At 41.4% G+C, this 288,358-nt stretch overlaps 2 protein-coding genes, 1 long non-coding RNA gene and 2 pseudogenes across 7 annotated transcripts; all 5 read right to left on the bottom strand.

Annotated features, from left to right (window-relative positions):
* Window positions 1–120,537: 120,537 nt before the first annotated feature.
* Window positions 120,538–121,203, bottom strand: LOC139945412 (uncharacterized). Its single transcript, XM_071942763.1, has one exon. It carries the CDS (start codon window positions 121,201–121,203, stop codon window positions 120,538–120,540), a length of 666 nt encoding a protein of 221 aa, XP_071798864.1.
* Window positions 121,204–123,139: 1,936 nt separating this feature from the next.
* On the bottom strand, window positions 123,140–267,152 carry LOC139945427 (uncharacterized). 5 transcript variants are annotated; one of them, XR_011787074.1, is made up of 10 exons: window positions 252,738–252,861; window positions 237,925–238,026; window positions 219,063–219,264; window positions 206,959–207,140; window positions 190,642–190,776; window positions 184,735–184,941; window positions 169,940–170,017; window positions 169,142–169,263; window positions 137,132–137,333; window positions 135,482–136,868 (listed from the first exon to the last, which is right to left on the bottom strand). XR_011787074.1 is itself a non-coding variant. In XM_071942776.1 (9 exons), exons 1-9 carry the CDS (start codon window positions 252,781–252,783, stop codon window positions 126,279–126,281), a joined length of 1,284 nt encoding a protein of 427 aa, XP_071798877.1. In that variant the 5' UTR covers window positions 252,784–252,856; the 3' UTR covers window positions 123,140–126,278. The 5 variants fall into 5 exon arrangements, 4 of the variants coding, with proteins under 4 accessions (XP_071798877.1, XP_071798879.1, XP_071798878.1 ...); XM_071942776.1 differs by lacking the exons at window positions 135,482–136,868; window positions 137,132–137,333 and adding an exon at window positions 123,140–126,488 and having other exon boundaries at window positions 252,738–252,856; XM_071942778.1 differs by lacking the exons at window positions 135,482–136,868; window positions 137,132–137,333; window positions 252,738–252,861 and adding exons at window positions 123,140–126,488; window positions 239,741–239,808.
* On the bottom strand, window positions 145,605–152,643 carry LOC139945430 (uncharacterized; annotated as a pseudogene).
* LOC139945428 (uncharacterized) lies at window positions 194,146–195,138 on the bottom strand (annotated as a pseudogene).
* On the bottom strand, window positions 198,869–205,710 carry LOC139945431 (uncharacterized). Its single transcript, XR_011787075.1, has 3 exons — window positions 205,540–205,710; window positions 199,459–199,571; window positions 198,869–199,009 (listed from the first exon to the last, which is right to left on the bottom strand). It is a non-coding gene; the product is annotated as an uncharacterized lncRNA (long non-coding RNA).
* Window positions 267,153–288,358: the final 21,206 nt, after the last annotated feature.

The following is a 288,358-nucleotide window of genomic DNA, read 5'->3' as shown; positions in this document are numbered from 1 at the left end:
CAAGGTTTTGCGAATTTTGGATGACTCCACAAAAGAAAGTTGTTAAGGATGCTCAACTTGGTCGATTTGTACCGTCAAAACGCGATTTCCAGAGTTCACTATTAGAAAAACAAGATGGCCGCTCCTCCCTTTTTGCCTACCCGGGGAATAAACTTTTTAATTTTCGAGCCACCCCAAATAGCCGAATAAGCCTGATTACTTCTTGCGGATACCCCACCCGAGTGTACCTGTGCTAATTTGAACTCCGCCATTGTTATATTTTGGCGGTAATCGACTATTTTTGGTCAAATTATGACGTCACTTTTGCACGAAAAAGTTGTAATTCCCAAGGTTTTGCGAATTTTGCATGACTCCACACAGGAAAGTTGTTCAGGATGCTCAACTTGGTCGATTTGTACCGTCAAAACGCGATTTCCAGAGTTAAATATTAGAAAAACAAAATGGCCGCTCTTCCCTTTTCCCATCCCGGGGAATAAACTTTTTAATTTTCGAGCCACCCCGAAAAGCCGAATTAGCGTGATTACTTCTTGCGGATACCCCACCCGAGTGTACCGGTGCTAATTTGAACTCCGCCATTGTTATATTTTGGCGGTAATCGACGATTTTTGGTCAAATTATGACGTCACTTTTGCACCACAAAGTTGTAATTCCAAAGGTTTTGCGAATTTTGCATGACTCCTCACAGGAAAGTTGTTCAGGATGCTCAACTTGGTCGATTTGTACCGTCAAAACGCGATTTCCAGAGTTGACTATTAGAAAAACAAAATGGCCGCTCTACCCTTTTCCCTTCCCGGGGAATAAAGTTTTTAATTTTCGAGCCACCCCGAAAAGCCGAATTAGCGTGATTACTTCTTGCAGATACCCCACCCGAGTGTACCGGTGCTAATTTGAACTCCGCCATTCTTATATTTTGGCGGTAATCGACGAATTTTGGTCAAATTGTGACGTCACTTTTGCACCAAAAAGTTGTAATTCCCAAGGTTTTGCGAATTTTGCATGACTCCTCACAGGAAAGTTGTTCAGGATGCTCAACTTGGTCGATTTGTACCGTCAAAACGCGATTTCCAGAGTTGACTATTAGAAAAACAAAATGGCCGCTCTTCCCTTTTCCCTTCCCGGGGAATAAACTTTTTAATTTTCGAGCCACCCCGAAAAGCCGAATTAGCGTGATTACTTCTTGCGGATACCCCACTCGACTGTGCCGGTGCTAATTTGAACTCCGCCAATGCTATATTTTGGCGGTAATCGACAATTTTTGGTCAAATTGTGACGTCACGTTTGCGCCAAAAAGTTGAAATTCCCAAGGTTTTGCGAATTTTGCATGACTCGACACAGGAAAGTTGTTCAGGATGCTCAACTTGGTCGATTTGTACCGTCAAAACGCGATTTCCAGAGTTAAATATTAGAAAAACAAAATGGCCGCTCTTCCCTTTTCCCATCCCGGGGAATAAACTTTTTAATTTTCGAGCCACCCCGAAAAGCCGAATTAGCGTGATTACTTCTTGCGGATACCCCACCCGAGTGTACCGGTGCTAATTTGAACTCCGCCATTGTTATATTTTGGCGGTAATCGACGATTTTTGGTCAAATTATGACGTCACTTTTGCACCACAAAGTTGTAATTCCAAAGGTTTTGCGAATTTTGCATGACTCCTCACAGGAAAGTTGTTCAGGATGCTCAACTTGGTCGATTTGTACCGTCAAAACGCGATTTCCAGAGTTGACTATTAGAAAAACAAAATGGCCGCTCTTCCCTTTTCCCTTCCCGGGGAATAAAGTTTTTAATTTTCGAGCCACCCCGAAAAGCCGAATTAGCGTGATTACTTCTTGCGGATACCCCACCCGAGTGTACCGGTGCTAATTTGAACTCCGCCATTCTTATATTTTGGCGGTAATCGACGAATTTTGGTCAAATTGTGACGTCACTTTTGCACCAAAAAGTTGTAATTCCCAAGGTTTTGCGAATTTTGCATGACTCCTCACAGGAAAGTTGTTCAGGATGCTCAACTTGGTCGATTTGTACCGTCAAAACGCGATTTCCAGAGTTGACTATTAGAAAAACAAAATGGCCGCTCTTCCCTTTTCCCTTCCCGGGGAATAAACTTTTTAATTTTCGAGCCACCCCGAAAAGCCGAATTAGCGTGATTACTTCTTGCGGATACCCCACTCGACTGTGCCGGTGCTAATTTGAACTCCGCCAATGCTATATTTTGGCGGTAATCGACAATTTTTGGTCAAATTGTGACGTCACGTTTGCGCCAAAAAGTTGAAATTCCCAAGGTTTTGCGAATTTTGCATGACTCGACACAGGAAAGTTGTTCAGGATGCTCAACTTGGTCGATTTGTACCGTCAAAACGCGATTTCCAGAGTTAAATATTAGAAAAACAAAATGGCCGCTCTTCCCTTTTCCCATCCCGGGGAATAAACTTTTTAATTTTCGAGCCACCCCGAAAAGCCGAATTAGCGTGATTACTTCTTGCGGATACCCCACCCGAGTGTACCGGTGCTAATTTGAACTCCGCCATTGTTATATTTTGGCGGTAATCGACGATTTTTGGTCAAATTATGACGTCACTTTTGCACCACAAAGTTGTAATTCCAAAGGTTTTGCGAATTTTGCATGACTCCTCACAGGAAAGTTGTTCAGGATGCTCAACTTGGTCGATTTGTACCGTCAAAACGCGATTTCCAGAGTTGACTATTAGAAAAACAAAATGGCCGCTCTACCCTTTTCCCTTCCCGGGGAATAAAGTTTTTAATTTTCGAGCCACCCCGAAAAGCCGAATTAGCGTGATTACTTCTTGCGGATACCCCACCCGAGTGTACCGGTGCTAATTTGAACTCCGCCATTCTTATATTTTGGCGGTAATCGACGATTTTTGGTCAAATTGTGACGTCACTTTTGCACCAAAAAGTTGTAATTCCCAAGGTTTTGCGAATTTTGCATGACTCCTCACAGGAAAGTTGTTCAGGATGCTCAACTTGGTCGATTTGTACCGTCAAAACGCGATTTCCAGAGTTGACTATTAGAAAAACAAAATGGCCGCTCTTCCCTTTTCCCTTCCCGGGGAATAAACTTTTTAATTTTCGAGACACCCCGAAAAGCCGAATTAGCGTGATTACTTCTTGCGGATACCCCACCCGAGTGTACCGGTGCTAATTTGAACTCCGCCATTGTTATATTTTGGCGGTAATCGACGATTTTTGGTCAAATTGTGACGTCACTTTTGCACCAAAAAGTTGTAATTCCCAAGGTTTTGCGAATTTTGCATGACTCTACACAGGAAAGTTGTTCAGGATGCTCAACTTGGTCGATTTGTACCGTCAAAACGCGATTTCCAGAGTTGACTATTAGAAAAACAAAATGGCCGCTCTACCCTTTTCCCCAGCCGGGGAATAAACTTTTTAATTTTCGAGCCACCCCGAAAAGCTGAATTAGCGTGATTACTTCTTGCGGATACCCCACCCGAGTGTACCGGTGCTAATTTGAACTCCGTCATTGTTATATTTTGGCGGTAATCGACGATTTTTGGTCAAATTATGACGTTACTTTTGCACCAAAAAGTTGTAATTCCCAAGGTTTTGCGAATTTTGCATGACTCTACACAGGAAAGTTGTTCAGGATGCTCAACTTGGTCGATTTGTACCGTCAAAACGCGATTTCCAGAGTTGACTATTAGAAAAACAAAATGGCCGCTCTACCCTTTTCCCCAGCCGGGGAATAAACTTTTTAATTTTCGAGCCACCCCGAAAAGCTGAATTAGCGTGATTACTTCTTGCGGATACCCCACCCGAGTGTACCGGTGCTAATTTGAACTCCGTCATTGTTATATTTTGGCGGTAATCGACGATTTTTGGTCAAATTATGACGTTACTTTTGCACCAAAAAGTTGAAATTCCCAAGGTTTTGCGAATTTTGCATGACTCGACACAGGAAAGTTGTTCAGGATGCTCATTTTGGTCGATTTGTACCGTCAAAACGCGATTTCCGGAGTTGACTATTAGAAAAACAAAATGGCCGCTCTTCCCTTTTCCCTTCCCGGGGAATAAACTTTTTAATTTTCGAGCCACCCCGAAAAGCCGAATTAGCGTGATTACTTCTTGCGGATACCCCACCCGAGTGTACCGGTGCTAATTTGAACTCCGCCATTGTTATATTTTGGCGGAAATCGACGATTTTTGGTCAGATTGTGACGTCACTTTTGCACCAAAAAGTTGAAATTCCCAAGGTTTTGCGAATTTTGCATGACTCCACACAGGAAAGTTGTTCAGGATGCTCAACTTGGTCGATTTGTACCGTCAAAACGCGATTTCCAGAGTTGACTATTAGAAAAACAAAATGGCCGCTCTTCCCTTTTCCCTTCCCGGGGAATAAACTTTTTAATTTTCGAGCCACCCCGAAAAGCCGAATTAGCGTGATTACTTCTTGCGGATACCCCACCCGAGTGTACCGGTGCTAATTTGAACTCCGCCATTGTTATATTTTGGCGGTAATCGACGATTTTTGGTCAAATTATGACGTCACTTTTGCACCAAAAAGTTGTAATTCCCAAGTTTTTGCGAATTTTGCATGACTCCTCACAGGAAAGTTGTTCAGGATGCTCAACTTGGTCGATTTGTACCGTCAAAACGCGATTTCCAGAGTTGACTATTAGAAAAACAAAATGGCCGCTCTTCCCTTTTCCCTTCCCGGGGAATAAACTTTTTAATTTTCGAGCCACCCCGAAAAGCCGAATTAGCGTGATTACTTCTTGCGGATACCCCACCCGAGTGTACCGGTGCTAATTTGAACTCCGCCATTGTTATATTTTGGCGGTAATCGACGATTTTTGGTCAAATTGTGACGTCACTTTTGCACCAAAAAGTTGTAATTCCAAAGGTTTTGCGAATTTTGAATGACTCCACACAGGAAAGTTGTTCAGGATGCTCAACTTGGTCGATTTGTACCGTCAAAACGCGATTTCCAGAGTTGACTATTAGAAAAACAAAATGGCCGCTCTACCCTTTTCCCTTCCCGGGGAATAAAGTTTTTAATTTTCGAGCCACCCCGAAAAGCCGAATTAGCGTGATTACTTCTTGCGGATACCCCACCCGAGTGTACCGGTGCTAATTTGAACTCCGCCATTGTTATATTTTGGCGGTAATCGACGATTTTTGGTCAAATTATGACGTTACTTTTGCACCAAAAAGTTGAAATTCCCAAGGTTTTGCGAATTTTGCATGACTCGACACAGGAAAGTTGTTCAGGATGCTCAACTTCGTCGATTTGTACCGTCAAAACGCGATTTCCAGAGTTGACTATTAGAAAAACAAAATGGCCGCTCTTCCCTTTTCCCTTCCCGGGGAAACAACTTTTTAATTTTCGAGCCACCCCGAAAAGCCGAATTAGCGTGATTACTTCTTGCGGATACCCCACCCGAGTGTACCGGTGCTAATTTGAAATCCGCCATTGTTATATTTTGGCGGTAATCGACGATTTTTGGTCAAATTATGACGTCACTTTTGCACCAAAAAGTTGTAATTCCCAAGGTTTTGCGAATTTTGCATGACTCCTCACAGGAAAGTTGTTCAGGATGCTCAACCTGGTCGATTTGTACCGTCAAAACGCGATTTCCAGAGTTGACTATTAGAAAAACAAAATGGCCGCTTTACCCTTTTCCCTACCCGGAGAATAAACTTTTTAATTTTCGAGCCACCATGAAAAGCCGAATTAGCGTGATTACTTCTTGCGGATACCCCACCCGAGTGTACCGGTGCTAATTTGAACTCCGCCATTGTTATGTTTTGGCGGTAGTCGACGATTTTTGGTCAAATTATGACGTCACTTTTGCACCAAAAAGTTGTAATTCCCAAGGTTTTGCGAATTTTGCATGACTCGACACAGGAAAGTTGTTCAGGATGCTCATTTTGGTCGATTTGTACCGTCAAAACGCGATTTCCAGAGTTGACTATTAGAAAAACAAAATGGCCGCTCTTCCCTTTTCCCTTCCCGGGGAATAAACTTTTTAATTTTCGAGCCACCCCGAAAACCCGAATTAGCGTGATTACTTCTTGCGGATACCCCACCCGAGTGTACCGGTGCTAATTTGAACTCCGCCATTGTTATATTTTGGCGGTAATCGACGATTTTTGGTCAAATTGTGACGTCACTTTTGCACCAAAAAGTTGTAATTCCAAAGGTTTTGCGAATTTGCATGACTCCACACTGGAAAGTTGTTCAGGATGCTCAACTTGGTCGATTTGTACCGTCAAAACGCGATTTCCAGAGTTGACTATTAGAAAAACAAAATGGCCGCTCTACCCTTTTCCCCAGCCGGGGAATAAACTTTTTAATTTCCGAGCCACCCCGAAAAGCTGAATTAGCGTAATTACTTCTTGCGGATACCCCACCCGAGTGTACCGGTGCTAATTTGAACTCCGTCATTGTTATATTTTGGCGGTAATCGACGATTTTGGGTCATATTATGACGTCACTTTTGCACGAAAAAGTTGTATTTCCCAAGGTTTTGCGAATTTTGCATGACTCCACACAGGAAAGTTGTTCAGGATGCTCAACTTGGTCGATTTGTACCGTCAAAACGCGATTTCCAGAGTTGACTATTAGAAAAACGAAATGGCCGCTTTTCCCTTTTCCCTTCCCGGGGAATAAACTTTTTAATTTTCGAGACACCCCGAAAAGCCGAATTAGCGTGATTACTTCTTGCGGATACCCCACCCGAGTGTACCGGTGCTAATTTGAACTCCGCCATTGTTATATTTTGGCGGTAATCGACGATATTGGTCAAATTGTGACGTCACTTTTGCACCAAAAAGTTGAAATTCCCAAGGTTTTGCGAATTTTGCATGACTCCACACAGGAAAGTTGTTCAGGATGCTCAACTTGGTCGATTTGTACCGTCAAAACGCGATTTCCAGAGTTGACTATTAGAAAAACAAAATGGCCGCTCTTCCCTTTTCCCTTCCAGGGGAATAAACTTTTTAATTTTCGAGCCACCCCGAAAAGCCGAATTAGCGTGATTACTTCTTGCGGATACCCCACCCGAGTGTACCGGTGCTAATTTGAACTCCGCCATTGTTATATTTTGGCGGTAATCGACGATTTTTGGTCAAATTATGACGTCACTTTTGCACCAAAATGTTGTAATTCCCAAGGTGTTGCGAATTTTGCATGACTCCTCACAGGAAAGTTGTTCAGGATGCTCAACCTGGTCGATTTGTACCGTCAAAACGCGATTTCCAGAGTTGACTATTAGAAAAACAAAATGGCCGCTCTACCCTTTTCCCTTCCCGGGGAATAAAGTTTTTAATTTTCGATCCACCCCGAAAAGCCGAATTACAAGATTACTTCTTGCGGATACCCCACCCGAGTGTACCGGTGCTAATTTGAACTCCGCCATTGTTATGTTTTGGCGGTAGTCGACGATTTTTGGTCAAATTATGACGTCACTTTTGCACCAAAAAGTTGTAATTCCCAAGGTTTTGCGAATTTTGCATGACTCGACACAGGAAAGTTGTTCAGGATGCTCATTTTGGTCGATTTGTACCGTCAAAACGCGATTTCCAGAGTTGACTATTAGAAAAACAAAATGGCCGCTCTTCCCTTTTCCCTTTCCGGGGAATAAACTTTTTAATTTTCGAGCCACCCCGAAAAGCCGAATTAGCGTGACTACTTCTTGCGGATACCCCACCCGAGTGTACCGGTGCTAATTTGAAATCCGCCATTGTTATATTTTGGCGGTAATCGACGATTTTTGGTCAAATTGTGACGTCACTTTTGCACCAAAAAGTTGTAATTCCAAAGGTTTTGCGAATTTTGCATGACTCCACACAGGAAAGTTGTTCAGGATGCTCAACTTGGTCGATTTGTACCGTCAGAAGGCGATTTCCAGAGTTGACTATTAGAAAAACAAAATGGCCGCTCTACCCTTTTCCCCAGCCGGGGAATAAACTTTTTAATTTTCGAGCCACCCCGAAAAGCTGAATTAGCGTGATTACTTCTTGCGGATACCCCACCCGAGTGTACCGGTGCTAATTTGAACTCCGTCATTGTTATATTTTGGCGGTAATCGACGATTTTTGGTCAAATTATGACGTTACTTTTGCACCAAAAAGTTGAAATTCCCAAGGTTTTGCGAATTTTGCATGACTCGACACAGGAAAGTTGTTCAGGATGCTCAACTTCGTCGATTTGTACCGTCAAAACGCGATTTCCAGAGTTGACTATTAGAAAAACAAAATGGCCGCTCTTCCCTTTTCCCTTCCCGGGGAATAAACTTTTTAATTTTCGAGCCACCCCGAAAAGCCGAATTAGCGTGATTACTTCTTGCGGATACCCCACCCGAGTGTACCGGTGCTAATTTGAAATCCGCCATTGTTATATTTTGGCAGTAATCGACGATTTTTGGTCAAATTATGACGTCACTTTTGCACCAAAAAGTTGTAATTCCCAAGGTTTTGCGAATTTTGCATGACTCCTCACAGGAAAGTTGTTCAGGATGCTCAACCTGGTCGATTTGTACCGTCAAAACAAGATTTCCAGAGTTGACTATTAGAAAAACAAAATGGCCGCTCTACCCTTTTCCCTTCCCGGGGAATAAAGTTTTTAATTTTCGAGCCACCCCGAAAAGCCGAATTAGCGTGATTACTTCTTGCGGATACCCCACCCGAGTGTACCGGTGCTAATTTGAACTCCGCCATTGTTATGTTTTGGCGGTAGTCGACGATTTTTGGTCAAATTATGACGTCACTTTTGCACCAAAAAGTTGTAATTCCCAAGGTTTTGCGAATTTTGCATGACTCGACACAGGAAAGTTGTTCAGGATGCTCAACTTGGTCTATTTGTACCGTCAAAACGCGATTTCCAGAGTTGACTATTAGAAAAACAAAATGGCCGCTCTTCCCTTTTCCCTTCCCGGGGAATAAACTTTTTAATTTTCGAGCCACCCCGAAAAGCCGAATTAGCGTGATTACTTCTTGCGGATACCCCACCCGAGTGTACCGGTGCTAATTTGAACTCCGCCATTGTTATATTTTGGCTGTAATCGACGATTTTTGGTCAGATTGTGACGTCACTTTTGCACCAAAAAGTTGAAATTCCCAAGGTTTTGCGAATTTTGCATGACTCCACACAGGAAAGTTGTTCAGGATGCTCAACTTGGTCGATTTGTACCGTCAAAACGCGATTTCCAGAGTTGACTATTAGAAAAACAAAATGGCCGCTCTTCCCTTTTCCCTTCCCGGGGAATAAAGTTTTTAATTTTCGAGCCACCCCGAAAAGCCGAATTAGCGTGACTACTTCTTGCGGATACCCCACCCGAGTGTACCGGTGCTAATTTGAAATCCGCCATTGTTATATTTTGGCGGTAATCGACGATTTTTGGTCAAATTGTGACGTCACTTTTGCACCAAAAAGTTGTAATTCCAAAGGTTTTGCGAATTTTGCATGACTCCACACAGGAAAGTTGTTCAGGATGCTCAACTTGGTCGATTTGTACCGTCAGAACGCGATTTCCAGAGTTGACTATTAGAAAAACAAAATGGCCGCTCTACCCTTTTCCCCAGCCGGGGAATAAACTTTTTAATTTTCGAGCCACCCCGAAAAGCTGAATTAGCGTGATTACTTCTTGCGGATACCCCACCCGAGTGTACCGGTGCTAATTTGAACTCCGTCATTGTTATATTTTGGCGGTAATCGACGATTTTTGGTCAAATTATGACGTTACTTTTGCACCAAAAAGTTGAAATTCCCAAGGTTTTGCGAATTTTGCATGACTCGACACAGGAAAGTTGTTCAGGATGCTCAACTTCGTCGATTTGTACCGTCAAAACGCGATTTCCAGAGTTGACTATTAGAAAAACAAAATGGCCGCTCTTCCCTTTTCCCTTCCCGGGGAATAAACTTTTTAATTTTCGAGCCACCCCGAAAAGCCGAATTAGCGTGATTACTTCTTGCGGATACCCCACCCGAGTGTACCGGTGCTAATTTGAAATCCGCCATTGTTATATTTTGGCAGTAATCGACGATTTTTGGTCAAATTATGACGTCACTTTTGCACCAAAAAGTTGTAATTCCCAAGGTTTTGCGAATTTTGCATGACTCCTCACAGGAAAGTTGTTCAGGATGCTCAACCTGGTCGATTTGTACCGTCAAAACAAGATTTCCAGAGTTGACTATTAGAAAAACAAAATGGCCGCTCTACCCTTTTCCCTTCCCGGGGAATAAAGTTTTTAATTTTCGAGCCACCCCGAAAAGCCGAATTAGCGTGATTACTTCTTGCGGATACCCCACCCGAGTGTACCGGTGCTAATTTGAACTCCGCCATTGTTATGTTTTGGCGGTAGTCGACGATTTTTGGTCAAATTATGACGTCACTTTTGCACCAAAAAGTTGTAATTCCCAAGGTTTTGCGAATTTTGCATGACTCGACACAGGAAAGTTGTTCAGGATGCTCAACTTGGTCTATTTGTACCGTCAAAACGCGATTTCCAGAGTTGACTATTAGAAAAACAAAATGGCCGCTCTTCCCTTTTCCCTTCCCGGGGAATAAACTTTTTAATTTTCGAGCCACCCCGAAAAGCCGAATTAGCGTGATTACTTCTTGCGGATACCCCACCCGAGTGTACCGGTGCTAATTTGAACTCCGCCATTGTTATATTTTGGCTGTAATCGACGATTTTTGGTCAGATTGTGACGTCACTTTTGCACCAAAAAGTTGAAATTCCCAAGGTTTTGCGAATTTTGCATGACTCCACACAGGAAAGTTGTTCAGGATGCTCAACTTGGTCGATTTGTACCGTCAAAACGCGATTTCCAGAGTTGACTATTAGAAAAACAAAATGGCCGCTCTTCCCTTTTCCCTTCCCGGGGAATAAAGTTTTTAATTTTCGAGCCACCCCGAAAAGCCGAATTAGCGTGATTACTTCTTGCGGATACCCCACCCGAGTGTACCGGTGCTAATTTGAACTCCGCCATTGTTATATTTTGGCGGTAATCGACGATTTTTGGTCAAATTGTGACGTCACTTTTGCACCAAAAAGTTGTAATTCCCAAGGTTTTGCGAATTTTGCATGACTCCTCACAGGAAAGTTGTTCAGGATGCTCATTTTGGTCGATTTGTACCGTCAAAACGCGATTTCCAGAGTTGACTATTAGAAAAACAAAATGGCCGCTCTACCCTTTTCCCTTTCCGGGGAATAAACTTTTTAATTTTCGAGCCACCCCGAAAAGCCGAATTAGCGTGATTACTTCTTGCGGATACCCCACCCGAGTGTACCGGTGCTAATTTGAAATCCGCCATTGTTATATTTTGGCGGTAATCGACGATTTTTGGTCAAATTGTGACGTCACTTTTGCACCAAAAAGTTGTAATTCCCAAGGTTTTGCGAATTTTGCATGACTCCACACAGGAAAGTTGTTCAGGATGCTCAACTTGGTCGATTTGTACCGTCAGAACGCGATTTCCAGAGTTGACTATTAGAAAAACAAAATGGCCGTTCTACCCTTTTCCCCAGCCGGGGAATAAACTTTTTAATTTTCGAGCCACCCCGAAAAGCCGAATTAGCGTGATTACTTCTTGCGGATACCCCACCCGAGTGTACCGGTGCTAATTTGAACTCCGCCATTGTTTTGTTTTGGCGGTAGTCGACGATTTTTGGTCAAATTATGACGTCACTTTTGCACCAAAAATTTGTAATTCCCAAGGTTTTGCGAATTTTGCATGACTCGACACAGGAAAGTTGTTCAGGATGCTCAACTTGGTCGATTTGTACCGTCAAACGCGATTTCCAGAGTTGACTATTAGAAAAACAAAATGGCCGCTCTTCCCTTTTCCCTTCCCGGGGAATAAACTTTTTAATTTTCGAGCCACCCCGAAAAGCCGAATTAGCGTGATTACTTCTTGCGGATACCCCACCCGAGTGTACCGGTGCTAATTTGAACTCCGCCATTGTTATATTTTGGCGGTAATCGACGATTTTTGGTCAAATTGTGACGTCACTTTTGCACCAAAAAGTTGTAATTCCAAAGGTTTTGCGAATTTTGCATGACTCCACACTGGAAAGTTGTTCAGGATGCTCAACTTGGTCGATTTGTACCGTCAAAACGCGATTTCCAGAGTTGACTATTAGAAAAAACAAAATGGCCGCTCTACCCTTTTCCCCAGCCGGGGAATAAACTTTTTAATTTCCGAGCCACCCCGAAAAGCTGAATTAGCGTGATTACTTCTTGCGGATACCCCACCCGAGTGTACCGGTGCTAATTTGAACTCCGTCATTGTTATATTTTGGCGGTAATCGACGATTTTGGGTCATATTATGACGTCACTTTTGAACGAAAAAGTTGTATTTCCCAAGGTTTTGCGAATTTTGCATGACTCCACACAGGAAAGTTGTTCAGGATGCTCAACTTGGTCGATTTGTACCGTCAAAACGCGATTTCCAGAGTTGACTATTAGAAAAACAAAATGGCCGCTTTTCCCTTTTCCCTTCCCGGGGAATAAACTTTTTAATTTTCGAGACACCCCGAAAAGCCGAATTAGCGTGATTACTTCTTGCGGATACCCCACCCGAGTGTACCGGTGCTAATTTGAACTCCGCCATTGTTATATTTTGGCGGTAATCGACGATTTTTGGTCAAATTGTGACGTCACTTTTGCACCAAAAAGTTGTAATTCCAAAGGTTTTGCGAATTTTGCATGACTCCACACAGGAAAGTTGTTCAGGATGCTCAACTTGGTCGATTTGTACCGTCAAAACGCGATTTCCAGAGTTGACTATTAGAAAAACAAAATGGCCGCTCTACCCTTTTCCCCAGCCGGGGAATAAACTTTTTTAATTTCGAGCCACCCCGAAAAGCTGAATTAGCGTGATTACTTCTTGCGGATACCCCACCCGAGTGTACCGGTGCTAATTTGAACTCCGTCATTGTTATATTTTGGCGGTAATCGACGATTTTGGGTCAAATTATGACGTCACTTTTGCACGAAAAAGTTGTAATTCCCAAGGTTTTGCGAATTTTGCATGACTCCACACAGGAAAGTTGTTCAGGATGCTCAACTTGGTCGATTTGTACCGTCAAAACGCGATTTCCAGAGTTGACTATTAAAAAAACAAGATGGCCGCTCCTCCCTTTTTGCCTACCCGAGGAATAAACTTTTTAATTTTCGAGCCACCCCAAATAGCCGAATTAGCGAGATTACTTCTTGCGGATACCCCACCCGAGTGTACCGGTGCTAATTTGAACTCCGTCATTGTTATATTTTGGCGGTAATCGACGATTTTTGGTCAAATTATGACGTCACTTTTGCACCAAAAAGTTGTAATTCCCAAGGTTTTGCGAATTTTGCATGACTCCACACAGGAAAGTTGTTCAGGATGCTCAACCTGGTCGATTTGTACCGTCAAAACGCGATTTCCAGAGTTGACTATTAGAAAAACAAAATGGCCGCTCTTCCCTTTTCCCTTCCCGGGGAATAAACTTTTTAATTTTCGAGCCACCCCGAAAAGCCGAATTAGCGTGATTACTTCTTGCGGATACCCCACCCGAGTGTACCAGTGCTAATTTGAACTCCGCCATTGTTATATTTTGGCGGTAATCGACGATTTTTGGTCAAATTATGACGTCACTTTTGCACCAAAAAGTTGTAATTCCCAAGGTTTTGCGAATTTTGCATGACTCCTCACAGGAAAGTTGTTCAGGATGCTCAACTTGGTCGATTTGTACCGTCAAAACGCGATTTCCAGAGTTGACTATTAGAAAAACAAAATGGCCGCTCTTCCCTTTTCCCTTCCCGGGGAATAAAGTTTTTAATTTTCGAGCCACCCCGAAAAGCCGAATTAGCGTGATTACTTCTTGCGGATACCCCACCCGAGTGTACCGGTGCTAATTTGAACTCCGCCATTGTTATATTTTGGCGGTAATCGACGATTTTTGGTCAAATTGTGACGTCACTTTTGCACCAAAAAGTTGTAATTCCCAAGGTTTTGCGAATTTTGCATGACTCCTCACAGGAAAGTTGTTCAGGATGCTCATTTTGGTCGATTTGTACCGTCAAAACGCGATTTCCAGAGTTGACTATTAGAAAAACAAAATGGCCGCTCTACCCTTTTCCCTTTCCGGGGAATAAACTTTTTAATTTTCGAGCCACCCCGAAAAGCCGAATTAGCGTGATTACTTCTTGCGGATACCCCACCCGAGTGTACCGGTGCTAATTTGAAATCCGCCATTGTTATATTTTGGCGGTAATCGACGATTTTTGGTCAAATTATGACGTCACTTTTGCACCAAAAAGTTGTAATTCCCAAGGTTTTGCGAATTTTGCATGACTCGACACAGGAAAGTTGTTCAGGATGCTCAACTTGGTCGATTTGTACCGTCAGAACGCGATTTCCAGAGTTGACTATTAGAAAAACAAAATGGCCGTTCTACCCTTTTCCCCAGCCGGGGAATAAACTTTTTAATTTTCGAGCCACCCCGAAAAGCCGAATTAGCGTGATTACTTCTTGCGGATACCCCACCCGAGTGTACCGGTGCTAATTTGAACTCCGCCATTGTTTTGTTTTGGCGGTAGTCGACGATTTTTGGTCAAATTATGACGTCACTTTTGCACCAAAAATTTGTAATTCCCAAGGTTTTGCGAATTTTGCATGACTCGACACAGGAAAGTTGTTCAGGATGCTCAACTTGGTCGATTTGTACCGTCAAACGCGATTTCCAGAGTTGACTATTAGAAAAACAAAATGGCCGCTCTTCCCTTTTCCCTTCCCGGGGAATAAACTTTTTAATTTTCGAGCCACCCCGAAAAGCCGAATTAGCGTGATTACTTCTTGCGGATACCCCACCCGAGTGTACCGGTGCTAATTTGAACTCCGCCATTGTTATATTTTGGCGGTAATCGACGATTTTTGGTCAAATTGTGACGTCACTTTTGCACCAAAAAGTTGTAATTCCAAAGGTTTTGCGAATTTTGCATGACTCCACACTGGAAAGTTGTTCAGGATGCTCAACTTGGTCGATTTGTACCGTCAAAACGCGATTTCCAGAGTTGACTATTAGAAAAAACAAAATGGCCGCTCTACCCTTTTTGCCTACCCGAGGAATAAACTTTTTAATTTTCGAGCCACCCCAAATAGCCGAATTAGCGTGATTACTTCTTGCGGATACCCCACCCGAGTGTACCGGTGCTAATTTGAACTCCGTCATTGTTATATTTTGGCGGTAATCGACGATTTTGGGTCAAATTATGACGTCACTTTTGCACCAAAAAGTTGTAATTCCCAAGGTTTTGCGAATTTTGCATGACTCCACACAGGAAAGTTGTTCAGGATGCTCAACCTGGTCGATTTGTACCGTCAAAACGCGATTTCCAGAGTTGGCTATTAGAAAAACAAAATGGCCGCTCTTCCCTTTTCCCTTCCCGGGGAATAAACTTTTTAATTTTCGAGCCACCCCGAAAAGCCGAATTAGCGTGATTACTTCTTGCGGATACCCCACCCGAGTGTACCAGTGCTAATTTGAACTCCGCCATTGTTATATTTTGGCGGTAATCGACGATTTTTGGTCAAATTATGACGTCACTTTTGCACCAAAAAGTTGTAATTCCCAAGGTTTTGCGAATTTTGCATGACTCCTCACAGGAAAGTTGTTCAGGATGCTCAACTTGGTCGATTTGTACCGTCAAAACGCGATTTCCAGAGTTGACTATTAGAAAAACAAAATGGCCGCTCTTCCCTTTTCCCTTCCCGGGGAATAAACTTTTTAATTTTCGAGACACCCCGAAAAGCCGAATTAGCGTGATTACTTCTTGCGGATACCCCACCCGAGTGTACCGGTGCTAATTTGAACTCCGCCATTGTTATATTTTGGCGGTAATCGACGATTTTTGGTCAAATTGTGACGTCACTTTTGCACCAAAAAGTTGTAATTCCAAAGGTTTTTTGAATTTTGCATGACTCCACACAGGAAAGTTGTTCAGGATGCTCAACTTGGTCGATTTGTACCGTCAAAACGCGATTTCCAGAGTTGACTATTAGAAAAACAAAATGGCCGCTCTACCCTTTTCCCCAGCCGGGGAATAAACTTTTTAATTTTCGAGCCACCCCGAAAAGCTGAATTAGCGTGATTACTTCTTGCGGATACCCCACCCGAGTGTACCGGTGCTAATTTGAACTCCGCCATTGTTTTGTTTTGGCGGTAGTCGACGATTTTTGGTCAAATTATGACGTCACTTTTGCACCAAAAATTTGTAATTCCCAAGGTTTTGCGAATTTTGCATGACTCGACACAGGAAAGTTGTTCAGGATGCTCAACTTGGTCGATTTGTACCGTCAAACGCGATTTCCAGAGTTGACTATTAGAAAAACAAAATGGCCGCTCTTCCCTTTTCCCTTCCCGGGGAATAAACTATTTAATTTTCGAGCCACCCCGAAAAGCCGAATTAGCGTGATTACTTCTTGCGGAAACCCCACCCGAGTGTACCGGTGCTAATTTGAACTCCGCCATTGTTATATTTTGGCGGTAATCGACGATTTTTGGTCAAATTGTGACGTCACTTTTGCACCAAAAAGTTGTAATTCCAAAGGTTTCGCGAATTTTGCATGACTCCACACAGGAAAGTTGTTCAGGATGCTCAACTTGGTCGATTTGTACCGTCAAAACGCGATTTCCAGAGTTGACTATTAGAAAAACAAAATGGCCGCTCTACCCTTTTCCCCAGCCGGGGAATAAACTCTTTAATTTTCGAGCCACCCCGAAAAGCTGAATTAGCGTGATTACTTCTTGCGGATACCCCACCCGAGTGTACCGGTGCTAATTTGAACTCCGCCATTGTTATATTTTGGCGGTAATCGACGATTTTTGGTCAAATTGTGACGTCACTTTTGCACCAAAAAGTTGTAATTCCAAAGGTTTTTTGAATTTTGCATGCCTCCACACAGGAAAGTTGTTCAGGATGCTCAACTTGGTCGATTTGTACCGTCAAAACGCGATTTCCAGAGTTGACTATTAAAAAAAAAAGATGGCCGCTCCTCCCTTTTTGCCTACCCGAGGAATAAACTTTTTAATTTTCGAGCCACCCCAAATAGCCGAATTAGCGTGATTACTTCTTGCGGATACCCCACCCGAGTGTACCGGTGCTAATTTGAACTCCGTCATTGTTATATTTTGGCGGTAATCGACGATTTTGGGTCAAATTATGACGTCACTTTTGAACCAAAAAGTTGTAATTCCCAAGGTTTTGCGAATTTTGCATGACTCCACACAGGAAAGTTGTTCAGGATGCTCAACCTGGTCGATTTGTACCGTCAAAACGCGATTTCCAGAGTTGACTATTAGAAAAACAAAATGGCCGCTCTTCCCTTTTCCCTTCCCGGGGAATAAACTTTTTAATTTTCGAGACACCCCGAAAAGCCGAATTAGCGTGATTACTTCTTGCGGATACCCCACCCGAGTGTACCGGTGCTAATTTGAACTCCGCCATTGTTATATTTTGGCGGTAATCGACGATTTTTGGTCAAATTGTGACGTCACTTTTGCACCAAAAAGTTGTAATTCCAAAGGTTTTGCGAATTTTGCATGACTCCACACAGGAAAGTTGTTCAGGATGCTCAGCTTGGTCGATTTGTACCGTCAAAACGCGATTTCCAGAGTTGACTATTAGAAAAACAAAATGGCCGCTCTACCCTTTTCCCCAGCCGGGGAATAAACTTTTTAATTTTCGAGCCACCCCGAAAAGCTGAATTAGCGTGATTACTTCTTGCGGATACCCCACCCGAGTGTACCGGTGCTAATTTGAACTCCGTCATTGTTATATTTTGGCGGTAATCGACGATTTTGGGTCAAATTATGACGTCACGTTTGCACGAAAAAATTGTAATTCCCAAGGTTTTGCGAATTTTGCATGACTCCACACAGGAAAGTTGTTCAGGATGCTCAACTTGGTCGATTTGTACCGTCAAAACGCGATTTCCAGAGTTGACTATTAGAAAAACAAAATGGCCGCTCTTCCCTTTTCCCTTCCCGGGGAATAAACTTTTTAATTTTCGAGCCACCCCGAAAAGCCGAATTAGCGTGATTACTTCTTGCGGAAACCCCACCCGAGTGTGCCGGTGCTAATGTTAACTACGCCATTGTTATAGTTTGGCGGTAATCGACGATTTTTGGTCAAATTGTGACGTCACTTTTGCACCAAAAAGTTGTAATTCCCAAGGTTTTGCGAATTTTGCATGACTCCACACAGGAAAGTTGTTCAGGATGCTCAACTTGGTCGATTTGTACCGTCAAAACGCGATTTCCAGAGTTGACTATTAGAAAAACAAAATGGCCGCTCTACCCTTTTCCCCAGCCGGGGAATAAACTTGTTAATTTCCGAGCCACCCCGAAAAGCCGAATTAGCGTGATTACTTCTTGCGGATACCCCACCCGAGTGTACCGGTGCTAATTTGAACTCCGCCATTGTTTTGTTTTGGCGGTAGTCGACGATTTTTGGTCAAATTATGACGTCACTTTTGCACGAAAAAGTTGTAATTCCCAAGGTTTTGCGAATTTTGCTTGACTCCACACAGGAAAGTTGTTCAGGATGCTCAACTTGGTCGATTTGTACCGTCAAAACGCGATTTCCAGAGTTGACTATTAGAAAAACAAAATGGCCGCTCTACCCTTTTCCCCAGCCGGGGAATAAACTTTTTAATTTCCGAGCCACCCCGAAAAGCTGAATTAGCGTGATTACTTCTTGCGGATACCCCACCCGAGTGTACCGGTGCTAATTTGAACTCCGTGATTGTTATATTTTGGCGGTAATCGACGATTTTGGGTCATATTATGACGTCACTTTTGCACGAAAAAGTTGTATTTCCCAAGGTTTTGCGAATTTTGCATGACTCCACACAGGAAAGTTGTTCAGGATGCTCAACTTGGTCGATTTGTACCGTCAAAACGCGATTTCCAGAGTTGACTATTAGAAAAACAAAATGGCCGTTTTACCCTTTTCCCCAGCCGGGGAATAAACTTTTTAATTTTCGAGCCACCCCGAAAAGCCGAATTAGAGTGATTACTTCTTGCGGATACCCCACCCGAGTGTACCGGTGCTAATTTGAACTCCGTCATTGTTATATTTTGGCGGTAATCGACGATTTTTGGTCAAATTATGACGTCACTTTTGCACCAAAAAGTTGTAATTCCCAAGGTTTTGCGAATTTTGCATGACTCCACACAGGAAAGTTGTTCAGGATGCTCAACTTGGTCGATTTGTACCGTCAAAACGCGATTTCCAGAGTTGACTATTAGAAAAACAAAATGGCCGCTCTTCCCTTTTCCCTTCCCGGGGAATAAACTTTTTAATTTTCGAGCCACCCCGAAAAGCCGAATTAGCGTGATTACTTCTTGCGGATACCCCACCCGAGTGTACCGGTGCTAATTTGAACTCCGCCATTGTTATATTTTGGCGGTAATCGACGATTTTTGGTCAAATTGTGACGTCACTTTTGCACCAAAAAGTTGTAATTCCAGAGGTTTTGCGAATTTTGCATGACTCCACACTGGAAAATTGTTCAGGATGCTCAACTTGGTCGATTTGTACCGTCAAAACGCGATTTCCAGAGTTGACTATTAGAAAAACAAAATGGCCGCTCTTCCCTTTTCCCTTCCCGGGGAATAAACTTTTTAATTTTCGAGACACCCCGAAAAGCCGAATTAGCGTGATTACTTCTTGCGGATACCCCACCCGAGTGTACCGGTGCTAATTTGAACTCCGTCATTGTTATATTTTGGCGGTAATCGACGATTTTGGGTCAAATTATGACGTCACTTTTGCACGAAAAAGTTGTAATTCCCAAGGTTTGCGAATTTTGCATGACTCGACACAGGAAAGTTGTTCAGGATGCTCATTTTGGTCGATTTGTACCGTCAAAACGCGATTTCCAGAGTTGACTATTAGAAAAACAAAATGGCCGCTCTTCCCTTTTCCCTTCCCGGGGAATAAACTTTTTAATTTTCGAGCCACCCCGAAAAGCCGAATTAGCGTGATTACTTCTTGCGAATACCCCACCCGAGTGTACCGGTGCTAATTTGAAATCCGCCATTGTTATATTTTGGCGGTAATCGACGATTTTTGGTCAAATTGTGACGTCACTTTTGCACCAAAAAGTTGTAATTCCCAAGGTTTTGCGAATTTTGCATGACTCGACACAGGAAAGTTGTTCAGGATGCTCAACTTGTCGATTTGTACCGTCAAAACGCGATTTCCAGAGTTGACTATTAGAAAAACAAAATGGCCGCTCTACCCTTTTCCCCAGCCGGGGAATAAACTTTTTAATTTCCGAGCCACCCCGAAAAGCTGAATTAGCGTGATTACTTCTTGCGGATACCCCACCCGAGTGTACCGGTGCTAATTTGAACTCCGTCATTGTTATATTTTGGCGTAATCGACGATTTTGGGTCATATTATGACGTCACTTTTGCACGAAAAAGTTGTATTTCCCAAGGTTTTGCGAATTTTGCATGACTCCACACAGGAAAGTTGTTCAGGATGCTCAACTTGGTCGATTTGTACCGTCAATAAAACGCGATTTCCAGAGTTGACTATTAGAAAAACAAATGGCCGTTCTACCCTTTTCCCCCAGTCGGGGAATAAACTTTTTAATTTTCGAGCCACCCGAAAAGCCGAATTAGCGTGATTACTTCTTGCGGATACCCCACCCGAGTGTACCGGTGCTAATTTGAACTCCGTCATTGTTATATTTTGGCGGTAATCGACGATTTTTGGTCAAATTATGACGTCACTTTTGCACCAAAAAGTTGTAATTCCCAAGGTTTGCGAATTTTGCATGACTCCACACAGGAAAGTTGTTCAGGATGCTCAACTTGGTCGATTTGTACCGTCAAAACGCGATTTCCAGAGTTGACTATTAGAAAAACAAAATGGCCGCTCTTCCCTTTTCCTTCCCGGGAATAAACTTTTTAATTTTCGAGCCACCCGAAAAGCCGAATTAGCGTGATTACTTCTTGCGGATACCCCACCCGAGTGTACCGGTGCTAATTTGAAATCCGCCATTGTTATATTTTGGCGGTAATCGACGATTTTTGGTCAAATTGTGACGTCACTTTTGCACAAAAAGTTGTAATTCCCAAGGTTTTGCGAATTTTGCATGACTCGACACAGGAAAGTTGTTCAGGATGCTCACTTGGTCGATTTGTACCGTCAAAACGCGATTTCCAGAGTTGACTATTAGAAAAACAAAATGGCCGCTCTACCCTTTTCCCCAGCCGGGGAATAAACTTGTTAATTTCCGAGCCACCCCGAAAAGCTGAATTAGCGTGATTACTTCTTGCGGATACCCCACCCGAGTGTACCGGTGCTAATTTGAACTCCGTCATTGTTATATTTTGGCGGTAATCGACGATTTTGGGTCATATTATGACGTCACTTTTGCACGAAAAAGTTGTATTTCCCAAGGTTTTGCGAATTTTGCATGACTCCACACAGGAAAGTTGTTCAGGATGCTCAACTTGGTCGATTTGTACCGTCAAAACGCGATTTCCAGAGTTGACTATTAGAAAAACAAAATGGCCGTTCTACCCTTTTCCCCAGCCGGGGAATAAACTTTTTAATTTTTGAGCCACCCCGAAAAGCCGAATTAGCGTGATTACTTCTTGCGGATACCCCACCCGAGTGTACCGGTGCTAATTTGAACTCCGCCATTGTTTTGTTTTGGCGGTAGTCGACGATTTTTGGTCAAATTATGACGTCACTTTTGCACCAAAAATTTGTAATTCCCAAGGTTTTGCGAATTTTGCATGACTCGACACAGGAAAGTTGTTCAGGATGCTCAACTTGGTCGATTTGTACCGTCAAAACGCGATTTCCAGAGTTGACTATTAGAAAAACAAAATGGCCGCTCTTCCCTTTTCCCTTCCCGGGGAATAAACTTTTTAATTTTCGAGCCACCCCGAAAAGCCGAATTAGCGTGATTACTTCTTGCGGATACCCCACCCGAGTGTACCGGTGCTAATTTGAACTCCGCCATTGTTATATTTTGGCGGTAATCGACGATTTTTGGTCAAATTGTGACGTCACTTTTGCACCAAAAAGTTGTAATTCCAAAGGTTTTGCGAATTTTGCATGACTCCACACTGGAAAATTGTTCAGGATGCTCAACTTGGTCGATTTGTACCGTCAAAACGCGATTTCCAGAGTTGACTATTAGAAAAACAAAATGGCCGCTCTACCCTTTTCCCCAGCCGGGGAATAAACTTTTTAATTTCCGAGCCACCCCAAATAGCTGAATTAGCGTGATTACTTCTTGCGGATACCCCACCCGAGTGTACCGGTGCTAATTTGAACTCCGTCATTGTTATATTTTGGCGGTAATCGACGATTTTGGGTCATATTATGACGTCACTTTTGCACGAAAAAGTTGTATTTCCCAAGGTTTTGCGAATTTTGCATGACTCCACACAGGAAAGTTGTTCAGGATGCTCAACTTGGTCGATTTGTACCGTCAAAACGCGATTTCCAGAGTTGACTATTAGAAAAACAAAATGGCCGTTCTACCCTTTTCCCCAGTCGGGGAATAAACTTTTTAATTTTCGAGCCACCCCGAAAAGCCGAATTAGCGTGATTACTTCTTGCGGATACCCCACCCGAGTGTACCGGTGCTAATTTGAACTCCGTCATTGTTATATTTTGGCGGTAATCGACGATTTTGGGTCATATTATGACGTCACTTTTGCACGAAAAAGTTGTATTTCCCAAGGTTTTGCGAATTTTGCATGACTCCACACAGGAAAGTTGTTCAGGATGCTCAACTTGGTCGATTTGTACCGTCAAAACGCGATTTCCAGAGTTGACTATTAGAAAAACAAAATGGCCGTTCTACCCTTTTCCCCAGTCGGGGAATAAACTTTTTAATTTTCGAGCCACCCCAAAAAGCCGAATTAGCGTGATTACTTCTTGCGGATACCCCACCCGAGTGTACCGGTGCTAATTTGAACTCCGTCATTGTTATATTTTGGCGGTAATCGACGATTTTTGGTCAAATTATGACGTCACTTTTGCACCAAAAAGTTGTAATTCCCAAGGTTTTGCGAATTTTGCATGACTCCACACTGGAAAATTGTTCAGGATGCTCAACTTGGTCGATTTGTACCGTCAAAACGCGATTTCCAGAGTTGACTATTAGAAAAACAAAATGGCCGCTCTTCCCTTTTCCCTTCCCGGGGAATAAACTTTTTAATTTTCGAGCCACCCCGAAAAGCCGAATTAGCGTGATTACTTCTTGCGGATACCCCACCCGAGTGTACCGGTGCTAATTTGAACTCCGCCATTGTTATATTTTGGCGGTAATCGACGATTTTTGGTCAAATTGTGACGTCACTTTTGCACCAAAAAGTTGTAATTCCAGAGGTTTTGCGAATTTTGCATGACTCCACACTGGAAAATTGTTCAGGATGCTCAACTTGGTCGATTTGTACCGTCAAAACGCGATTTCCAGAGTTGACTATTAGAAAAACAAAATGGCCGCTCTTCCCTTTTCCCTTCCCGGGGAATAAACTTTTTAATTTTCGAGACACCCCGAAAAGCCGAATTAGCGTGATTACTTCTTGCGGATACCCCACCCGAGTGTACCGGTGCTAATTTGAACTCCGCCATTGTTATATTTTGGCGGTAATCGACGATTTTTGGTCAAATTGTGACGTCACTTTTGCACCAAAAAGTTGTAATTCCAAAGGTTTTGCGAATTTTGCATGACTCCACACAGGAAAGTTGTTCAGGATGCTCAACTTGGTCGATTTGTACCGTCAAAACGCGATTTCCAGAGTTGACTATTAGAAAAACAAAATGGCCGCTCTACCCTTTTCCCCAGCCGGGGAATAAACTTTTTAATTTTCGAGCCACCCCGAAAAGCTGAATTAGCGTGATTACTTCTTGCGGATACCCCACCCGAGTGTACCGGTGCTAATTTGAACTCCGTCATTGTTATATTTTGGCGGTAATCGACGATTTTGGGTCAAATTATGACGTCACTTTTGCACGAAAAAGTTGTAATTCCCAAGGTTTTGCGAATTTTGCATGACTCGACACAGGAAAGTTGTTCAGGATGCTCATTTTGGTCGATTTGTACCGTCAAAACGCGATTTCCAGAGTTGACTATTAGAAAAACAAAATGGCCGCTCTTCCCTTTTCCCTTCCCGGGGAATAAACTTTTTAATTTTCGAGCCACCCCGAAAAGCCGAAATAGCGTGATTACTTCTTGCGGATACCCCACCCGAGTGTACCGGTGCTAATTTGAAATCCGCCATTGTTATATTTTGGCGGTAATCGACGATTTTTGGTCAATTTGTGACGTCACTTTTGCACCAAAAAGTTGTAATTCGCAAGGTTTTGCGAATTTTGCATGACTCGACACAGGAAAGTTGTTCAGGATGCTCAACTTGGTCGATTTGTACCGTCAAAACGCGATTTCCAGAGTTGACTATAAGAAAAACAAAATGGCCGTTCTACCCTTTTCCCCAGCCGAGGAATAAACTTTTTAATTTTCGAGCCACCCCGAAAAGCCGAATTAGCGTGATTACTTCTTGCGGATACCCCACCCGAGTGTACCGGTGCTAATTTGAACTCCGTCATTGTTATATTTTGGCGGTAATCGACGATTTTGGGTCAAATTATGACGTCACTTTTGCACGAAAAAGTTGTAATTCCCAAGGTTTTGCGAATTTTGCATGACTCCACACAGGAAAGTTGTTCAGGATGCTCAACTTGGTCGATTTGTACCGTCAAAACGCGATTTCCAGAGTTGACTATTAGAAAAACAAAATGGCCGTTCTACCCTTTTCCCCAGCCGAGGAATAAACTTTTTAATTTTCGAGCCACCCCGAAAAGCCGAATTAGCGTGATTACTTCTTGCGGATACCCCACCCGAGTGTACCGGTGCTAATTTGAACTCCGTCATTGTTATATTTTGGCGGTAATCGACGATTTTGGGTCAAATTATGACGTCACTTTTGCACGAAAAAGTTGTAATTCCCAAGGTTTTGCGAATTTTGCATGACTCCACACAGGAAAGTTGTTCAGGATGCTCAACTTGGTCGATTTGTACCGTCAAAACGCGATTTCCAGAGTTGACTATTAGAAAAACAAAATGGCCGCTCTACCCTTTTCCCCAGCCGGGGAATAAACTTTTTAATTTCCGAGCCACCCCGAAAAGCTGAATTAGCGTGATTACTTCTTGCGGATACCCCACCCGAGTGTGCCGGTGCTAATTTGAACTCCGTCATTGTTATATTTTGGCGGTAATCGACGATTTTGGGTCATATTATGACGTCACTTTGGCACGAAAAAGTTGTATTTCCCAAGGTTTTGCGAATTTTGCATGACTCCACACAAGAAAGTTGTTCAGGATGCTCAACTTGGTCGATTTGTACCGTCAAAACGCGATTTCCAGAGTTGACTATTAGAAAAACAAAATGGCCGCTTTTCCCTTTTCCCTTCCCGGGGAATAAACTTTTTAATTTTCGAGACACCCCGAAAAGCCGAATTAGCGTGATTACTTCTTGCGGATACCCCACCCGAGTGTACCGGTGCTAATTTGAACTCCGCCATTGTTATATTTTGGCGGTAATCGACGATTTTTGGTCAAATTGTGACGTCACTTTTGCATCAAAAAGTTGTAATTCCAAAGGTTTTGCGAATTTTGCATGACTCCACACAGGAAAGTTGTTCAGGATGCTCAACTTGGTCGATTTGTACCGTCAAAACGCGATTTCCAGAGTTGACTATTAGAAAAACAAAATGGCCGCTCTACCCTTTTCCCCAGCCGGGGAATAAACTTTTTAATTTTCGAGCCACCCCGAAAAGCTGAATTAGCGTGATTACTTCTTGCGGATACCCCACCCGAGTGTACCGGTGCTAATTTGAACTCCGTCATTGTTATATTTTGGCGGTAATCGACGATTTTGGGTCATATTATGACGTCACTTTTGCACGAAAAAGTTGTATTTCCCAAGGTTTTGCGAATTTTGCATGACTCCACACAGGAAAGTTGTTCAGGATGCTCAACTTGGTCGATTTGTACCGTCAAAACGCGATTTCCAGAGTTGACTATTAGAAAAACAAAATGGCCGCTTTTCCCTTTTCCCTTCCCGGGGAATAAACTTTTTAATTTTCGAGACACCCCGAAAAGCCGAATTAGCGTGATTACTTCTTGCGGATACCCCACCCGAGTGTACCGGTGCTAATTTGAACTCCGCCATTGTTATATTTTGGCGGTAATCGACGATTTTTGGTCAAATTGTGACGTCACTTTTGCACCAAAAAGTTGTAATTCCAAAGGTTTTGCGAATTTTGCATGACTCCACACAGGAAAGTTGTTCAGGATGCTCAACTTGGTCGATTTTTACCGTCAAAACGCGATTTCCAGAGTTGACTATTAGAAAAACAAAATTGCCGCTTTACCCTTTTCCCCAGCCGGGGAATAAACTTTTTAATTTTCGAGCCACCCCGAAAAGCTGAATTAGCGTGATTACTTCTTGCGGATACCCCACCCGAGTGTACCGGTGCTAATTTGAACTCCGTCATTGTTATATTTTGGCGGTAATCGACGATTTTGGGTCATATTATGACGTCACTTTTGCACGAAAAAGTTGTATTTCCCAAGGTTTTGCGAATTTTGCATGACTCCACACAGGAAAGTTGTTCAGGATGCTCAACTTGGTCGATTTGTACCGTCAAAACGCGATTTCCAGAGTTGACTATTAGAAAAACAAAATGGCCGCTTTTCCCTTTTCCCTTCCCGGGGAATAAACTTTTTAATTTTCGAGACACCCCGAAAAGCCGAATTAGCGTGATTACTTCTTGCGGATACCCCACCCGAGTGTACCGGTGCTAATTTGAACTCCGCCATTGTTATATTTTGGCGGTAATCGACGATTTTTGGTCAAATTGTGACGTCACTTTTGCACCAAAAAGTTGTAATTCCAAAGGTTTTGCGAATTTTGCATGACTCCACACAGGAAAGTTGTTCAGGATGCTCAACTTGGTCGATTTTTACCGTCAAAACGCGATTTCCAGAGTTGACTATTAGAAAAACAAAATGGCCGCTCTACCCTTTTCCCCAGCCGGGAAATAAACTTTTTAATTTTCGAGCCACCCCGAAAAGCTGAATTAGCGTGATTACTTCTTGCGGATACCCCACCCGAGTGTACCGGTGCTAATTTGAACTCCGTCATTGTTATATTTTGGCGGTAATCGACGATTTTGGGTCATATTATGACGTCACTTTTGCACGAAAAAGTTGTATTTCCCAAGGTTTTGCGAATTTTGCATGACTCCACACAGGAAAGTTGTTCAGGATGCTCAACTTGGTCGATTTGTACCGTCAAAACGCGATTTCCAGAGTTGACTATTAGAAAAACAAAATGGCCGTTTTACCCTTTTCCCCAGCCGGGGAATAAACTTTTTAATTTTCGAGCCACCCCGAAAAGCCGAATTAGCGTGATTACTTCTTGCGGATACCCCACCCGAGTGTACCGGTGCTAATTTGAACTCCGCCATTGTTATATTTTGGCGGTAATCGACGATTTTTGGTCAAATTGTGACGTCACTTTTGCATCAAAAAGTTGTAATTCCAAAGGTTTTGCGAATTTTGCATGACTCCACACAGGAAAGTTGTTCAGGATGCTCAACTTGGTCGATTTGTACCGTCAAAACGCGATTTCCAGAGTTGACTATTAGAAAAACAAAATGGCCGCTCTACCCTTTTCCCCAGCCGGGGAATAAACTTTTTAATTTTCGAGCCACCCCGAAAAGCTGAATTAGCGTGATTACTTCTTGCGGATACCCCACCCGAGTGTACCGGTGCTAATTTGAACTCCGTCATTGTTATATTTTGGCGGTAATCGACGATTTTGGGTCATATTATGACGTCACTTTTGCACGAAAAAGTTGTATTTCCCAAGGTTTTGCGAATTTTGCATGACTCCACACAGGAAAGTTGTTCAGGATGCTCAACTTGGTCGATTTGTACCGTCAAAACGCGATTTCCAGAGTTGACTATTAGAAAAACAAAATGGCCGCTTTTCCCTTTTCCCTTCCCGGGGAATAAACTTTTTAATTTTCGAGACACCCCGAAAAGCCGAATTAGCGTGATTACTTCTTGCGGATACCCCACCCGAGTGTACCGGTGCTAATTTGAACTCCGCCATTGTTATATTTTGGCGGTAATCGACGATTTTTGGTCAAATTGTGACGTCACTTTTGCACCAAAAAGTTGTAATTCCAAAGGTTTTGCGAATTTTGCATGACTCCACACAGGAAAGTTGTTCAGGATGCTCAACTTGGTCGATTTTTACCGTCAAAACGCGATTTCCAGAGTTGACTATTAGAAAAACAAAATTGCCGCTTTACCCTTTTCCCCAGCCGGGGAATAAACTTTTTAATTTTCGAGCCACCCCGAAAAGCTGAATTAGCGTGATTACTTCTTGCGGATACCCCACCCGAGTGTACCGGTGCTAATTTGAACTCCGTCATTGTTATATTTTGGCGGTAATCGACGATTTTGGGTCATATTATGACGTCACTTTTGCACGAAAAAGTTGTATTTCCCAAGGTTTTGCGAATTTTGCATGACTCCACACAGGAAAGTTGTTCAGGATGCTCAACTTGGTCGATTTGTACCGTCAAAACGCGATTTCCAGAGTTGACTATTAGAAAAACAAAATGGCCGCTTTTCCCTTTTCCCTTCCCGGGGAATAAACTTTTTAATTTTCGAGACACCCCGAAAAGCCGAATTAGCGTGATTACTTCTTGCGGATACCCCACCCGAGTGTACCGGTGCTAATTTGAACTCCGCCATTGTTATATTTTGGCGGTAATCGACGATTTTTGGTCAAATTGTGACGTCACTTTTGCACCAAAAAGTTGTAATTCCAAAGGTTTTGCGAATTTTGCATGACTCCACACAGGAAAGTTGTTCAGGATGCTCAACTTGGTCGATTTTTACCGTCAAAGCGCGATTTCCAGAGTTGACTATTAGAAAAACAAAATGGCCGCTCTACCCTTTTCCCCAGCCGGGGAATAAACTTTTTAATTTTCGAGCCACCCCGAAAAGCTGAATTAGCGTGATTACTTCTTGCGGATACCCCACCCGAGTGTACCGGTGCTAATTTGAACTCCGTCATTGTTATATTTTGGCGGTAATCGACGATTTTGGGTCATATTATGACGTCACTTTTGCACGAAAAAGTTGTATTTCCCAAGGTTTTGCGAATTTTGCATGACTCCACACAGGAAAGTTGTTCAGGATGCTCAACTTGGTCGATTTGTACCGTCAAAACGCGATTTCCAGAGTTGACTATTAGAAAAACAAAATGGCCGTTCTACCCTTTTCCCCAGCCGGGGAATAAACTTTTTAATTTTCGAGCCACCCCGAAAAGCCGAATTAGCGTGATTACTTCTTGCGGATACCCCACCCGAGTGTACCGGTGCTAATTTGAACTCCGCCATTGTTTTGTTTTGGCGGTAGTCGACGATTTTTGGTCAAATTATGACGTCACTTTTGCACCAAAAATTTGTAATTCCCAAGGTTTTGCGAATTTTGCATGACTCGACACAGGAAAGTTGTTCAGGATGCTCAACTTGGTCGATTTGTACCGTCAAAACGCGATTTCCAGAGTTGACTATTAGAAAAACAAAATGGCCGCTCTTCCCTTTTCCCTTCCCGGGGAATAAACTTTTTAATTTTCGAGCCACCCCGAAAAGCCGAATTAGCGTGATTACTTCTTGCGGATACCCCACCCGAGTGTACCGGTGCTAATTTGAACTCCGCCATTGTTATATTTTGGCGGTAATCGACGATTTTTGGTCAAATTGTGACGTCACTTTTGCACCAAAAAGTTGTAATTCCAAAGGTTTTGCGAATTTTGCATGACTCCACACTGGAAAATTGTTCAGGATGCTCAACTTGGTCGATTTGTACCGTCAAAACGCGATTTCCAGAGTTGACTATTAGAAAAACAAAATGGCCGCTCTACCCTTTTCCCCAGCCGGGGAATAAACTTTTTAATTTCCGAGCCACCCCGAAAAGCTGAATTAGCGTGATTACTTCTTGCGGATACCCCACCCGAGTGTACCGGTGCTAATTTGAACTCCGTCATTGTTATATTTTGGCGGTAATCGACGATTTTGGGTCATATTATGACGTCACTTTTGCACCAAAAAGTTGTAATTCCAAAGGTTTTGCGAATTTTGCATGACTCCACACAGGAAAGTTGTTCAGGATGCTCAACTTGGTCGATTTTTACCGTCAAAACGCGATTTCCAGAGTTGACTATTAGAAAAACAAAATGGCCGCTCTACCCTTTTCCCCAGCCGGGAAATAAACTTTTTAATTTTCGAGCCACCCCGAAAAGCTGAATTAGCGTGATTACTTCTTGCGGATACCCCACCCGAGTGTACCGGTGCTAATTTGAACTCCGTCATTGTTATATTTTGGCGGTAATCGACGATTTTGGGTCATATTATGACGTCACTTTTGCACGAAAAAGTTGTATTTCCCAAGGTTTTGCGAATTTTGCATGACTCCACACAGGAAAGTTGTTCAGGATGCTCAACTTGGTCGATTTGTACCGTCAAAACGCGATTTCCAGAGTTGACTATTAGAAAAACAAAATGGCCGTTTTACCCTTTTCCCCAGCCGGGGAATAAACTTTTTAATTTTCGAGCCACCCCGAAAAGCCGAATTAGCGTGATTACTTCTTGCGGATACCCCACCCGAGTGTACCGGTGCTAATTTGAACTCCGCCATTGTTTTGTTTTGGCGGTAGTCGACGATTTTTGGTCAAATTATGACGTCACTTTTGCACCAAAAATTTGTAATTCCCAAGGTTTTGCGAATTTTGCATGACTCCACACTGGAAAATTGTTCAGGATGCTCAACTTGGTCGATTTGTACCGTCAAAACGCGATTTCCAGAGTTGACTATTAGAAAAACAAAATGGCCGCTCTTCCCTTTTCCCTTCCCGGGGAATAAACTTTTTAATTTCCGAGCCACCCCGAAAAGCTGAATTAGCGTGATTACTTCTTGCGGATACCCCACCCGAGTGTACCGGTGCTAATTTGAACTCCGTCATTGTTATATCTTGGCGGTAATCGACGATTTTGGGTCATATTATGACGTCACTTTTGCACCAAAAAGTTGTAATTCCAAAGGTTTTGCGAATTTTGCATGACTCCACACAGGAAAGTTGTTCAGGATGCTCAACTTGGTCGATTTGTACCGTCAAAACGCGATTTCCAGAGTTGACTATTAGAAAAACAAAATGGCCGCTCTACCCTTTTCCCCAGCCGGGGAATAAACTTTTTAATTTTCGAGCCACCCCGAAAAGCTGAATTAGCGTGATTACTTCTTGCGGATACCCCACCCGAGTGTACCGGTGCTAATTTGAACTCCGTCATTGTTATATTTTGGCGGTAATCGACGATTTTGGGTCATATTATGACGTCACTTTTGCACGAAAAAGTTGTATTTCCCAAGGTTTTGCGAATTTTGCATGACTCCACACAGGAAAGTTGTTCAGGATGCTCAACTTGGTCGATTTGTACCGTCAAAACGCGATTTCCAGAGTTGACTATTAGAAAAACAAAATGGCCGTTCTACCCTTTTCCCCAGCCGGGGAATAAACTTTTTAATTTTCGAGCCACCCCGAAAAGCCGAATTAGCGTGATTACTTCTTGCGGATACCCCACCCGAGTGTACCGGTGCTAATTTGAACTCCGCCATTGTTTTGTTTTGGCGGTAGTCGACGATTTTTGGTCAAATTATGACGTCACTTTTGCACCAAAAATTTGTAATTCCCAAGGTTTTGCGAATTTTGCATGACTCGACACAGGAAAGTTGTTCAGGATGCTCAACTTGGTCGATTTGTACCGTCAAAACGCGATTTCCAGAGTTGACTATTAGAAAAACAAAATGGCCGCTCTTCCCTTTTCCCTTCCCGGGGAATAAACTTTTTAATTTTCGAGCCACCCCGAAAAGCCGAATTAGCGTGATTACTTCTTGCGGATACCCCACCCGAGTGTACCGGTGCTAATTTGAACTCCGCCATTGTTATATTTTGGCGGTAATCGACGATTTTTGGTCAAATTGTGACGTCACTTTTGCACCAAAAAGTTGTAATTCCAAAGGTTTTGCGAATTTTGCATGACTCCACACTGGAAAATTGTTCAGGATGCTCAACTTGGTCGATTTGTACCGTCAAAACGCGATTTCCAGAGTTGACTATTAGAAAAACAAAATGGCCGCTCTACCCTTTTCCCCAGCCGGGGAATAAACTTTTTAATTTCCGAGCCACCCCGAAAAGCTGAATTAGCGTGATTACTTCTTGCGGATACCCCACCCGAGTGTACCGGTGCTAATTTGAACTCCGTCATTGTTATATTTTGGCGGTAATCGACGATTTTGGGTCATATTATGACGTCACTTTTGCACGAAAAAGTTGTATTTCCCAAGGTTTTGCGAATTTTGCATGACTCCACACAGGAAAGTTGTTCAGGATGCTCAACTTGGTCGATTTGTACCGTCAAAACGCGATTTCCAGAGTTGACTATTAGAAAAACAAAATGGCCGTTCTACCCTTTTCCCCAGTCGGGGAATAAACTTTTTTTTTTTCGAGCCACCCCGAAAAGCCGAATTAGCGTGATTACTTCTTGCGGATACCCCACCCGAGTGTACCGGTGCTAATTTGAACTCCGTCATTGTTATATTTTGGCGGTAATCGACGATTTTGGGTCATATTATGACGTCACTTTTGCACGAAAAAGTTGTATTTCCCAACGTTTTGCGAATTTTGCATGACTCCACACAGGAAAGTTGTTCAGGATGCTCAACTTGATCGATTTGTACCGTCAAAACGCGATTTCCAGAGTTGACTATTAGAAAAACAAAATGGCCGTTCTACCCTTTTCCCCAGTCGGGGAATAAACTTTTTAATTTTCGAGCCACCCCGAAAAGCCGAATTAGCGTGATTACTTCTTGCGGATACCCCACCCGAGTGTACCGGTGCTAATTTGAACTCCGTCATTGTTATATTTTGGCGGTAATCGACGATTTTTGGTCAAATTATGACGTCACTTTTGCACCAAAAAGTTGTAATTCCCAAGGTTTTGCGAATTTTGCATGACTCCACACAGGAAAGTTGTTCAGGGTGCTCAACTTGGTCGATTTGTACCGTCAAAACGCGATTTCCAGAGTTGACTATTAGAAAAACAAAATGGCCGCTCTTCCCTTTTCCCTTCCCGGGGAATAAACTTTTTAATTTTCGAGCCACCCCGAAAAGCCGAATTAGCGTGATTACTTCTTGCGGATACCCCACCCGAGTGTACCGGTGCTAATTTGAACTCCGCCATTGTTATATTTTGGCGGTAATCGACGATTTTTGGTCAAATTGTGACGTCACTTTTGCACCAAAAAGTTGTAATTCCAGAGGTTTTGCGAATTTTGCATGACTCCACACTGGAAAATTGTTCAGGATGCTCAACTTGGTCGATATTTACCGTCAAAACGCGATTTCCAGAGTTGACTATTAGAAAAACAAAATGGCCGCTCTTCCCTTTTCCCTTCCCGGGGAATAAACTTTTTAATTTTCGAGACACCCCGAAAAGCCGAATTAGCGTGATTACTTCTTGCGGATACCCCACCCGAGTGTACCGGTGCTAATTTGAACTCCGCCATTGTTATATTTTGGCGGTAATCGACGATTTTTGGTCAAATTGTGACGTCACTTTTGCACCAAAAAGTTGTAATTCCAAAGGTTTTGCGAATTTTGCATGACTCCACACAGGAAAGTTGTTCAGGATGCTCAACTTGGTCGATTTGTACCGTCAAAACGCGATTTCCAGAGTTGACTATTAGAAAAACAAAATGGCCGCTCTACCCTTTTCCCCAGCCGGGGAATAAACTTTTTAATTTTCGAGCCACCCCGAAAAGCTGAATTAGCGTGATTACTTCTTGCGGATACCCCACCCGAGTGTACCGGTGCTAATTTGAACTCCGTCATTGTTATATTTTGGCGGTAATCGACGATTTTGGGTCAAATTATGACGTCACTTTTGCACAAAAAAGTTGTAATTCCCAAGGTTTTGCGAATTTTGCATGACTCGACACAGGAAAGTTGTTCAGGATGCTCATTTTGGTCGATTTGTACCGTCAAAACGCGATTTCCAGAGTTGACTATTAGAAAAACAAAATGGCCGCTCTTCCCTTTTCCCTTCCCGGGGAATAAACTTTTTAATTTTCGAGCCACCCCGAAAAGCCGAAATAGCGTGATTACTTCTTGCGGATACCCCACCCGAGTGTACCGGTGCTAATTTGAAATCCGCCATTGTTATATTTTGACGGTAATCGACGATTTTTGGTCAATTTGTGACGTCACTTTTGCACCAAAAAGTTGTAATTCGCAAGGTTTTGCGAATTTTGCATGACTCGACACAGGAAAGTTGTTCAGGATGCTCAACTTGGTCGATTTGTACCGTCAAAACGCGATTTCCAGAGTTGACTATTAGAAAAACAAAATGGCCGTTCTACCCTTTTCCCCAGCCGGGGAATAAACCTTTTAATTTTCGAGCCACCCCGAAAAGCCGAATTAGCGTGATTACTTCTTGCGGATACCCCACCCGAGTGTACCGGTGCTAATTTGAACTCCGTCATTGTTATATTTTGGCGGTAATCGACGATTTTGGGTCAAATTATGACGTCACTTTTGCACGAAAAAGTTGTAATTCCCAAGGTTTTGCGAATTTTGCATGACTCCACACAGGAAAGTTGTTCAGGATGCTCAACTTGGTCGATTTGTACCGTCAAAACGCGATTTCCAGAGTTGACTATTAGAAAAACAAAATGGCCGCTCTACCCTTTTCCCCAGCCGGGGAATAAACTTTTTAATTTCCGAGCCACCCCGAAAAGCTGAATTAGCGTGATTACTTCTTGCGGATACCCCACCGAGTGTGCCGGTGCTAATTTGAACTCCGTCATTGTTATATTTTGGCGGTAATCGACGATTTTGGGTCATATTATGACGTCACTTTCGCACTAAAAATTTGTAATTCCCAAGGTTTTGCGAATTTTACATGACTCGACACAGGAAAGTTGTTCAGGATGCTCAACTTGGTCGATTTGTACCGTCAAACGCGATTTCCAGAGTTGACTATTAGAAAAACAAAATGGCCGCTCTTCCCTTTTCCCTTCCCGGGGAATAAACTTTTTAATTTTCGAGCCACCCCGAAAAGCCGAATTAGCGTGATTACTTCTTGCGGATACCCCACCCGAGTGTACCGGTGCTAATTTGAACTCCGCCATTGTTATATTTTGGCGGTAATCGACGATTTTTTGTCAAATTGTGACGTCACTTTTGCACCAAAAAGTTGTAATTCCAAAGGTTTTGCGAATTTTGCATGACTCCACACTGGAAAGTTGTTCAGGATGCTCAACTTGGTCGATTTGTACCGTCAAAACGCGATTTCCAGAGTTGACTATTAGAAAAACAAAATGGCCGCTCTACCCTTTTCCCCAGCCGGGGAATAAACTTTTTAATTTCCGAGCCACCCCGAAAAGCTGAATTAGCGTGATTACTTCTTGCGGATACCCCACCCGAGTGTACCGGTGCTAATTTGAACTCCGTCATTGTTATATTTTGGCGGTAATCGACGATTTTGGGTCATATTATGACGTCACTTTTGCACGAAAAAGTTGTATTTCCCAAGGTTTTGCGAATTTTGCATGACTCCACACAGGAAAGTTGTTCAGGATGCTCAACTTGGTCGATTTGTACCGTCAAAACGCGATTTCCAGAGTTAACTATTAGAAAAACAAAATGGCCGCTCTACCCTTTTCCCCAGCCGGGGAATAAACTTTTTAATTTTCGAGCCACCCCGAAAAGCTGAATTAGCGTGATTACTTCTTGCGGATACCCCACCCGAGTGTACCGGTGCTAATTTGAACTCCGTCATTGTTATATTTTGGCGGTAATCGACGATTTTGGGTCATATTATGACGTCACTTTTGCACGAAAAAGTTGTATTTCCCAAGGTTTTGCGAATTTTGCATGACTCCACACAGGAAAGTTGTTCAGGATGCTCAACTTGGTCGATTTGTACCGTCAAAACGCGATTTCCAGAGTTGACTATTAGAAAAACAAAATGGCCGCTTTTCCCTTTTCCCTTCCCGGGGAATAAACTTTTTAATTTTCGAGCCACCCCGAAAAGCCGAATTAGCGTGATTACTTCTTGCGGATACCCCACCCGAGTGTACCGGTGCTAATTTGAACTCCGCCATTGTTATATTTTGGCGGTAATCGACGATTTTTGGTCAAATTGTGACGTCACTTTTGCACCAAAAAGTTGTAATTCCAGAGGTTTTGCGAATTTTGCATGACTCCACACTGGAAAATTGTTCAGGATGCTCAACTTGGTCGATATTTACCGTCAAAACGCGATTTCCAGAGTTGACTATTAGAAAAACAAAATGGCCGCTCTTCCCTTTTCCCTTCCCGGGGAATAAACTTTTTAATTTTCGAGACACCCCGAAAAGCCGAATTAGCGTGATTACTTCTTGCGGATACCCCACCCGAGTGTACCGGTGCTAATTTGAACTCCGCCATTGTTATATTTTGGCGGTAATCGACGATTTTTGGTCAAATTGTGACGTCACTTTTGCACCAAAAAGTTGTAATTCCAAAGGTTTTGCGAATTTTGCATGACTCCACACAGGAAAGTTGTTCAGGATGCTCAACTTGGTCGATTTGTACCGTCAAAACGCGATTTCCAGAGTTGACTATTAGAAAAACAAAATGGCCGCTCTACCCTTTTCCCCAGCCGGGGAATAAACTTTTTAATTTTCGAGCCACCCCGAAAAGCTGAATTAGCGTGATTACTTCTTGCGGATACCCCACCCGAGTGTACCGGTGCTAATTTGAACTCCGTCATTGTTATATTTTGGCGGTAATCGACGATTTTGGGTCAAATTATGACGTCACTTTTGCACAAAAAAGTTGTAATTCCCAAGGTTTTGCGAATTTTGCATGACTCGACACAGGAAAGTTGTTCAGGATGCTCATTTTGGTCGATTTGTACCGTCAAAACGCGATTTCCAGAGTTGACTATTAGAAAAACAAAATGGCCGCTCTTCCCTTTTCCCTTCCCGGGGAATAAACTTTTTAATTTTCGAGCCACCCCGAAAAGCCGAAATAGCGTGATTACTTCTTGCGGATACCCCACCCGAGTGTACCGGTGCTAATTTGAAATCCGCCATTGTTATATTTTGACGGTAATCGACGATTTTTGGTCAATTTGTGACGTCACTTTTGCACCAAAAAGTTGTAATTCGCAAGGTTTTGCGAATTTTGCATGACTCGACACAGGAAAGTTGTTCAGGATGCTCAACTTGGTCGATTTGTACCGTCAAAACGCGATTTCCAGAGTTGACTATTAGAAAAACAAAATGGCCGTTCTACCCTTTTCCCCAGCCGGGGAATAAACTTTTTAATTTTCGAGCCACCCCGAAAAGCCGAATTAGCGTGATTACTTCTTGCGGATACCCCACCCGAGTGTACCGGTGCTAATTTGAACTCCGTCATTGTTATATTTTGGCGGTAATCGACGATTTTGGGTCAAATTATGACGTCACTTTTGCACGAAAAAGTTGTAATTCCCAAGGTTTTGCGAATTTTGCATGACTCCACACAGGAAAGTTGTTCAGGATGCTCAACTTGGTCGATTTGTACCGTCAAAACGCGATTTCCAGAGTTGACTATTAGAAAAACAAAATGGCCGCTCTACCCTTTTCCCCAGCCGGGGAATAAACTTTTTAATTTCCGAGCCACCCCGAAAAGCTGAATTAGCGTGATTACTTCTTGCGGATACCCCACCGAGTGTGCCGGTGCTAATTTGAACTCCGTCATTGTTATATTTTGGCGGTAATCGACGATTTTGGGTCATATTATGACGTCACTTTCGCACGAAAAATTTGTAATTCCCAAGGTTTTGCGAATTTTACATGACTCGACACAGGAAAGTTGTTCAGGATGCTCAACTTGGTCGATTTGTACCGTCAAACGCGATTTCCAGAGTTGACTATTAGAAAAACAAAATGGCCGCTCTTCCCTTTTCCCTTCCCGGGGAATAAACTTTTTAATTTTCGAGCCACCCCGAAAAGCCGAATTAGCGTGATTACTTCTTGCGGATACCCCACCCGAGTGTACCGGTGCTAATTTGAACTCCGCCATTGTTATATTTTGGCGGTAATCGACGATTTTTTGTCAAATTGTGACGTCACTTTTGCACCAAAAAGTTGTAATTCCAAAGGTTTTGCGAATTTTGCATGACTCCACACTGGAAAGTTGTTCAGGATGCTCAACTTGGTCGATTTGTACCGTCAAAACGCGATTTCCAGAGTTGACTATTAGAAAAACAAAATGGCCGCTCTACCCTTTTCCCCAGCCGGGGAATAAACTTTTTAATTTCCGAGCCACCCCGAAAAGCTGAATTAGCGTGATTACTTCTTGCGGATACCCCACCCGAGTGTACCGGTGCTAATTTGAACTCCGTCATTGTTATATTTTGGCGGTAATCGACGATTTTGGGTCATATTATGACGTCACTTTTGCACGAAAAAGTTGTATTTCCCAAGGTTTTGCGAATTTTGCATGACTCCACACAGGAAAGTTGTTCAGGATGCTCAACTTGGTCGATTTGTACCGTCAAAACGCGATTTCCAGAGTTAACTATTAGAAAAACAAAATGGCCGCTCTACCCTTTTCCCCAGCCGGGGAATAAACTTTTTAATTTTCGAGCCACCCCGAAAAGCTGAATTAGCGTGATTACTTCTTGCGGATACCCCACCCGAGTGTACCGGTGCTAATTTGAACTCCGTCATTGTTATATTTTGGCGGTAATCGACGATTTTGGGTCATATTATGACGTCACTTTTGCACGAAAAAGTTGTATTTCCCAAGGTTTTGCGAATTTTGCATGACTCCACACAGGAAAGTTGTTCAGGATGCTCAACTTGGTCGATTTGTACCGTCAAAACGCGATTTCCAGAGTTGACTATTAGAAAAACAAAATGGCCGCTTTTCCCTTTTCCCTTCCCGGGGAATAAACTTTTTAATTTTCGAGACACCCCGAAAAGCCGAATTAGCGTGATTACTTCTTGCGGATACCCCACCCGAGTGTACCGGTGCTAATTTGAACTCCGCCATTGTTATATTTTGGCGGTAATCGACGATTTTTGGTCAAATTGTGACGTCACTTTTGCACCAAAAAGTTGTAATTCCCAAGGTTTTGCGAATTTTGCATGACTCCACACAGGAAAGTTGTTCAGGATGCTCAACTTGGTCGATTTTTACCGTCAAAACGCGATTTCCAGAGTTGACTATTAGAAAAACAAAATGGCCGCTCTACCCTTTTCCCCAGCCGGGGAATAAACTTTTTAATTTTCGAGCCACCCCGAAAAGCTGAATTAGCGTGATTACTTCTTGCGGATACCCCACCCGAGTGTACCGGTGCTAATTTGAACTCCGTCATTGTTATATTTTGGCGGTAATCGACGATTTTGGGTCATATTATGACGTCACTTTTGCACGAAAAAGTTGTATTTCCCAAGGTTTTGCGAATTTTGCATGACTCCACACAGGTAAGTTGTTCAGGATGCTCAACTTGGTCGATTTGTACCGTCAAAACGCGATTTCCAGAGTTGACTATTAGAAAAACAAAATGGCCGCTTTTCCCTTTTCCCTTCCCGGGGAATAAACTTTTTAATTTTCGAGACACCCCGAAAAGCCGAATTAGCGTGATTACTTCTTGCGGATACCCCACCCGAGTGTACCGGTGCTAATTTGAACTCCGCCATTGTTATATTTTGGCGGTAATCGACGATTTTTGGTCAAATTGTGACGTCACTTTTGCACCAAAAAGTTGTAATTCCAAAGGTTTTGCGAATTTTGCATGACTCCACACAGGAAAGTTGTTCAGGATGCTCAACTTGGTCGATTTTTACCGTCAAAACGCGATTTCCAGAGTTGACTATTAGAAAAACAAAATGGCCGCTCTACCCTTTTCCCCAGCCGGGGAATAAACTTTTTAATTTTCGAGCCACCCCGAAAAGCTGAATTAGCGTCATTACTTCTTGCGGATACCCCACCCGAGTGTACCGGTGCTAATTTGAACTCCGTCATTGTTATATTTTGGCGGTAATCGACGATTTTGGGTCATATTATGACGTCACTTTTGCACGAAAAAGTTGTATTTCCCAAGGTTTTGCGAATTTTGCATGACTCCACACAGGAAAGTTGTTCAGGATGCTCAACTTGGTCGATTTGTACCGTCAAAACGCGATTTCCAGAGTTGACTATTAGAAAAACAAAATGGCCGCTTTTCCCTTTTCCCTTCCCGGGGAATAAACTTTTTAATTTTCGAGACACCCCGAAAAGCCGAATTAGCGTGATTACTTCTTGCGGATACCCCACCCGAGTGTACCGGTGCTAATTTGAACTCCGCCATTGTTATATTTTGGCGGTAATCGACGATTTTTGGTCAAATTGTGACGTCACTTTTGCACCAAAAAGTTGTAATTCCAAAGGTTTTGCGAATTTTGCATGACTCCACACAGGAAAGTTGTTCAGGATGCTCAACTTGGTCGATTTGTACCGTCAAAACGCGATTTCCAGAGTTAACTATTAGAAAAACAAAATGGCCGCTCTACCCTTTTCCCCAGCCGGGGAATAAACTTTTTAATTTTCGAGCCACCCCGAAAAGCTGAATTAGCGTGATTACTTCTTGCGGATACCCCACCCGAGTGTACCGGTGCTAATTTGAACTCCGTCATTGTTATATTTTGGCGGTAATCGACGATTTTGGGTCATATTATGACGTCACTTTTGCACGAAAAAGTTGTATTTCCCAAGGTTTTGCGAATTTTGCATGACTCCACACAGGAAAGTTGTTCAGGATGCTCAACTTGGTCGATTTGTACCGTCAAAACGCGATTTCCAGAGTTGACTATTAGAAAAACAAAATGGCCGCTTTTCCCTTTTCCCTTCCCGGGGAATAAACTTTTTAATTTTCGAGACACCCCGAAAAGCCGAATTAGCGTGATTACTTCTTGCGGATACCCCACCCGAGTGTACCGGTGCTAATTTGAACTCCGCCATTGTTATATTTTGGCGGTAATCGACGATTTTTGGTCAAATTGTGACGTCACTTTTGCACCAAAAAGTTGTAATTCCCAAGGTTTTGCGAATTTTGCATGACTCCACACAGGAAAGTTGTTCAGGATGCTCAACTTGGTCGATTTTTACCGTCAAAACGCGATTTCCAGAGTTGACTATTAGAAAAACAAAATGGCCGCTCTACCCTTTTCCCCAGCCGGGGAATAAACTTTTTAATTTTCGAGCCACCCCGAAAAGCTGAATTAGCGTGATTACTTCTTGCGGATACCCCACCCGAGTGTACCGGTGCTAATTTGAACTCCGTCATTGTTATATTTTGGCGGTAATCGACGATTTTGGGTCATATTATGACGTCACTTTTGCACGAAAAAGTTGTATTTCCCAAGGTTTTGCGAATTTTGCATGACTCCACACAGGAAAGTTGTTCAGGATGCTCAACTTGGTCGATTTGTACCGTCAAAACGCGATTTCCAGAGTTGACTATTAGAAAAACAAAATGGCCGCTTTTCCCTTTTCCCTTCCCGGGGAATAAACTTTTTAATTTTCGAGACACCCCGAAAAGCCGAATTAGCGTGATTACTTCTTGCGGATACCCCACCCGAGTGTACCGGTGCTAATTTGAACTCCGCCATTGTTATATTTTGGCGGTAATCGACGATTTTTGGTCAAATTGTGACGTCACTTTTGCACCAAAAAGTTGTAATTCCAAAGGTTTTGCGAATTTTGCATGACTCCACACAGGAAAGTTGTTCAGGATGCTCAACTTGGTCGATTTTTACCGTCAAAACGCGATTTCCAGAGTTGACTATTAGAAAAACAAAATGGCCGCTCTACCCTTTTCCCCAGCCGGGGAATAAACTTTTTAATTTTCGAGCCACCCCGAAAAGCTGAATTAGCGTGATTACTTCTTGCGGATACCCCACCCGAGTGTACCGGTGCTAATTTGAACTCCGTCATTGTTATATTTTGGCGGTAATCGACGATTTTGGGTCATATTATGACGTCACTTTTGCACGAAAAAGTTGTATTTCCCAAGGTTTTGCGAATTTTGCATGACTCCACACAGGAAAGTTGTTCAGGATGCTCAACTTGGTCGATTTGTACCGTCAAAACGCGATTTCCAGAGTTGACTATTAGAAAAACAAAATGGCCGCTTTTCCCTTTTCCCTTCCCGGGGAATAAACTTTTTAATTTTCGAGACACCCCGAAAAGCCGAATTAGCGTGATTACTTCTTGCGGATACCCCACCCGAGTGTACCGGTGCTAATTTGAACTCCGCCATTGTTATATTTTGGCGGTAATCGACGATTTTTGGTCAAATTGTGACGTCACTTTTGCACCAAAAAGTTGTAATTCCAAAGGTTTTGCGAATTTTGCATGACTCCACACAGGAAAGTTGTTCAGGATGCTCAACTTGGTCGATTTGTACCGTCAAAACGCGATTTCCAGAGTTGACTATTAGAAAAACAAAATGGCCGCTCCTCCCTTTTTGCCTACCCGAGGAATAAACTTTTTAATTTTCGAGCCACCCCAAATAGCCGAATTAGCGTGATTACTTCTTGCGGATACCCCACCCGAGTGTACCGGTGCTAATTTGAACTCCGTCATTGTTATATTTTGGCGGTAATCGACGATTTTTGGTCAAATTATGACGTCACTTTTGCACCAAAAAGTTGTAATTCCCAAGGTTTTGCGAATTTTGCATGACTCCACACAGGAAAGTTGTTCAGGATGCTCAACCTGGTCGATTTGTACCGTCAAAACGCGATTTCCAGAGTTGACTATTAGAAAAACAAAATGGCCGCTCTTCCCTTTTCCCTTCCCGGGGAATAAACTTTTTAATTTTCGAGACACCCCGAAAAGCCGAATTAGCGTGATTACTTCTTGCGGATACCCCACCCGAGTGTACCGGTGCTAATTTGAACTCCGCCATTGTTATATTTTGGCGGTAATCGACGATTTTTGGTCAAATTATGACGTCACTTTTGCACCAAAAAGTTGTAATTCCCAAGGTTTTGCGAATTTTGCATGACTCCTCACAGGAAAGTTGTTCAGGATGCTCAACTTGGTCGATTTGTACCGTCAAAACGCGATTTCCAGAGTTGACTATTAGAAAAACAAAATGGCCGCTCTACCCTTTTCCCCAGCCGGGGAATAAACTTTTTAATTTTCGAGCCACCCCGAAAAGCTGAATTAGCGTGATTACTTCTTGCGGATACCCCACCCGAGTGTACCGGTGCTAATTTGAACTCCGTCATTGTTATATTTTGGCGGTAATCGACGATTTTGGGTCAAATTATGACGTCACTTTTGCACCAAAAAGTTGTAATTCCAAAGGTTTTGCGAATTTTGCATGACTCCACACAGGAAAGTTGTTCAGGATGCTCAACTTGGTCGATTTGTACCGTCAAAACGCGATTTCCAGAGTTGACTATTAGAAAAACAAAATGGCCGCTCTTCCCTTTTCCCTTCCCGGAGAATAAACTTTTTAATTTTCGAGCCACCCCGAAAAGCCGAATTAGCGTGATTACTTCTTGCGGAAACCCCACCCGAGTGTGCCGGTGCTAATTTTAACTACGCCATTGTTATATTTTGGCGGTAATCGACGATTTTTGGTCAAATTGTGACGTCACTTTTGCAGCAAAAAGTTGTAATTCCCAAGGTTTTGCGAATTTTGCATGACTCCACACAGGAAAGTTGTTCAGGATGCTCAACTTGGTCGATTTGTACCGTCAAAACGCGATTTCCAGAGTTGACTATTAGAAAAACAAAATGGCCGTTCTACCCTTTTCCCCAGCCGGGGAATAAACTTTTTAATTTTCGAGCCACCCCGAAAAGCCGAATTAGCGTGATTACTTCTTGCGGATACCCCACCCGAGTGTACCGGTGCTAATTTGAACTCCGCTATTGTTTTGTTTTGGCGGTAGTCGACGATTTTTGGTCAAATTGTGACGTCACTTTTGCACCAAAAATTTGTAATTCCCAAGGTTTTGCGAATTTTGCATGACTCCACACAGGAAAGTTGTTCAGGATGCTCAACTTGGTCGATTTGTACCGTCAAAACGCGATTTCCAGAGTTGACTATTAGAAAAACAAAATGGCCGCTCTTCCCTTTTCCCTTCCCGGGGAATAAACTTTTTAATTTTCGAGACACCCCGAAAAGCCGAATTAGCGTGATTACTTCTTGCGGATACCCCACCCGAGTGTACCGGTGCTAATTTGAACTCCGCCATTGTTATATTTTGGCGGTAATCGACGATTTTTGGTCAAATTGTTACGTCACTTTTGCACCAAAAAGTTGTAATTCCCAAGGTTTTGCGAATTTTGCATGACTCCACACAGGAAAGTTGTTCAGGATACTCAACCTGGTCGGTTTGTACCGTCAAAACGCAATTTCCAGAGTTGACTATTAGAAAAACAAAATGGCCGCTCTACCCTTTTCCCTACCCGGGGAATAAAGTTTTTAATTTTTGAGCCACCCCGAAAAGCTGAATTAGCGTGATTACTTCTTGCGGATACCCCACCCGAGTGTACCGGTGCTAATTTGAACTCCGTCATTGTTATATTTTGGCGGTAATCGACGATTTTGGGTCAAATTATGACGTCACTTTTGCACCAAAAAGTTGTAATTCCCAAGGTTTTGCGAATTTTGCATGACTCCACACAGGAAAGTTGTTCAGGATGCTCAACTTGGTCGATTTGTACCGTCAAAACGCGATTTCCAGAGTTGACTATTAAAAAAACAAGATGGCCGCTCCTCCCTTTTTGCCTACCCGAGGAATAAACTTTTTAATTTTCGAGCCACCCCAAATAGCCGAATTAGCGTGATTACTTCTTGCGGATACCCCACCCGAGTGTACCGGTGCTAATTTGAACTCCGTCATTGTTATATTTTGGCGGTAATCGACGATTTTTGGTCAAATTATGACGTCAATTTTGCACCAAAAAGTTGTAATTCCCAAGGTTTTGCGAATTTTGCATGACTCCACACAGGAAAGTTGTTCAGGATGCTCAACCTGGTCGATTTGTACCGTCAAAACGCGATTTCCAGAGTTGACTATTAGAAAAACAAAATGGCCGCTCTTCCCTTTTCCCTTCCCGGGGAATAAAGTTTTTAATTTTCGAGCCACCCCGAAAAGCCGAATTAGTGTGATTACTTCTTGCGGATACCCCACCCGAGTGTACCAGTGCTAATTTGAACTCCGCCATTGTTATATTTTGGCGGTAATCGACGATTTATGGTCAAATTATGACGTCACTTTTGCACCAAAAAGTTGTAATTCCCAAGGTTTTGCGAATTTTGCATGACTCGACACAGGAAAGTTGTTCAGGATGCTCAACCTGGTCGATTTGTACCGTCAAAACGCGATTTCCAGAGTTGACTATTAGAAAAACAAAATGGCCGCTCTACCCTTTTCCCTTCCCGGGGAATAAAGTTTTTAATTTTCGATCCACCCCGAAAAGCCGAATTAGCGTGATTTCTTCTTGCGGATACCCCACCCGAGTGTACCGGTGCTAATTTGAACTCCGCCATTGTTATATTTTGGCGGTAATCGACGATTTTTGGTCAAATTGTGACGTCACTTTTGCATCAAAAAGTTGTAATTCCCAAGGTTTTGCGAATTTTGCATGACTCGACACAGGAAAGTTGTTCAGGATGCTCAACTTGGTCGATTTGTACCGTCAAAACGCGATTTCCAGAGTTGACTATTAGAAAAACAAAATGGCCGTTCTACCCTTTTCCCCAGCCGGGGAATAAACTTTTTAATTTTCGAGCCACCCCGAAAAGCCGAATTAGCGTGATTACTTCTTGCGGATACCCCACCCGAGTGTACCGGTGCTAATTTGAACTCCGCCATTGTTTTGTTTTGGCGGTAGTCGACGATTTTTGGTCAAATTATGACGTCACTTTTGCACCAAAAATTTGTAATTCCCAAGGTTTTGCGAATTTTGCATGACTCGACACAGGAAAGTTGTTCAGGATGCTCAACCTGGTCGATTTGTACCGTCAAAACGCGATTTCCAGAGTTGACTATTAGAAAAACAAAATGGCCGCTCTTCCCTTTTCCCTTCCCGGGGAATAAAGTTTTTAATTTTCGAGCCACCCCGAAAAGCCGAATTAGTGTGATTACTTCTTGCGGATACCCCACCCGAGTGTACCAGTGCTAATTTGAACTCCGCCATTGTTATATTTTGGCGGTAATCGACGATTTATGGTCAAATTATGACGTCACTTTTGCACCAAAAAGTTGTAATTCCCAAGGTTTTGCGAATTTTGCATGACTCGACACAGGAAAGTTGTTCAGGATGCTCAACCTGGTCGATTTGTACCGTCAAAACGCGATTTCCAGAGTTGACTATTAGAAAAACAAAATGGCCGCTCTACCCTTTTCCCTTCCCGGGGAATAAAGTTTTTAATTTTCGATCCACCCCGAAAAGCCGAATTAGCGTGATTTCTTCTTGCGGATACCCCACCCGAGTGTACCGGTGCTAATTTGAACTCCGCCATTGTTATATTTTGGCGGTAATCGACGATTTTTGGTCAAATTGTGACGTCACTTTTGCATCAAAAAGTTGTAATTCCCAAGGTTTTGCGAATTTTGCATGACTCGACACAGGAAAGTTGTTCAGGATGCTCAACTTGGTCGATTTGTACCGTCAAAACGCGATTTCCAGAGTTGACTATTAGAAAAACAAAATGGCCGTTCTACCCTTTTCCCCAGCCGGGGAATAAACTTTTTAATTTTCGAGCCACCCCGAAAAGCCGAATTAGCGTGATTACTTCTTGCGGATACCCCACCCGAGTGTACCGGTGCTAATTTGAACTCCGCCATTGTTTTGTTTTGGCGGTAGTCGACGATTTTTGGTCAAATTATGACGTCACTTTTGCACCAAAAATTTGTAATTCCCAAGGTTTTGCGAATTTTGCATGACTCGACACAGGAAAGTTGTTCAGGATGCTCAACTTGGTCGATTTGTACCGTCAAAACGCGATTTCCAGAGTTGACTATTAGAAAAACAAAATGGCCGCTCCTCCCTTTTCCCTTCCAGGGGAATAAACTTTTTAATTTTCGAGCCACCCCGAAAAGCCGAATTAGCGTGATTACTTCTTGCGGATACCCCACCCGAGTGTACCGGTGCTAATTTGAACTCCGCCATTGTTTTGTTTTGGCGGTAGTCGACGATTTTTGGTCAAATTATGACGTCACTTTTGCACCAAAAATTTGTAATTCCCAAGGTTTTGCGAATTTTGCATGACTCGACACAGGAAAGTTGTTCAGGATGCTCAACTTGGTCGATTTGTACCGTCAAAACGCGATTTCCAGAGTTGACTATTAGAAAAACAAAATGGCCGCTCCTCCCTTTTCCCTTCCAGGGGAATAAACTTTTTAATTTTCGAGCCACCCCGAAAAGCCGAATTAGCGTGATTACTTCTTGCGGATACCCCACCCGAGTGTACCGGTGCTAATTTGAACTCCGCCATTGTTATATTATTTGGCGGTAATCGACGATTTTTGGTCAAATTGTGACGTCACTTTTGCACCAAAAAGTTGTAATTCCAAAGGTTTTTCGAATTTTGCATGACTCCACACAGGAAAGTTGTTCAGGATGCTCAACTTGGTCGATTTGTACCGTCAAAACGCGATTTCCAGAGTTGACTATTAGAAAAACAAAATGGCCGCTCTACCCTTTTCCCCAGCCGGGGAATAAACTTTTTAATTTTCGAGCCACCCCGAAAAGCTGAATTAGCGTGATTACTTCTTGCGGATACCCCACCCGAGTGTACCGGTGCTAATTTGAACTCCGTCATTGTTATATTTTGGCGGTAATCGACGATTTTGGGTCAAATTATGACGTCACTTTTGCACGAAAAAGTTGTAATTCCCAAGGTTTTGCGAATTTTGCATGACTCCACACAGGAAAGTTGTTCAGGATGCTCAACTTGGTCGATTTGTACCGTCAAAACGCGATTTCCAGAGTTGACTATTAAAAAAACAAGATGGCCGCTCCTCCCTTTTTGCCTACCCGAGGAATAAACTTTTTAATTTTCGAGCCACCCCAAATAGCCGAATTAGCGTGATTACGTCTTGCGGATACCCCACCCGAGTGTACCGGTGCTAATTTGAACTCCGTCATTGTTATATTTTGGCGGTAATCGACGATTTTTGGTCAAATTATGACGTCACTTTTGCACCAAAAAGTTGTAATTCCCAAGGTTTTGCGAATTTTGCATGACTCCACACAGGAAAGTTGTTCAGGATGCTCAACCTGGTCGATTTGTACCGTCAAAACGCGATTTCCAGAGTTGACTATTAGAAAAACAAAATGGCCGCTCTTCCCTTTTCCCTTCCCGGGGAATAAAGTTTTTAATTTTCGAGCCACCCCGAAAAGCCGAATTAGTGTGATTACTTCTTGCGGATACCCCACCCGAGTGTACCAGTGCTAATTTGAACTCCGCCATTGTTATATTTTGGCGGTAATCGACGATTTATGGTCAAATTATGACGTCACTTTTGCACCAAAAAGTTGTAATTCCCAAGGTTTTGCGAATTTTGCATGACTCGACACAGGAAAGTTGTTCAGGATGCTCAACTTGGTCGATTTGTACCGTCAAAACGCGATTTCCAGAGTTGACTATTAGAAAAACAAAATGGCCGCTCTACCCTTTTCCTTTCCCGGGGAATAAAGTTTTTAATTTTCGAGCCACCGCAAATAGCCGAATTAGCGTGATTACTTCTTGCGGATACCCCACCCGAGTGTACCGGTGCTAATTTGAACTCCGTCATTGTTATAATTTGGCGGTAATCGACGATTTTTGGTCAAATTATGACGTCACTTTTGCACCAAAAAGTTGTAATTCCCAAGGTTTTGCGAATTTTGCATGACTCCTCACAGGAAAGTTGTTCAGGATGCTCAACCTGGTCGATTTGTACCGTCAAAACGCGATTTCCAGAGTTGACTATTAGAAAAACAAAATGGCCGCTCTACCCTTTTCCCTTCCCGGGGAATAAAGTTTTTAATTTTCGAGCCACCCCGAAAAGCCGAATTAGCGTGATTTCTTCTTGCGGATACCCCACCCGAGTGTACCGGTGCTAATTTGAACTCCGCCATTGTTATATTTTGGCGGTAATCGACGATTTTTGGTCAAATTGTGACGTCACTTTTGCACCAAAAAGTTGTAATTCCAAAGGTTTTGCGAATTTTGCATGACTCCACACTGGAAAGTTGTTCAGGATGCTCAACTTGGTCGATTTGTACCGTCAAAACGCGATTTCCAGAGTTGTCTATTAGAAAAACAAAATGGCCGCTCTACCCTTTTCCCCAGCCGGGGAATAAACTTTTTAATTTCCGAGCCACCCCGAAAAGCTGAATTAGCGTGATTACTTCTTGCGGATACCCCACCCGAGTGTACCGGTGCTAATTTGAACTCCGTCATTGTTATATTTTGCCGGTAATCGACGATTTTGGGTCAAATTATGACGTCACTTTTGCACCAAAAAGTTGTAATTCCCAAGGTTTTGCGAATTTTGCATGACTCCATACAGGACAGTTGTTCAGGATGCTCAACTTGGTCGATTTGTACCGTCAAAACGCGATTTCCAGAGTTGACTATTTGAAAAACAAAATGGCCGCTCTACCCTTTTCCCCAGCCGGGGAATAAACTTTTTAATTTTCGAGCCACCCCGAAAAGCTGAAATAGCGTGATTACTTCTTGCGGATACCCCACCCGAGTGTACCGGTGCTAATTTGAACTCCGTCATTGTTATATTTTGGCGGTAGTCGACGATTTTGGGTCATATTATGACGTAACTTTTGCACCAAAAAGTTGTAATTCCCAAGGTTTTGCGAATTTTGCATGACTCGACACAGGAAAGTTGTTCAGGATGCTCAACTTGGTCGATTTGTACCGTCAAAACGCGATTTCCAGAGTTGACTATTAGAAAAACAAAATGGCCGCTCTACCCTTTTCCCTACCCGGGGAATAAAGTTTTTAATTTTTGAGCCACCCCGAAAAGCCGAATTAGCGTGATAACTTCTTGCGGATACCCCACCCGAGTGTACCGGTGCTAATTTGAACTCCGCCATTGTTATAATTTGGCGGTAATCGACGATTTTTGGTCAAATTGTGACGTCACTTTTGCATCAAAAAGTTGTAATTCCCAAGGTTTTGCGAATTTTGCATGACTCGACACAGGAAAGTTGTTCAGGATGCTCAACCTGGTCGATTTGTACCGTCAAAACGCGATTTCCAGAGTTGACTATTAGAAAAACAAAATGGCCGCTCTTCCCTTTTCCCTTCCCGGGGAATAAAGTTTTTAATTTTCGAGCCACCCCGAAAAGCCGAATTAGTGTGATTACTTCTTGCGGATACCCCACCCGAGTGTACCGGTGCTAATTTGAACTCCGCCATTGTTATATTTTGGCGGTAATCGACGATTTTGGGTCAAATTATGACGTCACTTTTGCACCAAAAAGTTGAAATTCCCAAGGTTTTGCGAATTTTGCATGACTCCACACAGGAAAGTTGTTCAGGATGCTCAACTTGGTCGATTTGTACCGTCAAAACGCGATTTCCAGAGTTGACTATTAGACAAACAAAATGGCCGCTCTTCCCTTTTCCCTTCCCGGGGAATAAACTTTTTAATTTTCGAGCCACCCCGAAAAGCCGAATTAGCGTGATTACTTCTTGCGGATACCCCACCCGAGTGTTCCGGTGCTAATTTGAACTCCGCCATTGTTATATTTTGGCGGTAATCGACGATTTTTGGTCAAATTGTGACGTCACTTTTGCACCAAAAAGTTGTAATTCCCAAGGTTTTGCGAATTTTGCATGACTCCACACAGGAAAGTTGTTCAGGATGCTCAACTTTGTCGATTTGTACCGTCCAAACGCGATTTCCAGAGTTGACTATTAGAAAAACAAAATGGCCGCTCTACCCTTTTCCCCAGCCGGGGAATAAACTTTTTAATTTTCGAGCCACCGCAAATAGCCGAATAAGCGTGATTACTTCTTGCGGATACCCCACCCGAGTGTACCGGTGCTAATTTGAACTCCGTCATTGTTATATTTTGGCGGTAGTCGACGATTTTGGGTCAAATTATGACGTCACTTTTGCACCAAAAAGTTGTAATTCCCAAGGTTTTGCGAATTTTGCATGACTCCACACAGGAAAGTTGTTCAGGATGCTCAACTTGGTCGATTTGTACCGTCAAAACGCGATTTCCAGAGTTGACTATTAGAAAAACAAAATGACCGCTCTACCCTTTTCCCTACCCGGGGAATAAAGTTTTTAATTTTTGAGCCACCCCGAAAAGCCGAATTAGCGTGATAACTTCTTGCGGATACCCCACCCGAGTGTACCGGTGCTAATTTGAACTCCGCCATTGTTATAATTTGGCGGTAATCGACGATTTTTGGTCAAATTGTGACGTCACTTTTGCATCAAAAAGTTGTAATTCCCAAGGTTTTGCGAATTTTGCATGACTCGACACAGGAAAGTTGTTCAGGATGCTCAACCTGGTCGATTTGTACCGTCAAAACGCGATTTCCAGAGTTGACTATTAGAAAAACAAAATGGCCGCTCTTCCCTTTTCCCTTCCCGGGGAATAAAGTTTTTAATTTTCGAGCCACCCCGAAAAGCCGAATTAGTGTGATTACTTCTTGCGGATACCCCACCCGAGTGTACCGGTGCTAATTTGAACTCCGCCATTGTTATATTTTGGCGGTAATCGACGATTTTGGGTCAAATTATGACGTCACTTTTGCACCAAAAAGTTGAAATTCCCAAGGTTTTGCGAATTTTGCATGACTCCACACAGGAAAGTTGTTCAGGATGCTCAACTTGGTCGATTTGTACCGTCAAAACGCGATTTCCAGAGTTGACTATTAGACAAACAAAATGGCCGCTCTTCCCTTTTCACTTCCCGGGGAATAAACTTTTTAATTTTCGAGCCACCCCGAAAAGCCGAATTAGCGTGATTACTTCTTGCGGATACCCCACCCGAGTGTTCCGGTGCTAATTTGAACTCCGCCATTGTTATATTTTGGCGGTAATCGACGATTTTTGGTCAAATTGTGACGTCACTTTTGCACCAAAAAGTTGTAATTCCCAAGGTTTTGCGAATTTTGCATGACTCCACACAGGAAAGTTGTTCAGGATGCTCAACTTTGTCGAATTGTACCGTCCAAACGCGATTTCCAGAGTTGACTATTAGAAAAACAAAATGGCCGCTCTACCCTTTTCCCCAGCCGGGGAATAAACTTTTTAATTTTCGAGCCACCGCAAATAGCCGAATAAGCGTGATTACTTCTTGCGGATACCCCACCCGAGTGTACCGGTGCTAATTTGAACTCCGTCATTGTTATAATTTGGCGGTAATCGACGATTTTTGGTCAAATTATGACGTCACTTTTGCACCAAAAAGTTGTAATTCCCAAGGTTTTGCGAATTTTGCATGACTCCACACAGGAAAGTTGTTCAGGATGCTCAACTTGGTCGATTTGTACCGTCAAAACGCGATTTCCAGAGTTGACTATTATAAAAACAAAATGGCCGCTCTACCCTTTTCCCTTCCCGGGGAATAAACTTTTTAATTTTCGAGCCACCCCAAATAGCCGAATTAGCGTGATTACTTCTTGCGGATACCCCACCCGAGTGTACCGGTGCTAATTTGAACTCCGTCATTGTTATATTTTGGCGGTAATCGACGATTTTTGGTCAAATTATGACGTCACTTTTGCACCAAAAAGTTGTAATTCCCAAGGTTTTGCGAATTTTGCATGACTCGACACAGGAAAGTTGTTCAGGATGCTCAACCTGGTCGATTTGTACCGTCAAAACGCGATTTCCAGAGTTGACTATTAGAAAAACAAAATGGCCGCTCTTCCCTTTTCCCTTCCCGGGGAATAAAGTTTTTAATTTTCGAGCCACCCCGAAAAGCCGAATTAGTGTGATTACTTCTTGCGGATACCCCACCCGAGTGTACCGGTGCTAATTTGAACTCCGCCATTGTTATATTTTGGCGGTAATCGACGATTTTGGGTCAAATTATGACGTCACTTTTGCACCAAAAAGTTGAAATTCCCAAGGTTTTGCGAATTTTGCATGACTCCACACAGGAAAGTTGTTCAGGATGCTCAACTTGGTCGATTTGTACCGTCAAAACGCGATTTCCAGAGTTGACTATTAGACAAACAAAATGGCCGCTCTTCCCTTTTCCCTTCCCGGGGAATAAACTTTTTAATTTTCGAGCCACCCCGAAAAGCCGAATTAGCGTGATTACTTCTTGCGGATACCCCACCCGAGTGTTCCGGTGCTAATTTGAACTCCGCCATTGTTATATTTTGGCGGTAATCGACGATTTTTGGTCAAATTGTGACGTCACTTTTGCACCAAAAAGTTGAAATTCCCAAGGTTTTGCGAATTTTGCATGACTCCACACAGGAAAGTTGTTCAGGATGCTCAACTTAGTCGATTTGTACCGTCCAAACGCGATTTCCAGAGTTGACTATTAGAAAAACAAAATGGCCGCTCTACCCTTTTCCCCAGCTGGGGAATAAACTTTTTAATTTTCGAGCCACCGCAAATAGCCGAATAAGCGTGATTATTTCTTGCGGATACCCCACCCGAGTGTACCGGTGCTAATTTGAACTCCGTCATTGTTATAATTTGGCGGTAATCGACGATTTTTGGTCAAATTATGACGTCACTTTTGCACCAAAAAGTTGTAATTCCCAAGGTTTTGCGAATTTTGCATGACTCCTCACAGGAAAGTTGTTCAGGATGCTCAACCTGGTCGATTTGTACCGTCAAAACGCGATTTCCAGAGTTGACTATTATAAAAACAAAATGGCCGCTCTACCCTTTTCCCTTCCCGGGGAATAAAGTTTTTAATTTTCGAGCCACCCCGAAAAGCCGAATTAGCGTGATTTCTTCTTGCGGATACCCCACCCGAGTGTACCGGTGCTAATTTGAACTCCGCCATTGTTATAATTTCGCGGTAATCGACGATTTTTGGTCAAATTATGACGTTACTTTTGCACCAAAAAGTTGTAATTCCCAAGGTTTTGCAAATTTTGCATGACTCCACACAGGAAAGTTGTTCAGGATGCTCAACTTGGTCGATTTGTACCGTCAAAACGCGATTTCCAGAGTTGACTATTAGAAAAACAAAATGGCCCCTCTTCCCTTTTCCCTTCCCGGGGAATAAACATTTTAATTTTCGAGCCACCCCGAAAAGCCGAATTAGCGTGATTACTTCTTGCGGATACCCCACCCGAGTGTGCCGGTGCTAATTTGAACTCCGCCAATATTATATTTTGGCGGTAATCGACGATTTTTTGTCAAATTGTGACGTCACTTTTGCACCAAAAAGTTGAAATTCCCAAGGTTTTGCGAATTTTGCATGACTCCACACAGGAAAGTTGTTCAGGATGCTCAACTTGGTCGATTTGTACCGTCAAAACGCGATTTCCAGAGTTGGCTATTAGAAAAACAAAATGGCCGCTCTTCCCTTTTCCCTTCCCGGGGAATAAACTTTTTAATTTTCGAGCCACCCCGAAAAGCCGAATTAGCGTGATTACTTCTTGCGGATACCCCACCTTAGTGTGCCGGTGCTAATTTGAACTCCGCCAATATTATATTTTGGTGGTAATCGACGATTTTTGGTCAAATTGTGACGTCACTTTTGCACCAAAAAGTTGTAATTCCCAAGGTTTTGCGAATTTTGCATGACTCCTCACAGGAAAGTTGTTCAGGATGCTCAACTTGGTCGATTTGTACCGTCAAAACGCGATTTCCAGAGTTGACTATTAGAAAAACAAAATGGCCGCTCTACCCTTTTCCCCAGCCGGGGAATAAACTTTTTAATTTTCGAGCCACCCCGAAAAGCTGAATTAGCGTGATTACTTCTTGCGGATACCCCACCCGAGTGTACCGGTGCTAATTTGAACTCCGTCATTGTTATATTTTGGCGGTAGTCGACGATTTTTGGTCAAATTATGACGTTACTTTTGCACCAAAAAGTTGTAATTCCCAAGGTTTTGCGAATTTTGCATGACTCCACACAGGAAAGTTGTTCAGGATGCTCAACTTGGTCGATTTGTACCGTCAAAACGCGATTTCCAGAGTTGACTATTAGAAAAACAAAATGGCCCCTCTTCCCTTTTCCCTTCCCGGGGAATAAACATTTTTTAATTTTCGAGCCACCCCGAAAAGCCGAATTAGCGTGATTACTTCTTGCGGATACCCCACCCGAGTGTGCCGGTGCTAATTTGAACTCCTCCAATATTATATTTTGGCGGTAATCGACGATTTGTGGTCAAATTGTGACGTCACTTTTGCAACAAAAAGTTGAAATTCCCAAGGTTTTGCAAATTTTGCATGACTCGACACAGGAAAGTTGTTCAGGATGCTCAACTTGGTCGATTTGTACCGTCAAAACGCGATTTCCAGAGTTGGCTATTAGAAAAACAAAATGGCCGCTCTTCCCTTTTCCCTTCCCGGGGAATAAACTTTTTAATTTTTGAGCCACCCCGAAAAGCCGAATTAGCGTGATAACTTCTTGCGGATACCCCACCCGAGTGTACCGGTGCTAATTTGAACTCCGCCATTGTTATATTTTGGCGGTAATCGACGATTTTTGGTCAAAATGTGACGTCACTTTTGCACCAAAAAGTTGTAACTCCCAACGTTTTGCGAATTTTGCATGACTCCACACAGGAAAGTTGTTCAGGATGCTCAACTTGGTCGATTTGTACCGTCAAAACGCGATTTCCAGAGTTGACTATTAGAAAAACGAAATGGCCGCTCTACCCTTTTCCCCAGCCGGGGAATAAACTTTTTAATTTTCGAGCCACCCCGAAAAGCTGAATTAGCGTGATTACTTCTTGCGGATACCCCACCCGAGTGTACCGGTGCTAATTTGAACTCCGCCATTGTTATATTTTGGCGGTAATCGACGATTTTTGGTCAAATTGTGACGTCACTTTTGCACCAAAAAGTTGTAATTCCCAACGTTTTGCGAATTTTGCATGACTCCTCACAGGAAAGTTGTTCAGGATGCTCAACTTGGTCGATTTGTACCGTCAAAACGCGATTTCCAGAGTTGACTATTAGAAAAACGAAATGGCCGCTCTACCCTTTTCCCCAGCCGGGGAATAAACTTTTTAATTTTCGAGCCACCCCGAAAAGCTGAAATAGCGTGATTACTTCTTGCGGATACCCCACCCGAGTGTACCGGTCCTAATTTGAACTCCGTCATTGTTATATTTTGGCGGTAGTCGACGATTTTTGGTCAAATTATGACGTCACTTTTGCACAAAAAAAAGTGTAATTCCCAAGGTTTTGCGAATTTTGCATGACTCCTCACTGGAAAGTTGTTCAGGATGCTCAACCTGGTCGATTTGTACCGTCAAAACGCGATTTCCCGAGTTGACTATTAGAAAAACAAAATGGCCGCTTTTCCCTTTTCCCTACCCGGGGAATAAATTTTTAATTTTCGAGCCACCCCGAAAAGCAGAATTAGCTTGATAACTTCTTGCGGATACCCCACCCGAGTGTGCCGGTGCTAATTTGAATTCCGCCATTGTTATATTTTGGCGGTAATCGACAATTTTTGGTTAAATTATGACGTCACATTTGCACCAAAAAGTTGTAATTCCCAAGGTTTTGCGAATTTTGCATGACTCCACACAGGAAAGTTGTTCAGGATGCTCAACTTGGTCGATTTGTACCGTCAAAACGCAATTTCCAGAGTTGACTATTAGAAAAACAAGATAGCCGCTTTTCCCTTTTCCCTACCCGGGGAATAAACTTTTTAATTTTCGAGCCACCCCGAAAAACCGAATTAGCGTGATTACTTCTTGCGGATACCCCACCCGAGTGTGCCGGTGCTAATTTGAACTCCGCCATTGTTATATTTTGGCGGTAATCGACGATTTTTGGTCAAATTATGACGTCACTTTTGCACCAAAAAGTTGAAATTCCCAAGGTTTTGCGAATTTTGCATGACTCCACACAGGAAAGTTGTTCAGGATGCTCAACTTGGTCGATTTGTACCGTCAAAACGCGATTTCCAGAGTTGGCTATTAGAAAAACAAAATGGCCGCTCTTCCCTTTTCCCTTCCCGGGGAATAAACTTTTTAATTTTCGAGCCACCCCGAAAAGCCGAATTAGCGTGATTACTTCTTGCGGATACCCCACCTTAGTGTGCCGGTGCTAATTTGAACTCCGCCAATATTATATTTTGGTGGTAATCGACGATTTTTGGTCAAATTGTGACGTCACTTTTGCACCAAAAAGTTGTAATTCCCAAGGTTTTGCGAATTTTGCATGACTCCTCACAGGAAAGTTGTTCAGGATGCTCAACTTGGTCGATTTGTACCGTCAAAACGCGATTTCCAGAGTTGACTATTAGAAAAACAAAATGGCCGCTCTACCCTTTTCCCCAGCCGGGGAATAAACTTTTTAATTTTCGAGCCACCCCGAAAAGCTGAATTAGCGTGATTACTTCTTGCGGATACCCCACCCGAGTGTACCGGTGCTAATTTGAACTCCGTCATTGTTATATTTTGGCGGTAGTCGACGATTTTTGGTCAAATTATGACGTTACTTTTGCACCAAAAAGTTGTAATTCCCAAGGTTTTGCGAATTTTGCATGACTCCACACAGGAAAGTTGTTCAGGATGCTCAACTTGGTCGATTTGTACCGTCAAAACGCGATTTCCAGAGTTGACTATTAGAAAAACAAAATGGCCCCTCTTCCCTTTTCCCTTCCCGGGGAATAAACATTTTTTAATTTTCGAGCCACCCCGAAAAGCCGAATTAGCGTGATTACTTCTTGCGGATACCCCACCCGAGTGTGCCGGTGCTAATTTGAACTCCTCCAATATTATATTTTGGCGGTAATCGACGATTTGTGGTCAAATTGTGACGTCACTTTTGCAACAAAAAGTTGAAATTCCCAAGGTTTTGCAAATTTTGCATGACTCGACACAGGAAAGTTGTTCAGGATGCTCAACTTGGTCGATTTGTACCGTCAAAACGCGATTTCCAGAGTTGGCTATTAGAAAAACAAAATGGCCGCTCTTCCCTTTTCCCTTCCCGGGGAATAAACTTTTTAATTTTTGAGCCACCCCGAAAAGCCGAATTAGCGTGATAACTTCTTGCGGATACCCCACCCGAGTGTACCGGTGCTAATTTGAACTCCGCCATTGTTATAATTTGGCGGTAATCGACGATTTTTGGTCAAATTGTGACGTCACTTTTGCACCAAAAAGTTGTAATTCCCAAGGTTTTGCGAATTTTGCATGACTCCTCACAGGAAAGTTGTTCAGGATGCTCAACCTGGTCGATTTGTACCGTCAAAACGCGATTTCCAGAGTTGACTATTAGAAAAACAAAATGGCCGCTTTACCCTTTTCCCCAGCCGGGGAATAAACTTTTTAATTTTCGAGCCACCCCGAAAAGCCGAATTAGCGTGATTACTTCTTGCGGATACCCCACCCGAGTGTACCGGTGCTAATTTGAACTCCGTCATTGTTATATTTTGGCGGTAGTCGACGATTTTTGGTCAAATTATGACGTTACTTTTGCACCAAAAAGTTGTAATTCCCAAGGTTTTGCGAATTTTGCATGACTCCACACAGGAAAGTTGTTCAGGATTCTCAACTTGGTCGATTTGTACCGTCAAAACGCGATTTCCAGAGTTGACTATTAGAAAAACAAAATGGCCCCTCTTCCCTTTTCCCTTCCCGGGGAATAAACATTTTTTAATTTTCGAGCCACCCCGAAAAGCCGAATTAGCGTGATTACTTCTTGCGGATACCCCACCCGAGTGTGCCGGTGCTAATTTGAACTCCTCCAATATTATATTTTGGCGGTAATCGACGATTTGTGGTCAAATTGTGACGTCACTTTTGCAACAAAAAGTTGAAATTCCCAAGGTTTTGCAAATTTTGCATGACTCGACACAGGAAAGTTGTTCAGGATGCTCAACTTGGTCGATTTGTACCGTCAAAACGCGATTTCCAGAGTTGACTATTAGAAAAACAAAATGGCCGCTCTTCCCTTTTCCCTTCCCGGGGAATAAACTTTTTAATTTTTGAGCCACCCCGAAAAGCCGAATTAGCGTGATAACTTCTTGCGGATACCCCACCCGAGTGTACCGGTGCTAATTTGAACTCCGCCATTGTTATAATTTGGCGGTAATCGACGATTTTTGGTCAAATTGTGACGTCACGTTTGCACCAAAAAGTTGTAATTCCCAAGGTTTTGCAAATTTTGCATGACTCCTCACAGGAAAGTTGTTCAGGATGCTCAACCTGGTCGATTTGTACCGTCAAAACGCGATTTCCAGAGTTGACTATTAGAAAAACAAAATGGCCGCTCTACCCTTTTCCCTTCCCGGGGAATAAAGTTTTTAATTTTCGAGCCACCCCGAAAAGCCGAATTAGCGTGATTACTTCTTGCGGATACCCCACCCGAGTGTACCGGTGCTAATTTGAACTCCGCCATTGTTATATTTTGGCGGTAATCGACGATTTTTGGTCAAATTGTGACGTCACTTTTGCACCAAAAAGTTGTAATTCCCAATGTTTTGCGAATTTTGCATGACTCCACACAGGAAAGTTGTTCAGGATGCTCAACTTGGTCGATTTGTACCGTCAAAACGCGATTTCCAGAGTTGACTATTAGAAAAACGAAATGGCCGCTCTACCCTTTTCCCCAGCCGGGGAATAAACTTTTTAATTTTCGAGCCACCCCGAAAAGCTGAATTAGCGTGATTACTTCTTGCGGATACCCCACCCGAGTGTACCGGTGCTAATTTGAACTCCGCCATTGTTATATTTTGGCGGTAATCGACGATTTTTGGTCAAATTGTGACGTCACTTTTGCACCAAAAAGTTGTAATTCCCAACGTTTTGCGAATTTTGCATGACTCCTCACAGGAAAGTTGTTCAGGATGCTCAACTTGGTCGATTTGTACCGTCAAAACGCGATTTCCAGAGTTGACTATTAGAAAAACGAAATGGCCGCTCTACCCTTTTCCCCAGCCGGGGAATAAACTTTTTAATTTTCGAGCCACCCCGAAAAGCTGAAATAGCGTGATTACTTCTTGCGGATACCCCACCCGAGTGTACCGGTCCTAATTTGAACTCCGTCATTGTTATATTTTGGCGGTAGTCGACGATTTTTGGTCAAATTATGACGTCACTTTTGCACAAAAAAAAGTGTAATTCCCAAGGTTTTGCGAATTTTGCATGACTCCTCACTGGAAAGTTGTTCAGGATGCTCAACCTGGTCGATTTGTACCGTCAAAACGCGATTTCCAGAGTTGACTATTAGAAAAACAAAATGGCCGCTTTTCCCTTTTCCCTACCCAGGGAATAAATTTTTGATTTTCGAGCCACCCCGAAAAGCAGAATTTGCTTGATAACTTCTTGCGGATACCCCACCCGAGTGTGCCGGTGCTAATTTGAATTCCGCCATTGTTATATTTTGGCGGTAATCGACAATTTTTGGTTAAATTATGACGTCACATTTGCACCAAAAAGTTGTAATTCCCAAGGTTTTGCGAATTTTGCATGACTCCTCACAGGAAAGTTGTTCAGGATGCTCAACCTGGTCGATTTGTACCGTCAAAACGCGATTTCCAGAGTTGACTATTAGAAAAACAAAATGGCCGCTCTACCCTTTTTCCCTTCCCGGGGAATAAAGTTTTTAATTTTCGAGCCACCCCGAAAAGCCGAATTAGCGTGATTACTTCTTGCGGATACCCCACCCGAGTGTACCGGTGCTAATTTGAACTCCGCCATTGTTATATTTTGGCGGTAATCGACGATTTTTGGTCAAATTGTGACGTCACTTTTGCACCAAAAAGTTGTAATTCCCAACGTTTTGCGAATTTTGCATGACTCCACACAGGAAAGTTGTTCAGGATGCTCAACTTGGTCGATTTGTACCGTCAAAACGCGATTTCCAGAGTTGACTATTAGAAAAACGAAATGGCCGCTCTACCCTTTTCCCCAGCCGGGGAATAAACTTTTTAATTTTCGAGCCACCCCGAAAAGCTGAAATAGCGTGATTACTTCTTGCGGATACCCCACCCGAGTGTACCGGTCCTAATTTGAACTCCGTCATTGTTATATTTTGGCGGTAGTCGACGATTTTTGGTCAAATTATGACGTCACTTTTGCACAAAAAAAAGTGTAATTCCCAAGGTTTTGCGAATTTTGCATGACTCCTCACTGGAAAGTTGTTCAGGATGCTCAACCTGGTCGATTTGTACCGTCAAAACGCGATTTCCAGAGTTGACTATTAGAAAAACAAAATGGCCGCTTTTCCCTTTTCCCTACCCAGGGAATAAATTTTTGATTTTCGAGCCACCCCGAAAAGCAGAATTTGCTTGATAACTTCTTGCGGATACCCCACCCGAGTGTGCCGGTGCTAATTTGAATTCCGCCATTGTTATATTTTGGCGGTAATCGACAATTTTTGGTTAAATTATGACGTCACATTTGCACCAAAAAGTTGTAATTCCCAAGGTTTTGCGAATTTTGCATGACTCCTCACAGGAAAGTTGTTCAGGATGCTCAACCTGGTCGATTTGTACCGTCAAAACGCGATTTCCAGAGTTGACTATTAGAAAAACAAAATGGCCGCTCTACCCTTTTTCCCTTCCCGGGGAATAAAGTTTTTAATTTTCGAGCCACCCCGAAAAGCCGAATTAGCGTGATTACTTCTTGCGGATACCCCACCCGAGTGTACCGGTGCTAATTTGAACTCCGCCATTGTTATATTTTGGCGGTAATCGACGATTTTTGGTCAAATTGTGACGTCACTTTTGCACCAAAAAGTTGTAATTCCCAACGTTTTGCGAATTTTGCATGACTCCACACAGGAAAGTTGTTCAGGATGCTCAACTTGGTCGATTTGTACCGTCAAAACGCGATTTCCAGAGTTGACTATTAGAAAAACGAAATGGCCGCTCTACCCTTTTCCCCAGCCGGGGAATAAACTTTTTAATTTTCGAGCCACCCCGAAAAGCTGAATTAGCGTGATTACTTCTTGCGGATACCCAACCCGAGTGTACCGGTGCTAATTTGAACTCCGCCATTGTTATATTTTGGCGGTAATCGACGATTTTTGGTCAAATTGTGACGTCACTTTTGCACCAAAAAGTTGTAATTCCCAACGTTTTGCGAATTTTGCATGACTCCTCACAGGAAAGTTGTTCAGGATGCTCAACTTGGTCGATTTGTACCGTCAAAACGCGATTTCCAGAGTTGACTATTAGAAAAACGAAATGGCCGCTCTACCCTTTTCCCCAGCCGGGGAATAAACTTTTTAATTTTCGAGCCACCCCGAAAAACCGAATTAGCGTGATTACTTCTTGCGGATACCCCACCCGAGTGTACCGGTCCTAATTTGAACTCCGTCATTGTTATATTTTGGCGGTAGTCGACGATTTTTGGTCAAATTATGACGTCACTTTTGCACAAAAAAAAGTGTAATTCCCAAGGTTTTGCGAATTTTGCATGACTCCTCACTGGAAAGTTGTTCAGGATGCTCAACCTGGTCGATTTGTACCGTCAAAACGCGATTTCCAGAGTTGACTATTAGAAAAACAAAATGGCCGCTTTTCCCTTTTCCCTACCCAGGGAATAAATTTTTAATTTTCGAGCCACCCCGAAAAGCAGAATTTGCTTGATAACTTCTTGCGGATACCCCACCCGAGTGTGCCGGTGCTAATTTGAATTCCGCCATTGTTATATTTTGGCGGTAATCGACAATTTTTGGTTAAATTATGACGTCACATTTGCACCAAAAAGTTGTAATTCCCAAGGTTTTGCGAATTTTGCATGACTCCACACAGGAAAGTTGTTCAGGATGCTCAACTTGGTCGATTTGTAACGTCAAAACGCGATTTCCAGAGTTGACTATTAGAAAAACGAAATGGCCGCTCTACCCTTTTCCCCAGCCGGGGAATAAACTTTTTAATTTTCGAGCCACCCCGAAAAACCGAATTAGCGTGATTACTTCTTGCGGATACCCCACCCGAGTGTGCCGGTGCTAATTTGAACTCCGCCATTGTTATAATTTGGCGGTAATCGACGATTTTTGGTCAAATTGTGACGTCACTTTTGCACCAAAAAGTTGTAATTCCCAAGGTTTTGCGAATTTTGCATGACTCCTCACAGGAAAGTTGTTCAGGATGCTCAACCTGGTCGATTTGTACCGTCAAAACGCGATTTCCAGAGTTGACTATTAGAAAAACAAAATGGCCGCTTTACCCTTTTCCCCAGCCGGGGAATAAACTTTTTAATTTTCGAGCCACCCCGAAAAGCCGAATTAGCGTGATTACTTCTTGCGGATACCCCACCCGAGTGTACCGGTGCTAATTTGAACTCCGTCATTGTTATATTTTGGCGGTAGTCGACGATTTTTGGTCAAATTATGACGTTACTTTTGCACCAAAAAGTTGTAATTCCCAAGGTTTTGCGAATTTTGCATGACTCCACACAGGAAAGTTGTTCAGGATGCTCAACTTGGTCGATTTGTACCGTCAAAACGCGATTTCCAGAGTTGACTATTAGAAAAACAAAATGGCCGCTTTACCCTTTTCCCCAGCCGGGGAATAAACTTTTTAATTTTCGAGCCACCCCGAAAAGCCGAATTAGCGTGATTACTTCTTGCGGATACCCCACCCGAGTGTACCGGTGCTAATTTGAACTCCGTCATTGTTATATTTTGGCGGTAGTCGACGATTTTTGGTCAAATTATGACGTTACTTTTGCACCAAAAAGTTGTAATTCCCAAGGTTTTGCGAATTTTGCATGACTACACACAGGAAAGTTGTTCAGGATGCTCAACTTGGTCGATTTGTACCGTCAAAACGCGATTTCCAGAGTTGGCTATTAGAAAAACAAAATGGCCGCTCTAGCCTTTTCCCCAGCCGGGGAATAAACTTTTTAATTTTCGAGCCACCGCAAATAGCCGAATTAGCGTGATTTCTTCTTGCGGATACCCCACCTGAGTGTACCGGTGCTAATTTGAACTCCGTCATTGTTATAATTTGGCGGTAATCGACGATTTTTGGTCAAATTATGACGTCACTTTTGCACCAAAAAGTTGTAATTCCCAAGGTTTTGCGAATTTTGCATGACTCCACACAGGAAAGTTGTTCAGGATGCTCAACCTGGTCGATTTGTACCGTCAAAACGCGATTTCCAGAGTTGACTATTAGAAAAACAAAATGGCCGCTTTTCCATTTTCCCTACCCGGGGAAGAAACTTTTTAATTTTCGAGCCAACCCGAAAAGCCGAATTAGCGTGATTACTTTTTGCGGATACCCCACCCGAGTGTACCGGTGCTAATTTGAACTCCGTCATTGTTATATTTTGGCGGTTATCGACGATTTTTGGTCAAATTATGACGTCACTTTTGCACCAAAAAGTTGTAATTCCCAAGGTTTTGCGAATTTTGCATGACTCCACACAGGAAAGTTGTTCAGGATGCTCAACTTGGTCGATTTGTACCGTCAAAACGCGATTTCCAGAGTTGACTATTAGAAAAACAAAATGGCCGCTCTACCCTTTTCCCCAGCCGGGGAATAAACTTTTTAATTTTCGAGCCACCACGAAAAGCTGAATTAGCGTGATTACTTCTTGCGGATACCCCACCCGAGTGTACCGGTGCTAATTTGAACTCCGTCATTGTTATATTTTGGCGGTAGTCGACGATTTTTGGTCAAATTATGACGTTACTTTTGCACCAAAAAGTTGTAATTCCCAAGGTTTTGCGAATTTTGCATGACTCCACACAGGAAAGTTGTTCAGGATGCTCAACTTGGTCGATTTGTACCGTCAAAACGCGATTTCCAGAGTTGACTATTAGAAAAAGAAATGGCCCCTCTTCCCTTTTCCCTTCCCGGGGAATAAACATTTTAATTTTCGAGCCACCCCGAAAAGCCGAATTAGCGTGATTACTTCTTGCGGATACCCCACCCGAGTGTGCCGGTGCTAATTTGAACTCCTCCAATATTATATTTTGGCGGTAATCGACGATTTGTGGTCAAATTGTGAAGTCACTTTTGCAACAAAAAGTTGAAATTCCCAACGTTTTGCAAATTTTGCATGACTCGACACAGGAAAGTTGTTCAGGATGCTCAACTTGGTCGATTTGTACCGTCAAAATGCGATTTCCAGAGTTGACTATTAGAAAAACAAAATGGCCGCTCTTCCCTTTTCCCTTCCCGGGGAATAAACTTTTTAATTTTTGAGCCACCCCGAAAAGCCGAATTAGCGTGATAACTTCTTGCGGATACCCCACCCGAGTGTACCGGTGCTAATTTGAACTCCGCCATTGTTATAATTTGGCGGTAATCGACGATTTTTGGTCAAATTGTGACGTCACTTTTGCACCAAAAAATTGTAATTCCCAAGGTTTTGCAAATTTTGCATGACTCCTCACAGGAAAGTTGTTCAGGATGCTCAACCTGGTCGATTTGTACCGTCAAAACGCGATTTCCAGAGTTGACTATTAGAAAAACAAAATGGCCGCTCTACCCTTTTCCCCAGCCGGGGAATAAACTTTTTAATTTTCGAGCCACCCCGAAAAGCTGAATTAGCGTGATTACTTCTTGCGGATACCCCACCCGAGTGTACCGGTGCTAATTTGAACTCCGCCATTGTTATATTTTGGCGGTAATCGACGATTTTTGGTCAAATTATGACGTCACTTTTGCACCAAAAAGTTGTAATTCCCAACGTTTTGCGAATTTTGCATGACTCCTCACAGGAAAGTTGTTCAGGATGCTCAACTTGGTCGATTTGTACCGTCAAAACGCGATTTCCAGAGTTGACTATTAGAAAAACGAAATGGCCGCTCTACCCTTTTCCCCAGCCGGGGAATAAACTTTTTAATTTTCGAGCCACCCCGAAAAGCTGAATTAGCGTGATTACTTCTTGCGGATACCCCACCCGAGTGTACCGGTCCTAATTTGAACTCCGTCATTGTTATATTTTGGCGGTAGTCGACGATTTTTGGTCAAATTATGACGTCACTTTTGCACAAAAAAAAGTGTAATTCCCAAGGTTTTGCGAATTTTGCATGACTCCTCACTGGAAAGTTGTTCAGGATGCTCAACCTGGTCGATTTGTACCGTCAAAACGCGATTTCCCGAGTTGACTATTAGAAAAACAAAATGGCCGCTTTTCCCTTTTCCCTACCCGGGGAATAAATTTTTAATTTTCGAGCCACCCCGAAAAGCAGAATTTGCTTGATAACTTCTTGCGGATACCCCACCCGAGTGTGCCGGTGCTAATTTGAATTCCGCCATTGTTATATTTTGGCGGTAATCGACAATTTTTGGTTAAATTATGACGTCACATTTGCACCAAAAAGTTGTAATTCCCAAGGTTTTGCGAATTTTGCATGACTCCACACAGGAAAGTTGTTCAGGATGCTCAACTTGGTCGATTTGTACCGTCAAAACGCAATTTCCAGAGTTGACTATTAGAAAAACAAGATAGCCGCTTTTCCCTTTTCCCTACCCGGGGAATAAACTTTTTAATTTTCGAGCCACCCCGAAAAACCGAATTAGCGTGATTACTTCTTGCGGATACCCCACCCGAGTGTGCCGGTGCTAATTTGAACTCCGCCATTGTTATATTTTGGCGGTAATCGACGATTTTTGGTCAAATTATGACGTCACTTTTGCACCAAAAAAGTTGTAATTCCCAAAGTTTTGCGAATTTTGCATGACTCGACACAGGAAAGTTGTTCAGGATGCTCAACTTGGTCGATTTGTACCGTCAAAACGCGATTTCCAGAGTTGACTATTAGAAAAACAAAATGGCCGCTTTTCCATTTTCCCTACCCGGGGAATAAACTTCTTAATTTTCGAGCCACCCCAAAAAGCCGAATTAGCTTGATAACTTCTTGCGGATATCCCACCCGAGTGTACCGGTGCTAATTTGAACTCCGCCATTGTTATATTTTGGCGGTAATCGATGATTTTTGGTCAAATTATGACGTCACTTTTGCACCAAAAAGTTGTAATTCCCAAGGTTTTGCGAATTTTGCATGACTCCACACAGGAAAGTTGTTCAGGATGCTCAACCTGGTCGATTTGTACCGTCAAAACGCGATTTCCAGAGTTGACTATTAGAAAAACAAAATGGCCGCTTTTCCCTTTTCCCTACCCGGGGAATAAACTTTTTAATTTTCGAGCCACCCCAAAAAGCCGAATTAGCTTGATAACTTCTTGCGGATACCCAACCCGAGTGTACCGGTGCTAATTTGAACTCCGCCATTGTTATATTTTGGCGGTAATCGACGATTTTTGGTCAAATTATGACGTCACTTTTGCACAAAAAAAAGTGTAACTCCCAAGGTTTTGCGAATTTTGCATGACTCCTCACTGGAAAGTTGTTCAGGATGCTCAACCTGGTCGATTTGTACCGTCAAAACGCGATTTCCCGAGTTGACTATTAGAAAAACAAAATGGCCGCTATTCGCTTTTCCCTACCCGGGGAATAAATGTTTAATTTTCGAGCCACCCCGAAAAGCCGAATTAGCTTGATAACTTCTTGCGGATACCCTACCCGAGTGTGCCGGTGCTAATTTGAATTCCGCCATTGTTATATTTTGGCGGTAATCGATGATTTTTGGTCAAATTATGACGTCACTTTTGCACCAAAAAGTTGTAATTCCCAAGGTTTTGCGAATTTTGCATGACTCCACACAGGAAAGTTGTTCAGGATGCTCAACCTGGTCGATTTGTACCGTCAAAACGCGATTTCCAGAGTTGACTATTAGAAAAACAAAATGGCCGCTTTTCCCTTTTCCTTACCCGGGGAATAAACTTTTTAATTTTCGAGCCACCCCAAAAAGCCGAATTAGCTTGATAACTTCTTGCGGATACCCCACCCGAGTGTACCGGTGCTAATTTGAATTCCGCCATTGTTATATTTTGGCGGTAATCGACAATTTTTGGTCAAATTATGAAATCACCTTTGCACCAAAAAGTTGTAATTCCCAAAGTTTTGCGAATTTTGCATGACTCGACACAGGAAAGTTGTTCAGGATGCTCAACTTAGTCGATTTGTACCGTCAAAACGCGATTTCCAGAGTTGACTATTAGAAAAACAAAATGGCCGCTTTTCCCTTTTCCCTACACAGGGAATAAACTTCTTAATTTTCGGGACACCCCGAAAAGCCGAATTAACGTGATTACTTCTTGCGTATACCCCACCCCAGTGTGCCGGTGCTAATTTGAACTCCGCCATTGTTATATTTTGGCGGTAATCGATGATTTTTGGTCAAATTATGACGTCACTTTTGCACCAAAAAGTTGTAACTCCCAAGGTTTTGCGAATTTTGCATGACTCCACACAGGAAAGTTGTTCAGGATGCTCAACTTGGTCGATTTGTACCGTCAAAACGCGATTTCCAGAGTTGACTATTAGAAAAAGAAATGGCCCCTCTTCCCTTTTCCCTTCCCGGGGAATAAACATTTTAATTTTCGAGCCACCCCGAAAAGCCGAATTAGCGTGATTACTTCTTGCGGATACCCCACCCGAGTGTGCCGGTGCTAATTTGAACTCCTCCAATATTATATTTTGGCGGTAATCGACGATTTGTGGTCAAATTGTGAAGTCACTTTTGCAACAAAAAGTTGAAATTCCCAACGTTTTGCAAATTTTGCATGACTCGACACAGGAAAGTTGTTCAGGATGCTCAACTTGGTCGATTTGTACCGTCAAAATGCGATTTCCAGAGTTGGCTATTAGAAAAACAAAATGGCCGCTCTTCCCTTTTCCCTTCCCGGGGAATAAACTTTTTAATTTTTGAGCCACCCCGAAAAGCCGAATTAGCGTGATAACTTCTTGCGGATACCCCACCCGAGTGTACCGGTGCTAATTTGAACTCCGCCATTGTTATAATTTGGCGGTAATCGACGATTTTTGGTCAAATTGTGACGTCACTTTTGCACCAAAAAATTGTAATTCCCAAGGTTTTGCAAATTTTGCATGACTCCTCACAGGAAAGTTGTTCAGGATGCTCAACCTGGTCGATTTGTACCGTCAAAACGCGATTTCCAGAGTTGACTATTAGAAAAACAAAATGGCCGCTCTACCCTTTTCCCTTCCCGGGGAATAAAGTTTTTAATTTTCGAGCCACCCCGAAAAGCCGAATTAGCGTGATTACTTCTTGCGGATACCTCACCCGAGTGTACCGGTGCTAATTTGAACTCCGCCATTGTTATATTTTGGCGGTAATCGACGATTTTTGGTCAAATTGTGACGTCACTTTTGCACTAAAAAGTTGTAATTCCCAACGTTTTGCGAATTTTGCATGACTCCACACAGGAAAGTTGTTCAGGATGCTCAACCTGGTCGATTTGTACCGTCAAAACGCGATTTCCAGAGTTGACTATTAGAAAAACGAAATGGCCGCTCTACCCTTTTCCCCAGCCGGGGAATAAACTGTTTAATTTTCGAGCCACCCCGAAAAGCTGAATTAGCGTGATTACTTCTTGCGGATACCCCACCCGAGTGTACCGGTGCTAATTTGAACTCCGCCATTGTTATATTTTGGCGGTAATCGACGATTTTTGGTCAAATTATGACGTCACTTTTGCACCAAAAAGTTGTAATTCCCAACGTTTTGCGAATTTTGCATGACTCCTCACAGGAAAGTTGTTCAGGATGCTCAACTTGGTCGATTTGTACCGTCAAAACGCGATTTCCAGAGTTGACTATTAGAAAAACGAAATGGCCGCTCTACCCTTTTCCCCAGCCGGGGAATAAACTTTTTAATTTTCGAGCCACCCCGAAAAGCTGAATTAGCGTGATTACTTCTTGCGGATACCCCACCCGAGTGTACCGGTCCTAATTTGAACTCCGTCATTGTTATATTTTGGCGGTAGTCGACGATTTTTGGTCAAATTATGACGTCACTTTTGCACAAAAAAAAGTGTAATTCCCAAGGTTTTGCGAATTTTACATGACTCCTCACTGGAAAGTTGTTCAGGATGCTCAACCTGGTCGATTTGTACCGTCAAAACGCGATTTCCCGAGTTGACTATTAGAAAAACAAAATGGCCGCTTTTCCCTTTTCCCTACCCGGGGAATAAATTTTTAATTTTCGAGCCACCCCGAAAAGCAGAATTTGCTTGATAACTTCTTGCGGATACCCCACCCGAGTGTGCCGGTGCTAATTTGAATTCCGCCATTGTTATATTTTGGCGGTAATCGACAATTTTTGGTTAAATTATGACGTCACATTTGCACCAAAAAGTTGTAATTCCCAAGGTTTTGCGAATTTTGCATGACTCCACACAGGAAAGTTGTTCAGGATGCTCAACTTGGTCGATTTGTACCGTCAAAACGCAATTTCCAGAGTTGACTATTAGAAAAACAAGATAGCCGCTTTTCCCTTTTCCCTACCCGGGGAATAAACTTTTTAATTTTCGAGCCACCCCGAAAAACCGAATTAGCGTGATTACTTCTTGCGGATACCCCACCCGAGTGTGCCGGTGCTAATTTGAACTCCGCCATTGTTATATTTTGGCGGTAATCGACGATTTTTGGTCAAATTATGACGTCACTTTTGCACCAAAAAAGTTGTAATTCCCAAAGTTTTGCGAATTTTGCATGACTCGACACAGGAAAGTTGTTCAGGATGCTCAACTTGGTCGATTTGTACCGTCAAAACGCGATTTCCAGAGTTGACTATTAGAAAAACAAAATGGCCGCTTTTCCATTTTCCCTACCCGGGGAATAAACTTCTTAATTTTCGAGCCACCCCAAAAAGCCGAATTAGCTTGATAACTTCTTGCGGATATCCCACCCGAGTGTACCGGTGCTAATTTGAACTCCGCCATTGTTATATTTTGGCGGTAATCGATGATTTTTGGTCAAATTATGACGTCACTTTTGCACCAAAAAGTTGTAATTCCCAAGGTTTTGCGAATTTTGCATGACTCCACACAGGAAAGTTGTTCAGGATGCTCAACCTGGTCGATTTGTACCGTCAAAACGCGATTTCCAGAGTTGACTATTAGAAAAACAAAATGGCCGCTTTTCCCTTTTCCCTACCCGGGGAATAAACTTTTTAATTTTCGAGCCACCCCAAAAAGCCGAATTAGCTTGATAACTTCTTGCGGATACCCAACCCGAGTGTACCGGTGCTAATTTGAACTCCGCCATTGTTATATTTTGGCGGTAATCGACGATTTTTGGTCAAATTATGACGTCACTTTTGCACAAAAAAAAGTGTAACTCCCAAGGTTTTGCGAATTTTGCATGACTCCTCACTGGAAAGTTGTTCAGGATGCTCAACCTGGTCGATTTGTACCGTCAAAACGCGATTTCCCGAGTTGACTATTAGAAAAACAAAATGGCCGCTATTCGCTTTTCCCTACCCGGGGAATAAATGTTTAATTTTCGAGCCACCCCGAAAAGCCGAATTAGCTTGATACCTTCTTGCGGATACCCTACCCGAGTGTGCCGGTGCTAATTTGAATTCCGCCATTGTTATATTTTGGCGGTAATCGATGATTTTTGGTCAAATTATGACGTCACTTTTGCACCAAAAAGTTGTAATTCCCAAGGTTTTGCGAATTTTGCATGACTCCACACAGGAAAGTTGTTCAGGATGCTCAACCTGGTCGATTTGTACCGTCAAAACGCGATTTCCAGAGTTGACTATTAGAAAAACAAAATGGCCGCTTTTCCCTTTTCCTTACCCGGGGAATAAACTTTTTAATTTTCGAGCCACCCCAAAAAGCCGAATTAGCTTGATAACTTCTTGCGGATACCCCACCCGAGTGTACCGGTGCTAATTTGAATTCCGCCATTGTTATATTTTGGCGGTAATCGACAATTTTTGGTCAAATTATGAAATCACCTTTGCACCAAAAAGTTGTAATTCCCAAAGTTTTGCGAATTTTGCATGACTCGACACAGGAAAGTTGTTCAGGATGCTCAACTTAGTCGATTTGTACCGTCAAAACGCGATTTCCAGAGTTGACTATTAGAAAAACAAAATGGCCGCTTTTCCCTTTTCCCTACACAGGGAATAAACTTCTTAATTTTCGGGACACCCCGAAAAGCCGAATTAACGTGATTACTTCTTGCGTATACCCCACCCCAGTGTGCCGGTGCTAATTTGAACTCCGCCATTGTTATATTTTGGCGGTAATCGATGATTTTTGGTCAAATTATGACGTCACTTTTGCACCAAAAAGTTGTAACTCCCAAGGTTTTGCGAATTTTGCATGACTCCACACAGGAAAGTTGTTCAGGATGCTCAACCTGGTCGATTTGTACCGTCAAAACGCGATTTCCAGAGTTGACTATTAGAAAAACAAAATGGCCGCTTTTCCCTCTTCCCTACCCGGGGAATAAACTTTTTAATTTTCGAGCCACCCCAAAAAGCCGAATTAGCTTGATAACTTCTTGCGGATACCCCACCCGAGTGTACCGGTGCTAATTTGAACTCCGCCATTGTTATATTTTGGCGGTAATCGACGATTTTTGGTCAAATTATGACGTCACTTTTGCACAAAAAAAAGTGTAATTCCCAAGGTTTTGCGAATTTTGCATGACTCCTCACTGGAAAGTTGTTCAGGATGCTCAACCTGGTCGATTTGTACCGTCAAAACGCGATTTCCAGAGTTGACTATTAGAAAAACAAAATGGCCGCTTTTCCCTTTTCTCTACACAGGGAATAAACTTCTTAATTTTCGGGACACCCCGAAAAGCCGAATTAACGTGATTACTTCTTGCGTATACCCCACCCCAGTGTGCCGGTGCTAATTTGAACTCCGCCATTGTTATATTTTGGCGGTAATCGATGATTTTTGGTCAAATTATGACGTCACTTTTGCACCAAAAAGTTGTAATTCCCAAGGTTTTGCGAATTTTGCATGACTCCACAAAGGAAAGTTGTTCAGGATGCTCAACCTGGTCGATTTGTACCGTCAAAACGCGATTTCCAGAGTTGACTATTAGAAAAACAAAATGGCCGCTTTTCCCTTTTCCCTACCCGGGGAATAAACTTTTTAATTTTCGAGCCACCCCAAAAAGCCGAATTAGCTTGATAACTTCTTGCGGATACCCCACCCGAGTGTACCGGTGCTAATTTGAACTCCGCCATTGTTATATTTTGGCGGTAACCGACGATTTTTGGTCAAATTATGACGTCACTTTTGCACAAAAAAAAGTGTAATTCCCAAGATTTTGCGAATTTTGCATGACTCCTCACTGGAAAGTTGTTCAGGATGCTCAACCTGGTCGATTTGTACCGTCAAAACGCGATTTCCCGAGTTGACTATTAGAAAAACAAAATGGCCGCTTTTCCCTTTTCCCTACCCGGGGAATAAACTTTTTAATTTTTGAGCCACCCCAAAAAGCCGAATTAGCTTGATAACTTCTTGCGGATACCCCACCCGAGTGTGCCGGTGCTAATTTGAATTCCGCCATTGTTATATTTTGGCGGTAATCGACAATTTTTGGTCAAATTATGACGTCACCTTTGCACCAAAAAGTTGTAATTCCCAAGGTTTTGCGAATTTTGCATGACTCCACACAGGAAAGTTGTTCAGGATGCTCAACTTGGTCGATTTGTACCGTCAAAACGCGATTTCCAGAGTTGACTATTAGAAAAACAAAATGGCCGCGTTACCCTTTTCCCTACCCGGGGAATAAACTTCTTAATTTTCGAGCCAACCCGAAAAGCCGAATTAGCGTGATTACTTCTTGCGGATACCCCACCCGAGTGTACCGGTGCTAATTTGAACTCCGTCATTGTTATATTTTGGCGGTTATCGACGATTTTTGGTCAAATTATGACGTCACTTTTGCACCAAAAAGTTGTAATTCCCAAGGTTTTGCGAATTTTGCATGACTCCACACAGGAAAGTTGTTCAGGATGCTCAACCTGGTCGATTTGTACCGTCGAAACGCGATTTCCAGAGTTGACTATTAGAAAAACAAAATGGCCGCTTTTCCCTTTTCCCTACCCGGGGAATAAATTTTTAATTTTCGAGCCACCCCGAAAAGCCGAATTAGCTTGATAACTTCTTGCGGATACCCCACCCGAGTGTGCCGGTGCTAATTTGAACTCCGCCATTGTTATATTTTGGCGGTAATCGACGATTTTTGGTCAAATTATGACGTCACCTTTGCACCAAAAAGTTGTAATTCCCAAGGTTTTGCGAATTTTGCATGACTCCTCACAGGAATGTTGTTCAGGATGCTCAACTTAGTCGATTTGTACCGTCCAAACGCGATTTCCAGAGTTGACTATTAGAAAAACAAAATGGCCGCTCTACCCTTTTCCCTACACGGGGAATAAACTTCTTAATTTTCGGGCCACCCCGAAAAGCCGAGTTAGTGTGATTACTTCTTGCAGATACCCCACCCGAGTGTGCCGGTGTTAATTTGAACTCCGCCCTTGTTATCTTTTGGCGGTAATCGACGATTTTTTTCAAATATGACGTCACTTTTGCACCAAAAAGTTGTAATTCCCAAGGTTTTGCGAATTTTGCATGACTCCACACAGGAAAGTTGTTCAGGATGCTCAACCTGGTTGATTTGTACCGTCAAAACGCGATTTCCAGAGTTGACTATTAGAAAAAAAAAATGGCCGCTTTTCTCTTTTCCCTACCCAAGGAATACCCTTTTTAATTTTCGGGCCACCCCGAAAAGCCGAATTAACGTGATTACTTCTTGCGTATACCCCACCCGAGTGTGCCAGTGCTAATTTGAACTCCGCCATTGTTATATTTTGGCGGTAATCGACGATTTGTGGTCAAATTGTGACGTCACTTTTGCACCAAAAAGTTGTAATTCCCAAGGTTTTGCGAAATTTGCATGACTCCACACAGGAAAGTTGTTCAGGATTCTCAACTTGGTCGATTTGTACCGTCAAAACGCAATTTCCAGAGTTGACTATTAGAAAAACAAAATGGCCGCTTTTCCCTTTTCGCTACACGGGGAATAAACTTTTTAATTTTCGAGCCACCCCGAAAAGCCGAATTAGTGTGATTACTTCTTGCGGATACCCCACCCGAGTGTGCCGGTGCTAATTTGAACTCCGCCATTGTTATATTTTGGCGGTAATCGACGATTTTTGGTCAAATTGTGACGTCACTTTTTCACCAAAAAATTCCCAAGGTTTTGTGAATTTTGCATGACTCCACACAGGAAAGTTGTTCAGGATGCTCAACCTGGTCGATTTGTACCGTCAAAACGCAATTTCCAGAGTTGACTATTAGAAAAACAAAATGGCCGCTTTTCCCTTTTCCCTACCCGGGGAAGAAACTTTTTAATTTTCGAGCCAACCCGAAAAGCCGAATTAGCGTGATTACTTTTTGCGGATACCCCACCCGAGTGTACCGGTGCTAATTTGAACTCCGTCATTGTTGTATATTGGCGGTTATCGACGATTTTTGGTCAAATTATGACGTCACTTTTGCACCAAAAAGTTGTAATTCCCAAGGTTTTGCGAATTTTGCATGACTCCACACAGGAAAGTTGTTCAGGATGCTCAACCTGGTCGATTTGTACCGTCAAAACGCGATTTCCAGAGTTGACTATTAGAAAAACAAAATGGCCGCTTTTCCCTTTTCCCTACCCGGGGAATAAATTTTTAATTTTCGAGCCACCCCGAAAAGCCGAATTAGCTTGATAACTTCTTGCGGATACCCCACCCGAGTGTGCCGGTGCTAATTTGAACTCCGCCATTGTTATATTTTGGCGGTAATCGACGATTTTTGGTCAAATTATGACGTCACCTTTGCACCAAAAAGTTGTAATTCCCAAGGTTTTGCGAATTTTGCATGACTCCTCACAGGAATGTTGTTCAGGATGCTCAACCTGGTCGATTTGTACCGTCAAAACGCAATTTCCAGAGTTGACTATTAGCACAAACAAGATGGCCGCTTTTCCCTTTTCCCTACACGGGGAATAAACTTCTTAATTTTCGGGCCACCCCGAAAAGCCGAGTTAGTGTGATTACTTCTTGCAGATACCCCACCCGAGTGTGCCGGTGTTAATTTGAACTCCGCCCTTGTTATCTTTTGGCGGTAATCGACGATTTTTTTCAAATATGACGTCACTTTTGCACCAAAAAGTTGTAATTCCCAAGGTTTTGCGAATTTTGCATGACTCCACACAGGAAAGTTGTTCAGGATGCTCAACCTGGTTGATTTGTACCGTCAAAACGCGATTTCCAGAGTTGACTATTAGAAAAAAAAATGGCCGCTTTTCTCTTTTCCCTACCCAAGGAATACCCTTTTTAATTTTCGGGCCACCCCGAAAAGCCGAATTAACGTGATTACTTCTTGCGTATACCCCACCCGAGTGTGCCAGTGCTAATTTGAACTCCGCCATTGTTATATTTTGGCAGTAATCGACGATTTGTGGTCAAATTGTGACGTCACTTTTGCACCAAAAAGTTGTAATTCCCAAGGTTTTGCGAAATTTGCATGACTCCACACAGGAAAGTTGTTCAGGATTCTCAACTTGGTCGATTTGTACCGTCAAAACGCAATTTCCAGAGTTGACTATTAGAAAAACAAAATGGCCGCTTTTCCCTTTTCGCTACACGGGGAATAAACTTTTTAATTTTCGAGCCACCCCGAAAAGCCGAATTAGTGTGATTTCTTCTTGCGGATACCCCACCCGAGTGTGCCGGTGCTAATTTGAACTCCGCCATTGTTATATTTTGGCGGTAATCGACGATTTTTGGTCAAATTGTGACGTCACTTTTTCACCAAAAAATTCCCAAGGTTTTGTGAATTTTGCATGACTCCACACAGGAAAGTTGTTCAGGATGCTCAACCTGGTCGATTTGTACCGTCAAAACGCAATTTCCAGAGTTGACTATTAGAAAAACAAAATGGCCGCTTTTCCCTTTTCCCTACCCGGGGAAGAAACTTTTTAATTTTCGAGCCAACCCGAAAAGCCGAATTAGCGTGATTACTTTTTGCGGATACCCCACCCGAGTGTACCGGTGCTAATTTGAACTCCGTCATTGTTGTATTTTGGCGGTTATCGACGATTTTTGGTCAAATTATGACGTCACTTTTGCACCAAAAAGTTGTAATTCCCAAGGTTTTGCGAATTTTGCATGACTCCACACAGGAAAGTTGTTCAGGATGCTCAACCTGGTCGATTTGTACCGTCAAAACGCGATTTCCAGAGTTGACTATTAGAAAAACAAAATGGCCGCTTTTCCCTTTTCCCTACCCGGGGAATAAATTTTTAATTTTCGAGCCACCCCGAAAAGCCGAATTAGCTTGATAACTTCTTGCGGATACCCCACCCGAGTGTGCCGGTGCTAATTTGAACTCCGCCATTGTTATATTTTGGCGGTAATCGACGATTTTTGGTCAAATTATGACGTCACCTTTGCACCAAAAAGTTGTAATTCCCAAGGTTTTGCGAATTTTGCATGACTCCTCACAGGAATGTTGTTCAGGATGCTCAACCTGGTCGATTTGTACCGTCAAAACGCAATTTCCAGAGTTGACTATTAGCACAAACAAGATGGCCGCTTTTCCCTTTTCCCTACACGGGGAATAAACTTCTTAATTTTCGGGCCACCCCGAAAAGCCGAGTTAGTGTGATTACTTCTTGCAGATACCCCACCCGAGTGTGCCGGTGTTAATTTGAACTCCGCCCTTGTTATCTTTTGGCGGTAATCGACGATTTTTTTCAAATATGACGTCACTTTTGCACCAAAAAGTTGTAATTCCCAAGGTTTTGCGAATTTTGCATGACTCCACACAGGAAAGTTGTTCAGGATGCTCAACCTGGTTGATTTGTACCGTCAAAACGCGATTTCCAGAGTTGACTATTAGAAAAAAAAAATGGCCGCTTTTCTCTTTTCCCTACCCAAGGAATACCCTTTTTAATTTTCGGGCCACCCCGAAAAGCCGAATTAACGTGATTACTTCTTGCGTATACCCCACCCGAGTGTGCCAGTGCATTTTCGGGCCACCCCGAAAAGCCGAATTAACGTGATTACTTCTTGCGTATACCCCACCCGAGTGTGCCAGTGCTAATTTGAACTCCGCCATTGTTATATTTTGGCGGTAATCGACGATTTGTGGTCAAATTGTGACGTCACTTTTGCACCAAAAAGTTGTAATTCCCAAGGTTTTGCGAAATTTGCATGACTCCACACAGGAAAGTTGTTCAGGATTCTCAACTTGGTCGATTTGTACCGTCAAAACGCAATTTCCAGAGTTGACTATTAGAAAAACAAAATGGCCGCTTTTCCCTTTTCGCTACACGGGGAATAAACTTTTTAATTTTCGAGCCACCCCGAAAAGCCGAATTAGTGTGATTACTTCTTGCGGATACCCCACCCGAGTGTGCCGGTGCTAATTTGAACTCCGCCATTGTTATATTTTGGCGGTAATCGACGATTTTTGGTCAAATTGTGACGTCACTTTTTCACCAAAAAATTCCCAAGGTTTTGTGAATTTTGCATGACTCCACACAGGAAAGTTGTTCAGGATGCTCAACCTGGTCGATTTGTACCGTCAAAACGCGATTTCCAGAGTTGACTATTAGAAAAACAAAATGGCCGCTTTTCCCTTTTCCCTACCCGGGGAAGAAACTTTTTAATTTTCGAGCCAACCCGAAAAGCCGAATTAGCGTGATTACTTTTTGCGGATACCCCACCCGAGTGTACCGGTGCTAATTTGAACTCCGTCATTGTTGTATTTTGGCGGTTATCGACGATTTTTGGTCAAATTATGACGTCACTTTTGCACCAAAAAGTTGTAATTCCCAAGGTTTTGCGAATTTTGCATGACTCCACACAGGAAAGTTGTTCAGGATGCTCAACCTGGTCGATTTGTACCGTCAAAACGCGATTTCCAGAGTTGACTATTAGAAAAACAAAATGGCCGCTTTTCCCTTTTCCCTACCCGGGGAATAAATTTTTAATTTTCGAGCCACCCCGAAAAGCCGAATTAGCTTGATAACTTCTTGCGGATACCCCACCCGAGTGTGCCGGTGCTAATTTGAACTCCGCCATTGTTATATTTTGGCGGTAATCGACGATTTTTGGTCAAATTATGACGTCACCTTTGCACCAAAAAGTTGTAATTCCCAAGGTTTTGCGAATTTTGCATGACTCCTCACAGGAATGTTGTTCAGGATGCTCAACTTGGTCGATTTGTACCGTCAAAACGCGATTTCCAGAGTTGACTATTAGCACAAACAAGATGGCCGCTTTTCCCTTTTCCCTACACGGGGAATAAACTTCTTAAATTTCGGGCCACCCCGAAAAGCCGAGTTAGTGTGATTACTTCTTGCAGATACCCCACCCGAGTGTGCCGGTGTTAATTTGAACTCCGCCCTTGTTATCTTTTGGCGGTAATCGACGATTTTTTGTCAAATATGACGTCACTTTTGCACCAAAAAGTTGTAATTCCCAAGGTTTTGCGAATTTTGCATGACTCCACACAGGAAAGTTGTTCAGGATGCTCAACCTGGTTGATTTGTACCGTCAAAACGCGATTTCCAGAGTTGACTATTAGAAAAAAAAAATGGCCGCTTTTCTCTTTTCCCTACCCAAGGAGTACCCTTTTTAATTTTCGGGCCACCCCGAAAAGCCGAATTAACGTGATTACTTCTTGCGTATACCCCACCCGAGTGTGCCAGTGCTAATTTGAACTCCGCCATTGTTATATTTTGGCGGTAATCGACGATTTGTGGTCAAATTGTGACGTCACTTTTGCACCAAAAAGTTGTAATTCCCAAGGTTTTGCGAAATTTGCATGACTCCACACAGGAAAGTTGTTCAGGATTCTCAACTTGGTCGATTTGTACCGTCAAAACGCAATTTCCAGAGTTGACTATTAGAAAAACAAAATGGCCGCTTTTCCCTTTTTCCTACACAGGGAATAAACTTCTTAATTTTCGGGACACCCCGAAAAGCCGAATTAACGTGATTACTTCTTGCGTATACCCCACCCCAGTGTGCCGGTGCTAATTTGAACTCCGCCATTGTTATATTTTGGCGGTAATCGACGATTTTTGGTCAAATTGTGACGTCACTTTTTCACAAAAAATTCCCAAGGTTTTGTGAATTTTGCATGACTCGACACAGGAAAGTTGTTCAGGATGCTCAACTTGGTCGATTTCTCCGTAAAAACGCGATTTCCCGAGTTGACTATTAGTAAAACAAAATGGCCGCTTTTCCCTTTTCCCTACACGGGGAATAAACTTTTTAATTTTCAAGCCACCCCGAAAAGCCGAATTAGTGTGATTACTTCTTGCGGATACCCCACCCGAGTGTGCCGGTGCTAATTTGAACTCCGCCATTGTTATATTTTGGCGGTAATCGCCGATTTTTGGTCAAATTATGACATCACTTTTGCACCAAAAAGTTGTAATTCCCAAGGTTTTGCGAATTTTGCATGACTCCACACAGGAAAGTTGTTCAGGATGCTCAACTTGGTCGATTTGTACCGTCAAAACGCGATTTCCAGAGTTGACTATTAGAAAAACAAAATGGCCGCTTTTCCCTTTTTCCTACACAGGGAATAAACTTCTTAATTTTCGAGACACCCCGAAAAGCAGAATTTGCTTGATAACTTCTTGCGGATACCCCACCCGAGTGTGCCGGTGCTAATTTGAATTCCGCCATTGTTATATTTTGGCGGTAATCGACAATTTTTAGTCAAACTATGACGTCACCTTTGCACCAAAAAGTTGTAATTCCCAAGGTTTTGCGAATTTTGCATGACTCCACACAGGAAAGTTGTTCAGGATGCTCAACTTGGTCGATTTGTACCGTCAAAACGCAATTTCCAGAGTTGACTATTAAAAAAACAAGATAGCCGCTTTTCCCTTTTCCCTACCCGGGGAATAAACTTTTTAATTTTCGAGCCACCCCGAAAAACCGAATTAGCGTGATTACTTCTTGCGGATACCCCACCCGAGTGTGCCGGTGCTAATTTGAACTCCGCCATTGTTATATTTTGGCGGTAATCGCCGATTTTTGGTCAAATTATGACATCACTTTTGCACCAAAAAGTTGTAATTCCCAAGGTTTTGCGAATTTTGCATGACTCCACACAGGAAAGTTGTTCAGGATGCTCAACTTGGTCGATTTGTACCGTCAAAACGCGATTTCCAGAGTTGACTATTAGAAAAACAAAATGGCCGCTTTTCCCTTTTTCCTACACAGGGAATAAACTTCTTAATTTTCGGGACACCCCGAAAAGCCGAATTAACGTGATTACTTCTTGCGTATACCCCACCCCAGTGTGCCGGTGCTAATTTGAACTCCGCCGTTGTTATATTTTGGCGGTAATTGACGATTTTTGGTCAAATTGTGACGTCACTTTTGCACCAAAAAGTTGTAATTCCCAAGGTTTTGCGAATTTTGCATGACTCCACACAGGAAAGTTGTTCAGGATACTCAACCTGGTCGATTTGTACCGTCAAAACGCGATTTCCAGAGTTGACTATTAGAAAAACAAAATGGCCGCTTTTCCCTTTTCCCTACCCGGGGAATAAACTTTTTAATTTTCGAGCCAACCCGAATTAGCGTGATTACTTTTTGCGGATACCCCACCCGAGTGTACCGGTGCTAATTTGAACTCCGTCATTGTTGTATTTTGGCGGTTATCGACGATTTTTGGTCAAATTATGACGTCACTTTTGCACCAAAAAGTTGTAATTCCCAAGGTTTTGCGAATTTTGCATGACTCCACACAGGAAAGTTGTTCAGGATGCTCAACCTGGTCGATTTGTACCGTCAAAACGCGATTTCCAGAGTTGACTATTAGAAAAACAAAATGGCCTCTTTTCCCTTTTCCCTACCCGGGGAATAAATTTTTAATTTTCGAGCCACCCCGAAAAGCCGAATTAGCTTGATAACTTCTTGCGGATACCCCACCCGAGTGTGCCGGTGCTAATTTGAACTCCGCCATTGTTATATTTTGGCGGTAATCGACGATTTTTGGTCAAATTATGACGTCACCTTTGCACCAAAAAGTTGTAATTCCCAAGGTTTTGCGAATTTTGCAAGACTCCTCACAGGAATGTTGTTCAGGATGCTCAACTTGGTCGATTTGTACCGTAAAAACGCGATTTCCCGAGTTGACTATTAGAAAAACAAAATGGCCGCTTTTCCCTTTTCCCTACACGGGGAATAAACTTTTTAATTTTCAAGCCACCCCGAAAAGCCGAATTAGTGTGATTACTTCTTGCGGATACCCCACCCGAGTGTGCCGGTGCTAATTTGAACTCCGCCATTGTTATATTTTGGCGGTAATCGCCGATTTTTGGTCAAATTATGACATCACTTTTGCACCAAAAAGTTGTAATTCCCAAGGTTTTGCGAATTTTGCATGACTCCACACAGGAAAGTGAATCAGGATGCTCAACTTGGTCGATTTGTACCGTCAAAACGCGATTTCCAGAGTTGACTATTAGAAAAACAAAATGGCCGCTTTTCCCTTTTTCCTACACAGGGAATAAACTTCTTAATTTTCGGGACACCCCGAAAAGCCGAAATAACGTGATTACTTCTTGCGTATACCCCACCCCAGTGTGCCGGTGCTAATTTGAACTCCGCCATTGTTATATTTTGGCGGTAATTGACGATTTTTGGTCAAATTGTGACGTCACTTTTGCACCAAAAAGTTGTAATTCCCAAGGTTTTGCGAATTTTGCATGACTCCACACAGGAAAGTTGTTCAGGATGCTCAACCTGGTCGATTTGTACCGTCAAAACGCGATTTCCAGAGTTGACTATTAGAAAAACAAAATGGCCGCTTTTCCCTTTTCCCTACCCGGGGAATAAACTTTTTAATTTTCGAGCCACCCCAAAAAGCCGAATTAGCTTGATAACTTCTTGCGGATACCCCACCCGAGTGTGCCGGTGCTAATTTGAACTCCGCCATTGTTATATTTTGGCGGTAATCGACGATTTTTGGTCAAATTATGACGTCACTTTTGCACACAAAAAAAGTGTAATTCCCAAGGTTTTGCGAATTTTGCATGACTCCTCACTGGAAAGTTGTTCAGGATGCTCAACCTGGTCGATTTGTACCGTCAAAACGCGATTTCCCGAGTTGACTATTAGAAAAACAAAATGGCCGCGTTTCCCTTTTCCCTACCCGGGGAATAAATTTTTAATTTTCGAGACACCCCGAAAAACAGAATTTGCTTGATAACTTCTTGCGGATACCCCACCCGAGTGTGCCGGTGCTAATTTGAATTCCGCCATTGTTATATTTTGGCGGTAATCGACAATTTTTGGTCAAACTATGACGTCACCTTTGCACCAAAAAGTTGTAATTCCCAAGGTTTTGCGAATTTTGCATGACTCCACACAGGAAAGTTGTTCAGGATGCTCAACCTGGTTGATTTGTACCGTCAAAACGCGATTTCCAGAGTTGACTATTAGAAAAAAAAATGGCCGCTTTTCTCTTTTCCCTACCCAAGGAATACCCTTTTTAATTTTCGGGCCACCCCGAAAAGCCGAATTAACGTGATTACTTCTTGCGTATACCCCACCCGAGTGTGCCAGTGCTAATTTGAACTCCACCATTGTTATATTTTGGCGGTAATCGACGATTTGTGGTCAAATTGTGACGTCACTTTTGCACCAAAAAGTTGTAATTCCCAAGGTTTTGCGAAATTTGCATGACTCCACACAGGAAAGTTGTTCAGGATTCTCAACTTGGTCGATTTGTACCGTCAAAACGCAATTTCCAGAGTTGCCTATTAGAAAAACAAAATGGCCGCTTTTCCCTTTTCGCTACACGGGGAATAAACTTTTTAATTTTCGAGCCACCCCGAAAAGCCGAATTAGTGTGATTACTTCTTGCGGATACCCCACCCGAGTGTGCCGGTGCTAATTTGAACTCCGCCATTGTTATATTTTGGCGGTAATCGACGATTTTTGGTCAAATTGTGACGTCACTTTTTCACCAAAAAATTCCCAAGGTTTTGTGAATTTTGCATGACTCGACACAGGAAAGTTGTTCAGGATGCTCAACTTGGTCGATTTGTACCGTAAAAACGCGATTTCCCGAGTTGACTATTAGAAAAACAAAATGGCCGCTTTTCCCTTTTCCCTACACGGGGAATAAACTTTTTAATTTTCAAGCCACCCCGAAAAGCCGAATTAGTGTGATTACTTCTTGCGGATACCCCACCTGAGTGTGCCGGTGCTAATTTGAACTCCGCCATTGTTATATTTTGGCGGTAATCGCCGATTTTTGGTCAAATTATGACATCACTTTTGCACCAAAAAGTTGTAATTCCCAAGGTTTTGCGAATTTTGCATGACTCCACACAGGAAAGTTGTTCAGGATGCTCAACTTGGTCGATTTGTACCGTCAAAACGCGATTTCCAGAGTTGACTATTAGAAAAACAAAATGGCCGCTTTTCCCTTTTTCCTACACAGGGAATAAACTTCTTAATTTTCGGGACACCCCGAAAAGCCGAATTAACGTGATTACTTCTTGCGTATACCCCACCCCAGTGTGCCGGTGCTAATTTGAACTCCGCCATTGTTATATTTTGGCGGTAATCGACGATTTTTGGTCAAATTATGACGTCACTTTTGCACACAAAAAAAGTGTAATTCCCAAGGTTTTGCGAATTTTGCATGACTCCTCACTGGAAAGTTGTTCAGGATGCTCAACCTGGTCGATTTGTACCGTCAAAACGCGATTTCCCGAGTTGACTATTAGAAAAACAAAATGGCCGCGTTTCCCTTTTCCCTACCCGGGGAATAAATTTTTAATTTTCGAGACACCCCGAAAAACAGAATTTGCTTGATAACTTCTTGCGGATACCCCACCCGAGTGTGCCGGTGCTAATTTGAATTCCGCCATTGTTATATTTTGGCGGTAATCGACAATTTTTGGTCAAACTATGACGTCACCTTTGCACCAAAAAGTTGTAATTCCCAAGGTTTTGCGAATTTTGCATGACTCCACACAGGAAAGTTGTTCAGGATGCTCAACTTGGTCGATTTGTACCGTCAAAACGCAATTTCCAGAGTTGACTATTAAAAAAACAAGATAGCCGCTTTTCCCTTTTCCCTACCCGGGGAATAAACTTTTTAATTTTCGAGCCACCCCGAAAAACCGAATTAGCGTGATTACTTCTTGCGGATACCCCACCCGAGTGTGCCGGTGCTAATTTGAACTCCGCCATTGTTATATTTTGGCGGTAATCGACGATTTTTGGTCAAATTATGACGTCACTTTTGCACCAAAAAAGTTGTAATTCCCAAGGTTTTGCGAATTTTGCATGACTCGACACAGGAAAGTTGTTCAGGATGCTCAACTTGGTCGATTTGTACCGTCAAAACGCGATTTCCAGAGTTGACTATTAGAAAAACAAAATGGCCGCTCTTCCCTTTTCCCTACACAGGGAATAAACTTCTTAATTTTCGGGACACCCCGAAAAGCCGACTTAACGTGATTACTTCTTGCGGATACCCAACCCGAGTGTGCCGGTGCTAATTTGAACTCCGCCATTGTTATATTTTGGCGGTAATCGACGATTTTTGGTAAAATTATGACGTCACTTTTGCACAAAAAAAAGTGTAATTCCCAAGGTTTTGCGAATTTTGCATGACTCCTCACTGGAAAGTTGTTCAGGATGCTCAACCTGGTCGATTTGTACCGTCAAAACGCGATTTCCCGAGTTGACTATTAGAAAAACAAAATGGCCGCTTTTCCCTTTTCCCTACCCGGGGAATAAATAAACTTTTTAAAATTCGAGCCACCCCGAAAAGCCGAATTAGCTTGATAACTTCTTGCGGATACCCCACCCGAGTGTGCCGGTGCTAATTTGAACTCCGCCATTGTTATATTTTGGCGGTAATCAACGATTTTTGGTCAAATTATGACGTCACCTTTGCACCAAAAAGTTGTAATTCCCAAGATTTTGTGAATTTTGCATGACTCCACACAGGAAAGTTGTTCAGGATGCTCATTTTGGTCGATTTGTACCGTCAAAACGCGATTTCCAGAGTTGACTATTAGAAAAACAAGATAGCCGCTTTTCCCTTTTCCCTACCCGGGGAATAAACTTTTTAATTTTCGAGCCACCCCGAAAAACCGAATTAGCGTGATTACTTCTTGCGGATACCCCACCCGAGTGTGCCGGTGCTAATTTGAACTCCGCCATTGTTATATTTTGGCGGTAATCGAAGGTTTTTGGTCAAATTATGACGTCACTTTTGCACCAAAAAGTTGTAATTCCCAAGGTTTTTCGAATTTTGCATGACTCCTCACAGGAAAGTTGTTCAGGATGCTCAACCTGGTCGATTTGTACCGTCAAAACGCGATTTCCAGAGTTGACTATTAGAAAAACAAGATGGCCGCTCTACCCTTTTCCCTACCCGGGGAATAAATTTTTAATTTTCGAGCCACCCCGAAAAGCCGAATTAGCTTGATAACTTCTTGCGGATACCCCACCCGAGTGTGCCGGTGCTAATTTGAACTCCGCCATTGTTATATTTTGGCGGTAATCGACGATTTTTGGTCAAATTGTGACGTCACTTTTTCACCAAAAAATTCCCAAGGTTTTGTGAATTTTGCATGACTCCACACAGGAAAGTTGTTCAGGATGCTCAACCTGGTCGATTTGTACCGTCAAAACGCGATTTCCAGAGTTGACTATTAGAAAAACAAAATGGCCGCTTTTCCCTTTTCCCTACCCGGGGAATAAACTTTTTAATTTTCGAGCCACCCCAAAAAGCCGAATTAGCTTGATAACTTCTTGCGGATACCCCACCCGAGTGTGCCGGTGCTAATTTGAACTCCGCCATTGTTATTTTTGGCGGTAATCGACGATTTTTGGTCAAATTATGACGACACTTTTGCACCAAAAAGTTGTAATGCCCAAGGTTTTGCGAATTTTGCATGACTCCACACAGGAAAGTTGTTCAGGATGCTCAACATGGTCGATTTGTACCGTCAAAACGCGATTTCCAGAGTTGACTATTAGAAAAACAAAATGGCCGCTTTTCCCTTTTCCCTACCCGGGGAAGAAACTTTTTAATTTTCGAGCCAACCCGAAAAGCCGAATTAGCGTGATTACTTTTTGCGGATACCCCACACGAGTGTACCGGTGCTAATTTGAACTCCGTCATTGTTGTATTTTGGCGGTTATCGACGATTTTTGGTCAAATTATGACGTCACTTTTGCACCAAAAAGTTGTAATTCCCAAGGTTTTGCGAATTTTGCATGACTCCACACAGGAAAGTTGTTCAGGATGCTCAACCTGGTCGATTTGTACCGTCAAAACGCGATTTCCAGAGTTGACTATTAGAAAAACAAAATGGCCGCTTTTCCCTTTTCCCTACCCGGGGAATAAATTTTTAATTTTCGAGCCACCCCGAAAAGCCGAATTAGCTTGATAACTTCTTGCGGATACCCCACCCGAGTGTGCCGGTGCTAATTTGAACTCCTCCATTGTTATATTTTGGCGGTAATCGACGATTTTTGGTCAAATTATGACGTCACCTTTGCACCAAAAAGTTGTAATTCCCAAGGTTTTGCGAATTTTGCATGACTCCTCACAGGAATGTTGTTCAGGATGCTCAACTTGGTCGATTTGTACCGTCAAAACGCAATTTCCAGAGTTGACTATTAGCACAAACAAGATGGCCGCTTTTCCCTTTTCCCTACACGGGGAATAAACTTCTTAATTTTCGGGCCACCCCGAAAAGCCGAGTTAGTGTGATTACTTCTTGCAGATACCCCACCCGAGTGTGCCGGTGTTAATTTGAACTCCGCCCTTGTTATCTTTTGGCGGTAATCGACGATTTTTTGTCAAATATGACGTCACTTTTGCACCAAAAAGTTGTAATTCCCAAGGTTTTGCGAATTTTGCATGACTCCACACAGGAAAGTTGTTCAGGATGCTCAACCTGGTTGATTTGTACCGTCAAAACGCGATTTCCAGAGTTGACTATTAGAAAAAAAAATGGCCGCTTTTCTCTTTTCCCTACCCAAGTAATACCCTTTTTAATTTTCGGGCCACCCCGAAAAGCCGAATTAACGTGATTACTTCTTGCGTATACCCCACCCGAGTGTGCCAGTGCTAATTTGAACTCCACCATTGTTATATTTTGGCGGTAATCGACGATTTGTGGTCAAATTGTGACGTCACTTTTGCACCAAAAAGTTGTAATTCCCAAGGTTTTGCGAAATTTGCATGACTCCACACAGGAAAGTTGTTCAGGATTCTCAACTTGGTCGATTTGTACCGTCAAAACGCAATTTCCAGAGTTGACTATTAGAAAAACAAAATGGCCGCTTTTCCCTTTTCGCTACACGGGGAATAAACTTTTTAATTTTCGAGCCACCCCGAAAAGCCGAATTAGTGTGATTACTTCTTGCGGATACCCCACCCGAGTGTGCCGGTGCTAATTTGAACTCCGCCATTGTTATATTTTGGCAGTAATCGACGATTTTTGGTCAAATTGTGACGTCACTTTTTCACCAAAAAATTCCCAAGGTTTTGTGAATTTTGCATGACTCGACATAGCCTTGCTCAAGGCAGTCGAATTATTCACTCCGAAAAAAGACCGCCGCTGTATAAAAACCCAGCCGTATCCACTGTGCGTAAAACCCAGCCGTATTCACTGTGCGTAACATCGCACGACACGATGCCCCCGTACACTATCCGCATGCGGAGGCCGTCAGGCCGACAGCCTTGTAGGATCTGTGTTGAAGCCACTGACCTCATTACTATAATAAGCGAAGAGTTCCCACGGTCAGCTCATTACCATAATGCCCGCGAAAGACGAGACATGTTTACCTCACACACCACCACCACGGACGCATGATAGGGTCCAAAGGTCGTGATAAGGGAAGTGCGTGATTGGACGTCAAAATGAATAATTCATTTGCCTCACATCCTGTGTTGTCTGATAGGTCTGACGAACGATATACATATTCATGAGCTGCATACTAGCATATCCTCGAGCCCCCCCAATTTCGTCCACTATTGGAATTTTTTCAATACAACACATTAAAACGGGAAGATACAGATCCGACAAGGCTGTCGGCCTGACGGCCTCCGCATGCGGTTAGTGGTGTACGAGTGAGATGACTTGTGTGAACAGTATTCGTGCGATGTGACAGTGTGTATACGGGTGGGTCATTCGGTGTGATCGCACACACCATGCACAGAGTATACGGCGGGTGGGTTTACAGCTGCGTCTGTTCGGAGCGAATAATGCGACTGCCTTGAGCAAGGCTAGACTCGACACAGGAAAGTTGTTCAGGATGCTCAACTTGGTCGATTTGTACCGTCAAAACGCGATTTCCAGAGTTGACTATTAGAAAAACAAAATGGCCGCTTTTCCCTTTTCCCTACCCGGGGAATAAATTTTTAATTTTCGAGACACCCCGAAAAACAGAATTTGCTTGATAACTTCTTGCGGATACCCTACCCGAGTGTGCCGTTGCTAATTTGAATTCCGCCATTGTTATATTTTGGCGGTAATCGACAATTTTTGGTCAAATTATGACGTCACCTTTGCACCAAAAAGTTGTAATTCCCAAGATTTTGCGAATTTTGCATGACTCCACACAGGAAAGTTGTTCAGGATGCTCAACTTGGTCGATTTGTACCGTCAAAACGCAATTTCCAGAGTTGACTATTAAAAAAACAAGATAGCCGCTTTTCCCTTTTCCCTACCCGGGGAATAAACTTTTTAATTTTCGAGCCACCCCGAAAAACCGAATTAGCGTGATTACTTCTTGCGGATACCCCACCCGAGTGTGCCGGTGCTAATTTGAACTCCGCCATTGTTATATTTTGGCGGTAATCGACGATTTTTGGTCAAATTATGACGTCACTTTTGCACCAAAAAAGTTGTAATTCCCAAGGTTTTGCGAATTTTGCATGACTCGACACAGGAAAGTTGTTCAGGATGCTCAATTTGGTCGATTTGTACCGTCAAAACGCGATTTCCAGAGTTGACTATTAGAAAAACAAAATGGCCGCTCTTCCCTTTTCCCTACACAGGGAATAAACTTCTTAATTTTCGGGACACCCCGAAAAGCCGACTTAACGTGATTACTTCTTGCGGATACCCAACCCGAGTGTGCCGGTGCTAATTTGAACTCCGCCATTGTTATATTTTGGCGGTAATCGACGATTTTTGGTAAAATTATGACGTCACTTTTGCACAAAAAAAAGTGTAATTCCCAAGGTTTTGCGAATTTTGCATGACTCCTCACTGGAAAGTTGTTCAGGATGCTCAACCTGGTCGATTTGTACCGTCAAAACGCGATTTCCCGAGTTGACTATTAGAAAAACAAAATGGCCGCTTTTCCCTTTTCCTTACCCGGGGAATAAATTTTTAATTTTCGAGCCACCCCGAAAAGCCGAATTAGCTTGATAACTTCTTGCGGATACCCTACCCGAGTGTGCCGTTGCTAATTTGAATTCCGCCATTGTTATATTTTGGCGGTAATCGACAATTTTTGGTCAAATTATGACGTCACCTTTGCACCAAAAAGTTGTAATTCCCAAGGTTTTGCGAATTTTGCATGACTCCACACAGGAAAGTTGTTCAGGATGCTCAACTTGGTCGATTTGTACCGTCAAAACGCAATTTCCAGAGTTGACTATTAGAAAAACAAGATAGCCGCTTTTCCCTTTTCACTACCCGGGGAATAAACTTTTTAATTTTCAAGCCACCCCGAAAAGCAGAATTTGCTTGATAACTTCGTGCGGATACCCCACCCGAGTGTGCCGGTGCTAATTTGAACTCCGCCATTGTTATATTTTGGCGGTAATCGACGATTTTTGGTCAAATTATGACGTCACTTTTGCACACAAAAAAAAGTGTAATTAACAAGGTTTGGCGAATTTTGCATGACTCCTCACTGGAAAGTTGTTCAGGATGCTCAACCTGGTCGATTTGTACCGTCAAAACGCGATTTCCCGAGTTGACTACTAGAAAAACAAGATGGCCGCGTTACCCTTTTCCCTACCCGGGGAATAAACTTCTTAATTTTCGAGCCAACCCGAAAAGCCGAATTAGCGTGATTACTTCTTGCGGATACCCCACTCGAGTGTACCGGTGCTAATTTGAACTCCGTCATTGTTATATTTTGGCGGTTATCGACGATTTTTGGTCAAATTATGACGTCACTTTTGCACCAAAAAGTTGTAATTCCCAAGGTTTTGCGAATTTAGCATGACTCCTCACAGGAAAGTTGTTCAGGATGCTCAACCTGGTCGATTTGTACCGTCAAAACGCGATTTCCAGAGTTGACTATTAGAAAAACAAAATGGCCGCGTTACCCTTTTCCCTACCCGGGGAATAAACTTCTTAATTTTCGAGCCACCCCGAAAAGCCGAATTAGCTTGATAACTTCTTGCGGATACCCCACCCGAGTGTGCCGGTGCTAATTTGAACTCCGCCATTGTTATATTTTGGCGGTAATCAACGATTTTTGGTCAAATTATGACGTCACCTTTGCACCAAAAAGTTGTAATTCCCAAGATTTTGTGAATTTTGCATGACTCCACACAGGAAAGTTGTTCAGGATGCTCAACCTGGTTGATTTGTACCGTCAAAACGCGATTTCCAGAGTTGACTATTAGAAAAAAAAATGGCCGCTTTTCTCTTTTCCCTACCCAAGTAATACCCTTTTTAATTTTCGGGCCACCCCGAAAAGCCGAATTAACGTGATTACTTCTTGCGTATACCCCACCCGAGTGTGCCAGTGCTAATTTGAACTCCACCATTGTTATATTTTGGCGGTAATCGACGATTTGTGGTCAAATTGTGACGTCACTTTTGCACCAAAAAGTTGTAATTCCCAAGGTTTTGCGAAATTTGCATGACTCCACACAGGAAAGTTGTTCAGGATTCTCAACTTGGTCGATTTGTACCGTCAAAACGCAATTTCCAGAGTTGACTATTAGAAAAACAAAATGGCCGCTTTTCCCTTTTCGCTACACGGGGAATAAACTTTTTAATTTTCGAGCCACCCCGAAAAGCCGAATTAGTGTGATTACTTCTTGCGGATACCCCACCCGAGTGTGCCGGTGCTAATTTGAACTCCGCCATTGTTATATTTTGGCAGTAATCGACGATTTTTGGTCAAATTGTGACGTCACTTTTTCACCAAAAAATTCCCAAGGTTTTGTGAATTTTGCATGACTCGACACAGGAAAGTTGTTCAGGATGCTCAACTTGGTCGATTTGTACCGTCAAAACGCGATTTCCAGAGTTGACTATTAGAAAAACAAAATGGCCGCTTTTCCCTTTTCCCTACCCGGGGAATAAATTTTTAATTTTCGAGACACCCCGAAAAACAGAATTTGCTTGATAACTTCTTGCGGATACCCTACCCGAGTGTGCCGTTGCTAATTTGAATTCCGCCATTGTTATATTTTGGCGGTAATCGACAATTTTTGGTCAAATTATGACGTCACCTTTGCACCAAAAAGTTGTAATTCCCAAGATTTTGCGAATTTTGCATGACTCCACACAGGAAAGTTGTTCAGGATGCTCAACTTGGTCGATTTGTACCGTCAAAACGCAATTTCCAGAGTTGACTATTAAAAAAACAAGATAGCCGCTTTTCCCTTTTCCCTACCCGGGGAATAAACTTTTTAATTTTCGAGCCACCCCGAAAAACCGAATTAGCGTGATTACTTCTTGCGGATACCCCACCCGAGTGTGCCGGTGCTAATTTGAACTCCGCCATTGTTATATTTTGGCGGTAATCGACGATTTTTGGTCAAATTATGACGTCACTTTTGCACCAAAAAAGTTGTAATTCCCAAGGTTTTGCGAATTTTGCATGACTCGACACAGGAAAGTTTTTCAGGATGCTCAATTTGGTCGATTTGTACCGTCAAAACGCGATTTCCAGAGTTGACTATTAGAAAAACAAAATGGCCGCTCTTCCCTTTTCCCTACACAGGGAATAAACTTCTTAATTTTCGGGACACCCCGAAAAGCCGACTTAACGTGATTACTTCTTGCGGATACCCAACCCGAGTGTGCCGGTGCTAATTTGAACTCCGCCATTGTTATATTTTGGCGGTAATCGACGATTTTTGGTAAAATTATGACGTCACTTTTGCACAAAAAAAAGTGTAATTCCCAAGGTTTTGCGAATTTTGCATGACTCCTCACTGGAAAGTTGTTCAGGATGCTCAACCTGGTCGATTTGTACCGTCAAAACGCGATTTCCCGAGTTGACTATTAGAAAAACAAAATGGCCGCTTTTCCCTTTTCCTTACCCGGGGAATAAATTTTTAATTTTCGAGCCACCCCGAAAAGCCGAATTAGCTTGATAACTTCTTGCGGATACCCTACCCGAGTGTGCCGTTGCTAATTTGAATTCCGCCATTGTTATATTTTGGCGGTAATCGACAATTTTTGGTCAAATTATGACGTCACCTTTGCACCAAAAAGTTGTAATTCCCAAGGTTTTGCGAATTTTGCATGACTCCACACAGGAAAGTTGTTCAGGATGCTCAACTTGGTCGATTTGTACCGTCAAAACGCAATTTCCAGAGTTGACTATTAGAAAAACAAGATAGCCGCTTTTCCCTTTTCACTACCCGGGGAATAAACTTTTTAATTTTCAAGCCACCCCGAAAAGCAGAATTTGCTTGATAACTTCTTGCGGATACCCCACCCGAGTGTGCCGGTGCTAATTTGAACTCCGCCATTGTTATATTTTGGCGGTAATCGACGATTTTTGGTCAAATTATGACGTCACTTTTGCACACAAAAAAAAGTGTAATTAACAAGGTTTGGCGAATTTTGCATGACTCCTCACTGGAAAGTTGTTCAGGATGCTCAACCTGGTCGATTTGTACCGTCAAAACGCGATTTCCCGAGTTGACTACTAGAAAAACAAGATGGCCGCGTTACCCTTTTCCCTACCCGGGGAATAAACTTCTTAATTTTCGAGCCAACCCGAAAAGCCGAATTAGCGTGATTACTTCTTGCGGATACCCCACTCGAGTGTACCGGTGCTAATTTGAACTCCGTCATTATTATATTTTGGCGGTTATCGACGATTTTTGGTCAAATTATGACGTCACTTTTGCACCAAAAAGTTGTAATTCCCAAGGTTTTGCGAATTTAGCATGACTCCTCACAGGAAAGTTGTTCAGGATGCTCAACCTGGTCGATTTGTACCGTCAAAACGCGATTTCCAGAGTTGACTATTAGAAAAACAAAATGGCCGCGTTACCCTTTTCCCTACCCGGGGAATAAACTTCTTAATTTTCGAGCCAACCCGAAAAGCCGAATTAGCGTGATTACTTCTTGCGGATACCCCACTCGAGTGTACCGGTGCTAATTTGAACTCCGTCATTGTTATATTTTGGCGGTTATCGACGATTTTTGGTCAAATTATGACGTCACTTTTGCACCAAAAAGTTGTAATTCCCAAGGTTTTGCGAATTTAGCATGACTCCTCACAGGAAAGTTGTTCAGGATGCTCAACCTGGTCGATTTGTACCGTCAAAACGCGATTTCCAGAGTTGACTATTAGAAAAACAAAATGGCCGCACTTCCCTTTTTCCCTACCCGGGGAATAAATAAACTTTTTAAAATTCGAGCCACCCCGAAAAGCCGAATTAGCTTGATAACTTCTTGCGGATACCCCACCCGAGTGTGCCGGTGCTAATTTGAACTCCGCCATTGTTATATTTTGGCGGTAATCAACGATTTTTGGTCAAATTATGACGTCACCTTTGCACCAAAAAGTTGTAATTCCCAAGATTTTGTGAATTTTGCATGACTCCACACAGGAAAGTTGTTCAGGATGCTCATTTTGGTCGATTTGTACCGTCAAAACGCGATTTCCAGAGTTGACTATTAGAAAAACAAGATAGCCGCTTTTCCCTTTTCCCTACCCGGGGAATAAACTTTTTAATTTTCGAGCCACCCCGAAAAACCGAATTAGCGTGATTACTTCTTGCGGATACCCCACCCGAGTGTGCCGGTGCTAATTTGAACTCCGCCATTGTTATATTTTGGCGGTAATCGAAGGTTTTTGGTCAAATTATGACGTCACTTTTGCACCAAAAAGTTGTAATTCCCAAGGTTTTTCGAATTTTGCATGACTCCTCACAGGAAAGTTGTTCAGGATGCTCAACCTGGTCGATTTGTACCGCCAAAACGCGATTTCCAGAGTTGACTATTAGAAAAACAAGATGGCCGCTCTACCCTTTTCCCTACCCGGGGAATAAATTTTTAATTTTCGAGCCACCCCGAAAAGCCGAATTAGCTTGATAACTTCTTGCGGATACCCCACCCGAGTGTGCCGGTGCTAATTTGAACTCCGCCATTGTTATATTTTGGCGGTAATCGACGATTTTTGGTCAAATTGTGACGTCACTTTTTCACCAAAAAATTCCCAAGGTTTTGTGAATTTTGCATGACTCCACACAGGAAAGTTGTTCAGGATGCTCAACCTGGTCGATTTGTACCGTCAAAACGCGATTTCCAGAGTTGACTATTAGAAAAACAAAATGGCCGCTTTTCCCTTTTCCCTACCCGGGGAATAAACTTTTTAATTTTCGAGCCACCCCAAAAAGCCGAATTAGCTTGATAACTTCTTGCGGATACCCCACCCGAGTGTGCCGGTGCTAATTTGAACTCCGCCATTGTTATTTTTGGCGGTAATCGACGATTTTTGGTCAAATTATGACGACACTTTTGCACACAAAAAAAGTGTAATTCCCAAGGTTTTGCGAATTTTGCATGACTCCTCACTGGAAAGTTGTTCAGGATGCTCAACCTGGTCGATTTGTACCGTCAAAACGCGATTTCCCGAGTTGACTATTAGAAAAACAAAATGGCCGCGTTACCCTTTTCCCTACCCGGGGAATAAACTTCTTAATTTTCGAGCCAACCCGAAAAGCCGAATTAGCGTGATTACTTCTTGCAGATACCCCACCCGAGTGTACCGGTGCTAATTTGAACTCCGTCATTGTTATATTTTGGCGGTTATCGACGATTTTTGGTCAAATTATGACGTCACTTTTGCACCAAAAAGTTGTAATGCCCAAGGTTTTGCGAATTTTGCATGACTCCACACAGGAAAGTTGTTCAGGATGCTCAACCTGGTCGATTTGTACCGTCAAAACGCGATTTCCAGAGTTGACTATTAGAAAAACAAAATGGCCGCTTTTCCCTTTTCCCTACCCGGGGAAGAAACTTTTTAATTTTCGAGCCAACCCGAAAAGCCGAATTAGCGTGATTACTTTTTGCGGATACCCCACACGAGTGTACCGGTGCTAATTTGAACTCCGTCATTGTTGTATTTTGGCGGTTATCGACGATTTTTGGTCAAATTATGACGTCACTTTTGCACCAAAAAGTTGTAATTCCCAAGGTTTTGCGAATTTTGCATGACTCCACACAGGAAAGTTGTTCAGGATGCTCAACCTGGTCGATTTGTACCGTCAAAACGCGATTTCCAGAGTTGACTATTAGAAAAACAAAATGGCCGCTTTTCCCTTTTCCCTACCCGGGGAATAAATTTTTAATTTTCGAGCCACCCCGAAAAGCCGAATTAGCTTGATAACTTCTTGCGGATACCCCACCCGAGTGTGCCGGTGCTAATTTGAACTCCGCCATTGTTATATTTTGGCGGTAATCGACGATTTTTGGTCAAATTATGACGTCACCTTTGCACCAAAAAGTTGTAATTCCCAAGGTTTTGCGAATTTTGCATGACTCCTCACAGGAATGTTGTTCAGGATGCTCAACTTGGTCGATTTGTACCGTCAAAACGCAATTTCCAGAGTTGACTATTAGCACAAACAAGATGGCCGCTTTTCCCTTTTCCCTACACGGGGAATAAACTTCTTAATTTTCGGGCCACCCCGAAAAGCCGAGTTAGTGTGATTACTTCTTGCAGATACCCCACCCGAGTGTGCCGGTGTTAATTTGAACTCCGCCCTTGTTATCTTTTGGCGGTAATCGACGATTTTTTGTCAAATATGACGTCACTTTTGCACCAAAAAGTTGTAATTCCCAAGGTTTTGCGAATTTTGCATGACTCCACACAGGAAAGTTGTTCAGGATGCTCAACCTGGTTGATTTGTACCGTCAAAACGCGATTTCCAGAGTTGACTATTAGAAAAAAAAATGGCCGCTTTTCTCTTTTCCCTACCCAAGTAATACCCTTTTTAATTTTCGGGCCACCCCGAAAAGCCGAATTAACGTGATTACTTCTTGCGTATACCCCACCCGAGTGTGCCAGTGCTAATTTGAACTCCACCATTGTTATATTTTGGCGGTAATCGACGATTTGTGGTCAAATTGTGACGTCACTTTTGCACCAAAAAGTTGTAATTCCCAAGGTTTTGCGAAATTTGCATGACTCCACACAGGAAAGTTGTTCAGGATTCTCAACTTGGTCGATTTGTACCGTCAAAACGCAATTTCCAGAGTTGACTATTAGAAAAACAAAATGGCCGCTTTTCCCTTTTCGCTACACGGGGAATAAACTTTTTAATTTTCGAGCCACCCCGAAAAGCCGAATTAGTGTGATTACTTCTTGCGGATACCCCACCCGAGTGTGCCGGTGCTAATTTGAACTCCGCCATTGTTATATTTTGGCAGTAATCGACGATTTTTGGTCAAATTGTGACGTCACTTTTTCACCAAAAAATTCCCAAGGTTTTGTGAATTTTGCATGACTCGACACAGGAAAGTTGTTCAGGATGCTCAACTTGGTCGATTTGTACCGTCAAAACGCGATTTCCAGAGTTGACTATTAGAAAAACAAAATGGCCGCTTTTCCCTTTTCCCTACCAGGGGAATAAATTTTTAATTTTCGAGACACCCCGAAAAACAGAATTTGCTTGATAACTTCTTGCGGATACCCTACCCGAGTGTGCCGTTGCTAATTTGAATTCCGCCATTGTTATATTTTGGCGGTAATCGACAATTTTTGGTCAAATTATGACGTCACCTTTGCACCAAAAAGTTGTAATTCCCAAGATTTTGCGAATTTTGCATGACTCCACACAGGAAAGTTGTTCAGGATGCTCAACTTGGTCGATTTGTACCGTCAAAACGCAATTTCCAGAGTTGACTATTAGAAAAACAAGATAGCCGCTTTTCCCTTTTCCCTACCCGGGGAATAAACTTTTTAATTTTCAAGCCACCCCAAAAAAGCAGAATTTGCTTGATAACTTCTTGCGGATACCCCACCCGAGTGTGCCGGTGCTAATTTGAACTCCGCCATTGTTATATTTTGGCGGTAATCGAAGGTTTTTGGTCAAATTATGACGTCACTTTTGCACCAAAAAGTTGTAATTCCCAAGGTTTTGCGAATTTAGCATGACTCCTCACAGGAAAGTTGTTCAGGATGCTCAACCTGGTCGATTTGTACCGTCAAAACGCGATTTCCAGAGTTGACTATTAGAAAAACAAAATGGCCGCACTTCCCTTTTTCCCTACCCGGGGAATAAATAAACTTTTTAATTTTCGAGCCACCCCGAAAAGCCGAATTAGCTTGATAACTTCTTGCGGATACCCCACCCGAGTGTGCCGGTGCTAATTTGAACTCCGCCATTGTTATATTTTGGCGGTAATCGACGATTTTTGGTCAAATTATGACGTCACCTTTGCTCCAAAAAGTTGTAATTCCCAAGATTTTGTGAATTTTGCATGACTCCACACAGGAAAGTTGTTCAGGATGCTCATTTTGGTCGATTTGTACCGTCAAAACGCAATTTCCAGAGTTGACTATTAGAAAAACAAGATAGCCGCTTTTCCCTTTTCCCTACCCGGGGAATAAACTTTTTAATTTTCCAGCCACCCCGAAAAAACCGAATTAGCGTGATTACTTCTTGCGGATACCCCACCCGAGTGTGCCGGTGCTAATTTGAACTCCGCCATTGTTATATTTTGGCGGTAATCGAAGGTTTTTGGTCAAATTATGACGTCACTTTTGCACCAAAAAGTTGTAATTCCCAAGGTTTTGCGAATTTTGCATGACTCCGAAAAGCCGAATTAGCGTGATTACTTCTTGCGGATACCCCACCCGAGTATACCAGTGCTAATTTGAACTCCGTCATTGTTATATTTTGGCGGTAATCGACGATTTTGGGTCAAATTATGACGTCACTTTTGCACCAAAAAGTTGTAATTCCCAAGGTTTTGCGAAGTTTGCATGACTCCACACAGGAAAGTTGTTCAGGATGCTCAACTTGGTCGATTTGTACCGTCAAAACGCAATTTCCAGAGTTGACTATTAGAAAAACAAGATAGCCGCTTTTCCCTTTTCCCTAACCGGGGAATAAACTTCTTAATTTTCGAGCCACCCCGAAAAACCGAATTAGCGTGATTACTTCTTGCGGATACCCCACCCGAGTGTGCCGGTGCTAATTTGAACTCCGCCATTGTTATGTTTTGGCGGTAATCGAAGGTTTTTGGTCAAATTATGACGTCACTTTTGCACCAAAAAGTTGTAATTCCGAAGGTTTTGCGAATTTTGCATGACTCCTCACAGGAAAGTTGTTCAGGATGCTCAACCTGGTCGATTTGTACCGTCAAAACGCGATTTCCAGAGTTGACTATTAGAAAAACAAGATGGCCGCTCTACCCTTTTCCCTACCCGGGGAATAAACTTTTAATTTTCGAGCCACCCCGAAAAGCAAAATTAGCGTGATAACTTCTTGCGGATACCCCACCCGAGTGTACCGGTGCTAATTTGAACTCCGTCATTGTTATATTTTGGCGGTAGTCGAAGGTTTTTGGTCAAGTTATGACGTCACTTTTGCACCAAAAAGTTGTAATTCCCAAGGTTTTGCGAATTTTGCATGACTCCTCACAGGAAAGTTGTTCAGGATGCTCAACCTGGTCGATTTGTACCGTCAAAACGCAATTTCCAGAGTTGACTATTAGAGAAACAAAATGGCCGCACTTCCCTTTTTCCCTACCCGGGGAATAAATAAACTTTTTAATATTCGAGCCACCCCGAAAAGCCGAATTAGTGTGATTACTTCTTGCGGATACCCCACCCGAGTGTGCCGGTGCTAATTTGAACTCCGCCATTGTTATATTTTGGCAGTAATCGACGATTTTTGGTCAAATTGTGACGTCACTTTTTCACCAAAAAATTCCCAAGGTTTTGTGAATTTTGCATGACTCGACACAGGAAAGTTGTTCAGGATGCTCAACTTGGTCGATTTGTACCGTCAAAACGCGATTTCCAGAGTTGACTATTAGAAAAACAAAATGGCCGCTTTTCCCTTTTCCCTACCCGGGGAATAAATTTTTAATTTTCGAGACACCCCGAAAAACAGAATTTGCTTGATAACTTCTTGCGGATACCCTACCCGAGTGTGCCGTTGCTAATTTGAATTCCGCCATTGTTATATTTTGGCGGTAATCGACAATTTTTGGTCAAATTATGACGTCACCTTTGCACCAAAAAGTTGTAATTCCCAAGATTTTGCGAATTTTGCATGACTCCACACAGGAAAGTTGTTCAGGATGCTCAACTTGGTCGATTTGTACCGTCAAAACGCAATTTCCAGAGTTGACTATTAGAAAAACAAGATAGCCGCTTTTCCCTTTTCCCTAACCGGGGAATAAACTTCTTAATTTTCGAGCCACCCCGAAAAACCGAATTAGCGTGATTACTTCTTGCGGATACCCCACCCGAGTGTGCCGGTGCTAATTTGAACTCCGCCATTGTTATGTTTTGGCGGTAATCGAAGGTTTTTGGTCAAATTATGACGTCACTTTTGCACCAAAAAGTTGTAATTCCGAAGGTTTTGCGAATTTTGCATGACTCCTCACAGGAAAGTTGTTCAGGATGCTCAACCTGGTCGATTTGTACCGTCAAAACGCGATTTCCAGAGTTGACTATTAGAAAAACAAGATGGCCGCTCTACCCTTTTCCCTACCCGGGGAATAAACTTTTAATTTTCGAGCCACCCCGAAAAGCAAAATTAGCGTGATAACTTCTTGCGGATACCCCACCCGAGTGTACCGGTGCTAATTTGAACTCCGTCATTGTTATATTTTGGCGGTAGTCGAAGGTTTTTGGTCAAGTTATGACGTCACTTTTGCACCAAAAAGTTGTAATTCCCAAGGTTTTGCGAATTTTGCATGACTCCTCACAGGAAAGTTGTTCAGGATGCTCAACCTGGTCGATTTGTACCGTCAAAACGCAATTTCCAGAGTTGACTATTAGAGAAACAAAATGGCCGCACTTCCCTTTTTCCCTACCCGGGGAATAAATAAACTTTTTAATATTCGAGCCACCCCGAAAAGCCGAATTAGTGTGATTACTTCTTGCGGATACCCCACCCGAGTGTGCCGGTGCTAATTTGAACTCCGCCATTGTTATATTTTGGCAGTAATCGACGATTTTTGGTCAAATTGTGACGTCACTTTTTCACCAAAAAATTCCCAAGGTTTTGTGAATTTTGCATGACTCGACACAGGAAAGTTGTTCAGGATGCTCAACTTGGTCGATTTGTACCGTCAAAACGCGATTTCCAGAGTTGACTATTAGAAAAACAAAATGGCCGCTTTTCCCTTTTCCCTACCCGGGGAATAAATTTTTAATTTTCGAGACACCCCGAAAAACAGAATTTGCTTGATAACTTCTTGCGGATACCCTACCCGAGTGTGCCGTTGCTAATTTGAATTCCGCCATTGTTATATTTTGGCGGTAATCGACAATTTTTGGTCAAATTATGACGTCACCTTTGCACCAAAAAGTTGTAATTCCCAAGATTTTGCGAATTTTGCATGACTCCACACAGGAAAGTTGTTCAGGATGCTCAACTTGGTCGATTTGTACCGTCAAAACGCAATTTCCAGAGTTGACTATTAGAAAAACAAGATAGCCGCTTTTCCCTTTTCCCTACCCGGGGAATAAACTTTTTAATTTTCAAGCCACCCCGAAAAGCAGAATTTGCTTGATAACTTCTTGCGGATACCCCACCCGAGTGTGCCGGTGCTAATTTGAACTCCGCCGTTGTTATATTTTGGCGGTAATCGAAGGTTTTTGGTCAAATTATGACGTCACTTTTGCACCAAAAAGTTGTAATTCCGAAGGTTTTGCGAATTTTGCATGACTCCTCACAGGAAAGTTGTTCAGGATGCTCAACCTGGTCGATTTGTACCGTCAAAACGCGATTTCCAGAGTTGACTATTAGAAAAACAAGATGGCCGCTCTACCCTTTTCCCTACCCGGGGAATAAATAAACTTTTTAATTTTCGAGCCACCCCGAAAAGCCGAATTAGCTTGATAACTTCTTGCGGATACCCCACCCGAGTGTGCCGGTGCTAATTTGAACTCCGCCATTGTTATATTTTGGCGGTAATCGACGATTTTTGGTCAAATTATGACGTCACCTTTGCACCAAAAAGTTGTAATTCCCAAGATTTTGTGAATTTTGCATGACTCCACACAGGAAAGTTGTTCAGGATGCTCATTTTGGTCGATTTGTACCGTCAAAACGCAATTTCCAGAGTTGACTATTAGAAAAACAAGATAGCCGCTTTTCCCTTTTCCCTACCCGGGGAATAAACTTTTTAATTTTCCAGCCACCCCGAAAAACCGAATTAGCGTGATTACTTCTTGCGGATACCCCACCCGAGTGTGCCGGTGCTAATTTGAACTCCGCCATTGTTATATTTTGGCGGTAATCGAAGGTTTTTGGTCAAATTATGACGTCACTTTTGCACCAAAAAGTTGTAATTCCCAAGGTTTTGCGAATTTTGCATGACTCCGAAAAGCCGAATTAGCGTGATTACTTCTTGCGGATACCCCACCCGAGTGTACCAGTGCTAATTTGAACTCCGTCATTGTTATATTTTGGCGGTAATCGACGATTTTGGGTCAAATTATGACGTCACTTTTGCACCAAAAAGTTGTAATTCCCAAGGTTTTGCGAAGTTTGCATGACTCCACACAGGAAAGTTGTTCAGGATGCTCAACTTGGTCGATTTGTACCGTCAAAACGCAATTTCCAGAGTTGACTATTAGAAAAACAAGATAGCCGCTTTTCCCTTTTCCCTAACCGGGGAATAAACTTCTTAATTTTCGAGCCACCCCGAAAAACCGAATTAGCGTGATTACTTCTTGCGGATACCCCACCCGAGTGTGCCGGTGCTAATTTGAACTCCGCCATTGTTATATTTTGGCGGTAATCGAAGGTTTTTGGTCAAATTATGACGTCACTTTTGCACCAAAAAGTTGTAATTCCGAAGGTTTTGCGAATTTTGCATGACTCCTCACAGGAAAGTTGTTCAGGATGCTCAACCTGGTCGATTTGTACCGTCAAAACGCGATTTCCAGAGTTGACTATTAGAAAAACAAGATGGCCGCTCTACCCTTTTCCCTACCCGGGGAATAAACTTTTAATTTTCGAGCCACCCCGAAAAGCAAAATTAGCGTGATAACTTCTTGCGGATACCCCACCCGAGTGTACCGGTGCTAATTTGAACTCCGTCATTGTTATATTTTGGCGGTAGTCGAAGGTTTTTGGTCAAGTTATGACGTCACTTTTGCACCAAAAAGTTGTAATTCCCAAGGTTTTGCGAATTTTGCATGACTCCTCACAGGAAAGTTGTTCAGGATGCTCAACCTGGTCGATTTGTACCGTCAAAACGCAATTTCCAGAGTTGACTATTAGAGAAACAAAATGGCCGCACTTCCCTTTTTCCCTACCCGGGGAATAAATAAACTTTTTAATATTCGAGCCACCCCGAAAAGCCTAAATCGTGACTACTTCTTGCGGATACCCCACCCGAGTGTACCGGTGCTAATTTGAACTCCGTCATTGTTAAATTTTGACGGTAATCGACGACTTATGGTCAAATTGTGACGTCACTTTTGCACCAAAAAGTTGTAATTCCCAAGGCTTTGCGAATTTTGCATGACTCCACACAGGAAAGTTGTTCAGGATGCTCAACTTGGTCGATTTGTACCGTCAAAACGCAATTTCCAGAGTTGACTATTAGAAAAACAAGATGGCCGCTCTACCCATTCCCCTACACGGGGAATAAACTTCTTAATTTTCGGGCCACCCCGAAAAGCCGAATTAGCTTGATAACTTCTTGCGTATACCCCACCCGAGTGTGCCAGTGCTAATTTGAACTCCGCCATTGTTATATTTTGGCGGTAATCGACGATTTTTGGTCAAATTGTGACGTCACTTTTGCACCAAAAAGTTGTAATTCCCAAGGTTTTGCGAATTTTGCATGACTCCACACAGGAAAGTTGTTCAGGATGCTCTACTTGGTCGATTTGTACCTTCAAAACGCGATTTCCAGATTTGACTATTAGAAAAACAAAATGGCCGCTCTTCCCTTTTCCCTACCCGGGGAATAAACTTTTTAATTTTCGAGCCACCCCGAAAAGCCGAATTAGCGTGATTACTTCTTGCGGATACCCCACCCGAGTGTACCAGTGCTAATTTGAACTCCGTCATTGTTATATTTTGGCGGTAATCGACGATTTTGGGTCAAATTATGACGTCACTTTTGCACCAAAAAGTTGTAATTCCCAAGGTTTTGCGAATTTTGCATGACTCCAAACAGGAAAGATGTTCAGGCTGCTCAACTTGGTCGATTTGTACCGTCAAAACGCGATTTCCAGAGTTGACTATAAGAAAAACAAGATGGCCGCTTTTCCCTTTTCCCTACCCGGGTAATAAACTTTTTAATTTTCGAGCCACCCCGAAAAGCCGAATTAGCGTGATTACTTCTTGCGGATACCCCACCCGAGTGTGCCGGTGCTAATTTGAACTCCGCCATTGTTATATTTTGGCGGTAATCTAAGATTTTTAGTCAAATTGTGACGTCACTTTTGCACCAAAAAGTTGTAATTCCCAAGGTTTTGCAAATTTTGCATGACTCCTCACAGGAAAGTTGTTCAGGATGCTCAACCTGGTCGATTTGTACCGTCAAAACTCGATTTCCAGAGTTGACTATTAGAAAAACAAGATGGCCGCTCTTCACTTTTTGCCTACTCAGGGAATAAACCTTTTAATTTTCGAGCCACCCCAAATAGCCGAATTAGCGTGATTACTTCTTGCGGATACCCCATCCGAGTGTACCGGTGCTAATTTGAACTCCGTCATTGTTATATTTTGGCGGTAATCGAAGATTTTTGGTCAAATTATGACGTCACTTTTGCACCAAAAAGTTGTAATTCCCAAGGTTTTGCGAATTTTGCATGACTCCACACAGGAAAGTTGTTCAGGATGCTCAACCTGGTCGATTTGTACCGTCAAAACGCAGTTTCCAGAGTTGACTATTAGAAAAACAAGATAGCCGCTCTACCCTTTTCCCTACACGGGGAATAAACTTTTTAATTTTCGAGCCACCCCGAAAAGCCGAATTAGCGTGACTACTTCTTGCGGATACCGAACCCGAGTGTACCGGTGCTAGTTTGAACTCCGTCTTTGTTATATTTTGGCGGTAATCGACGATTTTTGGTCAAATTATGACGTCACTTTTGCACCAAAACGTTGTAATTCCCAAGGTTTTGCGAACTTTGCATGACTCCACGCAGGAAAGTTGTTCAGGATGCTCAACTTTGTCGATTTGTACCGTCAAAACGCAGTTTCCAGAGTTGACTATTAGAAAAACAAGATGGCCGCTCTACCCTTTCCCTACCCGGGGAATGAACGTTTTAATTTTCGAGCCACCCCGAAAAGCCAATTAGCATGATTACTTCTTGCGGACACCCCAGCCGAGTGTACCGGTGCTAATTTAAACACCGTCATTGTTATATTTTGGCGGTAATCGACGACTTCCGGTCAAATTATGACGTCACTTTTGCACCAAAAAGTTGTAATTCCCAAGGTTATGCGAATTTTGCATGACTCCACACAGGAAAGTTGTTCAGGATGCTCAACCTGGTCGATTTGTACCGTCAAAACGCAGTTTCCAGAGTTGACTATTAGAAAAACAAGATAGCCGCTCTACCCTTTTCCCTAACCGGGGAATAAATTTTTTAATTTTCGAGCCACCCCGAAAAGCCGAATTAGCGTGATTACTTCTTGCGGATACCTAACCCGAGTGTACCGGTGCTAATTTGAACTCCGTCTTTGTTATATTTTGGCGGTAATCGACGATGTTTGGTCAAATTATGACGTCACTTTTGCACCAAAAAGTTGTAATTCCCAAGGTTTTGCGAATTTTGCATGACTCCACGCAGGAAAGTTGTTCAGGATGCTCAACTTTGTCGATTTGTACCGTCAAAACGCAGTTTCCAGAGTTGACTATTAGAAAAACAAGATGGCCGCTCTACCCTTTTCCCTACCCGGGGAATGAACGTTTTAATTTTCGAGCCACCCCGAAAAGCCGAATTAGCATGATTACTTCTTGCGGATACCCCAGCCGAGTGTTCCGGTGCTAATTTAAACGCCGTCAATGTTATATTTTGGCGGTAATCGACGACTTATGGTCAAATTATGACGTCACTTTTGCACCAAAAAGTTGTAATTCCCAAGGTATTGCGAATTTTGCATGACTCCACACAGGAAAGTTGTTCAGGATGCTCAACTTGGTCGATTTGTACCGTCAAAACGCAATTTCCAGAGTTGACTATTAGAAAAACAAGATGGGCGCTCTTCCCTTTTTCCCTACCCGGGGAATAAACTTTTTAAATTTCGAGCCACCCCGCAAAGCCGAATTAGCGTGATTACTTTTTGCGGATACCCCACCCGAGTGTGCCGGTGCTAATTTGAACTCCGCCATTGTTATATTTTGGGGGTAATCGACGATTTTTGGTCAAAGTGTGACGTCACTTTTGCACCAAAAAGTTGTAATTCACAAGGTTTTGCGAATTTTGCATGACTCCTCACAGGAAAGATGTTCAGGATGCTCAACTTGGTCGATTTGTACCGTCAAAACGCGATTTCCAGAGTTGACTATTAGAAAAACAAGATGGCCGCTCTTCCCTTTTTGCCTACCCGGGGAATAAACTTTTTAATTTTCGAGCCACCCCAAATAGCCGAATTAGCGTGATTACTTCTTGCGGATACCCCACCCGAGTGTACCGGTGTTAATTTGAACTCCGTCATTGTTATATTTTGGCGGTAATTGACGATTTTTGGTCAAATTATGACGTCACTTTTGTACAAAAAAGTTGTAATTCCCAAGGTATTGCGAATTTTGCATGACTCCACACAGGAAAGTTGTTCAGGATGCTCAACCTGGTCGATTTGTACCGTCAAAACGCAGTTTCCAGAGTTGACTATTAGAAAAACAAGATGGCCGCTCACCCTTTTCCCTACCCGGGGAATAAACTTCTTAATTTTCGAGCCACCCCGAAAAGCCGAATTAGCGTGATTACTTCTTGCGGATACCTAACCCGAGTGTACCGGTGCTAATTTGAACTCCGTCTTTGTTATATTTTGGCGGTAATCGACGATTTTTGGTCAAATTATGACGTCACTTTTTGCACCATAAAGTTGTTATTCCCAAGGTTTTGCGAATTTTGCATGACTCCACGCAGGAAAGTTGTTCAGGATGCTCAACCTGGTCGATTTGTACCGTCAAAACGCAGTTTCCAGAGTTGACTATTAGAAAAACAAGATGGCCGCTCTACCCTTTTCCCTACCCGGGGAATAAACTTTTTAATTTTCGAGCCACGCCAAATAGCCGAATTAGCATGATTACTTCTTGCGGATACCCCAGCCGAGTGTACCGGTGCTAATTTGAACTCAGTCATTGTTATATTTTGGCGGTAATTGACGATTTTTGGTCAAATTATGACGTCACTTTTGTACCCAAAAGTTGTAATTCCCAAGGTATTGCGAATTTTGCATGACTCCACACAGTAAAGTTGTTCAGGATGCTCAACCTGGTCGATTTGTACCGTCAAAACGCAGTTTCCAGAGTTGACTATTAGAAAAACAAGATGGCCGCTCTACCCTTTTCCCTACACGGGGAATAAACTTTTTAATTTACGAGCCACCCCGAATAGCCGAATTAGCGTGATTACTTCTTGCGGATACCTAACCAGAGTGTACCGGTGCTAATTTGAACTCCGTCTTTGTTATATTTTGGCGGTAATCGACGATTTTTGGTCAAATTATGACGTCACTTTTTGCACCATAAAGTTGTAATTCCCAAAGTATTGCGAATTTTGCATGACTCCACACAGGAAAGTTGTTCAGGATGCTCAACCTGGTCGATTTGTACCGTCAAAACGCAGTTTCCAGAGTTGACTATTAGAAAAACAAGATGGCCGCTCTACCCTTTTTCCTACCCGGGGAATGAACGTTTTAATTTTCGAGCCACCCCAGAAAGCCGAATTAGCGTGATTACTTCTTGCGGATACACCCCAGCCGAGTGTACCGGTGCTATTTTAAACTCCGTCATTGTTAAATTTTGACGGTAATCGACGACTTATGGTCAAATTGTGACGTCACTTTTGCACCAAAAAGTTGTAATTCCCAAGGTTATGCGAATTTTGCATGACTCCACACAGGAAAGTTGTTCAGGATGCTCAACTTGGTCGATTTGTACCGTCAAAACGCAATTTCCAGAGTTGACTATTAAAAAAACAAGATGGGCGCTCTTCCCTTTTTGCCTACCCGGGGAATAAACTTTTTAATTTTCGAGCCACCCCGAAAAGCCGAATTAGCGTGATTACTTCTTGCGGATACCCCACCCGAGTGTGCCGGTGCTAATTTGAACTCCGACATTGTTATATTTTGGGGGTAATCGACGATTTTTGGTCAAATTGTGACGTCACTTTTGCACCAAAAAGTTGTAATTCCCAAGGTTTTGCGAATTTTGCATGACTCCACACAGGAAAGTTGTTCAGGATGCTCAACATGATCGATTTGTACCGTCAAAACGCAGTTTCCAGAGTTGAGTATTAGAAAAACAAATGGCCGCTCTACCCTTTTCCCTACCCGGGAAATAAACTTTTTAATTTTCGAGCCACCCCGAATAGCCGAATTAGCGTGATTACTTCTTGCGGATACCTCAACCGAGTGTACCGGTGCTAATTTGAACTCCGTCTTTGTTATATTTTGACGGTAATCGACGATTTTTGGTCAAATTGTGACGTCAATTTTGCACCAAAAAGTTGTAATTCCCAATGTTTTGCAAATTTTGCATGACTCCTCACAGGAGAGTTGTTCAGGACGCTCAACCTGGTCGATTTGTACCGTCAAAACGCAATTTCCAGAGTTGACTATTAGAAAAACAAGATGGCCGCTCTTCCCTTTTTGCCTACCCGGGGAATAAACTTTTTAATTTTCGAGCCACTCCAAATAGCCAAATTAGCGTGATTACTTCTTGCGGATACCCCACCCGAGTGTACCGGTGCTAATTTGAACTCCGTCATTGTTATATTTTGGCGGTAATCGACGATTTTTGGTCAAATTATGACGTCACTTTTTGCACCATAAAGTTGTAATTCCCAAAGTATTGCGAATTTTGCATGACTCCACACAGGAAAGTTGTTCAGGATGCTCAACCTGGTCGATTTGTACCGTCAAAAACCAGTTTCCAGAGTTGACTATTTGAAAAACAAGATGGCCGCTCTACCCTTTTTCCTACCCGGGGAATGAACGTTTTAATTTTCGAGCCACCCCAGAAAGCCGAATTAGCGTGATTACTTCTTGCGGATACACCCCAGCCGAGTGTACCGGTGCTAATTTAAACTCCGTCATTGTTAAATTTTGACGGTAATCGACGACTTATGGTCAAATTGTGACGTCACTTTTGCACCAAAAAGTTGTAATTCCCAAGGTTATGCGAATTTTGCATGACTCCACACAGGAAAGTTGTTCAGGATGCTCAACTTGGTCGATTTGTACCGTCAAAACGCAATTTCCAGAGTTGACTATTACAAAAACAAGATGGGCGCTCTTCCCTTTTTGCCTACCCGGGGAATAAACTTTTTAATTTTCGAGCCACCCCGAAAAGCCGAATTAGCGTGATTACTTCTTGCGGATACCCCCCCCCCGAGTGTGCCGGTGCTAATTTGAACTCCGCCATTGTTATATTTTGGGGGTAATCGACGATTTTTGGTCAAATTGTGACGTCACTTTTGCACCAAAAAGTTGTAATTCCCAAAGTTTTGCGAATTTTGCATGACTCCACACAGGAAAGATGTTCAGGATGCTCAACTTGGTCGATTTGTACCGTCAAAACGCGATTTCCAGAGTTGACTATTAAAAAAACAAGATGGCCGCTCTTCCCTTTTCCCTACCCAGGTAATAAACTTTTTAATTTTCGAGCCACCCCGAAAAGCCGAATTAGCGTGATTACTTCTTGCGGATACCCCACCCGAGTGTGCCGGTGCTAATTTGAACTCCGACATTGTTATATTTTGGGGGTAATCGACGACTTATGGTCAAATTGTGACGTCACTTTTGCACCAAAAAGTTGTAATTCCCAAGGTTATGCGAATTTTGCATGACTCCACACAGGAAAGTTGTTCAGGATGCTCAACTTGGTCGATTTGTACCGTCAAAACGCAATTTCCAGAGTTGACTATTACAAAAACAAGATGGGCGCTCTTCCCTTTTTGCCTACCCGGGGAATAAACTTTTTAATTTTCGAGCCACCCCGAAAAGCCGAATTAGCGTGATTACTTCTTGCGGATACCCCACCCGAGTGTGCCGGTGCTAATTTGAACTCCGCCATTGTTATATTTTGGGGGTAATCGACGATTTTTGGTCAAATTGTGACGTCACTTTTGCACCAAAAAGTTGTAATTCCCAAAGTTTTGCGAATTTTGCATGACTCCACACAGGAAAGATGTTCAGGATGCTCAACTTGGTCGATTTGTACCGTCAAAACGCGATTTCCAGAGTTGACTATTAAAAAAACAAGATGGCCGCTCTTCCCTTTTCCCTACCCAGGTAATAAACTTTTTAATTTTCGAGCCACCCCGAAAAGCCGAATTAGCGTGATTACTTCTTGCGGATACCCCACCCGAGTGTGCCGGTGCTAATTTGAACTCCGACATTGTTATATTTTGGGGGTAATCGACGATTTTTGGTCAAATTATGACGTCACTTTTGCACCAAAAAGTTGTAATTCCCAAGGTTTTGCGAATTTTGCATGACTCCACACAGGAAAGTTGTTCAGGATGCTCAACATGATCGATTTGTACCGTCAAAACGCAGTTTCCAGAGTTGAGTATTAGAAAAACAAATGGCCGCTCTACCCTTTTCCCTACCCGGGAAATAAACTTTTTAATTTTCGAGCCACCCCGAATAGCCGAATTAGCGTGATTACTTCTTGCGGATACCTCAACCGAGTGTACCGGTGCTAATTTGAACTCCGTCTTTGTTATATTTTGACGGTAATCGACGATTTTTGGTCAAATTGTGACGTCAATTTTGCACCAAAAAGTTGTAATTCCCAATGTTTTGCGAATTTTGCATGACTCCTCACAGGAAAGTTGTTCAGGACGCTCAACCTGGTCGATTTGTACCGTCAAAACGCGATTTCCAGAGTTGACTATTAGAAAAACAAGATGGCCGCTCTTCCCTTTTTGCCTACCCGGGGAATAAACTTTTTAATTTTCGAGCCACTCCAAATAGCCGAATTAGCGTGATTACTTCTTGCGGATACCCCACCCGAGTGTGCCGGTGCTAATTTGAACTCCGCCATTGTTATATTTTGGGGGTAATCGACGATTTTTGGTCAAATTGTGACGTCACTTTTGCACCAAAAGGTTGTAATTCCCAAGGTTTTGCGAATTTTGCATGACTCCACACAGTAAAGTTGTTCAGGATGCTCAACCTGGTCGATTTGTACCGTCAAAACGCAGTTTCCAGAGTTGACTATTAGAAAAACAAGATGGCCGCTCTACCCTTTTCCCTACACGGGGAATAAACTTTTTAATTTACGAGCCACCCCGAATAGCCGAATTAGCGTGATTACTTCTTGCGGATACCTAACCAGAGTGTACCGGTGCTAATTTGAACTCCGTCTTTGTTATATTTTGGCGGTAATCGACGATTTTTGGTCAAATTATGACGTCACTTTTTGCACCATAAAGTTGTAATTCCCAAAGTATTGCGAATTTTGCATGACTCCACACAGGAAAGTTGTTCAGGATGCTCAACCTGGTCGATTTGTACCGTCAAAACGCAGTTTCCAGAGTTGACTATTAGAAAAACAAGATGGCCGCTCTACCCTTTTTCCTACCCGGGGAATGAACGTTTTAATTTTCGAGCCACCCCAGAAAGCCGAATTAGCGTGATTACTTCTTGCGGATACACCCCAGCCGAGTGTACCGGTGCTATTTTAAACTCCGTCATTGTTAAATTTTGACGGTAATCGACGACTTATGGTCAAATTGTGACGTCACTTTTGCACCAAAAAGTTGTAATTCCCAAGGTTATGCGAATTTTGCATGACTCCACACAGGAAAGTTGTTCAGGATGCTCAACTTGGTCGATTTGTACCGTCAAAACGCAATTTCCAGAGTTGACTATTAAAAAAACAAGATGGGCGCTCTTCCCTTTTTGCCTACCCGGGGAATAAACTTTTTAATTTTCGAGCCACCCCGAAAAGCCGAATTAGCGTGATTACTTCTTGCGGATACCCCACCCGAGTGTGCCGGTGCTAATTTGAACTCCGACATTGTTATATTTTGGGGGTAATCGACGATTTTTGGTCAAATTGTGACGTCACTTTTGCACCAAAAAGTTGTAATTCCCAAGGTTTTGCGAATTTTGCATGACTCCACACAGGAAAGTTGTTCAGGATGCTCAACATGATCGATTTGTACCGTCAAAACGCAGTTTCCAGAGTTGAGTATTAGAAAAACAAATGGCCGCTCTACCCTTTTCCCTACCCGGGAAATAAACTTTTTAATTTTCGAGCCACCCCGAATAGCCGAATTAGCGTGATTACTTCTTGCGGATACCTCAACCGAGTGTACCGGTGCTAATTTGAACTCCGTCTTTGTTATATTTTGACGGTAATCGACGATTTTTGGTCAAATTGTGACGTCAATTTTGCACCAAAAAGTTGTAATTCCCAATGTTTTGCAAATTTTGCATGACTCCTCACAGGAGAGTTGTTCAGGACGCTCAACCTGGTCGATTTGTACCGTCAAAACGCAATTTCCAGAGTTGACTATTAGAAAAACAAGATGGCCGCTCTTCCCTTTTTGCCTACCCGGGGAATAAACTTTTTAATTTTCGAGCCACTCCAAATAGCCAAATTAGCGTGATTACTTCTTGCGGATACCCCACCCGAGTGTACCGGTGCTAATTTGAACTCCGTCATTGTTATATTTTGGCGGTAATCGACGATTTTTGGTCAAATTATGACGTCACTTTTTGCACCATAAAGTTGTAATTCCCAAAGTATTGCGAATTTTGCATGACTCCACACAGGAAAGTTGTTCAGGATGCTCAACCTGGTCGATTTGTACCGTCAAAAACCAGTTTCCAGAGTTGACTATTTGAAAAACAAGCTGGCCGCTCTACCCTTTTTCCTACCCGGGGAATGAACGTTTTAATTTTCGAGCCACCCCAGAAAGCCGAATTAGCGTGATTACTTCTTGCGGATACACCCCAGCCGAGTGTACCGGTGCTAATTTAAACTCCGTCATTGTTAAATTTTGACGGTAATCGACGACTTATGGTCAAATTGTGACGTCACTTTTGCACCAAAAAGTTGTAATTCCCAAGGTTATGCGAATTTTGCATGACTCCACACAGGAAAGTTGTTCAGGATGCTCAACTTGGTCGATTTGTACCGTCAAAACGCAATTTCCAGAGTTGACTATTACAAAAACAAGATGGGCGCTCTTCCCTTTTTGCCTACCCGGGGAATAAACTTTTTAATTTTCGAGCCACCCCGAAAAGCCGAATTAGCGTGATTACTTCTTGCGGATACCCCACCCGAGTGTGCCGGTGCTAATTTGAACTCCGCCATTGTTATATTTTGGGGGTAATCGACGATTTTTGGTCAAATTGTGACGTCACTTTTGCACCAAAAAGTTGTAATTCCCAAAGTTTTGCGAATTTTGCATGACTCCACACAGGAAAGATGTTCAGGATGCTCAACTTGGTCGATTTGTACCGTCAAAACGCGATTTCCAGAGTTGACTATTAAAAAAACAAGATGGCCGCTCTTCCCTTTTCCCTACCCAGGTAATAAACTTTTTAATTTTCGAGCCACCCCGAAAAGCCGAATTAGCGTGATTACTTCTTGCGGATACCCCACCCGAGTGTGCCGGTGCTAATTTGAACTCCGACATTGTTATATTTTGGGGGTAATCGACGACTTATGGTCAAATTGTGACGTCACTTTTGCACCAAAAAGTTGTAATTCCCAAGGTTATGCGAATTTTGCATGACTCCACACAGGAAAGTTGTTCAGGATGCTCAACTTGGTCGATTTGTACCGTCAAAACGCAATTTCCAGAGTTGACTATTACAAAAACAAGATGGGCGCTCTTCCCTTTTTGCCTACCCGGGGAATAAACTTTTTAATTTTCGAGCCACCCCGAAAAGCCGAATTAGCGTGATTACTTCTTGCGGATACCCCACCCGAGTGTGCCGGTGCTAATTTGAACTCCGCCATTGTTATATTTTGGGGGTAATCGACGATTTTTGGTCAAATTGTGACGTCACTTTTGCACCAAAAAGTTGTAATTCCCAAAGTTTTGCGAATTTTGCATGACTCCACACAGGAAAGATGTTCAGGATGCTCAACTTGGTCGATTTGTACCGTCAAAACGCGATTTCCAGAGTTGACTATTAAAAAAACAAGATGGCCGCTCTTCCCTTTTCCCTACCCAGGTAATAAACTTTTTAATTTTCGAGCCACCCCGAAAAGCCGAATTAGCGTGATTACTTCTTGCGGATACCCCACCCGAGTGTGCCGGTGCTAATTTGAACTCCGACATTGTTATATTTTGGGGGTAATCGACGATTTTTGGTCAAATTATGACGTCACTTTTGCACCAAAAAGTTGTAATTCCCAAGGTTTTGCGAATTTTGCATGACTCCACACAGGAAAGTTGTTCAGGATGCTCAACATGATCGATTTGTACCGTCAAAACGCAGTTTCCAGAGTTGAGTATTAGAAAAACAAATGGCCGCTCTACCCTTTTCCCTACCCGGGAAATAAACTTTTTAATTTTCGAGCCACCCCGAATAGCCGAATTAGCGTGATTACTTCTTGCGGATACCTCAACCGAGTGTACCGGTGCTAATTTGAACTCCGTCTTTGTTATATTTTGACGGTAATCGACGATTTTTGGTCAAATTGTGACGTCACTTTTGCACCAAAAAGTTGTAATTCCCAAAGTTTTGCGAATTTTGCATGACTCCACACAGGAAAGATGTTCAGGATGCTCAACTTGGTCGATTTGTACCGTCAAAACGCGATTTCCAGAGTTGACTATTAAAAAAACAAGATGGCCGCTCTTCCCTTTTCCCTACCCAGGTAATAAACTTTTTAATTTTCGAGCCACCCCGAAAAGCCGAATTAGCGTGATTACTTCTTGCGGATACCCCACCCGAGTGTGCCGGTGCTAATTTGAACTCCGACATTGTTATATTTTGGGGGTAATCGACGACTTATGGTCAAATTGTGACGTCACTTTTGCACCAAAAAGTTGTAATTCCCAAGGTTATGCGAATTTTGCATGACTCCACACAGGAAAGTTGTTCAGGATGCTCAACTTGGTCGATTTGTACCGTCAAAACGCAATTTCCAGAGTTGACTATTACAAAAACAAGATGGGCGCTCTTCCCTTTTTGCCTACCCGGGGAATAAACTTTTTAATTTTCGAGCCACCCCGAAAAGCCGAATTAGCGTGATTACTTCTTGCGGATACCCCACCCGAGTGTGCCGGTGCTAATTTGAACTCCGCCATTGTTATATTTTGGGGGTAATCGACGATTTTTGGTCAAATTGTGACGTCACTTTTGCACCAAAAAGTTGTAATTCCCAAAGTTTTGCGAATTTTGCATGACTCCACACAGGAAAGATGTTCAGGATGCTCAACTTGGTCGATTTGTACCGTCAAAACGCGATTTCCAGAGTTGACTATTAAAAAAACAAGATGGCCGCTCTTCCCTTTTCCCTACCCAGGTAATAAACTTTTTAATTTTCGAGCCACCCCGAAAAGCCGAATTAGCGTGATTACTTCTTGCGGATACCCCACCCGAGTGTGCCGGTGCTAATTTGAACTCCGACATTGTTATATTTTGGGGGTAATCGACGATTTTTGGTCAAATTATGACGTCACTTTTGCACCAAAAAGTTGTAATTCCCAAGGTTTTGCGAATTTTGCATGACTCCACACAGGAAAGTTGTTCAGGATGCTCAACATGATCGATTTGTACCGTCAAAACGCAGTTTCCAGAGTTGAGTATTAGAAAAACAAATGGCCGCTCTACCCTTTTCCCTACCCGGGAAATAAACTTTTTAATTTTCGAGCCACCCCGAATAGCCGAATTAGCGTGATTACTTCTTGCGGATACCTCAACCGAGTGTACCGGTGCTAATTTGAACTCCGTCTTTGTTATATTTTGACGGTAATCGACGATTTTTGGTCAAATTGTGACGTCAATTTTGCACCAAAAAGTTGTAATTCCCAATGTTTTGCGAATTTTGCATGACTCCTCACAGGAAAGTTGTTCAGGACGCTCAACCTGGTCGATTTGTACCGTCAAAACGCGATTTCCAGAGTTGACTATTAGAAAAACAAGATGGCCGCTCTTCCCTTTTTGCCTACCCGGGGAATAAACTTTTTAATTTTCGAGCCACTCCAAATAGCCGAATTAGCGTGATTACTTCTTGCGGATACCCCACCCGAGTGTGCCGGTGCTAATTTGAACTCCGCCATTGTTATATTTTGGGGGTAATCGACGATTTTTGGTCAAATTGTGACGTCACTTTTGCACCAAAAGGTTGTAATTCCCAAGGTTTTGCGAATTTTGCATGACTCCACACAGGAAAGATGTTCAGGATGCTCAACTTGGTCGATTTGTACCGTCAAAACGCGATTTCCAGAGTTGACTATTAAAAAAACAAGATGGCCGCTCTTCCCTTTTCCCTACCCAGGTAATAAACTTTTTAATTTTCGAGCCACCCCGAAAAGCCGAATTAGCGTGATTACTTCTTGCGGATACCCCACCCGAGTGTGCCGGTGCTAATTTGAACTCCGACATTGTTATATTTTGGGGGTAATCGACGATTTTTGGTCAAATTATGACGTCACTTTTGCACCAAAAAGTTGTAATTCCCAAGGTTTTGCGAATTTTGCATGACTCCACACAGGAAAGTTGTTCAGGATGCTCAACATGATCGATTTGTACCGTCAAAACGCAGTTTCCAGAGTTGAGTATTAGAAAAACAAATGGCCGCTCTACCCTTTTCCCTACCCGGGAAATAAACTTTTTAATTTTCGAGCCACCCCGAATAGCCGAATTAGCGTGATTACTTCTTGCGGATACCTCAACCGAGTGTACCGGTGCTAATTTGAACTCCGTCTTTGTTATATTTTGACGGTAATCGACGATTTTTGGTCAAATTGTGACGTCAATTTTGCACCAAAAAGTTGTAATTCCCAAGGTCTTGCGAATTTTGCATGACTCCACACAGGAAAGTTGTTCAGGATGCTCAACTTGGTCGATTTGTACCGTCAAAACGCGATTTCCAGAGTGGACTATTAGAAAAACAAGATGGCCGCTCTTCCCTTTTTCCCTACCCGGGAAAAAAACTTTTTAATTTTCGAGCCACCCCGAAAAGCCGAATTAGCGTGATTACTTCTTGCGGATACCCCACCCGAGTGTACCGGTGCTAATTTGAACTCCGTCATTGTTATATTTTGGCGGTAATCGACGATTTTTGGTCAAATTATGACGTCACTTTTGCACCAAAAAGTTGTAATTCCCAAGGTTTTGCGAAATTTGCATGACTCCACACAGGAAAGTTGTTCAGGATGCTCAACTTGGTCGATTTGTACCGTCAAAACGCAATTTCCAGAGTTGACTATTAGAAAAACAAGATGGCCGCTCTACCCTTTTCCCTACACGGGGAATAAACGTTTTAATTTTCGAGCCACCCCGAAAAGCCGAATTAGCGTGATTACTTCTTGCGGATACCCCACCCGAGTGTACCGGTGCTAATTTGAACTCCGTCATTGTTACATTTTGGCGGTAATCGACGATTATTGGTCAAATTATGACGTCACTTTTGCACCAAAAAGTTGTAATTCCCAAGGTTTTGCGAATTTTGCATGACTCCACACAGGAAAGTTGTTCAGGATGCTCAACCTGGTCGATTTGTACCGTCAAAACGCAGTTTCCAGAGTTGACTATTAGAAAAACAAGATGGCCGCTCTACCCTTTTCCCTATCCGGGGAATAAACATGTTAATTTTCGAGACACCCCGAAAAGCCGAATTAGCGTGATTACTTCTTGCGGATACCTCACCCGAGTGTACCGGCGCTAATTTGAACTCCGTCTTTGTTATATTATGGCGGTAATCGACGATTTTTGGTCAAATTATGACGTCACTTTTGCACCAAAAAGTTGTAATTCCCAAATTTTTGCGAGTTTTGCATGACTCCATACAAGAAAGTTGTTCAGGATGCTCAACTTGGTCGATTTGTACCGTCAAAACGCGATTTCCAGAGTTGACTACTAGAAAAACAAGATGGCCGCTCTACCCTTTTTTCCCTATCCGGGGAATAAACATTTTAAATTTCGAGCCACCCCGAAAAGCCGAATTAGCGTGATAACTTCCTGCGGATACCTCACCCGAGTGTACCGGTGCTAATTTGAACTCCGTCATTGTTATATTTTGGCGGTAATCGAAGATTTTGGTCAAATTATGACGTCACTTTTGCACCAAAAAGTTGTAATTCCAAAGGTTTTGCGAATTTTGCATGACTCCTCACAGGAAAGTTGTTCAGGATGCTCAACCTGGTCGATTTGTACCGTAAAAACGCGATTTCCAGAGTTGACTACTAGAAAAACAAGATGGCCGCTCTTCCCTTTTTGCCTACCCGGGGAATAAACTTTTTAATTTTCGAGCCACGCCTAATAGCCGAATTAGCTTGATTACTTCTTGCGGACACCCCACGCGAGTGTATCGGTGCTAATTTGAACTCCGTCATTGTTATATTTTGGCGGTAATCGACGATTTTGGTCAAATTATGACGTCACTTTTGCACCAAAAAGTTGTAATTCCAAAGGTTTTGCGAATTTTGCATGACTCCTCACAGGAAAGTTGTTCAGGATGCTCAACCTGGTCGATTTGTACCGTCAAAACGCGATTTCCAGAGTTGACTATTAGAAAAACAAGATGGCCGCTCTTCCCTTTTCCCTACCCAGGGAATAAACTTTTTAATTTTCGAGCCACCCCGAAAAGCCGAATTAGCGTGATTACTTCTTGCGGATACCCCAACCGAGTGTGCCGGTGCTAATTTGAACTCCGCCTTTGTTATATTCTGGCGGTAAGCGAAGATTTTTGGTCAAATTATTACGTCAGTTTTGCACCAAAAAGTTGTAATTCCCAAGGTTTTGCGAATTTTGCATGACTCCACACAGGAAAGTTGTTCAGGATGCTCAACTTGGTCGATTTGTACCGTCAAAACGCGAGATCAGAGTTGACTATTAGAAAAACAAGATGGCCGCTCTTCCCTTTTTCCCTACCCGGGAAAAAAACTTTTTAATTTTCGAGCCACCCCAAATAGCCGAATTAGCGTGATTACTTCTTGCGGATACCCCACCCGAGTGTACCAGTGCTGAACTCCGTCATTGTTATATTTTTTAAGGTAATCGACGATTTTTGGACAAATTATGACGTCACTTTTGCACCAAAAAGTTGTAATTCCCAAGGTTTTGCGAATTTTGCATGACTCCACACAGGAAAGTTGTTCAGGATGCTCAACTTGGTCGATTTGTACCGTCAAAACGCAATTTCCAGAGTTGACTATTAGAAAAACAAGATGGCCGCTCTACCCTTTCCCTACCCGGGTAATAAACTTTTTAAATTTCGAGCCAATCCGAAAAGCCGAATTAGCGTGATTACTTCTTGCGGATACCCCACCCGAGTGTACCGGTGCTAATTTGAACTCCGTCTTTGTTATATTTTGTATCAAACAGAACTGTTGTTCCACATATTAGCCATATAAATGAGAGGGTTTTCTGATAGCGAGTTGTTCTACATTTAGGAACGGACAGTTTGTTTGAGTTCCTTAGGTCTCTATTGTGGATGGTACTCTTCTTTGGAGGGACCCAACTATGGAAACGCTCTGATTTCATTGGTGATTTGAAGAAATTAAGGCAAAGCTGTTCTCGTCTAACAAACAATGTGGATATTCTTACAGAGTTCAAGTGCCTCATCATACTGTGTGTACTGATTGCCAAGGATGATCTTACAAGCCCTTCTCTGAACTCGTTCCAGTGCAGCGCTCTCCTTGGCAGTAAGACCAGGATGCCACACAGGGGCAGCATATTCTGCCAGGGGACATACGAAACCAGAGAAGATGGTGATCAGATCATCCATTGGCAATTTGAAGCGCTTAAGGAGTTTCAGTAGATACAATCTGCCATTAGCCTTTTTAAGCATTTCTGCAATCTGACTATCCCATTTTAAATCAGGCCGTATGTGAACACCTAGAATTTTTGCAACTTCCACAGTCTGTAAAGTAACATTGGCAATTTTGGGAGATTGTTGAACAGGGCTGTGTTTCATGAAAGATACTTGCATGGAAGCACATTTCTCAGGATTAAGTTTCATATGGTTCACTGCGGCCCAGTTCTCAAGTTCATCAAGATGATCTTGCATGGTTAGATCATCAACGTACTTCAGGGATGTAAGGGAGGTATCAGAGGCTACATCATTCACCATGGTTACAAAACCAAGTGGGCCAATGCGAGTGCCTTGGGGTACTCCACCATTTAACTTGATCCAATCGCTGGTTTCACCTTGGTAGCGAACACCTTGGTTTTCTCGGGAGAACATTATGGTCAACTAGATCGAAGGCTTTGCTAAAATCAGTGATAACAACATAAAAAAATACAACAAAAGAACAATAAAGCAATAAACAGACACTCAGGAAAAAGATGTTTTTTACGTGCTTTCTTGAAAATAGGCAGTGAAATTGAGGTGCGTATTGTGATGGGAAGATGGTTCCACAGTCCTGGAGCGGCCAAGGAAAATGATTTATACTAGCGGGATGCCACGCGGAACCCCGATAGAAAGCTCTACGTAAAAATGCTGCAAGTGTAGCGTTGTGTACAGGGGGAGGGGGGGGGGGGGGGCTAAAGTGGCTGGGCAGGGTCACAATACAAATCACTGTGGCAAACCACCCATCCTAAGTTAAGACGAATCTTAGTGCTTTGTGAGATCGTACACTTGTCCGTCTTTTTTTCCGTTTCGGCATTGATCCCATCCATATTTTCCAGTTTACAGCGGATCCCCATAGTGGTTATTTCCAAGTCCCGTTTATATCCCGTTTATTTTGTTCCCGTTCAATTGATTATTTGTATATTTTTCAAACCCCTTTGCTTCCCCCCCCCCCCCCCTCTCACCAGCCTCGTTCATTTTTTCCCCCAACTCCCTGTCCCACCGTGTGCCCCGTCCCATATCTAACCCACGCCTACGTGCATCTCCCGTCCCTGCGATCCCCTGCAGTGGCATTCTTCTTTACTTGCCATTGTTTGTCCATAACTCATATTTTCCAGTTTCGCCGGTCCCCTTTGTGGTTTTTCCTGTTTATGGGCTTGAATTCCCCCCCATTCAGTTTAATATTTTCCTGCCCTCAACCCCAAAGTTAACTACACTAAAGAAAGGAAGTCCAAGTCCATGCCAACACACCTCTCAAGTTTTGTGTCCTTGAGAGACAGTTTTATGAATGGGAGTATGGGTTTGCAATAAAGGGCACTCTACTGATTCAGAATAGATTCAACTGATCCTGAACTGGTCAAACAGGTGACGATACTTTTCTCAAGGCCTCTTCAAAAGAACTCATCTTTTTTTGTCAGTGAATATTGGTGAGTTTTATGTCATGTTTAGCTAAACTGATGAAAATTTTTTTTTAAGATATCAAAGAGATTGCCACAAAAAACAATGTGAACTCAAAAAGTGATCCAGAACTGGTCAAACGACTGTATTTGTGGAGACATACATGTAGACATAAGATTGTCAAAGACAATGCCAAGTTTCCGAACAGTTTTAGTGGGTGTGATAATTTCATCTCAAATTTGCAGTTGAACACTGGGCATGAGTCGATTGAAATGAGGTGAGGTTGCAACAAAGAACTTGGTTTTATTGTTGTTCAATTTCAACATATTTTCAGTCATCCAGGATTTTAATTCTACAATGCACTTTGTGAGCGCCTGTAAGGCAGACTGAATAGATGATGAATCCGAAGGTGTGAAACTGGTATAGATCTGAATATTATCAGCATAGATGTGATAGAGTAAATTGTTCCCCTTGATCTGTTGATGATTCTACCAATGGGAATGGTGTAAATGGTAAAGGATTTCGATCCAACAATTGATCCTTGCGGCAATTCATAAAGCTTATCGTGTGAGGCTGAATAAGTATTGTCTATCAAAACCTGTGTTGTTCTACCACTGAAGTAAGACTTAAACCACTCAAGAGCTGTCCCTGTAATGCCAATCTCACATTCTAATCTGTTGAAAAGGACATAGTGATTAACATTGTCGAATGCGGCACTTAGGTCTAAAAGCACCAGGAACACGCCCTTCTGATTGTGGATCATGCCCATGATATCACTTTTGACTTTCAGTAGTGCGGTTTCAGTACTATGAGACACACAATAAGCTGACTGAAATTCCTCACCCAAACCGTTTTTAACAATGTGATTATTGATGTTGTTGACCACATGTTTCTCTATCAGCTTAGATAAGAACTTGATGTTAGCGACAGGACGAGATTCTTAATGAGAGGGTTGAGTACAGTATGCTTTAGAATACTTGGGAAAATGAGTGTAGTGAGAGACTTATTTATGATGTGTGTTAAAAGCGGTAGAAATATGGAAACATCTTTAAGAAACCGAGTGGGTACAGGATCCAATATACAAATTTTAGTGACAGCTTTGTTAACAAGCTTAATAACATCTTCTTCAGACACTTGACTGAATTCAGGTAGTTTATATGTTACACAACCGTTGTGGGAATCACCACACGTTACACTTGATTCAACATGTTTCATGTTTTGGAAATACACTGCAAAGTCATTACATAAATCTTGTGCACACTCATTTTTATGCGGGTAACACTTTAATTATTCAAGAGCTCATTAACAATTTTTGACCAATTCTTTGAATCAGAAGCAGATTGCAGCTTTTCCGAAATATGCTGCTTTTTAGCTTCCTCTATCCTGCAATTGACTGTTCTGTTTTGTTCAATATAAAGCTGGTGATGAACTTCTAGACGAGTCTTGCGCCACTTGTAATGTAAATGTAAATCTTTAAATGCCCTCGCCAAAAATATACATTCAAACCAAAGAGAAAGTGAGAGCCAAACTGGTCTTTGTAAAAAATATATGGGCTGCAATCCCAGAACCACATGAACACCCTGAACACCCTAAACCCTTAGGGGCACCATGGCCAAAACCACTTACATTGTTGAGCTTTATTAAAACCAGATCAATGGTATTTAACAATCGCTTTCTTGTGCATAGTTGATTTCAGTCAAAAAGCAACCTTCCAACCGGTCAGTTATGTTCATATATCTACATGTAATACATACTGAAAAGTAAAAAAAAATCCATACACAAAACAATGTGCCAGTATTGGCAGTGGCTAGTATTCCAAAAATGACTGTAAAATATTGTTACTAGAGAATAATAATAATGAACATAGGAACAGTGATTACATTATCAGTCATACTGGTATTATACATTTTCAACAAATTCCTTGATCTACATGTACATGTATTTAGTGGCTTATTATTGGTAGCCAATCAAGCATTGTTTAACCATACTGATATTATACATTTTCAATATTATACATTTAGTGGCTAATTATTGGTAGCCAATCAAGCATTGTTTAACCATACTGATATTATACATTTTCAATATTATACATTTAGTGGCCAATTTATCGTTAGCCAATCAAGCATTGTTTAACCATACTGATATTATACATTTTCAATATTATACATTTAGTGGCTAATTATTGGTAGCCAATCAAGCATTGTTTAACCATACTGATATTATACATTTTCAATATTATACATTTAGTGGCTAATTATTGGTAGCCAATCAAGCATTGTTTAACCATACTGATATTATACATTTTCAATATTATACATTTAGTGGCTAATTATTGGTAGCCAATCAAGCATTGTTTAACCATACTGATATTATACATTTTCAATATTATACATTTAGTGGCTAATTATTGGTAGCCAATCAAGCATTGTTTAACCATACTGATATTATACATTTTCAATATTATACATTTAGTGGCTAATTATCGTTAGCCAATCAAGCATTGTTTAACCATACTGATATTATACATTTTCAATATTATACATTTAGTGGCTAATTATTGGTAGCCAATCAAGCATTGTTTAACCATACTGATATTATACATTTTCAATATTATACATTTAGTGGCTAATTATTGGTAGCCAATCAAGCATTGTTTAACCATACTGATATTATACATTTTCAATATTATACATTTAGTGGCTAATTATTGGTAGCCAATCAAGCATTGTTTAACCATACTGATATTATACATTTTCAATATTATACATTTAGTGGCTAATTATTGGTAGCCAATCAAGCATTGTTTAACCATACTGATATTATACATTTTCAATATTATACATTTAGTGGCTAATTATTGGTAGCCAATCAAGCATTGTTTAACCATACTGATATTATACATTTTCAATATTATACATTTAGTGGCTAATTATTGGTAGCCAATCAAGCATTGTTCAACCATACTGATATTATACATTTTCAATAAATTCCTTGATCTATTTTGTGGCCAATTATTGGTAGCCAATCAAGCATAGTTAGTGTTCACCTGCAGGTCCTTCAAGCCATCCATGATGCGGAACAAGACCAGACTTGCATTCCCTGTCAAATTACTAGGATAGTACTTTCAATGGGCCGTATAAATAAAAACTAGCAATTACTAATCAAGTAAAATTTCCAGCATTAGCAAAAGACCGATAAAGAAAAGATCACGCATATGCATTTGCTCAAATCTCTATAAATAATCTTTTACTGTACTTGATTAACTTTTTACTTGGCTTTGATAAGTAAATTGTCGGACTAGGAAGTTAAGGCATTTACTTAGAGTTTTAAGTAAATACTCGCGGAATTACCTTTCACTTATAGACACGATAGACATATAAATAAAAACGACCTTCTACTAACATCCTTTAGCAATTACTTGTAGTTTTACAAGCTACTGCATGAGGAGCTTGAACGTTTACTTAAACAACAGTGTTGCATATGGCTCGGTATGTCAGTTTTAAAGGATTATTTTCCCTTTGGCCTAATGATCCAACTATAAGTTTACTTATAAATTTGTTGTGTACTTTAATTGCTCTAAAAATACCGATCTCTGGAGCTCTGGCGTGCCATCATAATCTGCTGCCTGCATTTCAGTTAATCGCTATTGATCTATGAGTCCATGCCCGCTATTGTTATACTCCTGAATACCGTGCTATTGTGCTTTTCTCTGACCATTTACTAATCCGTTCAAGTAAATGGTGTTTAATCCAGTAAAAGGTTATTTACAGAGATTTCAGCAAATGCTCATGCCTGATGTTTTACTTATCGACATCAATGCTGGCCTTTACAGTATACGGCCCAGTATCTTGTAAAACTACAAGTGAATGCTACAGGACAATAGTAACAGGTCAGTTTTATTTACTTCTCAATAAGAAGAGTCCCTTAAGCAATTGCTTTTACTTACATGTACTTGTTCGACCAATTACTAGCAAGTAAAGGCTTACTTTTGTTCATATAACGATTTAAGTAAAAGGCTAGTAAAAGCAAATGCTAGTTTTTATTCATACGGCCCAATGTGTCTAGCCCGAGCATTATTTATCACCCTGTTTGTAACTGTCATCTGTTACTTGCTGGGTTACTTCATTGTCTTTCTCCTCTTCATGTGTTGGTTTGTTATTAATGACATCCTTACCTTTATATTGGTGGGTTTTTTTCAGAAACCCTCCTTCTATCATGCTATATGCCATGTCTACTACTGTCTGCTGTAATGGGTGAGGCTCTATCTTCAAATCACACTTCATCTAAATAAGGATACACATAAAGATATGTAAGGCTTTTTGAGAGCCTAAACATGTACATGCACATCATTGTTAAAAGGTCTGTGGGACACAATAGGATTACACTATTAAAATGAAGAAAACCAAAATACAACCCATTGTTAAAATGTGTACACTTAGGATTTGCATGCCAATCGTGTTTGGAAATATGTATGAATTTTATTGCGCATAAATAAGGGAATCAATGTGTGGTGAAGAGGTTTTCAACTAGTGGTTTAAACCCAACGAGGCCTGGTTCTTGATAATTTTACCAAGACGAAGTCGAGTAAATTATCAAGAACCAGGCCTCGCTTTTTGGATATACATGTAGTGGTGCTAGGCTTCACTCTGGTATCGTGGCCGTGCGTATAACAGCACCAAACTCAAGCTCTTGTGCTTCTAGACCGGCAGCCCAGAGCACTATGGTTAAAGGAACGAGGTACCAATATTTGAGTACAGGATCGTTTAGTGGATAACCTGACAAAGTCAGACATGGATGTCTGCCGGGGCCCCCTGCTGCGTATGGCGCATGGACCCCCAACAAAGAGGCAAAATAATGGGCTGAATCAAAGATTCTAGGTACCTCATGAAACCAAGTGGAAATGGTCATTACCATGATACTAAGTAAAAAATATCAAGCGCCAGACAAATTTTCTGCTGCATTAGGCCTGCCAGACACCCCCTCCCCCAAATATTTGGTGTACAAACCTATGGGTTGAAACTAACCTGGGCCCAATTTCATAGAGCCGCTTAAGCAAAAAAAATTGCTTAAGCAAAAATTTCATTGCATAGTAAAATCAGATTACCGGCCAAGACTCCACTCAGTTGTAATGCTAAGTAAACAACAGCTTAATACTAGTCATAAGCAATGTATATGGCAGGAAATTTTGGCCAGTAACATGTGTAAAATAAGCGAGCTATTTTCGTGCTTAAGCAAAATGTTTGCTTAAGCAGCTCTATGAAATTGGCCCCAGTTGTCAAATTAGCTCAGATTTACATGAAACTTTGTCTAACTGTTCCACTATGGCTAATATGAACACAAACCAAAAATAAAATCCATACTCCAGTCCATACCGTTTCCGAGATACAGCCTCTTAAAATATGCTAAAATCTCCCCCTTTTGGGGCTCCGCCCCCGGCCGACACCGTGCGTCGAGGTGGTATTCTTTTCAAACATTAAGAGCCCGTAATTTAATAACGACACCAGCTGTGTGGCTGAAGGTGTATGCTATTTAAGTTGTGGCCCTTGATTCATAATTTGGCTGCATTGGGCCTGCAAGACACCCCCACCCCCGGGGTAAAACATCGGAGGAACGACCTAAAACCAAGTTGAAATTACCAATAGGCCTAATGCACTATTCTTAACACAGGACAATATCAGCCGCCAGACAAAATGTTTTGCTTCATTGGGCGCGGCCCGACAGACACCTACCCTCCCCGGGTTAAACATCAAAGGAACCACCTGAAACCAAGTTGAAATGACCATTAGCACTATTCTTAATACCAGTATCAACTGCCAGACAAAAGTTTTGCTGCATTGGGCCCAGCAGACACCTCCCCTCCCCCGGGTTAAACATCGAAGGAACCACCTGAAACCAAGTTGAAATTACCAATAACATTATTCTTATACAAGTATCAACTGCCAGACGAAAGTTTTGCTGCATTGGGCCCGGCAGACACCTACCCTCCCCAGGTTAAATATCAAAGAAACCACCTGAAACCAAGTTGAAATAACCAATAGCACTATTCTTAATGGCAGTATCAACTGCCAGACGAAAGTTTTGCTGCATTAGGCCCGGCAGACACCTCCCCTCCCCCGGGTTTCAGAGGAACCACCTGAAACCAAGTTGAAATGACCATTAACAATATTCTTAATACAAGTATCAACTGCCCGACAAAAGTTTTGCTTCATTGGGCCCGGCAGACAACTCCCCTCCCCTGGGTTAAACATCAAAGGAACCACCTGGAACCAAGTTGAAATGACCAATAACACTATTCTTAATACAAGATTCAACTGCCAGACAAAGGTTTTGCTGCATTGGGCCCGGCAAACACCTCCCCTCCCCCGGGTTTCAGAGGAACCAACTGAAACCCAAGTTGAAATGACCAATAACAATATTCTTAATACAAGTATCAACTGCCAGACAAAAGTTTTGCTGCATTTGGCCCGGCAGACACCTCCCCTCCCCTGGGTTAAACATCAAAGGAACCACCTGAAACCAAGTTGAAATTACCAATAACAATATTCTTAATACAAGTATCAACTGCCATACAAAAGTTTTGCTGCACTGGGACCTAAAACCAAGTTGAAATGGCCAACCCAGGGGAGGGGAGTTGTCTGCCGGGCCCAATGCAGCAAAACTTTTGTCTGATACTTGTATTAAGAATGATGTTATTGGTCATGTCAACTTGGTTTCAGGTGGTTCCTCTGAAACCCTGGGGATCGCGGGAGGGGAGGTGTCTGCCGGGCCTAATGCAGCAAAACTTTCGTCTGGCAGTTGATACTTGTATTAAGAATAGTGTTGTTGGTCATTTCAACTTGGTTTCAGGTGGTTCCTTCGATGTTTAACCCGGGGGAGGAGAGGTGTCTGCTGGGCCCAATGCAGCAAAACTTTCGTCTGGCAGTTGATACTGGTGTTAAGAATAGTGCTATTGGTCATTTCAACTTGGTTTCAGGTGGTTTCTTTGATGTTTAACCTGGGGGAGGGGAGATGTCTGCCGGGCCCAATGCAGCAAAACGTTCGTCTTGTGATTGATACTACTGGTCAAAGAATAGTGTTATTGATCATTTCAACTTGGTTTCAGGTGGTTCCTTTGATGTTTAACCCGGGGAGGGTAGGTTTCTGTCGGGCCGCGCCCAATGAAGCAAAACATTTTGTCTGGCGGATGATATTGCCCTGTGTTAAGAATAGTGCATTAGGCCTATTGGTAATTTCAAATTGGTTTTAGGTCGTTCCTCCGATGTTTAACCCCGGGGGTGGGGGTGTCTGGCAGGCCCAAATGCAGCCAAATTATGAATCAAGGGCCACAACTTAAATAGCATACACCTTTCAGCCACACAGCTGGTGTCGTTATTAAATTACAGGCTCTTAACGTTTGAAAAGAATACCACCACGACGCGCGGTGTCGGCCGGGGGCGGAGCTCCAAAAGGGGGAGATTTTAGCATATTTTAAGAGGCTGTATCTCAGAAACGGTATGGAGTATGGATTTAATTTTTGGTTTGTGTTCATATTAGCCATAGTGGAACAGTTAGACAAAGTTTCATGTAAATCTGAGCTGATTTGACAACTGGTTAATTTCAATTTGTACACTAAATATTTGGGGGAGGGGGTGTCTGGCAGGCCTAATGCAGCAGAAAATTTGTTTGGCGGTTGATATTTTTTACTTGGTATCATGGTAATGACCATTTCCACTTGGTTTCATGTGGTACCTAGAATGTTTGATTCAGCCCATTGTTTTGCCTCTTTATTGGGGGTCCATGCGCCACATGCAGCGGGGGCTCCCCGGCAGACATCCATATCTGACTATGACAGGTTATCCACTAAATGTTCCTATACTCAAATATTGGTACCTCGTTCCTTTAACCAAAGTGCTCTGGGCTGCCGGTCTATTCTGTTTGGCAAAGTGTGGGTTCGAATCTTGGTTTCGACCACCTAGGGGTAAATGGGTACTACATGTATGAGGCCAGAGATTGTCCTTATGATTGATTAAGCCAGTATGCTAATATCGCCATAATGGGCGATTTTAATATAAACTGGATGGAAGACCACGCTCTTTTGTTCCAGTTGAATAATTTCACCTCTGCCCATGGACTCCATCAACTCATCAATGATCCTACTCACACCATGCCTAACAATCGTGCTACCTTTATTGGACTTGGTTTTTACGACGGTTTTTTTTAACACTTCTGTTCATGATCCTTTTTCCACATCTGATCATTCCATGATCAGTTTCTGCATTCGCGGGTCTCCACGGGTCATGTCTAGAACAATGAATCGGCATTATCTTTATGCCAAGTGTAACACTTCGTATCTACGTGAGCTGGTAAGACGTTGCCCCTGGGACACAGCTTACTCTGGAGGTGTTGATGCCACATGGAACCAGTTCCTGGACCTTTTCTTTTCTTGTGTCAATGCGAGCATACCATGCAAAAGTCAACGTAAACGCAGGAAATTTTGGGTCACAAGTGACATTCTTAAACTTGTCTCACTGAAACGGAAGTGCTTTCACAGAGCAAGAACATGTACAAACTAGATATAGTGTTTGTAGAAACAAACACTAGGTGTTCGGCTATTGTTGGGTCAGTGTTTGAATAAATGAACCAAGTATTGTTAATAGCTCGTCAAATTACAAAGAAATCAAAACCAAACAGTTTTCTCGATGTGTAATAATTTTTTGGAAAAAGCATCAAAAAGTGTACATTTCAACCTAAAAGCCTTTAAATACTGCCTTTTCAAAGCATTTTACAGGCTCTTCCAGTTAAAAACGGTCAAAAAGTCAAGAGAAGGTCACCAACATACCCATTTTTGTGGAATACGTGAGGCCCTTTCATATGATGTATAGATTGTCAAAATAGCTTTTGTGTTTGAGAAAACGTGTACTGATGAATAATGGCGACTGGAGAAGAGACTAACTAACCAGGAGGGAAATGTTTGTTGAAAACGCCTTGAAAACAGACTACGTACGTAAAGCCCTTTCATATGATGTATAGATTGTCAAAATAGCTTGTGTGGTTGAGGATATAGGAGCTTATGCATAATGACGACTGGAGAAGAGACTAACTAACCGGGAGGGAAATCTTTGTTGAAAACGCCTTGAAAACAGACTAAAGCGAAGCTATTTATAGGAGGAAAAAAAAATTAAATACAAAAATAAATAGTACAAATTTTGGTCGCCAAGTGGTCTCCCATCCAAATACTGACTGGGCCCGATTTTGCTTAACTTCAGTAACCGGACGAGAACGCTGACTAAAACGATCAACACGTGGTGCAGAGCGTGACTATGCTCCTCAATGCACCGCATACTTACACGTGGTGACCGCAATGCACCGCATGCTTACACGTGGTGACAAAGTACATGTACATGTAATTGTAAAATCTTTACGCGCAATCAATGGGGGAATTTTGTAGTTCTTTATACATGAATTTTTGAATTTTAACCTCGATTTTGAACCAGAAGACAAGATCAAAAAGGGGTCATGTCTGTGAGGCGTTTACGGAGTTTTTAATGCCCTTTCCGATGATATATTGATTGTAAAAATCCCTCATGTAGATCTAAAGTTATGATTTTTTGAAATAATAAACTTTGAATGAGTGTATCTCGTCAACTGATGACGTCATCGTGACGTAACAACTTTTGTATCATCTACTGGTTATCGTCTACCTGTGTGCAAAGTTTCAACTTAATGCAAGCTTCGCATCTATGCTTTTTCTTGCGGACAATCGACGAGAAGAAGAATAAGAAAAACCAACTAGAGATTGAGAGTTTGTGAACAAACTCAAGGTGTTCGGTTTCCGGGAGTAAAAGCCTGGATTAAAAAACAAATATTACACCTTGCTTTGTTCTCAAGATTTGTAATAAATGATTCAAATTACAAAAACTGTCAAAACCACATGATTACGTCATCTAGTAAAAGTGTATGTTTGGTGACGTCATCGGTAATATTTGTTTTAAACCAGACCTTTGCCAGACTTGTATGGTGTGATGGTAAAGCATCAAAGGATGTTTATTTCGACCTAAAAGACAATAAACCACGCCCTTTCAAACCATTTCACAGTCACTTCCCATTTAAACAGGTCAAAAGGTCAACGAAAGTTCACCAACATATCCATTTCTGTCAAGTACGTAAAGCCCTTTCATATGATGTACAGATTGTCAAAATAGCTTATGTAGTTTAGGAAATATGAACTTAGAAAATATTGACTGACGACTGAAGAAAAAACTGTAAGGGGCATGTATGTTTTAACCGCCTTGAACGAAGACTATTTTTCATGAAGCTTTTTGGCGCTCTATTGATAATATTTTAAAAAAGAAGTAAAAAAAAAAAACGTGGATCAAAAATAATGATTTTTTGAAATAATAATTTGAATTTTTATTACTCAAGAATGGATGACGTCATCATGACCTAACTAACACATTATTCCACTCCTAATGCATATCTAACTATGTGCGAAGTTTCAAGTTCATACGAGTTTGGGAAGTGTGCTTTTGTTCGAGGACAAGGGACGAAGAGAAGAAGAAGATGAAAATCTGGATTGTTTTATTGATTTGTTTGTACTAAAGTTTTGTTTAATCCGGCAGTTTGTTTTAGCAAGACCACTCCTAATTGCTTGGGCCTTATGCTTTAACCATTCTGTTTTCTTTGAATGTTTTGTATTGTAACATCCATGTCTGTGCATGGATATAGAAATAGATTAGTTTACGTAACGTCCTTTCCTACTAGAGAAAGTTTAAAAGGGCTTATGTTATTCCAGAGATTTTTTTTCTTCAAAGTATTTAAATCAGAATAACTTGGATAGTTGTTTTAACAAATAATCAAAACAATTGATGATTATGCTTAGTTCAAGAAGTAATAGATAGATATTGTAATACTGACGTGAATTCCGTGGGCCCAAAACGCCCTTCACCCGGAGGAGTGGTCGATCGATGCAACGTCTCTATTCTTCTCGGTGTTTAACCAAAACATGCCCAATGTTCGTCATTTTGTACTGTTGTTTTCTCACATAATTAAAAGTCCCATGAATCACTGAAGTAGGTGGCCATCTCAGCGAAACTTCGTCTTCAATTCCACATTGACCACTAAGCCATTAGAAGGGTAACATTTGAACAATTTGACGCCGAAGATTGAGAGGAAATCATTTTCGCAGCGTTCTGCATAAAAAAAGCTATACAGCACTAAATAATAGAGCTATATACATGTAGCTCTATGCATATCACGCTATGGCACAGAGTACAATAAACTTGGCAGCATGCCACCAAATAAATGACGCCTAATATACTACACGTGTACGACACACGTGTTACGCACAACCAATGGGGAAATTTCGTAGTTCTTTATACATGAAATTATGTATTTTCAAACTCGATTTTGAACCAGAAGACGAGATCAAAATGGGATCATGTCTGCGAGGCATTTACGGAGTTTTTAACGAACTTTCCGATGATGTGTCGATTGTAACAACCCATCATGTAGATCAAAAGTTATGATTTTTTGAAATAATAAACTTTGAAAATTCATAACTCTTTCTTCTCCTGATAAATATCTAACTATGTGTGAAGTTAGAAGTTCATACAGGTTTGGGAAGTGTGCTTTTGTTAGAGGGCAAGGGACGGAGATGTATTTTTGAAGAAAAATATACAATTGCAAACTTTGACCTTCCGGTACGAACGGAAGGAGGGGTCATACGATTTTGACGTTAACTTTTCAAATGTAGACCCAGTCTTGATCTATCAGATGCGTAATTATGAATATCATAACTGTAAAATTCGAAGACATATAGCGAAAAGCAAATGGTCACTTTTTTAACCTAAAAACCTTGTAATTCGACACCTGATGACGTCATCATGACGAAACTAAAACGGTTTCATCTACTAATGAATATCTAACTATGTGTGAAGTTTCAAGTTTATGTGAGCTTAGCAAGTATGTCTTTGTTAGCGGACAAAAACCACGGAGAAGAAGACGAAGTAAAAAAAAAAAAAAAAAAAAAAAACAAACGAACAAAAACAAGAGGTCTTCGGACTCGAGTCCGAACACCTAAAAGAAAAAAAAATAGATATAGTGTTTGTAGAAACAAACACTAGGTGTTCGGCTTTTGTTGGGTCAGTGTTTGAATCAATAAAAAGTGTTGTTGAAAGCTCGTCAAATTGCAAAGAAATCAAAACCAAACAGTTTTCTCGATGTGTAATAATTTTATGGTTAAGCATCAAAAAGTGTACATTTCAACCTAAAAGCCTTTAAATAATGCCTTTTCAAAGCATTTTACAGGCACTTCCGGTTTAAAAAGGTCAAAAGGTCAAGAGAAGGTCACCAACATGCCCATTTTTGTGAAGTACGTGAGGCCCTTTCATATGATGTATAGATTGTCAAAATAGCTTTTGTGGTCGAGGAAATGTGAACTGATGAATAATGACAACTGGAGAAGAGACTAACTGACCGGAAGGGAAATGTTTGTTGAAAACGCCTTGAAAACAGACTACGTACGTAAAGCCCTTTCATATGATGTATAGATTGTCAAAATAGCTTTTGTGGTTGAGGATATGGAAGCTTAATGCATAATGACGACTGGAGAAGAGACTAACTAACCGGAAAGGGAATGTTTGTTGAAAACGCCTTGAAAACAGACTAAAAACGAGGCTATTTATAGGAGAAAAAACTTAAATACAAAAATAAATCGTACAAATTTTGGTCGCCACGTGATCTCCCATCGAAATACTGACTGGGCCCGATATTGCTTAACCTCAGTGACAGGACGAGAACCGGTGTTATCAACACAGTATGGTCGTAGAGATGAAACTAATTAATTACTTTTGAAGAAAACTGATTTTATGTTGAGAACGCCTCGAACGCAGACTAAAACGATAAAAACGTGGTGCAGAGCGTGTCTATTAGACCACAGGGTGTGCAGTGAAAATATGCTTAGAAATGAAATTTCGTGGCGCACCTCTTGCATGAGCATGGAAACGGGTTTAATTAATAGACAATTATATGCTGATTACCAATACATAAATCCACAATCGTCAAACTAGCCAGTTTGGAAGTTATTTGCATTTTAATTAAGCAATGTGAAAATAGCGCCCTCTATTGGCCATTTTTAGAAAACTGTGTACATTTCAATTGAGCATTGATGCAAGGAATTATTTATCATGAAAGGGTGATCTATTTTAGGATTTCCCTTCCTCAAAAGTTGCAATAAAATGGTTCATTAGGGGTGGTTCTAACGCTGTCTTCTTAAAAATACAAATATTTTATCCTTAAAGCCATTGGACCCTTTCGGTACAGGAAAAAAAAAAAAAAAGTTCACAGATTTACAAATAATTTACAGGGTTTACAGAAGGTAATGGTGAAAGACTTCTCTTGAAATATTAGTCCATGAAATGCTTTACTTTTTGAGAAAACGGTAAAACAATATAAATTCTCGTTAACGAGAATTACGGATTTGTTATAAACACATGTCATGACACGGCGAAACGCGCGAAAACAGGAGTGGGTTTTCCCGTTATTTTCTCCCGACTCCGATGTCCGATTGAGCCTAAATTTCCACAGGATTGTTATTTTATATATAAGTTGTGATACACGAAGTGTGGGACTTGGACAATACTGTTTACCGAAAGTGTATAATGGCTTTAAACAGAGAAGTATAATTTTTTAACAATAATTTTGTTGTTCCAAACACAGTTAGATTTACTGTCAACACATTTTAGAGACATCTAAATATTTAAAAAATTGTTGTTCAGGTCATACTAGGGAAAACTACTAACTCTCTCCCACATGTTTTAATATGGATATATTATGTTTACTATGACAGAACATCTTAGGCCGCCAACTTTATCTTAATTAATATCCCTACTTATAATAAGTTAACACAAAACAACATTTTCTTCTTGATAAAATTTTTGCTTTATTCCGTCAAGGCCACCCTTTTTCAGGCTTTTCCCATCCTGTTTTGATAATAACAAATACTCCATGTCCTCTGTCTGCATGGACAATCTCTGCCCTAACATGATACTCTGTTCATCAAGTATGAAGAATCCACATCTAGAAATAATTTGTTCAGTGAACAATTTATATTTCAAGTGAAAAAAAATTTCCCTTTTTTCACTTCTGCTTTTGCATTGAATCTTCAAAGAATATTTTGTAACTATCAAAAAAGAATCAGTAAACTTTGAAAGTAAGTAGTTTATAATAGAGACTGACATTATTTATTTGTGGTTTTAAGTTTTTACTATAGCTTTACTCATCTGTTTACATGAAGATACATAATCATCTCAATTTGAATTATTATTTGCCATTAATATTCTTCATCAGACTTATCACTGTTTTTAATCAGAGCTTTAGTTTTTACACTTTCACAGTTTGTGCACTTGCAATTTAAGTATATGCACGGTAGACTTTTGTCCGAACAAAGTTTGCCTTGACCACATCTACGCTTTTGCATGAGCAATGTACATGTACACATTATAGAATGCTGTCAAGCGCTTGGAGTAGGTTTGTCCAGTTGGCACAATGTTTTCATCCTTAACCTTCCAGCCTCAACTAACGTTGGGAGATGGTACATCTGGAACTTTTTCAACAGCACTGTATCCTTACTTAGTTGACGTTGCTATGCTGTCTCATCAAGTGTCCCGTTAAAAAGAGGTTACGATCTGTCATTTTAAAAGATACATAAACAAAATTGTTTAAAATAAATTCCCTTTTTAAATTATTATTTTCAATTATATAATGGAAATTCAGCTGTTTGTTTCTTGCACCAACAATTACATATTGTACATCTATCATGAAACAACGACAAATAAGTTCATGAACTTGTACCAGTTTATGTTGAATGGGTTTGCATTTATTCAAATTGAACGCATACTTTGTAGTATACACATCAACTATAAAAACACAGATAAAACTTCATAGTTACCTGGCAATGTTAACATCAGCACAATGTTGTCCTTACACATGTGGGGACAAACTCCTCAACTCTGAAAATGTCCTCATCAGCCAGCATCAATTGATTGTATAGTGGGCATGTTCGGTCGTTTGACGCAGTCGCCTATGATAACTTCTGCTAGTAATATAACCAGTCGAACACCTTTTTAGTTGAAAGTTCACCTGAACACAGTCTGTTGAGAAATAAACAAAATTAAAGTCATGGTGGTATTGTCACAAGAATGTTAAACTAGCCACTATTCCTGAGTTGACAGTGGGCCAGCCATGTTAAACACATCTCTAAACTGCATCATTCCCGAATGGACATCGACCCTCAGAAAAAACAATTAAACTGGTTTCTAACCAACTGGGGTGTTTCAGACAAACAAATTTTAAACGGTGCCTCACCGGTACTGTATGGATATGATAAACAAGCAAGTTTTCACTCAGATGGGAATAGACAATCAACATTTGCAGGTCAAGTTCAAGGCCCCCATAGTTCAAATAACAAAATAAAATAAATACAAATGAAACAAGTTATATTTTAAATTAAAAAAATCATTTTACTTTGAGTTAATACAAAAATAAATCAAGGCCATTGCTTCATGATCATTGATATTGTGCCAGATGAAAGAAAAGATAAAGAATTGAACAAAAAATTGTTTCATTTTCCGATTGGAATGTAGATCTAGTAACAATTTATAAATAAGCATTTTTTCCCCTGAAAATATCGCAAGGATCTGTGTATTTGGATAACTTTCCGTATGGCGCCACCACTTTTTCACTCATTTTTACAAAAAGGGATATATCAATCAGGTAAATTAGATACTATATTATTTTATTTTGAATGAAAAAGTGGTGGCGCCATACGGAAACTTTTCCAATATTCAGAATCATTAAATCATATTGACAGCTTGACATGATTGAGACTGATTGAAACTGTCATAAAATAAAGACTCATGATGTCATAGGCCTAGTCTAGTCACACTGTGAAAGCTTGGCATGGCAACAATCACTTATGAATGAACAACAGGGAAATGAATCAATACTAAAACATAAATACGATAAGGTTGCGATATTTTTAAATTTAAGTTGAAAAAGGTACTGTTGTCTTGACGTTACCTGTGATAGAGATCGGAGGATCTTACCGACCTTCCGTCTGTGATAGTTGTCCATCGTCGTGTTTTACGTGTCCGTAATTTGGGCTAGACATTACCACATCTTTGATGACATTTTCACACTTGACCGTACTCTAATTCTTTTCCTTCTTCAAATACATGCAAAGAAATGTCTTCAACTCTTTTCCGAAAATGGAAAAGCTTTCGTTTCAACGCTAGACAAATGCACAAAGACACTTTTTGTGACATGTTTTTTTCTCACACCACGACGGAGTCTGTGTGTTGTTCGTCTCCAACGTGTTCGTCTGCAACGTTGTACAGAGGTCGTGACCTCGTGAACATGATAATAGCTCTACCGGTTAATTCATCGCAACCGCTGCCGTGCGGTCTTGTTAAATCGTCGTTGATTGGTCATTTTGTCCCCAGCCTCGCACTTTTCATCGCAGAAATTGCAGTTAAATGTGCCCATTACAAGCAAACTTGCAAAAATATTTTTCTTCCCAATTCAAGATAATAAAAATGCTCATCTTTGATCTGCGTCGCGAAACTGCACGATATTCGGCTACGCCCGCTGGTCTATATGCTGCTCAATGCACCGCATACTTACACGTGGTGACCGCAATGCACCGCATGCTTACACGTGGTGACAAAGTACGTGTACATGTAATCGTAAAATCTTTACGCGCAATCAATGGGGAATTTTGTAGTTCTTTATACATGAATTTTGAAATGTTCAACCTCTCTTTTGAGCCGGAAGACAAAATAAAAATGGGGTCATGTCTGTGACGCGTTTACGGAGTTTTTAATGCCCTTTCCGATGATGTATTGATTGTAAAAATCCCTCATGTAGATCTAAAGTTATGATTTTTTGAAATAATAAACTTTGAATTTGTGTATCTCGTCAACTGATGACGTCATCGTGACGTAACAACTTTTGTATCATCTTCTAGTTATTGTCTACCTGTGTGCAAAGTTTCAACTTAATGCAAGCTTCGCATCTATGCTTTTTCTTGCGGACAATCGACGAGAAGCGGAATAAGAAAACCCCCCCCCCAAAAAAAAAAAAAAAAAAAACTAGATATAGTGTTTGTAGAAACAAACACTAGGTGTTCGGCTATTGTTGGGTCAGTGTTTGAATAAATGAAACAAGTATTGTTAATAGCACGTCAAATTACAAAGAAATCAAAACCAAACAGTTTTCTCGATGTGTAATAATTTTATGGAAAAAGCATCAAAAAGTGTACATTTCAACCTAAAAGCCTTCAAATACTGCCCTTTCAAAGCATTTTACAGGCTCTTCCAGTTTAAAAAGGTCAAAAAGTCAAGAGGTCACCAACATACCCATTTTTGTGGAATACGTGAGGCCCTTTCATATGATGTATAGATTGTCAAAATAGCTTTTGTGTTTGAGGAAACGTGAACTGATGAATAATGGCAACTGGAGAAGAGACTAACTAACCAGAAGGGAAATGTTTGTTGAAAACGCCTTGAAAACAGACTACGTACGTAAAGCCCTTTCATATGATGTATAGATTGTCAAAATAGCTTGTGTGGTTGAGGACATAGGAACTTATGCATAATGACGACTGGAGAAGAGACTAACGAACTGAAAGGGAAATGTTTGTTGAAAACACCTTGAAAACAGACTACATACGTAAAGCCCTTTCATATGATGTATAGATTGTCAACATAGCTTGTGTGGTTGAGGACATAGGAACTTATGCATAATGACGACTGGAGAAGAGACTAACTAACCGAAAGGGAAATGTTCGTTGAAAACACCCTGAAAACAGACTACGTACGTAAAGCCCTTTCAAATGATGTATAGATTGTCAAATTAGCTTGTGTGGTTCAGGACATAGGAACTTATACATAATGACGACTGGAGAAGAGACTAACTAACCGAAAGGGAAATGTTTGTTGAAAACACCTTGAAAACAGACTACGTACGTAAAGCCCTTTCATATGATGTATAGATTGTCAACATAGCTTTTGTGGTTGAGGATATAGGAGCTTATGCATAATGACGACTGGAGAAGAGACTACATGTAACTAACCGGGAGGGAAATCTTTGTTGAAAACGCCTTGAAAACAGACTAAAACGAAGCTATTTAAAGGGGAAAATTTTTTTTAATACAAAAACAATTAATACAAATTTTGGTCGCCAAGTGGTCTCCCATTCAAATATTGACAGGGCCCGATTTTGATTAACTTCAGTGACCGGACGAGAACCGGTGTTATCAACGCAGTATGGTCGTAGATAAACCAAGAAAACTGACATTATGTTGAGAACGCCTCGAACGCAGAGTAAAACGATCAACACGTGGTGCAGAGCGTGACTATGCTCCTCAATGCACCGCATACTTACACGTGGTGACCGCAATGCACCGCATGCTTACACGTGGTGACAAAGAACATGTACATGTAATTGTAAAATCGTTACGCGCAATCAATGGGGGAATTTTGGGGGACTAACTAACCGGAAGGGAAGTGTTTGTTGTAAACACCTTGAAAACAGACTACATACGTAAAGCCCTTTCATATGATGTATAGATTGTCAAAATAGCTTTTGTGGTTCAAGATATAGGAGCTTAAAGCATAATGACGACTGGGGAAAAGACTAACTAACCGGAAGGGAAATGTATGTTGAAAACGCCTTGAAAACAGACTAAAAACGAAGCTATTTTTAGGAGAAAAAAATAAATACAAAAATAAACAGTACACATTTTGGTCGCCACGTGGTCTCTCATCGAAATACTGACTGGGCCCAATTTTGCTTAACCTCAGTGACCAGACGAGAACCGGTGTTATCAACGCAGTATGGTCGTAGATAAAACTAATTAATTACTTTTAAAGAAAACTGACATTATGTTGAGAACGCCTCGAACGCAGACTAAAACGATCAAAACGTGGTGCAGAGCGTGACTAAATGCTCCTCAATGCACCGCATACTTACACGTGGTGACCGCAATGCACCGCATGCTTACACGTGGTGACAAAGTACATGTACATGTAATCGTAAAATCTTTACGCGCAATCAATGGGGGAATTTTGTAGTTCTTTATACATGAATTTTGAAATTGTCAACCTCTCTTTTGAGCCGAAAGACAAAATCAAAATGGGGTTATGTCTGTGAGGCGTTTACGGAGTTTTTAATGCCCTTTCCGATGATGTATTGATTGTAAAAATCCCTCAAGTTGACCTAAAGTTATAATTTTTTGAAATAATAAACTTTCAATGCGTGTATCTCGTCAACTGATGACGTCATCGTGACGTAACAACTTTTGCATCATCTACTGGTTATTGTCTACCTGTGTGTAAAATTTTAACTTAATGCAAGCTTCGCAACTATGCTTTTTCTTGCGGACAATCGACGAGAAGAAGAATAAGAAAAACCAAAAAAAACAAAAAAAAAACGAACAAAATCAGAGTTGTTCGGGCTGTTGCCCGAACACCTAAAAAAAAAAAAAAACGAACAAAATCAATGAGTTGTTCGGGCTGTTGCCCGAACACCTAATAATGAACTTCGTGAGAACTTGTGGGGTCAATATTGCTCTGTTCGGAACAGATTGAAAAATAAGGTTAAATCTGCTAAAGCTAAGCATATTAATGACTTATTGAATCTTAAGGACAATGGTAAGCGTTTCTGGTCTTACATCCGAAACAAACGTTCTGTTGCTGAGGTAAGGGCATTTAAAATCAATGGTCTCATGTCAACTGACCCCATTGTAAAAGCCAATGCTTTCAATAAAAGGTTCACATCCCACTTCACCAAACCCAGTACAGGTAACGATATTACTTCACCTACATTGGACATTCCTAACATGGGTTCTGTGTTAATCTCAACTCATGATGGGGTTAAAATAAAGAAAATGCCTGCTGGCAAAGCTGCAGGCCCGGATGGGGTCACTGTTAAAATGTTGAAATTGTGTGTGATGGAGATCGCTCCCATTCTGACAAAGTTTTTCAATTTTTCTCTTGATCAGGGCATTGTGCCTAGTGCTTGTAAAGTTGCCAATGTTGTCCCTATTCACAAACAGGCTGACAGGAGCGACATTGGCAACTATCGTCCCATTGCCCTCACCTCTGTTTTTTCAAAGCTACTTGAGAGTATTGTTTCTGATAATCTCCGTTCCCATCTGGAATTGAATGGTCTGATGTATGATTTTCAGCATGGTTTCAGGCCAGGCCGTTCTTGTGCAACACTCCTTGCTGACACAATAACGGAGTGATCTGAAACACTGGATCAAGTCAAGTCATGTGTGCATGTTATATCTCTTGATTATAGTAAAGCGTTTGATTGTATTTCTCATAATATTCTTGTAAACAAACTCAGATATTCCTATGGGATCCACGATTCCTTACTTTGCTGGATTAATTCATTCCTCACAGGGAAAAAACAAAGGGTAGTTTTTCACGGATCTGAATCAGGCTGGTCTAATGTCACATCTTGAGTACCACAGGGGTCTGTCTTAGGGCCATTGCTTTTTAACATTTATATTAATGACTTACATATGCAGCTGTCTAACTCCCCTCGCCACTATGCTGATGACACTTTTTTGTATAGACAAATTCAGGGAGAAAATTATTCTTTGTCCCTCCAGAGAGATCTTGACAAAATAAGTGCCTGGTCAAATAGAAATTTACTCCTTTTGAATCCAGGTAAATGCAAGTTTCTTTCCATCTCTAGAATGCGTCGCTGGTCATACCAGGCTTCATATTCCATAAATAATATGCTTATTCAAGAGGTCACTGAGCTTAAACTACTAGGTGTACTTGTTCAAAACAATCTCTCCTGGGATGCGCATGTTAATTTTGTCACAGGTAGATCCTATAGAACTTTGGGTTTTATTCGCGATGTTGTGGGAGACTGCAACTCTAAAACACTGCTCACTTTGTACAAGTCTATTGTTTTACCTCTTTTAGATTATTGTTCTCCTGTTTGGCATATTTATCGTGTAAAACACGAGACTCAACTAGAAAAGGTTCAGAGGTATGCCACAAGGCTAATGCTTCATCAAAGGAGACAGGAACAACCATAATGATACAATAGCAGGCTTATAGAAACAGGGCTTTCCACCCTAAGTAATAGTATACAAATATTGACTGCTTCGAGTGCTATGGTTAAAACTATGACTCCCGAGGTGATCCCCGGAGCGTTCTATTTTCCCGAGGCGAAGCCGAGGGAAAATAGAACGCTCCGGGGATCACCGAGGGAGTCATAGTTTTTAACCATTGCACGAGTAAAAGCAGTCAATATTTGTTTTATAACACCCCAAACATTTCTAAATACTGTACTATTATTATTAAGTTACAGACCTGAGTGCTACAATCCACGGACGACGCCAATACAGATTGCAAACACTTTTACTTACTGTGTTGCATGTAGTGTCGTGCAATCCGAAATGGTTACAGACTATTAATTTAGAATCCTCGTACACGCAACGGACGTCCGGGTACTGCACGCCGTGTGCTAGTCTGTCGGACTAGCGCACGGCGCCGTGTGCTAGTCTTCGGACTAGCGCATGGCAAACCGACGCACTATCACACGGCCGTCGTCTAGCAAAACTAAGACATGTCATGTGACGCGCTCTAAACCAATGAGCAGGCAGAATACTTGCAAGGGGTGTTATAAAAGAGAATATCTGTTCTTTGCTTTTGTATGTAAACAATTAGTTGCTCACAATCATACAGGTGCCTTGTCATCCTTTTTATGCAAAATATTGGTTAATGCTAGACACAAAGATAAACTTGTTTTTCATCATTTATCAGCCCGTACCAATTTGTTTAAATTTTCCATCCCCTGCCGTTTTGCTCGTGGCTGGAGCAACTTGCCTACTGACCTTGTTAACGATTTCATATGTGCCCCCTTACAGGAATTTTTATCTAAGCTCAAAAACCATTTTGATGTATAGACTGGCTTTTTAAAGTTCATGTTTTGCTCGTTTGCCTTTTTTGTTCCTTGTTTTGTTTCATGTTCTATGCTTTTTAGTTATTTTTATAATTGTTCAAATTTTTCCACCCCCTGCAGTTTTGCTCTTAGATAGAGTTACTTGCCTGTTTACAATGTCATTTCATTTGTGTCCCCTCATCGGAATTTTGTTGTATTGCTCTTAAACCAGTTGATGTATAGACTTGCTTTTTTTACGTATATCATTTTAGGTGTGTTTTTCTGTGTATGTCTTTGCTTGTTTGCCTTTTTAAATTGTTTAGTGCTTTGTATTATCTTCTGTGCTTTTTGATATGCCCCCTCTTGCCTTTATGTATTTTTAGGGTTTTAGGAGACATACGCCTTTTGGCGACAGTTATTTTTTTAACTTTTATGCTCTCCTGGGCACCCCACTGTTGTTTTTCTTTGTTTTCTTAAATATTTTTAATGTATGTATATGTGCTTGTAAATGTGATTGCCCGAATAAATATTATTATTATTAAGCCGAGTAGCGCATATTGATGTTGCACAAGGCTGTATACACCCCAGGGAGCTGAGATGGTTTAAGGAGTACGGGCCAAGTGACCTGCAGCCGATTTCACGAAACTTTACGCAACTGCGTAAGTCCACTTGCTCAACATTTATGGCATAAGTTTCGGCACAAATTATTGTTGAGTTCCACCGGTTTCACGAAAGTAACGCCAAGCTATAAGTAGCGCAAGCCTAAAAGTTGCGCCACAAAAATGGCGCAACTTATGCACTCGATATTGATGGCGCAAGTCAGTATTTTGTTGCGCAAGTAAACTGCCATCGGCACAACTGCAGCCGATTTCACGAAACTTTACGCAACTGCATAAATCCACTTGCGCAACGTTTATGGCGCAAGTTGCACCACAAATTTATGGCAGAGTTCCGCTGATTTCATGAAAGTTACGCCCCGTCTTAAAGTGGCGCTTCAAAAATGTTGCAACTTACGCCCTCGATATTGATGGCGCAAGTCAGTATTTTATTGCGCAAGTTAAAAAACTGCCATCCACCATGTTTTGCGTGGGTTAGCTTATGCTATTCCTGGGGCAGCGACAACGGGACAGTGTTTTCCGAAATATATTTTATTCTTTCTTTAAGCAGAAACAAGACAAAAACACATCAATCAGTCAATGGTTTCAAGTACGTTTTTTAAGGAAATAAATACGGTAAAATCAGCCATGATTTTCGGGATTCTCGAAACCAGTGACTGTTGGTTTGAATTGCCACCATAAATACAATTCCAGTAAACACTTTCGTCACTCATAATTTTAATTGTCAATTATGAACTTATAGGTTCCGAACAACATTCAAATCAATCGATTTTGTTTCCATTAAAAACTTTATCCTCCCATATCAAAACAAATCAAATACTTTCATACAAGACAGAAAAGTCGATTGCAGCAAAATACTACATGGCTTATTATTTTATTTATCTTTCAGTAACCACTGTTACATACATGTAATTCAAGACCCATACCCCACGCACCAAAACAATACACAAACAAATTAATTATATTAAAAACTGATCAAGATATGAAGATATTAACTAAATTTAGCTGTCAGAAGATGACAAATAATGGTAGTCACAGTTTTTCTTCAAAACATTTCAAAAGAATTTCACAAAATATTTGGAGGGAATGGTTTTCATTTAATTTAATTTAGTTGAAAGGATTTGCTGTTGTTTAGGAACAGTAGACACGACATCAGTTGTTAAAAGCATCAGACAATACATATTTGATTGGGAATCCCTCCTTTTTACCGGGAATTTTGAAAATAACCACCTGGAAAATTCTGTTCCGGCAAGCCTTAAGACACTAGTTGCCATGCTGCTGAATGGACCTAATGTAAAGCACCAAGGTATCACTGAGTCACAGGTTTGTCTTTCCATAGCTCAGATGGTCGTCTTCAATGCAAAAAAACAAAGCTTCTGAGGCAAAAAACAGCAGGCATTCCAGTGAAAGGGAGCCATCACCTCTTCCTCTCTACATTGGGTTATGTATCCATACACTCATGAGATGCAACAAAATAACAATGAACATCCTGTGTAGACTGGGCATCAGTGTTAGCTACGATCGTGTCATTGACAAGCAGCTTGTCTGCCCTGCAAATCTAACATAAGGTCTGTTCACGGTTTGGACTTTGGATGACATAGATCATAACCCTTCCTCTACAACAGCCGAGAGAGCTCATTCCATAGTGCTGGGAGGAAGTATTCACTCCCTGAGGATATACACAACTGTTCCAGATGTGGCTTGCCAGATTTCTAAACTTGAAGTGCCAGAAAATTCTCTCAGTACCATTGATGGTAATTTGAAATTGCAAGAGCTACAGAAGTCTCCTGGATAGACAGATCTATTTTTCTCTTAAAGAAGGACAAGCTTGAGAAAGAAGATTACATTGCCTGGTCTGCATTCTGCTCTGGACGCCCTCTTGCCCCTTTTATACAAGCATGTGATGGAGATCCAAAGGCAGATAACAACATATCTCAATCCATGACAGACACCGCTAATTGCTGTGGACCAACCACTGTCTACCCTTGCCAAGTTTGCATAGTGGCGTTGGCCCGAGACATTGGGAGAGAAGCACTTTTTAGTAACGTTGGTGGTCTCCATATAGAGATGGCTTTATGGAACACAATTGGAGACTTTCTTAAATGATCTGGTTGGACCGCTGCCTTATGTGAAGCTGGTGTGGCCTCCTCAGGTACAGCAGACTCCTTCCTCAAAGCTGCCCACCTCACTAGAACCATACACAGTCATCAAGTTACAGCCCTAAAACTTGTAAATCTGCAGAGAGAGAGAGAGATGCTTGGCAACTGAAGGTGGAGTCTAACAGTGGGATTTCTTTTGAAACGTGGAAGCAGAAGATGATTACGGCAAGCCCTACATGTACATGTCAGTACTGGGATATCATCTTGAAATATGAAACACTTGTGCTGATTTTCATCCGTGCTCATCGTATCCGAGATTTTGATCTCTTTGTGGTGGCTTTGGAGGCATTGGTGTCTTGGTTCTTTGTTCTGGATCACACCTACGCTCGCTGGATCCCCATTCACATCCGAGACATAAAGCCTCTACCACAAAATATCAAAGAAGAGGTCAAACAAATGTGGGTTCTTCAAAAGACTCAACACAAGTTCTCTTGCATGCCTCTTGACCATGGTCATGAACAAAACAACGTTGGTAAAGGGTCTGGTGGCGTGGTAGGACTTACCGAAAACCCAGCTGCCTCCAGAATATGGATGGTTTCAGGTCCACAGCTAGCAAGACTGCTGAAGGAATTTGAGGACCAGTTCATGGATGGAGAAAACGTCAACATTTGCAAGCAGCATGAACAGGGGATGATTATGCAGGAGGTCTTCAGGAAACAAGTGAAGAGCCTCACTGAAACAATCTCAGAAATAGGTAACCCTTTCATTGAAGATCCTTCACAACACTTGAAATTGTGCTAATAAAAGATGTTGTTTCCACAGTCCGCACAATCGAAGCCCTTGGCATTTCCCAGTACCAGAAGCATGTTAAGGATGTGATTTTAGACCGAAGCACCAGCATTCATAAGCCCATCAAAAGAAACTCGTTGGCCATTTGGAAGCGTCTGAAATCAAAACCAAACACAAGTGCTAAGCAGCATCGATCAATTAAAAAAAACTGATTGCAATCTTTTCAGCCAGCTCTTCTTAGCAATTAAGTCAGTACCGTGATTGAGACTTAACAGAATTCTTCGCCAATGAAAATCCTCCTTGGCCATTTTCTCTCTCGGTGTATGGAGCGCTTCGCCTGCCGACAAAAATACCTGATCTGGTAGAAATTCTGACAACGGATCAGCCAGACCCTCCGTCATACTGCCATGCCAATGTTTTGACGATGCTGCTATCATCTGCGCATTTCCTGCAAATCAAACTATGTACATTCAATGAATCTGGTGAAAAGTTATTTCTCCATTGGATCCAACAACAATTGAGGAACAGCAACCGAGTAGACATAGTGTGGAATACATACAAGAGAGGTATGTTTGAAGCAATCTATGAGGAGGAAAAGGTATAAGGAAGAAGGTTGCAGGGAACACTAAACTACCAACAAACTTCCTAAACTTTCTGCAGGATCCCACCAATAAACAAGAGCTATTTCAACTACTAACTGAGAAGGTATCGAACACAAAGTTTCCTCCTGGAAAGGCGAGCATCTGGACAACAAGCTTGAAGTCTGAACAGCGTGCTCCACTGCCCGAGGGATATGGTTGGACAAAGGTTGCATCTGACTGGAAGCCTGTTTGGTCACTCATCCAGAGGCAGCCAGTGTCTGCAGAGAGCTGTTGAGTGCGGATGCCAAACACTGCCGCAGTGCTTCAGAATCTGCAGATGCCGCAAAGCTGGGCTTTCTTGCACAGCGCTTTACAAGTGCAGCGGAAGCTGCCACGATCTTTGAAGATATTGTCAGTTTAAACCAATTTTCCCCACATGGGACTGTTTTAAAAGTTCAGACGGTAGTAACAACCAAAACTAACTGTTGTGCATACTTCGAACCAGGATACTTAATTTATTAATATAGTGGCCATCTTGGATTTTTGACTACACTTAATTACTTACGCACATCATCAGTTCATTAATGTTGTGTAAGTGCAGGATATGTAAACAAAACCACCAAAGAAAATATTTCAAAATGACCTTTGCTTTCAAATGATAAAAATGTACCGAAATTAGTGCTTAAATATAGGATTTTACAGCCATTTTGAAATTATGCAAATTAGGTACCTTCCAAAAATTGATTTCTGGGGCCTATAGAAGGTACCTACCAAATTTGGTGCTTTGGGCCAGTCGGTCACGATTCCATCCCTTTGTGAAAACAAAGGAATTTCAGCTTGTTTTTCGCTTTCAACAAAACTTTGAAATCCATTGCTACCAAGTGATAAGGACAGAAGGTGATGCAAAGAAGACAAAATAGTGTCATTTGATTCTGGAAACAAATCTGAGTTTGGATGTTCTATTCTGTATTGAAGGAAGGAATGAAACTGACAAGCGTATAGAGCCTCATACACTTGCATGAAAAATTTGTGCGTCATTTTAAAGCTGCCACAAGTTTGGAGCCGCAACAGTGTGCCCTGCTTATGTGTGATCTTGGCCATATCCTTAAGGCCAGCATCCCAGTAAATTTTCATTAGTACCTCTTGAAAATTGTTCAAAAGATGCCAGTCTCCAAGATACGGTATTACCCAACCAAGAGAACTGCCATACTCATATTTGATATCAGTTAATATCTTAACAGTGGCACCGTCACCAGCAATTACTAAATGATTTACCTTCTTGCCTACTTCAAATGACTTGTACAGCAATCCAAGCATTTTGTTCAATGTATCGGCAGAGTCTGCCTTCTCATTTAAAACATACAAATAGCAGAGTCTGCCTTCTCATTTAAAACATACAAATAGCTGAACTTTGACTGCTCACAGTTTGGATTGCCGTACAATGACAAATGACATTTAAGGCCTGGTATACTTTGCTGTGACATCTCAGTGATGCTTGGGTAACGTTCCATTATGTACTTGAAAAGTTGCTTTTCCAAGCCTATAGTTGCCTCTTTTTCAGAGTTTGAAGGGCTAAATATATCAAAGGATAACTGTTGGAAAATGAAAGTCTTATAGAAAGGAGCCTCAAGATCAGAAGGTTGAGGAATTTCCATTTCTGAAAACTCTTCATTAGTTTTTCTCCTAACACTTGGCTTGTGTGTTTTTGGTACTGGGTCTGGCAAATGTGTAACTTGTTTTACACGTGTGTTTGCATCAGTTGTTTCATGTGCTTGAGCTTCTGCACTACTTTCACCCGGTTCATGTACATCAGGCAAAAAGTCTGAGAGAATTACACTACCACTGCTGAAATAATGCAGAAGACTTAACTGCGTACCCACATTTTTAGAATTGGGAAATCGCCAGTCAGCAAAAATATTGCCCGATGATATTGCCTCATCAGTGATAAGAGTCACAATATCTTTAAGCCTACAACAGTCATTAAGCAGAAGATTGTAATGCCCACAAAGAGAAACTAAACCTGGCGTATACAAGATACATATGTGATAGTCATTCGGTAGCTTGGATTTATCGACTGGATAATTTGCAATTTTTTTAAACTCATCGCCAATTTTTTGATGTAGTTTAATTGCAGTTTTTGTGGCATAAGATGCTGCACAAATCTCAAGATGACCTGCATAAGTACCTGCTTTTCTATTGTCTTCAATACGAGCAGTGAAATCTAAATAGGAGTCCTTGTTATCTATTTCAAGAAGATGTTGCCTTTCAGCATCCGGTAACAATTCAAAAATACCCTTAGATTCTAAAGTGTCACACACTCGCTTGTCTAATTAAAGATGTTGTGAAATTTTCTCGATCATGATATTTTTGTTCAACTGGAAGTCCAACTGAATTTCTAGTACCTGTACATCTTAACAATTGCATGTCACCATATACTGCAAGACAGCGAAAGAAACAAGCTCCATCCCCAAATATATCAATGACAGAAAAGTCTGATGTGTTACCAGAGAGTTTGTCAAAACGAGACAACATTTCTGACGGCTTTGTTTGTTGAGCCATTATAGATGTCCCATGCCAACTTCTTGCCAAACCTTTGGAGGTGACAGCTGCATAGGATGCAAGAACATCTACATTATCAACAGAAAGTATTGTGAATGCAGATGGGTGTAAAATGGACAGTTTGTTTTGGACAGATTTACTTTCCTTGGCTTCTTCAAGAAACCTATCCAATGTGTCTCTGGAAACACATAGGCCAGCCTGGTTAAAGATCTGACTAAGTTTGGTTGAATTTGATAAGCGTCGGATGCAGTTAGCAGTTAAAATATGGAATGGATAATTATTGCTCTCATTCAGAATGAAATGCAATATCAAAATAATATTTAAACGTCTGTATCGCTGACGCTTATCATGGTCACTAACTGCTGAAGAAATCGAACTTGTCAACAAATCTGAAATGCTTGCACGCCTTTGCTCTTTATCATTCATAGTAATAGAACATATGAAATTAAATATTGCAGGGTCTATCAATTCAAGCAATTAATCATACTTAAAATGAACAACAGCCATAGGATTTTGTTTGTAGTATTCAGATATTGGCTTCGATATTGGCTTTCTGTCTGTCTGACATTTCTGGAATGACGTGCTGCAATGACAGGTTAAAGTTAGAACCAGCATCAGTGGAAGTGAATGGAGTTGAAGCTGATTCTTTGTCTTTTGTAGATCTGAGCAAACGGGTTTTAGCAAGTGCTTGATGTAAAGCCTTCTTTAAATCTAAATGTGTATACATAAGGAGTGTGCTTGACCGCCGTGCATCCAATCGATGAACTGTAAGCAGTTGACCACATTTACCCATGATTGATGTTAAAAGTCATCGGGCTGTACGTAAGCAGTAGTCTAAATCAAAATTGCATTCTTTATGTTTTTCAAGAGACATGTTAATATTTTCAGTAAATAAATCATACCCGTCAATTAAAAGCACTGCAATACTATCAAAAGATGCATTAATGATATGATCATACACTTTTAAAAAGCATTGTTCAATGATTTGATCTTCTTTTGTTACATGTACATCTGTAGAAGAGCATTCATTGATAGATTTTCTCAATTCTTCTAAAGACAATGTTGAAGATACCTCTCCAGAAACAAGGGTGTAACATGTGAAACACCATCGAGTGCTAAATTTCTTTCTCCAAATATTCTAAGTAAAATTTCAGATGCAGCGGGTTGTCCTACACCTAAAGAATTACATAGATCCTTGTTGCTCGACTGTTGTATTGTCACATGACAAGCAGCACATTTATTTTCAAATCTTTGTTTCCAAAGTAAGTTGTAATGATACTTGCATAGTGAAAATGTGTGTGGACTATCCATATTGCACTCAACAGTAAAACAAGAAGCAAAATCTTGTGTATTGCACTTCATACTGTGAGAAAAAAGTGTAGAGCACTTATCATAATTATTCAGTTCACACATGACCTCTGTTTTTTCCTCGTTTTTGGGGGGTGTTTTTGGGTTTTTTAGAGACCAAGGTTTTACAAGCTTTACAAATGCAATCAGCATCTGAAATTGATGTGTTGAATTGAAACCACATTTTGATTTTTTTATTGTGCATACATGTAATTTGTAAATGAAAGTATGTAAGGCTTTGCCTTCCACACCGTGCACAAGGCCCACATCGTTGTTTTCCACAAGGAGGAGCCAACTTTTTACGTTTGGATCCCCCTGGTCCTGTATTTACCCCTGCTGCAACAACCAATTGCAGAAGCTGAATCTTCCATTTCTTCGCTGCCTCTTCTTTTTGGTCCGCTGCTGCTGACGCCTCTTCTTCTTGCCTTCTTGCTTTCTTGTCGCGTATTGTGTAGCTGGTTGAGGCGACCGGATGCTTGAGACAACTTTGCAATGGACATTTTTCAGCAGGGCAGAAGAAACATGAAGGGGAAGTGGCAATGGCTGCGGCTGTTGGGACGCAGTGCTGGAAGTTTCGACCCAACCTGCAAAAACCCATCATCCAGGACTGTAATTGTTCTTCGCTTTGAGCGTTTAGCTGGTTTGGGAAACAATGGTGTGGCTTGTCGCAGTGCTGTTGAAGATGCTGGTTTGGGAGGCGAAGTTCTCACTGGTTTCGAGAGGGATGGTGATGGTGATGCTGTTTCTGGCGGTTTGGGAGGCGAAGTTCTCACTGGCGAAGTTCTCACTTGTTTCGAGAGGGACGGTGATGGTGATGCTGGTTCTGGCGGTTTGGGAGGCGAAGTTCTCACTGGTTTCGAGAGGGATGGTGATGGTGATGCTGGTTCTGGCGGTTTGAGAGAACTTGACGAATTGACAGTTGACTTCCTGAGGTTTTTTTTTACAGTTAACTGCAAAAGTTCTGGAGAGATGAATCGCTTCCCAGGAGCCCCTGGAATGACCCAGACAATCATAGATTCAACAGCCGACTGTAGGACACAGGCAAATCGCTCATTTCCTTGTAAAATTTAAATGAAGGCCATCTCTAGCGAAAAATTCTCGCCTACTGACATTCTCGCCAACATCCACAAACTTACAATCTCTGAAATGTTTGCAAAGTTTTGCAAGGTGAACGTTGTACATTGTAACTTTACCATTCACAGCATCACTATCATGTCGTGGCAAAAGTCCACTAACTGATCTTTGCAACTGGGTATCTTTCACGGGTAGATTTAAGAAGATAGTCAAACTTATGAATGAATGGGTCCAAAAATTCATCCCAGAGATCATTTGTTCCCACGTGCAGAACTACCACATGTGGTGGTGTTGAAGATAAATGTTTAATCGTGTCTCTTATACACAAAATTCTGCCACCGGGTATAGTTGACACATTTGGTCTAAACCAAACACTGTTCATAATATGTGACAGATATCTGGTGATGGAGTCTCCAACTATCTCGACTTTAAACCATGGCAGGTCCTCCAGAGAGCTGGGCCTGTAATGGAAAGTTATAAATACAAAGATTTAAAAATTATGCCCAATTTACGGAAGTTATTAATAATAAACAGAGCATCCTATACAAAACAAAGTTGCGAGAAAAAAAAGGTGGATGAATAGCTCTATAAAAATAAATCTCCCTTATTTCTCACCATGTTGGTGGCTTGAGGAAGGTTATTCTAAACTAGGGTGGACTGGTAAACAGCAGAACAAAAGATAATCCTGACACTCTATTGATAAAAGGCTGAATAGGGACCATCCTGTTTATAAAATGTACACTATACTCTTCCACCACCCTTTTTTATGCTTGACTGCCCTTGTTGACTGCTAACACCAGTCTTTTAGTGATCATGTTGTTCTTTTTCCTCACCCCATGTCTTACCATGGAGCAATAAACTAGTTTATTGCTGCATGGTCTTAAAGTCTTTCCACTTATTCACCACTACTATTACCATAGAGAAAGACAAAGGCCGCTGACATTAAAGGCAAGAGTACAGCTTCCAAAACAGACTAACACTTTTAAGATATACAGACAGAGGACTGATGTGGACTACATATGCCCCACTGAAATAGTTCAAATTCGTCTGTGTGAAATTTATATCACGACATGTTTTACAAAATCCTAACGTAAATAAGACCGTCTCAAATATTACGATGATGAAAATACCCACGTAATATGAATGTCAACACAAAATTAATGGATTGATAAAAATTTGAACTCATTTTTTAATTTCATATATTTCATATTAAGTTAATTAACCAAAAATATTCTTAGGTTTTGCATTGTCATGTTGTCAGGCTAGTCATACAAAAATAGACTAGTCTTATTAATAACAATATGAAAGCAACAATTCACAAAGTATCAACAAACACCCAAGCATGACCTGAAGACAAGGAAGTCATCATCAATGTACCGGCAGTGCAAAGAAAACCCATAATAATGAATCCATGTTTATCATGTTTCACCAATAATTAAAACCACAATGTTTTGTAGTTGTTCATGTTGCTTTTAAAAAAGTACCGTTTTTAATATTTTTCAATTTCATGACATCATTTCATAATTTTTTGTCACAAAGATCATCAACAAACATGACAAAGTAAGTGGTGTCGTAAGAACAAGTAAAAACACAAGGCCTTCCCCCCCCCCGACTTTTGATGATGACGTCATGTAAGCAAATAATGATTTTTGGCACTGAAAAAAACAATGACGGCTAAACCTGCAGAAGTGTATGTGGTACCAAATGAAAGAACGATCCTTCGTCTATCAGAATATGGACTCCGTTTGTTTCGTGCTCGAAAAAGTCGGGGGCACCCTAAGTGTAGAGCCTATCAACAAAAAGTGTGAAACTTTAACCACATTTCAGACGAAGATTCACGTGTAATTAATCTCTAAAAACTGGTAAAAATGTGTTTATTTTACGAAGAAAATGTTCAAGAAACTTACCACTCCATGTTTGACCCAACACTGCCGTCTTGCTGGGACCTTTAGCCAGTTTGGCACATCGTCTCCGAGTTCTCGCGCTGTAACGCGAAATCTCGAAGGGTCCGAGTGCGCCGTGGGACTGCCAATGAAATCTGGAAAAATGCTAATTATCTCACACGGTGTGCACGGACTGCATGATGTTTCAAATGTAGGAGGTTGGTGGGGAGCATTTTGTTTGGTCTTTAAAAAAAAACATAGAATTTGAAAGAATAGCTAAAAGTTACCAAAAATGACTGGCATCACACAACAATCTCACCTGGGCTTGTTTGTACATAACAAAAACATCTCACCTCAAAGACTTAAACTGAATGCGGACGACCGGACAGACATAGGCTCGCACTGCTCTGCAGGTCGCCAATAATAACCATTTTTTTTAAAAGCGTTTTTCACACCTGAAAGGCATCTCAAAGCGCTTCCAACATTAATACCCCTGGTCACTTGGCCTTAATTTATTCCTTAAACCATCTCAGCTCCCTGGGGCGTATACAGCCTGTGCAACATTAATATGAGCTACTCGGCTTAATCAATCACAAGAACAATCTCTGGCCTCATACATGTAGTACCCATTTACCCCTAGGTGGTCGCAACCAAGATTCAAACCCACACTTTGCCAAACAGAAGCACAAGAGCTTGAGTTTGGTGCAGTTACATGTATACGCTCGGCCACAATACCAGAAGCAAACGCTGCCCATCTCAGCAATCCCACCACTACATGTATATCCAAAAAGCGATACTTGCAGCTGCTTAACACAAGATCACTCTATTCTGGCAGCAATACACAAGCGTACCTTTTGACAAGAGCTTGCTGATCTACATGTATCATCCCTAGACAAAGTAGAAAGAGCAATCAATGATTTGTCTAACAACAAAGCTGCAGGACTGGACCGAATTGCAGTTGAAGACTACGTCTCTCAATATGGCCCTTTGGATTATGCTGAAGTACATGTAATTCTGGTAACACACTGGGCCGTAAAAATAAAAACTAGCAATTACTTATCAAGTTAAAGGTCCAGCATTAGCAAGAAGACCGATAAGTAGTAGATCAGGCATGAGCATTTGCTCAAATCTCTATAAATAATCTTTCACTTGACTAACTTTTTACTTGACTTGGATAAGTAAATGGTGGGACTACATGTAGTAAGTAAAGGCAATTACTTGGAGTTTTAAAGCCATTGGACACTTTCGGTAAACAGTATTGTCCAAAGACCCACACTTCGTGTATCACAACTTGTATATAAAATAACAAACCTGTGAAAATTTAGGCTCAATCGGTCATCGGAGTCATCAGGAGAAAATAATGGGAAAACCCACCCTTGTTTCCGCACGTTTCGCTGTGTCGTGACATGTGTTTAAAATAAATCTGTAATTCTCGATATCGAGAATTGATAATTGTCTTAATGTTTTCTCAAAAAGAAAAGTATTTCATGGAATAATATTTCAAGAGAAGTCTTTCACCATTACCTTCTGTTAACCCTGTAAGTTATTTGTAAATCTGTGAACTATTATTTTTTTTTCTGTTCCGAAAGTGTATAATGGCTTTAAGAAAATGCTCGCTGAACTACCTTTCATCACTTATAGACATATAAATAATAACATTTCCAGGTAGAATATGAAATAATCTATCCATACATACTATTTGGGGACTGTTGCCGACATTCATAACGGGAAAATTTGCCGTGTTTTTGTGACTTGTTTTCTCTGTTTTTGAAGCCATTTTTTTTTCGTACAAATTTCTCTTTTTAAAATTTGAGTTGCGCCGATTTTTTTTATACATCGCCAGTAGTTGTTATAGCGCCCTCTTGCGAGGGGTTTGTCTTTGTTTACATCGCCATCTTTGTTGTTGCGATCTTCTCCGTCTATAATAAAAGTCCTTGGATAAGCATTCTAATTGGTATTCTGCTGTGGCTACTTTGTGGTATTGCATCCTCCTCCTACCTTGGCGTGGTGGCAGCGTTCTGAAACGTCCCTCGCTTCCATAAAGGTGAAAGAAAGTGCAGTTTTCTCGACGCCGTTCCAACGCAACGGATCTCCGGTTCGTCACAACGTGGTCTTTCAGTTCACTATACAGGTGAGCGGCAGTGCAGTCAAGATACATTTGACTGATCGTACCATACATTTTGCTTTGCCTTTTAGCCATTATTCTCACCGCCTTACTTACTATGGCTACCACACATCGGGCACCAAAACAGTGGTGCTTGAATAAAATTGAAACTGTGAACTCTTTCGAAAATTGGCGTCAGAATTTGCACTACACTCTCTCCCTCGACCAGAATTTTGCTCCGTTTCTACTCGATGGCTCACAGTGGGAGAAAAAGGCCAAAACTTCTCCCCTCCGTGGATTCACTGATGATGCCGATGACATCCCCTTGCCCCAACGTAAAACAGCTCAACAGAAAGTCAACATGCTTGAGCTTATGCTGGGCCAGATTGCAAATTATTGCCCTGTTATCTCACGTAACACCATTATCAAATCGTCCACATCAATCTGTAATATCTGGCAAGTGATTCGCCTCCATTATGGCTTCCAGTCTACTGGCGCACACTTACTCGATTTTGCTGACATCCACCTCCAACCGGATGAACGCCCAGAGGACTTATACCAGCGCCTCATGGCATTTGTTGAGGATAATTTGCTCCAGTGCAATGGAGGAATCTCCCACCATGGGGAAGAAGTCACTGAAGATGAGGAGCTCTCCCCTTCCCTTGAGAATTTTGTTGTCCTCACTTGGCTCCGCCTTATCCACACCAACTTACCAAAATTTGTCAAACAACGGTACGGGACGGAATTACGGTCACGCACCCTAGCTTCAATCAAACCGGAAATTTCCCAGGCCTTGGACTCACTGCTAGATGAAGTGCATAACAGTGACGATGCTAAGGCCATGCGAGCCTTCACCACTCGCCCACTGAACACACCTCGTACTGCTTCTTTTACCTCTGCCCCCAGCGGCCGGTTCCCCCCCCCCCCAACTCAAAGCCCCGTCCTGCACGTCCCCAGAAGACATGCCCTCTCTGCAAGCAAGTCGGTCGCAGTGACACCCGCCACTTCCTCAGCGAATGCACATACTTACCAGAACATGACCGTAAGTACATCGTGAGAGCCCGACAAGTTGCGGACATATTTGATGACCAGCCCACAGATATTGAGTCGGATCATGATGGGGATTCATGCACCTCGATCCCATCTCCCCATGTTGAGGCCCCTGCGTCATTCCGAGTGCAGATCAACCAATCCCCCTACATGGACATGTTTTATGGCCATCATACCACCCGTGTCACCATTGATAGCGGCGCCACGGGCAATATGATTCGTGCATCCACAGCAAAGCGCCTGGGTGCCCATATTACCGAGAGCTCCCAATCTGCTCACCAGGCTGATGGTTCTTCACCACTCACCATCACTGGTGAAACTCGACTCAGACTCACTCGCGACAACCATACCTTCATGTTCGAGGGCTTGGTTGTTGATAACCTTGATGTTGACATCCTTGCCGGCACGCCATTCATGTCTGTGAATGATATCGCAATCCGCCCTGCCAAACGTCTCATCACCCTTGGCGATGGATCCGCAATAACATATGGCTCGCCCAAGGGGCCCTCGACAAGCAATGCCGTACGACGTGCACACGTTTTGCGTGCACCCACCTCTTCCACCACGGTTTGGCCGGGGGAGTTCATTGAGCTAACCCTACCAAAAGACATATCAAATGATGAACTTTTTGCTCTTGAGCCTCGCACGGACACAGCCAGGGCAAGACCCGATCAGTCATCGCGGCTGTGGCCTCCCCCCGACATCTTCACTTCTGTCGCTGGAAGAATCCGCATCCTCAACTCGTCAACAGAACCGCAAGTTCTCAAACGCAATGAGCACTTCTGCCAAGTTTGCCCCGTCTTCACCCCTTCCCCGTCACCCGATGTAGTACAACAAAGTGTGCCCTCTCACGTCACTCCGAAGGCCCGCCCTGCCATCGCTCAACTCCATTCACACTCCGCCAGCTTGGACCCCGACCACAATTTGCCTGATGACACCAGAGCACTGTTCTCATCTCTTATGGCTGAATTTGATGAAGTCTTTGATACTGAATACAAAGGGTACAATGGTGCCTCCGGCCCCTTCGAGGCCGTCGTCAACATGGGTCCCGTGCAACCTCCACAGCGCAAAGGCCGCCTGCCCCAGTATGCACGTGATAAATTGTTGGAGCTACAGCAGAAGTTCGACGAGCTTGAAAAAAAAGGTGTCTTTGCTCGCCCCGAGGACATCGGCATCTCTGTGGAATACCTCAACCCTTCATTCCTCGTCAAGAAGTCCAATGGCGGTTTTCGATTGGTCACGGCCTTTGCTGACGTTGGCCGTTATAGTAAGCCACAGCCGTCTCTCATGCCTGACGTCAATTCCACCTTACGCCTGATTGCACAGTGGAAGTACATCATTGCCACAGACCTCACCAATGCCTTCTATCAGATCCCCCTTTCAAAAGCCTCCATGAAGTATTGCGGAGTCGCCACTCCCTTCCGCGGCATCCGTGTCTACACCAGATCAGCCATGGGCATGCCAGGCTCCGAGACAGCCCTTGAAGAGCTCATGTGCCGCGTACTCGGTGATCTTCTCAAGGACGGTGTTGTCGCCAAAATTGCTGATGACCTCTATTGTGGCGGAAACACACTAGACAGTCTTCTCACCAACTGGAGGCGTGTGCTTCATATCCTTTATACCAATGGCCTACGATTGTCTGCTAAAAAGACAGTGATTTGTCCGACCACCACCACTATCCTCGGATGGATCTGGTCTTCAGGCACCCTTCATGCCAGCCCTCACCGTATCGCCACCCTATCAACATGCGCAATCCCGGAGAGAGTATCCGCACTGCGTTCCTTCATCGGTGCCTACAAAGTACTCGCGCGGGTGCTCCCAAACTGTGCCTCAATCCTTTCCCCATTGGATACTGTCATAGCAGGACGCCAGTCCTCCGATTCTATTGTGTGGTCCAACGAATCTCGTTCTGCTTTCAAGAATGCACAGTCAGCTCTGTCGGCGTCTCGCACAATCACGCTTCCTCGCCCTACTGACCAGTTATGGATTGTTACTGACGGTGCAGTTAAGAACCATGGCATTGGCGCCACTCTGTACGTTACCCGCCAAAACAAGCTGTGCCTCGCTGGTTTCTTCAGCGCCAAACTCCGCGGCCGCCAACCCACGTGGCTGCCCTGTGAAGTTGAAGCCCTTTCCATTGCTGCATCGACCAAGCACTTCAGCCCTTATCTCATCCAGTCGACTCGCAATGCTGCCATCCTCACCGACAGCAAACCTTGTGTACAGGCTTACGAGAAGTTATGCCGCGGTGAGTTTTCCTCGAGTCCCCGCGTCTCCACATTCCTCTCTACTGTCAGCCGGTACCAAGCAGGGGACACGCCCCCCAAAAAAGGTCACTAATGCTAAAGATGTCAAGCGCTATCTTCAGGTTGCATCCCTGGCCAAGGACGGTCTGATCGTCGTTCGTCGCGATGTTCCACTCGCTCCAACTCGTGAATGCATCGTTGTGCCTCGTCAAATTTTAGATGGCCTACTCACAGCGCAGCACATTCAACTCGACCATCCATCTAGCCACCAGCTCAAGTCAATCGTTCATCGTTACTTCTTTGCTCTCGACATGGACAAGTCGATTGACACAGTTACAACCGGATGCCACCAGTGCGCTGCACTTCGCACTGTCCCATCTACAATCCACCTCCAGTCTTCGTCCGACCCCCCAGATGCTCTTGGGTTCTCCTTCGCTGCCGATGTAGTTAAGCGTAAGGGACCATGGATAAACTATGTCACGGGAACGACCGCGTCGCGACGCGTTCCTTCGCGTGACAAATTGAACAAAAGAAAATTTACGGAGTGGAACGCGTTCTTCTCAACCACCGGGTCTTGAGGAAGACCCACTGTATAACAAAGGAACAATGGTGAGGCCGAAAACCACTGTGTAGTTATAATCGGCTTATCTGGGTAGATATAAACCCAAGTTGTTTCCATTGCAATTTACTTAAACTGTCGTTTCAATAAATAAACAACAACCAAAGATCCATGTAAATTATAATAACTGTGTCTCCGGTCTAGTTTATATTTTGACTAGTTTTTTTCAAGTTACAAAAAGATTAATCCTAGCCCTTTTCACGCAATAAGTCAAAACACAACCGCAGATTAAAAAATAAAAAATATTGCGTCTTTGCACGACCGCCATGCAAAATAATCCCCCAAAATACAACAGAATAAAACAAAACCAAAAGGGAAAACATTTTACATTCAAAACAGTAAAACTATACCTTTTTTTGTACATCAAAGGTATCCAAAATGTTTCATGTTTGAACAATGAAGCCAACACGTTATGTAGTTTTTCTTAAACACGCTAAATATTCCCAAGGAACTGCTGAAAATTCACCACGTTGTTGACATGCCCAAGCTACCAGCAACGGCGCCAATGTTGTACGCTGGTTAGTATTGCAATTTTCGGACACCAGATTCTCCCGAAAGTCTTAATCTCAAGGCGGTTGTAACTAATTTCGTAAGCTGTTGCGCAATTTTTCCAACGGAGGGCGGCTCTCCCGCTATCACATTGTTTAGGATAGCCCTCTAGCGTTCAATGTTTCTTGCATTATAGTTTGTTGCACGCAAAGTACCAAGACTACTAGGCCGGTATATTGAAAACACTGTGTGTGAGTGTGTCGCTGGATATAGTGTGTTTGTGTACTACGATGTAATTTTGCGTTGTGTTTTGTGTGATTGCGAGCCGGTCAGCATGATTTCGCGGTACCTTTATGAACACATCGTGTAAGTGTAATCATCTCTGTAAACACGGGTCCTAATGTAATAATTAGATGTAGATACAAAATAAGTTGGCGATGATTTCAAATTTAAGAATAATAGTCACCACTTCAACTTGTTATGGCAGTAGCATATTATTGTATTGGCTTTGGTAAACTCGAGGGTTGGCTGTACATGGACATCTCCAACCCATTGTCTGGTGTATACCTGAGCTAGACCGCAAACACTAATCCTTCACCCCTTCGTGGCTTACTTGGGAGCTGCCTTGTCCATGTAATCTGAACAACAAAAGGCACCAACAATAGAGTTCGATAATGAGGGACCTTAAAAATCAGTGAAGCGCTTAATCCATCTTGGGACGGGCGCGTGACAATTTTGGGACGGACTCGTTCTAGAACGAGTCTGACCGCGGGCGGCCGCGTTCTTAGTTTATCCATGGTCCCTAATCGCCAGCTCATCCTCGTGCTCCGGGAAACTGCCACTTCATTCACCACATCTTGCCTTATCGAAGATGAGCGCCGCAACACTCTGCGGGATGCACTGATTTGTCTCTGCATAGGCCTTAGGCCGCTCGATGGCCCCATGGCAGTTATTCGCACTGATCCAGCGCCTGGCTTCAAATCACTCGTCAATGACGAGCTCCTCCGACGTCACAGGCTGTCCATCGAACTTGGGCGGGTGAAAAACCTCAACAAAAACCCTGTGGCGGAAAAGGCTGTCCGTGAACTTATCGATGAGTTGCTCCGTCAGGACCCCATGGGTGGTGCCATCTCTCCTGTGACCCTTTCTGTTGCTACCTCATGCCTCAATTCACGCATTCGTTCCCGTGGACTCTCAGCCCGTGAAATGTGGTACCAGCGTGACCAGTTCACTAACCACCAAATACCCTTCTCCGATCCAATCAACATCTTATTTTGGAGCAACAGCGTCTTCGCACAGCCAATCACCCTCATAGTGAACATGCTAAGGCCCCTGGTAAGATGCCCCCCCTCGAAACTGCTGTCGAGATCGGCGACCTTGTGTACCTCCATGCTGACCGCAACAAGACACGCAGTCGCAATCGCTACCTAGTTGTCTCCATCGAAGGCGTTTGGTGTAACGTTCGGAAGTTTGTGGGCAACCAACTCAGGAGTACTTCTTATCGCGTGAACCGCTCGGAGTGCTATAAGGTGCCCGCTTCGTCCCACGTTGTCTCTCCCCCATCCTGCAGCCCAGACACCGAGGATGACACTGAGGACCATGACCCCGTCCCAACACCTAGTCCTCCCGATCCTCCGGACATTCCCAGCAAGCTTTCAACACCTGCTCCGACCGCTCTTGAGGAACCCTGGTCTGTGCCTTATCCACCTGAGGCCCATCTTGGATCGCCCCAACCACCGCCAGTAGTTGTTTCACAGGACACACCCTCCCTTGGACCACGACGCTCTTCGCGCTTGCTTCGTCCTCCCAAGTACCTTGATGACTATGTTACGGACTAATCACCTCGTTCTCCTGTTGGATTGTGTTTTGGCTCGTTTTGTTGTATGTTTATATGGGGCAGAATAATCCCCAGGGCCAGAGGGTAGTCCATCCCTATGACGGCTCTATGTTCCCTTTTGCGGTTGCGTTCCTCGTATCCTGTTTGTGGCTTGATATCCGTCCATTGTTTCAGTGGACCTCAGACATTTTTAACTGTTGACTTTTTATCATGTAGTGTTCTCTGTTTAAGGGATTTCATTCCCCTCTTTCATTTGTTTAAGCGAAAGAAAAGTAGTCGCGCCAGTAGTTGTTATAGCGCCCTCTTGCGAGGGGTTTGTCTTTGTTTACATCGCCATCTTTGTTGTTGCGATCTTCTCCGTCTATAATAAAAGTCCTTGGATAAGCATTCTAATTGGTATTCTGCTGTGGCTACTTTGTGGTATTGCATCCTCCTCCTACCTTGGCGCATAACGACAGATGCTCTTCGTTTCATATTACTGGTATATTATTTTGGTTGAGACTTTTCCGAAAAAGCTGAAAATGACCGAATTCCAGAAGCCCTTTTGACTATTAAAATATTCACACAGAGGTCACGCACAAAAAACGATGCATACTCTCAGATAAATCACAAAGGAAGTTAGTGATCGACCTGCGGGTAGACTGGCGGTAGATGATGATCGGAGAACACGAGTTGTAGGTTGCTATTTGGGAATAAGTAATTCTGAGATGTAGTTAGGGGCTAGACCATGTTTAACTTTGTAGGCAAGAGTGAGAACTTTAAATTGGATCCTATGAGACACAGGGAGCCAGTGTAAGGAGCGCAGAACAGGAGTGATGTGGTCTGATTTCTTTGTGCGAGAAACTAGACAAGCTGCTAAATTCTGTATACGTTGGAGGGGAGCAATGTGGGATTGAGGAAGGTTGAGGTAGAGACTGTTGCAGTAATTGAGGTGAGATGTAGTGAAAGCATGAACCAGTCGTTCAGTGGTACTTTGGTCCAAGTAGCGTCTAAGCTTTCCGATCTTGTGGATTCCAAAGGCAGCGGAGCGACATGTTTTCTTGATGTGTTGTTGTAGGGTTAATTGGTGGTCAAGGGTGACTCCAAGATCTCTAACCGTCTTTGATGGGGTGATGTTGTCGTGGACAACAGAGTTGTGTGCAATAGGTTGTGCTGTTCGGAACTGTGAGGTGACATGGAGTACTTCAGTCTTAGATGAGTAACACAGTCTGATAGCCGCTTCATAGACGCAGTGTGCTCACTCTGCTTGAGTATGACGTAAAGCTGTGTGTCGTCAGCATATACTGCGTGGTGAACATCTTGATGTGCCCTGATGATGCCACCCAGAGGGCCAGTGTAGAGGATGAATTCCAGCGGTCCCATGACTGAACCTTGTGGTACTCCAGACGATAGTGGAGATGGTCTTGAGAAGGAGTCATTCACCTTTACAAATTCAGTCCATCCTTCAAAGTAAGAGCTGAGTAGCTGGAGAGGCAGATCATCTATACCATAAGAATGCTTGAGCCTCTCCAAGGCAACTTTGTGGTTGATGGTGTTGAATGCCGATGAGTAGTCTAAAAGGACAACAATTGCTTCGAGGCCTCTATCAAATGTGAGAAGCAGGTCCTTGCAGACTCGAACAAGTACTGTTTCCATAGAGTTTCCACGATGCACCTCCAAATCAGATTTCATCATACAACGTTCAGCGTGCCTTCTGAGTGGTTTTGCTTCTCTCATGACTTCCTTAGGCATATGAGGATTCCACCGCCTCTTCTGAGTTGTCTAGCAGAGTGGAATACCTTGTAGTCAAGGAGCGTGTTTTGGATGTCAGCTAAGGCGTAGTTGTCTCTTTGGTCTCCAGTCAGCCATGTTTCTGTGATTGCACAAATGTCGATGGATCATAGTATCACAGAGAGTATGAGTTTTCTGACTTATGGAGCGAGAATTCCATAAGGCGAAGTTGCATTGCTGGGATGGTGGCAGAGTTAGCGTGTGTGTTGATGGTCTGACCTTGTGAACACCTCCCTTGGATCCTCTCTTGGTTGGCAGCTGTCTGTTTATTCCTAGTGATCTGATGTGCAACCATATTGAAGGAGTAAGTGATGCTGCTTTGAGTTAAGGCTCAGAAGTTGGTCTCTGGTGAGCCGAGGATGGTTATGAGCAAAGCATGCACAACATGGGGTTCCTTTGACTGGAGGCAGGTGTCAGGTCCAGGGTTAGGGTTGATATCCCCGGCAACTAGAAGTTGAATCTGGAAAGTTTCAACACAGCTGGCTTTGCTGTAGAGGCTTATCCTGGATCCAGAGTACCGTATAGTCAAATAAAATGGCTGCTGCTTAGCCTGTATTGAGTGCATGTATTATAGGCAGTGCTGTACGTTGGAGTTCATTAGTTGCTGTACAAATCCCACTGAAAAGACTGATCAGAAGCAGATGAAAGAGCTCCATTGTGCTGACTATCCAGGGAGAGAGTGGCTGATGAATGCACTGAGATTAATCCCTCTTTTGTGTGCGGGCTTGAGTGAGTTGGGGTTAAGATGAACAGTCCAAGATGTCTGCAATTCAGTAAATGCTACAGCACAGTAGAAATGTGAAAACTAAATCCAAAGCACAGTAAAGATGTGAAAACTAAATCCAAAGTTTCAGTAATAAACCGAGTGAAATATTGCTTCAGAATGGTCTAGCAGGATTCTGGTAGTAAAATCAAGAGATGACTCAGATTAGTGAACAAGGAAAAAGTGAAAATTTCGAGAGAGGGTCAGAGCTGCTGCCTGGCGCATTTGACTATATTCTCCCTTGGCCTAATGATCCAACAATAATGTTACTGATCTAAAAAATACCAATCTCTGGAGCTCTGGCGAGGAGAGGCTGGCTGTTTCCTCATCATAGCCACTGCCGCCATCAAAAACTTGACTATAAGTGGAAACTGCCGCCTGCATTTCAGTTCAGCGCTATTGATCTATTATAGTCCATGCCTCTATTGTTATACTCCTGAATACCCTGCTATTGTGCTTTTTTCTGACCATTTACTTATCCGTCCAAGTAAATGGTGTTTTTCCCACTAAAAGGTTATTTATAGAGATTTAAGCCTGATCTTAAATTTATCGACCTTTTGTTAATGCTGTGACCTTTATACGGCCCAGTATCTTGTAAAACTACAAGTAAATGCTGAATAAAAGGTTGGTTTTATTTACATCTCAATAAGAAGAGTCCCTCAAGCAATTGCATTTATTTGTACTAGTTTGACCAATTACTAGCAAATTAAGGCTTACTTTTTATTTATAAGGATTTAACTAAAAGGCTAGTAAAAGCAAATGCTAGTTTTTATTTATACGGCCCATTGAGTTGCCTCAAGCCTTCAAGGATGCATTCTAGCCAAGAGAGCGCGAACAATTGCAACACAACAACCAATATATAAAAACAGATTGTAATTCTTAATGTTTTTTTTTGTAATTTTTAAACATTTCGTTTTTTTATGAATCTCTGTATTTTAAACTCAATTCAGCTTGTAGCTGCAATGTTTGAATGTGTTTTAATAAACCAATAAATAAAAAAATAAAAAAATTGCTGAAGAGGTCCTTCCAGGGTTGGAGGGTCGCAGAGCTGCCAGAGGTACAACTGACATGATTTTCACCATGCGACAGCTCAAGGCGAAATGTGCAAAACAAAACGAGCCAATATATGTATAAAACAAAAAACATTTGTAGACTTTTTAAAAGGCATTCGACACTGTAAGCTGTCTGCTTCAGTGGGCATTGCTACCCAAATTCGACTGTCTAGACAAAAACATCAGTCGGTTTCAAAGTTTTTATGATGGCATGATGGCAAGCGTCTCAGCTTGTGGAAGAATAAAGTGAAGAACTAGTGAAGAATTCAATGTGATGCATGGGGTGAGGCAGGGTTGCGTTCTGGATCCAACCCTGTTCACGTTATTTTTTAACCGCCATGATGTTCATTGTCAACCAAGAAAATGAAGACCTAATGTACACATGATAAGTTGCACACACACAGCCATGATACTTCACGACGGCAGTTGCCGCAAAACCCTTCAAAAATCCAAAAAATTATATTCAACGATGTCCAAGCTTGACATTTATCTTTGAAATCTCTAAAAATGACAGAGAAAAGAAGCCAAAGAAACAACCATCGCAATGTCTGTAAATCACCACAACAAAACAGCAGTGATGTAAACCCACAGACTCACGTTGATCGACACAAAAGCTGCAAACCAAAAAGCATGACGCAGTCAGCTCCATTACACCACGTGTATGACGTTGAAACTCAACACACAATCATCCATGCACCAGTTGTGATATGCACACACAACACACGACCTTCCATGCACCAGTTATGATACTTATGCGCAAATAACACACGCTGTAGTTGTTTTTCATAGAGCGTCGCTGACGACCAATCGTTGAACACAAAGATTTCATTGCAAAAACAGTTTTTAAAAACTGATCCTCAAATCACAAATCCATAGAAATTGTTGTTGATGAAAACATATGTATTTTTAAGTGCATAAATTTGGGGATAAGATTGTCTAAAATAGCAATTCCGCAAACTTCACTTTCATGTTTTTGGGTTTTTTTTTTTTTTTTTCAACAGATGCATCAAATTATTGCATTCAAACTTAGTTATTGAATTAGATAAATCCTTTCCCTTAATGGGTTTTGGGTAAATATGAAGCAGGAGGATCGGAATCTTAATCAAAATATGCCAGTATTTAAAGCCTACTAAATAAACTGTACCAGTTAATGAAAAACTAGCCCTCAAAATGGAAAAAATATTTTTACAGGCAACTTGTAGAACTTTTCATATTGCCTTGGTGCCCGTCGCAACTTTTTCACGATTGCCTTGATGCCCTTTGAAAGTTCTGAAAATTGCCTTGGTGCCCTTTAATTTTTACAAAAAGTCAAGGCAAAACTACCTTGCCCCTTAAAAGCCGAAGTATCAGGGCTGCTCTCAAAAAGAAAGCTACAGCTGATGCTAGTTGATTTGTTACCACTTCCACTGCCTTTAATCTTCGCAGCAAAAGTAAGGAAACATACATGTAGATCCTGTACCAAGCAGTGTTTTTAAACCTCATACTTGTCTGACAAGATCTGAAGTTTTACATTTTAACTAAAAGTAAAAGACATTACAGAGTTTTCACTGACATGGATTGAAGCAATGCCATCAAATTAACATAAAATAAAATAGTGTACTAAAAGTCTATTCATAAATACCTAAGACAGTTTATCCATTCTGATTGGCAAATGGGCATCACGAGGGGTTGTTTGAACGGATGATATAACACCAGTAAAAAGTGTTGAAACATGGGCGTGACCACGAGCTTGCACCTGTGCGTATAAGAAATTTTCTTCTTTCCTATTGGTCGAGAGCAACGGCTGAAACAGTTGTGCAACATCACGCTAAAACTCGCACAGCATCTCCGAGGGCCTTACCATTTCAAAGCTGGAGGGGTGTTATGTTGAAAGAAACCATTGACCAAAAAGTGTTGATGTTTTTTGACCGAAAAGGTATATGAATGGGAATCAAGGTGTGTTGAATCGGTTTTCAACTAGTGGTTTAAACCTGCCGAGGCCTGGTTCTTGATAATTTACCTCAACTTCGTCTCGGTAAAATGATCAAGTCCAGGCCTCGGTGCTGGTTTAAACCACTAGTTGAAAACCTCTTCACCACACATTGATTCCCTTATTTAAACATGGACACTTCTTACCTTTGAGTTGTTAAAGACAATTTTCTTCCCCCGAAATGGAGCAATCCTTTTAGCTCCAGTGTCAAACAAGGCAACAAGCTTAAACAGAAAATGGGGCACTCCCGTTCCAGGAGGATGATAACCTTTGAAAAAAATTATAAAACTTATAAATAAAAGATAACTCATGTTAAATTTATACTTTGGATATTGATATAAAAAGTAAAAGAGAACAGTTCTTCTGCTCAAAATGTTATGACAAAAATTGTCACTACCACAACTCGTACCCACACTCTACAGAACTAAAACATCAGAGCTAGAGTTTGGTGCTCTTATTATCCGCTCGGCCAGGACACGCCATGGATCGGAGTGTCTATATGTTGATGTTGATCAAAAATGGGATTTACATGTAGCTGGATCAGGCACTGGTGTCAACATGACACCAGATCTAGATTGTTGTTGTGATAAGAATGCCGGATCTTAATCCACCTTTCTGGATTGATTGTAAATGCGGCGCAATTGACAAGGGCATCCCTCTTCTGTCATTTTAGAAAGCAGCATGTTTGAAAATTTGAAGGTCCCAAACTCCTATGACAGTCATAGTGGATGCAAGCAGTTTAAATCAGAATGCCACTAGTAATATGACACCAGAACAAAGTCTGCAATTAGACTAAACAAAGATGATGAGTTAAAGGTCATTTAGGTTACCCTGATGGCAAACAACTCAGATTACAAGGTGCACTTGCACAATGTACAAAAAAATGTACTTGTAATGTAAACGTCTTTCTACTGAAACAACTTGCTCAATTGGATTACAGGTACCTTGCTCTTTAAATTCTTCACGAAGAGCTGCTGACATTTCTTTCATCGACATATTGCCTGCTGTTGTTATGTATCGACCTGAAAAAATTAAATAAAAAACTAGACATGATTGCATTTGTGCACAAATGCATAGCTGTTTCGTCAAAATGTTTTGAAATTTCTCAACTGAGTTTGAAATTTGTTGTGTATTCAAAGCAATTTGCCCAATGTGGCATAAAAAAATAATAAAATTGGATTACAGCGTGTCCAAATTTATGACTTAAAGGGTCTATGTAACTTTTGTAGGACAAAAAAACACAATGTCCACAGATTTACAATAAACTTGCACAGTTTGAAGATAATGATAGTAGAATGCTTCCCTGAAAATATTACGTGCTGAGGTGCTGTAGTTTGGGGGAAATGAGTAAAACAATGTCATGAAAATAATTTTCGTCTCATGAGACGGTAATTATTTTAATCGTTTACAAACGTATTTTCATGACGTTGTTTTACTCATTTCACAAAAACTATATCACCTCAGTATTAAGTAAGATTTGAAGGGAAGCTTTCCACTATCATTATCTTCAAACCCTGTAAGTTTAATGTAAATCTATGGACATTTTGAAAAGGTACCCAAATCCTTAAAAGGTCAAAAAAATTAAAATATCAAAAACATTTCCATATTTCTCAACTGAATTTGAAATTCTCTTGACTAATCCAGCATATTTAAACAAATAGTTTGGATTATACCATGTCCAGATAGCAATTTATGACTTAAAGGTGCAACAAATTAAAAAAATCATAACAAATCATGTGATGAAGTCATTACGACGCCATTTCAGATTTCAAAAGAACTTGTCAATATTCAACAACCTACCAAGTTTCAACATGATCGCATAATTACTTAGGGAGTTATATTAGTTCAAAAAGTGCACCTTTAAGGCTGCGTCACGTGACCCCCGATGACGTCATTGATCTGAAACTTCACACATATGTTGGCTGCCTGACAGTTAACGTGTGTGTAAAATTTGAAGTGATTACAAAAAACTTCACCACACACATCTTCAAAAAGTCACTTTAGACGAGTTTTCAACCTGCCGCTAGAGGGCGCTGTTGCATTTTGTGACATCATTGGTATTTGTTTTGAACTGCCTGCCCTTGCCAGGTACTAACATCGTTAAAAGCAAATTCATATCTTTTGCCAATGTTGAGTTAGAGGGCCACTTCCGGTTTCGACCGGAAGTAGAGGTCATGTGAGGTCACGCACACGAAACAAAATGAAGACCTAATTTATCACTACCGAATCCCGTAAAACAGAAACCTACGGTCTCTTGTGGCTGATTTGTTATAAATTTTCAAACATTTAAAACACAACACCTTTAAGATGACGTCACGTGACTTCTGATAATGTCATAATGACATCCTTGTTTCGTAATGATCATTGCACCAAGAGCCGTAAGGGCCGTTACTGCTGCTTAAAAAGTGGCTCAAAAGTCTCCCATTGACCATCATTACAAAATGTATAGAAAATGTGTACTACCAGCAACAGTTTGAAGTTTTAAAGGGAAGGTACACGTTTGGTAATTACTCAAAACAAATATTAACTTAAAAACTGACTCGGTAACAAGCATTTGAGAGCTGTTGATGGTATAAAACAACGTGGGAAACGACTCCCTCTAAATTAACGTAGTTTTTGAGAAAGAGGTTATTTCTCACTAAAATAATAAAAGACTTCTAGCTAGAAGTCTTTTATTATTATCTGAAAGCACACAATTTCGTCCAACAAGGGTGTTTTTTCTTTCATCATTTTCTCGCAACTTCAATGACCAATTGAGCCCAAATTTTCACAGGCTTGTTATTTTATGGTTATGAGGATACACCAAGTGAGGAGACTGGTCTTTGACAATTACCAAACGTGTACCTTCCCTTTAAGGGTGATAAAACTGCTTGTATAGTTCTATATACTGTATGCCATGTTTTAATAATGTCCATCTGTAATGTCCCTTTTTGTCTCTTCGTACATGTGTGTGTAAATTGTGGCATCAGGAGATTTTTTAAGATCCTTCAGGGGTGCTGCTTTTTTTGTTATTGTATTGTATGTTCTTGTTTTTGTTTTCTTACTGTTCTTATTGTCTGTGCTTGAATGTTTGCCTGTGAAATTAATAAATGAAATGAAATGAAATGAAATAAAATAATCAAGTTTGTTTCATATGTTGATCTGTTGAGACAAAACCAAACTGAACATGATAAATGGCATTTAATTAACAGTCAAGTCCTTTTTCATTAAAATATTTCTTCCAAAATGTGGTTATGAAGAGTTTGACAGTCTACCCGCAGGTCACCAAATTTCCTTTCATTTTATCTGCAAATTATGCACCGTTTTTCGTGCGTGACCTCTGTGTGAATATATAATTAGTCAAAAGGGCTTCTGGAAATCTGTCATTTTCGGCCTTTTCTGAAAAGTATTGACAGAAATAATGTAGCAATACATTGAAATGAAGACCATATCTGTCGTTATGTATGAAAAAAATCTGTGCAACTCAAATTTCTACCATAGCTGAATGAGGTTACCCTCATTCAGCTCATACATGTATATAGTAGACAGGCTCTTTTGTTATTGACTAACGCTGGCTTGGTGGTCGGGGAACCATTCCAACGAAAAACAGCAAGCCATCAGACATCAAGGGATGATGTCATCGTCAGCCAATCACCGTGCAGGAAAACAATGCTGTTTAATGGTTTCGTAACGTGGGTTTTGGACGACCGGTGGAAATCGCTGTATCCTGACTGGACTAGATACGATCCAGTCTCGCTTTTAACATTTCCAGGAAGAATATGAAATAATCTATCCAATACTAATTGGGGACTGTTGCCGATATTCATAACGGGAAAATTTGCCGTGTTTTTGTGACTTGTTTTTTTTCTTTTTGAAGCCATTTTTTACGTACAAATTTCTCTTTTTAAAATTTGAGTTGCACCAATTTTTTTCATACAAAACGACAGATATGCTCTTCATTTCAATGTACTGCTACATTATTTCTGTCAATACTTTTCAGATAACACTGAAAAAGACAGAATTTCAGAAGCCCTTTGGACGTATTATATATTCAAACCGAGGTCACGCATGAAAAACCACACCAAACACTGCAGATAAAATCTAACCAAAGCTCATTAAAACGCATGGTTTGCGGGTAGACTGTTGATGCATGTGTTTTCAGCATTCATTATGTCAAGGTTCAAGAAACACCAAGTTTGTTATCAATGAAGTATTTTTAACAAGACAATTTCTAACTTTTTAGGCCAGAAATGAATACAGAATTTTCAAACATACTAAAACACTGGTACAAAACACTAAAATATCAACACAATTACATGTACATGTACATACATGTATAGCATCTCCAACTGTGACCCCAATAATAAATAAAATACAGTGTCACGTTGCTTATTGAAATAAACCAGTATTTAATTACAATGTACATGTATATAACATCTAAACGAAAATACTGAGATTATGAATAAAAAGGATGATTTTTTCACAAAAATACCCTGCAGTAGCGAATGTTCAGACTTCTGCTAATGCCACCATTGGTTGCAAGTTAAAAAATGTCTATAAAAAAACATTATTATGATTTACATATAATGGTTGTCAACACTACCATTTTTTTTTTTTTTTTTTTAAACTTCACACCTCCTTCAGCCTGGTCATCTTGAGGAGGCATTTATGTTTCTTTACCGTTAACTTATCATAATTTTGCACAGCCATTGAGCCAATTTTTTCTCATCAACAATGAAAGTATTCATCCCAGATCTACATGTACATGTACAATGTACACCCAGTATGCTACACAATTCCCCAAACTCCCCAAATTTACAGCGTATCTGATACATGTTCATGTCTACTGCAATCATGCTTGGTGCTTCCAGTTGTAAGCCTTCATATGTAAATATTAACAATCTTAGGAGTACATGTAGCAGGTGACATTATCATCACGCCTGGCAGGGTCTAGACAACAACAAATTAAAGGGAAGGGGCATTAATAACAAAATCTGAAATTTTTCTTAGTATTTGTATTGTTTGTATATTTGTATTATAAGTTGTTAAATTTTTGTAAAGATAATGAATGAATAATAACACTAACATTATATCTTAAAAACTATAACACGGGTCAAAGGCAAGTTGTAATTTATGTTTGAAAAAAAAAACATCAACAAAAGACATTGCCATTTATTATTTCCACTGGGCAAAAAAAACTGGTGATGGACAAATAAATTCCGTTGAGGTTTTTTCAATAGGGAGAAAACAGCAATTCTTTTCAAAACCGATTTCAGACGAAAAATAAAAAACATGAGTCATTGATCTTTGCTTAGCTAGCTAACTGACTAGCTGTGCTATTTTATAGATGAGACTATTCTCCAACTTTCGAACAAAAAAGAAACATCGTTTTATCAACTCAGTTGTATTAAAACATAATTGAAACACCCCAGAGGTGCAAACAAAAGTAGCATGCAGCGATCGTGATGTTTCAAACAAACTCTACAATACAACACTTGCAGACAAAAAAATCATCACATCAGGGAATGTTTGCCGCTTGCCACTGCATCCCACATCACACGTGAAGCCTTAAAAAAAAGCTGTGGAACCAGTTGCCGTTCCATTTCAAGCAACTGTAGAACAAATGCGGTATAATATTGCAACGTCAGGTAGGCAAATCCTGAGTGCGATGGTTTATGGGATTGTAGGTTGAGATTGGTACCCAAATATCTTATGAACGAAAACGCATGTGAATTCGCCGCTTTCATACCATGCGTGTGTGGGGTTCATGCTCCATGCTGCTATTGTCGACGATGTGGTAACTTTCGAATGCTTTTTCAACGCTGTTGAGTGACAGCAGGACAGGAAGCTACACTGTGAGTGTGTGTTACAATGACCTCTATTTGTATACTAATTATCGATAGAGTTTCTTATACCCCTCTCTTAGATCAGAGTGTCTACACTAGTGGATAGATTGTTCACTACTCCTTGTAATCTGTTGCTTTTATTTGGTTCTTTAGCCGTGGTTTCACAGGTCATTAACCCCTCTTTTCTTGTATTATGTAATATGGGGGTACTAGTAGGGTGTAATAGTGGAGTGTGGAAATGTGTGTTTTGCAAGGGGACAGAAGCCTTGTGACAGTCGACTGAGAAGCCGGTCAGCATTTTGTATTGCTGCGTGATGTGGGTTTGATTTTGCCCAAGTTTTGTGCTGGTTTTGCTTCTGCGATCATCTACGGATGACAAAACCGCAAGTTGATTTATTTCATTGTGTTATTATGTACATAAGGTTGTGATTTAATATAATTGCATGTATTATAAAACGGAGGGGCAACGCCCGATGTAGACCAATGGATTTGGCATTTTGAGATAAGTTTTGCTGCATTTATTTCTGTGGATGAACATAGTGTGTTTCACAAGATTTTAGGTGTTTATAAAGCTAGGGCTAAGTAACTGGGTATGGTATATTCTTGTTCTTTTTTCTTAGACGGCTTTTAAGTGGGGATTGGTAATCGGGTTGCCTGAGACAGAGGACACCCTTTGGAGCCACTACCGTTGAGGGCGCTAGATGCGACCGGGTAGTCGAGCTACCACCACCCTGTGAACTGTGGCTGTGTGCTACACTTGTGTTGTGTGATAATTTGAGGACAGACAGCGAACCTCGCAAGTATCTTTTGGATCAAGATGAACTGAATACCGAAATGAACTATAACTAAGATACTGTGGTGATGGTATTTCAGTAATTTATAATTATTATTGTGCTTACATTATTTTTTATGGGACCGAGGTTTTGGTTAAGCCTTGTATCCTTAATATACTTGGTATAACCAACAATTAACGGGTCTGCCGAGCCAATACTTTTATTATTGTGTTTTGGTTATAACAAGAACAACGACAAGTGCACTTCCTTTTGATTGTGTGACCAATTGTGTTGTTAAAGCCTTGTGTTATTAATATAAACTGCTCACAAAAAGTTAGGAAACTTTTTTCAATCAAGTATATTATTATCATTTTTACTCTGTTTGTATTAAGTTATATATCAATGCAAAGCTGAGGTGTTCCTCTTTAAAATGATACCACATTTGCAATGATGACATGTTGATGAAATTGGCTACACAAATGACAATGAGGCAAAGTCACAAATCAAATGTGCCAAAACTACCATTATCTGTACTAAACAGTCAATAGGTAATGATCAATAATCAAACCGGTCAAGCTTCAGAACTATGAATGGTTTACACAAAGATTTGCACCAGTGAGAACACCACAAACACTACCCCGTCTCATGAAAAACACCTTGTTTTGGTATTTGCAAGACTCGTTACTTGAACTTCTTGTCTCAAATAAAGTGGATTAAGATCAGTAAAGTTGCCTTGCTTGCTTGAATTACAGTGTCAGTTATTGTTTGCTCATACAGCAACACAAAATTGCTAATTTTGGCATATTTGATTTGTGACTCTGTCTCTTTCTTACTCATGTGGCCAAGTCCAGCAACATGCCATCATTGTAAATGTGGTATCATTTTAAAGAAGAACACTTCAGCTTTGCATTGATATATAACTTAATACAAAGCGAATAATACATAATAAAAATATTCTCGATTGAACAAAGTTTCCTTACTTTTTGTGAGCAGTACTTGGCCGTAACAAATACTACGGGTCCAACATCAGTAATGTAGCCTTGATTTATGGGGGTTGTGAGGGATGAAACAGAATTGATCATGTATGTTTATTACTTTGCATTGTTTATTTATTAAATTTATTTAATTGTACTTACAATTCTACCGTGTGAGTTTTTCTGTCGACACTTTGGGTAGGCAAACGGCCCGTAAAATTTATTGTTGCTGCGCGTTTAGGACGGCTTGTGACAATGTGCATCGCGAAAATGTTTTTTATAGCATATCGATAGCGTCTTGAAAATCTAAAGAGTGTCGAAACTTTTTGATAGACTGTCGGCCCGGCACGCAAGAATGCTGAACCCTGGTAAAACGTCAAATTAACCTCTGGTATCATAAAAACTGCATGATCTACTGGGGTTGTTGTACAGTGTACAGTACATGTATGTCCAACTTTACATCATCATCATTGTTTAAAAGCCTGCCCAACATCAGAACCTCCAATTCTTTTGACATATAAATTTTCAAACATCTTTTGACTCGGTTGTCAAATCAGTTAAACCTTCAAATCTTATTACCTGAGCATCTTGGACGACTTGAGTAAAGTGCTATAGTCACAGCACTGTATAAGAAAGGACCAAAGATTGACTCCCGGAATACAGATCTATCTCGCTTACCTGCCTCTCCTGCAAGATCATGGAGCATGTAGTTCTCAGCCATATTGCCAAACACTTATCCCAGAATGACATCTTACTGGACAACCAACATGGTTTCAGAGGGAAAAACTATCCACTGTCACTAAACTTAGTATCAGTTCCACCCATGAATGTGCATCAACACTGTCTGAAGACAGACCTTATATTGCTTGATTTTAGCAAAGGCCTTTGACAAAGTTACCCACCATAGATTGGCAGTGAAGTTAGAGCATTACGGCATTAACGGTCTGACGCTTAGACATTTAGTTTGTTTCGCTTGGATGACCGGATCACAGGGTGGATCACAGGGTGTGACCCTTTACATAATGCCTTGAATATATATCAATGCAATAGTATTCTTCAGTGCAGAATCACTGAGAGGTGTCGCTTGTGTATGTTTGGATCCATCAAATTAGTTCAGGCCAACGCATTACTGCTGTGTGCTCATACGTTTTGAGATATAGGCAGGCAGATAGGGCTACAATGCCAAAAGAACAGACAATGTCAGCCAGCAAGTTTAATCCTGAGGTTCTGTTCGACAAGTCTAAAGTATATTTCAACCACAAAATTGACAGTCTCCAAAATTCGAAAGAAACAGTAAATTTTAAGGATATCAAAAACAAGCTAGACACAAAAGAGTTGAGCATAGGCAACGCAGATCTGTCTGCTTAAGAATGCTAGCTGACACTGAGATGGCGATAGAGGCAATTCAAGAAGCGGAAGCCCTAGTCACGGAAAGAAAGAGACAGATAAAGATCGCTGAGAGATGCAAGGTAGATTGGATCACGGTGCAATATCTAAAGAAAGGTGGTAGTGACATGTCCGGTGAGCTAAGAAAGCGGGTTCAAGTATACAGAAGAAGCAGCGCTACAAGATAGGTAGGAAAGGTTGTATCTGGGTAGGCAAGAGGCTGTATCTGGTTATAGGCAAGAGGCTGTATCTGGGTAGGCAAGAGGCTGTATCTGGATAGGTAACAGGCTGTATCTAGGTAGGCAACAGGCTGTATCTGGGTAGGCAAAGGCTGTATCTGGATAGGCAAGAGGCTGTATCTGGATAGGTAACAGGCTGTATCTAGGTAGGCAACAGGCTGTATCTGGGTAGGCAAAGGCTGTATCTGGGTAGGCAAAGGCTGTATCTGGGTAGGCAAGAGGCTGTATCTGGGTAGGCAACAGGCTGTATCTGGGTAGGCAAAGGCTGTATCTGGGTAGGCAACAGGCTGTATCTGGGTAGGCAACATGCTGTATCTGGGTAGGCAAGAGGCTGTATCTGGATAGGTAACAGGCTGTATCTGGATAGGCAACAGGCTGTATCTGGGTAGGCAAAGGCTGTATCTGGGTAGGCAACAGGCTGTATCTGGGTAGGCAACATGCTGTATCTGGGTAGGCAAGAGGCTGTATCTGGATAGGTAACAGGCTGTATCTGGATAGGCAACAGGCTGTATCTGGGTAGGCAAAGGCTGTATCTGGGTAGGCAACAGGCTGTTTCTGGGTAGGCAACATGCTGTATCTGGGTAGGCAAAGGCTGTATCTGGGTAGGCAACAGGCTGTATCTGGATAGGCAAGAGGCTGTATCTGGATAGGTAACAGGCTGTATCTGGGTAGGCAACAGGCTGTATCTGGGTAGGCAAAGGCTGTATCTGGGTAGGCAACAGGCTGTATCTGGGTAGGCAACGGGCTGTATCTGGGTAGGCAACAGGCTGTATCTGGGTAGGCAAAGGCTGTATCTGGGTAGGCAACAGGCTGTTTCTGGGTAGGCAACATGCTGTATCTGGGTAGGCAAAGGCTGTATCTGGGTAGGCAACAGGCTGTATCTGGATAGGCAAGAGGCTGTATCTGGATAGGTAACAGGCTGTATCTGGGTAGGCAACAGGCTGTATCTGGGTAGGCAAAGGCTGTATCTGGGTAGGCAACAGGCTGTATCTGGGTAGGCAACAGGCTGTATCTGGGTAGGCAAGAGGCTGTATCTGGGTAGGCAAAGGCTGTATCTGGGTAGGCAACAGGCTGTATCTGGGTAGGCAACAGGCTGTATCTGGGTAGGCAAAGGCTGTATCTGGGTAGGCAACAGGCTGTATCTAGGTAGGCAAAGGCTGTATCTGGATAGGCAACGGACTGTATCTGGGTAGGCAACAGGCTGTATCTGGGTAGGCAACGGGCTGTATCTGGGTAGGCAACGGACTGTATCTGGGTAGGCAACGGACTGTATCTGGGTAGGCAACAGGCTGTATCTGGGTAGGCAACAGGCTGTATCTGGGTAGGCAACAGGCTGTATCTGGGTAGGCAACGGGCTGTATCTGGGTAGGCAACGGACTGTATCTGGGTAGGCAACGGACTGTATCTGGATAGGCAACGGGCTGTATCTGGGTAGGCAACAGGCTGTATCTGGGTAGGCAACAGGCTGTATCTGGGTAGGCAACAGGCTGTATCTGGGTAGGCAAAGGCTGTATCTGGATAGGCAACGGACTGTATCTGGGTAGGCAACAGGCTGTATCTGGGTAGGCAACGGACTGTATCTGGGTAGGCAACAGGCTGTATCTGGGTAGGCAACAGGCTGTATCTGGGTAGGCAACAGGCTGTATCTGGGTAGGCAACAGGCTGTATCTGGGTAGGCAAAGGCTGTGTCTGGGTTAAAATCCCCAGCTGTGACACTTGTGTCCTTAACCATTGCTTCGTCCTTCAGATGGGACGTAAAGCCGTTGGTCCCATGTGTTGTGTAACGCATGTAAAAGAACCCAGTGCTCTTATCGAAAAAAAAAAGGGGTTCGCCCCCGGTGTTCCTGGCTGTGGCTGCTGGTTACGCCGTAGCACCTTGTAAACCCTTATACATAAGGTGCTAAATTATTGGGTCTCAGAATTTATCACTGCAATTACCTATCTGTCTGAAAGTTTGGATATACTCAGCGCCTTGAGAACCTTGTTGGTAGGTACATGTGCTACATGTGTAAAAGACTTTGATATTATTTGTATTATTATTATAATGGTAGTCACTCAAGCTGGCAAGATGTTTCATCTGGTGTCCCACAGGGGTCGGTAATTGGTACAATGCTCTTCTTACTTTACATCAATGATATCAGCGACCAACTCAAGTAATCTTAAGTTGTCTTTTTGCTATAGATACGTGTAGCATCATTTACATGAATAGGGAGATCTCCAGCCCATCTGACCACGCAATCTTACAAGATGATCTTTCCACTCTTGCTTTTTGGGCCGATGCCTGGCTTATGAGTTTTAATGTAGGAAAATGTGTCAATCACTCTGAAGAAGAAACCCAGCCACCATGAGTGCTACAACAACCAGTCTGCAGTGGAGAGGCATGGAATCCACACAACCAGACTGACATAAACTGATGATTAGAACATGTCCAGCGTCAAGCCACCCACTTCGTTCATTCTGACTACCGCAGAACTACTCCAGTTACACCACTGGTTCACGGTTTTGAATGGGACACCCTTCACACCAGGCGTCTACAAAACCAAGCCACCATGTTTTACTAAATACAGTTCAACCTTGTTCTCATCCAGTTAACACCATATTTCCTGTTATCAACTTCATGTCGCAGCCTATACACAACTACAAGTACCAACAACACTCCTCAAATGTTGATGCCTCATCAGATACTCATACTACCCTAAAGCAATCCGTATTTGGAACCATGCAACTACCTGCTTCAGCAGTGAATGCTTCATTGATAGAAACATTCAAGTCGGCAGCTCTTCTAGCCATCAGGGAGATGCGTCCACCACCAAGCCTAAGAAGTCTATTAAGTCTAAATTGCTTGTTTCACTAGCACCAGCACCAGCACATATTTGTATCAACAATTGTTTTATTTTATTTGGCACATCCATTAAGTTTTTGCTTACTATTGGCACCTTGAGTTCTTGCTGGCTGATACATTGGCCACCAACCTCCTACTTTAGCCTTCAAGGTTGCAAGACGGAGAAACCCACTGAAGACTGAAGCACGGATCATTTGTTGATTCAAAAAATAAATAATTGTTGAATGACACAAAATGACCCATGAACATATGTAGAAACAATATTTTACTTCAACTTCCAGTTTTGACTGAAAGAAACAAGACTGGTCATACTGGGGTCTTAAGTTGGAAATGTTGTTGTCTTACATGTAGATCATTCCACTGATTTGTTTATTGTAACAATTAATTGTATCAATGCAAGAATTCATTACAATTCACATGATAATTTTGAAGTTTTCAAAGATTTTGGCACGTAATGAAGTCATCATAATTAAAGCACACTTGAATTTAGATCAGAAGTAGTTGAACTTACACTGTGTAAGTTGTGCTTAGATTGACCCTTAAGATAAAACAAAACAGTTGACGACTGACTTTTTAGGGTGATGCTGAACCAGAGCTAAGACTGTCCAAATTGTTTACGTACTCCTGAGAATAACTATGGTGTTGTTAAAACAATAGGCATCAGTCAACACTTGGAAAAAATCCACAGTAGTAAGAGTAAGATTCAATTGTAGTCGACCTATGTGTATAATGTATAGTGTTAGTCGACCTGTGTGTGCAATCGCCCTGCTCTCATATTCGGTACCTTCTAGAGACAAGGGAAAAACAAAAAAGGGAAAAATAAAAGGACTCAATATAGGGTGATTTTAAAGACCGGGTTGCTCATAAGAAACTTTTTGTACAAAGTCTAAGGGAAAATCTTAAGTAGACCTACAGGAACAATGGAAAGATGTCTCCACATAAGGTTTATCGCGATTCAGAAATGCACTGCATTGTGGGAAGGAATATGGGGCGGTTACTATGCAGTTTGTACAACTCGCGCACGCAACGCCTATACCTTTGTGTGCGTTCAACAGTGCCCTCTCTTGATATTTTGCTATTCGCGATAAACCTTATGGATGCATATTTGAGAATGTGTGTAGTCGATGTTCATGTAGCCGGCTTGTGTGTACATGTCGACCTGTGTGTGTGTGTAGTTGACCTGTGTGTACATGTACATTTGTAGTCCTCTATATGTTACAAAGTTGCCACTAGCCAATCAGTGTGAGGAACAGCATTACATGTATATTTGTGTATGCTGCCATATTGCCATACATCATAGAATAAACAAATGCCGATTGATTTAAGGGTGACATGAGCATAGTTTTGCCAGGCAACCTGAGGGAAACAGTATGCATTATCAAGTAATGCGCCATTTGTGAGTTAGACTAAAATAATGTCTGGTACAATGACTTGCTTAGTTACGATGCACTGCTTACATTTGAATTCCAGACTATCGAGAAAGTTGCTACACCACGTGACACGGAACAAGCTTTTCCATAGTTACGTAAGAGCGGTGAACACCCATACACAATTCTGAATGGTATGACACAATATACAGTCGACTCCCGTTATTACGAGCTCGCATGTTACGAGGTTCCGGTTGATACAAGGTTTTTTGCCGGTCCCGAACGTCCCCATGCGTGTTTCAATGCATTAAAATACTGATTATACGAGCACGGTAGTAGCGAGAACACGGTTATAACGAGGTAATTTGGGGGACCCATTACGAGCAAAACATTGTTTAAAACCCTGCTATAACGAGAACAATTCAAAAACCAACAAAGGAAATACCTGTACAGCTGATAAAGTCGATATTTGTGGCTTTTAAGACATACAATAGAGGTGTTAAGTGGACGCTACCGCTAGCAACACTAATCCGAAATCGGGAGTCACGAGTAAGCAAGCAAGCAATTCCAAACTCCGGACAATGGTGGGATTAGGAGGTTTGCATGGTTCAAACATTGGAGAAATCTTAAGAAAAGATACCGATCCACTGAGTTTATAAGCGCATTATAAATTTTCAGAAGAAAAAAAACACCCGCAACTTACAATAAAAACTAGTTGCGTGATCAATATTATTGAATGCAAAAGCAAGATTTTACCTGGTATCCCACATTGGCAATGAACCATCTAACATGACACGGTGTTTACATGTACCAATGAAAATCAAGATTCTATTTTTTGTTGCTGCGACGAGTGTATTGCACATGCACACACATGCACAGAACAGCACGATCTTCCCTGGTATCTCGCGTTAGCAATGAACCTTCTATTATTACACTAGTGGTTACCAAATTTTCACAGCGTGTGCAATATGCATTGCAGCAGTAAGATTTCCCCTGGTATCTCGCAGCAGCAATGAACCATCCAGCGTTAAACAGGTGGTTACCAATGAAAACCAAGACTCTATCATTGCATTGGCAATAAACTGCCGGCGACCAAAGTTTTGTAAGAGAAACTTCCCAAAACATGAACGCAAGTTAAAATCTTACCCTTTTTATCAATCTTGTAAAATGTACATGTAAATTGATTTTAAAATTTAATTTAAAACTAAACCAACTTAGTTAAAACAGTTTTATAAGCCCCACGTTGTGCTTGTTTGTGCAGTACATCGCACACACTACTCTATGCACACAGTAGTATAGTCAATTGCAGCTCTGCCATGCATCTGTGTACACACGTGCAGCCATTATGTCATGTATATGCAAGTACACGTGTTGTGTGCGTGCACAATGATGACGTATGTACATGTATCTATATTTAGCGCGCTGCGTTTAAGACGAGATTCGGATAATACGAGGAAAATGGGCCAGTCCGGCGGACCTCGTTATAACGGGAGTGGACTGTACCAGGGTTTGCTCATCCTGGAGGTTGCTATACAACAGCTTGCCCCTAATCAAGTGGTGAAGCAACTGTCTCACTAGTCTGAGGAATTCAAATTTAAGCAAGTCATTGTACCAGACATTATTCAAATTTAACTCGCAGATGGCTTATTGAATGATAATGTATGAATGAATTTCACTACACTACATAAGTTCAATGCTCTTAATAATTTAAACACTAGTCTTGCTTAATTTATCTTGTATTCATGAATACCTCAGACAGTTTCGCTATTCCTATTGGTGGAGAGCGCGTCACATGGGTGTGTATAAACCTTTGTTTATGACCAGTAAAAAGTGTTGAAAAATGGGCGTGACATGGGCCTGCTTGCACCTGTGCTTATAAGACAGTTTCTTCATTCCTATTGGTCGAGAGCAACGGCCGGGACAGCGTGCCACATCAAGCGATACGCGCGACGCGCACAGCATTCCCTTATAAGGAGTTGTTTACCCGAGGGCGGAAGAGGGCCTTACCATTTCATAGGAGGGGTGTTGTGTTGAAAGAAATCATTGAACAATTATTATTTTTGCATTTATTTTACTTTTTGACAAAAAGTGTTGATGTTTTTTGACTGAAAAGGTATTTATGAATGGGAATCAAAGTGTTTGAATCGGTTTTCAAATAGTAGTTTAAACCCGCCGAGGCCTGGTTCGTGATCATTTACCTCGACTTCGTCTCGGTAAAATTATCAAGAACCAGGCCTTGTTGGGTTTAAACCACTAGTTGAAAACCACTTCACCACACATTCCCTTATTCCCTTATTATATCAAATGTGATGGAAATACATGTATATGCCTACCATTTGCCTCAGGGAGTTTCATCGCCGCAATATGAGCTGATGCTACATCCCGAACATCAACAACAGAAAAATTCATCTTTGGGATCAGAGGTGGGTCTCTACACATTAGCCTTTTGATTACTTCCATGCTAGTACAGCTGCTTCCAGACAAAACTGGTCCTAACACAAAGCCAGGATTTATCACCACAAGATCAAATGTTTTTTCACCTGCAAGAGTGAAAAGTTGAAGAGAAAAAAAGCATAATTATTTAAAATTTGCAGATTTCCCTGTAACTATAAACTATTGAACCACCATAAAAAAAATTAAGGTTTAAGGATTGTAAGATAAAAAATACACATGTACCGAACAAACAGCTTACAGTGTGTGTAGAAATCTTTGTGCTATTTGAACACATGTAGGTGGAGTGGGTGCCATTTCATTAAAGGAACACGTTGCCTTGGATCGGACGAGTTGGTCTATAAAAAGCGTTTGTAACCGTTTTTTATAAAATGCATATGGTTGGAAAGATGTTTTAAAAGTAGAATACAATGATCCACACATATTTGCCTCGAAATTGCGTGGTTTTCCAAATACTGTGCGAACTAACATGGTCGGCCATTTATGGGAGTTGACTCCCATAAATGGCCGACCGTGTTAGTCGACGAGGTAAAAGGAAAACTGTGCAATTTCGAGGCATGTTTGTGTGGATCATTGTATTCTACTTTTACAACAATTTCTAATCATATGCATTTTATAAAAAAACGGTTACAAACGCTTTTCAAAGACCAACTCGACCAATCCAAGGCAACGTGTTCCTTTAAGCATTTTTATTTATTTATATGATTTAAAATATTATAATTTTCATTATCTGCTACGATATTTGTTGCAATAAACAATAAAGAATAATTGCTTACGGCAATCGCAGGGCTTCATGTATATAAAGATGTGTGGTTATGTGACTTAAAAATGGGACACTTCAAAGGCATGGGGATAAAACAGCTGGATTACAAAATGGCTAAAGTACAGAGATAAGACAACCATTTAAGCCCTTTTCACATAGCCAAAATGTAGCCAGGGTCCCTTGCTAAAAATTTACGAGCATTTTTGTGAGCTTTCAAACTGCAAAGTTAAAAAACAAACAACCCTTGTGCGACATGAGAGTAATATAACGAATTGGTAATCCTGAACACCTTAGTTGGACAAGATAGCACCCACAATAGCATGCGATGTATTGGCTTTTTCAAGAGTCTTATCCCCGATGCCCTGTGACATTCTTTTTCGTCAAGCGTTACGCACCTGCTCTACAGGTAAGTATTCAATCGTAGACCCACCCACACTACTGTGGGGTGGGGTCTACATGTTCTTCAATTTACATACCTGTAGAGCGAATACTACAATTGCATAGGCTTGCACCGAGTAGACGGTGGGTATACGCAAGCTATCAGATGTCTACAGGGGCGTAGGACACACGGCGTGCCTAATAATAATAATTTGGGGGCTAGTCATCCTTACTCGCAGCTATAGAGCTAAATTGCGAAGGACGCGGCCACAACATGTTCGAGAAGCAGGCTTGCAAGGGCGCCTTCAGCTGCCAGCCACATCAACCCATATTGACCACGGAGCACAGCCAAGATCGAAAGTATTTGATTTTTCCCGAGGGAGGAAAACCAAATAGTCTGGAAAACCCTCGTGGCACAACAGAGAACCAAACGCACAACTCAACTCACATATGGCCCTGGCCGGAAATCGAACCAGGGTCACCTTGGTGAGAGGCGAGCGCTTTACGCATAAGCCAACCGCTTGGCAAAAATAGGGGAGGCAAAAATAGGGGAGGCAACAACAGGGTAGGAAATGGGAGGCAACAACAGAGGAGACAATCAGAAGAAGCAAAAATATGGGAGGCAACAACAGGGTAGGCAACGGGAGGCAACAACAGGGGAGACAATCAGGGGGGGGGGCAACAGCAAAGGAGGCAACAGCAGTAGAGACAACAACAGGCAAGGCAACATCAGAAGAGGCAACATCAGGGGAGTCAACAACTGGGGAGGCACTGGAGGGAGAGGCAAACATTGGGTAGGCAACAACTTAGGACCAAACAACTGGGGAGGCAACAACCGGGTTTCATGTCAACCTTCATCCTGACTCCCAAGAAGGAGGCGCCCGATTCTAAACTTCTCAACAAGAGACGCTAAGGACTATACTGAGCTCTACAATAAGTCTGGACCTGAAGGATGCATACTTACACGTCCCTGTCAGGCGGGAGCAGTACAAATTCCTATGTTTCCAGTCAACAATACTCTGTACGAGTAGTGGTGCTCTGATTCGGACTTTCCACATTACCTTGGGTGTTCACCCGTACAGTGAAGACGATCAGGGCGGCGCTGCGGAGGGGAAGCATTATGATTTTCCTATACCTCGACGATTGGCTGGTCGTGGCCCATTCTCGGGAGGAGAATATACTTGGCGACTGACCTCCGATCTCAGATTTATTATCAACATCGAGAAATCCCACCCTATCTCCTCGCAGGTTTCCACCTTCCTCGGTGTGTTCCTCAACCTGCGCAAGGGATTGGCCCGCCCATCGGAGGAATGCCTCCTGAACCTTCGGCAGTACGTGTCCCGCTTCCTTCCAGCGATAGTGGCCCCGGCTCTGGTCTGGCTCAGGCTGTTGGGCCTCATGGCCAGTATGGTGGATTTGGTGGATTTGGTGGATTTCTGCAGGCTGAGGATAAGACCTATTTAACTTCACCTGCTACCAGGCCCATCCGGCACCCAATCCACCACCTGGTGCCGACCACGCCCTGGCTAGTCCCCCACTTTTGCTGGTGGCTAGTCGAAGCGAGCACTTCTTGGACTGCTCAACACTGTTGCAGCTTTCCATCAAAGTGGCGTTCCTCCTGGCTAATGCTACTTCCCGACAGCGCAGTGAGCTGCATGTCCTGTTGGTGGAGGCAGGACACATCCGATGGGAACCAGGTGGCGTCTGCATGGTCCCCACGGCCGGCTTCCTGGCCAAAAACCAGTCCAGTTCCTTTACGCCCCTGGACATTTTTGTCCCGAACATCAAGTCCTTTACATCAGAGCGAAGGATAAACTGAGGCATAACCGCGGCCGATGAGGCGTAACCGCGGCCCATCAGTCTGAGGTAACTTGATCCCAGGACCCCAAGAACTTCCGGAGGCGACCCCCCCATAGGTCCATCGATGGGAGGCCACCTGGAGATTGTTAAGTCACTTACGCCACACCTCGGTATATCAGAGGGGGGGAGGGGGCGGGCGCTCGAAAACCACGGCCCGACTGGGCACGTGGTTGGTCAGATTGAGGTTGTGGGTATCGTGAGCCAGCCGTGTTATCAGCGCAGCCACAGGCCACTTTTTGTGGGCGGCGACGGGGAATTACTAAAGATGCCTAACCCGTGGCCTTAGCCGGGGTGTGAGGCTTCTTCAGAATTATCTTATCTGTAGCTTTAAGGCGTTTTACTTCAGCCTCCATGGACATCTGGAACTGACCAGCGAACAAGTCCCCCCCAGTGAGCAGGAGGTCGTCCAGGCATTTATGGGCCCCGGCTGAAGGCAGAAAAAATAAGTCCAGTACATTGGTGCGGCGTGCCATTGTTGCCAGGGTCGCTATTTTCGTAAATTAGTCAAGGACAGAGCATAACTTGTGTCCAAGCAATGATGGGCAGCCATCATCATATCGGGGGAGGGGAGTCCGAAGCATGGCTAGCCGTGTGTGAGAGTCCCCGTTGGTCGGTGCAAGCCAACCATGGCCGTGTTGACTGTGGGGCACCTGTTGGGTGACCAAGTCAGACGGACCTTGTCCACCACCCTCGCGTCGGCCATAATTGAGGCCGCGAGGGTGTGGAACGCCTCCAAGAATTCCTCCCTTGAAATCGGTCCCCATCCTTGTGGCGTTTGCCATGGTGGGACTGACTACGCGATGACGTAGTGTCACTGGCGCAATCCCCCGAGGACTCGGGCCGTCTCGGAGGGATGTAGGTCCCTCCGGCGGCGACAAGCTGCCTCCCCGATTTTTTATATGAACTCATAATTTCACTAGAAAACACTCAAGATAATTCACAACTCTACGCGCTATCCTCTTACTGGATAGCCGCTTTATACTTCACTTTATCAAGCAAAAGGCAGCTAAACTCTTACCGATTTTATGGCCAGTAAAAATCCACGTCCGCTACCTCTGCCTGCTAAGATAAAAAATGGACGCCGACGTGGTGCGCATGTCACAGTGCGTAGGGGAAAGGACTCTTGAGGGTGCTATTGTGAGTAAAACTCTTAGCTAATTGCCTGCCGGCATAGGGAACAATGCAATTGTAGTATTCGCTCTACAGGTAAGTAGAGTGAAGTAGACCAATTTTTTTGTAATTGTTTGTCATGATTTATATGCTTAAAATAGTTGTTGTGGGGGCGACTCTGCCCATACCCTTTTGTGACGTAAATCAAGGCAGACTTTGCCTCGATCGAACATCAACCCCCCCCCCCACCCCCCCCCTCAATTTGCCTGAAATGTGTAGAGTAAACATACGTGCAAGTACATGTAAGTCTAAGTCATAAGTTTATATGTTTCGAAACAAGTTTTTTTCTTGCATTTTTCCGGCAATGCCGACCAGCAGCAAATCAACTGCAGATCCCAAGTATAGGCAGTAGTTGACTTTAATCAAATTTATATTATAACATTAATTTTTAAACTGACAACTTTCAAATGTTTTGTCCAAACAATTGTTAGCAAACAGTACATGTAAATGCATATCATCTAAAACAATTAAATGTAAACTCTGGTGTGAGTCTAGTTCTCCAAACATGAATATGAAATAAACATATTACATACCATAACAACTACCAAAACTATAAAACTCAATATAATAAACAAGTGGCTACACTGAATTACAAGCTAAAGACAAAGTTTAGCGCACAGCCAATGCTGTTGCTATGTAGGGAACTTTCCTCCAATCGCGCGGTCCGCTAGACCCAATGAACACTTGCCACACCATGACCCTGCCTACTCAACATGACCCTGCCTACTCAACATGACCCTGCCTACTCAACATGACCCTGTCTACTCAACATGACCCTGCCTACTCAACATGACCCTGCCTACTCAACATGACCCTGCCTACTCAACATGACCCTGCCTACTTAACATGACCCTGCCTACTCAACATGACCCTGTCTACTCAACATGACCCTGCCTACTCAACATGACCCTGTCTACTCAACATGACCCTGCCTACTCAACATGACCCTGCCTACTCAACATGACCCTGCCTACTCAACATGACCCTGCCTACTCAACATGACCCTGCCTACTCAACATGACCCTGCCTACTCAACATGACCCTGCCTACTCAACATGACCCTGTCTACTCAACATGACCCTGCCTACTCAACATGACCCTGTCTACTCAACATGACCCTGCCTACTCAACATGACCCTGCCTACTCAACATGACCCTGCCTACTCAACATGACCCTGCCTACTCAACATGACCCTGCCTACTCAACATGACCCTGTCTACTCAGGGATCAGGTTGTAAAAGCCAAGCTGCACTTTGTGTACTGTTTGTTTGTAAACAAACTGTAAGGGATGCACGCATGGTTCCCGCGTTCCATAAACCTGATTAAGTATGCACTTAATCTTCCTTTGTAATTAGAAACTGATGAATATGAATAAATCAATCTTAAAATGTATTATTGTCACATTCCAATCATGAAGGAATTGCAGACCACAGATTTATGATACTGTTATTTGTTCTTATGTGTGCTAACACATTTGTGAACGTCCAGCCAGGGCATGTTTTGTTAACAATTGTACTTCCAGGCTTTACCTCGTGTACACGGGTTTCCCACCGTTATTTACCATCGGTACCTGGGTCTAAAATTACCTGTGGATAAACAGCCTAATAACATACTAACCCCTAGTTTCCATTTTGTCCATAAAGTTCCAGGCTTCTTTCTCTGCCAGCATCTTACTTTTGGAGTACGGATCCAGTGAATCTACATCTGGCCAGTTTGATTCATTTGCATCTCCTTCAAAATCTTTTGAAAAATCTAAGGGAACAATTATAAATAATAAAAACATTAAGTAAGCCTTTCCATCCCCCCAGGATGCGTCCATTAAAGCCACAGGGGCTTCTGAAACCTCCTTGATTTGGAGCGATTGCTGGATAAGTGGCCCTCCATGAGCTGAAGTTTCTCGTGCAGTGGGTGAAATTATTCAATTACTAGAAATTTAGAGTTTGTAAAACAAACTCTAGGTGTTCGGATGTGTGAAAGGGGTTGTTTCACAAGTATGTACACTTTACTAGTCACAATAAAAAAGTATCAATCAAAGCAAGCAATCGATTTAGCCTACATGGTCACCAACATACCCATTTTTGTGAAGTACGTAAAGCCCTTTCATATTATAAATAGGGTAGATGGCCTTAGCTTTCGATCAAAACCGGACCTTATTCAGAGGCATAAAACAAGTACAAACAAATACATATCCATTTATAGAAAAAGGAATATCTAACTATGTGTGAAGTTTCAAGTTCATACGATGTTTGGAAAGATGTTCCTGTTAGCGGACAAGGGATGTAGACAAGAAGAAGAAGTATCAGTAAAAACAAACAAAAACGAACAAAAACTAGATATAGTGTTTGTAGAAACAAACACTAGGTGTTCGGCTATTGTTGGGTCAGTGTTTGAATCAATGAAAAAAGTGTTGTTAATAGCAAAGAAATTGCAAAGAAATCAAAACCAAACAGTTTTCTCAATGTGTAATAATTTTATGGTAAAGCATCAAAAAGTGTACATTTCAACCTAAAAGCCTTTAAATGATGCCTTTTCAAAGCATTTTACAGGCACTTCCGGTTTAAAAAGGTCAAAAGGTCAAGAGAAGGTCACCAACATACCCATTTTTGTGAAGTACGCCTTGAAAACAGACTACGTACGTAAAGCCCTTTCATATGATGAAGATTGTCAAAATAGCTTTTGTGGTTGAGGGCATAGGAACTTATGCATAATGACTACTAGAGAAGAGACTAACTAACCGGAAGGGAAATGTTTGTTGAAAACGCCTTGAAAACATACTACGTACTTAAAGCCCTTTCATATGATGTATAGATTGTCAAAATAGCTTTTGTGGTTGAGGACCTTATGCATAATGACGACTGAAGAAGAGACTAACCGGAAAAGAAATGTTGGTTGAAAACGTCTTGAAAACAGACTAAAAACGAAGCTATTTATAGGAGAAGTAAAAAATAAAATAAAAAAATAAATAATACAAATTTTGGACGCCAATTGGTCTCCCATCCAAGTACTGACCAGGGCCGATTTTGCTTAACATCGGTGATCAGACGGGAACCGGTGTTATCAACGCAGTATGGTCGTAGATAAAACCACAAAATGTACGTTTGTAGAAAATATACATTAAATTTGATTTGAACCAGAAGACAAGGTCAAAAAGGGGTCATGTATGTGAGGCGTTTACAGAGTTTTTTAATGACCTTTCCGATGATGTATTGATTGTAAAAATCCCTCATGTAGATCAAAAGTTATGAAGTACAAACACCTTGAGATCGAGATTAGCAGAATGTGGAGTATGAAGACCTAGACAATACCAGTGGTCATCGGAGCTCTAGGACTAGTAAAGAAGGGACTGGAGAAATTCATGGAGCGTGTCCCTGGCAGCATAAGCATCAACTTAGTCCAGAAGATTGCACTCCTCGGCACAGCTCACATACTACGTAGAATTCTGTCCATTAAATAACATCACCCCTTTAGCGCCTCAGATCCATAGTCTGGATCCGGCTCTGTAGGATGTATCGTAGATAGCATAAAATAAACTTCTTCATAATAATAATAATAATACTAATATGTATGCTTATACCGTATTGTAGGGTAGACAAGCCTATACATGTACATCCTCCCAGATGCCTATTTGTTCTGGTTGCCTCTTGGTCTTGTCTGCTGATGGCAATCTGGGCTGTAGTTGTTTTCCCCTTTTGAGACCGTGGAGAATGATGTTCTCAAATAGTTATTTCTTGGCAGCTCTCTGTCTCTACTTGTTTCCAGTATGGTGCAACTGTGTAAAGGGGCCAATTTTTGTTCCATACGTTTTGATGCGTTGCTTTGGTAAATTGTCTCCAACATGTCCAAAGAGAAATTTGGTGATCCGAATGTGTTCCGCCCAAATTTGTAAATACTGTGCATTTAGATCCAGCTTGATTAAGCCACTGCGTTTTTGAGTTACATTTATGTCGCAAAAGGATGACAAAGTTAAAGGCAATTGCATCCAAAAAATAGTTAATGGCCTGACGTTTCTTTCTCGAAGGCTAAATGACAACACAACAAACATGAAAAGGTAACTAAGTGAAACATAAGCAGTGAAGTGGAAATACATAAATGGGGTTAGAAAGCATACAGAAAAAAGCAGGGGTAAACAATGAATAGAGGGACAAAAAGGGGGGGGGTGAAGGGAAGGGACTGGCTTGACCACAAGCAAGAAGATGGAAACACAAAGGACAACATCAAGGGTGGGGAGGTGGGGTAAAAAAGTAATTAATTAGTGAACGAGGCTCAGGCTAAAAGGCTATGGGGAAAAAGGAGACGGCAAAACAAAAGGTTTATTAGTCGTTTCCTTCTTGGATGTTCAGACCATGGGGTTGAATGGTCTGGAGGCGTCTAACCCAGAGTTTCTCCCTACTCAAACAAACAGTCTCTCTGTGGTTGCCTAGTGCCTCTATGCCCTGTAAAATCATGTCAGAAATGGATTGATTAGGAAGACTGAAGTGATGACCTACAGGTGTATCTAGCTTTTGGGTCTTGACTGTAGATCTGTGGCCGTAGAAACGCCTCTTGAGTGTAGTTCTTGTTTCACCTATATATTGAACACCACAGACTCTGCAAGATATGAGATAAATGAGATTAGTGGTGGTGCAGGTGACATGACCCTTTGTCTTATGGGTGGTACCGCCGGTGTTACTGGTGAAGGAGTCCGATTCCCTGATGTGTTGTCTACAGACGATGCATTTGGAGATGTTGGAACACCTAAAAGTTCCCTGTGGTAGAAGGGGATGAACATCATCATTAATGGGAGGGACTTCTGCTCGGACAATGAGATCCCTGAGACTTGGTGGGCATCTGTAGGCAACTATGGGTTCTTCCTGTACAGCACGTTGAAGTCGATCTGATGTGTGAAGAGTATGATGGTTAGAACTGGTTGTTTTACGAATGGGAGGAAGTGAGGGGTGGAAAGTGACAACAAAAGGAACTTTCCCCGTAGGGCTCTGTTGTTTCTTGGGTCCTTTGGAAAGTACTGACTCCCTAGAACGAGCCTTGACTTTCTGGATAGCTCGATGGACTGCTAGAGAGCTATGACCCCTGGAAACAAGGTGTTTCTTAAGTTCCTGTGAGTGGTGGATAAAATCAGAACCATTAGAACAGATTCAACGGAGTCTGAGGGCCTGACTGTAGGCTATGCCGGTTTTGCTGTGTCGGGGGTGACAGCTAGTGGAATGTAGGTATTGGTGTTTATCTGTGGGTTTAACAAAGAGATCTGTGATGAAGCCTTCATCCGGCTTGAGAACCTTGACATCCAGAAAGTGTGTATCCTTGGTTGAGTATTCGCTTGTGAATTTGATGGTCCTGTGGAAGGAATTTGTGATTAATGAAAGCTTTGAGGCTTGCTTCATCGCTTGTCCAGATGAAAAAGATGTCATCGATATAGCGCCACCAGACCCAGGGACGCCAAGGGGCTGATGCCAACATGCGCTGTTCAAGATGGCTCATGAAAAGGCACGCCATTGATGGTGCCATACGTGTGCCCATTGCAGTGCCCTGTACCTGTAGGAAATTCTTACCCATGAACGAAAAGTTGTTTTTTGTTAGAACATGTTGGATAAGGGATACAATGTCTGAAATGGACGGTGATGTGTGACCACTTTTAGCCAGAGCTGAAGAGCAGGCAGCAATCCCTTCATCTTGGGGAATGTTGGTGCATAGAGAGGTTACATCAAAAGTGCCGATGATGGCTGTGTTTGGGACCTGCTTCTGAATACCTGCGATTTTGCGGAAGAAATCTGGAGTGTTATGAATATATGATGGAATCTGCGGCATCAACGGCTTGAGAAAACTGTCAACAAAAAGAGAAATGTTCTCAGTGGGGGAACCATTGCCAGATATGATGGGTCTTCCTGGGTTGTCTGGTTTGTGTACCTTTGGAAGGAGGTAAAACATGGCTGTTCTACAGTCGACCGGGGAGAGAAACTTGTGAGCTTTCTTGGAAAAGTTGGCACGGTCATGCATTTCGTCCAGTGTTTGTTGAATCTCCTTTGAGAAGGTGCCTGTTGGATCAGTGTCAAGGGGTTTATAATTAGTTTGGTTATTCAGTTGTCTCATGGCTTCATCGATGTATTGCTGATGGCCCATGACAACAACAGCAGAGCCCTTGTCAGCTGGCTTGATGATGATGTCTTCTCGTGCTCGTAGAGTCTTAAGAGCCTCACACTCTTCTCTAGGGAGGTTGTCATGAGTCCTGTGGGTAGAATGATCATTGGAGTTAATTTGTGAACTAACAACCTGCACGTAAGTTTCAAGGGAAGGAACACGGTTCTTAGGGACCATGGATAAATTAAGAACGCGGCCGCCCGCGGTCAGACTCGTTCTAGAACGAGTCTGTCCCGAAATTGTCATGGGCCCATCCCAAGATGGATTAAGCGCTTCACTGATTTTTGAGGTCCCTCACTATCAAACTCTATTGTTGGTGCCTTTTGTTGTTCAGATTACATGGACAAGGCAGCTCATAAGTAAGCCAAGGTGTTAAGGATTAGTGTTTGCGGTCTAGCTCAGGTATACACCAGACAATGGGTTGGAGATAATAATTATGTCCATGTACAGCCAACCCTCGAGTTTGCCAAAGCCAATACAATAATATGCTACTGCCATAACAAGTTGAAGTGGTGACTATTATTCTTAAATTTGAAATCATCGCCAACTTATTTTGTATCTACATCTAATTGACCGGCTCGCAATCACGCAAAACACAACGCAAAACTACATCGTAATACACAAACACACTATATCCAGCGACACACTCACATACAGTGTTTTCAATATACAGGCCTAGTAGTCTTGTTACTTTGCGTGCAACAAACTATAATGCAAGAAACATTGAACGCTAAAGGGGTTTCCTAAACAATGTGATAGCGGGAGAGCCGCCCTCCGTTGGAAAAATTGCGCAACAGCTTAGGTAATTAGTTACAACCCCCTTAAGATTAAGACTTCCAGCGTTGGTGCCCGAGCTAAACTTATACAACATTGGCGCCGTCACTGGTACCTTGAGCATGTCAACAACGTGGTGAATTTTCAGCAGTTCCTTTGGGAAATATTTAGCGTGTTTAAAGATGGACTATAACAGATTATTGATATAGCCAATATTACTATTTTTGTACAAGAAATGTAAAATAAGGACTGATATTTTAGTAGTATTCAATAAAACCTTTACCTTCATGCAAAAAAAACACAAATTCGCGCGGCGTACTCCGACCCAGAAAACTCAGTTTCGGCAAAAGCCGGTGACCCACGAACCATTCATACACAGTGTGTGACGTCACACCACGTACCGAAGCTCTGTACACAGTGTGTCAGGTCGATCGTGTGCGTGCAATTTACATGTACATTGAATGTGGAATAACATCGGACACTATAGGCTGCATTTTTTTGACACAAAAAAACAGCGAAACTGTCCGATGGCAGCGGGTCTTGGGAAAACCACAGTATAGGCATTTCAGGGAGGCACTTCACAGGAAAGTGAGGGCTCTAGCGATAAGGGGAGCTCACCGGACGAGAGAGAAGCCGAAGACGTGTTATGAGTACATGTAGTTAACCAGCCCGGGGACGATGATCGTCAGGCCGAAGACGATGAGCCAAACCCTGATGATCGACGGCTAAAGACAGACTGGTAAGGCCACAAAACGTTTCATGAATTATACTGAATGATGCTTCGTTTGATCAGTTTATTTCTGCTCCCAAAAATAGTTGAAGGCTATCCTTGACTAAATTAAAACATGAACGAACATGATGGACAAGGTTTATTGTTTACCTCCATTCACGTTATAATACATGTATGTGAACAACACATGCACTGACTTAGGCAAGAGAAATGTGAGGGGAGGGGTAATTTTTGTCTTGCGTTTTATACTTTGTTGGCAAAATTCATACATTATCAATTTAAACTGATATTGTACAAAATGTAGATAACCTATGTTGTTTTTTTCCACCAAGTAACTGCGTGGTGGTTGACACATGTGCATCTACACAAATATCTCATGTACATGTATGTAACTGCTACTTTGGGTTATGATTGCCTTCTGTCATGTCTGGCATGGGTATAGTTTTAAAGCAATTCAGGTACACACATGCAATATTAACACTTCACCATGCAAACCACAAATCTGTTGTTAATAATTTTGTATGAATTATTTTGTTAATAATTTTGTATGAATTCTTTTGTTTTGTTTTACAGAAAACACTGCAATGATGATTATCAGCAAGTGGTGAGCTTAGGAATATCTTGTCCGTTCAATCACTGCCACTGACATCATGTTTGATGGCAGCAATACGAAGGACGTTTCCAAACCCTCGTGTACAGTACAGTGGAAGGGTTTTCGTATCCACCAACGGATTAGGCAGCTTTGCTTTGGTTTATTTGTCTTCAGTCTTAACAATTTTCCAAGTTATAATGATCCGGAGGGAGTGAGAAATAATTTGATAAGCCATAATAATTTACGTATAAATGTACATGTATATTATTTCATTTTGTTTCTTTCAGATGGGTGGGTGGTTCAAATTGATTAATTTAATTTGAACCACCCACCCCTCTGAATAACACAAAATGTAAATTACTATGGCTTATAAAATTAGGTGTGTGGTTCAAATTGATTAATTTAGCACTTATGTGCAATAAACTTGTCCCCTGTTGTCAACAATACACTATGATTAACATGGTAACAACATTCAACTTGGTTAGCAGAAATATAAAAACAAAACAAAAAACAGAAGCCATGTACACCTCCATAATAACGACAACACTAAAACTGTATGTATTTGCAAACGACAATAGTTTATTTTTGAGTTTAAAATATCAAAATTGAAAAAAGGTTGCCTAGTGATAGCGAAATCATCTGAACATTCCGTCATCAAAAAAAGTTAACTATACAACCCTGTCAACGCCCCTCCCCCCAAAAAAAGAAAACCTAAGCCATGTTATGTACCTAGTTAGCTGTGGTTCTCTTTGTAAATTGTAAATTAAGTTGTACATTAAAAGAATATAATAAAATCATTGTGTACAGACCATGTCATTCTGTTTTTAAACAAAGTTGATTGTACTACCCTGGTTACCTCCCCCCCCCAAAAAAAAATATATATATATATATAAAAAATAAAATAAAAACCCACATCAATGTGTACAAGCTAGGGCCCAATTTCATGGATCTGCTTACTGTAAACAAAGAATCGACACTTGCGGAAGCAGGAAATTCTGTGCTTACGTCAAGCGTGTTTCACAGGTTACCAGCAAATTTTGGCTTTTGCGGATCATGGGTGCATACTTGGTTTATACCAGGCATTCTACGCTTACAAAGTAAGCGCAGAAATTTAGCCTTTGGACGTAAGCAGAGAACCGTGACCATAGCGCACATTTTGGTAGTGAACAGATCCATGAAATTGGGCACAGGTCATTCTTTCTTTAAACAAAGTTGATTCTACTACCATGGACCCCCCTCCCCCTACCAAAAAAAAGCACCAAAAAATCAATGTGTACAGGCTAGCTAGGGCCCAGTTTCATGGATCTGCATACTGTAAACAAAGAATCGGCACTTGCGGAAGCAGGGAATTCTGTGCTTACATCAAGCGCGTTTCACAGGTTACCAGCGAATTTTGGCTTTTGCTGGTCATGGGTGCATAGTTGGTTTATACCAGGCATTCTACGCTTACAAAGTAAGCTCAGAAATTTAGCGTTTGGACGTAAGCAGAGAACGGTGATCATAAGCGCAGAATTTGGTGATGAACAGATCCATGAAACTGGACACAGGTCATTCTTTGTTCAAACAAAGTTGAACCCACTACCTTTGAACCCCCACCCCCCCCCCCCCCCAAAAAAAGCTGTTGCATCCTTTTCCGGCTGGTGAAGGTTGATGTCAATGACACGGGGGTTACACATCAGCTGCGGATGGAGTTGTTTTCATGTCTTGTCACCCTGCTGACAATGAACAAGTGCATTGTGCATGCATTCTATGCGTATCTGTTTAATGAAAAATAAAAAACAAAACCAAATAATCGTTATGTGGGATTTCTTGAAAATTTGCAAGGCAGAAATACAATCTCGGAAGGTTTGACGTAACACCATGTACTGACAATCTCTCTTTGAGTTGGCGTAGTTTTGAAAAGAACCTTACAGGAGTTAACGCAAAACCAGTACAAAAGGAGTCCACATGCAACAAAACCAAGGGGGCAGGTTTTCTTTATGTCTGATAGAAAACATGACCTCCAACCACCCCCCTCCCCCAGATCTACACCTAGTACAAAACTGTTTAGGTACAGATCGGGGTGGGGGGGGTTCTTGTGATTCAACACCCCATCCCCTCCCCCCCCCCTCCACCGTAAACAGTTTTCAAAGGGGCAGCTGAAAAACTAAAAATTAAGAAATCATCTGATCCTCTGAAAATTTGCATGCATAGGCCTAATACTTACCTAAAGTGCTATTGAGAATCTTAGGTCTCCATTTCTAGTTCTGGCTAGCATGTCTCCGTACTGCATTGTCTTCGTCCTGCATTCTCATTGTAGTGTAGAGCTGCGAGTTATTTCTGTACACAAAAATATAAAAACAAAAAATAAATAAATAAATAAAAAAACTAGTGCTGAAAAAGAACTGGCCTTATTGTACAAGAGCAAATATAGTAAACACTCCATAATTAACCGTGCCAAGCCAATAAACATAGCTATAGGAAAACTTCAAACTAAACTTCTCTGGAATTGGTAATTCCTGAATTAGGAGAGAAAAATTCTGAATGACCATGGATGGGCAATTATATGGATGGGAGTTTGAACATATTTTTGAGCTGTGCCTTAAAAAAAAAAGCGAACAATTCTTAGGCAGCTTTGGCAAAAACAATGTCCAGCAATCCAGTATAGACCAATATACATGTAAATACATGTCAGCGAGGCCAATAAACTGTTAACTGTAACAATCAACTTTTTAAATGGATTAATATAGTGTTCACACATGGTTGAGCATGAACACGCCAGAAAGTGTAAACCAGGGCATAAACATGCCTAAAGCACTTGGGTGGCTACATGGATTCATCACTCAACAGAGTCAATACACTATGTAGCTATTTTATGGTAGTCGGGTCAGATTCAGAGCATGCACATCGTGTCATTTGACAACAAGATGATTGTTCCTTGCATGAAAAGGGTAGAGATTGTTTACTGTTTTTCTTATTACAATTACATGTACATGTATTGGGCCTGAATTAATAATGGAGATAGTTTCTCAGTAGTAGATTTTTAAAAATGATTAACAAGTACTTACCAGGCTTTTCTCCCTCTCTTTTCTGTAATGCCACTTGATTCTTTTGCTGTTCCACGGCCACTTGCGACCAGGGCCACAGCAGAGGGACCCCGCCGACGTCGTAGCATGCACAAGCAGCACTGGCTGGGGCCTGGTGGTAGAAGATCCCCCTGAATTAGAGGTTTAAATTTCGGAATCGATCCAGGCTTCTTACACAAACTTTGAAATGTCTAGTGCATCCACAAACAACTAAATAGTCGGCAGTATTTATAGCTGATACATTAGAAACAAAAAGCTTCGTAGCACACACGCACGCCTATAGTGTGGATGAAAACGCATACACAACACACGGAGTAACATGGCGTAATCTTTGTTTACTCTCGTTGCTTCATGGGTATGACATCACCATTTTTTGACCGCGTTCATGACGTCCGCTGGTTTACAAATCTGCTTGGATTTCAGTGTTGGTTTAATAGCCGGGAACCAGTACAGGGCGGGAAATTTCAAAATCGAAGAATCGAGGTCAAATTTTTTCGGTCAAATTGTAGCAAAATTATTTGGAGAAAAACATGACCACAACAATGAATTGATACATGTAGCTGAACACAACATAAACAAGTTCTGATAGTGATTTTGTAGGAGTACCGTTATAGTCCATCTTTAAGAAAAACTACATAACGTGTTGGCTTCATTGTTCAAACATGAAACATTTTGGATACCTTGGATGTACAAAAAAGAGTATAGTTTTACTGTTTAATGTAAAATGTTTTTCCTATTGATTTTGTTTTATTCTGTTGTATTTTGGGGGATTATTTTGCATGGCGGTCGTGCAAAAACGCAGTATTTTATATTTTTTAATCTGCGGTTGTGTTTTGACTTATTGCATGAAAAGGGCATAGGATTAATCTTTTTGTAACTTGAAAAAAACTAGTAAAAACATATACTAGACCGGAGATACAATCTATACTATTAAAAGCGTAACCCGTGCCATCTTGGATTGAAAATTAGAAGGTCCAGTGGCATGGCATCCTTGTGGAATCCAACACGGTTGTATCATTACAGACATCGGGTTGCAAGTCTACAAAACCCTGAACCGAACTCCCTCTTACGAGTTGTCTGATTGGCTGGAGTCACGAGCGATATCTCCTTACATGTGTGGTTGTCTGGTTTTGATATGGGCCACCTGTTGGTCGAAGGGGGAAGCCGTAGGCTGCGCACAGAGTCACCTCTGTGGTTGTCTGGTTTTGATATGGGCCACCTGTTGGTCTAACATGTCTAAAGGGGGGGGGGGAAGCTGTTGGCTGCACACAGAGCCACCTCTTTCATGTCTTTAGGTTTAAAGTAGGTGGCAACCTCGGACTCCCATTAACATTCCAGAGTGACTCATTGATGTTTCGCAGAGGGGTAAATGGCATTGTGTATATACCATTTTGTACAGGGGGGTTTAATTTCGCGTGTTAAATAAAAAACATTAGGCTTTAATACATGCATCTGTTACATATGTGTTTATTACAATTAAGTCACTCATGTAGGCCTACCCAACTTTCCAGCATTTTTTAAACGCATCAAACAGCAACCCATTGTTGTGAAACTTTATTTGTTCCATTTAACTCTGCACCATTAGTGGTACAGTCCATATGTCATCCCCCACATACAGAACGTATACACGCAAAAGTTGAAACATTTTCAAAAAGAAAGTAAATGCATTACTGATTCAATTTTCATATACATTGTATTGGTTTTGCCAGTTAAACCTACAAAAGAGTACATGAAATCACCGTTTAAGAATAGTATGCTTTCATAGTTACGAATTTTGTGAAACATCAACGGCTGTTTTGAAGCTGTAAACGAACATTCCATTCAAAGTTCTGACGCAACAAAATTGTTAGAACGCAGCCTGGTCAGGACTCAGGATGTAGATTTTGCCAAATCCTTTTTGTATTAAGCAATCGGCCGTCCATTTTTTTTTATTGAAAGAGCCCTCATGTGTAGCTGAATCGGGTACTTTTTACAAATTTCTCCATACAAAATTAACCAAACTGGCCTACAAACCCTTAAAACAACAAGGCAAATGTATTCTGAAAGTGAATTAAGTGAGAGGATGTAGGGGTAGCTGGCAAACAAACCCTCAAAATAACTAGGCAAATGTTTTCTGAAAGTGAATTAAGTGAGAGCATGTACATGTAGGGGTAGCTGGCATACAAACCCTCAAAATAACTAGGCAAATGTTTTCTAAAGTGAATTAAGTGAGAGAATGTAGGAGTAGTTATTAAAGACCAATAAAATTACCGTTTCTATTATTTTAGTTTGTATAGGGTTCTACAGATAATTAAGATAACATTATAAAATTGGATGTTTGATCAGGGGACTTCGTCACGCGGGGCGCGCGCCCCGGCGAATGTTGACCAGAAAGTTTACATGAGAATTAATTGATATGAGAATAAACTAAAAATTAATGAGGCCGACGCTCTGTTACTCCCAAAAGCGGTGGTAAAAACAGTAGATTAGATGTTGCACTGCATGTTCCGAACTCTCGCTTTATTTGGTGCTCAGACAACTTTGTATGCGTCGTTGGACGTACACTCAATAAATCACGATGAATGGGGCCTTAGATTCTAAAATCGTGTACACGTCATTGGAAACAAAGCAAAAATCATTCAACAGTTATAGCAACCAATCCTTAAATATATTTATTTTCAATACAATTTTGCAGAAATTGACTTTGTCGTTAAAGTCCATACCAACTGGCGCGTTTTTTTTTTAATGTGCTGTATACCAGAACTTCTTCGAAGCTTCCTTTTCAGTCAGATAAACTCCGCTGCTATTAGTGGCTGTGATAATGAGTTTGTTTTAAAAGAGGGTACCACTTTCATACAAGCCTTTTTAGTTGGATTTCTCCTGTGCTATTAGCAGCGGTGATTATTGTTGAGGGGGGAGACCAGACTTAGACCACTCAAATCCGTGTAACTGAATTACACCAAATGTGCTCAAATGTAAAATAAGTGTGTCATTGGAGCAGTGTACGTGCTATATTTTTAGTCGTTTAAGCATTATTACCCTTGCAGTCATCTTAGCTGGGAAATACTCAGTGCAGTGGATAAAATTGACACAAAGACAAAAGCCGATTGAATTAAAACTATGCGTAAATGAGGCGAAACTTAATCCACATTACGGATAATGCGTTGGCCCGCTCGATCAAAACTAAAATATTACGAAATACCCTACATATCATGCCAAGTACCATCATTGCCAAGTATACCCATCCCCAATATTCAAGCTCAATTCCAGAAACGAACACCAATTCCTTGAGTTGGAGAACGCAAGAAAGAAGGTGAGGAGGGGAGGCGACGCGTCGCGACGTTTCACAACTAAGTTGTGCACGCTCAACAATTAATTTTTATCAAAATACAACATTAATGACAAATTTACATACCGATTATAAATACAATTTCTAATCCAATCCTACGAAATGATTATTACCTGTAAGAATACCTCCCTTGCCCCCACATAACCTTTTACAACAGTTGTATACTAGAATCCTCCTCATCTAGCGGGGTGCCGTGCTAAGCGCGGCATCCCGCTTGTTATTATAATTTGCATGGATATTTGGTTGTTGTTTATTTATTGAAACGACAGTAGACGTAAATTGCAGCGGAAACAACTTGGGTTTATCTACCCAGACAAGCCGATTATAACTACACAGTGGTTTTCGGCCATCACCATTGTTCCTTTGTTAAACAGTGGGTCTTCCTCGAGACCCAGTGGTTGAGGAGAGCGCGTTCCACTCCGTAGATTTTCTTTTGTTCGATTTGTCACGCGAAGGAACTCGTTCCCGTGACATAATTTATCCATGGTCCCTTAGGTGGTACCCATTTCCACTTCACTGCTTATGTTTCACTTAGTTACCTGTTCATGTTTGTTGTGTTGTCATTTAGCCTTCAGGAAAGACTCTGCTAGGGTAGAAACGTCAGGCCATTAACTATTTTTTGCATTTATACTCTCGGTCCATTTGGTTGGTAAGTTGTTTGCAACAGCTAATTCTATTTTCGCAATTGCATCCACATACATTTACTTACAAGTGACATCAGTGGATCCCCTGCTGTTTTGTCAATCTTGTTTTGATGTTGAAAGCTTGCAGCAAAGGCACCAAGGCCTTTTACTGAATACCCCGTGTTTTCTGCAGTTTCAGATCTTCTTGTATAGTGGTGGTTCGAATCTTGCTCCAGATTTCAGAATTTACTCTAGTTCCTACCATTGTACCGCAATTCTTTGAATAAGGGTACATCAGCATCTGCCATCTTTGTTTTCCACATATGGTGTTTATCATTTTGGCCTGGTCAGGTTTCACCTTTGGGCATGTCTTATCCTGAAATCGCTGAAATCTTGCACAATGACCTCTTAAAACTGTTTCCTGTTTGATCTGATGGGTTAAATAGTCGCGACTGCACTTCAGTGTTCTCATTTGAGGACATAAGTTAGATCAGAGCTTTTAAATCTGGGTCGCCATCTAGCGAAGCAGAGCTAGGCAATGTCACCTTTCATGATGGGCACTGATTTTTACCTGGTGGCTCTATCAGTGATGTTGTCAATGTAGGTTTCACCATTGATCTTGCAAGCTGCTTGAATCCATCCTGCATTCCTTTGTAAAGCAATTGCATGAACTGTTGTTGCATTTGTTGTAGATGCAAAGCCATTGTATTCAACAATGGTGCATCAGTAGCTCTGGCATGGTACGTATGCCACATGAAGTTGCCGTATCTGTTGGTGCTTCTGTGCACTGGCATTTGCAGCATGCAGCAAGGGTTATGGCTTGAACCTTACAGCTTGGTTGGTTATAGGCCCATTCACACGAGCGCTGCAAACGAGGGTCCCTGGTTAAGGGCGCCAGCCGTCTGTCACCTTTACCGCGTGCGATTTTTTAGCGAGCATTCACACGACACACACACACTTCACACACACATGTAAACATACGTCCCTCGTTTCAAGCAAGAGGTTTGAGTTAAAACAAAAACCTTACAGTTAAAAGGAATAAAATAAATCAGTTTCATTGAAATCAATTTCATTTTAAGTCACATAAAATGTAGAATATTTTACAAACATTTGCGATAACGTAACTCTCATCCCGGCGGCCGGCGGGAAGGGGGTTACGTTTTCGAAGTTAAAAAAAGAAAAACACGATTCAAATAACTTTTTGGACGTTAAAAATGCTACATTGTTGAATAGAAATGCTTTCTAGATATGAAATTATTGATGACACATACCAAATAATGAATTAAAACATCGAAAAGCTTAGCCAAATGACGTATTCTGCTTCCGAATGAACGATGTTTTTGCTTCAAGGTTTGAGCTTGTCTTGAAATGCAGCGATCCAGCAACGTCGAGTCATGTTCGAGTCGAAGAAAAACACAAAGTTCCACGATACAAATAGAGTTTTTGACGTTAAAAACGCTACATTGTTGAATTTAAATGTTTTTTAGATATAAAATTATTGATGAGACATAACAAATGGTGAATTAAAACATCGAAAAGCTTTGCCAAAAGACGTATTCTGCTTCCGATTGAACGATGTTTTTGCTTCAAGGTTTGGACTGGTCTAGCATCCGGCCACAAAACCTAGCCAAACGGATCGTTGTCCAGCGTTGAGCAGATATACATCACGTGTATGTACATGTACATGTATATGCATGCTATAGTTCGCCCATTTCTTCCTCCATAGTGTCAACGCAGCGGTCCCTCGTTACGATCGCAGGCATTCGGTTCAGACGATGGCTCCCCATGATTATAACATCGATGCGATTTTTTGGAGGAGGTCTCGATCTGTGTTATGAACAACACGGGACCCAGGTAATTTCGTAACATACATAGCATTCACACGACGTGGATTTGCGATTTCATAACATCGATGTTATGAAATCGCACGGGACCCTCGTTTGCAGCGCTCGTGTGAATGGGCCTTTTGTCTGTCAAACCAACAACCGGATCCATTGCTGTTTCCTCCTCATTCACTGGAAAGTGTTTCTGATTCAAAGGGTATGGCAGCTTCTTTGCACAGTGTGTGTATTCACTGTCTGTAATCCAATGCCAAAAACACACAGGTGCCTGGCATCAAATAACACGTTGGAAGGCTGTGAAGTCAGATTATATACACACTGCAATGGCTCGGTCAGTCAAATCTCACAGGGGACATAATTCTCAGTGAGGACCATGTAAAATAAGGCAAAAGCTAGTGCCAGTTACACCCGACCAGTGCAGACCGGCGTGGCTTCAACGCTGTACAGTTACAGTGTAGCCCATGAGTATTTTCATTTGTGTTAAAAACTTGATTTAATTTTTTATCTTTTCTTTACAACACACATGTATGTACTTTCTAAGAATTATTTTGTGTATTTTCTATGGTTATGAATCAGTGTTACATTTTAATTGAGTATTTTCGTTTGTGTTCAAAACTTGATTTAAGTTTTTTTCTTTTCTTTACAACACAGTACACATGTATGTACTTTCTAAGAATTACTTTGTGTATTTTCTATGGTTATGAATCAGTGTTACATTTTAATTTTCACAATTACATGTATTATCCATGACAAAAATAACCCGTTACTGAATTGAATTGAATTGAATTGAATTGAAAACTCAAGTATTAAAAGAGCAATATTAATTTTCATAATCAGTATGAAACTCACCACATATAGATGCAACTGAACTTGTTAACACCACTCGTTTGACAGTGGAAGACAGGGCACATGCCTTCAAAACATTTTGAGTCCCCTCTACAGCTGGAATGATCAACACACTTTCATCTTTTGGATTTTCAGTTGGGAAAGGACTTGCAAGGTGGAGAACAGCATCACAATCTTTCACTGCACTGATTAGATTAGAAATTGGTACACAAAATACATGATTGATTTTATTTTTAATGACAAAGCAGACATGTACTGTTCTAAAGCGATTTTTAGGTTTTAACAGTACATTGTAGACTGTTGGCGAGTATTACAAATACCTCAGGACCCATAAAAATCCCCCCCACAGTAGTGTGGATGGGGTCTACGAACGAATACTTACCGGTAGAGTCGAATTACTTTTTTGCATATTCCCTATGCTGCTAGGCAGAAATGCTAAGACAAACCCGAAGACGAGGGCGGGCCCTGTGAGTGGGGTATCCCGGGGGAGTCCCAGGTACCCAACTCCGCACCCATAATCCTTCTCCCCATGGCCAGCGCCCCATGGCCAGCGCCCCACAGCCTATGGCATGGGCAGGTGCCTTGTGGGTCTTAAAGCCTCGCAAAAGGCCGTCACCAACCATCGTGGGGGAATCCACGGTGTCAGTGCGGGCCGGGTATTCTGAGCCGTGCGGAGGGGGGATGCCCTCCAGCTTCAGAGACCCCGAGGTGGTGCTGGGAGAGTGGGCGGTGCGCTCCGCAACAGAGCCACCTTTTGCCCTGCCTCTCTTGGTCGCTGCCCCGGCACCGGTTTTCTTGGCCTTGCCGGGGCGTTTGACCTTCGACTGGGTCAACCCACGCACACTGACCGATGAGGGGGAGCGGGAAGCAACCCCTCTTTGATCGGTGGGTATTCCGGCCGACGCAGCGGACAGAGGCTGCGTAGGCCGGCTGGAGGACTGCAAGCCGGGCGACGGAGTGTCGCCCGGCGCAGCCCCCCGAGAGCTCCGACTGTCCCGGGGAAACGGATGTAACCCCAGTAGTGACAGCCGAAGCCCTCCCCAGTTTCTTTACACTACTCATTATTTTATCAACAAAATCAACTATAGTTTATTTCACAAGTCACTACAACAACCATAACTACAACTCTACAATTTTTCAAGTCTTTTTAAGTGCTCTTAGCGAGGAAAGGTTTAGATAACGGTTGAACTGTGGAACAGATTTAAAACACAACCGCGGCTAAGAGAAAAGAGGTTGACTCCGTGGCGGGCATGTCGTGGGGCGTTATGGGTAGGACAGTGGAGGGCGCTATTGTGTGTAAAAGTCTTAGCATTTCTGCCTCGCGGCAAAGGGAATATGCAAATTGGTAATTGGACTCTACCGGTAAAGTAGAGTGAAGTAGACTTATTTAACCCATTAATTATTCTCTTCTCTAGACCAAGAGGCAATGTGAAATAGAAGCAACATTCTAACACACAGTGGATAGACTATTTGTTCAGTTCAGTTTAACAAAACAATTGTTTCTTTTGTTTTCTGGTGACACTTACATGTACAGTATTGTTTTGTCTCCTGATGACACTGACTGTCGTTGAAACATGTCCACTGATAGTTCTGATGTTCTGGAACATGGGACAAGGCTATCCAGGTGCACTAGGGAGGCGTAAAAGCGCCATTGTTAGGGTAAATGAGTTACCTAGTAACCGTTGCTAAGGAAAATGCATTTTTCAATGGCTCCACCCCTAAAAATAGTTAGTATGGGTTGAAGAATACTTGTACCAAGTTTCATGCTTTTATCACTTTCTGAGCAATTCTTACAGTATTTTTCACCCATCGCCTAGACTACCAGGGAGGGTCAAGTGTCACCCATTGCCTAGACTACCAGGGAGGGTCAAGTGTCACCCATCGCCTAGACTACCAGGGAGGGTCAAGTGTCACCCATCGCCTAGACTACCAGGGAGGGTCAAGTGTCACCCATTGCCTAGACTACCAGGGAGGGTCAAGTGTCACCCATCGCCTAGACTACCAGGGAGGGTCAAGTGTCACCCATCGCCTAGACTACCAGGGAGGGTCAAGTGTCACCCATCGCCTAGACTACCAGGGAGGGTCAAGTGTCACCCATCGCCTAGACTACCAGGGAGGGTCAAGTGTCACCCATCGCCTAGACTACCAGGGAGGGTCAAGTGCAAGTATTAATAAATGGTACGGTCTAGATGAGAAGAGATAGAAGAAAAGATAGGACTGAGAGGAAAAGGGGAAAAACTGACAGAACTTTGTCTATTAAACTGTTCAAGAAACAAGGTAGAGCCTGTCCATTTAAGCCTTTTTGAGATATGGCGGAGACAATGCTACAACACATCAATAATTGGGTAAGTTTGTGTACATACATTGTACACCAAAACCAAACAGTACACTCCTATCATGTCCGCCATACCTAACAAAGGCTCATGGAACACTGCAGAAGATAGGACAACAAAGCCAAGCAGGTTGAACAGATTTTTCCTACCCTCCAGAATTTTAAAATGTTTTATAAACTGCATCCCTCAAGATAAACTACATGTAACAAACATCATATTTGGTCTTTTTCAAAACTGACCAAAAGTGACAGTATGACATTACAGGCCTAGAGGGCACAAACTACTGCTTTTCTCAAGGGAAATCAAAACGGTCAATAGTCACTGGTGGGATTAAAAAGGGTTATGTTAACCAAAAACTGCCTACCGTAATTTTGGGGTTATAAATCCCCCAGCGAATAAACCGCACTTCCCCAAAATATAGAAAAAAATATTTAAGTGTTGCCGCATAAATTCCCCCGGCAAATAAACCGCAGTCAGGAGCGCACAAAAGAGAGGGGCCATGCCATGCAAAAGTGGGGTCCTACCTTGCCGTCAACTCGCCTTTAACTCACTTGGTGCCGTAAACTCTCCTTCAACTCCTCCAATAACACATTTAAAATCCAGAAAAGAGACAAAGAACTGTAAAGTATTAGCTAAAGGAGAATTTTCATAAGTTTTAGGTTACATTTTGGTTTAAAAAATTGAGTTTTCTTCGAATTAAAAATGACCTCGAAGCAGCAAAACCGTCGGCTGCCATTTTGCTTTTTTTTACAGAGCTTACACAATATGTACAACAGAGGGCGCCTTCCTGCACATGGATTAGTCTAGGCCCAAGATGTCAATGCCTGGTACCGCATAGTGTCTTGCGGGTTCATTGATCGCTGACGTCTTGGGTGAAGACTAATTCATACCTGCCATCTGCAAAGTGATCGAGTTGACGGCGAGGAGATGGCACAAGCGAGTTGAAGACGAGTTGAGGGCGGAAGTAGTAGGACCGAAAATAAAAAAGGTCAGACCGGTCGGCATAAAATTGTATATTTGGTTTGCGGTAACACCATGTGTGTATCTACTTGCCAGGTAGAGTTGCTTTTAGGGAACTGTCTTGCCTTATTCTACTGCCGTGGAGTAGATAATCGGCATAAATCTATTTATAATTGGTACAATTTTCATTAAAATATTGTGAAAAATAAAGAAAGAACTGTGTTAAACTCTTTGTTAACATGTGTTTTTGTTTCTGTTAAAACAGTCAAACAAGTTGATTCTCCAAATCCCCTAAGGCCACTTGAATGGTGTTGCAGTTGGCAGACAAGTCTAACCATCCGACTATCGTTTCAAAGTCTGCTCTAAATACAAAAGAATCTCCAAAAAAACATGCACCCATCTGTACATGGCAGCCGGTACCCATCAGAAGTAAGCAATTTGGCTATGACACTTTTTTGGCATGTGTTTTTTCTCTGTGTGGTGGGGCAACCCGACTATATTTCTTTTGCAGCTATCCTTGTACACACGATGTTGCCTTGCGAACCACCCCACTATATCTTGACACAACACAGATTATCTCATGGGTCCGAGGATTACAATTATTTCCAATTCATTATATAAAGAGTTGCTGGATTAACATCATTTTGACGTTCAAAGTGTTCATAAATATGGACAAAACGGTCTTGTTGGACAGATGGATTTATTATAGAGTATAAATAGGACTTCTTGTGACCCATTCATCTAGAAATCAAATTGAGACACGGCCTTGTAACAGCAGACAAGGTTGGTGGAGTCGTCCCGTGTAGCAATAATTTCTTTTAAAGAATTTTCAGAGTGAGTTTGGCGCGCTAGTGTATAATTTTTCCAGTCTGGTTTTTATTTGTTTTAAGAAGTTTTTTAAACGATGTTTCGTTTAAAAAAATGAAAGCTGTGTTTTTCTTCTCCAATATTAATAAGCCGACATACAAGCCACCCGGCGAATAAACCCAAGGAGTTCAAAACAAGAATGGTGTGTTGACAACACAAATGCCCCGCTGAATTATGGTTTTAGCCAAAATGAGCTTAATATTTGAGGGGGTCCAAAAACAATAGGCGTCTGGGGGATTCCATGACCAATCCACAAACCAAGTTTGGAGTTGATATGCCAAGTCCTTCTTGAGATATCGCTCGAACAACATTTCTTTTGTTTTAGCCATAACGAGCTTAATATTTATCTGAGGGGGTCCAAAATCAATAGGCTTCTAGGGGATCCCATGACCAATCCACAAACCAAGTTTGGAGTTGATACGCCAAGTCCTTCTTGAGATACCGCTCGGACAACATTTCTTTTGTTTTAGCCATAACGAGCTTAATATTTATCTGAGGGGGTCCAAAATCAATAGGCTTCTAGGGGATCCCATAACCAATCCACAAACCAAGTTTGGAGTTGATACGCCAAGTCCTTCTTGAGATATCGCTCGGACAACATTTCTTTTGTTTTAGCCATAACAAGCTTAATACTAGATATAGTGTTTGTAGAAACAAACACTAGGTGTTCGGCTATTGTTGGGTCAGTGTTTGAATAAATGAAACAAGTATTGTTAATAGCACGTCAAATTACAAAGAACTCAAAACCAAACAGTTTTCTCGATGTGTAATAATTTTATGGAAAAAGCATCAAAAAGTGTACATTTCAACCTAAAAGCCTTAAAATAATGCCTTTTCAAAGCATTTTACAGGCTCTTCCAGTTTAAAAGGTCAAAAAGTCAACAGAAGGTCACCAACATACCCATTTTTAGTGGAATACGTGAGGCCCTTTCATATGATGTATAGATTGTCAAAATATTTTTTGTTGTTGAGGAAACGTGAACTGATGAATAATGGCGACTGGAGAAGAGACTAACTAACCAGAAGGGAAATGTTTGTTGAAAACGCCTTGAAAACAGACTACGTACGTAAAGCCCTTTCATATGATGTATAGATTGTCAAAATAGCTTTTGTGGTTCAAGACATAGGAACTTACGCATAACGACGACTGGAGAAGAGACTAACTAACCGAAAGGGAAATGTTTGTTGAAAACGCCTTGAAAACAGACTACGTACGTAAAGCCCTTTCATATGATGTATAGATTGTCAAAATAGCTTGTGTGGTTGAGGACATAGGAACTTATGCATAATGATGACTGGAGAAGAGACTAACTAACCGAAAGGGAAATGTTTGTTGAAAACACCTTGAAAACAGACTACGTACGTAAAGCCCTTTCATATGATGTATAGATTGACAAAATAGCTTGTGTGGTTGAGGACATAGGAACTTATGCATAATGATGACTGGAGAAGAGACTAACTAACCGAAAGGGAAATGTTTGTTGAAAACACCTTGAAAACAGACTACGTACGTAAAGCCCTTTCATATGATGTATAGATTGTCAAAATAGCTTGTGTGGTTGAGGACATAGGAACTTATGCATAATGATGACTGGAGAAGAGACTAACTAACCGAAAGGGAAATGTTTGTTGAAAACACCTTGAAAACAGACTACGTACGTAAAGCCCTTTCATATGATGTATAGATTGACAAAATAGCTTGTGTGGTTGAGGACATAGGAACTTATGCATAATGATGACTGGAGAAGAGACTAACTAACCGAAAGGGAAATGTTTGTTGAAAACACCTTGAAAACAGACTACGTACGTAAAGCCCTTTCATATGATGTATAGATTGTTAAAATAGCTTGTGTGGTTAAGGATATTAGGAGCTTGAATGCATAATGACGACTGGAGAAGAGAATAACTAACCGGGAGGGAAATGTTTGTTGAAAACGCCTTGAAAACAGACTAAAACGAAGCTATTTATAGGAGAAAAAAAAATTAAATACAAAAATAATTATTACAAATTTTGGTCGCCAATTGGTTCCCATCCAAATACTGACTGAGCCCGATTTAGCTTAACTGCAGTGACCGGACGAGAACCGGTGTTATCAACGCAGTATGGTCGTAGATGAAACCAATGAATTACTTTTTAAAAAAAACTGACATTATGTTGAGAACGCCTCAAACGCAGACTAAAACGATCAACACGTGGTGCAGAGCGTGACTATGCTCCTCATACTTACACATGGTGACCGCAATGCACCGCATGCTTACACGTGGTGACAAAGTACATATACATGTACCCCTGTACCCGAAGTTACATGTACACCCATGGACATTGTTCGCCCATCTGGGGACAATGGAGGTAAGTATCCTTTTCATTCTCTCCCTGCTTGCTAGACCATTGTACTGTACTGACTCATCTGTGGTCAGCTTTGTTCCATCAGCATCAATTGTGTCTGGTGCTTGCATTCTGCCAAAGACACATCTAGGCCTCATCCACCATCAAAGATATCTGAAGTGCCCTGTTTCTTACTATGACAACTCCCCAGCCACTTTTCATTTGGAAATTGTGATTTTTGGTGACATTGCTGTAAATCCTGGCCCTGAAGGTGTAAATAACTCAAACTCAGCAGAAGCTAGTCCAAACTCTGCAAATTCCTACTCACGGAACAAGCTTCTCAGTCTCCGCTACGCCCCATCCACACGTGCTACAACTCTGCTGCCTTCCTGTATATTATCATTACAGAACCTTGGCCTTTTTGTAAATCCCAGCACTGTTTATCGACCTACACATCGTGGTAAAAAAGCTGGTCGCCGTAGAACTGTTCATAATCCCCCTGTACCCGAAGTTACACCATGTACACCCCCTTCTGTTCCAGTACCAGTGACTACTGCCAAATCTCAACTCGGCCTTTGTGTTCTAAACACACAGTCCATCTGTAACAAGTATGACGATTTTGCTGATTTTGTTCTGCAAAAAGATCTGGACCTTGTTGCCGTTTCAGAAACATGGCTGAGACCAGACGACAACTTAACATGTCGTCAGTGTACCCCTGCTGGCTACCACTTTCATCACATCCCAAGACCTCACAAGACTGGTGGAGGAGTTGCAATACTGTACAGATCTACTTTATCTGTCTCTGTGAAAAATAATGACGTCCAGTACACAACTTTTGAATCTCTTCATGCTGAAGTTTCCGGAAACTCTAAATCTGTTCGCCTTGTGATTGTATACAGACCTGAAAGGGATTCAAACGGCCAACATGTGACTTTCTCAAGTTTTCTAAGGGAGTTTGAGAATTTGATTTTGGAATATCTGCTTCATCCATCGGAAATCATCATCACCGGCGACTTTAACATTCATGTTGATGACATCCATAACACCAATGCAAACCAGTTTAAGCATCTACTTCAAGCTTTTGGTCTCACCCAGCATATCCAGGAGCGGACTCATCGTCTCGGTCATTGCCTGGACCTTGTCATAACTCGTGAAATCTCCCCACCAATTGTCTCAAACTTTGTTATTCTACCTGGATTATCTGACCATTATGCAGTCATGTGTAATTTGAGTCTGTGCAAGCCCAAAGTCCCAACCGTCACTATAAAGAGCCGAAAATGGAAACATGTGAATCCTCCCGAAGTGTTCCGCGACATAGGCACTCTTTTAGCAAATCTAGAAGTTGATCATGACTGCTTGGATTTTTATGTCAGCCAATATGAGAGTACAGTCAGTGACATCTTGGATAAATGTGCACCTTGGAAAACGAGATCAGTCAAGGTCCGAACTGAAGTCTCCTGGTTCAATGATGATATTCGTACAGCGAGAAAGATCTGTCGTCAACTGGAGCGGAAGTGGCGGAAAAATGGCAAATTGGCAATACAACTACAAGAGTATCGCAACCAATGTAAAGTAGTTAGGAATTTGATCAACCAGGCAAAGATCATCCATTATTCATCTCAAGTACAAGAATCCTCAGGAGATCAAAAGAAGCTCTTCAAGATAATTGGTAAGTTGTTGCTCAAACCCAAAACCCCTGTCCTTCCATCCACCTACAATGACCAGGACTTAGCAAATGAGTTCCAGAAATTCTTTGTCACCAAGATTTCAGACATCCGCTCATCATTTTCATCAGTCCCTTACAACGTGCCGCAGACATTGCCACATCTTCAACCCGAGTGTAAACTATCTGTGTTTGAGCCTGCCACTGTTGATGAGATTCAAAGGGTTATTATGAAATCTCCTTCAAAATCCTGTGAGCTGGATCCAGTATCAACATCCATGATAAAGCAAAACATTGATATATTTGTACCCTTCATCACTAAGCTTGTAAATGAATCTCTCAGTTCCGGTTGTTTCCCCGATAGCCTCAAAGTTTCCTACATCAGGCCGCTCATCAAGAAACCAAACCTGGACAAGGAGATATTCAAAAACTACAGACCGGTTGCAAATTTAAAATATCTTGGAAAAGTCATCAAACGAGTAGTGTCATCACGTATTTCTGATCACATTCATACTTTCAACCTGTCCGACGTGTTCCAGTCAGCATACAAGCCTTTCCATGGGACCGAGGCTGCACTAGTCCGTGTGAGCAACGATATTCTCTCTTCTATGGACAATGGTAACCTTACAGCACTAGTCCTGCTAGACTTGAGTGCTGCTTTTGACACTGTTGATCATAACATCCTTCTCTCTCGGCTCCAGAATCACCTTGGCATAGAGGACACAGCCCTAGCATGGTGCAAATCGTATCTCCACAACAGAACTCAGCATGTATGTATTGGCACTGCGATATCAGACCCTATTGTTTTGAACTACTCTGTGCCACAGGGGTCGGTACTCGGCCCGCAGTGGTTTACGCTGTACACTTTACCGATTCGTGACATCATCCTCAAATTTAATCTGAATTACCATGTGTACGCAGACGACACTCAGCTATACATCACATTTAAATCTTCTCAAGAAAACGCCAATGCATCTATTGCAAGACTTGAGAAATGCATCCAAGAGATTCGACGTTGGACACAACAAAACTTCCTGAAGTTAAATGATGATAAGACAGAGTTCCTTTTATTTGGGTCACGTCAACAGTTAACTAAGGTTTCAGTGCCACACATCTCCATCGGTGATGCTCGGATAGCTCCCTCGCTGAAAGCTCGTAACTTAGGGGTTATTTTTGATTCATCGATGACACTTCAGCCACACATCAACAACATTGTTCGTTTATCATCATATCACATCAGAAATATAGGTAAGATTCGCAAGTACTTGGACAAAAGTGCCACTGAAAAGGTCATTCACGCATTTGTTACTTCTCGTCTTGACAACGGCAATGCTCTTCTCTACAGTCTTCCTAACAACCAGATTTCCCGACTTCAACGGCTCCAAAATACTGCTGCCCGCATTGTGACACTGTCTAGAAAATCCTGTTCTATCACCCCCATTCTGAAACAACTACACTGGCTCCCTATCTCTCAACGAATCATCTTCAAGCTGATGCTCATTGTCCACAAAGCTCTAAATGGCAAGGCTCCCCACTATATTTCTGAACTGCTTCAAGTTTACACTCCATCAAGGAATCTTCGATCAAGTTCCATGCTTCTCCTCATTGAACCCAAGTCTCGACACTCATGGGGTGACAGGTCTTTTTCTGTAGCCGCGCCACGCATCTGGAACTCTCTACCACTTAATCTTCGATCTTGTCTTTGTACCGCAAAATTCAAGTCTCTTCTCAAAACTTATCTTATGTCACAGGTTTTCAATGACTAATTTTGTTGTGTCTATTTTTCATTGTGTTGTGTTTTTGTTTTGTTTTGTTTTGGTTTTACTGCGCCTTGAACACCCAGCAGGTTGGATATGTGCGCATTACAAGTCTTATTATTATTATTATTATTATTATTAAAACCTTTACGCGCAATCAATGGGGGAATTTTGTAGTTCTTTATACATGAATTTTAGAATTTTCAACCTCTCTTTTGAGCCAGAAGACAAAATCAAAATGGGGTCATGTCTGTGACGCGTTTACGGAGTTTTTAATGCCCTTTCCGATGATGTATTGATTGTAAAAATCCCTCATGTAGATCAAAAGTTATGATTTTTTGAAATAATAAACTTTGAATGAGTGTATCTCGTCAACTGATGACGTCATCGTGACATAACAACTTTTGTATCATCTACTGGTTATTGTCTACCTGTGTGCAAAGTTTCAACTTAATGCAAGCTTCGCATCTATGCTTTTTCTTGCGGACAATCGACAGCGAGAAGAATAAGAAAAACCAAAAAAAAAAAAAAAAACTAGATATAGTGTTTGTAAAAACAAACACTAGGTGTTCGGGTTCGGCTATTGTTGGGTCAGTGCTTGAATAAATGAAATAAGTATTGTAAGTATCCCGTCAAATTACAAAGAAATCAAAACCAAACAGTTTTCTTGATGTGTAATAATTTTATGGAAAAAGCATCAAAAAGTGTACATTTCAACCTAAAAGCCTTTAAATAATGCCTTTTCAAAGCATTTTACAGGCTCTTCAAGTTTAAAAAGGTCAAAAAGTCAAGAGAAGGTCACCAACATACCCATTTTTGTGGAATACGTGAGGCCCTTTCATATGATGTATAGATTGTCAAAATAGATCTTGTGTTGAGGAAACGTGAACTGATGAATAATGACGACTGGAGAAGAGACTAACTAACCGGAAGGGAAATGTTTGTTGAAAAGCCTTGAAATAAGACTACGTATGTAGAGCCCTTTCATATCATGTACAGATTGTCAAAATAGCTTTTGTGGTTTAGGACATAGGAACTATGCATATTGACGACTGGAGAAGAGACTAACCGGAAGGGAAATGTTTGTTGAAAACAACTTGAAAACAGACTAAAAACAGACTAAAAACGATTTATAGGAGAAAACAAAATAAATACAAAAATAAACAGTACAAATTTTGGTCGCCACGTGGTCTCCCATCGAAATACTGACTGGGCCCGGTTTTGCTTAACCTCAGTGACCGGACGAGAACCGGTGTTATCAACGCAGTATGGTCGTAGATAAAACTAATTAATTACTTTTGAAGAAAACTGACATTATGTTTCGAACGCATCGAACGCAGACTAAAACGATCAAAACGTGGTGCAGAGCGTGACTATGCTCCTCAATGCACCGCATACTTACACGTGGTGACCGGAATGCACCGCATGCTTACACGTGGTGACAAAGTACGTGTACATGTAATCGTGAAATCTTTACGCGCAATCAATGGGGGAATTTTGTAGTTCTTTATACATGAATTTTGAAATTTTCAACCTCTCTTTTGAGCCGGAAGACAAAATCAAAATGGGGTCATGTCTGTGAGGTGTTTACGGAGTTTTTAATACTGTTTCCGATGATGTATTGATTGTAAAAATCCCTCATGTAGATCTAAAGTTATGATTTTTTTAAATAATAAACTTTGAATTAGTGTATCTCGTCAACTGATGACGTCGTCGTGACGTAACAACTTTTGCATCATCTACTGGTTATTGTCTACCTGTGTGCAAAGTTTCAACTTAATGCAAGCTTCGCAACTATGCTTTTTCTTGCGGACAATCGACGAGAAGAAGAATAAGAAAAACCAAAAAAAAACAAAAAAAAAACGAACAAAATCAAGGAGTTGTTCAGGCTGTTGCCCGAACACCTAATTAATCTGAGGGGGTCCAAAATCAATAGGCTTCTAGGGGATCCCATGACCAATCCACAATCCAAGTTTGGAGTTGATACGCCAAGTCCTTCTTGAGATATCGCTTGGACAAGGATGATGTCCACACACACACACACCCACACACACGCACACGGAAGGACAAGGCAAACACTATATGCCCCTTCGGCTGGCTTCGTTGGCGGGGCATAAAAATGTCAACATCAATGTACAAACCGCGGTTTATAATCAGAAAATTACAGTACATGTGTAAAAACCAAACAATAGCCACTGTACCTTATCCAACTTTGTTCGTTTGTCAAGTCAGCCTCAACAAGCTCCAATGGATACGTGGAATCAATACAAAGATTCTTCAAATGCTTCACTTTACTTTCATTGTGAAGACTCCTCACTGTTCCCTTTACTTTGTGTCCAGATTGAAGTAGCTGAAGTACAACATGTGATGCTATATAACCTGACGCACCAGTGACCAACACTCCTGCAAAAAATATGCAAAGTGTATCAATTATCAATCAATCAATCAGTTTATTCCCCACAGTATCAAAACCACAATCAAAATCAAATCAAAGGCAATGTAAGTTGGAATTTAAGAAACAAATATTTGTTTAATGAGATTAATTATATGAATATGGACACTCATGAAACTGTTTAGGGACCCATAAAGAAGCAAGGCTTGTAAGATTATGGTTCCCTTACATTGTACATACATTATACATGTTGTAAGGCAGAACATTTTCAGTATCATATAACAATTAATGATCTGTGTTAAATACAACATTGCATCTGATATTGCATATATTACATGTAGGCTATATAGCAACCCTGAAGGATGAGAGGCATACATGAAGGGGTGTTAAAGGAACACGTTGCCTTGGATCCGACGAGTTGGTCTGTAAAAAGCATTTGTAACCGTTTTTTTAAATAAAATGCATATGGTTGGAACGATGTTTGAAAAGTAGAATACAATGATCCACACAAATTTGCCTCGAAATTGCGTGGTTTTACTTTTACTGTGCGAACTAACACGGTTGGCCATTTATGGGAGTCCAAAATGTGACTCCCATACATGTAAATGGCCGACTGTGTTAGTCGACGAGGTACATGTAAAAGGAAAACCGTGCAGTTTCGAGGCATGTTTGTGTGGAGCATTGTATTCTACTTTTACAACATCTTTTTACCCATGTACATGTACATCTTATAAAAAACGGTTACAAATGCTTTTCAAAGACCAACTCGACCGATCCAAGGCAACGAGTTCCTTTAAGATTTAAATACAGGAAAGGGAAATCAGGACAACTGACTACCAAAATAGAGTACATGTAGATTCAAAATACTTTAGATGTATTAGAATGGATAATTGATTATAGCCTATTGCTATTTTTTTTCAAGAAATGTAAAATAAGTACTGATATTTTAGTAGTATTCGATAAAACCTTTCGAATGCTGACTCCGACCCAGAAAAAACTCAGTTTTGGCGAAAGCCGGTGACCCACGAATCAGTCATACATGTACTACGTGTGTGACGCAACACCTGGTACCGAAGCTCTGTACAAAGTATATCGGGTGGATTGTGTGCGTGCATTTTTATATACATTCAATGCGGAATAACATCTGACACTATAGGCAGCATTTTTTCGACCCCCAAAAAAATCCACGGCGCGCAAGGTTACATAGGTGCAAAAATGCAATATATTGGTAAAATTTGACCTTTGACCTCTATTACTTCTCTGCACCTATGAGATCCCACGCACTTTCCACTTCTATTTGTTTCAGGGATGCAAGCTCTTTCATGTGAACTTGTTTAATTCATGGGATCTTATAGGCGCGTTGAGTTATGAGGCATTGAAAATGGCACAAGGGCACTGTTCGTCAAAGGTTCAGGTGCGCGTAACATGACGCACCAACGAGTTCCCACAATTTTTTTTATACTTTTGTTATAAGCCCAACTGGAGATTTAAAAAAAAAAAAACCTTTTGATGGGATGACCTTGGGGCACATTTTTGTGTTTACAGGGAATGTACTATTCGTTTCACGAAAGCTTTTAAGCCGAAACTTTGATAACTGATAACTCCCAATCGAAAGCGTCAGTAAACTAATATTTTGAATTTATTCGTTTGGTATGATAATGTATCACTCTTATTTTTTAGAAGATGATCTGAGAACCCATGAATCACCACTTGGTACATTCTTAAACGCAGTGACTCTTAAAGACAAATGGAAATTTCATTTGTTTCAAACATCTTTTTCGTAACTTTTTCTTCTTTTGTTTTCCCGATGTTTCCTCTTCCTTCTGTTGATTTGTTTCTGTTTCTGTTTCTTCTTTTCGTGCGCTTTGAGCACCTTATTAGGTGGATACATGCGCAATATAAATTTTCCTTATTATTAGCTGTTCCGATCCAGTCGGAACAGCTATTGTTTTCGTCGAGATTTTTATTATTTTTATCTATACTATTAAAAGATTTCAAGAAACATTCATTATATCAACAAGTCGCTCCATTATTGGGAATTACCAACAATATACAACAAAACATCAACAAGTCGAAATAGGTATACATAAAATTAGTTTAAAGGGCATGGATAAAGAGAAACAAATGGCAAAACACTGATAAAATCTTTTTTTAAGACACAAAAAAAAGGACAAAAAAAAGAATAAAAGAAAACAACCCAAATAATAAAAGTAAAGAAATCTTATGAATGTTATATGAATCTTTAAAGCTTAACAACATCCTCGATCATTTTAAATGCAATTCCCAATCCAATTATACCAAGTTATTATAACCCCTGTCCATCCGAACATGTCTCTCTTATATGTGTGCCAAGGTACGTCGTCAATCTAACCCAAAACAAGGTTGTGGGCGAAGCCACTGCAAGTAGTGGTGGATGTGCGCCATAGCCTCATTTGGAGTTAGAATTATGACGTCATGCATAAATATTAAGAGAGGCGTATAACACCCTCACCCACATTACATTTCGAAATATTTGTGAAAAAAGATTTTCATCATCTAGCGGGGACGGCGGGGTGCCGCGCGAAGCGCGGCATCCCGCTAGTTATTATTATTTTTATTATTATTCTTTGTTTCTCCCAAAATCCCGTAGCGTTTGTACACGTTTTTGCCGCAGCCTTATCTCATAAACCATAATACAAAAGAGTGAGTTTATTATACCAAATTGAAGCTTAGAACATAAGCTTAATTCCTATCGAAAAAAAATTAAAATTGTTAATTAATAAGCCTTAATTAAGCTTATGAATAATTAATTAGCAAACCGAGTTAACACCATATCTCAAAAAGTAGACCGCCAATCCTGAAACTTTTTTCAGCTATACACCAGTCAGGTCCTGTTAATGTGATTTCCGACATAAAAATCTGGACGACGTCACCATGACGTGATGTATTTCACATTTTGTGTCTGTGCACAAACACAATGGCTCTTGAAGTGTAAACAAACCCAGCTTTCGGAAACATAGTTTATTCGATTAAAATTAAATTACATGTTGCACACTTCCCAAAACTGCTTTAGATTAAGATATATTTTATTGATGGTCATTTTAAAAGCATCAGAACTTATAGAAACTGTAATTATTTGAAAAAACCTGTATTTCCGGGGAAGCATACACATGTACACAAGCGCCCATGTGGCAGCCTAAAGTTTGAGCTCTGCTAATTACACTGTTTATGACACAAATAGAGACAATTGCTTGCTAAATTTTGTACCAGATGATTGTCATCGCTCCAAGATCACACCGGGACAATCTTTATATGATTTTCTCATCATATTGTGGAGTTGTTGCTGATATAACTTTTCATTTTTCTACAATCTGACTATGGTGTGGATATATAGACAACTGTGTACATGTTAGCCTTGATCAAGGCTGTTGACATACTGTTCCCCGGCCCGGTTCGCTGCACACGCATGCAGTGCATACACAAAAATGTACATTACCATACATTGTACAGCGAGAACAGTATAGCGTAGTCGTGAGTACGGTCGTGTCTTTCTACTTCCAACCTCGCACACGTGGCTCAAACAACAGCCTTGATGGATTTGTAAAGCTTTATCGGAATTCCGATAAAAGGGTATTCATGATGTGGGCGTGTCATTCTAAACATTGGCCAATCACAGGCGCGATTGAGAATGAGGTACATGTATTACTGCCAGCAATCATGCCACGTCCATGTGTGTGTGTGTGTGTGTGTACTGTACTACGTGCTTTTTATAGCAGTGTCGGGAGCGTGGTGTATATTAGCTATGATTGTAAGGGGTCTGAATGTGCTGCCGGACGGGTGAGCCGGACAAGACTCGCCCGGTCGGTAATGGTGTTGAACAACTTCGAACAACTTCTGTTGTCTTGCGTTTCATTATAACACGAGGACTAGCTTCATAATTACAACGTAGCTGGCAGATTTGTCCCTGAATTGGAAGCTGCCGTACTATAAGTGTAACGTTGTAGTGTAGTACTAGTATGGCAAGAGTTAGTTTATGAAATCTCTGTCCTTCCTCTAATATGAAAATATGCCCAGCACCTAAGAATTCTTACCAAGTAGCCATCTTGCCGGAAACCCATGACACCTGGATACTTTTTTAACCTTTCTCAAACACATTTCACATGGTCTAATTTTCTTCCTTCTATTTCTCAACCCATGATTGATGCATTAACCGCGGGTTATTATATTTTGTTGAAAGTTTCTTTAGTTGTGTTGCAAATTTTACACTACTGATTTCCACTGACTCCAGTTTTGCTTTACTAGTAGGGATTTCTCCCTCGCCCGCCGCCATTGCAACTACAGCCACGAGCACATGTGTGCGAGTGCTTGCAGAACGTTGTGAGTGACATCGCAGCGAGAGTTTATAGGTCAACCAACAACCAATGAGAACAGGTTGTTAGTATACATTAGCATAATGAGCTCCGCCCTAAATTTTGGCAGATACAAAACCATCAAGGCGCTACTTAGGAAGTACCCATGTACCGTAAGTGTACCGTATACAGATGGTACATGTACATGTACAGCACGTATGTGTACATACGCTGTACACGTATTATATGCACTTTGTTATGTATGGGGGTGCGCTGGCGGAATTCAGTGATGGGGACTGGGATTTTGCAGATCGCGGCTGGCTGTAGCGCCTTGATCAAGGCTATGTACATGTACACCCATTCAACCGTGTAGGGGGCTTTCAGTTGTTTGTCATGTTTGTACTGCTGATTCTTTTGTTGTTCACTGGAGGACTTAAGATCTCATCATTGACAGATTGTGAACTCGTTATCATGTGCTATTCTATGGAAGACCTCCTTGCAATTAGGACAACAGTTTCACAAAACTGCCAAATACCTTCACATCTGATGCAACTTATCCGTTCACTGGGGATAAATAGAATTCCTGCCACAAAGAGGGGAGTTACATGTAGGGCTGGCAAGACAAAGCATCCACACACTCGAAGGACAGAGAACCCACCTGCTGCAGTCACAGCATGTCCACCTGCACCAATTATCCACCATCAGTCGGTCAATGACAACAACAAGGTGGTTTTTGAAATGCTCAATGCCCGCTCAGTAAAGAATAAGACAAGTGAAGTAATTGAGTTCATGATGGATAACAAAGCAGATATCTTGGGAGTTTTTGAAACATGGCTGACTCCTGATGATGATGCAGCAGTAGGGGAACTTGAGTGTAATGGCTTTACTTTCAAGCATATACCTCGACTTACTCGACGTGGAGGAGGAGTAGGACTCTTGTATAGAAATACTCTTCAGATTCAAGTAAACTGCTCCCAAACTCAATATCAGACATTTGAACTTCTTGATAGTAACATACAGTCTGACTCTACAGTCGTCAAAATTGTCATTATCTATCGTCCACCGGGCTCTAAGTTCCCTTTTAGTCAATTCTTGGATGAATTTGCAGTTTTCCTTGACAGTCGCCTGTTTGACACATGTCCCTTGGTTATATCAGGTGACTTTAATATACATATGGATGCAACCTCATCATCAAACACCTCATCGTTCAATGATCTTTTGAAAGCACATGGTTTGAAGCAATATGTCTGCGAGCCGACCCATGATCGAGGACACATCCTGGACTTATTCATTTCGCGAGAATCTGATGAGGACCATTTCTCCGATCTCAGAATTAAGGGTGGTATTTCAGACCACTCTGCCATAATGTGCATGCTTGATATTTCAAAGCCAAAGCCTAGCAGAAAGATCATTTCTACCAGAAATATAAGTGCAGTGGAACCTAAATCCTTCATGAACGATCTCTCACAACGCTCCATCAAAGAGCAGTGCTCTGCCTCCGACGGGGAGGTAGGAGTCAGTGCTTTCAACTCCATCATAGAGAACGTGTTAAACATCCATGCTCCGGCCAAAGTCCGTAGCGTCAAGTTACGTCCTAACACAAAGTGGTACAACAGTGATATAGTTCAAGCTAAGAACCGGCGGAAACAGCTTGAAAGGCAATGGCGAACAACAAAGTTAGAAATCCACCGTCAGCTTTTTACCAGACAGCGCCAGATTGTCCAGACTCTGATACGGTCTGCAAAGCAGACCTATTACACTGATCAAGTCATTGAATGCTCCAGCGCTTCAAACAGGCTTTTCTGCCTCACAAATGAAATCTTGAACAGGAAGAAGATATCTGCTTTACCTGATCATGACTGTCTGCTTACACTCACAAATCGCTTTAACTGCTTCTTCAAAGATAAGGTTGCTGCTATCTGTTCAAGCCTAGCCACAACCTGTAGACATACAAGGCTCCACTTCCAAACTGAGGTAACCACTCAAATGTCTACTCTCCGACCAGCGTCATGTAAGGAAGTAAAATCAGTGATCCTGAAATCCCCAAATAAGTCCTGCGATCTGGATCCGATGCCAACAAATCTTCTAAAGAAATGTCTGCCAGCCATTGTTCCTGCTATGACTGCGATCATAAACAACAGTTTCAAAACAGGAATTGTTCCTACCACCCTGAAGCTAGCCAATATTCGCCCTGTCCTGAAGAAATCTGGTCTGGATCACAATGCCTTACAAAACTTTCGTCCGGTCTCCAATCTTCCTTTTCTATCAAAGGCTATGGAGCGTGTTGCATTCGCCCAACTTTCAAAACATCTGCTTGACAACCAAGTACTTGACACTCGTCAATCTGCATTCCGTAAGAATTACAGTGTTGAGACTCTTCTGGTTAATTTGACAGATCACATTCTGCAGCAGATGGATGTGGGCAACATAACTGCTCTCATCCTTCTCGACATGTCATCAGCGTTTGACACAGTTGACCACACCATCTTACTAAATCGCTTGCAGTCTTTTGGTGTCACCTCACATGCACTCAGCTGGTTTACATCCTACCTCAGTAACCGCTTCCAGCGTGTTGCCATTGATGGGACAAAATCCAAACCCACGGCTCTCACCCACGGCGTCCCACAGGGATCAGTTGGGGGTCCACTCCTCTTCTCAACATATACTCAACCACTTGGCCAACTCATCTGCAGTCACAACGTCGGATATCACATGTACGCTGATGACATCCAGCTTTATGTCTCCTTCAAACCATCAGATACACAACTGGTCAACACCATCAAGCCTAGAAGAGTGTATCTCTGATATTCAACAATGGATGGCCCAAAACAACCTGAAATTCAATGAGCTAAAAACAGAGTTCATGCTCATAGGCTCCAAGGGGAAGTTGAGCAAGATCTCCAAACATCCTATCAAAATTGGATCCTCACAAATATACCCGTCTGAAAAATGCCGCAACCTCGGTGTTGTCATAGACTCCAACATGACCCTAAACCATCAGATATCCAGCATTTCAAAGACTGTCAGGTACCAGCTTAGAAATCTGTCTCATATCCGTAAGTTTCTGACCTTAGAGGCAACTGAGGTGATAGTCCACTCATTAATCTCCTCACGGCTCGATTTTTGCAATGCCATTTTGATCAGCCTGCCCGAGTTTCAGATAAATCGACTACAACGCCTCCAGAACTCAGCTGCTAGACTTATCACTCGTGTCAAACGCTCATCACATATCACCCCGACCCTACAAGCATTACACTGGCTTCCTGTTCGGGACCGCATTATCTTTAAGGTTCTCCTTATGATCTTCCACTCAATGGATGGCACGTCACCTGACTACATCAATGACTTAATCCATGTGTACAAACCTCCAAGACAGCTCCGCTCCTCAAACAACCTGCTCCTGAACGTTCCACGTTGCCTACACTCCTGGGGGTGATCGCTGTTTTTCACATACCGGACCATCTCTTTGGAATAGCCTCCCACTTCAACTCAGAAAAGCAGATACTTGTTCCAAATTCAAAACTCACCTCAAAACATATCTATTTCGGATACAATAGCCTCCAAACTTTTAGTTGCCTTGTCATTGTGTATAAGCAGAGTTCTTGCGCCAGGAGTGTCATCATTGACAGACATGGCGCATTAGAAATGTTCATTATTATTATTATTATTATTATTATTATTATTATTATTAAAGATCATGGGTACGGCGTAAAACTTGATTTGAATAGTCAAAATTGTAAAATTATTAACCTGACCAAGTCCTTATCCCATTTTCGACCGGTGTTATTGCGTTTTTTTTGTTCAATATACATAGATTTCTTACGATCACCGACCTGCACAAGTCTAAGCTTGTTCCCAAAATTTGACAAGCCTGAGCATGGTGCGTCGTGGACCGGGTTCATTTCAGGCGCCCAGCGTGGATGACGAAAAATAGACAGCCCGGGATTCGGAATTATTTACAGGTAAAGTCACCTTGTTCGCACCGGGGACCATTTGCCTAAACTATTTCCAGTATTTCGCGTTACGTTCGGAAATTAGACCATGACAAACAAAAACTCTTTGACAGGAATACAAAAGCAGAGATTTTAGTATGCTGACGTTTCTCTGGTGGTTGAGTGGCTCAGTTTTATAGAGCTGCTTATAATAAACAGGCAAACCATTTTGCTTTACAAAATTGCAGAAACTGAGCAGAACACCTGGATTCACAACTTGAACATGAGGCATGGTTAAGCTGCTTTTAGTGTTTAAAAAGCTATTATGTAGTTTGGTCCTGGGGCAATGGCTTTTAAAGGAAAGAATCGCAGCGCTTACATAATCAGGGAACTGTGCTTACGCTAAGCGTATTTTACAGCTTAGCAGGGAATGTGTTCTTCACGTCACAATTCGCATCAAACAAATTTGCTACAGTTGAATAATTGTGCTCAACTCCTGCGAAACTTTCACTGCGAAAACAGTGACTTAAAAATTTGATTTGCATTCGCAGAAAAAAACGTGCTTTACTTGTGACAAAAGTAGGCAGGGGCGACTAGTGTACTTTAGTGTTTAAGCCATTGGACCCTTTCGGTTCAGAAAAAAAAAAAAGTTCACAGATTTACACATAATTTACAGGGTTTACAGAAGGTAATGGTGAAAGACTTCTCTTGAAATATTAGTCCATGAAATGCTTTACTTTTTGAGAAAACGGTAAAACAATACAAATTCTCATTAGCGAGAATTACGGATTTGTTATAAACACATGTCATGACACGGCGAAACGCGCGAAAACAGGAGTGGCTCGCACATTATTTTCCAAGCTTGCACGTCACAGTAAGCGGAAAATGGTGATTGTAAGCGCAGACTTTGGTGGTCATGAGAACCATGTAATTTTGCCCTGTAAGTAGGTTTGGTAAGGCCTACAGTTCAAACATGTAAAGTCAAAAAAAGATTGTTAGTACATGAGGGGAAATCTTGTGAAACTGGTGCAATTTGACTCTGCTTCACTGCGTAAGCAAAGAATTGACACATCAGAAGCGCGGATATTATCGCTTACATAAAGCATATTTCACAGCTTAGCAGGGATATTTTTGCTTGTGCGCGGGGAAACTTGTCATATGTAATCTTTTGCTTTGAACTAATTGCACAGATATTTCAGCGCCTGCACAGTAAGCGGAGAATGGTGGTTGTATAATAAATGGGCAGAGTTTGGTTGAAGCAGACAGAGCCATAAAACTGGGCCGTGTTCTATAGGTGAAATTATAGCTTGACATTTTATGACAGTTTTGGTCTCTGCGACGTACACATACAAATACAGAGTCAGATACAAACATTACGGTGCAGAAATCGTGCAATTGAAATGTCTCATACGAGCGCCCCCCTATCGGCAGGAGTAGGAAAATAAAGGAGTATCCTACAAATTAATTATGTAAAATCACGTAAAATAATATCAAATGGAAGCTTTTGGAAGTTGAGCTTAATTCCTATCATAAAACATATTAAAATTATTGATTAATTAACCACCAGTGACCCTCAGTATATCTCCAAAATTCACCCCAGTCCTTGCAGTAATAATACCTGGCGCTTTGTATCCTTTGGCAAGAGGCGCGTTATAAATACGGTTATTATTATTATTATTAAGATCTTCAATGATTTTGTCTTGAGATTTGGCTGCCCACAAAAACTCCAACCTGACCAGGGAAGGGAGTTTGAAAATCATCCATTCAGAAGGCTTCAAAACCTATCTGGCGTCACACCCTCACGTACCACCCTCTACCATCCGCAAGGAAATGGCCAGGTGGAAAGATTTAACATGACTCTGTTGGGGATGCTACAGACCTTGCCTGAGAGAGAGAAGTCCCGCTGGAGTGGTCTAGAAAGTGATCATGTTATTTTTAAGGCCGCTCAGAACTGTGTTCATGAAAGTAGTACAGATCAAAAAAGGCTGTTCAATCTCACTACATGTAAGTCATTGTTAAACATGTTAAATATGAAGAAGTCTGTAGTGGAATTGCCACCTCACATTGACACAGGGACCTTTGTGAATAATTTAGGTTCTTATTTTGACCAGAAAGTTATGAAAATCTGTGTCAGAATTCATTCAGGTCTTGGTGGACAATGTAGTACTCGTAATGTACCAAGTGACAACTCCAATGCACGACTTCAGCACATTTTTTGTCAGTTCAAATGTTTAGTAGAAAATGATGTTAAGAACTTGGTCATGAAGTCTAACAAGAAAACTTGTGGTTCTGATCCAATTGGCACTAAGTTTGTTGTTGATTTTCTGATTTAACCTGCAGTTTGGAATGCGATCGTGGCGTTACATGCATCCAACCTAACAGGGCCCATTTCATAAAGCCTGTATTTGCTTAGCACAAAATAGTATTGCTTAGCAGAACTGGTTACCAGCCCAATTTTACTTAAATTTGAAATATTGTGGACTTGTGGATGGTGCCCCAATAAATTTGTGGCTAGTAAAGAAATTTTGTAAGCAGTATTTTCTGCTATGAGATAAAACAGGTGGGCCCTGGTATGTGACATTTTTTTAAAAGCACTTTGGGAGAAGGGAAGGGAATCTTGAGGGATCGAAAGCATCCTTGAGAGGACGCAAGTGTAGTTGGAAACTTTGCTCTTCTTATCTTGAAACCTAAGCGTTGCTGCATATCTTAAAACAATAAGCGTAGCTTGACTCAGGAGAGAAAGCGCACCTTTTCAGATCGTCAGTGATCTTGGAATGTAATCGTAGCTGCATACCTTGGAACATAAGCGTAACTTGACTGTTGACTCTGTATTAGAGCGTAACTGGGAGAAACTCATGGAATTCAAGCGTAGCTCCAAAGCTTGGAACGTAACCATATCTTTTGCAACAACTCTTTGATTGCAATTAGTCAAGTTGCGACTGCCATTATTCAACTCACTCGGTTAATGGTGCTGCTATGACTATGTACCATAAAAGTAGTCCAGTCGAATTCCTGCTTGGTTAACCACTTTTGTCGCATACGTAAAACGAAAACTTTTCACGACAACTTTTACAAAACACAACAAGACATTGGTGGCACAATCCTTCAATTCTTCCAACACAAGTTTTACTTATATCATTGAGTTTCAGCAAACAATATGCCCAGATGCTTCTTGGGCAATGGTACTTAAAATTTTGAGACCATAGTAAAGTATAGGCCTATCAATCTAAATTCCGCTAGTTGCCTAAATCATTACCTCAAAAATCTACAAACTAATATTTCATTTACAGAACTCAAAAATAATGTTTTGTTTAACAAATTATGCTTTGACTGTTTGAGGGAAGTTTGTTTTATCAATACATTTTTTAAAACCATTCATAAAAATTTCTTATTTACCTGTCCTTTGTACAATTGTATATGGGTTTTTTTCTTTTTTCTTCTTTATAAAACATTGATTATGCTACTCACACAACACTGTCAATATAACAAAATGCAATATTCCTACATTTTGACGACATCAATAATTTTGTAATAACAAAATTATTAGGAGTAATGAGATAAAACAGAGCATTGCAACGCTGCGATCATAAGTAATAATGGATTTGACAAGTGAGGTGTACCGACTGACAAACCCATGATGACAAACATGTACTTTGATGTCTGGATCCCAACCCCTCCCAAGCTCACGGCGAGACCTGCTAGCTGGGAGTTCAAAGCGCGCGGGATTACACCTGCAGGACCCCACGAAATATGGCATGGGTGGTGTAGTAACTTGCAAAGTAGCTTGTCATCCCCCCACAAGGTCGAACACAGATTGTCCAGGAACTGCATGAATCGCACCCTGGAATCTCGCGAATGAAATCACTCGCTCGTAGCTATGTGTGGTGGCCAAACAAGGACAGAGACCGGGAAGATAAAGTTAAACAGTGCACCGCATGTCAAATCTCCACCCACTGCTCCACTTCACCCCTGGGAGTTCCCTAGTCGGCCATGGTCGCGTTTGCACTTGGACTATGCAGGCCCATTTATGGGTAGAATGTTATTGGTGATAGTTGATGCACACAGTAAGTGGTTGGACATCCATGACATGCAAAGTACAACGTCACAAGCCACTGTTGAACGGCTTCGTCAGACCTTTGCAACCCATGGTCTGCCGGAAATAATTGTCACAGACAACAGCAGCAACTTCCCAAGCGCAGACTTTGAAGACTTTTTGCGACTGAATGGCATAAAACATGTCAGATCAGCACCGTTCCACCCCTCTTCCAATGGTTTGGCAGAGAGGGCAGTGCAGTCGTTTAAAGCTGCAATGTTACGCATGACTGGAGGTACCCGCATGACTGGAGGTACAGTTGAAACCAAATTGTCACGATTCCTAATGAGTTATCGCATTACACCTCACGCAACCATAGGTGTATCCCCCGCAGAGATGTTGATGAAACGCAAACTTGCACACGGCTTGATGCAATTCGTCCTAATATCCAAGTCCGTGTTGACAGCAAGCAGTTCTCGCAGAAGGTGAACCATGATAAACACACCAAACTGCGCACCTTCAATACCAACGACTCAGTGTATGCCGAAAACTACGCTACTGGACCACGTTGGATTGCCGGTTTGATTTCGGGACGAGTTGGAAGCTGTATGTTTACAGTTCAGCTGGATGATGGACGTGTCTGGAGAAGACATGTGGATCAATTACGACCCCGTCAGTTGCTTGTTACACCCCCCAACAATGATCCTATGGCACCACGAAGGGAGGAGGAAGATGATAGGAGCAAGTCTAGTTCCTGTGCGGACAACCAACCTGAACAGCCAACGGATCTAAGCCAATCTGTGAACAATTCTCCAAACCCAGACCTTCGCCGATCAACGCGCAACCACAATAAACCCCCTCGCTACAGATTCCACGATTCCTAACTGTTGTAACTGTTTAGTGGAATTATGCGTGTATGACATTGATAACAACTGATGGACAGGCTGGATGTTTTTGAAGTGTAGTTGAACAGTTGTTCAATCTTTTGATTTGTTATTGGAAATTACAAGGAGTAATCATGGTAATTGTTAAAATCTTTAAAGGTTACTTGATTGTGTTAATACTACTTAGTGTGTTAAATTGCAGAGTAAAATAATGCTTTCTTTTATGATGTGCCTTGGTGATTGGTAATCAAACCTAAGTCCTCAATTATTGATACCAGGACTTCAGAAAATTGTTTTTTTTTGGTATTCTCTAAGGGACATTTGTTTTTTGTTACATTAGCTGGGAAGTGTTGCATTTAACTAAAGGGAGAGGAGTTGTAGTAACTTGCAAAGTAGCTTTTCTATATAGCGCCCTCTCTTGGTTGTTACTGTTTAGTATTATTGTCGTTTACAAAATGGCTGCTGTTGAGTTCAGTCTTGTTTAAAAAAGCTACGTTCAGTTCAGTTAAGAATTGTCTAAACGACTGGTTATAACAGAGGGAACCTGTGGGGCCATAGAAAAGCTTACACAGACTCTCTGAATGCTAATCTTACGTTCGTTTTTTTACCATTATTTACAATTTGTATTCATAATCTGAATACGTACATGTAGTCTTTTAAGTCATACATGTACTCTTGAAAAATTGTAAAAAAAAATATTTAAATTTGGTTCAGCGAATTAGTTTTTCTACGGACTGCTCTTCTCCATTCCTGGAATAACATTGTACCTTTGAAGTCACTAGTCTATTTTGTAGCCCAAATACATGTAGCCCAATTCAGCCGTTGTGTCTCTTCAAGAAGTAAAACAAGTAAGGTCATGTTTAAATACACAAATGCCGTGCAAGCCTGTCTGTTTCTTGACATTTGACATAATATGTAGAACAGTATACACTGTACATGTATAGGATTTGAGGCATTGCATGGTGAGGTACATGTACTGTATCAATGTATATTTAGTTTGCGGTAACACCATGTGTGTATCTACTTGCCAGGTAGAGTTATTCTTAGGGAACTGTCTTGTTTTTATTCTACTGCCGCGGAGTAGATAATCGGAGGTTTGGGAGACTTCTCAGTTCTAAAAAGAACTGCCCTGCTTTTTAACTATTACCAGGGGGGATGGTATAGAAAATAGACTGGACTACTACTTTAGCTTATACATGTAGGATCGTAATTAACTGTACTGCCGCGGAGTCAGTTCTGAATTGGTCTCAACGTTTCGACTACATGTAGCTTGCTCTAGTCATCGTCAGGAGACTTAAACTCGGATTTCATTAGGCTTTTATAACGTAGCATACTGTAGAAGTGACAATAAAAGCGTAGCATAAACAATCGGCTACAAAACTTTGGTTGTAAGTGTCCCTTTATTTTCAGTTTAGTGGTAAAATATAGAATAGTTAGAAGATTAACAGGAATAATTAGTTAGGGTGGGGAAAAGAGAGTGAGTGAGATGTGAAAATGCTGTGCAAAGGCAGTTGACTTCAAAAGCTGAGAGTGAGAGGACGTAAGAGGTTCTGCGATATAGCCACCAACCAGTGCATGTAGCTAAACAGACTTGTGCATCAGTTGGCATACAGTTTTTATGCCGAAGCCAAAGCTCAGTGAAATCAGCCACTGAAGCAAGACGTTAAAAGTTTAACGCGGTATTGCCTCAAGCCAGCGGAAACACGTATGAGGGCCAGCAGACCTAACCGGCACAACCCACTACTTCGCATTGAGAAACCGTAAATTTTATAATTCCTTTTACCTCAAAACTGAAAATTGCCAACTCAAGAAGTATAAATTTGCAGACTAAATTCATTGTGATTTTATTACATAATAGATCACTCTTTCTTTAGAGTTTGAAGTGACAGTTTTGACGTGATGGAGGGAGAATTTTGCTTTTCAATAACCTTGCAATTCTTCAAACTGTATAGAAGTTGCCACTGCTAAAGTTGCTGGTAGTTATTTAACTCTCTTCACCAAGTTGGGACTAAATAATAGTTTTTGGTGTTGTTACAGATGTAAGATATGAAATTTATGTACTCCCATGTTTCGATAGTTTTGACTCACTGTCTTTATTAATAGATGGCCTTGAATGAGGATTGGAGATTAAACGAAATTGGAGATTAAACTTGGGGGTCCCAAGACCCAAATGAAAAGTTTTGAGTCATTCTACATGTAAGTTATAACCTGTAGGCCAACATATATCCCAATGCATGCTTGCACGCACACACAAATCACAATACCATAACACCATGCACCCACACACAAATCACACGCGCACGCACGCATCACAACAATATTAAACACACACGCATGTTTGTAATATGGTGTCAACCAAGGACTTCTTTCTGTTCTCCCATTGTTTGGGCATAAAAAAAAAACGAACAAAAAACTGTTTTCAGGCTATATCCTGAACACCTAGAAATTTGGATATTACAATAAATAGTTTGGTATGTTAATGTATTGTAGTGTTTTCTTCCAATAGTATAAATGAGGTATGTTGACCTTAACCCCTTCCTTCCTTCCTTCCTGTGAAAGTTGTACATTTCTCTATCAACCATTGGTACTAGTTTAAAGTTAAAAAGCTGACCATCAAGAGTTGACCATGGCAGTCTAACTAATTGTTCACTTATACTCACTGTATACCAAGGGCACCATAATATATACTTTCTGCTTCCTGCCCCATGTTGTCACTTGGATATTAAGCCAATAAACATTCCTTTTGTCTCTAGTTTCTGCTTTGAACTTGAATGGCAAGCACAAAAGCAATCTGCATTAGGGCAATTCCACGGTAACTCGCGTTACATTTAAGGGGTAGTTCCATTAAAGGAACACGTTGCCTTGGATCGGACGAGTTGGTCAAAACAAAAGCGTTTGTAACCGTTTTTTTTTTAAATGCATATGGTTGGAAAGATGTTTTAAAAGTAGAATACAATGATCCACACAAGTTTGCCTCAAAATTGCGTGGTTTTCCTTCTACTGTGCGAACTAACATGGTCGGCCATTTATGGGGGTCAAAATTTTGACCCCCATAAATGGCCGACGTGTTAGTCGACAAGGTTAAAGGAAAACCACGTAATTTCGAGGCATGTTTGTGTGGATCATTGTATTCTACTTTTACAACATCTTTCTACCCATATGCATTTTATAAAAAACGGTTACAAACGCTTTTCAAAGACCAACTCGACCGATCCAAGGCAACGTGTTCCTTTAATGTTTGGGCTGGTATTCTTTTATTTTGAGGTCAGATAAGCAGAATTTCTCTGAGGAACACTAATGGAGTTATGACTAACAATCCCCCTCAAAAAAAATTCTAAAACACTGTTCGTGTTCTTTTGACAACAGCTTAATTTTCGGTAACTCATGTTACATAAAAAGGACATAGCATAAAAAACTTCAGCTATGTTTTCAAATTCTCCTCGAACTGGGCAACCCTGATAGAAAATTTTCTGTGTTTCTATGACATAGGCATGTAAGATGAATGATTACATTCAAATAATAACAAAACAATTGATAACAAATCCGAGAGGACCTCTCATGTCGGTAACTCGCGTTACGGTAACTCGCGCTACACTTTGTCTGCGAAAAAATGATGTCTCATTTCATGCATATATCATGTCAAGTTTGCAACATTTAGGGCCTACTACATAAAACAAATTGATAACAAGTAGGATTACCCATTTATGTAACTACTAACTACATGTAACTCATCCTGTACACACTGGCATACACATACATACAGTATGTATGGTGCACATACATACAACTTGGCTGCGTCTAGTGTGATTCCATTGGATACCAACCAGCTGTACACTACACTTACAAAAGTAAATGGAAAGAAATCACTGCTTTCCAGAAAAGGTAAATGATCTACATGTGTGCTCATTGTTTCATTTGAAATCTACAATGTCCTGTACATATGTACATCAAGTGTAAAGTTTCAAAAGTTGGTTGAAAACTTGTAGTGGCAGCGATTGTTGGCTATGTCTGGCTTCTTAACATGCTTAAGCTTCACCATCATACTGCGGAGCCGATAGAAGATGACGTCCCTTGAAAAAGGCCATTTCAATTTATTTCCTGCTGCCTCCATCACTGACTTGAAAGTCATTGTCTTCTCCAATTGCAATGACTTCACCTGGGAAAAGGATGTCCTCATAATTCACAGCATACCAGTACCCAACCTGAATCAATGCGTCTCCTGTCGTCATGTCTTTCCTTGGTGGATGCTTATCTTTTGAGAGAAGTAGTGCTACAGTAGCTCCATTTACATCTTCAGTAGAGAAGTGCATGCATGTAATTCCAGTGATCTGTTCGGCTTTATCAAACACAGAGTTCAAGACAAGTGACTGATTGTGTTTGTGGATGTCTTCTGATGTCACTTCATGGACATTGACATTTTCATGTCAATTGTTGCATCAACAAAAGTCACAGCATTGATGGCTTTACGTGTTGAAACCTTGCTCCACACATGACGCTTCGTTGAATGTCCAATCATCCACTGGGCCTTTCCCTTGGGATGTTGCAAAACAATTCCATTTGATCTGGTTGTTTTGCTTGGTTTGTAGAGGTACAATGGTTACACCTGAACGATTTTCGAACTGCGATGCTGGGCCACTGATGACCAGATTGACACTCCTTTGACACACTTTTGATGATACCAGTCCATGTAGGCCACAATTGTGTCTTTTGTTTTAGTGTGTTGTAATTATATTACATATAATTACTGTAGTACATGTACCTTGCCCTAAAACACGCATGGGCCATACATTTGTATTGAAAAACTGCATCAAATAGGTGGTAACTCGCGTTACCTATGGTAACTCGCGTTACATGGTAACTCGCGTTACAGCTTTTAGATGCTTATATTTTAAATATTTGGATGAGTAAGCAGAAAATGGCATCATAGGAAGTTATAGTATTGAGTTTAATTAGAAAATAATGAATCTCATGATTTGTTTTAGTTCAGAAGAATTATTAAAGGAAAAAGTAGGTGTTTCGGTAACTCGCGTTACAATGTCTCTAGTGCATAATATTCCCAAGCGTAGAATTAAGCAGTGATGAAATATCAACTTTCTTTCTGGCCAGGGAAGAAGAATGACTTATTACAATATTATTAATCATTTGGCTTGGTTTTGTTCAATTATTTTCTCTGAAATATCATACCCTTTCCAATTACCATTTATTTCATGGATTCTTTTGACAAATTGTCCTTAAAACAATTTTTGTCATATTTTGAAAAATCTTCAAGCTTAAAAAAAAAAAATTCACAATGCAAAACTAGAACTCATATTATAAATAAATTATAGTGCCTAAACTTTCATTTCTTGAAGTTGAAATTTTCATGTAATGTCCACCTTTCCATGAATTGCCCATTAGCTTTCTTCATCACTCTATTTATATTATAAATCACCAATCGATAGCTAGTACATGTAGGTACACAGGCGCAGTGATTATTAGAGCATTTTCTACTTACTTTCCATTCCACTTTGATGACTTGGTGCCTGGTAGGATTGGTTTACTACATCAACCATGTCAACATCATTAACAGTTGTTGTTCTTGATTCCATTTTCATGCCTAACAAAAATTGATAGAAACACTAACATAAGTTTTGGTTGGGGAAAAAAGTCTTTGGTCAAGTTGATCTATTTTAAAAAGATTTCATCTGACCTGGAACTAAACAATATAATACACAACCTATACCTGGGATAATCCCCCAGAGTCGATAATCATTAAAAGGCACTGAACACGTTTGGTAATTGTCAAAGACCAGTCTTCCTATTTGGTGTATCCCAACATGCATACAATAACAAGCCTGTGAAAATTTGGACTCAATTAATCATTGAAGTTGCAAGAAAAAGATAAAAGAAAAAACACCTTTGTTGTACAAAATAGTGCCCTGCTTTTAGCATGTTCAGATAGGAATTAAAGGTTTCTGGTTAGAAGTCTTTTATAATTTTAGTAAGAAACTACCTTTTTCAAAAACTACGTTACTTCAGAGGGAGTCGCTTCTATATATCAACAGCTCTCTGTTGCTCGTTACCAAGTAAGGTTGAAACCTTTTTGAGTAATTACCAAACATGTACAGTTCCTTTAACAATCGTCATTATGTACTCCCCTGGAGGTATGGTCAGGGAGACAGCTCATCCTACCCGCTTCAATAAATTTACACACCACAGTGGCAGAAAAGATCTCACACCTAAAGCAGTGGAGGAGGACTAGTATGAGGTACAATGTAGTACAAACAACAACTACCGTTACACAATAATATTTTCATTTGGAATGGTCTTGGGACCCCCCCCCCTGATCTGTCCTTTTTGGACTATACATGTAGGCAAACAAATTTGCCATTATTGCTAAAACAAACAAAATATTATCTGAGCAATATCTCGGTCATGGGATCCCCCCAGCACCCCCAGAGGTCTGTCGAAGTTGGACTGTAGGCAAAAATAGGGTAATGGCTAAAACTGCAACTCATAATAACAATAATAATTATAATAAGGACATTTATATTGCGCATGTATCCATGGTGCTCAAAGCGCATGAAAAGAAGAAAACAGAAACAAATCAACAGAGGGAAGAGGGAACATCAGGAAAACACAAGAAATAAACTACTGAAAAGCTGTTTGAAACAAAAGAAATTTCAATTTGTCTTTAAAAGTGTCCACGGTGCCACTATCCCGAATGTGTTTTGGCAACTGATTCCATAGGAATGGTCCAGCGTGCGCAAAGGACTCCCCCAGTTAATGTAGTGCGCGTTTTGGGCACTGCAAGTAAGCCGGAATCCAAAGCACGAAGACGCCTGGAGGAAACATAGCACTGAATGAGACTGATATTATATTCAGGGGCGGAACCGTGGACACAATGAAAGACAAACAACAATATTTTATATATGATGCGAGATTCAATGGGCAGCCAATGCAAGTAATGAGGGACTGGGCTGATGTGGTCTTTATCTAGTGAGTGTTATGAGACGAGCTGCAGAATTTTGAAGTCTCTGTAACCGTGTGAGTTGATTTTTGTTACATTATATGCTATACTGCCCTCTTGTGTTGGTAAATCTTCTTTTTTACTGTTAAAAATAGAAGGACGTTACGTTATATGTTATACCGCCCTCTTGTGTTGGTAACTATAGGCAGTTGCCTTTGCTCGTCCCCAGCGCCTTGCTTTAACCAAAGGCGCTGGGATGGGCAAATGTATCATGCACTGTCATTGGTTTAGAAATGCGCAGTCCCATCATGCATCGCACTCACACTGCACCATATTTCTATGCACTGTACTCATGACGTACTTCCTGAACAAGAATCTGTGCAAGCGATTAGCCCATCCCAGCGGTCCTGGATAGACTGGCCGCTGGGGCCAAGCGAAGCAGTTGCCATGCGGGCAGCCATCTTGTATTACATGTGATTCCTGAGAGTTAGAGAACATGACCCGATGATACTACAACAGAAATGTGTCTTTGTCTCTATTTATAAACTATAAACAACAATTTTGAGGCAATTGAAAGAAATGTACATTACCAAAGTCTAGCCTAGATGAAATGAAGGCATGAACAACATTTTCGGTTGCTGGACGGGTTAAATATTTACGAATGAATCCCAAATTACGTAAGTAATATCGAACAGATTTACAAACAGAAGATATATGAGCAGACATTACCACCATAGAAGAATCAAAAATGACTCCCAGATTGCGGAAAGTCGCAGACGGAGCAATGTCAACATTACCGATCTTAATGGATGGTAAACTAATCTTACTTAGTTGAGATACAGACCCTACACATACAGCATTCAGATTTGCCATCATTCAATTTTAAAGAGCTAGAACACATCCACAATCTGATATCTTCAGCACAAGATTCAAGCATGTGGATTGCCTCAAAAGCATCATCCTGGTCAGATTTGAAAGTAACATTAATGTATATCTGAATATCATCAGCGTAACAATGGTACTTTACATCATGACGTTCAATAATGCTTTTGAGGCTAGAAGCAAGTAAATTGAAAACAACAGTGGGCTGCCAACTGATCCCTGAGGAACTCCATGATTAAGCAGAACTCAGACTTGGAATCATGGACACAAATAGTTTGGGCAGCGTCAAGCTAGCACCGGATTCAGCACCGGATTCAGTGTCAAGCTAGCACCGGATTCAGCCTCACATTCACGCTCATATACAAATTACAATGGTGTCTCAACACGGCTATTCGCAAAATTGGTATAAACCCAAAAGAGTCAGAAAAAAGGTTGTTTTTCCTTTTAGAACACTGAGACTTTTTGATACGTTATTTCACCAAGAAATGGTAGAGATAAAAAAAAAATCTCACTAATGTAATCAGACAGATCAAAAAATGTGTAATGTATGAAGAGAGTATTCTTTTACAAAGGCTCATGAAGCTCGCTGTGAGGGTTATTCAATAACATTATGCGTAACTTCAAGAACCCATATCTCAAAAAGGTTGCGGCAGAACCTGTTTAAGATTCAACATATACATGGTGGCTCACTGGGGATTTCTTATTTTACTGATCATTACCGGTACGGTATGTTACCCACACATTAGGAAATAAACTTTTTGAATTGATAAACATGGTGATTTATGTAGCAGTATGCCATACATGCCATAAAGCAGACTGACTCAAGTCTAGTGTTTGCTTCCCATAATGCATTGTATCACCTTATAACATAGCCGCCCGCATGTAACAGTCAACTCTCATTATCTGGAATAAAGCTTGACTTATAATCATAACATACGAAGTTGTATCTTCTTACATGGTGTCAGAGTAACCCGTAATGGCCACTTTGGGATCTATCGGTGAGTTTTTCATCAAAAAAGAAAACGTGGTTGATGTACACGGACCGCCTTGGCGAATATTTTACGGCCAACAACATAACGGACTCCACACGAAAACGGGCAATCCTAAACTCCGTGGTTGTATCACAGACGTACAAGCTTATCAGCGATCTTCTTGATCTTCTTGCTCCAAAGAAACCAAACCAAGCTACGTACATCCAGCTGGTAAACACATTGAAGAAGCATTTTAAGCCTAAAAAGTCCAGCATTATCGCCCGTTTCCAGTTCAACAGCCGATACCGACAGTCAGGTGAAACGATTGCTGACTATCTTACAGCCCTACGTGCACTCGCCAGTGACTGCAACTACGGACAAAAGCTTGATGTCATGCTGAGAGATCGGCTGGTTTGTGGTGTGCAGGATGAACGGATCCAGAAATCCGTGCTCTCCCAACCAGAGGATAAACTTGACCTCAAACGGACAGTGGAACTTGCACAATCAATGCAGCTTGCAGAAGAGTGGAACTGCTGGTCCGGTTTTCAATTCAGAACCGGGTAGAACCGGGTAACCGAAGGGACCGCCCAAGCTTACAACATATGCATCTCAACCCCCAGAAATGCCGATTGGGTCTCGCACAAGTATCATATGTCGGTCATGTATTCACCGCCACTGGCCTTCGGCCCGATCCAGCAAAAGTCAGTGCTATTACCGACATGCCCCCGCCTGAGGACATCACTGCCCTACAACGCTTCCTTGGCATGGTGACATACCTGGCCAAGTTCATACCGAATCTAAGCGACTTAGCAGCCCCACTACGCCAGCTCACACATAACGACGTCCACTGGTGCTGGTTAGACCGTCACAACGCAGTGTTTTTGGAAATCAAGGACAAGATCGCTCACGCACCAACACTCAAGTACTTCGACGTCAAGAAACCAATCACAGTGACATGCGATGCCTCAAAGTTTGGCCTTGGTGCAGCTTGCCTGCAAGAGGGCGACCCCATAGCGTACGCCTCACGCACTATGACCGACACCGAACAACGGCATGCACAGATCAAGAAAGAACTGCAGTTCCATGACTACATCTACGGTAAAGACATTATCGTTGAAACTGATCACCAGCCATTGGTCACTTTCTTAAGAAGCCCCTGCTTAGCGCCCCTGCCCGGCTCCAACGCATGCTTCTCCGCTTGCAGAAATACAACATCACCCTTGTGTACAAGAAAGGGAAAGAACTTTTTATCGCAGACACTTTGTCACGCACTCCATTGACAACCACTGATAACGACAACCTCGACCTGAAATTCATGACCCTCCTACCAATCTCCGATACACGACTTGCACAGCTCAAAGCAGCAACTGCCCATGATGCCACCATGCAACAACTAACTGATGTCATCAGTCGCGGATGGCCTTCACACGCCAACAACGCCCCTCTGGATACTCGCCCCTACTTCCCATTCAGAGAAGAACCGACCCTCAAGCGCAGCATAATTCTGAAGGGACAAAAGGCCATCATCCCCAAGTCGCTTCGTACGGAATACACCAAACTATTGCACGAAGGTCACCCACGTATCGAAGCTTCCAAACGCAGAGCCAAAGATATAGTTTACTGGCCTTCATATCAAACAGTCCGTCTTGGAATGCACAGTTTGCAACGCTACCAAAGCACACCAACAGAAAGAACCATCAAAAAGCTACCCACCACAAAATCTCCCCTGGGAACATATCAGTGTTGACCTTTTCCAATGGAACGGTATGAATTACCTAGCCCTTGGCAACTCATACTCCGGCTGGTTTGATTTTGGGGATCCCCCGCATCGTCATCAGTGACAACGCACGACAATTTGATTGCTTTGCCTTCAAACAGTTTGCACAGTCATGGGGTTTTCAACATACAACAAGTAGTCCCTACTACCCCCAGTCCAATTGACTCGCAGAAAGCTCCGTCAAGCGTGCCAAACTACTCCTGGAAAAGACAATTCGCGAAGGATCCGACCTTTACCGGAACTTGCTGAACATTCGCAACGTCCCAACCGACCCCCAGCTTGGCTCACCTTTCCAACGTCTCATGTCACGGCGTCTTCGAACAACCGTCCCCACCTCGACGCCCCTCCCCAACCCAGCATCAACACACGCGTCACGGCTCAGTTACGTAAGCGCCACCAGCAGCAGAAGTCTTCATATGACAAATTCGCTAAGCCCCTCCGACCACTGAACCCAGGACAAGTTGTCCGCCTCCAGCTTGGCATTGTCATGAAGCACTCTGGCGACCCTCAATCAAATATAGTCAGTGCCCAAGGCAAGCTATACCGACACAACCGGAGACACCTCCTACCCGTCTCCGAACCACCCCCACAGCACTTGCCCGACATCTATGTGCCCCCTCAGCAGGAACCGCTCCCTCAACCCGCCATCCCCCCAGCCCCTGCACCGCAGCCTGCCATCACCCGCTCCGGTCGCATTTCCAAGCCGAACCCTAAATACACTGACAGATTTGTGTAACTGCTATTGCTATGCCAACAATGGATTTGTGCGGATTACCCGATTTCCTGCTAATGACTTTGGACTGTCCTCGACTATCAGATTTCCTGTAAACAGTTTGCTGTTTTTACTAACCACGCGTTGTACACTTCAAAGATGAGGGCAGAATAATCCCTTGTACACGCATTGAGTACTAAATAGTCCACCTTAGTACTGTAGGCAAAAGTGTTATTTGTTTCACGAGTTAATGTTTTCACCTCCTGTTCTTTTGAGGAAAAGATAATCACCATTGTTTCGCAACATTTAAGAAACAATTTTTTCTCTAAATTTGTTCCATGTTAAATTAGCTCAGTGAAGCAGTTGGACTTTAAATCAACGGACACTTATTTACAAACTCAGTTGTTCATACAATATCCATTTGGTATCCAAAGCTGTTTGTTTATGGCATCTTCTTTATTATGTGGACCATTTGTAAGTCTGAAATTCAGACCCTGATATTTTCATAAGTGAAAGCTATTTTGTTTATTTATACATTGTAATAAACTAAGAGGTACCTAGCAAGATATTATACACAATTTTGACAGCCCAGGCCTTTCAAATAAATCAAGGTAGAAGATTTTGAGTCCCTAACATCAGCATTTTTGACAGACCTCAACAACCTGTTAGATAATTGAGGTATTTAAGTGTTCGTTTACGAGAAGACCATGCAAAATCTTCAAAAATCGACAAGGTGGGGGGTCAGCAATTTAAACTCAAATCTTGGCTATTTGATCCCCACCTGGGACCATAACACCTGGTGGAGAAGCTCGCTCAAAAATCTTACAGTGGCCGAGTACGGGCACCAACTAGTTTCAGCGCAAAATTGACACTTCCGGGGAGTTTATTTGTAGTGTTTCTGGCGTACTGTTAGAGCCCCGTTAATTCCATTAAACTGTATCAATTTTTGTCGACATATACATCAAAAGAAAGAGCTCATCGTCCTCTTTACGATGAAATAATACAAAAATGTGTGAAAATTTTCACTTTAGATATCTAGGCATTAGGAAAACACTTGACAGTTCTACTAAGGAAAGTATTGCTTGCCTTTAATTTACGTCTGGAAGAGGATGTTATTATAACATTAAACAAATACATCAACAAAGATGATACATAAGTTTTTGCAAGTTTTGTGTATTAAGGTGGATAGGAGAGTTTTGTTTGCAGCAACGACCGTGATAATGGAAGTGGAACGTCCAGAACCGCCCACCCAGTTAGCGCGAAGTACCGCAAGAGGGCGCCCCACATTGCATTGCAACCCACCCCCCCCCCCCCAATCAAGAGCGATGTCAACATGTCAGCCATGGATATGGCGGCTGTATCGCTGCAGTGTGATTTTTATAATCTTGAGCATTGCAAAGATATCGAGTGTGGTGTATATCCCTCTTATCCGCGAGAGAGCAATACCGTGCATCTTCGTCAATGCACAAAAAACATACGGAGCCATTTGCAGAAGTGGAAAGTTGCTGCACATGATGTGAATGTCGAGTGGAAGTTGATCCTCCTGCGATGTGGGTTATTCGACGTTGATGCTTACAACAGTGATAAGACGATATGCCCGGCACATCGGTACAAGTTAGGGTTGAGTTGGACATCAACAAGGAAATGCTGTCATCCACTCCATGAAGGGAAAGGCAAACCATGTCGTGGTGCGAATAAAACAACTAGTCGTGAGGTGGGATAATCTTCCGCACGTCGCCACCAATTTATCCGCCGTTAATTAACATCAAAACCACATAATTTGTTTCTTACCTGAGAAGAAGGGTTACCGCATATATACATCAACAGTTTGTAAACAATGGTCAAAATTGGGCCGTTTTTGACTCCCAGTGACATCGAACTCCGCCATGTTCATGCTGTTTGGGTGTGTGAGTGTTGTTATAACGGGTTCTCCGTTACTTTATTGTTCGGATTCCGAAAACAGGACAAAGGCTACAACGGATTTGACGATACAAAATACAATAATTACAGATGATTTATTTTATACCTGTGCTCAGCTCACAGGAGCCATCTTGTCAACACAGTGTATTCAATCCCACAATGTATTTGGCATTCATGGTGCGCCTAATGGGCAAGTACCTCTCAATAGTAAAGTATGAATAAAACGTGTCCGTTACAGAATTGTAAACACGCTTCTTCATAAGCACATACTTGTTTCATCCTTGCTTTATGCAGCATACAGTATCTCACTGGATTTATTCAATTTCTCAAATTTTCAGCAAACGTGCAAGTCTTCATCAACTGATGACAATGTTACACATGATCTAGGTGCATTTGACTCTTCTTGGGCTCCAACCCCCCAACCAAAGAATGTGGAGTTGCAATCCCTGAACACTTTCCTTATCCAGAGTGGAAGGTCTCCTGTTGATGGACAACGTCGACCATTAGAAGAAGCATCTGATTATTAGGAGTACCATCCGTTATTATAGAAGAAAGGCAAAGGAAGCTTTTGGTTTAGTTCTCAACTGTTTGGCACCTGGTCAAGAAGATGGGCTTATGAAGATCACAGTTGGTGAAAAAGCTGCTGACTTATCACAAAGTGATCAAGATGTTGACAGCAGTACCAGCTCTCTAGTTGTGTGCTATCAAGCTGCAGACAACTGGTGTACCAAACGACAGATTTTATCAATATTGGCCCACAACATGACAAACATTACATTGTTACTTTGCACGTAAGTGGGCTGAAAAGATTGGCGAGATGCAAGCTGGCCCTTCTTGTTCCAGTACAGGTGTTGAGACTGTCAGTTCGGGAGCAGCTTCGGCCTCTATGTCCCAGGCAATCCTTCCTGGCTGGGCTCGCAAGATTTCAAAGGCAAGGAAGAGGTTTTCACAGCAAGTGAAGGATTTTTTGCTTGCTCAGTTCATGCTTGGCGCCAATACAGGAAAAAAGGAAAACCCAGAAACTGTGTCCCGGCGATTGAAAAGTCACTTTCACAGAGATGACTGGTTGATTACCCAACAGATAGCCAGCTTTTTTTCACGTCTTGCTCTCCTACAAAAATCTGGGACACTGCCATCAAAGAGCTGGACTGATGTGCAAAATAATGCTGTAGAATTGGTAGAAAGACAGGTTCTCGTGGATGCTGTACAGAACCAGTGTGAGCTTTGATGCATTTAAATGCATGATGCCATCGGACGCTTTAGTAGGGTCATATCTTTGGATTCCGTGACCATTTTTTTGCTACCTTTTTTTCTCAATGGATTTGGCTTCAGGAACCATTTAAAACGAAAATTAGCTCCTATGAACCTCTGAAATGTGATAGGAACTTTTTTTATTGCGCAATATTCAAAATGGCCGCCGACGCCATCTTGAAAAACATAAATGGTAAAAGCTCTGGCACCAGATGACCTAGATGGACATAGGAGATGTCCTTTCCCACTATATCTGACATGACAAATACACTGGAGTGGTAATTGTAAGGTTTGGGGGCCATCTTGACCTCTAAATCCAATATGGCCGCCGACGCCATCTTGAAAAACATCAATTGTAACAGCTCTGGCACCAGATGACCTAGACGGACAAAGGAGATGTCCTTTTCCACTATATCTGGCATGACAAATACACTGGAGTGGTTATTGTAATGTTTGGGGATCATCTTGACCTCTAAATCTAATATGGCCGCCGGACACCATCTTGAAAACTATAACTTTTCTTAGCTCTGGCACCAGATGACCTAGACGGACAAAGGAGATATCCTTTTCCACTGTATCTGGCATGGCAAATACACTGGAGTGGTTATTGTAAGGTTTGGGGACCATCTTGACCTTGAAATCCAATATGGCCGCTGGATTGCATCTTGAAAAACATAACTTTCATTAGCTATCGCACCAGATGACCTAGACAGACAAAAGATTTTCACTAAATTTGGCATTACAAGTCTACTGGAACGGTTATACAATAATTGTAGAGTGTGGGGATCATCCTAAACCCAAAATCCGAATGGCCGCTGTCGCCATCTCTCAAATTATGAATTGTAATAGCTCAGGCACAAGAAGAGCTGTACAAACAAATATGGTGTAATTTTCCACTATTTTTGGCATTACAACTGATTCTAACTGATTCAAGCACTCTCGATACATACGGGCAAAGAACTCGCGGTGTAATCCTTGCATTGGCCCAGGGCCAAAGATGACCAAGTGAGACCTAAACCAGAAGAACAGACTGTGCCAGGGTTTTCAGGGCTTCAGCCAACATGTCAAAACCAGAGGAAAGTCAAGCAATTTCATACGACATACCCCAACCCACTTGATAAGACGATTTATTTGATGTGATGTGTAAACTTGTAAAGCCAATCAATTCAAAGAGATAAAAATGCCTTTCGCAATAATTGTTGGTGATTATCCTGTAAACTTTCCACAAAATCATACCTTTCACATGACCTTTCCACATCAATATGTCACTCATCTACGCTATATTCAAGAGGTTTAAAGGGATCTGGCATCTTAGGTGTTTTGGTTCCAGTGGGTGTCATTGCAGATGGTTCTTTTTTTCGGCCCTTCGTGGGAAAAGAGCGGGTTCGATGCCTGTATAACTCTACTACGAGACTGTTCTGTCATGCCAGGACAAAAACACATGACTTGAAGCGTATTTGCTATTGAGGCTTTACTTGCCAAGCTCCGACTTTCAATTAGTGCTCAAGAACTTTCAGATTCACATGATGAACCTATATAAGTACAATGCTGATCTGATTGACCTACATGATTGTAGTTGACACTCTCTTCAAGGACTTTGAGGGTTCCCAACAAGCAGAATACTGGATTTCCTTCATGGAAATAGTGGAGATTCTGACTCAAAGTAACCATGTCATCAGAACGAGCAACTGGACAGAGTTCAAGTCTTCACTCAACCTCATGCTTCCATGGATGTGAATCTATGACAATGACACGTATAGTCGGCATCTTCCCGATTTTACGGCAGTACTTGATACCCTTCCTGAAGACCAGGCTGCATTCAAGGAATATGGTATGTTGCGCACTCAATAATTGGAAAACCATACTCATGTGTCGTCCTTGACATTTGGATAGAGCCAACAATGAATATGGGCTCTAAGCTGACATCTGGATGACTGGCAATTCCAAACAATGAAAAGTAACTCCTTTCAGACACTCGAAATAGCAAGCATCAGAACTTTCAACTCGAGAATTGCAGTAAGGATGGAGGAAATGGAGTGTAACGCTTTGGCCTTTGTTCTCTGGCTGGTCGAAACGAGTGGTGCCCAATCTTGAAGACATCCTGCAGAATCGTGTTGTGCCTTCCGTTGCAATCTTCAACGTCAATGGAACCATGCGTAAGACACAGAAAAGCAAGCTCCCGCAAAAGTCTTACTTCGACTGCCATTCCAGAGCCTGATGTATACACATAGATCCTCGATATGGGCCTCATATGGCGCTTGACCATTCCTACTACTGAAGACAAACTGCCAATCAACAATGTTTTCATGAAATCAGAAGATTTCCATGCTCTCCTGAGCACACCTGAGAACAAGGCAAGATCCGCCTTCATGTTTTCCTCCAAGAAGCTTTCCTAAAAACAGCAGAGTTAACCAGTATTGAGATCATCTACGTGTAGTAGGCAGAACTGCTAAGAATCTCGCAGGCAGTCTGATGCCAGAGCTTAATATTGTGCCCATGCAGAGGCAGACACATGCCATATTCACCCTCTACATTGTGCTTTGTTCTTAAGGCTACTCAGAAGCAGTCATTTTTGATACTGAGAACACTGACAACTTTGTACAAGTGGCATATGTTTCTCAGAATACATCAGGGCTCATGTGTGTGTATAACGCAAACATCAACTAATCGGTGCCCGGTGTTAGTGAGATGTGGCAATGGCCACTTCCATCATACCACTTTATGTTCTTTGGGTGTGACGATAACTCTGGTTTCTATGGATCAATTGGGTTGAAAAGTCCAAAGAGGCACAAGACCTGCTAGACTGCTAGATAAAACAGCTCCCTGTAACACAAAAGATTATCAGCAATTTGGAGCAATTTGTCATACGTGTATGGCGATTGTAAAAGCAAGACCCTGGGAGAAGTCCGAGCTGCCAAGTGAAAAGTGCAGGAAAAAGAGCACTATTTGGCTTGTGCCTGACTTGGACAGTCTCTGTCCACACTTGGGAGCGTGCATACTAACTAAGTTAAGAAGTCACCCCTCACCAATAGGCCATGGGTTGCATCTTGCAAATGGCTTGTGTCTGCCAATCCGTTATACTAAGCCCCCCCCCCCCCCATTCCCTGATCCATGTCCCTACCAACAAACCCGCAGACACATGACAACAGTGATAGCGGCAGCTAAGTGAAAAGTGAGATAGGTTGTGATAGTGAAGCTGCTATGATGTGAATCTTGGATTTAGAGGTAAGGATGGTTCCAGAACTATAAAAAAAACATTTTAAAATTAATTTGTTAAGCCAGAAATAGTGGGAAATGACACACTATTTGTTATTATAGCTCTTCTTGTGCCACAGCTTTCACATTTCAAATTTTCAAGATGGCGTTCGGCGGCCATATTGGATTTCGAGGTCAAGATGGTCCCTTATAATATTACCACTCCAGTGTATTTGGCATGCCAGATATAGTGGAAAAGGATATCTCCTTTGTCCGTCTAGGTCATCTGGTGCCAGAGCCAATGAAAGTTAGTTTTTTCAAGATGGCTTCCGGCGGCCATATTGGATTTAGAGGACAAGATGGTCCCCAAACCTCACAATAACCCTTCCAGTGTATTTGTCATGCCAGATATAGTGGAAAAGGACATCTCCTTTGTCCGTCTAGGTCATCTGGTGCCAGAGCTATTACAATTTATGTTTTTCAAGATGGCGTCCGGCGGCCATATTGGATTTGGAGGTCAAGATGGGCCCCAAACCTTACAATAACCACTCCAGTGTATTTGTCATGCCAGATATAGTGGAAAAGGACATCTCCTTTGTCCATCTAGGTCATCTGGTGCCAGAGCTATTACAATTTATGTTTTTCAAGATGGCGTCGGCAGCCATTTTGAATATTGCGCAATAAAAAAGGTTCCTATCACATTTCAGAGGTTCATAGGAGCTAATTTTCCTTTTAAATGGTTCCTGAACTCAAATCCATCGAGAAAAAAAGGTAGCAAAAAAATGGTCACGGAATCCAAAGATATGACCCTACTACTTATCAAGTGTTCGTTTTTGATTAAACATTCAGTACTACTCTTCCATTTTTTATTTTTTTTTTAATCTCAAAATGTTGATGTTCCCAAACTACACCTAGCCAATTAGCTTTCCAATTGTCTCGTTACCATCAGGGCTGATTTTCACACCCCAAAAAATCCATCACTCAATGGCCAGTACTGCTTTCAACTGTGATGCCGTTTGAGTATTATCTATGGTGTAATACTTGTACCACTCTATCTTGACTGTATACATGTACATGTACATGTAGTCAGGGAATACCACACACAGGTAGTGTGAAGGTAAAAACTAAAACATATTAGTCCAGTCAATCTATCAGAAATACTGGCTTGACCTGGAAAAAATTGCAACAGAATTGATTTCAACGGTTATGGGTTCCATAAACACCCAAGTTTAACATATCAGAAGTCCTCCAAAATCCAAGTGGCGGAAAGCCGTCAAATTTGCATAATTATGTTAATTAGTTTCCGCCATTAGCTGAAAATGAAAAAACATGCATATCTTGATAACAAAGAGGGCAAGCATGCTCAAAATGGTGTTTATACCCACGTTTGTGGTCATGGAGTCAAGTGAAGAAATAAATAAACTTTCAAAAGTGTCGAAAAGCCTTCAAGTTTTCATAATTTTGTTAATTAGTTTTTGTCATTAGTGGCAAAACATGCATATCTTGACATCAAATAGGGCTAGCATGCTCAAAATGGTGTATATATATACCCGTTTATACATGCAGAAGTTCTTGAATCAGAGTTTGTTCAGACCAGTTTCTTAATCACACTTAAGAGGAATGCAAGGGTTTTTTTCACACAAGCATGGATGATGTCCTCTGTCTTTGCGCTTTCAATCATGAAAGTATCAGCCACTTTTGACAATTCATTGGTACGGATCTTGGGGACAGGCCTACTTGCTTTCCAATGCCATACAGCCTTGGTGTCGTGTCACACCCCAAAAGTGCTTGAGCACACAGAAGGGCCAAGCTCCTCCTTCCGGATGTTCCACATGCGATTATTATTTTGTTTCGGCTTTGGCATGAAGAATAAGGATCTGCCTTATAGTATTTGCATGGTGAGAAGAAGCACTAAACAGGTCGGTGTCATTCCAACAAGCACAGTGTCATTGGACAAGGGATGCTGCAATGGCTTCTTGGACATTTTGTAGAAACATCCATATATCAACAAATACTTCCTGGAAAGGTGTTGATCGTCGCATGGATTACTGTTGGGCATGACTGTCAAAAGTGGCTGATAATTTCATGGTGGAAAGCCCAAAGGAAGATCATCCATGCTGCTGAAAAGGCACTGCATTGCTCTACAGCGGAGATCAATCAATTATTCTTAATAAACTGCGATTGAAGAACTTCAGTGACGAGACTTTAACAGACTGACAGAGCTTGAAATATGTCGAGGCTAGCAATTTGGCACCTACTGAGGCATCTGACAAGATCCACAGTATGCGAAGTTACTACCAAATTCAAGAATGAGGGGGGGGGGGACCGATGACTTAAATCGACTGGATTGTGGTTGGGCACAAGAGCTACTCATGATATCCCACTGGAACAAAGCCAACAAGTTGGGAGATCTACCCACGATGGGTTGGTTTTAACTCTTAACATCATACCACTACCCAAATCGGGCCACCTCTCTACACCAGATAACTATACCGGGGATCATTCTGTCTTGTCTTGTCATGAAGACATACAACTGTCTGATTCTGACTTATGGTTTCCGTCCAAAGAGAACCACAACTGGGCAGATCCTTGCCCTGCTGAGGCAAATACTGGTCGGAGTCAGTGACAAGAACATGTCATGTGTCATTACCTTCACCGACTTCAAGAAAGCCAATGGCACCGTCCACCGATGCCATCCAGAGCTAGCTGTTGGCACCCTTATTCTGTGGGATTCCATGGATGGATGGAAACAACAGCAAGGGCAGGAGGAGACTAATATTTGTAGATCAGCTGACGAATGGTGCAACACGATCCCGAGAGTGCGTCGGCTGAAGACAACCTCTCGCTCAACTGAATTGGCAATGGTCAAACAGAACCTGTTGCCAGTGAAAACTGACTTGCCACCTGCACATAATGAAAGATATGCAACATGTTTTTCCACCAAATGGAAGAAACTAATTAGCATAACTTTGCAAATTTGAAGGCTTCCCAACACTTTTGAAAGGTAGTTCATTTTTTCATTGAACTCCTTGACCATGAAAACACGGGTATAGACACCATTTTAAGCATGTTAGCCTTCTTTGTTTTTAAGATATGCCTGTTTTTATTTTCAGCTAATTAATAGCGGAAACTAATTAACATAATTTTGGACATTTGAAAGCTATCCAACACTTTTAAAAGGTTTATCCTTTCTTCATTGGACTTCTTGACCATAAAAACATGGGTATAGACGCAATTTTGAACATGCTAGCCCTCTTTGTTGTCAAGATATGCATGGTTTTTCATTTTCAGCTAATGGCGGAAACTAATAAACACAATTATGCAAATTTGAAGACTTTCCGTCACTTTTTAAAGGTTATCCCTTTCTTCATTGGGCTCCTTGACCATGAAAACATGGGTATAGACACCATTTTGAGCATGCTAGCCCTCTTTGTTGTCAAGATATGCATGGATTTTCATTTTCAGCTAATGGCGGAAACTAATTAACACAATTTTGCAAATTTGAAGACTTTTCGTCACTTTTTAAAGATTATTCCTTTCTTCATTGGACTTCTTGACCATGAAAACATGGGTATAGAAACCATTTTGAGCATGCTAATGGCGGAAACTAATGGCTAATGAGCTAATGGCGGAAACTAATTAACATAATTATGCAAATTTGACGGCTTTCCGCCACTTGGCTTTTGGAGGACTTTTGATATGTTAAACGTGGGTGTCTATAGACCCCAGTACAGTTGAAATAAATTCTGTTGAAATTTTTTCCAGGTCCAGCTGCAGTGTGACTGGACTATATTGAACTGTTGCACTCATGATGTCAATAAATAAAACCATTGACACTTATTGTGTTATTCTCTAAACTATAATAAAGTCCTGGTGTGTTTATTTTGTTATCTAATGTTTTCTAATTAACTTATTCTGAAGAGGATATTGGCTTTGCAGTACTGCAAATGCCTGACAAGGACCAAATAACTGGCACTGATAGCTACTCATGTGATCATACAAATCAGAAAGGGTGAAAGGCTTGGAGGAGGGGGCTATAATTAAAATATGAATCAGGATTTGAGTATGACAAACTAAACAAAACATTTAAATATAAGGTCAGTGTCTGAATCCTGAGGAAATTGGTCATGTTTACCAAAAATACTTAATTAAAGATTCAGGGACCAACATAATTGTTTCATGTAGGGTGATGAGAGGTTTGCTTCATGTCCAATGCATCGAGACTACCGTTGAAAACGAGGCAATCGCAAATCACAAGAGGTACCAGTTTTGAATGATGCAATGCTAAACTGCCATTATAAGGCAAAAACAGGCACCTGCCATTTCAAACAAAAAACTGCTGGCAAATATTTTATTGATGCTACCTAAGGACCATAATAAGACCTCTCTTTCACCTGAATGTCATTGCTCACAGACCTGCACTAGTGACTCTACAGCGACTCAAAGATGTGACGCAAATTTGAGGGTACCCTTAAATGAAGAGTTACTGTTGCCTCTTAAGAGTCTTGGTTTTCCAAAATTTTGAGTTCGTCGTTTAGGTCAGGATACTAACCAAAGACCCTGCAAAATTCATTGCTCTACTGTATTCCACCTTTCAGCAGCAAGCATTTAAACTTTTGTAGTCAAAAATCATCAAAAACACATTTTTTGCTATTTTTTCTGTTAGGGAGGTCGGATTGGCCAAATATTGTGCACAGCCTCAAGGCTACCTATGACCCACCTACGACCAAAATTTCAGCCAAATCTGTTGACCCCCACCTTATCACGGACTGCATGGTCCTCTCATGGACAGGCTCTTAAATGATAAAAATTTCATATTTGCAGGGCATTTATTTAACTTTTCAATGCCCAGGTGGTGGGGGATGCTGACAAAGTCCGACAATTAAAAAAAAAAAAAAAACTTTCCGCGCGTCTTTTTTTCCATCAAAAATATCAACAATAAGAAACACGCGAGTTAACCAATTTTTAAGACATTCAATAAGCTCGAAAAAAATACAAAGAAAACACGTTTAAATAATAGTTATTTTGTGACAATGATTGCTGCGATACCTGGTCAACTATCAGAGTAATCAGTTTTTCAAATCTCCAGCGATGTTTTTTTTTTCTTGTCTTTCATTTACTTCCGCGCGCATTCATGAATTTTCTGATCGCCATGTAAGATGACCTTTGACACGAGACGTACCCCCTTAAACGTCTGCTTGTAGTCAGGCACCCTCATTGTTTTTACGGAACGCGCGATCACCACATGTTTTTCTAATAATAATAATAATAAGACTTGTCATGCGCACATATCCACCCAGCTGGGTGTTCAAGGCGCAGTAAAACCAAAACAAGACAAGAAACAAAACACAGCACAAAGAAAAACAGACACAACAAAAACAGTCAGTGAAAACCTGTGACATAAGATAAGTTTTGAGAAGAGACTTGAATTTTGCGGTACAAACACAAGATCGAAGATTAAGTGGTAGAGATCTTATACTCGGGCAAAATAATTCTGTCAAGAAAATGACGTCGGCATTTACTGCCGTTCGACAATCCATCGGACAGCTCCAGACGAAAAACCAAAACGTCTTTCAGATGATTTACAACGGAAATATTTTCTTCAGAACGTTAGTTTTTGGAAACTAAATCAACTTCCGTTCAGGTACGTTTGATGTGGGTTGCGCGAATAAAGTCTGGAACGTCATTTTGCAATTAAGTCCGTCCATTTTCTAGAACGTCATGCAAGTCTGTCATTTTTTGGCGATCGTCACTTAAAATCTGTCAAAAGTTACGTTCGAAACTGACGTTTTTTACCTAAAAAAAAAAAAGTGGACGCTTGACAAAGTTTTTATTTTTGATAGATATTAGGTATAAGAGGCTGCAACAATCAGCGAAATTACAGTAGTCTTGTGCCAGAAAAAAAAAATTACAGACAATATTTGCTTTGTTTTTCTGTCAACCTTCAAATGTCCTCCTCTGGCAGGCTTATATTTTCTGTGTTTGGTGTTTTGTTAATTTTGTACTGATTTTATTTGAAAGTACATCTGTTGGACCTCATTATAGTAAACAATGAATGTTCCTTGTGATTTACTTAAGCTAGTTTTGAATTAAATATATATAACCACAGGTTTCACTGCTGCAGACTCTACACTTTTAAAATGATCACAACACAATTAAAATTAACTGATCTGTGCTTATATGAACATTTTAATAAACCTTAATATGTATACAATTATTTGAAATATCTAAAAAGGTCAAATATAATTTTTTGAAAAATTACATTTGAGGTTGTAAAATGGTCCATATTTCAAAGAAGATGCCATATCTAAAGAACAACGCGGCAGAAATTGTTTAAAATTCAACATTATGGAGTATTTCTCTACGAACCTCCAAAATTACAGGGTGGCTCACAGGGGACTTCCCATTTTACTGACCATTACCGGTACGGTATTTTACCCAATTGCTAAGAAACAAACCTTTTGCATATTGTTAAACATGATGCGTAAACTCAAAAAGCCGTACTTTAAAAATCTATATTGTGACAGAATGAAATTCTGACAAAATCTCATTTTAGTGACTATTTTATGCAGTTTTCGCGTCTTTTTCCCCTAATTCACCTAAGATAAGCACCGTTTTCAAGATGATTCGGTTTCTGTTTAGTTGCAAATTTTGTATTCAGTGATCTTTATTAGTATAATCATGATGTCATGTTAAGGAAAATGTGATAGTCGTTGAGGAAAACATCTTGTGTCCATAAAGAGTGAAAAGAAACATGATTTCTAGAAGCACATGTACATGTACACACCGCGCAGCAATGGCGCACGGTGCTCAACACTGCGCGTCTGAACGAACTGCAAAGCAAAGAAAATTTCCATTACTTTGACTATTTCCTTATCTTTTGTCGAAAGTTACGTTTGGTGCATTCGATTAGCTTCCGGAGTCGACCCCGGTGTGCTCATGGCTTTAAAAACAACAAAAATCCAGGACGAACGTGTGCAGATATGTATCCTCGTTATAAAAATTTGCAATGTAAGACGGGGTTAAGCCGATTTGAGATTTAAATGCAATAAGTAAAATTTTGAATTTAATTCGATTTCGAACGGGAAGCCAGTGAAGTTCTACCTGGGAAACAACCCGCATCATCACGTGACCCTTCTCCTGGTGACGTCAGTAAACCTCCTCGGGTCAGCCCCAAATGCCCGCTCGTGGATAGGGTCACTTGAGGCTGGCGCCCGAGGTGCACTGACGTGATGATGCGTATTTGGGGTTTTTTTTTCAGGTGGAACGTGGGTAAAAAATATCTGCACACGTTTGTCTTGGAAAAAAATAGGCGACTTTTCCAGGACGAACTTGGGGTAATTATCTGCCCACGTTCGTCCTGGATGAAATAAAATACGCCACCCGGATGAGCACACCGGGGTCGATTCGGGGAAGCTAATCGAACGCACCCATTGTGTTCATGTACTGTACCCTACTTTTCTCAAATAAACATTTGTGTAAGAAGCGCGCACTGCATGCATAAACCTTGCAGAACTTAGACTTGATTCAAGTTTTAGATTGTGGTTGTTCTTCTGCATCTGAGACACGAAAAACGCCCCCACATTAATAGCTATCACGGAATCAAAGGCTAAATGACGAAGAAAGATCACAAGAGGGCGCTGTTTGTAGCGGGTATAAGGACGACTAAAAAGCCAAGATCAAAGACATGGAACCAAGTATATTAGTGAGGTGGATTCAGGAAAAGATCGTGACACGGCGGACAAAAGCACCATTTTTTGCACCAAAGTATCAGTTTGACCCACAGATTTCAAAAAAGTCATGATCCAAAAAATCTGAGAATGGCATCACCTTGAATTACGTCATTATGACGTCATAACTTCTTTGTATGTAATAAAGCATAGGAAAATGCCATGCGATTGGATTTCTACTTGCCAAAATTATGTTTCTAAAGGTTGGGAGGTATTAGGGAGGAAATTAGGGAGGTATTAGTTTGAAAAAAAATAATATCCTTTATGGTGAGTATAGTGATGTAATTATGACGTCATCATTAATCAACACTACACAAATAGCACAAAGTTTGAAAACAAAGTTAATGTCGTGTGGCTTCGCCAAAATGCTAATCTGTTTGAGTTCATATGGTATAATTACCGTGGCACTGATCTATAAGATACCGTGATGTCATTATGATATCATAAACAATATACTATCAACCAAAACAAAACACATTAACACAATGAAACACAATGATTCTTACCGGATATATATATAGGTTTATAGGGCAACCGTAGATTATTTATGTTGAATAGCGCATATGGAGAACTTCAAAGGAAATGTCGCAAAAATTCTCAGGGAGAGTCAAAAATGAAACTTTTTGTATTAATAGTAGTAGGCATCCGTCAACCTTTGAGAACCACGGAGTTGTGCCATTGGAATTGGATGTTGGCTAGGGAATAGCGTATGGTGTGACTGTAGAGTCCAATGCGGGAATGACAGTCTCTACCGCAGTAACTGCTAAAGCTGTTCTAACTGCTTGAGGCTGGGCCTTTCCTCGGGAGTCATCCCTCATCTGCCCATTGCGACAGGTATTCCTCGAACTGGAAAATACCTCTCTGCACCTCCTGCTTCCGGGCGCATCGGTCTGCAGTGGTTGCTTCCCAGGTGGTTGTATTGGTTGCAAATGACTTGGGGTCACACTTGGAAGTGTCTTTGTAGCGCAGCTTGGGTCTACCGAACGGCCTCTTCCCTGATGCCAGCTCTCCATACAGGAGGTCTTTTGGGATACGTCTGTCCTCCACTTGGCGACATGTCCCAGCCAAGGCATTATACTTGAGGAAGGTAAACATGGAGACTGGCTGCTCTATCAAGCAATGTGTTGTTGGTGTGGTCTCTCCAGGGGATGCAGAGGATGCGCCTCAGGCGTTGCATGTGGGAGGCGTCGAGTCTATGCTCTTGACGGGAGCCTATGGGTACGGGGTTCACTGCCGTAGAGGAATGTTTTCACCAAACGAGCCTTCTAAGCCTGGACTTTGGTATGCTCTGAAAGCTTTTTGTTACATCATTACTCTCTTTGTAAGCGTGGAGAGTGTTGTGGCAGCCTTTCCTATACGCCTGTTGAGTTCTACTTATACGAGCGAGAGATTGTCGGAGATGGTTGAGACATGATACACAAACTCAATGACAGCCTCAAGCTCATGGTTGGTGATGCTGGTAGACAGTGGTTCATCAACTTTGCTCCGAGTCTTGAGAGGTCGAAGAGGATTCCATCCGACCTCGTACGAAGGTAGCTGCCCTCTGTGGCTGATCTAAGAGCATGCTTGGGTAGAACAGAGAAGAAAATGCCAAAAGGGTTGGAGCCAGACACAGCTCTACTTTACACTGTCGCAGAGGTTGAAGGGTTCAGATGTTGAGCCACTGAAACTATGAACCCCGTAAAGTTCTCCTGAAAGAAGACTTAACGATGCGAAGCAGAGCAGGAGGGCAACCAAACTTGGAGAATAGTCCTTGGTGAGGTCTATACGGCGATGTAGGGTGATTTTTCCTACTCCCTACCTTTTTCTTGCAAATGTCTGATGGAGAATATCATGTCAATGGTCGACAGTTTGGCTTAAAACCACACTGAGACTCTTGGTAGACTCTTTCACCAAGAATTCAAAGTCTCTTTAGGACACCTCAAGCAAAGAGTTTCCCCACAATGCTAAGAAGAGAGATGATGCGATAGTTGTTGCAATCACTCTCGTCACCTTGTTTTTGAAGAGCGTGACAATGTTGGCGTCTCTCATGTCTTGTGGCACTGTACCTTCTCTGCAGCACTGGCAAAATATATCATGCAGATCCTTGATGTGGATTCGTTTACGCACTTGGGGGCTTTGGGGATGCCATTTTTTTTCCTGAAGCTTTTCCTGGGGAGAGTGGATCAGCGCTTTGCCAAGTTCTTCTAGTTTTGGTTTACTGTCCAGTTCGTCCATGATACACACGCAGTCTTTGTTGTTCAGAACTGCTGTGTTGACATTGTTGCTCGCTGGAGTACAGCTCTGAGTAGTGCTCCACCAATCGATCCATCTGCTTCACAGGGTTCTTTAGGACCTTACCGATATGTGACTTCAGAGGAGCGGTCATCTTCAGGTGGCCTACTTTATTCCCTCGTACATACCTCTTACATTTCCTGTGGCAGCAGAGGTCTGGATCTGAGAGCAGAGTTGGGCACAGTAGTCAATGGCGCATCGCCTTGCCGTTTGCTTGACTTGGTTTCACGTGGTCCATGGTGCATGCAAGTTTCTCACAGAAGGTGAGTGTTTGTATGCAGAGAGAGCGCGTTTCTTATTTTCTATGCGAGTTGATATCTCCTCATCATGAGCCTCGAACCAAACGGGTAACTCATTAGCCTCTTGACGAACCAATGGCATTGTAGACAGCATCCTTGAGGTGTTCCCATCTTCCGCTAACATCGGAATTGGGTACCGGTACTCTTGGCAAGACATCTTTTTGGACCTGGACAAACGCTTCCACTATATAAGGTTGTGAGTCTTGTTCGTGTCAATGCGAGGCTGCCCTGCCTTCTGGGATCTACGAACTCTCCTTGGTTGAAGCTTTACTTTGCTGCACACAAGGGACTGGTCTGTATCACAGTCTGCACTTTGGTAGCTGCGGGTTACCTCTCGTGAGCACGAGGTCAAGTTGGTGCCAATGCTTTGATCTATAGAGTGTCTCCAGGATACCTTGGGGCTTTGTGTTGAAGAAAGTGTTTGATGCAGAGATTCATATTATGAATGAAAACGGTCAAGTTAAACTTTCCGATGTGAGGAAGACCAGGATTTTGATCGGCACCAACTCTGGCGTTGAGATCTTCGAGGATGAAGATTGGATCTTGCTCTGGGACTTCGCTGATAATGGAGCTTAGATTGTTGTACAATTTGTCCTTAGGTCCCGACCCGTTAACTTGAACATGTTCCAGTTTCAAACTTAAATCAGTGAGTGATACAATTCCTGATACCATTCGTTTAACACCACCAGACGCAATCCAGATGCAAGGTGTTTATAATTGTATGTTTTTCATCTCCAAAACAAATCCGTGGTTTGGTCATCGTAGGACATATTCGACACCAGTTGGCCCCAAAACAGTTTACAAAGTTGTATATATGGTAATTGCATATGTCTCAAACTGAAACAAAACCATTTCAATCCAAAATCAAATTTTAGTTTCAAATGTTACTAACGTTGGTTTGCTAGCCATCAGAACCATAAGCTGAAAATGAAACATAATAAATATTTTCATAAAAACTACTGATTTGTCAGTGATGATGACGTATTTTATACCATTATATGCTAAAGAAATACAAATTTAATATACAATCATAAAACTGTTTGTTCCAGCGAAACAAGAACGTTGCCCTTCGATTCCTTGGCCTCTGATACATATAATTCGCCACTTAAATCAGTTGCATCGGCATTACATAACTAAAGTTACGCTGTTTTAAGGAAATGAATGCCATTTTCAATATATTACTTCAAGGTCAAGGTCATTGCAGTTTTTTGAGCATCAACATAGTCACCATAAAGGATATTAATTTGTTACAAACTAATACTACCCTCACTAAATTCCTTAGCTTCAGAAACATAATTTTGACATGGAGAAATCCAACCATTGTATTTGTGTTTGCTTTACTACATTATAAACGACGTAATGACGTCATAATGAGGTAATTCAAGGTCATCCCATGCTCAGATTTTTTGGAGCATGACTTTTTTTAAATCTACGGGTCAAACTGATACTTTGGTGAAAATTTGGTGCTTTTGTCCGCCGTGTCACGATCTTCGTGTTTTTTGTCCTTAATCCACCTCACTATATGCAGAACTATGAGAGGTAATGTGAGACTTTGAGGCGCAAGGAAGCATGCAGCAGGTAAATTGCCATTGTTTGCGTAGTTCTGAGCAGGCGCACATTACCGAGAACAACAGATTTTACCTGGTAAATCTCCTGCCACCAAGCGTCCTGAAAGTCTCCCATTATACAGCCCTTTTTCAAATCGATCCCAGGTGCTCCTTACAGGAATCAGACCGGGGACGCGCTATTATTTCTTAGCGAGTGTGATGATACACCGTACTGTACCTATGTAAGTGCTCAGTAAATAACCTTAGAAATCTCAGGTGAGCCTATAATTTTGCAGGTTTGGAGGGAAAGATAAGCTCAATGAAATGAAATTATACCACGTCCTTTTTGAGATGTGGATTTTTGAACTATGGATTCTTGAAGTTACGCGCCTGTTTACGCAAAAGAACTATGGATTATTGAAGTTACGCGCCATTTTACGCAAAAGGTCTAACAAACCGTACTGAGTGTAGTGGTCAGTAAATAAGAAATCCCCAGTGAGCCAACCTGTAATTTTGCAGGTTTGTAGGGACAATATAAACTCGATATTAAAGAATTTTAAACAATTTCTGCCACGTCGTTCTTTAGATATAGATTTTTAAAGTACGGATTTTTGCAGTTACGCACCATGTTTAACAATGCAAAAAGTTAATTTCTTAGTGAGTGGGTAACATACCGTACTGGTAGTAGACGGTAAAATAAGAAATCCCTGGTGAGCCACCCTGTAATTTTGCAGGTTTGTAGATGTATCAATATAAACTCCATAATATAGAATTTTAAACAATATCTACCGCGTGGTTTTTTAGATATAAAGATTTTTAAAATATGGAGTTTTGGGTTTATGCACCATGTTTAACAATGCAAAAAGTTTATTTCTTAGCGAGGGGGTAATTCATACCGTACCGGTAACGGTCAGTAAAATAAGAAATGCCCTGTGAGCCACCCTGTTATTTTGCAGGTTTGTAGGGAACAATATAAACTCCATAATATTGAATTTTAAACAATTTCTGCGATTTTTAAAGTATGGATTTTTGAAGTTACGCACCATGTTTAACAATATGCAAAAGGTTTGTTTCTTAGCGAGTGGGTAACATACCGTACCGGTAATGGTCAGTAAAATAAGAAATCCTCTGTGAGCCACCCTGTAATTTTGCAGGTTTGTAGGGAACAATATAAACTCGATAATAAAGAATTTTAAACAATTTCTGCCACGTCGTTCTTTAGACATATTTTTAAAGTATGGATTTTTGAAGTTACGCACCACGTTTAACAATATGCAAAGGTTTGTTTCTTAGCGAGTTGGTAACATATCGTACCGGTAATGGTCTGTAAAATAATAAATCCCCAGTGAGCCACCCTGTAATTTTGCAGGTTTGTAGATATCAATATATACTCCATAATACTGAATTTTAAACAATTTCTGCCGCATGTTTTTTTAGATTTAAAGATTTGTAAAATATAGAGTTTTGAAAAGTTTATTTCTTAGTGAGGGGGTAATTCATACCGTAACGGTAATGGTCAGTAAAATAAGAAATGCCCTGTGAGCCACCCTGTTATTTTACAGGTTTGTAGGGAACAATATAAACTCTATAATAGTGATTTTTTAAAAATTTCTGCCGCATGCTTTCTGAGATATGGATTATTGAAGTTATAACGCTTCATGTTAAAAATGCAAACAGTCTCAGTCTCTTAGTGAAGGGGAACAAACCATACCGTCGTCTCTTAGTGAAGGGGAACAAACCATACCGTCGTTTTTTAGATAAATAGATTTTTAAAGTATGGATTTTCGAAGTTACGCATGTTTAACAATGCAAAACGTTTATTTCTTAGCGAGGGGGTAATTCATACCGTACCGGAAATGGTCAGTAAAATAAGAAATCTCCTGTGAGCCACCCCGTATTTCTGCAGGTTTGTAGGGAACAATATAAACTCTATAATAGTGATTTTTTAACAATTTCTGCCGCATGCTTTCTGAGATATGGATTATTAAAGTTATAACGCTTCATGTTAAAAATGCAAACAGTCTCAGTCTCTTAGTGAAGGGGAACAAACCATACCGGCAGACGGTAAAATAAGAAATTCCCCAGTGTGCCACCCTGTAATTTTGCAGGTTTGTAGGGAACAGTATAAGCCTAGCCCTATATAGGACTCTTTCTCTGTACACAGGAACAGAGTCCTAAGTATTGAGGCCCGTTTCTGGGGCGGAAAAATTTCACAGCTTCATAACTTAAATCTTACCTGCAACAAGCCATTAATTTCAACAGATTCACATTCCATGACGGCATACATTTTTCTGCGGTGGGTTTTGGTCCTCATATTTTCCTCACAAATCCGTCATTTTTGTGAAATAATCCCAGCAGGCACACGACGTCTTTCTGACGTCATATTATGGTTGATTTTGAGTCGCGACGTCAGATTACCAAAAACTGACTAAAATACAACGTCGGATTGGCGACAAGAATCAAACGTAAATTAATAACGTCGTATGGACGTCGTAAGATGGTCATGACTATAATAACTAAAATGTAACTGAAAATGAACGTTACATTTTAGGTAGATTTATAACTTAATAGTTACGTCATTGACCAGACGTTGCTTAGACGTAATTTTATTGTCATAGTCTAACCATCGTTTTATTACAACAGTCTGACCATAATAAGACGTCGCATTAATGTTTGTATTTTAACCAGATAGTAACGTCATTGAGCAGACGTTGCACAGACGTTTTTTGTATGTCCCTTTGTAACCATAACTGTATTACCATAAGCCGACCATAAACAAACGTCACATTATTGTTTGTATAATAACCAGTTAGTAGCGTCATTATATTTTGGTCAACCTGTGACGTCATTACGACGTCATAATATGTACATCAGTATTTCGTCATATTACGGTCCGCTTGCAACGGCAATTTACCGTCACGACATCATTTGCATATTATGCAAATTTTGAGGTCAGACTTAAATGTGGTTACATACTGCAACAATTATACAACAAATTAAGCGGTAATTAGATACTACAAACACATGTTTTGTTTTGTTTGTGTTAAATATCAATAGATTTTGTGATATTTTAAATGTGTGAACTAAATTTGACGGCTTTATTCCAAAATATTAATTAAAACTACAAAGTTTTAATTACAATCTATAACACCCATGAATGCAAAATTCTTGAAACCGATCGGTATACACATGCTGTACCATTGAATAGTATAATAGGTGCGGTGATTAGAGGGCAACGAAGGAGATCAAGCGGATTGTATGTATGTATGCATTGTATTAATTGATAATGTGAATTATTAAAAATCAATTATAACTAATAAATAATTATAAATGTAGATAATGTTAATGTAACGTCGGGTTTGGGGTATTCCAATGACGTCTAAACGATGTCATTAATTGACAATACGCCGACGTCGGTTTGTGGTCGGAAAAACTACGTTGTATCATGGTCGATAACAGACGTCCTACAAACTTTCACATAGAACCATGAACCGACCATCATTTGACGTCATATTTTGGGAAATTTGCCGACGTCTAAATGACGTCTATTTATTGACCGTCTGTCGACGTCGGTTTGTGGTCGGAAAAATTACGTTGTATCATGGTCGCTAACAGACGTCGGTAATGGTCGGTAACAGACGTCCTACAAACTTTCACATAGAACCATGAGCCAACCGTCATCCGACGTCGGGATGTGACGTCGGTTTAACGTTACTATGACCAACTTGTGCCTGCTGGGGTGCAGCTTCCAACGTTAAAAAATTCCCGTTTCGATCGTTTTCTCACAGTGTTGTCTGTTGTCGTGCGTACGCGTATACATTCGCGTGCAAGACGCATGATGCAAGCGTAGACGCATGAATTCTTGGTCACCGTATCTTGACTGCACACAGCGTTAACAACACAATTCAAAATGTGCGCGTCGCGCGTCTTGCGTACACACGGCAGACTGTAAGAGTACGGACAAAAATGGGAATTCCTTAACGTTGGGAGCTGCATTATTTCATGAAAATGACGGATTTGTGAAGAATATATGACGATCAAAACCCACCGCAGAAAAACATATGCTGCCATGGAATGTGAATCTGTTGAAATTGGTGCTTTCTTGCAGGTAAGATTTGAGTTATGAAGCTGTGAAAATTTTCCGCCCCAGAAATTTACCCTGATGTCCAGGACGTCACTGTAGTACAAAACGAAAGTGTAAGGCCGCCAGGGCTAAGTATAAGCCCACCTGTTGGATTTTAAACAGTTTCTGCCACGTTCTTTTTGAGATATGGGTTCTTTAAGTTATGTACAATGTTATTGAATAATAATACCCTTGGACTCAAAGCTTAATATGTGCCTCCTGTCCTAGATCGCTCTTTTCATTTGCATTACACATTGTTCGATCTGTCTGATTACACTAGTGAGACTTTTTTCAGTCTTAACCTTTTCTGGGTGAATAAATCTCTCAAAAGGACTCAGTGTTCTAAAGGAAAATTTATACAACTGCTTTCTGACTCTGAATGGCCTTTCGGTATTATAAAAATTTTGCAAATGACCTTGTTGGGACACCGTAGTAATTTGTATGCGCGTGAATGTGAGGCTGAATCCGGTGCTAGTTTGACACTGAATCCCGTGCTGAATCCGGTGCTACATGTAGCTTGACGCTGCCATATAGATTTTTAAAGTACCGCTTTTCTTTGAAGTTACGCATCATGTTTAACAATGCAAAACGTTTATTTCTTAGCAAGGGGGTAATTCATACCGTACCGGTAACGGTCAGTAAAATAAGAATCCAAGAAATTTCCCCTGTGAGCCACCCTGTAATTTTGCAGGTTCGTAGATAGTTGCGATAACGTAACCCTCCTGCCGACGGCGTAGCCGGATGGTTACGAAGCAGACGCAATTGGAGAGCAGGGCGAAATGGTTAAAAACGTTCATTTTCGACAGCTAGTCAGCAGATTCGCTCCATTTTTACCACTTTTAAAAATCATGACAGAAATTCTAGAAACACGAACTTGCTCCTCAATGTCTAATAAATCCTACAATATCACTCAAAACACCATTGAGGAAATAATTTGAAGAAAAGGCACAAAAACTTACCAGATTCCCGAGCGAAAGACCCAGGTTGAAAATTCGAACCTGAGGGGGGCGGAGCTTAATGAGGAGTCGAAGTCGGGGAGCCCATCAGTTCGCGCGAGAGCAGTGATCTCGCGAGACCACTATCTCAGCGCGTGGGGCCGATTTAACGACTTGTCCACAAGTCTAATCTTCTAAGCTTCAATGTGGTACAATAAACGCACTCTTTCGTATTATGGTTTGGGAGATAAGGCTTAAAGGAACACGTTGCTTGGATCGGTCGAGTTGGTCTTTGAAAAGCGTTTGTAACCGTTTTTTATAAAATGCATATGGGTAGAAAGATGTTGTAAAAGTAGAATACAATGATCCACACAAACATGCCTCGAAATTGCGTGGTTTTCCTTTTACCTCGTCGACTAACACGTCGGCCATTTATGGGGGTCAAAATTTTGACTCCCATAAATGGCCGACCGTGTTAGTTCTCACAGTCGAAGGAAAACCACGCAATTTCGAGGCAAACTTGTGTGGATCATTGTATTCTACTTTTAAAACATCTTTCCAACCATATGCATTATATACAAAACGGTTATACAAACGCTTTTGTTTTGACCAACTCGTCCGATCCAAGGCAACGTAATCCTTTAAACAAAAAACGTTTACAAACTAATGCTTTGGTTTTCTTCCATTAAATATTTTTACTGGTCAATGGAGGGCGGTATGTAAGCTGAGTCGTCTTACTATCAACATCTCTTTTTTTTCTAGTCAAATGTTCAGTTTCAAAACAGGTTAAAAATCGGCCCACTACTTCTTGAGATATTGTGTTATATGGTGTTACAAAGATTTCCCAATTAAATATGCAAATGAGGGTCACGTGATTAATTAATCAACAATTTAAAAACAAAATAACATGAGGAATAAAAGCCATTGGACCCTTTCGGTAGAGAAAAAAAAAATTCACAGATTTACAAATAATTTACAGGGTTTACAGAAGGTAATGGTGAAAGACTTCTCTTGAAATATTAGTCCATGAAATGCTTTACTTTTTGAGAAAACAGTAAAACAATATAAATTCTCGTTAGCGAGAATTACGGATTTATTTTAAACACATGTCATGACACGGTGAAACGCGCGGAAACAAGAGTGGGTTTTCCCGTTATTTTCTCCCGACTCCGATGACCGATTGGGCCTAAATTTTCACAGGTTTGTTGTTTTATATATAAGTTGTGATACACGAAGTGTGGGACTTGGACAATACTGTTTACCGAAAGTGTATAATGGCTTTAAGCTTAGGTCCTAGTCTTTAATTTGATATATGATATAACTTTTCAAGTTGTGGTTTAGGAGAATAGGCTGAAACAAAAAGCGTTTACAAATTTGCTTTTGTTGAATTCCATTAAATATTTTTTACTGTCACTAGAGGGCGGCATTAAAAATAAATTAAAGCAAAGATTTGATTCATAAAAAATAAAGTTCTTCAGTTGTCGTGTTTTCTCGCTCCGATGGGCGCGAGACTTGCACAGTCTAATCAATTTGACACGACCATTGATCTCCATTGATCAATGGAGATCGGCCTGGGAACAAAAACCGTCACACACCAAGGTCGACCCAGGGAAGCTAAACGAACGCACTCAATAACACATTCGACCCAGGGAAGATAAACGAACGCGCCCATTATGGAAAGCTTACGTCACAGCACGTTTGTCTAGTGAAATCATTTGGCCTGTGCCCGTCATGCGGTTAAAGACAGGGACCAGTCTAATTTCCTCTTTGTTAACTATAGGCCACCGTGTGAATGTCCTCAGTAGCGTTTTTTCGAAAGACCACGGTAGGGACACAGGACGGGGGAGAGCATAACACAATAATCTGTATTATCACGCTTGAGTGCTCCCGTCCTGGGTGTTGCGGACCGCATGGTGATATAGAATTTATTCAAGTCTCGATTTTCATGGTTTATAAACCATGTTTTTTAAGAAGTCTCGATTTTCATGGTTTATAAACCATTGTCACAAACCATGATTTTATGGTTCATTTGTTATGGTTTAAAAACCATGATTTGTAAACCACGATTTTTATTCTTCAATTTTCATGGTTTGTAAACCATGTTTTTTAGATGTCTCAATTTTCATGGTTTGTAAACCATGATTTGTAAACCATGAATTTGATGCTTCATTTTTTATGGTTTATAAACCATGTTTTTAAGATGCGTAAATTTTCTTGGTTTATGAACCATGATTTGTAAATGTTTTTTGTATGTTCATGGTTTGTAAACCATAAACTTATACACAACAAATACTTTACTGGTATGTAAACCATAACAGGATTTGGCAACAGTTTCTATGGTTTACATCTAATTGCTGTAAACCATGGTAAAAACATGCCTTAAAAGTGTCAAACAATTAATGGACAAACGGCGCCCCATACGTAACATCGCACGACACGATGCCCCGTACACTATCCGCATGCGGAGGCCGTCAGGCCGACAGCCTTGTAGGATCTGTGTTGAAGCCACTGACCTCATTACTATAATAAGCGAAGAGTTCCCACAGTCAGCTCATTGCCATAATGCCCGCGAAAGATGAGACATGTCTACCATGTCTACATCATCACACACCACCACCACGGACGCTCAGCGAGCATGATAGGCGTGTGTGATTGGACGTCAAAATGAATAATTCATTTGCCTCACATCCTGTGTTGTCTGATAGGTCTGACGAACGATATACATATTCATGAGCTGCATACTAGCATATCCTAGAGTCCCCCCAATTTCGTCCACTATCGGAATTTTTTCAATACAACACATTAAAACGGGAAGATACAGACCCGACAAGGCTGTCGGCCTTACGGCCTCCGCATGCGGTTAGTGGTGTACGAGTGCGATGACTTGTGTGAACAGTATTCGTGCGATGTGACAGTGTGTATACGGGTGGGTCCTTCGGTTTGATAGCGCACACCATGCACAGGGTATACGGCGGGTGGGTTTACAGCTGCGTCTTTTCGGAGCGAATAATGCGACTGCCTTGAGCAAGGCTATACAACGTGTACAAACGACATCACTCCGTTGTCGTACTGACCGGACGTTGTTTCACCAAAATAGCGTTCTACTTCAGTTTGGCGCATGCGTCGATCGATTTTCCTGCTCCCTTACACTGATCTCTATTATATACAATCAGTAATCTCTTATAGCGTATTTTTTACCCCAGGAAAGGTGAGGCCACTAAGCATTACGGTAATGTACGTGTTGTACTTGTACCGTCTTTCTCACATGGGCGCAACCAACCAAGCGTGTCTAGAATACCCTCTATACCCGTGTACTTGTATTGCATCTCCATGCAAACTCCATGTGCTTTAAACATGTAGCGTCCTCCGTCTTTCGATTGGGACGGTAAGGCCATGGAGTTTTCCTCCACAAGGCACACGTTGTTATTGTACCTCATCTTCCCTGGGACAAAAAAAAACGCGCTTAGAATTTGTTCACCGTCCTGTGTCCCTACCGTGGTCTTTCGAAAGCACCCTAGTACACCGTGTTGACTGATTTAATTTCCCTCCTTTCATTCTCGGATGATCGCACCTAGTCAGTGTTTTCTCATTAGAACACTAAGTACCATGCATCAATAGACAAAATCAAAACGTAACAATATGGCCACAATCATGCAAGTGTTTTGGTCTCAACTCAGCAGTGCGTTTTGGCGGTCATGTTCATAACCAATAACTGTTTCGGTTGAACTGACCATTAATCACTGACCAATAACTGAAAGAGTTATTGACTACAAGTTGCGAAAACACACCTCAGTTGAGTGTCCAGTTTTAAGGGGGAAGGTGTTTGGTAACCGCCCTTAAAATGAATGGCGGTCAAATTTACTTGGGGTGGACGCCTAGCCTATACATAAGCATGTTTAAACCATTTTGCATAGTTTCACTTCGAAGTATATTGTACTGCATTATTTGTATTTGTATCAAACCATTTCAGATGAATTTAAAGTGTCAAAAGATGTCTGTGAAAAGACTTTACTTGCACCAGTGAGCATCTATACGACCTAATATTTTCCCGGGCCCTTAAAACGGGCCCAGACCCGGCCCCATGCCGTAAAGACAGGTTGACGCTCATCATCACAAGAAAGCCAAACGTCTTACAATCTCATCATTTCAATGAAGTTGTTATAAAAAAAAACCTTACCACAGAGACGATCCTCTACGAATCCCGTGAAGCACGAACTCGTTTGGCCATGCATTTTAACAGCTATAGACATGCTGTAGGGATGCCTAGAGGCTCTGACACAAGGTGTGGTTGTTAACAACACGCTAATGAATACACCACATCTTGGACATCAGACAACCCGATTAGTTCTGTTCCACATGTCTGAAATTCCAGACGTGGGGAAAACATAAGAGATTGTTTCACCCAAAGATTCACAGCGGGTGAAGGGAAGCTTAGCTCATGTTAAAGCATTAGGGTGTTCGTGAGCCAAACATCAATATCCCAGGTTGAGTATACAGATTTAAACACATAAGGGAAAGATGGAAGGTACGAGCTACCAAGACGAACTGAAGTGTCCGAGAGCTAAATTAAAGACACTGGACACTATTGGTATAATTGTCAAAGACCAGTCTTCTCACTTGGTGTAACTCAAAATATGCATAAAATAACAACGCTGTGAAAGTTTGAGCTCAATTGGTCGTCGAAGTTGTGAGATAATAATGAAAGAAAAACACCCTTGTCACACGAAGTTTTTGCGTCCAGATGCTTGATTTCGAGACCTCAAGTTCTAAATCTGAGGTCTCGAAATCAAATTCGTGGAGAATTATTCTTTCTCCAAAACTACGTCACTTTAGAGGGAGCTGTTTCTCACAAAGGTTAATCAATAACCATTATTTTGAGTAAATACCAATAGTGTCCACTGGCTTTAAAGGCAGTGATCTATAGAGCAGACGTGTGGCTAATTTATTACGAACTTGATTACTACTCTATGCGAAGGAGCATAAAATGACAGGTTTTATTTTGTTTCTTGCAAATTTCCCCGGATGTTTCCATCCCTAAGGCCAACACTAATTGACAATAATGTGTATGTGGGGGACCCTGTAGTTGTGTCGGTTTCTATAACTAATTTTGGTGTTTTTGTGATTTGTTTCGGTGCATAGAGATGGGTTCCCGGTTTATCATCTTAAATATCATCTGATGCTGTGGGTTTTTCTTTCTTGCAGTTTTTCCGTGTGCTTTCATTGCTACCACATGGTTACCAACAGGCAAAACACACATATCGTAGGAGGTCCTGTTTTCGAGGTGTCCCTAATATCGTGGCAAATCTTTTACCTCTCTGTGCGCGATGTAAACAGTCCCTAGATAAAAATTGTGTGGTTTTATTTGCCAAGCAAAGAGTCTCCTCTTCTTTGACCAAAACTTAGAAACACGTAATGCTCCACTGGTCATTTGCACTTGTAAATGCAAAAAAGTTGGTATTTTAGGTATTTCTACAAGGTACAAAAATATGTCATAATGTTAAGGCCATAAAAAAATATTTGCCCACCGAAAAAGTTTCATCAAACGCTATTTCAATTCACAATTCATGATGATCAAAATCATGTGACTGAATGTTTTGCTGAGCATTCTTAAAAAAAAATACAGAGGCTTAAAGAAGCCATGTGCCTTATATCATTTTCTAATATTTTTTGAGATTTTTATTTTGTAACCCTCGTATCAATACTATTATTTATATTAAAATTTAAACATCAGCTTGTTGATTCAATTATCACTGTTTATTAATACGCTTTATTATAAATATTAAGAAAAAAAGTAGAAACAAAATAAATAGAAATCAGATTTTGAAGCCAGTAATTATTCACACTTTTTATTTTTATTTTTTTATTTTTTTTTATTTTTTGCAAGTTACCATGGTAATTTTAAAAATTTAATAAAACAATATTTTGAATAAAATGAAGGCAACTGCTGGCTATACAGTCATACACAGAGTCTCAAAGAACACTTGTAGTCACTGCAGATGTTTCTTCCATGTATGGCTTCACCGGGAAACCATACTTTCTTGTTTGCCGTGAAAATAGGAAAAACTCAAAACAAATGGGGCCAGTTGAAGTCATCCAAGATCGGTGTGTGGTGTGAACATTTCAATGTCCATCAAGTTTTAATATTATGTTTGCATACTTCGTATTAACAAATGAAGATAATTAGGGCATCGGTTGATATATTGCATCATTATTTTTTTCCCAATTCAAAGAAAAAGGCATAATAGCGTGATAGCTGGTAAGCAGAGGATACACCGCAAGAAACAGAAGATGCCCGCGGCAGCCGACTTCTACTCTACAGTTTATGGGAAGTAGAGTCGGGCAGCGCGCAGTAGTCGCGCAACCAGCAGAGAGCACCCGCTGCAACTCGATTATCTCACTGCGTGGGACCATAAACGACTTGTCCATAATTCTACGATTAGCGCAGAATTTGGTGATAAACGGTTAGGAGCTATGAAGTTGTGCCCTGTGGTCTTGAAAGTATTTTGTACACAGAACGTGTAGGGAACCATGGGGGATGGGTTAACACTTGCGGGCGCCTTTTCCCGCCGCCAATAGCTTCAATTCATTCGACGGCGGGGGGCGGGGGCTTCAAGACAAGTCCAAACGTCATACATCTTGTGGAGGTTTCAATCGCCATATTTCCGGATACTGAAATGGAAAATAAGTATGTTTAAAACCTTAATATTAACTTATATGGTTTACATGTACGTGCTTACTATGGTGTTGTAGATAGGGATGTGAATGTCGGTGAAGACGTTCGATTTCAATCGTTGGTTTCAATTTTGTAAACTAGCACGACGTACGTACGTATCTGACATGACATAGTATAGTGACATTTTTAATGATGGTATCTGACATGACATAGCACGACTAAGTATAGTGACAGGCAATCTAATAACCTGGCATGCTCGGCGCGGTGTCCCTCTTGCTATAAATACTAATGACCAATTGTTAGGTATTTCATAGGGACCCCAACGCAAATAAGCCAAAGATAATAATTGGCTTTATTGAGTTATCCTTGTAATATTGAATATTGTTGTGTCCTATTTTTATTGTGTTCGAAATTAATTTATCTTATTTCATCGTCTGTTTCCGATTGCTGTGTATGTATTTTTTACATGTTTTTATCCAAATAAATTCAAATCAAATCAAGTTCTGTCAATGATTTTGCTGGATGTCAGTGAAGACATATGGTTACAATTTGTTTAATTAATATAACATAACACAACTTAGGGCCCACGACATTTTTAATGCTGGCAATTTTATAATTATAGGCCACTTGATAGTATTAGTAACTTGGCATGCTCTGCGCGGTGTCCGTGTGTGCTGTGTGTAATTTAAGCACCTAGTTGGGTATTTCATAGGAGCCCAATGGAAATAAGCCTAAGATATTGGCTTTATTTGGTTATCCTTTGATGTTTTTGTGTCCTATTTTTATTGTGTTCTAAATTCTAATTTAATTTATCTTAACTCATCGTCTTTTCTCTCATTGTTGTGTAGGTTTCGATTGTCATAATTTCTGATACTGAAATTAAACTTAAAGTATATTCTTAAATGAATTTATGGTAAACATATTTACCATGGTGTTGTAGAAAGGGATGTCAATGAAAATCATTGCTGGATGTCGGTTAAGACATTCCATTCCAAACGTTGGTTCAATTTGTAAATATAACACGACTATCTCATTTTTAATGAAAGTAGTTTTATAGGCAACTTACTAATAGCCTTGCATGCTCTGCGCGGTGTCTCCCTCTGTGCTGTGTCACAGTGTGTACTTTAGGGACCAAGATGGGTAGTCAGAGACATCCCAATGGTTTATTCGGTTATCCTAGGATCAGTTATCCGGATATTTTTTGTACGTGTTCTTACTTAATTTATCTGATTCCATCTTCTTTTCTCCTATTGTGTATGTATTGTTTAACATTCAAATAAATTCAAAGTGTTGTTCTTGGCAGGGTATGACCTCGATATTGTGAGAGTTTTTAAAAACTGTAATCAGAGGATATTGAATTTGTTCTATCACGGTCATTGGTGCAAACATGTACTTGTATGTCTACATGTGAAGTTAAAGTCACTGTTAATATTTATAAATATATAATAAGCTTAATATATAACTGTTTACATGATTTTCTTCATAAAGATTCCCTTTTTTTAGTCAATTTGTAAAAAAAGTCCCCTTTAAAAAGCACTACATCAGAGGCAATTTTTAAGTACATAAAAAGGTTGAGTGGCTAGAAGCGCAGAATTTGGCACTGTCCTTCTGTGTTGTGTGTAATTTAAGCACCAAGTTGGGTGTTTCATAGGGACCAAACAGAAACAAGCCACAGATATTGGCTTTATTGGGTTATTCTTGTATATTTTTTTGTGTCCTATTTTTATTGTGTTTCTAAACTAATTTTTCTTATGTCATCATCTTTTCTCCTTTTCTTGTGTTTGTATTTTGAAATGTTTTTTTTTATCTGAATAAATACAAATCAAATCAAACATGTCAAAGTGTTGTTCTTGGCAGGGTATGTAATTTTAGTATATACACTAATTGTGGTGTCGATAATTGATTTTATTAATTAGTCTGGTCCGTGTCATTTTTTTTTCTTTTTTCTTTTTTCTTTCTGTTTGGTTGCTTTTGTTTTTTGTCCTTGTTGTCAAAGTCCCTGTCTGTCTGTCTGTTGAAATCACGTTCGTTTCTGTAGTTATTCTCGCCAAATTCTATACATTGGATTCGTCCTTCATTTTTATGTTCATCAATATTTGTTTTCTAGTGTATGCTTAAATTGCTATTGTCGACGTGAAAAGTAAATGTTCATTAATTGATTGATTGATGTTGTGGGATGTTTTTAAATTTGTTCTACCACGGTCATTGGTGCAAACATGTTCTTGTTGGTCTACATATCTTATTTAATAAATAAAAGTCGCTGTTAATATTTATAAGCGTATTTTGGTTTACATGAGTTTCTTCATTAAGAGACTCCCTTGTTTGAGTCAGTTTGCTAGATGTCAGTGAAGACATTTGGTTCCAATCGTCTGTTTCAATTTGTAAATATAACACGACTATAGGGCCTGTTTATACTTTTAATGATAGTAATTTTATAGGCAACTTGATAGTAGCCTGCTGCTCTGCGCGGTGTACCTCTGTGCTGTGTGTACTTTAAGGACCACATTAGGTATTTCATTGGGACCCCAATGGAAATAAGCTTTATTGGGTCACCTTGGATATTTTTATAACCTTGGGATGTCAAGAGATGTTCGGACTGAACACCTAGTCAGTAGGGAATGGCAGTCTTTTATTGGCTCAGTATTCATGTAAATGTTAGCGTTTTGATAAAATGGCTTTATAAACTGTATAGGGGGCAGTGTACTGTAGTATGCACAGACGAACGTTGTACGTGGCGGTGTATGGCGTGGCCATCTGCGGGACACACTCACCGCACAAACCAGCGCACTGACCAATCGACATGCCTACGATTGGCGTAAATTGGTGTAAGTTGGTGTTTTTTGATGTTTGAATAAGATTATATTAAGAAATATTAAGATGTGTATTATATTAAACAAACAGGGTTGTCAGCAAAACCTTTGTTTCTTTTTAAAAGCTCAATATAAAGTAAGGGGGGCCAAATTGACACTTTTCAAATGTGGTGGGGGGGGGGGCAACGGCCCCCTGATGTCACCGCTGTCTTCCTTCGCACTTATTGTGAGACGTATTTTTTTTAGAACAATGAGAAAAAGGCGTGATTACCATTGGCGCTACAGCTTGCTATAGGCGAAGAGGTAACGGCCCCGGGGTTCCGAATTCCCTGCATGAGGCATGCTCCGGCTCCCGCCGGGTAGTTAATCTAAAACACAAATGTCCCATTGTGGGGCTAGGACACGATTATCCTCAATGAGCATTCCTTCTACACTATTTTTGCACAGTCTGGCTCTGTAGTGTTATTGTTCAATGTATAAGGGAATTGAGGGGGAACCAGCGGGTAAAAGGTCCCATTATGCGGCTAGGACACATTTCTCCTTGTTTAGCATACCCTCTACACTATTTTATGCTCAGTCTCGCTCCTGTATTTTTTATTCCCTTTTTGTATTTATAAGGGTATGTTGGGGGAGCTAGACAAACGGTTAGCTTCGGTACATGCGAGCAGTGGGAAAAAAAATGAAGGTTTGCATGCCTGATTTTCGCTTAATCAAAATTGCCAATAATATTGAACAAGTTGTGATATCAACATTTTCTGTATTTCAATATCATTAAAAATGTTAATCCGCGGTATCTATCTCAAAAAAACGTGTATTAAGTATTTTCGATTTATCGACGGACGTTATTTAGCTGAACAGTCAAAAACAAATACGGTTATGCGTATGTTGGTCAGTTAACTGGTTAACCTTGTCACTGTCACTGTTAAATAGTCTGTACTGGTCATTTTTTGTGGGTTGGTTCTGACAGAGTGAAATAAAATTTTGAACTCGTGTTTCAGACAAATTTTAATATTGTCTTCGCTTCGCGTTTTTGTATCCACTGTTTTCGCTATTAAATAAACATTTTATTTGGTTCTAATTCAGTATATTTATGTCATCAGCCAATTGAACAATAAAAACACATTGTGCCAATCTCTTTTTTATATGACCCTGGATTATTTCTTCATTTTTATATAACTGCTTAATTATTTGCTAACTGATTTGATGGTTTCCTGTAATCTTGTGAATGTAAAGCATTGTGAGATTTCATGTAATACCTTATAATAATAGTAAAAATAAATTACCTTTAATTTGATTCGTTTGTTGAGTCCTACGTGGTGATGACTTTGTTAGAGAACTGTTTCTTCCTCGCAGTCATCTGTTTTCTGATCATCAACTAACTTTTTATGCAGTCATCTGTTTTTCTCAGCATCAACTCACTCTCTACGGATCACAGTCATCTATTTGTATAGCATCAACTAACTTTCTATGGATCATTCTCCTCTCCAACCACGACACTTTTGGAATGCGGAAGTCACCCACCTCATCTATTAATGGCCATGGACGTATGAACTTGGACCACTGATAACCATTTTCTTAGTGGTGTCAACCATTAGGCCCCTCGTATATGGAGCGCTCTACGCGGCCAAGGCTATCGATCGGTTTTAGTTAGGTGTAGGTGGGCATTAAATATCTTAAACACTGTTACCTATGTTATCATATATGTAATGTTAACAAAACTTTAATCCCTAAACAGGTTGCCTAGTTACTAACTGTTTTCTTTTTGTTGTCAATCAGGACGTGGCCCTTTGATGTATGGAGCGCTCATTGCGGCTAAGCGAATTGGTCGGTTCTAGTTAGGCGGGCATTAAATGTCTTATACACTGTTACCTATGTTATCATATATGTAATGTTAACAAAACTTTATTCCCAAAACAGGTTGTTCCAACTCGATCCTTTAAGAGAAGCTACTCTGCGGTTGTAGACATAGACTGGCACTCTACCTAACAAGTTTCTATGATACTTGCAAATATGGGAATATATTGAAGGGATACAAACTCTTTATGAGGCAGTGGCGTTAATAGCGAGAAGTCCATTGATCCAACAAGAGAACCTTAGGTGCGGTAGTAGGTAGACTGGCACTCTACCTAACAAATTCCTATGATACTTGCGAATATGGGATTATATTGAAGGGATACAAACTCTTTATGAGGTGGTGACGTTAATAGCGAGAAGTCCACTCGATCCAATAAGAGAACCTTCGGTGCGGAAGTAGGTAGACTGGCACTCTACGTAACAAATTCCTATGATACTTGCGAATATGGGAACATATTGAAGGGATACAAACTCTTTATGAGGCAGTGACGTTAATAGCGAGAAGTCCACTCGATCCAATAAGAGAACCTACGGTGCGGTAGTAGGTAGACTGGCTTTCTACCTAACAAGTTTGTGTGATACTTACGAATATGGGAATATATTGAATGAATAAGAACTCGCTCCGGTGCAGTGACGTTCAGAGCGAGAAGTCCAATCGATCCAATAAGAGAACCTTCTCTGCGGTAGTAGGTAGACTGGCACTCTACGTAACAATTTCCTATGATACTTGCGAGTATGGGATTGTATTGAAGGAATAAGAACTCACTCTGGTGCAGTGACGTTCTGAGCGAGAAGTCCGATCGATCCAATAAGAGAACCTACTCTGCGGTAGTAGGTAGACTGGCACTCTACGTAACAATTTCCTATGATACTTGCGAGTATGGGATTGTATTGAAGGAATAAGAACTCACTCTGGTGCAGTGACGTTCTGAGCGAGAAGTCCGATCGATCCAATAAGAGAACCTACTCTGCGGTAGTAGGTAGACTGGCACTCTACGTAACAATTTCCTAAAATACTTGCGAATATGGGATTGTATTGAAGGAATAAGAACTCACTCCGGTGCAGTGACGTTCTGTGCGAGAAGTCCGATCAATCCAATGAGAGAACCTACTCTGCGGTAGTAGGTAGACTGGCACTCTACGTTACAATTTCCTATGATACTTGCGAATATGGGATTGTATTGAAGGAATAAGAACTCACTCCGGTGCAGTGACGTTCTGAGCAAGAAGTCCGATGGATCCAGTAAGAGAACCTACTCTGCGGTAGTAGGTAGACTGGCACTCTACGTAACAATTTCCTATGATACTTGCGAATATGGGATTGTATTGAAGGAATAAGAACTCACTCTGGTGCAGTGACGTTCTGAGCGAGAAGTCCGATCGATCCAATAAGAGAACCTACTCTGCGGTAGTAGGTAGACTGGCACTCTACGTAACAATTTCCTAAAATACTTGCGAATATGGGATTGTTTTGAAGACATAAGAACTCACTCCGGTGCAGTGACGTTCTGAGCGAGAAGTCCAATCGATCCAATAAGAGAACCTACTCTGCGGTAGTAGGTAGACTGGCACTCTACGTAACAATTTCCTATGATACTTGCGAGTATGGGATTGTATTAAAAGAATAAGAACTAACTCCGGTGCAGTGACGTTCTGAGCGAGAAGTCCAATCGATCCAATAAGAGAACCTTCTCTGCGGTAGTAGGTAGACTGGCACTCTACGTAACAATTTCCTATGATACTTGCGAGTATGGGATTGTATTGAAGGAATAAGAACTCACTCTGGTGCAGTGACGTTCTGAGCGAGAAGTCCGATCAATCCACGAAGAGAACCTACTCTGCGGTAGTAGGTAGACTGGCACTCTATGTAACAATTTCCTAAAATACTTGCGAATATGGGATTGTATTGAAGGATTAAGAACTCACTCCGGTGCAGTGACGTTCTGAGCGAGAAGTCCGATGGATCCAGTAAGAGAACCTACTCTGCGGTAGTAGGTAGACTGGCACTCTACGTAACAATTTCCTATGATACTTGCGAATATGGGATTGTATTGAAGGAATAAGAACTCACTCTGGTGCAGTGACGTTCTGAGCGAGAAGTCCGATCGATCCAATAAGAGAACCTACTCTGCGGTAGTAGGTAGACTGGCACTCTACGTAACAATTTCCTAAAATACTTGCGAATATGGGATTGTATTGAAGGAATAAGGACTCACTCCGGTGCAGTGACGTTCTGTGCGAGAAGTCCGATCAATTCAATGAGAGAACCTACTCTGCGGTAGTAGGTAGACTGGCACTCTACGTTACAATTTCCTATGATACTTGCGAATATGGGATTGTATTGAAGGAATAAGAACTCACTCTGGTGCAGTGACGTTCTGAGCAAGAAGTCCGATGGATCCAATAAGAGAACCTACTCTGCGGTAGTAGGTAGACTGGCACTCTACGTAACAATTTCCTATGATACTTGCGAGTATGGGATTGTATTGAAGGAATAAGAACTCACTCCGGTGCAGTGACGTTCTGAGCGAGAAGTCCGATGGATCCAATAAGAGCACCTACGGTGCAGAAGTAGGTAGACTGGCACTCTACCTAACAATTTCCTATGATACTTGCGAGTATGGGATTGTATTAAAGGAATAAGAACTAACTCCGGTGCAGTGACGTTCTGAGCGAGAAGTCCAATCGATCCAATAAGAGAACCTACTCTGCGGTAGTAGGTAGACTGGCACTCTACGCAACAATTTCCTATGATACTTGCGAATATGGGATTGTTTTGAAGACATAAGAACTCACTCCGGTGCAGTGACGTTCTGAGCGAGAAGTCCAATCGATCCAATAAGAGAACCTTCTCTGCGGTAGTAGGTAGACTGGCACTCTACGTAACAATTTCCTATGATACTTGCGAGTATGGGATTGTATTGAAGGAATAAGAACTCACTCTGGTGCAGTGACGTTCTGAGCGAGAAGTCCGATCAATCCACGAAGAGAACCTACTCTGCGGTAGTAGGTAGACTGGCACTCTATGTAACAATTTCCTAAAATACTTGCGAATATGGGATTGTATTGAAGGATTAAGAACTCACTCCGGTGCAGTGACGTTCTGAGCGAGAAGTCCGATGGATCCAGTAAGAGAACCTACTCTGCGGTAGTAGGTAGACTGGCACTCTACGTAACAATTTCCTATGATACTTGCGAATATGGGATTGTATTGAAGGAATAAGAACTCACTCTGGTGCAGTGACGTTCTGAGCGAGAAGTCCGATCGATCCAATAAGAGAACCTACTCTGCGGTAGTAGGTAGACTGGCACTCTACGTAACAATTTCCTAAAATACTTGCGAATATGGGATTGTATTGAAGGAATAAGGACTCACTCCGGTGCAGTGACGTTCTGTGCGAGAAGTCCGATCAATTCAATGAGAGAACCTACTCTGCGGTAGTAGGTAGACTGGCACTCTACGTTACAATTTCCTATGATACTTGCGAATATGGGATTGTATTGAAGGAATAAGAACTCACTCCGGTGCAGTGACGTTCTGAGCAAGAAGTCCGATGGATCCAATAAGAGAACCTACTCTGCGGTAGTAGGTAGACTGGCACTCTACGTAACAATTTCCTATGATACTTGCGAGTATGGGATTGTATTGAAGGAATAAGAACTCACTCCGGTGCAGTGACGTTCTGAGCGAGAAGTCCGATGGATCCAATAAGAGAACCTACGGTGCAGAAGTAGGTAGACTGGCACTCTACCTAACAATTTCCTATGATACTTGCGAGTATGGGATTGTATTAAAGGAATAAGAACTCGCTCCGGTGCAGTGACGTTCTGAGCGAGAAGTCCAATCGATCCAATAAGAGAACCTACTCTGCGGTAGTAGGTAGACTGGCGCTCTACGCAACAATTTCCTATGATACTTGCGAATATGGGATTGTTTTGAAGACATAAGAACTCACTCTGGTGCAGTGACGTTCTGAGCGAGAAGTCCAATCGATCCAATAAGAGAACCTACTCTGCGGTAGTAGGTAGACTGGCACTCTACGTAACAATTTCCTATGATACTTGCGAGTATGGGATTGTATTAAAAGAATAAGAACTAACTCCGGTGCAGTGACGTTCTGAGCGAGAAGTCCAATCGATCCAATAAGAGAACCTTCTCTGCGGTAGTAGGTAGACTGGCACTCTACGTAACAATTTCCTATGATACTTGCGAATATGGGATTGTATTGAAAGAATAAGAACTCACTCTGGTGCAGTGACGTTCTGAGCGAGAAGTCCGATCAATCCAATAGGAGAACCTACTCTGCGGTAGTAGGTAGACTGTCACTCTACGTAACAATTTCCTATGATACTTGCGAATATGGGATTGTATTGAAGGAATAAGAACTCACTCCGGTGCAGTGACGTTCTGAGCGAGAAGTCCAATCGATCCAATAAGAGAACCTACTCTGCGGTAGTAGGTAGACTGGCACTCTACGTAACAATTTCCTATGATACTTGCGAGTATGGGATTGTATTGAAGGAATAAGAACTCACTCTGGTGCAGTGACATTCTGAGCGAGAAGTCCGATCAATCCAATAGGAGAACCTACTCTGCGGTAGTAGGTAGACTGGCACTCTACGTAACAATTTCCTATGATACTTGCGAATATGGGATTGTATTGAAGGAATAAGAACTCACTCCGGTGCAGTGACGTTTTGAGCGAGAAGTCCGATCGATCCACTAAGAGAACATACTCTGCAGGAGTAGGTAGACTGGCACTCTACCTAACAAGTTTCTATGATACTTGCAAATATGGGAATATATTGAAGGAATAAGAACTCACTCCGGTGCAGTGACGTTCTGAGCGAGAAGTCCGATCGATCCACTAAGAGAACCTACGGTGCGGAAGTAGGTAGACTGGCACTCTATGTAACAAGTTTCTATGATACTTGCAAATATGGGAATATATTGAAGGAATAAGAACTCACTCCAGTGCAGTGACCTCAATAGCGAGAAGTCCGATCAATCCAATAAGAGAACCTACGGTGCGGAAGTAGGTAGACTGGCACTCTACCTAACAAGTTTCTATGATACTTGCAAATATGGGAATATATTGAAGGAATAAGAACTCACTCCGGTGCAGTGACGTTCTGAGCGAGAAGTCCGATCCATCCAATAAGAGAACCTACGGTGCAGAAGTAGGTAGACTGGCACTCTACCTAACAAGTTTCTATGATACTTGCGAATATGGGAATATATTGAAGGAATAAGAACTCACTCCAGTGCAGTGACGTTCTGAGCGAGAAGTCCGATCCATCCAATAAGAGAACCTACGGTGCAGAAGTAGGTAGACTGGCACTCTACCTAACAAGTTTCTATGATACTTGCGAATATGGGAATATATTGAAGGAATAAGAACTCACTCTGGTGCAGTGATGTTCTAAGCGAGAAGTCCGATCCATCCAATAAGAGAACCTACGGTGCAGAAGTAGGTAGACTGGCACTCTACCTAACAAGTTCTATGATACTTGCGAATATGGGAATATATTGAAGGAATAAGAACTCACTCCGGTGCAGTGACGTTCTGAGCGAGAAGTCCATACGATTCACCAAGAGAACCTACAGTGGGTAGTAGGTAGACTGGCAATCTCTTGTTTATTTTTTTTTTAAGAATCTTGTTTGTTTTTTCAATAACATGTTTTTACCAGTTTCTGCCTTTTTTCAATTTCCCTTAACAACAATTTTTTGTGTTTGTGTACAGATGGTCCTGGTTAATTGTTCATTCCACTTATCTTAACTCTGTAAAGTTAAGAACGAGAAGTCCACTCGATCCACTCAGAGAACCTACTCTGCGGTAGTAGGTAGACTGGCACTCTAACAAAACCCTATGATACTTGTGATTATGGAAATATATTGAAGGAATAAGAACTCACTCCAGGGAAGTGATGTTATGAGCGAGAAGTCCACTGGATCCATTAGAGAACCTACTCTGCGGTAGTAGCCGGTAGACTGGCACTCTCTTGCTTTTTTTTTTTTTTTTTTTTCAAGAATCTTTTTTCAATTACTTGATTTACCAGTTTTGTTTTATGTTTTAATTTTTGTGTTTATGTGTAGATTGTGCCGGTTTATTGATCATTCCCCTTTTCTTAACCCTGTGTAGCTAAATAAATTTAAATGTTGTCATGTTTTTGACTATCTTCTAATCAGATTTGTTGGCCGACTCAAGGAGTTACCGGTACAATGGCAAACGGTTCTCAAGGAACCAATTTTTACTAGAGTCGGCTAGTCAAACTTTTGATACCAAAACTAAACAATTTTTTTACCATGGCATGTTTAGTCATGTTTGATACCACATTAATTTTCCGTGAATGATGCAAAACACGGTTACTTCTATCATGGGGGTCAAAGGGCTAGGAACGGCCAGGAATGTGTGTGAAGTATTGAGCAACTTCTCTCACCCATGAAACATTCTATATGGCCAGCGTCTCAAATAGCCTCTCCTAGTCAAACTCCTACTGCCCGGCTTCCCGTGCCGATCCCTGTTTAGAACAGTGGGCAGAGGTGTGTTTTAAGTTAAGCAAATGACAGTACGTGCCAAGAAAAAACATTGACCAAATCAGCAGTCTGTCACTAACGAGAGGGTTTTTAATGAGAAGTATTGTTTCTTTGTTACTTTCAGGTCACATGTCAAGGTTCAACATATCCAGTTACATAGGAAGGACGAAGACAACGGGAAAAGGATTTTGTTTTGACATTTCTGCTTTTAATCTGCTTAACTTCAAAATATAACTGATCCTATGAAAAGCACTTGTTACCATTTATAAAATGCATTTATACTGCACAAAATGGTTGACCATGTTAGTTTGCGAAGTAAAAGAAAAACTACACAATTTTGGGGCATATTCTTGTGGCTCAATGTATTCTACTTCTAAAACATCTTTCTTAACATGCCATGCCGTGTCCAGCCCTTTAAAAAATATTGCTGGTTTCACACATAACTTTTGGAGGATCCTTTTAGTAAACACACTGTCCTGGCATCCAACTGTGATAATCCCTCTAATCCCTTAAACAAATAACCTGCTCTGGATGGGCCTGACTGGATGATTTCGGGACATGAAATGGCCATTGGCAATAACTGAGCAGTATGTGTATTTTAAAACGGTACTTTTTACGTAATTCTGTCATTAATGGGTAAATTAAGCTTATTGTTCATTGCTTCTAGATTTTGATCAGGCATTATACATTATAAACATGTACAAAAGTTTTTTTTTTTTTCTTTTCTTTGTTGGCAAAAGATATTGTAAGCAGTTCAAAGCCCAGTATGGAAGCTATAATTGCAGCTTTCTTTGCAAACTGTGACTACTTACAGCATGCTTACAGTATTTAATAATCGAAGGGAAATGACGCAAAAACAACGTTACAAGACCCAGGCTCTTGGCCAGCTTTTAAAAGCATTCTAAGTTTACCAGTGAACCTTTTCGTCCACTATTTCTGCGTAGCAAAACTGTTACGCAATTTTTTGTTGTATAGCAAAATCAAAATTTTGCATAGCAGTCCATAAATGTTGTATCTAACGGCAAAATTTTAAAAATCGCTTAAATTGCAGACACATAAATTTGCGAAGCGGGTTAAAGTCTTCGGGCAAACATAGTAGAGAGCCTATATAGTAACTTAAGTTGTTTTTTTTTGCCTTTTTTGTATGTAAAAATTTAGGGCACCAAGGCAATTCGCAAAAATTTCCAAGGGCATCAAGGCAATCATAAAAAAGTTGCGAAGGGCGCGACGGCAATTTGAATCAAAAGACACAAAAAAGGCAAAAAACAGTTCTTCAAATGAATTGAAATTTGTCCATTTCAATTTTCAATCGATTGCCTCCTAACTATCGCATTTATACCCAATATGCACAGAAAAACTATCCACAGAAAAAGCATTCATCTGACTGAACAAAATAAACAAATAAATAACAAATCTTACAATACACAATGAAATAATAGTTGTGTTCATAAGGCTACTATTGGTCATGCTGGTTGTGTAGTTTGTCGTAGAGACGCTAAAATTCCAACGCAACTGCTCCGTTTTGACACGATGTTGACAGAAAAATATATATCCATGTGCGCGACGACCATGCTGTACATGATGTACATTATGTACGTATATGTACGTTATACTATGCATCTAGGGGGGAGCATGTGTAGACACGTCAAGTCGTTTTCTCAAGGCGTGTGTGTTTCTCGTTCGTGCAATTTTACCAACAGAGGGCATTTAATCTTATGCTATCGTATTGTTCTGAAATGCCCTCTAATAGCGTTCAATGTTTCTTGTATTTTTGTGTCGCACGCAAAGAACAACGACTAGCGGGCTTGAAATCTGCTGTTGTGCGTGAAATCTGGTGCTATTTCTATGCGTGTTTGCTGAAGTTCGAGGGCCAGTGCAGGGGTTAAAAAGACAAGTTATTTGTCACTCATAGAATTTCTTCCTGATGTTTTATTTTATAAATTTAATTGAAAGAACAATTAGTTTGCCTTTAAAAACGTTCGCATGCATGTTTGTCATGGACAGGGCCTAACAGCACTACTTTATCTATAAACAGTATTAGTGCGCACGCACGGCACAGCCGGCGGAACGAAAGTCGACACAAACAATAACCGTTCTTTGCAATTCATGGATGGATTTTTACCATTCAAAAAAGAAAACCAATTAACTTTTTACAATTTTAATCATTTTAAATATTGTAACAATCAATATCTTAGTCTTCAATTAAAATAAATTCACATGGATTCCTTCAGGCAGGATGGCTTTGTCAAACCTGATCGGATTAGTGGTGATAACGATCTTAATCCCCCAACTCCCAGCTGATTTTTCTCACTTTAAGAACCTCCAAAAGTATGCGTCCCAACCCGAGCAGATACAAGGTTTGGTCGGGTCGTGTTTTAAGGCCCATTCACTCGAGCGCTGCAAACGAGGGTCCCGTGCAATTTCATAACATCGATGTTATGAAATCGCAAATCCACGTTGTGTGAATGTTATGTATGTTACGAAATTACCTGGGTCCCATGTTGTTCATAACACAGATCGAGACCTCCTCCAAAAAATCGCATCGATATTATTATGGGGAGCCATCGTCTGAACCGAATGCCTGCGATCGTAATGAGGGACCACTGCGTTGACACGTGAAGAACTATAAAGGAAGAAATGGGCAAACAATAGCATGCACGTACATGTACATACACGTGATGTATATCTGCTCAACGCTGGACAACGATCAGTTTGGCTGGTAGGTTTTGTGGCCGGATGCTAGACCAGTCCAAACCTTGAAGCAAAAACATCGTTCAATCGGAAGCAGAATACGTCTTTTGGCAAAGCTTTTCAATGTTTTAATTCACCATTTGTTATGTCTCATCAATAATTCCATATCTAAAAAACATTTTCATTCAACAATGTAGCATTTTTAACGTCCAAAACGCTATTTGAATCGTGGAATTTTGTGTTTTTCTTTTTTTTAGCTTCGAAAACGTAACCCCCTTCTCGCCGGCCGCCGGGATTAGAGTTACGTTATCGCAAATGTTTTTAAAATATTCTACATTTTATGTGACTCCAAATGAAATTGATTTATTTTATTCCTTTTAACTGTAAGGTTTTTGTTTTAACTCAAACCTCTTGCTTGTAGACTTTAGTCCATGCAGTCAAGCCTACCCAAACGAGGGACGTATGTTTACATGTGTGTGTGTGTGTGTCGTGTGAATGCTCGCTAAAAAATCGCACGCGGTAAAGGGACCCTCGTTTGCAGCGCTCGTGTGAATGGGCCTTTAGAGGGCCGGACACGTAATGCATATTATAAACATATTGTTTGCCGTGATTCACTTTTATGCCATCATCATTGTAACCCAAAACGACGCTACAGGCAAGGCTTTATGCTTATGTGGCTGTGTATGGTCAATGAAAAAATGGGCCAGGGCTTACTTCCCTCTAGCCTTGCTCAAGGCAGTCGCATTATTCGCTTCGAAAAGACGCAGCTGTAAACCCACCCGCCGTATACCCTGTGC

This window comes from Asterias amurensis, chromosome 12 (genome assembly GCF_032118995.1).
Source record: "Asterias amurensis chromosome 12, ASM3211899v1".
Classification (NCBI taxonomy): Eukaryota; Metazoa; Echinodermata; class Asteroidea; order Forcipulatida; family Asteriidae; genus Asterias; species Asterias amurensis.
Note: the sequence above shows the minus strand (reverse complement) of the source record. Positions and strands in the feature narration are given on the sequence as shown.

Coding starts and splice junctions, on each gene's coding strand:
- LOC139945412 (XM_071942763.1), bottom strand. CDS start 121,203: ATGTTCTCCCGAGAAAACCAAGGTGTTCGCTACCAAGGTGAAACCAGC.
- LOC139945427 (XM_071942776.1), bottom strand. CDS start 252,783: ATGGCATCGGTGGACGGTGCCATTGGCTTTCTTGAAGTCGGTGAAG. Junction 219,265..237,924: donor TCATCAAAGTGGAATGGAAA/GTAAGTAGAAAA, acceptor TATTTTTTGCAG/GAGTGTTGGTCACTGGTGCG. Junction 184,942..190,641: donor GGACAAAATGGAAACTAGGG/GTTAGTATGTTA, acceptor TCACTCTTGCAG/GTGAAAAAACATTTGATCTT.